The sequence below is a fragment of the Trachurus trachurus genome (assembly GCF_905171665.1).
Source record: "Trachurus trachurus genome assembly, chromosome: 4".
Taxonomy (NCBI): Eukaryota; Metazoa; Chordata; class Actinopteri; order Carangiformes; family Carangidae; genus Trachurus; species Trachurus trachurus.
Genome location: NC_139898.1, coordinates 12,858,336 through 13,060,889, shown reverse-complemented (window position 1 = coordinate 13,060,889; position 202,554 = coordinate 12,858,336). Strand labels below are relative to the sequence as shown.

Here is a 202,554-nt window from a genome sequence, read left to right as displayed (position 1 = left end):
TATAGGGTCCATGCAAAGCATACTTTACTTTAAATATATCTAAACTCACAGACACGAACCCAACAAATTTTGCCCTGCACTTTATTGTGCAGTGCCTGTCTATATTTGTCACTTGGCTGAATTGCATCCATCGGCACAAACACCTGAGAGTCCCTTTTCCCTTTGCACATTTACTTTGCATGCCATCAAATGTAATCTCACAGCTCAATCGTCAGTTTCGTCAGTTCTTCATAATGTCCAGCAGAGGGTACCAGAGTACATCATAAGACCTTTAACGTTGCTCTGCTATTTGACCATCAGAGGGCGCCACCTCTCCATCAGTGCAAATCCAGCGTAAAGTCACAAATAGAGCTGTCTAATGAATCTTCCTGAACAGCATCTGCCTGCCATCTGTGCTGCATTCATACAAATCCACTCACTTTAAGGACAAGAGTAAGAATTCATGTCACTGCAAATACAAGGGCTGGGACCATGAGGTCACAAGGTTACGGCACAATAAGCGTTTATATTTTAAAATTTTGAAAATTCCTACCAAACCAATGGCACATGCTACAGTTTTGAAACTTTCACCAATACTGCTGAAACTTTTGTCCACTTAAACTCATTACAAATTATAAGTCCATCACTCTGTTTTTTTTTTTCAAAAACTGTAAAACTTATTAAACCTATCTCCTCTCACTGTTTTTGCTCAATTGACACCAAACTTGCTCGAGAGCATCTTCAGACTGTCCTTCACAAACGATCCACACAGCTTTATCAAAAGTTGAGCCTACAGTGCATGAAAACGTATGACTGTAAACACTACTGTAAACATATCTCATCCAATTCTTGCTAAATATATTTTCAATCTTCCTGAAAAAAATGACAATATTTTGGAGTCATGGTTGATGAAGTTTGGCAAATATCTGAATTTTATCTCAAAAACTGAATTGTTGAGAACATTTTGAATTCTGCTCTCATGGGAACAACTGCAGTCAATGTGAGAGTGGCATTTTTAAACATCACATTTTCTCTTGAGAAGCAAACACTTATGGTTAAAAACAAATCACCAACATTTCCATGCTGTCAAGATGCAATTTATGTATTATCAGATTTTTGTTTAGATAACAGCATTTCTGACATTTTGACAGTTTTTGAAATCTGTTTTGGTGACTGCTGCCTGGCTTTGACTCCCTGAGTCTAGAAGCCACGCACCAGGTCTCACTTCCAGCCAATTAGCTCAATGAGTTTGGAGCTCTTGGTGTCAGAGGTTGTGGGTTCAAGCTCTAGCAAGGGTAATGATAATGACACATCAAAATACTAGATGTCCTCACTTGGAAACACATGATGATAGTCCTCATGGTGGCGCTACAGCATGCCAAAACTTTGAAAATTCATAACAAATCAACCATATGAGCTACAGCTTTGGAACTTTCACTTTCAAATTGCCTAGTTTTGCCTAAAATTGCCTGGCCCCGACCATTGCTGCGCAGCACCTACAGTATGATTTGCTATTGATCCTTCAGGTATTTGCCTGAGATGAACATCGCTGCTCATCTGCTGTCAGTCTACATTTAACCATTATGTTCCTACGTTTTTAAATCTGTGGTTTTGAATGGTTTGAATTGAAGATTGTTTATTTACTTAGTTACAGTGGATGTCAAATCTTTAATTTTCCCACCCAGTGGCTAGTTTCTCCAACAACCTGATAACAGACATTTGCACATGATTGCTTATTATCTGATTCAAGCTGCAAGTTTTAATCCAATGAACCGACCACCTGACACTCTACATGAATGCAAAGGAAGAATATCCACCTGTTAATCTTTGAACTGAGAAACGAAACTGCAGTCATGCATGCAGAGACAAAACACAGAGTCTGTCTGGTTGCGCTGGCATGAAGAATTACTTCACACTCAGCGGGGCTTGAGGGGCAGGGTGGATAGGCTTTGGCACGGCTCAGACTTTGCATGAAGCAGCACTGATGTTGGTCTTTTCCAGTCAGTAACAGCCAAAGACAACCTTATGATGTTGAGTGGGACACTGGCCAACATGTGGCCTGCCTCAGCTGGCCAAACTATATATCAGGAGATGGTCTATGCCCCTTTTGGATGCCACCACCTTTTCTGTGATCTTATATTCCTAGTATTTCATTTATGTCTTTCTGGGACATGTGCAAGTTCCCCTGCTCTCCTTCCTGTGATGTCTTACTGACACACAGAGGAAACATTATCTAGATCAACTGAAGCTACATAACAAGAAAGGATGTATCGAATACCTCCGTCTGCCATGGACGCTGTAATATTACATCCAAAATAACATATGGTGAATATAGATCAATAGACCAATTCCACTTAGACTCAGAACAACAATTTCAACAATGCACTCAGTGGTCATTTTATCAGATACTATTATACAATTCAGTGCAACGCTTCTCCCAAATGTTTATTCTTTACAATACTTTTAATAACAAGTTTTTTATAATAAAAAAAGATGCATTAATCAAACTAACATGTTTATTAGTGTTGCAGAGTTGCACTGGACTTCATTCTGTTGAGGGTAGCATTGTATGTCTTATGTGTTCATACCGGCCTCTACACATGAACACATGTGCCTGCTTTTAATATTAAGAAGATTTGTACCACCTGTGTAAAAGTTCACTGTAATAATTCAGTCTGATGTCATCAGACATCCACATATTATCACTATAACATCAATACATCTTACCACACTTCTCTTTTTTTTATCAACCCACATTATATCACACTCATCTTCTTTCCTTACTTTTCGTCTCATGCATTGAGATTCACATCATCTCTCCATCCACCTCTTCCCCCGGTGTCTGGCACGGCTGAAGGCATCCTGAGAATGCCTGACATGGGGTTTGGCTGGTTGGCACCACATACCTTCAGTGTGGCATGGCAGGGCTTTAGGGGAAATGTGGCGCATGTGCTACTCAGCAGCCCTGTCTAATGTCCAATAAGTGGCTTCAGACATGAACACTAATCCACTCAGTGATGAGAAGGCCTCCGTCTGATGGCTCTGCTGCAGGCTGCCAAGACTCTCCAAGCTCAGTCTCAGGTTCAGTCAGAGCACAATAGAGACAAACTCTGGGCTTCAAAGGGAATTGTAGTAACTTTAATGAAATTGTGTTTCCTTTGCAGGTATTTGACTGTGATGAATCAATTTGTTCATATTTTTCCTCTGTTTTATGAAACATTTTATTTTCAAAAGAGACTCATGCAGGACAGCGATCTCTGTCGTTCCTCTCTCTTTATGTAATTGTGCGTCGGTTCATACACATGTATATCAAATAGAGGACTTATGAAAGGACACATGTTAATAAGAGGTCCCTGCAGCAAATCCTTGACTAAGAAGACAAACTATTATTTTTGCATTTCTTAGCAGTGAAATGAGAATTAAGACAAAACTTTGAATAGGTTCTGTATTCTCATTAATTTGGCCATAAACATAGTGCATACCCAATAACCACACACACATGCTCACAAACTCACATGCACACTCATCCGTCGTCCACCCTTTAGTCCATCCATTCAGCATTATAACTTGGGCTGTTTTTGTAACAAAACAAGGCCTAATCCTAAATTCAGGGAACTGTGAATGTGCCTCAACAAATGTCAGACAAATGAGAGGGATTAGCGAGGGCCTGTGAAAGAGTGAAAGGTTTGCCATTGATCTACGGTGGTCCTGTTCTCTTTCAGGGCCACTCGGTTTGAAAACCCCACTGAGTAAGAGCATACAGGGCCACTCCAGAGCCCCCTAGGCCACCGAGAGACACACAACAGCCACAATTAGTCTCAGGAGCTGTAATGGCAATTCAATAAGCGCTTTAAAATTGTGCCTTAGTCCGACTGCCACCCCCCAACCCCTCCCATCCCTCCCATTTTCGTCTACATACATAAGATTGGTATTATGAGTGGCGAGGGGCTCTTTTTTTCTTTCCCACCCACCACAGTTCTTTTCAGTCACTGTGAGAGAAAATGACCACACAGGGTTTCAAAGGTTCCAGAGGCTGCAGTTTGTTGTCGCTGAAGCAGCATGACTTGTGCCCCTGTAGATTTTGGCTAAGGCCCTCAAAATAGCCTTCTATTATTACTTTTTTCTGTCACTCAGCTGCAAATTAATTTTGGAGCATTCAAAGTAACCTTCTCTCTAAACACAATTTTTTTATTGGGTCAGGCAGAATACCTCCATCCAACTCATGTTTTGTGGATGTACGGGAGGTTTTCATGGATGTAGAGCAGTTTAAGCGTGCAGGCATCAAACTTTAGTCTGTGAAACCTCTGATGGGGCCCTTGCGGAAACATAGAGATGCGGCCTGCTGTGAAGCCTTCCAGGTGCTATCTGGCAGACACTATAGCAACATCATCATTGCATGAGTCACTCTCTCAGTACTCTGCTTACACGGATCAGATCAAACGCTGCCCAAACACCTGTGCTCCTGACATCAACACGTCATAGCATAGGAGGAGTTGAGGACGTCTTCTAGATGGCTGTCATTTCCATTCTCCTGGACTCTCTTTGGGACATTCCTCGTTGATTTTGCACAGTGTTTAGGTTTTTCCTTTTGCTTCATGATCAAAGGCCAGAGCTTTTGATCAGGACTTCCAAAGGATCCCTCTTGTTTTGCTGGCGAGCACACTGACAGGACAGTGGTGGAGCAATGATAATTACAGCTCCCATTTGGTGTCCCTGGAACTGGCACCAACAGCCAGTCGCACCCTCAAGCCAAGAAGAAAGGAGAGATTCTTGGACGGTTAAAAGAGGAGAGAGGAGTGGTGTAGGAGAAGAGATGGAGGACATGCTGACAAAGAGGCGAGTCAATCGAGAGGCAGGAAAATGGGATTACTTTGTGCTGTGCATGTTTTAGTGTGGCTGTGCTAGCAGAGGATGGATAATGATGGACTGTATGTTCAAAGACACCTTTAAAACCAAACTGCACTGTACTTCTCACTGCCATACATTCATTTCTCCCAACTGGAGAGACAAACACCATAAATATAGATCATATACATAATATATATAGTTTGCTGTTTAAAAATTACTAATAAATTCAGCCTATGGTTAACTCAGCTTTGCAGAAAGAATTGGATAGACAGCTAGCCTGCCTCAAAGGTCACAAAGGTCATGAACTAACAGCACATCTACAAGTAACTGATGACCACGTTAGTTTCTTGAGTAGAATTTCCAATTCTCAGTTTTAGTTTTAGCCATGCCTGTTTGTTTTTTCCTGGCAACTGGTGATTTTCTTTCTTCAGTTTTTTTTGTTGGCGAAATAAACAACATAGAACCTATAAACTGATATCTTCAAATGTGCTAATATGCTGGTTTAGTTAACTTTGCTAACTATTTCTCCCTGCTTCCTGTCTTTGTGCTAAGCTACAAAGCTGAAGCATCATATTTGTTATACAGATTGACAATGGCAAATATATTCTTATCTACTATAACTCAGAGGCCGGTGCATATTCTCATTTGTCCAGGTCATAGTATTTCAAAGGAGGTTAAATCGAAAGCAACTGGACTTAGTTATTTGTCTAGGAAGACGTTTCACCTCTCATCCAAGAGGCTTCATCAGTTCATGTACGCAGCTAACCAGGCTGGGACTGGTCCAACTATCTGGTGTGGAGACTCACTATTTAACCTCTGCTTAACCTTGTGAACGCCCACACAAGAGGTTAAATAGTGAGTCTCCACACCAGATAGTTGGACCAGTCCCAGCCTGGTTAGCTGCGTACATGAACTGATGAAGCCTCTTGGATGAGAGGTGAAACGTCTTCCTAGACAAATAACTAAGTCCAGTTGCTTTCGATTTAACCTCCTTTGATATAACTCAGAGCAATATATCATATGAGTATTTTCTTTTTTTTCTCCTTTGAATATCTTGATAATATTTTTGCTGTTTGCTTCTTTTGTGAGAGTGTAACACAAGTAGAATAAATACAAGAGGTCTTTACTTTATGGACTAAAACAGCCCCTCAGGGCTGTGCAGTTGAGGACAAAGACATTTGCATGGCAACAGCATTGCCAGACCCCCCATACTGATATGTCTGTGCTGCACCCAGACCTTTGGAGCTGAACTACAGTGAGACTTCAAGCCATTCTGACCAGACATGTACCCGGTCACAGTAATCTCACATTATGACAGACTGAAATGTTGGCCTTTATTCACCCCAAACAGTCACTATTCATCCCAGACTCTCCTTTCTGTTCAATGAAAAGACAGAGTGGCCTCCTGTGCCACTGGAGGGCTCGTCTGTGTGTAAATGACCTTGATGCTCGGTTGCATAGTTCATAACCGCAGACCTTTCATCAGACATGGGGAGGTCCTCCACATCAATGCCTCTCCTGCTGTGAGTTTTGTCATGATTATGATGAGGAGGGGTATTATGTCGGAGAGCTCTGATGGAGACATTACCAGCACTTGACAATCAGTGCCATGCACAAGACAAGATAAAAATGGTGTTTTTGCACTTCAAAATTTGGGAGAGATGATTAAATAAGGCTCAGTAGCATAAGTGAGTGAGCCATGACTCATGATGTATCCACATTTTTTATTGAAGTTTACCAAGACCAAGGCACTCAAATGATTTCACTTTGCCAAAATGAATCTAAAGACTGTTTTTGTTCAGAGAATCTGACCTTATATATACAACCTACTATCACTGGCCTATAACGGGAAAACAGTTCATGATAATTGGATCACAAATGTACCAATATCCAGTAGTAATACCATACAAAATGAGTTGAATATGGACTTGAATACAGTTACTTTTCCCTTATTTTTTTTAACAGTAGGACTACAATCCAACACAAAAGTCAACAATAACATTAAACATCAACCTCAAACAGTTAAAGAGTACAAAATGTTTTAAATATATTAAATGTTCTATTAGCAACAGCTTTGTTGTTGAGAAAGTGTTAGCAAGAATTGACAGAGAGGCATGTATGTAATAACCATTTTACTACTGTGAACAAAATTAATGAAGCTGCTGCTATGTGATGTCTGGTGTATCTACAGCCATTATAATGCATGAAATGACTCAAAACTGATATTACTTATTTCACACTGAACTAAGGCTCAAGATTCAGAGATACAGATTTCTAACCTATTTGCTGTGGGTTGATGGATGGGAGAGTCAGTCCGACAGAAGCACGCACAGACAAATAAACTCAGGAGATCCAGCTTGTTATCCCAGTAGTTAGCTTAGTTCCTGTTGTGTTCTTGTCATACATGTACATATAGAGACAGAACAGTATATTTAGCTATGTATCAATCAGTATGTTTACATGCACACTAATGTTATTCTGAATGGGACAATATTAGGAATTGGATTCAGGTCCCGTAAACAACATAAACTGATGAATTATGAATTTGTCCTTATTTCTAATTTTGCACTTGTGATATGCACTGGTGTTTTAAAGGTTTCCGCATCATTTGGACATGTATACTGGGCATTTGTGATATGCATGTCAATACCACAGCTATGTTTGATTTACAGTAGAATAAAAAAATGAATTTCTGCACATTTTCATTGGCCATGTAGAATAAGGGCTAAAAGCGATATTTTTTTGCATGTAAAATGTGCTGAATGAGTCAGATGAAATTTTCATCTCATCTTATCCAGTAGCGTCAGTATATCCCAGGCAACAGTGACCATGTTTGATTTATAGCAGGGCCATAGCCAAGATTTTAGAAATACTGAGGTCATGAGTCCAAGCAGATTTTGCCACACAAAAGTAGCAAATTTGACACTCACACTTCACATGCAAAATGTACACTAATCCCTCTTTGCCGACATGTGAATTCAGATGCGATAGATATGGGAATTTATGACATGTACTCACTCACATATGTTGCACATGTAATGTTTCACATACCTGAACATCAATCAGTATGGGAATGTGATGTATCTGAAACGTTACTCTACATGTGCTAAGGATGAAAATGTGTTCAACATGATATGATTAACTCAAATGCTCTTTTTTGTAAGGCCAGATATACAATATCATACAATATTAGTCTAAACCAGCTCATGAACCACCCACCACACTGTATGTCGTTTTTTTTTTTTTTTTTTTTTTTTTTTTTTAAATCTCCACACCCCCACAATGCTCGAGACTTCCCAAAATACCACGGATGTGACCTCAGTGTCCCCACTGGTATGGCCCTGATTTGTAGCTATAGATCTGTAGTGATATCAGGGTTGAGTCTTTGTTTCAATGATACTTTTCATTTCAGATTGACACCATACCAGGTGCTTCCCTTCTTATTTAGCTGAACATCTGAAATTAGGTACAAAAACAAACTGCCACATTTTGTTTCTCAGCCTTGCCGTCACTTTTCAGTCCTCTTAAAGTCTCTTAAAATCACCCAAACACCACTTGCACTTCAGACACACAGATGTATACAGATGTATACAATGGCCTGACAGATGTCTGAAGATAGTATAATTCTACCATATTGGACTGAATTACTGAACACCATTAGAAAATGGAGAAAATAACTTAAAATACATATTACACTAGCTCTACAAATGTTACAGACCTCAACAAATGTTCATTTATGTGACAGGAGGATGGAATAATAAAAATAAAGATCGTTGTCACAGCTAGATCAACACTAGTGTGAAGAGACAGGTGAGCCAGCCAGTTGCCGGTCAGAGTTCAGACTTGGGCAGCTAGGATGGGAGCATAGGCAGGAAATGAGTAGACGGATGTCTTCGTCGAGCCTTGTGACCTCGCCGCGGCTTCCCCCGCCCATTCAGCGAAACAAACATCTGCCTGCCACCGTGCTTCCAGCGAAGGGAGGCGTATGTGTTGTAGCCGTTCTCCTCAATGCGCTCCTTGAACTTACAGCTTGGGTTGTATTTAACCTGTGATCAGAGGGAGGAGGACGTGAGAGGTTAAGGAGGTAATAGCAGATGTATAGTTGTATAGTGTATAGTTATAGGCTGCTGTGCTATGCTTAGCCAACTTCCAACAGGTGCACAAAGGTTAATGTCTGTTGTTGCAGTAAATTACTTTCTAGTTGTTAGTAGCTGATGGGGTGAGTCTCCCATTACAAAGAACTTAGCTTAGGTTTGTCCTTCTACAGCCACAATACCTAGATGTGTTTAGTCTCGTACTGAAGAGTTGGTTCTCCAACACTTGTTCCATTTTTCTTATGTTTAAGATGTGACATTTTAAACTTCAGTCTCTGAAATTTCTTTTTCACCTGATATGATTTTGGGCCTAAATAAAATTTAGTTGTGCTGCTCAAAGCATTGAAACACTAGAATTGACCCCAATACTGATGTGTCTTTCCAGCAAAAATGTTCTGGTTACTCAGGATAATCCACAGACCTCACAGTTAAGTTTTTATTGGGAGCGATCTCTGAAAGTCGATCACTGACAGAAAATGATGACAGTGAGGTCTGTGAAATATCAAGGGTAACTGGGACGTTGTTATTGGAAGGACATTTTCATTTCTGCACCTACATTGTATTGGGTTCACAGAAGAATTCTTAGAGTTGATATCCTAAAACCTTGGCAAATAAATGTAAGTGAGAAAATATGTTTTTTGGGTATGTGCGTGTATGATTTGGTGAAGTGACCCTTTACGGCTTTCAAATTAACCAGAATATAACCACAAGTGGTTTTGCTACATTCCCTTCTCCAGATGGTTATCATGCTGCCATAATGAGGTTCTGTGTGTGATAGCATCAGGATAGTATGAGCCTGGCGTGATTCACCTGCCTTTTTGTTATTATGGGATGATGGCAGGAACGCCCTTGTGTCCTCAGGTCTATTTCTGTCCCGTCTTCAGTGTTACTTTGTTGAAGGCATGTGTCTTATCTGACTGATTGCCGGCTCGTCCCTGATTTTCAAAGATGTAAATACATGAGCTAGACACCACACACCTTAGGTCTGATATGTGGTGTGTGATTTTAACAAAGAAGGGTGATTACTTTTGAAAGCTTGGTGTGCAAAGCAACAATTGGCGGATGGCATGCGAAGACTGTTAAAAGAGACCAGCTGGCTCTTTGTCATTGTTGGTTGAGTTTCTTTTCTCTGGTATATCTATTTTGACAGTGTAACAAGCCAACTCAAGCTGCAGGTATCATCAACCACGGCCCAGGTGTACAGCAGTGATTGATAGTAACTCTGACCTTTCTCTGGACTTTCTCGCAGAAGATTCTTGAGATTTCTCTTCACTCCAGCAGAATCAAACATGTTTGGATAGACAGTCATTCAGGACCCCTATACATACATGCCTCCATCACCCCCCTCTTCCCTTCCCAACCATCCCATCTTGACCTCCAGAAACAATGTTGCCAGGTTGCATACGCACCGATCCAAAGAGCGTGCCTTTCTTGGACATGGCTAAGTACAGCCCGGTGCTGACAGATTTGATGGCAACAACTCCCACACTGACAGATCGGATTTCCATCAGGCCTGGAAAATAAAAGAGGGAACAAGAGTCTGGGTTAGAAACATCAAGCTTTGGGAGTTTCCCCATCAAAAGCCGCTCTATCATTAGTGATTAGAATACCAGACAGCCATATGCTCAGGGGAAAGAGACCCCAAGACAAGAGAAAAACACACTCAGACTCACAGGGCAGGGACAACAGCGTGAGAGAGCTCTCTTTGTGAGGACACCGACCACACTTATCAGTTAGATCAACAGGTAAAAGTTTGTGCACATTATATTTTTTCAAATAGTTTCATTTCCATTGATCAACTTCTGCACTCCAATAACAGACCATGTCCTGAACTCCATAAAAATTTGTAACACACACTTGTGTAGCAGACACAGATTATGTCTGCCTTGCCACATGCTCCCATAAAGGCCTCCTGACTCCAGATGTGACACTCTATCGTGATGATACCCAATGTTGTTTACAGAGGGACACAAACCCATGTCTGCTGGCCACTTAAGCAGCCTCTCTAACTCACTTCACCCCATGAAAAAGTTGTTGAGCTGGTGGGGTAATTGTTTCCTCTGGGCACTGATTGCAAACAAGTCCCATGTGGCTGTCTCTTGTTCTGGTTTTTATCCACATACAAAAATAAAGGCACACACCCATTGTCATGGCTACGACAGGGACATGTTTTGGAGATGACCTGAAGGCTTACCGCAGGGTGTTGAATAGAAACTAATTGCTGAAGATGAAGCTCTCTTCATGCTGTTTTTTTCCGGCGTGATTTGCCCACTTACACCTTCAAAAGCACCCTGATGTGGCCTGCTATCTAATCAGAGCAAGAAATCTTCTTTTTTCACCCCTGAAACCACATATGTGCAGAGAAAACATTTAATCCTGTTGCTCAAGGGCCTGGCACTGCTGGATATTCTGTGAAAAGGGATTGTTGCATTTGGGCAGAAGCTGTAAACACAGCACCAGATCAAGGTGCTGAAGGACGGATTGACCCAAAGCTGGTAGGAAATGAAGAGGTCATAAAAAGCAGTACCAACTGACTAACCCCCTGCTGCTTCTGTACAACCACAGATCTTGTACAGGGCAGTGACAGAGTTCCTGAATAGTCTCGCTTATTAAACCCATCCAGCAATGAAAAACAAACACGCACACCAGGGGTTTTGTAGGCGCTACTCCCTTTGCACTGCACATTTTATATGTATTTATTTGTGCTAATCCAAATTTTCTTTGGAAAGGCGGTGAAATAACTAGTTATATTTTTGTTTAGACCAGGATATATTCACATTTTTCCAAACATGAACTGAAAAAATATACTGACCATTCACAGCCTCTAGAATGACACAGGAACATTTTTGGCCGGATGACATGATTTTTCTGTGCCCCCCCAAAACCATTATAATACTAACCACTCACAGTTGAACAATAATCTGGCAATGCTGTGACTGAAGTTTAGTTTAGGTTTAGGCACTAAAACTATTTGGTTTAGACTATGGATTACAACAGCTTTCTTCATTAAGGTTATGGGATGTTTGATTGCCTAGAAAATCATGGTTACAGAAAATGCGCACTGTCTGACTGATCCATCCACCTCAACTTCCCCTACATAGACTTTGTATACAATAGGGCGTACGCCTGATTTTTACCGACTTCATTTGACTTGTTTTGTTTCAACTAAACATTATTGAATAAGTACTGTAGATGTTTTTCTCCATCACTTACACTGAGTAAAAAAAAACTATTGCTCACATGCTGTGATTACTTTATCAACATAACAGATTACACCAACATTATACATAATCGCATGTGGTGCACAAAGATGATTCTACTCTGTCCTCTCTACAGGACTGCTGCTAATATCAGTGTTTCTACTTTTGCTGGTCTCAGACACACACCTGCTGCTCCAATCTTGCTAAACACAAAACCTTTTTTTTTGCAGCTCTGAACATCACTAGTGGTGCTTACCAAGTGAGGTCATCTACTTCAGACACAGAAACAAAGGAGTACAAAGAGTAAAAAGACGGGGAAGGTAAACAAACAAACTCCTGTTGAGTGTCTTTCTTCTCTGACAGGAGCGTGTAAATGAAGCCCTCTCGCCGCTTGCCACAGCTGCAGGGAAGGAGGGGACGCCTCAGTTTAGTCTGTCTAGGTATCAGCCCAGCTGCACCCCCATCATTTGCACGTTACCTCTGATCCTCCAAGGAAATATTAACACTTTGATGGCAGCCTCCTCTTTACGAGCTGTGTTTACAAACACCGGGTGTGCTATCATGGCACCTGGAGTGTGCGAGGGACTCATAAGCAATTAGCTGAGGCCCGGCTGGTGATTGGAGCACTGCAAGGATTTATGGGGGATTAGTCCAGGCCAATGAAAACCGCTGGTGCCTGAAAGTGGTGCCAGCAGTAATTGCCATTATTTGCTGGTTTGAGTTCCAGGCACAGTAGGTGTGTATGAAGCATGTTTGTCACATCTGAGACATCCACAAGTTGGCTGAAAACAGTAACATCTCAGATTTTAAGGGTAAAAAAATCTAACAAAACACTTAGCACCAGAAAATAGACTGAAATTAATCAAATAATCAGATTTACTCTTAATGAACTTTTTTACACCATGGTGAAGGAAGTAGTGGCTTCTGCAAGCTAATATCTATTCTGTAGCAATATGTTTTGTTAGAAATCATTTTGTGAAGCACTTCAATAAAACTCCCCATGTCCTTAGGGCACATTAAATATTGTCCTTTCTCTCTTCAAGATTCGTAAGACTAAGGTACCCTTCTTGTCACTTCATTGATAGGTGGCAGTGTAGCAGTCAGCAGTCACAAAAGGTCTGAGGACATAAAATGGGGATTTCACATTGTCTGGAGGAATCACTTGGGCTCTCGACGCTTGACCACACATCTATAAAGACCAGTTAGATCCATATAACTCACAGTCCCCCCTTTGAAAAGTCACTCCATTGTGTTCAAAGCCTGAGAAATCAGAGTGAGGTATTTTAGGCTATTAGGGTTTCCCTAACTGCTGAAATCCAAACACTACTGCAAGGAAGGCTTAATGCTGAGTTTAACCTCCAGACTTGAAGAAATGTGCTTTACTATTGATATTGTTGATATTGCTGAAGTACACATTTTCATTTTGATTTATTTAAACCTTAAGGATGTTACTCCTAGAGATTTCCTTAGTAACAATTTTTGGGAAAACCACACAATTTAATGTTGTAGTTTTGGGAAATCATCAATTTAATGGATGGGTCACATGCTCATATAACCTCAGTGTCCATCGTCCTCTTATCAACTCATGTTTAATGACATAATGGTCCATAGCATGGTGTTAAGGATCTGATCTATGCACTAGCAGGAATGTGTAATTTGCTCTAATAAAATCATTCTTGTATTAGAGTAGCAGCTGACTATATATTTAGAGAAATTGAAAGTGAAAATTAAATCATTTTAATTCAAGAAATGTTTTAAATCTTTTTCACAATATCACGATTACACCGAACAGTGAAAGACAATGGAGACAAATTAGCTCTTTGTCCCTGAATTGCATTGGAAACTGCAGGTCACCTCTTCCCTGTGTTCTGCTGAGCAAGTATCAACTGATGGCCCTATTGAGCTCATGAAAAAGGTTGGCTACTTTTGGCTTCCCTCTTGCAATTGGCAAGATCTCTTAACCTTTGACATGTTTTGGCTGAGACTGTCAATAAGCTCAAGCTGCCATTACAAGCAAATCCTGCATTATACATGTCTAGTCAACTGTGGACTTGCCATTTATTTCTCCTCTTTGGGATTTTTAAAAGCATAGAAAAAGTCTTTTACCCAGTCTTTTTTTTTTACTCTTTCTTTTCTTTCCGTTCCCCATTTTTTGGACGTTAGCCCATCGTCAGATCATTCAAGCCTTTTCTGACCTTGAAAAAAAGGCAGAAAGGAAAGAGAGAGACACTCTCACGGGGTTCCCTTTTGTCAGACTCATGGTATGGGGGAGGAGGAGGAGGAGGAGGAGGAGGAGGGAGTGAGTACAGGGTGAAGGTGCTGGTTATAAGATGGGGGGTTTGGGTGGTGGGGGCAGGCGATTCCAATGGCTCCCTCCCCCCTCCCAATAAGTCTTTGTTACTCACCTGAGAGGTGAAGAGCTAGCCAAGATCTTATTAATGACCAGGCATTTTCAAAAGGCTCTACAAAGTGTGGCAAAATGGTTCCTTCCATCACAAATTTAAAGCAGAAAAGAGTGAAAGACTGAGCAAAGAGAGTGAGAAAAAGAGAATTTTCTGCTCCTTTCCTCCTGTCTTCTTTTTGTTCCTTTTCCCAGGTCTTTAATTTCTTGGGTTGCCCCCTTGAGCAGCCCTCCATGGCTCAGTGCTCGACCAGAGCAGAGCCTGGGAATCTCAGGGTTCCCGCTGTGCTCCTGCTCTTGATTGACATACCTTTTCAATTATTTCACAGTTTGCTTGCTTTTTAAATGAAGAGGGCCCTGTTGTTTTTTTCCTTCTGCCCTCCTTTTCAAAACACAAGCTTTTCATGTCGGGTCTGGGCTGCTGGGCCTAATGGCTGTGACCAGCACCTTTGATCTGCCATGACCCCCTCGAAGGGTCTGGTACTGGGCGAAGCAGCCGCCTGTGTGTATCAGCACAGACAAAGGCTGCATCACTCACTATTGCTTTAAACACCTTGAGAGATTACCATGAGAACGGGAGCTCTAGTGGAGGCCTTCACAGGTGGTGTGATATGGAAACTTGCAAATTAACCCTTGAACGTACAGTATAATGCCAATAAATGATTGGTAAGGACCTGGTTAATTCCAGAGGACAGTCAGACATTGCGTTGTGGACACCACTACAATCTTTAATTGTCTATTTTTCTACTCTTTTTTGCAAGGAAATCAGGGCTATTATAATTCTGCCTTCCCGGTGGTGCCAATTTTACATCGATATCCAAGGAAATACATTCAAATACAGCTTAGTTAGCCAAGCTTTAGTAGGCCTAGTTGTTTGTAATGATACAGTGTTTTTGATGTCAGTTCACTAAAAGCCCTCTATGTCCTCCATCTTGCCCTCCTGGTCTTGCTGAACGACTGTGTGTTCTTGTTGAGTCATCTGGCAGTGTCTGAAAAATGTCAAAATCGAGCCCAGACATCGTCTGTGCAACCAGAATTTTATGACCCATAATTATGTTTATTGTTAGGCGACCTCTAGTGGTCGTAGTAATGACAGGAGCAGGATGAAGTACAGTACGACACGAGGACGCTGGGATGGGCAGATGGATTGGCAAAACACAGTACTTTCTCAAAGAGGAAAGTTTTTCCTGTTTGAAATCATTCACCTAGTCATCACCGTGTCTTTTAATCATGGCAACCCCACAATCTTAACTACATGTTTATTATTGTAACCATGACAACAAATGTCCTCCAACCTTAAGGAAGAAATTATTTTAACCCAAAACCACGATCTTTTCCTAAACCTATTCAAATTGTTTTCGTGCCTAAGCCTAACCAAGCTGTGACCATTCCTTAACCACGTGTTTATTATTGTAATCATGGTGATGAGTAGCTGGGATGCCACCACCATAGTGGTGCTATTTCAGGAGACACTCCTATGGGTTGTATATCAGAGCACGTAATTCTTGACACTATTACTTCAGCCGTGCTTTATCTGTAGACCTGAGTGTAACACCATAAATCTCTGAGAGATTCTGGGAGAAAGACTGGCGAGGCAGCCAGGAAGAAGCTACTTGTAATGTTTTAAACAGCTCCTTTGAATTTAACACAAGGTGCAAAGATGTTTGCCTTTTGACAGGCCAACCATGTGTTAGGCTACACTACCTATTCAGTTTGAAGCATACAGATGCCTATAGGTGCCAAAAAGGGTGTTGGCACAGATGAATTAAATACTTCAACATGGAAGCATCGGTTTTCATGTAAGTATTGTAAATATGCTAGTGTCTTTACCTACAGTCTGAAAGGCAAAAAAATCCAAGCAATGTTTGCACACTGCCCTTTCATAGCCCATAAAACATAATTGTTGTGACACTGATTTAGGGCAGAGTGCATTGTTTATGTCCTGACAACAAAACTTTGGCCCTCAGCGTGTAGTGCACGATCAAATCTAAGAGAAAACATGTATCAGCAAGAATCCCTGCCTCTGTCAGTCAGCAGCTCTGAGGGCACACAGGGGGCATAACATGATCAATACTCTAACCCCTTTTCCAGAAGTGTGCTCACTGAAATATATATTCCAATTGTGTATAAACTAGGACTGATTAGGTGAACTGTCAAAAGAAATGATAAATCACTACATCCAATAAATAACCAAACTGCATGCCTATATGTTACATTCCTTATCCTCTAAAAACATCATATCGATTGGTAGAATCTCATATGACGGAAGCCTGATATTTCTATTTTGCAGTTCATGATACTGGGTCAGTGGTGATTGCATTGCAGTGAGTGGCTAATATGAAAGCTGATCTTCAATTTGCTGTGGAAAAATTACAGAGTTGCTTCAAAGGACATCGATCATTTTCTGAGAACACAGTGAGCTTGATATTGTGGTTGAGCTACACCAAACTTTCCATACATTTAGGTAGTTTTTTTATGTTTGCAAAGAGTTACTAAAGTGACTGGGACTACAGCCCAAATCAGTACTTTCCACATGGCTTAATATGACATAAATTTAGTCATCAACTCAACTCATGTCTGTGTTGACATGCAGCCCAAAAATGATGACACTGTGGGCTTTACACTCAGATCATGTATGCTGACAAGTATGCATGCCATGAACTCAAATTTGGACTGGATGAACAGTCTTTTTATATTACAGTACTTAAAGGTAATCATCAGTCTTTGGCTATATGTATTTCGACCTGAATAGAGTACAGGTCAGGGAGGCAGTACAGCATTGCATCACTTCTTACACAGCCACCAGCTGACATTTACGTTCACGATATGGCCCTTTGTCCATTGTGACAAACATCTCTGAATTAGTGCAATGCAGTTGAGACGTACATCCTCACAGAGCTTTATAACTAATATCAGCTGATTGTTAAGCTCTACAGCCTGCAACTGCTCTTGGTTCAATCTCAGAGCACCATTTTTAGTCCCAGCGTGCAGCTGCTTTTGTTGGAAAAACTCTAACAGCCCACTGAACACCATCTGATCAGCACCATACGGCAAACAGACAAAGTCAGTAACTAGCTGGCAAATGTAGTGGAGCATTTAGCAGCTGAAGAGGCAGATATTGCCCTAAGAAACTGGCAGAGACTAGAACAGACAGAGTGAAGAACGAACTTACAAGTGAGCAGAGATAAAACTCAAAAAATCACTTCAAGTTTTACTGAAAATACATCTTTTTTTTTTCTTTTTTTTTTTGCCACTGAAAACTAACCCTAAAGTTCATCAACAGATATTCTGAGAAAAAAGTTGTAGTGGAACTGTTCGATTGCTGAGTAGGTCTTCGATTAGTTTAAGCTGTGATGTTGCTAAAACAGTAACAGTCAAGAAAAGGAACTGGCCGCCACTGGTCAAAAGCTACAGGAAGTCAGTGGTGGAACATGTGAGCCCTGCAGCTACTGGCCACGCCCCACTGAGTGATGTCAGAGCAGGTGTTTTACATCTGCTTTTAAAGGCATACCTACCTGTTCTGACATGACTGATTGGAGTGCCAGAACAATTTTCTACCCTATGCCTTGAGTGACATTATAGTTTAGGTCTTCTTTGACTTGACAAGTCATTTTTATAAGTAAAAGCATATTTTTTATGTTCTTTTTACACAGAAGATTTATGCTCATAACTTCAATGTTGTCTTTATGAAAATGTATTTTCTTGAGCAGTTAGGAAAGGGTCATTTATATTCAGTTTAGTTTTGTGTTGCTTTACCAACCAAAACTTAGAAACCTCAAAGTTTGGCAAAAACAAACAAACTGTGAAACCTAGTGAGGGTTTTGTGAAGTTTTAAGAGGTTTAAGGTCAATCTTTACCATTTTGATCAATGTCAGGGGAAACTGTTTCATGCTTTTCATTTGTTGGTTTAGTCCCACAAAGGTTAGGCTTTATTATTTTGGTTAGAGTTGAGGAGGGAGGCTTTAGTTGGGGTTTCCCTTTTATTTATGCAAAAAACACCCTGTTAAGTCACCGTTCACAATGTTTCACACACATACTAATGAAATGATGGCATATATTTTTGTTTGAATAAGTGTGACCAGGCTCAAAATACATATGATGCAATGCCCTCGTCGGTTTAATGGACCAACCCGCTCTGGACAGCAACAAAAATTTACAGTCTCTTTAACAGAGGCTGTGACTGCCTCTCTGACTGCACTACTGTTCCAGAGGAGGATTTGTATTTTGGTCTATACGCGTGTGTGTGTGTGTGTGTGTGTGTGTGTGTGTGTGTGTGTGTGTGTGTGTGTGTGTGTGTGTGTGTGTGTGTGTGTGTGTGTGTGTGTGTGTGTGTGTGTGTGTGTGTGTGTGTGTGTGTGTGTGTGCGTGTTTGTGTGTGTGTGGCTCTGTGTTGCAGAACACAGCAGCTGTCGGTCAGCAACTCCCTCCATTCCTACAAAATGTACCTGTCTTTCTCTCTGCCTGTCTCCCATCTGCCCTCTTTCTTTTCACTGCCCGTCTGTCCCTCACTTTTCCTCCTCCACTGTACCTCTTTGGTCTCTCTGTCTCAGTCTGGGTCCCTGCCTGGGTCACCCTTCCACTCCCTCCCTACCGGCCTGTCTGCACCAGGTCTCCGGACATGCATCATACCTATTAACTTTCACAAGCCTGGGATGATTTATTCATCCCTCATCAGAAGCTATGAGATACGTCTGCGGCTGAGTTCAGTCTAGCTGAGCCCAGTTGGACTGATCACACACACACACACACACACACACACACACACACACACACACACACACACACACACACACACATAAAAGGATAAAACATTGAGACACACAAAAAAAATACACAGTTTGCTGCTTCAAATCTCAGGATTTGTCACTATGTTCCTTTTTGCTATAGAGGCAATAAAATAACACGGCAGGGAGGTAAAAACAAATCTTACTCAGTATTGAACTGACCAGTCTAAGTCTTATCGTCCAACACATGCTAGACAAAGCAACGCATCCAAGACAACATGCCAAGCAACTTGGCCCTGAGATCTGATTCTGTTCCTGAAATGAGCTCAGACTCCCTGGAAGTCTGAACAGTGTTTCTCTTGCCTAATTTAGCTCTGAATTCCTGGACACTTAGGAATCCTACAACTCAACTCGTTCTGGCTTTGATCAAACAAAATAAGTACATAATTTAAGCAACAGCGAAGGGAATAAGAAACAGGATTAGTTTTGCTTCCCTTATTTTCTTTGTTCCTTCTTGTGCTCTTGAACTTTGCCAGATCTAAACACACTGTCACTTTAAAAATTGCTCTGTGTGCTGTCATTTAAATCGGGCCGCATATGGTCGGTGTCCTCTACCTGAAGGTAGCACACTGGCCTGGTCTGCTTGTGTCTGCATATTTGTGGGACTATTCCCTTGCAGGGGACCCACCCCATCATTAAAAAAAAGTGTGATGCATAGAAAGAAAGAAAGAAAGAAAGAAAGAAAGAAAGAAAGAAAGAAAGAAAGAAAGAAAGAAAGAAAGAAAGAAAGAAAGAAAGAAAGAAAGAAAGAAAGAAAGGAGAGAAAAGACTGGGCTGCTCGTCCCTGCCCACATATCACTTGCTGTTCCCACATTCCACTAAAATCTCTGGAGGGAAGAAAGTGAAGATGAGACTGATAAGATTGTTTTCCTCGTCTTTTTAATCCCATTCTTTATTCAGCGGCCATGGCCTTATGCTCATTAATGTTTATTATTATTATTATTATTATTATTATTATTATTATTATTGTTATTATTATTATTATTATTATTATTATTATTATTATTATTATTATTATTATTATTATTATTATTATTATTATTATTATTATTGTTATTATTATTATTATTATTATTATTATTATTATTATAACCTTTTTATTATTATTACATTATTATCAACAGTTTTGTTCTAATTTTAAGATAATTTGTGGCAGTATAATATTCTAGGACAAGGACTGTTTTTCTTTAGTGAGCGTGTATTTTCTAACATCAAACATTCTCTGTTTCCGCACCGATTGCAGCTCTACAGTATTAGGGATATCAATCTCTTCTGTTATTGAATGGGCAAAAGGTCATCCATGAAGAACTACCTTAGTGCAAAACTACAGAAGGAATCTGGAAACAATTTGATGTGCACTCTTGCAGAGTTGCGCACAGGCTGGTTTTCAGGCTGTTCCCCCTGCCTGCCAGACTGAGCCACTGAGGGAGGTGTAAACCAGAGACAATCTACTCCTCTACAAGCCTGGGCCTGGTTTTTTTGAGCCTGTGAACAAGCCACATGGTGGTGATCTGCTGAAAGCTGACTCCCACACTCCCTCGGCCCCAGCCCCGGCCGCAAGGGGTGACATTCTCTCACACACAAACCAGAGGCTGGTCCTCTTTCAGGGCTCGCACTCGGCCCTGTTACCCCCACCCTTTTATACGGTGCTGCTGGGAGAAGTACTCCAGGGATTAGCCCAGCCAGGTCTTTCAAAGGCCATTAGAGCAAATTACAGGTATCCTGTTACCAGTGCGCTGGGACAGGCCAGGTGAGGGGCGCAGAGGCCAGGCGGCAGAGCAGGGGTCAGCTTGGGACAAAAAGACAAGGCCACCCTGGGCCCCACTCTATCGGAGTGTCTCCCTGGCTTCACAAACTGGTAGACCTGCATCTATGAATGGCTCACTTGATGGGACCTCAGAGACATTGTCTCACCGCCGTAACTTTAGCCTTTTTTTTTTTTTTTACTACCACCCCCCACCCCCAGACCTTACTCTCCCTACCCTGGTTTACCTTGTATTGATGTGGGCATGACTTTGACCAGATAGATGATCACACAAACTGAAAAAAACCCTCTAATGCATCGCCACTAAACCTTGATATTTGTGACCAACATGCTGTGCACACTCAGTCGTGTCCTGGCTACACTATCAGTGTGTGCAGTCCCAAGTCCTGCTTTGGGTCAAAGATTTAATTTGAATTACATTAAGCATTTCTTCTTCAAACCTAAATTTAAATTGTAATGGCAACCACACAGCGATTAATGTGTGTTCTGTCAATGAATCAGTACGCTGCGGGCATCATGAGACTGATTCTGCTGATAAAGTTATGGAGATGGCCACGGGGAGTTCCGCATCCTGCCATTTTCTCTGGACACGCACACGCTCTCGCCCGCACACATGTGCCCCTTGGCCACTTGTGCCGGCCACACAAAAACACGCACATGCCTCACCCTATACAAACCGCTGGATGACAATCTAGTGGAGGAGATGCGGAAGTGTTTCATTAGCCAATTACCGCTGGTAGATAAAGCCTGCGTTCCCACAGTCCGCAAAGGCCGGGGGTCAAATGTGACCAATTACCCTCCATCCCCTCACAAGACAGATTAGTCTGTCTGATTTATCCCCAGACAGACTGACCCAATACTCCAGAATCAGCATCCACATCTGGATACATCTGTGCATGTGTGTGGGAAGGCAGTTTTGTCGGTGTGTGAGTAATTTCACTCTTCAAACACATGCTGTATACAGTCGATGAAACTTCAATTATTATACTGACAGGGACCAAACTTGAGTAAAAAGAGAATCGTTGTGTGTGCGACAAGTTCAGACAAAATCTCAGCTTGACTTACATTAGTGACAGGTCAAAGAGTTGAGCAAATCACACACACTCCCCATCAAAGAGAAATTAGTGTACCTACATGTCCTGTCAGCATGTACTCCACTGAACACAAACTTCCTTGGACATGTTAAGCTGTGATTGTATGTAATGGATCATCAATCAGGTTATTAAGGACCTCCAGGATGCTGAATCAGAGGGCAAAAGACCTCCGCTGATCAAACCCCACATCTACAGGCTCTGTGGGGGCAAAGGTAACACTAGAGGACAATCTGAAGGAGTGGGTGTGTGAGTGTGTGGGGTGAAGGATGGCAGAGGTGAAAAAGGTTAACGAAGCCAGCGTGCACCCTGCCTGCTCGTCTGTGTTGTAGTGAGGGGGCTGCAATCTTTACCGTCCAAGAGGCCTTTTCTTTAATCAAGGAGCGAGAACGGGGAGGGCAAACTGCCTCCAAATCATGCATCACATCCGTAACAAGCAAACGGCAAGCTATCAAAGGCTTCACAGATAGTTACGAGCAGGTCTGCCCGCTCAGAGCTTTGTGACTCACGGCTTCTGCAGTTTCCTGCACTTTGCTACTCTGGGAGGGGGATCGACATTAGACATTAGAGCTCATTCTCCTGTGCCACTAAATTGCTGGTGAGTTGCATCTGTGGCTGGTTTGCATGTCTGTCCAGACCAGACTCAGCCACTTGAAGTGGAAATATCCCCAACCTCCTTCATTTTCAGTGGGCTCCCAGTAGAAAAACGCTTGATGACCCTGATGATGGCTACAAGCTGAAACGTGTCGGTCAAATTAAATAAAGTTGTTCTCTTAGCTACAAGTGTTGCCTGGGCTTTTTGTTCTTTTCAAATTTTCCTCAGTTTCGCCCTGCACCTTGTTAGTTGGTGAAGTTGTGCTAGATACCCCCACCTGTCCTAGTAGAAAAACTAAATATTCCCCAAGTATTAATTAATATACTATTTAAGACGGATAAATAATAATTCTCAATTGTATATTAAAGAATATATCCAAGGTGTAACCACAATGAGGAAGCACCAGTATATACATGCCCATGCTGTCATTCCGGGATAATCATTTTATTATAACCTTTATTTATTCTAAGATAAATCGTGCATCTAATAAAAGGCACAATCCTGTTGCATTGTGGGGAAATTCAGCATCTTGTGCATTTGCAGCATTACTAGAGCAGAAAACTCAGCAGAGGCCAAAGAGTTCAATTTTATATGAGTTTTGGGTTTATATAAGCTCAATACTAAATTGCACTCTTCTCAGTGTATCTCCACCATCAATCCAATATGACTTGAACACAATATTAAACCCACCATTTGCCTACACTTGGTGTGACTGGCAGCCCCTTAACATTTCATGGGCTCTATGAAAGAAATAATTTATTGTTACCGCTTACAGTTTTGTATTAAACCGCTCACAAAACCATCCCATTTCTTTTGAAGACTACTGCCAAGTATGTGTGCGCGCATGTGTGGCTCAGGTGTGCAGCAGCAAGGTTCCAGTGAGTGAGCACCAGGACACAGAATATTCTCTGTGGCCTGAGCTTGCACCATATTTACATTATTAAAATGAGATGGGCATGCAGGGAGGTGACAGAAGGCACAAGAGTGAAATCAGGGCCATGTCAGAGCTGTCACTTGCTCCACTGGTCAAAGGGCCCTGACCCCAATCCTATCCACTGCAGGGGATGAAAGGGGGAAATGGAGACAGCAGGAGGGTGATAGATGGTGATAGGTAGAGAAAGGTGAACAAACAAAAAAAGAGATGAGAGGATAGTGAAAGATATGCATATATAAATAAATATATACCACCTTTAAAAAAAAGTGTGGCAGAAAAACCTTGTGCCCCACATGTATTTGAATATTTATTTCCTCTGCCTGCTTGGTTATGGATGACTGCAAGCTGCAAGCAGTAGAAAACTTCTACTATGACACCTGCAACTTTTTCTTTCTGAGTCATTCAAATATTAGATGCAAAGATTTCTCATACAGTAAGAGTGTGGATAAATCCTAAGATGTTATGTCCTCTTTCTCATGGTGAAGCTTTTGGACAAATATCTCAGTGTCCATACAGGCAAGGCCTGATGTATAACTGTGCCTCAGCTATATCACTACAATGTTCCTTGCCACCCTCTGTGTTATAGTAGGAGTATAGCCTTCCAGACGGGAAAAACACCCGTGTGCACATGTCATCGTGCGTGTAAACACACACACACACACACACACACACGAATGTGCTTGAATTGAATGCAAGGTAAGGTCTGGTTCATATTAGCCATTAGGGAACGGAAACGCACATCTTTTTCAGTTTAGGGTCCACTTCATGCTCCTGCAGTGGCACAAGTATAAACACAGGCACATGCATTCTAAACGCACACACACATTCAAAGAGCCCTGACACGATACTCACATCCTGCTCGTGGTTGTTTAGCAGAATGGCCTCAGAGATAAAAAGCAGGTACGACTGGGTGTGTGTAGCGCAGTTCAGAGAAGACGCTGTACACAGTCTCAACATGTTGGTATGCACGGACCTGCACTGGAGTCGCTGTTTTTAGCCTTCCCCATTTGCATTAATTATCCTACTCCTACACTCAGGAAATGCATTTGCAACAGTTATTCAGTCTAGATAGTGACTTCTCTGCTTCTCAGTCTCAGAGGCACGAACAAATAACTCCAGCACAGAGATTTCCCCTTGTCAAATATCACTTAAATAAATGTCATCCAAAATATGAATTTTTCAAGTGACTTCTTTGAATCAAAAATGTTCAGTTCAAACTTCAAGCCGGTATAGGTGTCTACTGTCTCCGCAAAGTTGTCCATATGGTCTGCATTTCTGTGTTGTGACCCATGTATGAGGATGTGCGTGGCCCATAATCAAATCAGACCTCTGCCCTATGATTTACAACTGGAATGTGGACCATGTGTACAAATTGGACTTTTGCTTTGCTTTATATCAGAGTTTCAGATGAGATGACATCAATGAAAACCACTGTGTGCTGAAAGTGAAATATCCTAAGTTTGAAATATGTTAAGGTAAGTGCGAATATTCATGAGAGTCATTGAATTTTGTTGTATTATTTCTGTTACTTCTTCATTCCTTGTGTGTGTGTGAGTTTGAACAGTAATTTATGGGAGAATAAACTGACGACTTTGGTGAACCTCTGACTTCTATGCCACCCTGAGGCTGACATCTGTGGTTCAGTATTAAACGCCTTACACAGTGTGGCCGGGACATTTATGATCTTGTTGAGATTTGTTTTTAGTGTCATCATCAGACCAAACTTTAAAAGTGTCCAATATTTTGCTACTTGTCTGCTTTTCTTCAGAGTAGTACTACAAAGTAGTACAGTACATCTTCACAGAGCTGCTAGCTGTCTTGCATAAAATTGCTCCACATAACTCACACAGAAACAGGACCACATACGTACTGCACATGATATAATGCTTACATGATGAGGAATGCTGGGTCATCGCAGACTTTCTAGTGTGTGCTGTGCCCTGTTTAATGCACCGATCACTGTGATCATTTCGTAAACATGTTATTTCCATGACGATTGATGATGCACCATTTCCCCATAGAAGTGTCATGATTTCAGTTTGTTCCAGTGTATTACATAGGAGTTGTAAACTAGGTTTTTATTACCCTATTGCTTGACAGCAAGTCAATGTTTAGCCATTTAGTCACACAGGTTGTGGTTGCTCTGTGAGATGTTTGTGGCTGAGTGAGAAAGATTAAAGTCTACAGGGAGCTCCGCATGTGCTGCTGTTGATCATAATTTCACAGGACACAAAGGGTGGAGGGCCCCAGATTTATCTGTGTGTCACCTACATTATGAGAATGATTGAGACACCAGGTTTTACTACCTTTTATTGCTTACTTTACGATCTGGATCAGGGGATATTTGCGTGGCAACAGGTGCATTAGATTCCTGCTATTATTGCTTCCTAGTCTAGATTTTAGGTCAATTTCGAACACCTTTTAACTCCTGTAGCTGTAGTCAGTGAGCCGTGTCTGTATTTAAGGATGCCAAGTTGTTTCTTTTTTCACCCGTCTACAGCAGGGGTTCTCTTTCAGCCTCTTTATTCCTGGGCCAGTGGTTAAACGCCGTCCAAGACATGATGTCTGGCTCAGTTTGAGCAGGGAGGTGAGAAGCTTTATTGGAAGGGTCAAAACAAAACCATTAATCTGTCTTGGTCTATCTAAGGTTGAGGCAAGACCTGTCTCCTCTGACTCAATGGGCTGATTATGTCAGTGCAGAGGTGTGTGTCTATGTGTGTGTATGCATGTGCATGTGTAGGGTCCACGATGTGAGTGGCAGCAGCTCCTTGGTGAATATTTCCTTTGGCGAATGATTTCAAACATGTGGTGCTGCATGAGTAAGACTAGCTGGCCGACTGTTCCCAACTGATCTAATTAATACTCATTTTACACCTTTTTCAAAAAAGCACTGACAGTCATAACAGCAACTAATGTGTTCTCATTGAACGAAAGGCCAAACTCCTCACTCCCATTTTGCAAACGTACAGTTTGGCTCTGACCCTGTTCAATATTGCTTTACCCCGCTGTAATTAATTGTGGCTCATTACAATGGTTTATAAAGCAACTAAATCATTGACGGAGTTGTTGGAGTTTTGGATGGAGCCAAATAGACTACTCATGGGAAAGAGATGGAAAATAGAAGCAAGTATAATGGTTATTTTTTCTGGCCCAAACAATATTTGAAGAGTCAAACCTCAATCTTTCTGTATTACACACTGTAATCATTTTTTATGTTAGCACTGTTTTTTTGAGAATTTTAAAATTAATATATTTTAACCTTTTATTCATTTTCATCCTTTTTTTATAGGTCTTTCAGAGCCTCAGTGCAAACATCCTTTATCAATGGTTTTAAGGTCCAACTAGCTGGTTACTGGCACTGTGAAGACTTCTCTTTTGTGCTCCCTTCACACCCACAGGATGTCCAGAACTGTGGGATGTTATAAAGGAATTGGCTGCTGGAGCCAAAGTCAGACTATAAACCTGCTGATGAACCCAGTAAATCCCAGGGAGGAGCCACAGCCAGACTGCTAAAGGTTGTTAGCTACTAATTGCTACATTTCCAGAGCCCATTCATGATATCAAACCCTGATGGCAGAAACCAGCGATGCCCAGCTAATTAGGGTGACACTGACACCCTTGTCCTGCAATGTTCCCAGGACAGTAGTGTGTGCGTTTCTGTGAGGGATTGAATATGCGTGTTCACCATGCATGCGTGTGCCACTGATGTCTATCTAGCTTTCGACCTTTTATACCAGTACTAACTGACAAAGGGTCAATTTTCCCTTGTCCTTATTGGGGGGAGGATAATAAATGCATGATTCGTGGGATTTCACCCCCCTGTTGGCATCCAAAATGTCCACGAACCCCCTCACAGTTGAGACGACCCAGAGGAAAACTTACATAATGCCTAATGAGCAACGGGAAACGCTCCAGCACTCTTCTAGCCTTTAATTTCCACCTCAATACTGTTCAGAGCACGCCCCAGCCCTTCTCTTAGCCTCATTAACATGTGTATTCTCCCGATTCAAAACACCAAAGCACTTCCTTCGGCCAGGTGCTTCCCTCTTTAGCTCCTATGCCCCGGTGCTGTTGATCTAGTCATACATGCCCGTCTGCACTCTAACAAAACTGATGGTGAGTCATGATGAGGATGTAGAAAGGCCAGGACAGAAAAGACTTTCTTACACCTTTGAAATGGCAGACAGAACAGAACAGACATTTTGTAATGTCTGTCACTTTGGCATGTTAAAGCCGTCATCACCAAATTGCAGACTAGATAACGTATGAGCTGATATTTAGCTCCTTGTGCACGAGATGAGTAAGTTTTATATTTAGATGTTTGAAAGTGGCTATAATGACCTCTCAGTGCGCAAGCTCGTCCAAAGTACAAACACAGCTTACAGCTACTTAATATTTACGCAAAATATACTGTCTTACTAAATGAATATGTTTTATTAGACTAACGAGCTAAGTATCTTCTCAACACTGCTTTTGATTAGGCTCTACAAATGTCTCCAGCAATTGATTTATAGGTTTTTAATTTCTTCATAAGCCAAGACAATCATTTATTTTTAATGGTGCCACTTAGTAAATCATTCATTTAATTTCAGAACAACTTAGGAAGGGCTAATCATAAAAAAATATATAACCAGATTGTGGTCTGTTACATTTGGTTTGATTAGTTCTGTTTTCAACAAAATATTATTCCCCACATTTGTGATTAAAGGTACAAAATCAGCCAATCAATCCAGAAATGAAATGTAATTACTTCAACTAAATTGGGCCACTAATGTATGTGCAGATGCTCATTTTCATCTGTGCCAGTCTAAGTATGCTGTCAGACTGGTCAAACTCTTCAGGTGGATGTAGTCATCTGTCTGCAGCACAAGTCTTGTCCTTTCCCATTTTCGAATTTAACTCAGTCTCTCCTTGGTGAGTGACAGTTTCCCCTGTCTACAACAAGTTTGAATAATTTCCACAACATATTTCAGTGGGGTGGAAGATTTTCTTCCCATGGGTCCCCTTCCAAGTCAAACACACTCATGAACTTGGAAAATTCTCACATCAAACAGCGAGATGTTGCACACTAAGGGAAATTTGGTAAACACAACACGCCCTGGCTGTGAGGGTTGCGCACACAGAATGGAGCTGGTCTGGCTGTAGTGACTTCTGTGATTATAGTAGGGTGGTGAAGTGACCTTATTTCCTAAGGGTGAATGGGCTGTCACTACCTGGAGACTGCACAAGGTTTTGATGCCTTCAGCCACACACACCCAGAATGTAACAGTCCATCTTTTAAAATGTTATATTAAAAAATGAAACACACAAAAGATATAAATGCAGTGCACCCCCACCCCCTGAAAAACAACAACAACAACAACAACTGAGAATTTCAGGAACAAAATAAGGAGAAGAGAATAAACCATGCTTCTAATTTCATCCATGGACTTACAATTACCACACATGTTTTGAACTGAATTTGACTTGAGTGACGTGGAGCATTTCTAGTCTCTACGCTACTGAGTTGAATAATTTGTTGTTACAATTGATCATAAAGAACTTTCTGGGTGTGTCCACTGCAGCTGTTGTGCTGTAGCTAGGTCTAATTAGCAGGCTATGACCGATGACCCAGGACAGGATATGATGCATACCTGCCTCTGGAGCTTTTGTAAACACTTGGTTGTGTTTTTCCCCTCAATCATTTTCTGCTTTACCCTGCATAGGTCAAAAGAAACTCATGTCATCATGCCCTCCCCTTCAGTCCCTCAATCTACTGTACTCTGTATCTCCTTGTTCTTAGTTCAACTGGTTATTTTTAGTAACTTTGCTGATCAAGTGGTTGGTAATTATAGATGGATCTATATTTAGAGAGTGTTATCAGATAGTAGGGTCATTTATCTTGTCTGATTTCTATCTCTCTACTTTGATTAGCAAATGCTTTTACTGTAAGAGTTCAATAAGCTTACAACATGTTTGAATCCTGATAAGAAACCTCAGGAACTGATGCCTGAAACGCTAGTGTGCGTGTCTATGGATATTTCTGCATGTGTGCTTGGATAAGGCAGGACATTTTACTAAGAGCATTTTGCAGATGTAACTGATACACATTCAACTCTTCCTCTCTGTTGCAACTGATACATCACCCTGCAAAAAAGAGCATTTAATCTGGTATTTGTCCTTTAATAACATCTGCTAAGGCACTTTAATGACTCCTGGGCTATGTAATTCCTCATGAACTGAAATGCAAGACTGGTAAACAAAAATGCACTGATTTGCCATGTATGTTTTACATTTTCTCTATCTCCCTTCAACTCTGTCCAGCTCTCTCATCCTTTAAACCCCTCCATCGCTCTAAGTCACTCTTTCTCCCTCTTGCCTCTTCCCTCAGCTGTTCCATGCCCCTGCTCCACTGGGATTGATACAATATTTTCCAACCTCAATTAGCAGACAGCCTGTTGACTAATTCCAACTGTTTTTGCACCTGAGAGGGAGCTGGGAGTTGGGGCTGGAAAAACTGAGTGGGGTGGAGGTGAGGCCCGGGGCCTGGGTGTAGCAGGCAGAGCTGTCGGGGCAATATAGCTGTGTCGACAAGAGTGTAAGGGCAACACAGAGGACAGAGGAGGGGTCGGCCATACTCCTGGGCAGTGTTTGTGGAAGTTGCATTCAGGCTGAGGACAGTCCGGAGCTGATCTACAGCTTGTTAAATTGTGTTGGGCAGCGCTATTTACAACAGTATTTGACAAAATTATATTTCTGTTTCTGTCTTTCGGTATATATGTGTTTTTCTGAAGACTCCCATCAACATTTATACTTCACTTCAGACAGAAAAAAGCATTTCAAAAGTATTGATTGAATATTGTAACATAAAAATACCCTCTTTACTGCATAACATGTTGCAGTCTAGTATCTGTGTCTCTGTTCTTTCATTAAATATGTACAACTTCCTCCTTCCTTCCTACTGTCACTCTTATCTATAGCATGGACACTATATCAGTATCAAGAAACAGCATCAGATCAGGAGGCTTCAAGTCTGATTGTAAACTATGTTATGTGATGGAAGTAACAGTAGCCTCGCACAGGAATGGAGCAAGACCTAAACACAGACTTAACCCAGGTCTGTCCCATTGTGAGACAACCACAGACTCACTGCAGGGTTAATTTTATTCAATTTAAGGCAAAGGCTACATGACCCTTGGTTTGGCTCTGAGCGCTCAGGGTGCAGGTACACGCCCTTGCTCTGGGTGAGCACAGAAAGGATCGTTCTTTCCACCAAAGGAAATGAGAGGATGATGGCTAAAGTGTATGAGGACATTACATTTAAGGGGACTGCACTTTTTCATAGAGAGCTACTGCGACTACCTAAACACAAATGACATGAATATGGCAGGAAAAGGCATAAGTTTCACTATGCCCAGAAATCAGTTTTGTTGCTTTCCAGAGACTTTGAACACTTGTTTCAATTTAAACTCCTTGATGTTGCCAAATTGCTACCAGTCATCCAGCACAACTTCTAAAGTGTCAAATTTGAGCAAGGTTTGAGAGTAATATTTTATTATAGTAGCTGACATACATTACTATTAATATGAGAGAATAAAGTCCCAACTTGGATAAGCCCACTGGACCAATTCTAACACAGTAATAATTCATGTCTGTTTGAATTCCTACCAGTGTGTGTGGTTTGAAAAGATTCTGCCAGATGACTAATTCTGACAGGTTAACAAATGTCACCCAGTCTGCAGCTTGGAGCTCACTAAAACAGTGGCATCAGACTGACTGGGCTGTTAGCTGTATGCAGCGGCAGCTCCTGCCCCCAGTAGCTGTATGGAAAAATCTGACTCACTCACTTGCATAAAAAAGCATTAATGACCAAATACATAAATATTACTGTCAAAGGCATAAATGTCTCTGAGGGCTATCCAGTCAGGCAGCCGGTGACTAATGGGAAGGGAGGTCAGATCACGACCGGAGTCGACTCATCTGACCTGGTCAAGCATAAAAGACAGCCATTGAAGGACACGCCGAAAAGACAGTGCTGCTCAGACAGCAACCTCTTACCAGGTGTTGCTGGACCTCAGGTTGTGTATAGACTACAGGCTACCGCATAGAATAACATGCCTGGGTTAGCTCTGCGGCAGCTCTACTTAACACAGTGGCTGGTACATTGGGAAGTGCTGTCCCGTCTGAGCAGGTGCTGAGAGGGAAGACAGAGCCACAGTGGCCGCAGTTTCAAAAGAGGGATTTACAGCTGTGTGCATGATGACCAGAAAAATGTGATGGCAAATGGCTGTCACCGCAGAAAGGGCAAATGCAGCCCAGATTTCCTTTAAGAGTCTAACTGACTCGTTCAGACTGAAGTTACTCCCTATACCCACATGCACAGGCGTACACTAATCAGAACACAGAATAAGCTCTTTTCTAAGTTTAAATCTGACTTCAAACAGCAGTCTCTTGCTTATAACTAATCAAACAGTGCATACGGATCCATGTTTACATGTGTTGGAAAAATGTGTTTTCATTTACACCTGCTACTCATAATTGATGCACTTTCATCACAGTTTTGACAAGTTAATCCCCACTGAAACTCAAGCTTTTTTCTTTTTGTGCAAGCCCAGTTTACATCGACAACTGATGCTCAATGTCTTTCCTCAAGTCAGCTTTCTCATAATGCTCAGTGCCAGCTGCCCCATGAGGAATCTAAATCCACACTAGTGTATTCCCTTCTTACCTAGCAACGCAACTCTTCTGCTCTAAACACAACACAAATAGCTCAGCAGTGATATAACCTTAGGATATCCCTATGACTGCTATAAAAGCGAACAGATAAGAAAGCTTAGACATAACAATAAAAGTGAGAACGTCACAGGGCATCCTGTCTGTTTTCTGACACTCAACACACACGTGACATGCAGATGTTAGATGCAGTCTGGCTCTGCCAGCTACTTACTGTCTGCGTAGTTTTTCCGCCGAGTGCCGTCCACTTTCCCTGTTTTGTCAATGCACAGGAAGAACTTGTTGGCAGAGTAAAGTCGCCGTAGTCGGACATCGCCCTCTAGGTGATTGTAACTGCGAGTGTGCCTTTCCAATGTCCATGAACAGTTGATGCCACCGGCAAGTACCTGAAGAGCTTCATGCCCTACCCCAGGAGGACAGGCCCCTGTGGCAGTGCCAGCAGTGACCAGGAGCAGGGTGAAGCATGCCAGGCAAAGGGAGGCTGCACTAGGCAGAGTGAGAGGTCGCCCAGCAGAGGCTGCAGTTGTGGTGGTGCCAAAGGCAGGTTCAGGACAGAGATGAGCTACGGACGGCGTCCATCTGCACATGGTGGGTCAGACTCCCAAGGTGCACCTTGTGCAAGCTGTAGGCATGCTGATGATCAGGAGATGTCCAAGTGGAGGGATGACAAGAGGGTGGGAGTCCTAAAGAGAGAAGGGAGGGAAATGGCACTCACAGCAGATCCTCTGGATGTCACCAATGACCGGTCTCCACTCTGGGCTGACAGCAGGCCTCCCTATAGCAACAGGCTTGTTTCTCCGGTTGTCATCTTCAGTCTTATTTTGGATGTTGTTTGTCCAGTCCTTTCATAAGGTTGTCTATTCTAATGAATCCACCTTTAAAAGTTCCTCTTTCATCTCTCTTCTTGTTTCTCAGGTTGTCCTTCTTCTTCTTTCTTGGTCCACAGATAAAGTCCTGGGATGTATGAGGATGTGTGAGTGAGAGAGAGAATATTTGTTTGTATGTGGATGTGTGTGCGTGTGCGTGTGTGTGTGTATGTAGTTGTATGTTTAAGTATGTGTGTGTGTGTGTGTGTGTGCACCTCGCGATGCTCTGCTCTTTCCAGCTGGATAGGAACAAGGTCCCTGTCTGAGCTGCTGGCCTGCACCTGAGAGGGAGTTGAATGAGGGTTGGTGACTGACTCTATGCATGTATGTGTGTCAGTGTGTGTGTGAGAGAGAGAGAGTGAGTGTGTGTGTGTATGCGTGAGTGTGTGATACTGAGAGAGGGAGAGAGAGAGAGAAAGAAAGGGAGTGAGTAAGTGAGTGAGTGAGAATGGGAGGGAGAGAGCCGGTGTGTGTTTGCGACAGAGAGAGAGAGAGGGAGAGGGAGAGAGAGGGAGAGGGAGAGAGAGGGAGAGAGAGAGGCAGTGAGAGTGTGTCTGTATGTGTCAGAGTGAGTGGCAGTCAGCGAGTGTGTGTCAGCTAGCACGGGGCAGTGAAGCAGTAAGCTAATGCCCTCATGCTCTGCTGTGTGCAGTCAGTCAGTCAGTCCTCTCTTCTGTGGAGGCACCGGCTGAGTTGTCCTGCATTTTATCTTGGGCAGGGCCAGCATCTAGGGGGTTGAAAGGAGAGGGGTCGGGGGGTGGGGCCACTGCACTCATTCATAACCATTTCAAACAAATGAGAAAGCCTGCAACACCATCCTCTTTCTATTCTCTCTAAGAAAACTTTATTCGGTGAGAAACAAGTAATTAGCTTTTTTACCTGGGGGTTTTAATATCCTCTTTTCACAGCCACAAACACCTGGAAAGACTTATACATCCCCTTCCTATCCCATGACCTCTGTTGTCTCCTTCTTGATCTGAAAGGTGAAGCATTTTGTAACTCAGTCAAATCAGCTCCATTACTGTCCAGTGACCCAGCAGGAGACCGTTTTTTTGACACTTTTGCTCTCTTTTCTTCTCTGTGGCCACATGGGGCAAATTAAGGGAGCCTTTCCTCTTTCTTTTCTTTTTTCCTTTTTTCCTTTTTTTTTTTTTTTTTTTTACGGCTGCTGGTTTGAATCATCAAGCGGTTGGAAACGCAGAGCAGGTTGCAGGAGTGTCGGTGGAGCTAGTCCAGATGAAGCCTGAGAGACTTTCTGATCACCTGTGTTAATATTTCAATGAAACACCCTCTCTGATCTTTGCCATTTAATTTAGGAGAACAGGACGGAAATGAAGAACACCTTTTTTTTGTGACTTCTCACACTCTTGTCAGTTTTTTTTTACAAGCTGTGTAATGAAGCTGATTGAGACAAGGCATTAAGGTTCAGCCCAAGTAGTCTGGTTAACAGCTTTCATGTTATTTTCAATAAGGAGAAGAAGAACTGAAACTTTTATAAAAATCTGACTAGAGAGAACATTTGGAAATGCACTTTACTGGCATGACTTAGAGTAGATACATATCTCATATAGCCTAGCTTAGTATTAAGATTTTAAATATTGTCTTGGAGAATGACAGAAAAAATGATTTATTTTTTACATTATGCTTTTTGTGCATATTAGAATAACAGCTCTTCATAATCTGTATGGTTGGTATCTGAATGGTATCAATATTTCACAGACAGCGCTGTTCATGCGTTGTGCACACGCAGTACATACGAAGCTTCTCATAGAAAGATAAAAGGAGCGATAAAAAAAAGGAGATTAAGAAGTGAAAGAAAGCCGAAGAAGACGCAGAGGTTCTCCAGTAAGGCTGTCCACTTAGTGTTGGCAATTACCCCCTTTATAAAGGAGTCCCCGTTTCAATTATGGTTGCCACCTTGAGGCCACACTTGTCCAGGGCTCAAAGTGTGTTTGAGGAGTATGTGTTCAGAGAGGGTGACAGTCATTTCACACTCTTTTGCTTGTTAACTGCCCCCATAGAGTTGATGTGGCCCCTATTTAAACCTGAGCCTCACCAAAAAAAAAAAAAAAAAAATCTTTGCGAAAGAGACCAGCCTTTCTTCTGTCTACCTGCCAGTCATCAAAGCAACTTTCTGCATAGATGTATATGGGCTCTTTGTAAAAAATCTCAGCCTTTCACCCTCAATTAAACCATGCTGCCATGTAGGCTATGTTACCTTCCTTTGGCTTGACCCGCTGCTTCTAAACTTCTTACTTCATCTTTTCTCTCCTCTTGTCTCTGTGTCCTTCAAAGTCAAACTGGGACACAAAGAATAGAAACAGAGAAAGTGTTCTGAGTGACTGAGTGACTGATGTGTTTTTGTTATTGTTGTATGAGGCCCTTCTCACATCTTTAAAAATGGTGAGTGTTTGGATGGCTCAGCGTTTATGTATTGCTCTTTTTCTAGGAAATATGATTTCTTAATTAAGTGATAGGAAGTTTGGATAACAGCTTTGCTTAAAGGTGGATAGTGTTTTTCATATAAATATGCTTTGATGGAGTTGCATCACCATTGCCTTCGGAGTGTTCGGAAATTGTTAAAGGGGCATTGCTTTTGTTCAGAGGAAGAAATGAACTTTGAAGTACCACATTTCAAAATTAAATAAATCTTGAGGGTGCTACTATTTTTTATGTTCTTTGCTGATTGAGGGAGATTGTTTTTTGCACATTGCTAAGCATGGCAAGTAGTCCCAACAGACTCCATATTTCAATTAAAAACTCCTTTATCCTTGTAACAGTTTATTTTTCCAGTATGATGTTGATAATGCACATGGGAGAGACATAAACCCTTTTACAGTAAAAAGAAGAAGAAAAAACTTTAAATAAGGTTTGTGCTACTTTTTTTCATAGTCATATTGAGAAATCATTTAGGCAGACAGTTGTGTTACAACAATGTTATTATGAAAATGTTATTATGTATTTTATTTTTTAAATGTTTATTTAAATTCATATTCATTTTATCTCCAAATAATAGTGTACAACTTTCTCAGCCCATATATTCATATATTTGCCTATACCAGCAAAACAATGCAGTCTGATCTGTACTGTACTGTGCACCCCATAGTTTGGTTAGGTTATAGGCTATTTGGAATTCTTGCCAAACTCCATTATATATCATACAGTACATTCATATTATGTATTATAAGATTTAGAATATCATAAATGTCGTTAGAGTACTCTCCTTATCTACTCAATATAATTCAACTTTTTCTCTGCAAAATGAAATATTATGGAACACACATTAACAAACAAAACAAAGACAGAAAAAATACAAAGTGTGAGAGAGAAAAAACATACAAGAACAAATTAAGATGTTTCAGTTATCTTTCCTTTGCTGAAATTCCTTGTAATTAATATCATACAGTCATTCTGTGTGTTGCAGATCTTCTCAATAATCAGAATGGCCCCTGAGGTCAACAGCAAAGCTCGGGACTCATGTGAACATCAGATGTGGCAGCAGATTGCTTTGTGGTGTCTTGGAAGCAAATGTTTGGGCTCTGAGCTCAGTGCCAGAGCCGACTCAAGCATAATGTATTTCTTTGTTAAAAGTCTTAACGTGCAATGTCTCATTGTTTTTTTTTTTTAGAGTGTGTACCTTTGATGTTGAAAACTACAGTAATTTAGATGATTTCAACGTTGCAATGCATACTGAGGATTTACTTTATTTCCAGTTAAGCTAACTCTGTTTACAATTATCTTACTCTTGTATAAATAGTAAGTCCACGCAGGATCCAGTTCTGATCAGAAACAGGTATATGAAGCCTAGTTGTGTCTTCAGCTATGCTAACACATCTTAATTTATTTTTATTGATTTTTTTTTTTTTTTACCATACATTATTAATTGACATTTAATGCTAATGCCAATTAATGCTAAACCAACCACTGCTAAGGGGGGGGGGGGGATTAGCTCTGAAGGTATATAGTCTTACAGTAAGTATTGGCACCAGATATTAGGTTTGGTATAAGTTACAAGATTCCAGAGAGTTTTACGTAACTAAATTTTGTTGTAATCGATCCAATGATTGTAAAGGATTTTGGTCAGAAATACAAATCATGGTCGCCTTAGGTGAAAACAATCAGCATGATTCATCTCCTGGAGAATATGATCATGATCAAAATCTCATGGACAGATAGCTAGAAGAATATTTGATCTGTCTGTACCACAACTTGTCTAATGTCTGATTGCCATGGGGGATTGAGTTGAGTTGAGTTGAGTTGAGTTGAGTTGAGTTGAGTTGAGCTGAGCTGAGCTGAGCTGAGTTGTATGGGTGTGCCCTGAGTTGAGAACACCACTCTGTAAGCCAGGCACCCAAGGAGGATGTTCTCAAGTGGAGGAACCTAATCTTTCCCAGCAGGGATCCAAGCGGCTCTGTAAGTGTATGAATAGAGATAATATCTCTATAATGAGGCCTGTTTTGTACCATCAAAGTCTTCAAAAGGGTCTGAAACCCGACCTCCCTCCTAGCACTGACAATCCCTCAGTAATAGCTCCCTATTATTAATTGTTTTGCCTGCCTGCTAAGTCCATGTCTCTTGCTTTTTCTCCCTTTCTCTTGTATTTGTGTTTTTGCTTGTCACCCTTGACCTAGTGCTTTTAAGTGTACTGACATTCTGCCAATTTGCATTTCAGTGCTGTGAGGGCATTTGTTTTCCTTGTTTGGATAAAACTGTTTCCAGATACATGACAATCTACTTTCTCTTGTCTGTAAATGCTGAGGAGCAAACAATTACAATACTCACATAAGGAATTTATCTCATTATTCACGGGCAGGATTTTTTAAATTTAGTTTCTTTTTTGTGTGTGTGAATAATTTTAGTGATTATGCAATTCATCCTTGCAGTTCTTCCAAAATTACTTGTGTCTGCTGGTTCAGAACCAACACAGGTGTGCCTGATACCTTTGAGCTGTCTGCTGTGGTTGGCTGACAAACATCCGGACATGGTTAAAGGAACTGACCAGACCACCACAGCTCAGCCCCACTGAGGACATGGCCCTTTGCATATCCTGCTTTGTGACCATTGTCTATTGTCAGTGGCAATATGATAAGTGGGCTGTCTATCTGATGCTGCGAGTTCTGAGAGGGGCAGCCTCCCAGTTCTTCACAGGATAACAAGCTGAGATCCAACTCACTGATAGTGCTTGATGGGATAAAAAGTGACTTGTCAGGAGTGATTAAACATCTGCGCCCAGCTAATCTGTTCTATCAGATGCACATAACACGGAGAGAGCAGGATGGTGGTGATGAGCATGGAAAAAAAAACTTCTTTGCTGACTGTGCACTTCTTCTTTCACCTAATCAAAATGAGGAGTGCTGCTGCTGCTCATACAGTAGCTTTGTCTGATTGTTGAGGTAGACACAACATCATCAAAGTCTGTATACACGATTCTCTGAAATTATTCCATTAAGATGTACTTTAAGATGCATGACACATCTTTTGACATTTAAACTGACTCAGTAATTGAATCCATCTTAGAATGCATGTGTGAGGAAACCCTGTTAGTGCTTATGAGTCACATAGTCCAGTAAAGAATCATTCTGAACTGTCCTAATGGACATTTAATGGACATAAAGTGTGTGATGAGTAATATTTCAACATAACTGTTTGTATCGGTGCTCTGGAGATTTATAGTGTGGGCTCTACAAAGTTGCAAAGGGCTCTACAAAGTTTTAATGCACTGGATGTCTCAACTTGAGTTTAAAAGTGTGATTTGAAAAAAAAAAAAAAGTATTTAATAGGGTTTCCAAATTCAGCTCCAAATGTGACTTCTTTGTTGTCTCAGATGTCACATGTGTGGAGACTCATGAGGAAATTCCTTATGGGAAGCAGTTTTTTCCACATGGGACAGGTCACTAATTCCGTGTAAGTGGTACAGACACACACACACACACAAACATAAACACACATACGCACACACATGCCAAAGGCATTTACCAGCACAAGCATCTCACAGAGAAGTATCTCCATCAAGTTTCCCTGGCCAGGTGAAGCAGTTTCAAAAACAGCCCTCTCTCCATCTGTTAAACAAATAGGGAGCCCCCACAAAGGTGTGCAAAAGAATCCACATGATCAAAGTGTATGAGAATGGCAGCCTTGTCCTGGCCTGGCCATTATCAGGCCCCATGAATGCCTGTCTTCTCCTCTTTTGTCGGTCGGGGCATTGACAGTCACTCACCCGGCAATGACTGTCACACCAGCGCAAAGAGCCAGCCGCCGACAGGGGCCAACCACATCAAACGAGGCTGTCAAGGGGCCCTGCTCGTGAACCGTGGCAACAAACACCTCCTGATCCTCACCTACAGCTCAGCGGCAGACACCCACCGCTGTGCTCTCAGCTACTGCCTCCACTGAGAAAAGATGTACTGCCTAGACCTCATTTCCCTCTTTGCCCCCCTTCTCTCTCTGTCTCCTCTCTCTCTCTCTTTCACTCTCTCTCTCTCTCTCTGTCTCTGTCAAGTAGTGCTTGTGTTAACCTCCAGCATACCGACACACAAAAGACTGCTAAAGTGTTTAAGAATGCTTTATGGATGCATGACAAGGGGAGGCTGACACTGCTGGGGGTCAGAAAGTAACCAGGATGTGAATGAGATCAATTCAGTTTTACTGACAATTTGGAGCTGAGTCACACTTGATTTAAACTGTATGATGTTTGAACTTCAAAAGTCGACTGGAAAAAGAAGACAATAATTTCTTTCCACACACTGTAACAAGTGCTTAGGTCAAGTCAGCAGGAGAGCAGGTTGCATGTGTATACAACCAGCTTCAGATTACATTACAAATGTAACCCCACACGCAGCATTTTGTTCCCCTTGAGTAATGAGAAATTTAAAAAGACAAATAATTGCTACAATGTCTGTAATTGCTGTTAGTCCTCAGACAACATACACGCAACCTTCAAGAATGTTGTAGTGTGTTTAGCTGACAGTACTTCCAAAGATCTCAGAAACACTGTGAACGTCACTTTTCATTTAGGCTACATTATCATTCATGGGGTTCAGAAGATATTTATGCAAAATGATTATAACCGTGCTTACTTAGTGTTCATTTCATTTCTAAACTTAGGTTACCATTGACTTTATATTTGTATGAGCCGACATCTAAGCTTTGATAAATGTTGTTATATGATGTGTACATTTACATACATTTGAGCACTAATTTCAAAAATGTAAAACAAAAGAAATGTATTTTCACCTTGGCCTCCTGTTTGACCTCCACTTGTACTTGGTTAACAGTGGTGAGACTGCCACCTGTAGGCCAAACCTAATTAACTATTTTCTTATTATTTCAGTGATGTGAATGAATGTTTAACTTAAAAAAAAAACTGAAAAGGCACAAAATAATAGAGAAAATATGCAGTTAGAGTGAAAAATATTTTCTCCCTATGCCAAAGATACTGAAACAAGAAAACAAGATTAATAAATGGTACATAATCTGGGAAATAACTAAAACCTGCTTACCCTTTAATAACTCTAGTTATGTCATGAATCGAGTCAAATCAACATTTGCAAGGTGTAAAGGAGAGCGAAGCGCTCAAACGCCCCACTCCATTCATCTGCGATCTTCTACTGATGCCTTGCAATCAGCGATGACCTCTCGTCGCGATTAGCTTGGTCTTATTTAAGATGGCGACCTAGTGCTGAGAAGTAACGCGGTTATTACATGTCAACATGTCATTCCTTAGAGTTTGTGCCTTTGCCAAATGTCTGCGTCGTCGCAGTTTATTTGAAAAGAGCGGTGTTCGCGTGTGTTTAGCGGACTGCTGCCGGCTGTGTGTGTCGACAGGAAACGGCGCAGTCAGACGATTATCAGGTGAGATGAAGGAGACTCTGTCACTGACTGATGCACCTCAACCTGTGAGCCCCGGCTGCAGCGTGATGGACAAGTTTGTTTGATGTCAGCATGTTAAATGTTAATGTAGGCCTACGGACGTGCTAATTTAACTCGGGGGTTTCTGCGTCAACAAATACGAGCTTAACGTTACCCTTACTATTTAACAGTTACTATTTAATAGTAAGGGTAAGCTCGTCTTGTTGAGTTTGTTATTGAGCCTGTCCAGAGGATGTAGGTTAGTGGATAGTGTAAATTTACCAACAGACGACGACTCAACTTCAGAAACATATTTTCAAGGTTTAAACAATGTAATGACTTTCTGTCACTAATATGACTGATGACCCTCTGAGGAAACCATAGACCCACCCGTCCAAACAACTAACATCATTGCTCTATCATTACTTGACCATGACAGCGTCATGTTCGCTCAGGTTGTAGGCTATATCTGAGACCTTAGACGAGATTGATCCCAAAGGAAATTCAAGTAACCAGTAGAGCAGACATGCATATAATATAAGGGCATAGAAGAGCAATAACACAAAAAAGTAAGAAAGAATATACACTATACATGCATATGAAACTATGTATATGTTATGAATAAAAAACAGTACCAAATTAAATATTCAGAATGTATAAAACTGTGTATAAATACGATTTAAAGTTACAGGTTTAACTCTGGTTTCAGTCCCAAGATGGTGATTCACTTCTTACCAGGATAAATCACCAACTTACACTGAACTCCCAGCCTGCACTGCCTTAATTCCAGAGGATCAAAATCTCTGTTTATCACACTATATAAATACATCATACAGTAACTATTACAGCTTCATTTTAATTCAAACATTCATGGTGTTTTTTTTACTCTTCTTCCATTACTGTGGCTCAGTGTAACACCTGGAGAACTGAAGAACTGTGGTGTGTTTTTCTTTCAGTGACACCTCTCCAGCTTCAAAGAAGAAATGTTTCATCCATAATCCCAAAGACAGAAGATCCAAAGAAACGTGTACTGGAACAGTCTCAGCTGTTAGACGGTATGTATGTTGTTGCCGAGTGCAGCAGGAGGTCATGCCACCACATGTTTAATTCCCAATACAACACCACACCAAACAGCATCATGCATTATAGACTCATGTTAGATATGCTGGCAGACCTATAGGTCCCGAAAAGCCTCAAGTTATGATAAATGCTTGAGAATTATGAAATATTGACTTTGATGTTCCTTAAGTATGTTATTTATTACTAAATATCCCAGAGTTTTGTGTCACCAGCATTTGAAGTGCTGTCTTTTTTCCAGTGTATTAGCCTACTCCAAAAAAGTCTGTTCAGTAAATTTCACATTACTTTATTGTTTCGTCTTCCAAGTGCTCGAGGCCCGGATCCAGCAACTCCAGACTGACATCGTTCTAGACGTCCAACATGCTAAAGTGCAATTTGTTAAAGCCCCTTCGGCTGGAAGAGGAGTATCATCTGGAAGGGGTTTTAAAGGCATGCCTCAGGAGAAAACTGACATTCCTAAATCTGGACAGACTGTTTCTAAAGGAGCCTCTAAATCTCAGCCCAGTCGATGGATTGAAAAATTGACAGAGGAGAAGAAAACAAAACTTAAAAAACAGCAGCGTCTCCAGCAGAAATTTTCGAAAAATGTCAAGGAAAAACCAGTAGCCATATCTAAAGGTGTCAAAAGCAGCACACAGATGCTCCCAGGCACATCAAAGAAAATCATATCTTCCCAAGCTAAAAAGACTGCACCTGTGAGTAAGACGAGCAGACGAACCATGAAATTATCTGAAGAAATTCATGCAGCAGTTTCTTCAACAGCTACTTCGGCTGCTGCTACTGCTGCAGCAGCCACGCCGCATAAAGTCTCTAAAATGAAGTGGAAGGAATCTAGACAAAAGCAGACACACAGCAATGCTGAGGACAGAGCGAAGGAGCTGGCTGAGATAGAAGAATTGGAGAAGAGGCTCAGTCAGCAGGTCAGCCACTGGACCTCCTCTAGTAACCCAGAGCACCTACAGGCAAACACAGAAGAAACAGCATGTGGGGACATTCAGCTAAGGATCAGCTCCTACCTGGAGGCGTGTGTGTTTACAGGGGACACTGACAGGGCACACTGTTTCCTGCTCAGTCAGCACAGAATGATGAGTCGACGTAAACACCTCAACACAAATGTCTACAACATCATGATGAGGGTGTGGGCCAAGAAGGTGAGTTCAAGTGTTTGTAAATGGATCACCTTGTCCAATTGAATTTGGCTTGTTATACATTTAGACAATAACATTTTAAGTCTTGACTGATTGTTCAAAATAATAACCTGTATGCCGTCTTTTAACTGCAAAACCTTTCAGTGAGGTTAAACAAGTGGAAAATTGAAATTGCTGCTCGACCCTGTGGTAAACTGTACTTGCTGACTACGTTTAACGGCCCCTCTGTGTCTCTCTGTCTGTAGGGCTCATTAAATCAGATCGGCCGTGTATTTATTCTGTTAGAAGAGGCTGGTCTGAAGCCAAATCTGGGCTCCTACTGTGCTGCTCTGGAGTGTATGGGCCGCAACTCCAACTGTTCCCCAAACGTCATCACCAGGTATGTGCACACATGCCAACACAAACCATGAACAAGGATCACAAAGAGCTGTGAGCTTGCCATCATTCATTTGGCATGTGAACTTAACGTTCAGTATCATAGAGGCATTAAGGAACCTGAGGAGTTTAAAAAAAGAGGACACAGCAGTAATACACAGACTGACCAGCTGGTGTCATGATAACCTAGTGAATGTCTTTTTCTGCAACAGCTTTAAAGGGATAGTTCAACATTTTGGCAAATTGGCTCATTGCCATAATCCCTATAGTCTTAGGAGTAGGTTCGTTACCTTTAATTGTCGGTGCAAGCTATTTTTAGAACGGCAGAGCAGAGCCGCAAGCTGCTCAGAGCTACGCTACGGAGACTCATGGGATTTCTTGGTTTCCTTCATCAAACTCATCAAATACACAATCCAACAGCTCCAAAACACTCTGGTGGACAAGTTGTGACCTGCACATTCACCACCACACCATGAGATAATAACAGAGTTGTCCCTTCACCTTTTTTCCCCCCTGAATTTGGTTTTATGATTTAATTAACAATTTTTTTGTGGTCTGAAGTTTTTTTTCCTGCTAAATTTAGCCGAATTGTTTTGTTGATTCTCGTTGCTGGTTGCTGATTGTTTTCCACAGGAATGATTTTATTTCGAGGTTATCCTATCTGGATTGTGTATTGCTAGACAGTTAGGGTTCTGTGTCTCTCCAGTCGACAGCCTACTTTGCACCTTATTTCCTGTGCTTTGCCTTAATTTCTCATATTGTTTCCATGGAAACCCAGCGTGGCAAGATAGTGTCCTAAAGCTTTTGTGGGCACCTTTCACAAGTTCCGCCTTAATGCTGACTCATTGTTTATCAGGTTGTGTTAGACAAATTGAATTGCTACATCACAAAATAAAACATATGGCAGTGCATTTGTATTTGATTTAATTTTGCACAATAACACAACACAGCAGCAACTTAGCTAGTTTGTAAACTTTTCCTTTTCCTTCATCAACGACATCCTTGACAACAAATACCCCAGTTGTGTCTTCTCAGTAACTAGGTCACCCTGACAAATCACGGTTAAGTATTATTAATTGCATTGTTATGTCACTGTCTACGCCTCACACATTGATTTATTAAAGGACATCCTGCACACCTAACCCCACTGGGCAAAGCTCATAGACTCATACATGTGTCACATATAACAGTATGTGTGTGCCTGTTTGATGGCAGCCAATACAATCAGTTGGTCTGCTGCCCAGGCAGTGGCAGAGCTCATATCGAATTTTCCTTTTTTCTTCTGTAGAGCCTGACATTGGTCTGGACTTGTTATATCAGGAAAAATGACAAGATACATGGTTCAATTTGTTTCATACAGAGAAAGCTCTGAACATGTACTTTCATGTATGCCTCTTTGAATTAAACTGCATGCTGATTCCCAGTTCAGGGGTTTCTTCCTTCACAGAGGTGATTTACTCCAAAAGCTTCTGATGGCAGATGAAAATATACGGTCTAATGTTAGAGTACACAAGTAGACAGTCAGATGTATTCAGGTGGTCCTTGTTAAGGCTATTACAGTCCTGTTATGATAATATATATATATATTTTGTATATTCACCATCTAGATTATAAATCTCTTGTATACTTTTTTGCCCAAGAAGTAAGACATTTACTGTTGAAAAATAAAATTGTCAGTGCTCTCTGGTTGATGGTCTGTTTGTCATGACACTTTTTAAATGACCACAAACCAAATTTGGTGTTTTTGTTTTATGGTCATGGTATGGCCAACAAATACAGATGTGCAGTATCTGCAGGAAGCTAATACCACTCAGCCAATGTATTGGTCTTGATCAAGTCTATTATTTCCAAAATCTTACCACTCTCAAAAATGCAGTATCCATTCTGATTGAATATTTACTACCGGTACTTACTTTTTACATTGTCTGTCAGTGTGGAAAAATGTCATAATCTACGCTAAGGTGGACTGTGTTTTTATTGCTCTTGACTATTTGGGGGAAAAAAAGACCCAAAAACTCTCAAAAAGATCTTTTGAGAGTTTGACTGAAACTGTCCGAATTAATTTTTAGTTTTGGTCTTTGTAGACGCTGTCTGTTGGAAAGGTGGCACAGATTCAACCCACAACCTTCAGGGCTCCACTTTTTCCTTATTACGTTGTGTCATGTGATGAAGGTGGCCTCTGAATTTGGACACAGCTATTTCCCAATCACACCACACAGAATAAATGACCATCATAAAATCACAAGAATCATCAATCATCATCATTTTCATCATCATCACCACTGTAATGACTAGTCTTTTTGACAACTTCATTACCCTCAGTCACATTACTGTAAGTGCTGTGACACACACACCCTTCCCCTTCCTCCTGGACCTCGGTGACATCATGCTATGCATCCTGGTCCAATAGCAGGACAGGTAGCAGGCAGGGCAGTAGGGTTGGTGGTAGGTGTCTGGTTGGTACATTGATCTCTGTAAGCTGATGCTCATTCGACATTGTTGTTCTGCAGTGGTGCACTCCTGCTCACTCTCTGCCCAAGCGTCTCTTTTTTTTACCCTCCTCCTCCATCATCTTTTTCACCCTCAGTTTGTTTTCTGCCTGTTCTTTTCTTCACTGTATTGTCTCAGAACTGCCATATACTTTCCTGATATGTCGCCTCTGAAGTCTTCCCTGCAGCTTCCTTGCCCTCATTGTACCAATCTGTTCTCATCTCCTCTCTCTCTCTCTCTCTCTCTCTCTCTCTCTCTCTCTCTCTCTCTCACACACACACACACCTACACACTCAGGCACACATATCCCTTTAAGTTTTCCCTTTGTAAGTGCTTGTGTCCTCCAGAGCTCTTTGCTCTCTGGGGTGCAGCAGGGAAGTCACCAGGCTGATTATGCTCCATCGTTCAACCTCTCTGCCCTCTTTGTTCCTTTGGACCACACTGCTAGCACCAAGACTAATCCTCTCTTTGTTGAAGGCTCTCTCATTTACTCAGACCAAAATTGCACATTGCATCACAAGAGACCCTGGAGCACGAGTGAAAATACTCAAAAGTTTGACCTCCTCTTTGGCTTGCTTTAGAAATATTTCCAAACATACACAACATAACGTTAAACAAAAGGTGTATGGCTTGTGTCTTTTATGACAGTGGCTCTTTTGTTTTATTCATTCATTCACTTGCTGAGCCCTGCTCACTTGTGATTTGATTAAGCCGGTGCAGGTTGCTGAGCCAGGGTTTCCTCCAGATGGTAATTAGCGTGCTGTTATTTATAATTGTCCTGAGGAAAAGGTGTGCAAGGTGAGGCTCGCTCAGACGCTCACACTCTCTGTGGTCGATGATAAATGGGTTTTCTCCTCGATTCTCTCTCTTGGCTTAGTCCGTGTAGTTCTGTAGTAAACCTCTAGAGAGCAGTGCAACCAAGCAGGGTCTTCAAGCTCCTCAGTCTGGTTGGCAGCAAATATGCATGACACTGACAAGCTTTTTGCCCTGTAGACATACAGTACCTGTAATTTCAGATTCTGTATAGTGTACACTATAGGTCATATGAATATAATGCAAGACTTTGGTGTCATCTAGTCATCCAATTAAGTTATTGTGCAATGAAGCAGTTTGTGTTATTTATAATTGATAGGCTACATTTTATTACTGCCAGATATTGCATTTGTGTGTTTGTATGCATCAATGTACCGCTTGATAGTAATATTATATAAATCTATATCTATAGTATATCATGAAATAATTTAAACATATTTATCGCTTTCACTAATTGCTGAAGAATAGATGTCCACTTGGCTGAAAATATTAATTCACTACCGTACTTCGGCATCATATATCAAACTGAGTAATGGAATAATCATGTTATTACACCTCTCATTTGTATTCCTGAGACTGGTTGCACATTGTCATTATCCTAATTCTGCAGTCCAGTCATGGAGACTGTGCTGTCCCTAGGAGATCTCTAGGAGATTCTGTTTAAATAAACATTTCACTGATGTCGTCAGTGCCCATCTGCCTCTGCATCAAACTCATACTTTGAGTCTGACAGATAAGCCTATGAATGCAAATACTTAAGTTGATATTCTGAAACTGCCGATCGGGGTAGAGAGGGGAAACATATACAGTGATGTCACATACACACAAGTTTTCATTTTTCATTTTTGAAAGCTGAATTAATCCTTCCTAGACAGTTATTATCTTAGTTTCATCCCCACATCATCAGGCAGGTCAGAAGGTTGTGAACTCTGATCCTGTGATCAGATGACTCCAAAGGCTGTTTCATCATAATAACTATAATCTCCCACATAAATGAAAAATGTCTCATTGATGGGCCAGTACTCTTCACATTAAACCTGAAAAAACATATGGAGAACCCAAATGAAAGCCATTGTAAGGATTTTCTATTATGTTTTCCTAACCTAATCTAATGACAATGAACCAATGTTGATGTTGCTTTGCTACATGGCTTTATTACATGGCTCTATTGAATGCTGCGTTCTGATTGGTCAGTCACTGCATTCTACGGTCTGTTATTTCTGTAGACCGTTGGGGTTCCATTCATCCAATCGGGGTTTATTTCTATACTTCATGGAAAACAACAGATTTTCTTCTCTTGCACTGCAACAAAATGAGTTACAGTAAGTCAGCAGCAAAACTAAAAGCTAATACTAGTACGCTTATGTTACTGTCAGAAATAAATAACATGGCATGGGATGGGCCCTCTATGCCCCTTCAAATACCACCTAGCATGCAGTCAATACCCAAGTGTGAGGAGGACACAGTATTAAAATTGTACATATTGTATTAAAACCTGATACACTGACTGTTTGTCCCTCTCTACCCAGGTGCCTGAGTCAGATGCAGGAGGATGGTTTGTCTGTGGATGATCTTTTCACCCAGTGTGTTTTTCGACAAGATGAGAGAGAAATGGTGCTGAAGGCCGTACACGTCATCCAACCCGACTACCAGCCCTGCCTCAACCTGACCACAAGCCAGTGTTCTTCATCTCTGGTTCAGGACTTCTACTCGCAGGTACCGCAGGCTAACTTTGAGCCATGATGGTCTGGATTTGCAAGATATAAAATAAAAAATAATTTATTTTAACAAACATTTTACAACTATTGGAAGGATTACTTTATTAATCCCTGGACTGTATTTTAGTTGCCAGAGGCGCCAGATACATTCTAACTGTAAACTTATACATATACATGTTTGTGATGCAGAAACATAAGCAGAAACATTACTGAATGGGGAAATGAACTGGTTGTAAATAAAGATAGAGTCATAAAGGGCTGATTGTTAATATCCAGGTAAAGTCAGTATTATAATGTGCAAAGAGCATGTGGATGCATTAGAAGCAGATAAAGTGTAGAGACTGATAACACCTGGCAAGAATGACCTCCTGTATCACTTCATTACACACCAGGACACACCAGCAGGTCTGTTGCTAAAGGCGGTCTTAAGCTCCGCTAACATGTTGCGAAGGGGGTGAGAAGGGTTGCCCAGCATCACAGCAGTTTGGCCATGCCATGTGACCAGCTAGGATTAAATAAAAGAGACCCAGCCTAATTTATAAGTATATTTTGTCTGTTGGCATCAGCTGTGGTGCTTTCTTCTCAGCAGACCAGAGTATAGATGACGGTTCTTCTAACAGCACATTTGCAGCATCTTGTTACATACATTTAAGGACCAGAGCCTCCTTAGGAAGCAGAGCTGGCGATTTTTGGAGCATTCAAAGATGGATGAGCTTGAATGGGCTTATCATTATTAGTGCTGAACTGAACAGAGAAACTTGAAGTCATTATTGAGGAGTATTATCCCAGATTATGCCTTATCTTCAGGATAGTTGCTTACTGGCAGACTGGTCTCTGCTGGGGCCACAGAAAATAACATGACCTCCTGTTCCATTGACGTCATCACAGCTGATATAATGGAGTTAACTGACATTTAAGTGTCTTGGGCTGGTTTTAATGCTTTAAATCATCTTAAACCAATGTCACTGGAGACCCTTTTTTGCGTATGTTGGGACAGAAGAGACTTCATTTCGGATGAAATCAACCATATACACTCCCTTTGAAAGGGTTAGATCAAGGGTGTTAGGTGTTAGTAAGGTGCATTTTTATTATGTTAAAAATCTTGAGGTAAAGGAGGTTATTTAAGAATTCATGATATATGGTATATGTTTTGCCAGTCGAATCACCAGAAAGCTGGGAAAGCTGTCAGAAAGCTCCAGCGTGACTATGAAATATTTGATTGTCACCTCTTCACAGCCAGACAGGCTCTGGCCTATTTATAGTGAGCCAACTCTGCTTTCTAATGGGTCCTCCGCTTCCCTTGCCTCTCCCCCTCTCACCTCTCCACTTTTTTCCCACCTCCCTTCCCCTCCTGATTCTCACATGATTCATTCACAGCTTGTTGTACAACTGCTGTATTTTTAGGCTCAGTCCATGCACCGTATTCACTTTGATCTTTGTCTGATTTGATCTTTGTCTGAGTGACATACTGTATTTTTGGTCCTCTTTATCTTAGTGTTGGCCTGTGTGTGTGATTATAGCAATCTGCAGGTCATGCATTTTTGAGAGTGTATGTGAAACTATGCCACTCAAATGTGACTTCTCCATTGCTATTGCCTCTGCCCGTTTTGTCAAGGTTAGTGTGTCTTTCTGGCAGGTTGATTTGATTATCCAAATAACTGGTCCACCAGATAAAGGTAGAAGGCTTTAAGTTACCTGGGGGATTTTTGATCAGAATGAGTAGCAGACGACAATAATAATAATAGTAATAATAATAATAATAATAATGGCTTACATTTATATAGCGCTTTTTTATCGATACCCGATACCCAAAGCAGACGTGCACATTGCAATCTAATTAGAATATTGCTTGTTGATTCCAGGAGGTATTTTGATGAAGCTTAAAATCTTACAAAATGCAGTTAGAACAAGTTTCAATTTGTCATCAGAGATTATCATCATCATTTATCATCCATCCATCCATCCATCCATCCATCCATCCATCCATCCATCCATCCATCCATCCATCCATCCATCCATCCATCCATCCATCCATCCATCCATCCATCCATCCATCCATCCATCCATTCGGGGTCAGGTTATGGTAGCAATAGCAGATGAAGTAGGAATTCAGAGATATCCTTCGCTCCAACAACACAGGTGTTCTCAGGTCAGATGGGACATGTAATTCCTCAAGTGAGATCATATTCTACCTTGAGATCCCCTCCCAATTGGACATGGAGACATTCATCTAGAAAACCCACAGAAGAAGGTGCCCAGGAGGCACCCTTATCAGTTGCCCAATCCAGTCCATTTCAGATGGCTCCATTCGACAAGAGGGAGCTGCAACTCTTCTTTGAGCTCTAGCTGCCGAGGAGACCCATTTGAAATTGATTGGCTTTGCCTTCCTGCTGATGCTACACCAATCCATCTGTCGATCTCCCGCTCCATCTTACTTCACTCATGAAAAGGAGCTGGATATATTTGAACTCCTTCATTTGAGGCAATAACTGGAGGTTGCAGCACCACAGTTTTATGTTTAAGAAACCATGGCCTCACACTTGCTGACTCTCATCCTGGCTGCTTCACACGCAGTTTCAAACCTTTTCATTAAGCGTTCGAGGTCACATTCTGATGAATCCTACAGATCCGCATCATTTGCAAAAAGCAAAAATGCAAAACTTTCGTTGCAACTTTTCAGAGGAAGTAAATTTTGTTTTTGAATACGATTGTGCCAGCACACTTTAAGCAACTATCTTTTCATCCCGGTCTGCTGATAAAGTGGTGTAAGCCTTTCTGCCCATTCATTGTTCTGAAGTTCTTATATTGTACAAGAGCTGTCTGGTGGGCAATTTATGTGCCACACTACTTTAAACTTTGCTCGGCTTCTGTCCATGCTCTGTCTCTCTGAGGCCTAATTTACAGTCCAATGTATCTCCTCTTCTGTCTGTGAGATAATAAATGTTCATACTGCTGTACTGCATCTATTCATGCGTACAACCTCTCTATGATGTGCACAGATAATAGCCAAAGGTCTTGGTTTGGCAAGGCCACTGTATCTTTAAAAAAGGCTTGACTTTTAAAGCACATTTTATTTCTGCTGGCAAGACCTAATGTCTGTCAGGTTGGGTGCTGCTCAGTAGATAACTTGGCCAGTGCAAATCAGTTTGTTCTGGCAGGATTTTAGGAGCAGCATAACAGAGGTCTGTAAGCAGAGGGCTTAGACCGTTAACTCAGCCTACACAAGTACTGTTGGCTGCCATGTTTGCAATGTCTGTACATGTGATATAGGTTTTGATAATAGGGCATTGAGATATGGACCAAAAATCATATCTCAATAAATTTAGGCCGAACAGCAATACATGGTGTCTGTTTTTTCTATGATGTGGGTAAAATATTCTTTATGCCAAAAAATATGAGATGTCATTTGTTTTTAAGCATTTAAAACATATAAATGAATAACAGATAGCCAATATAAAAGTTATATCTGCACTCCTTCAGTTGTTTTCAGCAGGAATAACAGACTGGTTAAAATAGAGAACAGTTACAGGTTTCCTTCTCTGATGAACACAACATACAGCTGTGCAAATATCGATAAAAATGTAAATGGAACTAAAATAACAACAGGCCTGTATTGTTTCTGTATGCAATTGGACAATAAATCCACATGTTTGTGTCGTCTGGTCCTGTGTCTCCCTCCACATTGCAGGATAACTAGTGAGCGAGTGAGGGCGTGGTTTGTAGAGTGCAGAGACGGTGTGAGAGAGGACAGATGCAAACACTGGCACTCAATATAATTGAACTGAACTGTGTTTCATATTTTCAGAGGGCAGACCATCACTACCCCAAACTGGACTTCACTCAGGAGGAGCTCAATGAGCGTTTTAAGCGTCAGCTCGGTGTGGAGCAGGCCTGCACCATCACCATTGACTCCGTGGAGGCTGCCAAGCCTGTCACTGAAAACATGGCCAAAATGGTAAACAGACCCAACTGTCTTCATGTCATCCTCAGCACAGCACAGCTTCAGTCAGTGATGCTGAAACTACAAATAAACAATGGGCTTTTGAAGATCTGGTTGTTGGTAATAGATATTTCCAGGTTAAGTCTTAAAATCTATACACAGATTTTTTTTCTGAAATATACAAATATAACATAAATTGTTTTTTAAATATTTTTTTTTGTCAGATTAATGTCACCTTTTATCTAAATCACTGTAGCTAATGCAGTTTTCTTCCTCTTAAAAGGAAAACAAACACTGTAGTTATCTTCCTGTTTGGGGCTTTCCCTTTTAAGCTGGAAAAAAGACAGCAAATCTTTCTTCATAGCCCAATGTGCTGGCAATGGAAGATACAGACTCTAGTGGGTGCATATCATCTTGGCAGTAGTCTACTTTGTTATGAGTAATTACAGTAATATATAATTATGAAATGATCGTTTATTTGCTTTTAATGTACCTCCCACATTTCCACCTCTGAGATGATGAGATCACACATTATCTTATACTGTATGAGTAAAGTTTCTCTTTAGCTCTGATCTGAACTTTGAATGTGCATTCAAGTCTGAGAGGTTAGAGGAGGAAGCACCATCATATTCTAGGGGTGTGCCTTCTTTCCAACTCTGGCATTTACAGTCCAGCCTGGCTTGTCTGCCTCTGCAGATGGGCTTCGTGGAAAGTGAGCAGGCCGAGAGTCCCTGGTGGTCAGGAAGCATTTACAGACAGGCAGGGCAGAATAATAATGTATTGTAATGGAAGCCACCAGAGACAACGCAGAGTCACCTCACCGTCCACAATCCAGACTGTGTCTCTGACACTCTGACTGAGTAAAACTCTTTTGCTGAAAAGTGATCAGTTACTGTACACATTTCACACTTTGATGCACAGAGTGTATCTATATATAGGTAAGTATTGCAACACGAGTGCACAGAACTGTAGTTAGACAAAAGGATGATGGAAAATGAAAGAGAGGTGTAGTTGTCCAGCTATTGAAACTGGATTGTTTGGCTGTATCCATCCATCTTCTCTTAGGCCAAGCCTCTGGGAAAGTAAAAAGTAAAGTAAAAAAACTTACATGAATAAGTATGTGGCCCGGTTTTTTTGTTGTTGTTCTCTTCATCATCTATAGGTACATGGACCAAACAGCATAACCATCGAATGGAATTGAAACTAATGTTGCACAATAACGAGGCCAGTGGAAAGTGGCCCTATAGACTCCTTCATAGTTTATAAGAACTTTTCATTTGGACCAGTAGTATGTAATAAATAAACAAGGATTTCTGCAGGATTGTTCTTTGTTCCCTGCTGTCAGTTACAGTCATGGCATGGATGAGTTACAAATGTGTTGTCCTTTCAGAGGGAGCTGCTGGCCGTGCAGCGGGCTCAGTGGCAGAAGATCCTCCTCCAGGCCCTGAGGGAGAGCAAGGTGATCCTGGTGAACACCAACACCAAGGGCTACAAGCTTAACCTTTATCCCTTCCTCTGTCTGCTGAAGGATAGGGAGTATGTTGACATCATGATACAGGTAATACAACCCACCTAACCCAGCCCACCACTCAATGACATGTCAGAAATGGAGGATTTAACAAAGACTTGTCTTTGTCTGAGTAAAAGACATCTGATTGATGATAGCTCTATTTTACTACAACATAGAAATGTGTTGTTATGTCTCTTGTTTTCTCAACATAGCTGTTGTATAATTCGACCTGATCAGCCCGGGAAACCACAAAACACAAATCAAATACCTGACAGTGACAACACTTGGAAAAGCATTAGGTTTTTATCTTTGGCAGCAAAGGGGAGGATGCTTTTGATCAGTTACCTTTCTACTCACATGACCAGATTCACAGAGTTTGATGTCATTTCTGAAACAACCATTCTCACTTTGATTTCCCCTCTGACTGAAGGATATCTTTTTTTTTTTTAATTGAACTAAACCAGATCTGATGAAAGCTTCAAACAGCCTTTTGCTTCTGTTTTCACCTGCTTGACCCTTTGAACCGTGTCTTGTTCTTGTCCAGAGCGTTGCTAACCTGCCTCCCAGTGGAGAGTCGCTGAAGATTTTAGCCGGAGATCTGGGCAACAGGGTCTACACCAAATACTGTGTGCGGCAGAAACACCAGAATCACACGGTGGAAAAGTTGGGGAACATTTACACCAATTTCACAGACGTGCTGGCCAAAGATACAAAGGTAGAGAAATTACATCTGACCTATTTGATGGCGCTCCAGATGTCTGTCTTTATGTCTACTTATATCATTTTTGCAAAAGGAACTGTCTCTGCTTTGACTTTTACATGCAGTCAAGTTTAAAATGTGATGCTGTTAAGAAAAAATAACATGATATGCCGCATTGTTACAGTACTGTACAAGCTAAAGTTATTTGGGCTGCACAGCAGTGTGGACTGAATGGCCTTGCAATTATATATGAAAATTAACGAATTAACATAAGTGTAAGACAAATGATCAACAATGGACAGGCGATGAAACCTGATAGATCTTTGTATAGACGGTGCTCACCAGCTCATTATTTTCTAGATTAAACAAAAGGCTGCGTCTCCTCAGTGGAATTTTTCAGCCAGAATCACTGACTCAGTTTTCCACCAGTATGTTGATTGTTCAGGTGCACTGGGGAAAACACTAATGTCATCAAGACAGTAATGAGCAAGAGCTCATTATACTCCGGTAGCTAGTTAGACTACATGTTAGTTAAGGTGTTTGTTTTATGCAAGTTATTTTACATGCCACCTTTGTAGTCTAATTTATGTCTGTTATGGTCTTTTTAATGGTTGTTATGACAGCAAACATTAGTCTGAGGTCTCACTTTACTCATTAACATTTTCATGCATCCATTTTGAAAACTAAACACCAGAAATGTTTGACTAAATCGTCTCTCATCTCAGGTCAATCTTCTTTGTTTAGAATATTACTGTGTATATACAGTATATATAGTTACTAGTCATTACTGTTGCATGATGCTGTTTTTTTGTTTTGTTTTTGTAATTCACTTTGTATTGACTTTAAGCAGAAAAAAAGACATACATATGTAGTAGTATGTACACGCAGTACATGCACAGTATATATACATTCACACCTGTATACCATGTCATTATATTTGAATAATGCATTGCATGGTAAGCTTAATTGTAGCATATTACTTAAGTAATTAATTTTGGGAACTATTACCTCCTTTAAAATATTAATTTTACCCAGAAGCGACATTAACCAATTTGGTCCAGTTTTGTAGTGTGAGCTCAATTTTCTGGAGTAATCTTTATACCCAAATATGTCAGGCCAGACGGCTGCCATGAAAATTGCCATCCCTGCCTGACACTAGGTGGACAGACTCTCGATAAGGGCTAATTCACACTTTGACCAGTTTATCTCGTAACCAGAGACACCTGGAAAAAGAGTCAATCAAAGTGAGGATGTGAGGTATAGTTGTTGATGAGCGTCTGCACAGTAACAAAATATCGTCCGCACAGAAGCAATTTATGCTCCTTGCCACCAGCCTTAATGCCGACTATATTATTATTTACCTAATAGCAACTGCTAATGGTTCAAGGACTACAGCAAATGTTAAGGGAGGTAGGAGGCAACGCTGCATTGTTCCTCTGTGGAGCTGAAAGGAGGGAGACCTCCTACCATTTCTTACCACAGTTGCCTTAGGATTGTAATATAATAATCTAACCCAGGTAATATAAGAGGACAGACACCATTTTTTTCTAATGACTGAAAAGGGTACTACCACTGATGCCATCCTTGTTTCGAGCTGTGTAGACACATGTTTCAATATAAGGGCAATATTTGAATCACCAAATGAGAATAACCCACCATCTCTTCTCCCTCTAGGAGTATGACGTCCTGCCCAGGGAGCAGTGGTGTAAGCTGGAGACGGAGCAGAGTTCTGGACCAATGCTTCATGGGGGAGAGACAAGCTGGCCATACATAGTCACTCTGGAGCTGGGCACTTTCTTGGTTGATATGATGGTCAAGAACCTGAAAATTAGGAGTGACATCCTGAACCCGGCCCACGACAGGAAACTCATCCCCATCCTCTACCACATGTATGCCTTCCGTAGCACCCGACAGGTACAGTATGTGCAAATCTGTCCGAGTGTAACTCAGTCTGTTCTGCAGATACTATTTATCACAGGAGCACATGGTCAGTAACCTCAGAGTTGGTGGCAGTTCTGTTTGCAGTTTGCCAAAAATGCAGGGCAGATTCTTCTTAAACAGAGGCATGAACATAAGCACTCTGGGTTCTTAGGGTCATTTGGCTTCTCTGATATAACCATTCAGATCCCGATTTAGAAAGTTTGAATACCTTTGATAATTTAGTAACAGGATTTCTGAGCATTAACTCAGACCAAAGAAGATCAATTAACACAGATGTATGCAGGAAAAAAATTGTGAAGGATTAAAGTTGAGGATCTCTTTGAAACTAATTAATGGTTTCCAAACAAAACAAAAGAAAGAACAACACTATAGATAAGAGCCTCCATCAGATAATATTCATTGTGACTGGAAATTATACAAAATTCATCTTTAAAAATAAAAAAAATGTTGTAAAGTTGAAATTTCCATTAATAAAGAAGAAGAAGAGTAGAAACAAAAAGAAAGAAATACCTGAGAACACTTGACCTTCACTTTGGACAGGAAGAATGGCCTTACCTTGTTACCTTGACCACTTGAGCATCTTCCTATCCAGTGTGAAGCTCTGAAGAGTGTGAACTATAAAATCCTTTCTCCCCCTGTGTGAATTGGCAGGGGGAACAGTTGATTAAGATGAATAGGTTCCAGGATAATCCCTTTTTTAGTGTCCCCTTAATTGGCTTGCTGATTTAGTGCCATAGGACCCTGCAGAGCGATGAGGTGACAGTGTCAGGGGAGAGACAGAAAGGGAGAGAACTGTGGACTTTTTGGACTTGGTCAGATTTGACCAAGAGATTTACTGTAGCAGAATTTGTATTCTTCTGTGTTTTCACCTCTCTCTCTCTCTTTACGCCCTCTTCTCTCTATATGTCTCTTTGGGGGTTAGCCCATCAGGGGAGCTCTCTAATGATTTTACAACACAGCATGCCAGTCAGACTCAGGCAAGCAATACTGTGGTGTTTTATTCTTCTGTCAGGTTACTGTATTTATTTCTTATCATGGTCTTTGTGTTCAGCCCTTCAGTTTCAGGTGTGTTAATAATATTAATTCTTTGACATCAAAGCAAAAAATTGGTATTAGAAAGTCAACATGTTGATATCCATCTGCTGCTCTGCTACTAAGCAGACTTTTGCATAATTAATCAAAGCAAAGGAAACAAAGTTCCACCAGATCATCTCTAGTGTGAAGCAGCATTTTGGTGAGTTTCACAGAGCTATGGCCGTCTAACTGACTTTAGTGGATAGAAGTTATATTTACTACTGGTGAATGATAACACTGGAAGCTTATGTTAAGCCTGGTTGTTTGCAGTGCAGAGATTGTACATTGTTCTTCTTGTCAATTAGAATTGAAATTGCTATGAAACAGATGCCCAAGCAAGCAATTGTCTTCTTTTTTTCTTGTGTCTGTTCATATGAGGTTTCTAAATGGATTTCTCCCGATGTTTAACCCATTAGATCGGCTTCATCAAGCCCCACCCCATCCTCACTCAGATGCAGCAGGAAGCCACGGAGACCAAGCTGACCTTTGACTCCTATGTGATGCCGATGGTGTGCCCTCCTGTGCCCTGGACTTCTGTCCGTTTTGGAGCCTATCTGCTGACACCGACCAAGCTGATGCGCACAGTGGATGGGGCCACCCAGCATGACGTGTTGCTGGAGAAATGCCAGAACCTCCACGCAGTCGTGGACTCTCTCAACCAGCTTGGCTACTGTGCCTGGAGTATCAACAACCCCTTGTTGGATATTATTATTTCCATCTTTAATGATCGGGGTAGTGATAAGCTAGACATCCCTCCTCCCCTGTCAGAGGCCCCCAAAATACCCCACTTCAACCACCAAGACCCCACTTACACCTCCTCTGAGAAGGCCCATATGAAACGAGAGGTGATTAATGCCAAAAAGAAATACAGTGAGATGCACAGCCTGCGTATGGACGCGCTCTATAAACTCTCCATTGCCAATCACATGCGGGATGAGATCTTCTGGTTCCCTCACAACATGGACTTCAGGGGACGTACCTACCCCTGCCCCCCATACTTCAACCACCTGGGAAGCGACGTGACTCGGGCCATCCTCGTGTTTGCCGAGGGGAAGCCCCTTGGTCCCAAGGGCCTGGACTGGCTAAAGATCCACCTAGTCAATCTGACAGGAACCAAGAAGAGGAGTTCACTACAGGGACGGCTGGAGTACGCCAACACCATCATGGACGACATCTTGGACTCTGCTGACAACCCTCTAGATGTCAGTCAATCTTTTTTGATCTTTGATAGCTTACATTCATAGTTACACATGGCAGTTCTTTGTAGACCCTTGTTGGAGTTAGTGGTGCCAAAAAACTCTCAGACTAGTCTGATACACATACTGCAGTGCACTTCAGAGATTTACCAAGACCTGTCATGTTTTTAATTTCTGGAACTTGCATATTAAAGCCTGATCCCTTACTCTGTCACTTGGTAAGGGGTCAATGATATGACAATGACAAAAAATAATATTAATATCTGTCAAAACTCAAAGTAGAATGTAAAAGTCCTTTCCCATCCATGTGTATGTCCACAGTGTAATGTGCCCTGTTCTTGTGTTTGTCCTTCTCAGGGTAAAAAGTGGTGGATGAATGCAGACGAGCCTTGGCAGGCGCTGGCCTGCTGCATGGAGGTAGCCAACGCTGTGAGATCTCCCAATCCAGCACAGTTCATCTCCCACTTTCCTGTTCATCAGGTACCATTAAACATGTGAAACTGTTATCTATTTTTTATAGAGATGCATAGTAATTAGAATAATACACGCGATCTCTGAACAATCTGTTCTTTAACAAGACATTGATTGAAAAGGCAAAGAATGTGAAGATAAATTCATTAATCAGGTGAAACAGAAATGAAAAATATAAAATGTATGGAACAGATTATCTTTAGTAATTTATTCATTTGACAATACCTTCGACCAGTCAGACAGTTCTAGTTTATAGGCTTCTTAAAATAAGGTGTGTTAGTGTCTTGTTTTAGAGGCTGGTTTAGTCGTGCTGCTGCTGGTTTAGAGTTTAAAGTCTCATCCTTTTTACACAAAACAAATCAACACTGGGAATTCAGTGATTTACTCCTTCGAACATACTGTAAGCTGAGGCTTTTCTCTCTTTTTTTTAACTAATGCAACATGGTCTGCGCCTCAGGGCCATGTTAATAACCTTATGTGTATTTAGCACAGGAAACGGCTCCTGTTACTTTTAGTCATTTACATTTCATATAGCGATTTCTATGCTAATTATACCAATAAATTATAAGTCATTGTCATGGCAAATCCCATTATAATGCACCAATTTAAAAAAGAGGAAAAAATGCAAGTGACAATCATTTTCTTGACTCTGGGCTTTTCAACTTTACCACAATGTGAAAGCACACAGCAGTAGTTTGACAGAAATCAGTTAAATCAATCACCTCCTCCCCCACCTCCTTTGAACCTCAACCTGCTCGGTGTCTGTGGATGAAAACCTGTCACATGTTCATCAAATTGATGTGAATGAATGTGCACTGCCTCTGGTTGATAAGCAGATAAGGAGAAGGACAGAATCCAAATAGCCAAAAGTGGTCAGTTTTTATCAGGCTTTTCAATGCAATTACAGAACTTGGATAACGGCCACATCGCGCAGCTTATCTCATTTAACCTGCTCAATGTGGTCGGCAGCACAAAGCATTATATTCACAGTACAGGAAAATAAGTCAAAATAGAATAAATGAATGAATGGACCAATCTTTCAGCTAATTGTGCACAAACCCATTGCATCTTTCCTTTGTCTGGTGCCGAAACCAATCTAGACATTGAATTACAGTAAATGATGCTCACAGATGGTGTGTTAGTCCAGAAATAAGTGCAAAATTCACTCTTTTGCTTTGGGCTGTGTGACATGGTGATATGTTGTTGTTATGAAATATGAACTGCAACTAACAGCTTCAACTTTTCAATGTTTTTTTTTTCTTCTCATTTATTGAGCCAGTGCCCATGTGATTCATCTCACCCCTTCTCCTTTAATACTGTTTTGTCTTTCTTCTCTTTCTTTGTTGTTCTTTCACTTCTACTCTTTTCTTCTCATATCTATTCTTTGTTTTGTTCACCTTTAACCCTTCTCCTAACTGCCCTCTGTAATTCTTCCTCTGTCTCTGTTTCACCTCCTCCACATCACTGTTTTGATCTTCCCTCCACCTCTCCTGCAGGACGGCTCCTGTAATGGTCTCCAGCACTATGCTGCTCTAGGCAGAGATGTTATTGGTGCCACATCAGTCAACCTCATGCCTTGTGATGTGCCCCAGGACGTGTACAGCGGAGTAGCACAGCAGGTCAGCACCAGTGGGCTGTTTTTTGGTTTTGTTCCTCCTCTTTGAAATGCATTTACTTGAAAGGTGCACAAGATAATTGAATCGCAGTTGATCTCAGTGGCAAGGTACATTGCAGTTGCTCAGCTGTTAACAGTGAGATGACTCACTAGATCCCACAGTGAGTGACAGACTGAGAATATATTTTAAGTTTCTCGCTTTAGGTCTTGCATCCAGCAGTGTCCAGTGAGTGTCCAAAGGCTCAACGAGCACATGTGCATGCAGTGCTATCAGTGGGACCAGCTAGATGGGAACATGCGTATCTTTAGGGGGAAATAATTTGAAGTTAATTGTGATGTTCTGACATTTTAGTACAAGAGAAATCGGTAGTGCGCAGAGGGAAAAAGTTTAAATCTTCCGAGCGCGGTTGTATTGTGTGGAGTTGTCAGGAGCCTGGGGTAGTGGGTTGTGAAATACCACATGGCAGGATACCGGGGAAAATAAATCTTGTTTACTTGCAATGATAAGCAATGAAAAACACACGGGTAGTAGAGATTGTATTAGAGATTCTGTAAAGACTAAACCTCTTAATGATTAGTTGATTAATCTATTAGCTGAAAGGCAACAACTAACAAACAGCTGCTATGTTGAATTAATTTCACACAAAACTCGTTGGTATCGATTTGGCTTGTAAGAAACTGCGACAAGCATTTTCCTGACTAACATTCAGCATTCTTACAGACAAACAACTAATTGGTTAATTAAGAAAACATTGTGCAGATTAATCAATAATGGAAATAAATATAAAAATAAATATGTTTCAGCCCAAGTGAAAATACTTCTGCTGAGATGAAGCCCTCCAAAATAAAACACATTTTGATCTGCTCCTGATTTGCATGTCTATTATAATGTGGATTTTTAATGTGTCTGTGCACCTGCAACACATCCACGTGTTTGTTCCAGGTGGAGGAGTTTCGAGCACGGGATGCGGCGACTGGGCTGAAGATTGCACAGGTCCTGGAGGGCTTCATCAGCAGGAAGGTGGTCAAACAGACGGTGATGACCGTGGTGTACGGGGTCACTCGCTATGGAGGGCGCCTCCAGATAGAGAAGAGACTGAAGGAGATTGATGAGTTCCCCAAGGTACTGTGGTGGTGGGGGGTGGTGGCTGAGGGGATTCCCTCACACAGTGTACCATTTTATTTTTAGCATTGTATCAGTGTGGCATGACAGACTGGCCTCTTAGCACAGGCTCTCCTCTATATGGGGCTTTCGTTACGCCTTCCTCTCAAGCTATACATACTGTATACTCCCCCACACGTCCAGCCCAAATGGTCTTGTAATGAAGTACAAGGTCCTCTCTAGTGGGATCTGTCCTCCTTTTCAATTGTCCTCTGCATCTGCATGAAGGCATTTGGACGATGCACTCAAAGGGATTCTAGTGAGTTTGACCTTGACGTGAAGAGTCCCTGCTGCACGGACCATGAGCAGAAGCTTTTAATACTTATTTTAGTCAGGTTTATTTACATATTATCTTGTTGCAGTGAAATAAAATATTGCACTGTTAAATCAGGGAGGCCATGAGTGTAATACAACAATAGGCATAATATTTGATATCCTCTGCACAGCCACTCTGGAGCTATTTTTAGTTCAAACCATTGCACTGCATTGCACATAATTGGTCCGTTGATGGGCACACCCATTCTGTCAGACGACACCATGGCAGGAAAATGGAGGCATTTAATCTTCACTGTAGTGCTCATTGTCTGTCAAATAGCTATATAGTTCCTGACGATAATCTCATTGTCTGTATAGATGGAAATCAGCATGATCCTGGTGCCAGTGTATCTAACATCTCACAGGCAGATCATTGTGCTAAATTACATCTGCATAATGTCCCTAATTGTTTAAACAGGGAATTGGGGAAAAGTGTAATTGTGACTGATTACAGAGGAATGGATGGCCAGAGTGAAGTACATTCAGTCCATTTGATAAGAAAGTAAAAAAAAAATATATATATATATATATATATATATATATATATATATATATATATATATATATATATATATATATATATATATATATATATATATATATATATACTAAATGTCATTAAATTGTGTTCATTTAGAAATGCAGTGGAGCAATAAAAAAGCGTGTTTGAGGAAACAGACCAGAATAATTCTGTGTTTTTTTTCCAGGAGCATGTATGGGATGCATCCCATTACCTGGTTCGACTGGTGTTCAGTGGCTTAAAGGAAATGTTTGCAGGGACCAGAGAAATCCAGGTGAGATGACAACTGTATAAGATGCACACATGCAATTATATTTTATAACCACATTATCATGAAAATACACTCACACTTGTGTGTTGTTAATTGCATAGCAGGCGTAACATCCTGTAAGTGTGGTGTGTTATAGTTAAATTACGCTTTTTGTTTTCTTGCATATGCTGCGCACTATTTCAATTTGGGTATTTAGCAAACACACAATTGTCTACAGTGAAGACAACGCACAATTACACAGGTTTTTTTTTTTTTTTCAGTTTCACTGATAACCAAGGTTTCTCACAGAATCGAGTTATAACTATGTGAAGAATGGGCAGTGCAAATCAATACATTTTAATTAATTAAAAACTCTAGGCAATATCATGATCAGAAACAATGTGTCCAATTATAATCTTGTATTTACTTGGGTTTACATTGATCCTATTATCCAAAGAAATTAGCCTTGAAATCAAACTCAAAGCAACTAACTGCAAACCTACTAAAATTACTTAAATGCCAGAACTGCACATACATAAGTTTAATTAAAACCACATTTCATTTTTGTCATTTGTGGAAACCCACTGGGAAATATTGTTATGAAATTACGGACCCCATAGTGTTCCTCCCATTTCTTACTACTGACCTACTACTGCTTATAGGATGCTACTTTATTGTTATTAATGACTACATTGCTTCACTATTATCCTGGCATCAGCACCCATTCATCACATAGACTCCATTTATAGATGTAGAACGTGCACCTGGTCGGAGTCCCTACATTACCTCCACGGGCAGAGAGGCGTCTGCCGAGCTAATACAGACACATTGCGTGTGTCCTTTAGGGACTGTGTGGGAACGACCCAGTCTGAGATGAAAAATCCCTCTCCCATCATGCCTCACTGCCGACCTAATGTTCCTGTGCAAGTGTGTGTTTATGTGTGTGTACCTGTGTCTTTTAAATAGGTCACATCCTCTTGCATTTCACAGGAGTGAGTTGAAGTAGGATTTAGAGAAAGGTAGCTGATCATTCCTGACCTCCTCTCCTCCAGTCCCTGCGCATTTCCCATCTAATCTGTCAACACTGCTATTCACTTCCCTCAAACCAGTCTCTGTCCACACTTAACTCTCCCTCTCTGTCTGCCTCACCTCAGTCTATCGATTGATCAATCCTCCTATAGCGATCTCTCTTGGTAATCTCTCACTCCAGTTTCTTTGCGTTCATACTGTCTTTTCTACCGTGCCCAGGATATATAGACGCAGGTGATGATGAATGGAGCAGCTTTGGGCCAGACTGCTACCACGAGTTGCTAGGATGTATTCATCTCTGCTCTAGCTCAGTGTGTGTGTGTGTGTGTGTGTGTGTGTGTGTGTTTTGTGAGGAGGCACTTGTAGGACTTTGATACTGCTTCCATTCTTGGAGAGAAACTGTGCCAAACACTTGTTCCAACAGCACTGTTGCTTTACGAATAAGCAACAACTTGTCATTTGTTTCTCAGTAACTTTGTAGCAATTGTAGCCTTGACGATGAGCATGACATGTCTATCATCACTTGATGCTGTAGAGGACAAGGTGGTTCTTTCAAATAACCCTGATTTATTACAGCCTTGAGCCAGTGGAAGGAGAAGACTCCCATCAGCCAAATGTGTGATTTGAACTCACTGAGTGAAAGTTGATTGCACTGATGTCCACATAAACACACTCTTAGAAACACAACAATTAGGTATTCACACTCCTTAGTGGTGAAGTGCTTTGGATATTTTCTCAGTTTGCTTCCTGATCCAGTGCGTGCCCTTACTTTACCTCTGCTGACGTCCATCTGTTGCAGGATTGGCTGACAGAGAGTGCCAGGCTCATCTCCAAGTCTGGCCACACTGTGGAGTGGGTGACACCCCTGGGCTTACCTATCATTCAGCCCTACCATCGCACGCGTCACCAAGTGGTAAGTTTGATCCAAACACCTGTGTGGGGTTCCTTCCTTCTCTCTAGTGAAGCAAAGTTTTAATAAATACGTTGCACACATAGTATGTGTAGGATGAGTCAGGTGCTTTCATACACAATGAAACAACGGTCTTGTCATGATGCAGAAGTATTGGTGCTATTATGAATTTTAACTGGCACAGCTGAAGTTTTAAATTTTCAGTTTTCCACCAACTCAACTCCATTTTATTGGGTTTTTGTGCTTATTTTTCCCCTGTACATAGTACCCCCTGAAACATTGTCATTACTATAGCAACACACTACATAACAGTGGAGGATACAGAGAGAATCCCAATCAGAGAAACTCCTCTACTCCTCCTCAACTGACCATGGCATGCCTTTGCATGTTGCCATGAAAAGTACAGGTGACAGTGATGGTGGGTTTGCTCAGATTGTCTGTTCTGTTTACACAGAAGTTATGATTTTCTGCTGTCTGCTGTTTTTTCCACATCATCTCATGGAATCATTGTGGTAATTCAAAAATTTACCAGGAACCAGGTACCTACAACTTTTGCACAAGGGGAAACCAAGGAAAGGTGACTACAGCCTAGTTGAGCCAGTGCCACGCTGTGGAAAAGGGCTTAATATCAGTAGTAGCAGAAGAACCTACCTGCAGCATAGTTTTCCACCCTGGACACTATAGCCAAATACAGACCTGTCTGCATTTTTTTGTGCCTTCAGAAATGATCTAACTGACCTTTCTGTGTCCTCTTATATCTTCACCTGTTTACTTCTGTATTCTTCTCTTTGTCTCAGCTTTCACAACGTACAAACTCTCACAACTGACCTTTTCATACTATTTCCAACTTCTTGACTCACACAAATACAATAGAAACTCATGAATCTCTCTCATGATGACACATACCAGTAATAGAAACCCTGTTGTGTATCAGCCTAGTGCTGAAGCATAAAGTGTGTTAGATTTGATCCATCATTTCCATGAGGTACAGCGGTGATTACACTTTCACTGTAATCATCATTTCACAGTGCAATTTCCACTCATTATGTTTCATCGGGCTCTGATGGAATTTCTGATTAAGCTGATAATAAATCAGGTTGGCTAGTTAGCTGTGGGCATACAGTAAGCCTTTGCACACATAGTGCATGAGCCCAATGGGTATTTACGCATAATTGCGGGAGTACTAGAGGCAGCTGCTTTCCTAATAGCAGCCAGCTATAAATCTAGTTAAATTTCAGTAATTTCAGTGTTTTAACTAAGTGAGGACAAGCTGTTGACCTCACAAAACCATTATAAGGGGTGCCAATGTGCTTAGGCGAAATTACTTTGCACCAGATTTTTATCGAGCTGATGAACATGGCTGGCCGACCAGGTCTTTAAAAACAGTTCAGGATCTCTACCTGGGAAAAATTATGACTTAAAGTTTCAGCATTGTGAGAGACTGGCAGGCTGTCAAGGCTTACTGGCCTTTTTTTTCCAGACTAATATCTAAAAGTAAAAAGTGAGCATGTGAGATGGACAGTAATGTAGTCAGACTTTGCATTTAGAGTGTCCACAAGCCCCCTTGTTTTAGCCACAAAATAGTTTTACTCAAATTATTTACTTCTTATTTTGTCTCTTTCTCTTGTTAGTTATTTTTCTGCTGCTGCACAGAAAGCACAGCCCCCTTAAAATAATTATGGTGTCAGTCCTCTCTCACACAGGACAGCCAAATTATCACGAAGCCTTGAGTACTGGATGCTTTGTGAGTAGAATGTCCCAGCGGGTCTTTCCAAGTCTCGATAGGTTTGATGTAGGAGTGCAGCTGTGATTGCTGTGAGTGGCCCGACTTAAATGGAGCTAAACAACATCAGTAGAGTTACTCGTCACTATGGAGATCCTGACAGTAGCACGTCTTAGAGATAACATGTCTGTGTGCCACACGTCTGACGATAACATGCCCTTGTGCGTGTTTGTAGATGGAAAGAAAACGCCTGCGTATGTGTGTGTATGGTTGTGTGTTATTGTATAAACCACATTCTGGACTCCAGTGTCCTTAAGCTCATTGACTAAGTTAAAGGAGGAGACAGACATATAGCATATGCCAAGTACAGGCAGACAGCTAGCGCATAGGTTGGCCCAGCACGCCGCCTGCTCTTTTAGTATGACATCAAGCAGAAGGTTAGCTTAGAGGGGGTGTGACACCTCCTAAGCAGGTGCAAGAGAGCGAGGGTGACAGATGGCGGGTCCCTGTGGGTGCACAGTTCCCTTGATTTGATCTGCTTCTTTAAACGTCCTGCAGGGACAAGGTAGATGATTAGCTTGTGTGATTTTTAAGGTCCAACGTTGAATAAATGAATTCATGAATGATGAGATGACTTCATGGGCGTACAAGGTTTTAGCTTTAACATTTCATAGATAACTTTATTCATCCCCTGTGATAATTCTCTAATCCAGTTGCATCACTAACCAACAAAAATGAAACTAACTTGCAGGAAAGGTCACCTTTTCCCTGCGTTGCTGGATTAAATTCAATCTACCAGTCTCCTCTCTTCCTCTTAAATCCAAGGCCACAGTGTTTGTGAGGGTCGTTAGTAATTAGACTCTAGATAGAGTGGGAAGATGAAGTGTGATGCACAAACTGAAAACCAGGAAGGGGAGAGAAAGTGGCTACAGCAGCATCACGTAATCAGACAGGGGTGTTTTCGCATGAGCGGATCTTTGGGCTTTTGTTTTCTGGTTCTTTTCAGTGCGCAGAGACGGATCAGTACACGTGACGCCCGCCTGTGAAATAGTATTTTACACAGCTGATGGGAGGTGAGAGAGTTTGAATAGGATGAAGTATCTGAATGGCGCATGAACATAGGGGAGGATGCATAACCGGATTTAGAGATACTAATCGGATCAGAGGTCACTCTGGCTCTGATTCTTCGTTAATTTTCATTCATAACCCTGCCAGGCAAGGTTACAGTGAGATCTCACTCCCAGCGGGTGGTGTCACCAGGGAGTCATCAGCTGGATTGGCTGGATTTGACTGGATTTGTGAGTTTATAGTGTTACCAAAAGATTGCGATCTAATGTCCTCTATGTGGAAAGAATCAGTTTGTGTTGGGGTTTGGTGGTAATTTCCCTGGACATCAATGGACTGTGCATAATTTCTTATTAGTACAAAATGGTAAATACAGTAATTGTTTGTAGCCTGTAGCAGCATACATAAATAGGTCACTGTCAACATTAATTAATAGTTAAAGCTACAGTGTTACAAGCCCCAAGAGCTAATACCTTCTAAATAAAAGTTTTTTTTGAAGGGTTATAAAACAACAGACTCCTGGGCACAAACAGGAAAACAATCCTGACTGAATGAAACTGAACACATAATATTAGCTTTGTGTTTTTCTGTGGTCATTGTGTGTCTCTTTAACATCCCTATGTGATACTTTAGCATTATCTTTGTAGTTTATTTGATGTTATTTTCTGGTCACTTAAAGGGATAGTTCACTCAAAATTGAAATCACTCCCCCTCATGTCAACTAAGGGCTGGGAGAAGTTTCAGAGTCCTCTGTGCCTTCTCTGAGTTACAGTGGGGCTCCATGCAGCACTGCATGTCCATATGACGGTTGCAAATGGATACCACTTTTCTTCGTAACAAAAAGACACACCAATAAACATCCAAATACCTCCATAGTGCTCGTATGTAATGTCCGTCTTGTATTGAAGCCCCGAAATGCGAAATTGTTCTGAAAAAAGATTTGGACGGACCAGGAAGAGGAGCTTCCGCTGCAAACAAACTTGAAATATAGACTTATTTAACCTGTAACTCAGAGAAGCCACGGATAACTCTGAAACCTCTCCCAGCCCTTAGTCGACATGAGGGTGAGTAGATAATGAGTGCAATTTGAATTTTGGGTGAACTATTCTTTTAACACCATGGACCCCCAGACCTGTGCCCCCCAAGGCCGTTAGTCTACCTCATGTCAGAATTCTATAGATCTGTATTTCCGTTTCCATTCTCATCTTGCTGACTTTCTTTGCCAATGTCATGGCCTGTCTTTCTGGCTTTCTTTTCCTTTGAACAGAGGCAGGATTACAGCAGACTCGGATAAAGTCACAGGGCCGCTACGATTAGCCTGTACAATGAGTGTGCTTTTAATTCCAATTCTGCACAAGTTCGTGTTTCTAAATGTCGGCGTGATGTCCTCCATGCCTCCCTTTGCCTCGGAGAAGAAGCGAGTCGTTCCCAGGGGCAGCATGATGTTTCGTTGATCTTGCAGAATCCTGTGGCATTTTGGGGTGAAATAATGAATGCAGTTTGAATTTCAAGGACATCCCCAAGAGGTAGACAAAGAAAGTTTGGGAGAAAGAAGGTCTGGAAAGGTCAGTGGAAGTGTGGCGAGACTCAAGGGTGTGTGCAACTATGAGTCTGCATCTGTCTCCATTTGTCTTCAGGGGGAAAAGTCAAGGTAGTGGGCCGGGTGACCTGGAACAGCAGAGAAAGGAGGTGTAGCACAGAGAACTGCTTCCTCTTGAGCAGATGAGACGTGATATTAACCACTGTGTGATGAATGGGGATTCCCCCTCTTGGCAGCAGTGCCTTTCCGTGGTTTCCGATGGCTGCATCTGAACTGCGGCTCTCATGTGATTTAGACTACAGGAGCCTATTCCCTACACACACACAGCAGGGTTAGCCAAGGACTCATTCATCACAGCCTCAGGGTTTGAGTCAGAAGTTGTACACGGATCATGCATGTATTCATTATAATGAACAGGACAACATTGTACGGTAGTGACCTCATTTAGAGCGTGACAGTCCATTACTCACATCAAAGGTAACCTTCATTTCTCTCACCCTCAACCCTTTTTAAGTCACGTTCTCACCGTTCCCTCCATCGTACTGATCCGTTAGGACACAAAGACAGGACATTAAGAGCGTAATGATGGACAGACCCCCCCCCCATGAGTCCTCCAAGAGCAGTGATGGATGAGATAGCAGCCATGAGTTTAACCACGTAGAGTTTCTATTTTAAAACCATTTTTAAAAATTGTGTGATTCTGTCATTCATCACACAGCAACCTTCAAGCGATCCACTGAAACCGCCAAACAAAGTAGCATGCTGTCCGCTGAAGCTTGCTTTAATGTACTTCCATCCATCTGAACACCTGTGACTTTAATGTTGTTACATCTATGCCTTCTTTTGATGTCAGAGATTTAATTTTACAGCAGATCTGTCCTACAGGAAAATCAGTTACAAAGATATAATAAAGCTTGTGTTTTTGTTTCCACAATTAAGATTAGATGTTGAAAAAATTTGATATGTAACTTCATCTTAATGCAATTTCGAAAAGTAGATTTTAGATTTAGACAAGTTTAATCTTTTTGTATGGTACAGTTTTTAACAATGCTGCTAGCATGATCCTTGGGATGGCAGGGTTGTTAGTTGTTTGCTTGCTGTTCTGGAGATGTTGCGTTCACAAGGCCCAAACTATATTTGGTAAAAAAAAAAATTAAAAATCCAACCAGAATTATATCAGTTTGTCCTAAGGTCCATGTGAGCATTAGCTAATGATTGCCAGTAACTGTTATTGCTATTTTACATGTTAAATTAGACTAACTTTTCCAACATCAACTGACCACATTTAGGCTTCAACAAGTGGTAATGAAACCGCCCCAGAGACACTGAATAATGGAACAGTGGTTTAACTGGGATATGAAAACATTCACAGCTTGTGTGTTGCATTCACTTTAAACGTATGTCATGTTGCCATCAAAGATTCACTGAGCACACAGACACTGTTACCAGTTCCACCTAAAAGTCTCACCTAATGTGATATATTCTGTTTCTCTACATTTCTGTTTAGACTAATTTTACTAAAATCAATAGCCAGAAACATTGAAATGGCACTGAAACTGAATGGGGTCTAGTTGGAATTGTGGAGGGATGAGCACTGAAAGGTGTCCTCACTGTTCCTCCAGAGAATAATAGTAGATGTATTAAATACAAGGTTATTAAAGGTTATTACAAAATGTCAGAATGCCAGTGGTCTCCTGTGCTGTGTTATTTGAATTATGGATGATGAACAAGTTGAATTCAAAGACTCCATCCACTGACAAAATTCAGATTTCTTTTTTCACTGTGTAAGTGATACGAGTTGATCTACCTCTCGTTTCACCTACCTCACGGCCCACACAGGAGATCTAAACCCATACTATATAAGTCATATATAAGTCACAGCTCTCACAATGCTGCATAATATGAATCAAATTGTTCCTTTATTGTGTCTGTGATGCAATTTCATGTATTTGACCTTAAAAACAAGCAGCAGAATGCAAAATTTTCAGAGCCCATTAATAATTTGGAAACAAACACATTTTCTATTCATTCATATGATAGTGGGATCTTGTTCTTAGCAGTAACGAACAGTAATGAGGTCTAATGGCTTTTCCCCCCAAAACAATAAACACAGTTTTCAGAAATCAGAGTACAGATACCAGATCTAAGCGTTTGTAGCACTCTGAATGTAATTTAATAGGCAAAACATTTCCCACGCCAAAGCTGTTTCCCATCAGTGAAAAAGTGTGTGCAGGCAGAGCAGACTTGGAGACACCTAGATACATTAGTGCACGATGAATGCAAGGTAAACACACTAATGCAGTGTGCTCACTTTACAAGGAGTTGGCTGTCTGCTGCCAGTCATATCTCTTTCCTGACGGTAGCCTTGTCGTTCCCACCCAGGCTCTGTTCCAAGGGTCAGGGAAAGAAAGCCCAGTCGCAGATGCCAAGGCACGGCTGTGTGGAATGGACCCCTCAGTGCTTGGGAGATTAGGGCGCTAAGTCTTCTCTCCATTAAGAACAACTGTCAGTGACGGCTTGGGTGTCTTAGAGAGAGCGTTAAAAAAAACCGACAGAATGAAGAAAACAGCAGAGATGAAACGGCGGTGTCCCCTGGTGTTCTGTGGGTATTGGCAAAAAGGCTTCTGCTGAGGGCTGATCACTGGGATTAACGGGCTCATAGAAGTTACTCTACAAGTTCTTACTAACACAGGCTGTGTAATTAACAAGGTAGTAGGTTTGTGTTCAAATATGCTCTTCTCCTTTTCTTACCTTCATCTTCCTAGTATGATAATGAATCACTTTGACTGATTTCCACCTACATTTATTAGGCTGTAATCTGGTGTCATACTCTCAGTTCCTGAAGAAAAACTTTCCCCTCCCTGCCTCTCCTTCATGTCTATTGTCAAAGTGCATCATAAACTAACTGCACCCCCTGCTCTGTCCATGTGTGACTGTATTCGTTTGTGTGGGTGTATAGGACAGATGCTAATGCAGATGAGTCTTGAGTGTGCAGGTGTAAAGTGAGAACAGGGCCCCTATGAATTATTGGTGCAGGAAGAGGCCACCGTTAAAGATTCACCAGTTTCCAGGTGACGAAGAAATAAAAAACCCCATTTCCTGGAATCTTTACAGAAAGCATTTAAGTGATTATGTTGTCCCAGGCGTGACAAGGTCATTGAATTGCTCACACGCTTCTCACTGACCCACAAGCTTCCCTTTACACAGCAGACCGCTTTCCCTAGAACAATACACAGCGCTATAACCGACTCCCAAAAGCAGTACAATGCAGCTCACTATAATCTGTTTGAGCCAAGACCCACTGGGATGCTAAAAATAATATGCCCTCATGGGATGCTGTAAAATAAGTATGGATAAAACAGCTCAACCCTGGACCTTTCCACGACATGCTTTAATGACATTTGGTAGAATAACCATTAATCCCAATTTGAAATACTCTATCTTTTTTAATCCGCAAGAATGGCTGCTACAGCATCAACTACAAGAACTTAATTTAGTCACAGCTTTTAAGGTTCAAGTCTCCTGCGATGAGTTTCGGTTCCTGGCTCCTTGTGGTCATTGACCTAAATAAGCAGCTGGGGAATGTAACATGGATGGATGGATGTAATTCTGTGTTGTCAACCATGTTTTGATTTTAAATTAGTTTCCTTTCACCCCAGATTCTGGTCAGGTAGGCTGAGAATTTACCGTGAACGATTGTACAGTCAAAACTGTGGCTTGAAAAAAAAAAATGGTTTAAACTTTAGTTTGATTACAGTTTGAGCATGTTTTGTGCATCAGGTGAAGTTATTTATGACGGCATAAGTTATGGATCTAAATCTAATGTTTAAACCAATCTCAAATCTCAAAATTGGATATGTTTATCTTAGAAGATGAAAACTTTAGAAACTTGTGATGAAAATGTTTCTCTACTTTCTGATATTTTACCACATGAAAGAAATATTCAGTTTAGTCCAAATACATTTCCTTTCAAAACTTTAGTGATAATACATGTCACTCAAGATTCATGTCTGAACCTTGAGTCATCAGCCTGATGGAGGTGAAATCGTTAACCCTCTCTGCTCTTTGTCTCTGTTTTGTCTCTCCAGCTGAAGAGTACCATACAACACATCAACCTCCAGATCAACCATGACATCAAAGAGTAAGTTGTCCTGTATTTAACAGCTGTTTCTGCCTTTTTTCCTCTCTTTCTTTCACTAACACTGACCCACAGCAGATCCTGTTACCACTGCACACTCTCATACACTTATTGACATTCTGTTTTAAAATTGTGCCACTTTATCCAGGAGTTAGGTCACTAACATCAGACTGAGGATAACTGGTGGGAGACAATGTGTTCACAGGAGGGTCTATTAAGTTGTCATTGACTTCGCATTTTCATAATGCAGCTTTAGACACTTGAAAACTTTGTTTTTAGCTCTTAGAGGTAAATGAAAGTTAAAAAGTCAATCGTCCTTTTGAGGTAATTAGCTTACATTCACTGGAACCTTAGTGGCACAGGAGTGTTTTCTCTAGTGGATATTTTCACTAATTACCCTTTCAACCTTATGTGTAATTTTGCATTTGTCACACATGAGGAAATACCATCCAAAGTTTAGATACTTTCAAAGCATAGTTTCACATCTCCCATTATTGATAAAGAAGATTTTTCTAATGGAAAATATTTCAAATAAGTTAAACTTTGTCCAGGGGGAGTCACTTATAGCTTCACTTATGAAGCTGTGAGAAATAGATTACTGTACTTGTTGCAAGAAGGATATGTCACACATACATCTGTTGTTTATACTGCTTATTGATGCACAGTCACGGGGGGCCAGAGCCAGTCCCAGCTAATACAGGGTGAGGGCTGGGAAGGTCACAAGATGTCAGTGGGCCTAATGTGCTTGTCTTTTGACTGAGGAAGAAGCCAAGTACCCAGAGAGATAACTTGACATAAATGTTCTATACATTTCCAGTAATGGGTTAGAGTTCAGTTACATAGTGGTAGTCCAACTTTCAGATTGATTAAAAAAAAGAGAAAAACCTCCTAAACATCATCAAATAAACATATAATTATGTCTTTGTGTATCTTTAGTGCGTTTCCACTTCTGAATGGATTATAGCTAAATGTGCAATTGTTTTACCCCGATCACCAGTGAGTGAGTATCTCCAATCTTCCAGAAGAAAGAAGATCATGATTTCTAGCTGAATATATTTGTGCATTCTGTGAATGAGGCAGGAGAGAAAAATGTTTCCATCATTTTAAAGTGGAACTATGCAAGTCTGGTCGCTTTTCCGCTGTTTTTCTAACCCTCCTCCTGGCCATGTGCATTTGTTTACAACGAAGCCGGCAAAAAATCAATACATAGACCAGTGGATATACAATGTTACAACGTGTATATCTGTATAGTCTTAACTGTCATAAACAAAAGATTACGGGTTACAGAGCGCATTTGTGTCGCCGTGCGCAGAGACGAGAGCTGGGACACCGGCGCGGCGACCAAGTACTACACTGATGTTGCAACGTTGTAGTTAACTATCACAATTACTCCAGAGCTTTTTAATTAAGGTAAAAATGAAGTATAGCCACAGGAAAAATCCTGCTTATTTCCTCTTTAAGAGAGCAGGCAGAGGAAGAATGATAGAGGTGAACAGATGACAAAAAGCGACCGACGGAGAGTCAGCAACGGAGAGGTAGGAAGACATAAGAGCACGGAAGACAGAGATGGCAAAGAGTGACAGCCGTCCTCCTCAGTCAGATATCTACAGTAAAGACACAGCAGCTGGATGTTGTCACACCAGGCAACACTGGTGGAGAGAGAGAGGCCAGAGTGATGCTTAGGAAGGCTGTCTTGTCGGAAACTTGAAATGTGCTGTCAGAGAGAAACTATCACACAGCCTGACACTCTGAGCTAAACTTGACACAATCGGCACGGCTCTGATTTTCTCCAGCTCTTCCTTCCACACACACTCATAAACACACACATAAATGAGTCAGTGCAGCCACAATTACACTTGTTTTTATTAATGATCCCAAAAAAGCTCATTCACCATTAAACTATGTGAATACAGGTAGAGCTGAAGCAGTGACATCCTTCATTTACTCCAATCAAGCCCTTGTTTCTTGCTATTTTGGTCCATCCATCTTTTTTTGATTATTCATCCCTCTTTTTTGTGGAAAAAAACATTAAATTCTGAGCTCAGTGCCAACTCACTTGTGACATGAAGTGAAGTCTCATCCTGCTTGTGTGCTCTGTGGGGAGAGCAGTTGAACTTGAGAGAGCTGTGGTTGCTAATCCTCACCGACTCACTGCCTACTGACTATGCACCTTTCCAGTCTGGCAGGCCAATGGGATTTCAAGGTGACATGTTTGATTTTTGCATGAGCAGAGCTGCGAGACAAAGGAAAAGCAGTAATAGAAAGGGGCAAGTCTTGTTCTGTACCGCATACAGCTTATTTCCAGGAATCTTATTTTTTGTCCAGCTCAAACCCAGAACAGCAGCACAAACCCCACAGTGATCATACTGTAACTTTCCCAAGCCAGAAGGAAAACAAGCCCACCAGAGTGTGTGTGTGTGTGTGTGTGTGTGTGTGTGTGTGTGTGTGTGTGTGTGTGTGTGTGTGTGTGTGTGTGTGTGTGTGTGTGTGTGTGTGTGTGTGTGTGTGTGTTGTGTGTGTGTGTGTGTGTGTGTGTGTGTGTGTGTGTGTGTGTGTGTGTGTGTGTGTGTGTGTGTGTGTGTGTGTGTGTGTGTGTGTGTGTGTGTGTGTGTGTGTGTGTGTGTGTGTGTGTGTGTGTGTGTGTGTGTGTGTGTGTGTGTGTGTGTGTGTTCTAGCTTTGGGTTTGGCCCAAGCTCTCCCCACTCTGTCAGCGTTTCCATTAGAAGAGCGTTCTGGTCTGTGGCAGCCCAGAGGATTTGAATGGCGCAGGCTCAGGGTAATGACAACATGGGGATGCAGATTGGCAGGGTGTTTATTTTACTGCCAGCTTCATCTTCAGTGACAGCACCACTGCATTTATATTACTTTGTAATATTTTTTAAATTTTACGTCTACATTTGCATGCTCTCATATTTGACTATTGTTTGGAGGATGGCGAGTCCCCCAGGGGTCGCATAGCAGAAAGTAGATATTGATGTTAAAATCCTTGCATACAGACAGTCTGACTTATCACACAGGTGTGACTAATAATATTCATGGTGCAATCTTTGATAATATCATTATTACACCTGTGCTTTTCCTGCTCGTGTTTTTACATTTCATTTGTGGTTCTATTAAAACAAAGTCTGTTGCTGAGCTTCTGACCCTCAAGAAATAAACACGGTGAAATTAAAGAACGGGGTTGCATGCCCTGAAGTTTATATCATGCACGCACACGTGATGATACGCATTAGCTTTCCTCATATTCAACAACGTGTTTTAATAAATGAGGTTATAGAGAAGGTTTCTTAATTAGAAGATAAGTGTTTTCTGCTTGTTTGTTTTCAGAAAGGCCAAAGCAGTTTTTAAATGTCTTTCTCGGTTTTCTGTCTCATCGCAGGAGGCCGGACACAGTCAAACAGAAAAACGCCTTCCCACCCAACTTCATCCACTCTCTGGACTCCACACACATGATGCTGACTGCCCTCCACTGCTACAGGTATCATTTAATACGCTGCAAGCACTAAGTGAATATTTTCCACACCTCCAGTGAAACATTTATCCTCGTCACATCTCTTGTAGCCGATCCAGAGTCATTTTTCCAAAGGCGGTTTGTAATATGCCTCTGAGATTGAGTCTGTGTATGCATGACCTCAAATGGCTTTGAGAAAGTACCCTCTCATCTAAAATGTAATTATCACCTCAGATAGGTGTTGTGCGATGTGCTTTGTTATATAAGCTCATTTCACAGAATCGGTCTCTGGGCAGGTGTGATAATTCATGATGGAACAATGGCTTTGAATGAATAATGAATATCCGATATGGTTTAAGCAGTTATTGTCTGTGCAGTGCAAGTCTGTGCATTTCTTTTTTTTTTTTTTTTTTGGCCAAGTCTTCCTATTTCAATGTCATTGTCTGCTCCTTCTTGAATCTTCTCCCTCTGATTTTAATCCCAGCGCTGGTCTGACATTTGTCTCCGTTCACGACTGTTTCTGGACCCACGCCCTCACTGTGGACACCATGAACAAGGTATCAAATTCACAGTACAACCTTTTTTTTTAAACTTTTTTTTTCTTTCACTATTCTTCGTCCTTATCATCCTCCCACAGCTGTTTCCATCCTGTCTGATCATGTATCACGGGGGTTTTGTATTCTGCTCTTTTTGCTGATTAATTGAAGCTAAAGGTGGCTTTGCACACGTGACTCCGTACATCTGATCCTGGCTCCTCTTCCGTCTATTTCTGGGACATGAGAATGATTGCATGTGTTTGTCTTCTCAGCTTGTTTTAGCACTCTTCCAGTGGATCCTAGTGATAAAAATAAAGTGTGGCATCACTGGTGGCATGAAGCGTCATCTTTGCAATGCCAGTAAAACAAACGTTATACCTTCACTGCTGCATAGACTTACAGGGTGCTGACTGCAGGGAGCTGCATCAGACAGAGCCTGTCTTGCTGGATAAATGAGTGTCTGCGCCCGCCTGCTGAAAGTAGCTTGTCAACAGGCCCAGGCTGAGACACAGCACCGCTTAAAATGGACCAAATTACCATAAAGCCCCAATTGTCTGTATCAGTTTTATGCCCCCACCCAATCTCAGAGGAGGTACAACCAATGAAGCATTTATTACATTTATTTAGTGCATTTATTCTCTCTCATTCTCTCGATGTGTGAGTATACACCTTCCTCATTACATAGGTAATAGGTAAACAGCAGAAGAGTGGAGTGCTAAATATCTAAGTGAGCACCTAACCACTTTAATGGCAACTGATCCTTCCTTGATCCTTCATCTATCCATTTTCTTCACTGCTCAGTTCCTGTTCAGCTTGAGTTTTTGTTTCTTAAACTGGGGGGAAAAAACACAAAGCATTGGATGGATTTTTTGAGGTCAGTGTCTTGGATTTTCTCATCCTGGTTCTAAGCTCTTTAACAGTTCTGCCCAGGGACGGTCCAATGTCTATTCAGAGGGTTTTTTTCCCTCATAACCATCAGAGCTGGTCTTGGTTGGCATTTTTCCTGTTTTTAAACTAGCTGGCATCTACTGTAAAGATGCAGTGACATCTTAGTCAACACATTCACCTGTTGAAAGTACCGGTAATTACACCGTTTTTCAGCATGTTTCTATGTCTAAATATTCCAAATATACTGTATGAGTTATTCTTACATTAAGGCATCGTACAATGAGTGCTCATTCTTGCAACTTTAGTGTTCATAAATTAGAAATTGAGCTGAACAATTGTTATTATTAGAAATCACAGTATGGCCAAGTGCACTAACAAAATTACAGGAGTAGTAGATGAGAGAGTAGATGGGTAGATGAAAAATTATGATTGAAACATTATGGGTGTCTCAACAGAGATGTCTCACTCTACAAATCATAATCTCCAGATGTGAAGAAATGTGTGTGTTTTTCTGTTTGATGCAGTTCTTTGCATAAACCACATCATCATCAATATAAAATGCAAACAACCATTCCCACCAAACCTTTCACTCGTATCACGATCACAATATCTGTTAAAATAATTCCAATATATTCTTTGGTTTGCATAATGTTCAGCTCTAAAGGGAAACCTTACATAGAATAATAAATAATAGATAATAACACTCACCTCCATCCATCTTTTAGCAGGTCACCAGGCTGGGATAGTCTGAGGAGCTTCTCAGTCAAATCGTCATCAAACCAGAGTAACTCGGAGTAAACGCTCTCTCCTATACCTTCTCTTGCCAGGTTTGCCGAGAGCAGTTTGTCGCCCTGCACAGCCAGCCAATCCTTCAAGAGCTGTCCAACTTCCTGCTACACAAATACTGCCCTGTCCCGTAAGTGTTCACACCTACATGCTGCAACAATTTATATTGTGTGCATACAGAATATATACGTCTCAAGAGCAACACAGGTTATTCACAGGGATTTCAGAATAAAATCCCAATAGTCCAAGAAAATGACATCATAAATAATATTTTTTCCTCAATTATACAAGTTTTGACATTGTTTGGAGCCAAAATCAATCAAACTCAATGAAAATGTGATTACTTGTACTGTACAGCCCTAACGAGGACCCAGGTCTTCTGGGCTGGTAAATAGTCTGTTGTAAAGCAATCATGTCTACCAAATTCATGAAGTTTTGCATAATTCAGCACCATGTATTTTAGGTTTCAATTTGATTTTCAATTGTGGCCCTTCACTTACTTTATCAGAGTCAGTATGGAAATGAATATTGCCCACCCCTGATCTAGAGTATTTAAACTTGATGGTTGCATTAGAGAACAGCAGCAATAGTTACGTATGTGTAGAGTGGTGCTGAATCTCATATTTTTTACTTATATTGTGTTATTTGTTTATCCCGAGTTAAGTAATGTAACCTAACCTGTAATATGTTTTACACATTGCAGATGGGGAATATAAATTGGCTGCTGTTTGAAAAAAAATCAGTCAAAACATTTTTTTTTCTTTTAGCCCTGTATTTATCTATCTGCCCCCATTTCATAGTATCATCTGTTAAATAGCAAATAATGATTGGCATCCAATGTCTATGTTTAAGGAAAATATAACATAATATAAAAAAATGATTATATAATAGTTACATGTTCATATTTTTTACACTTTGTTACCCCCACCTGCAATCTATCCCTCGTTTTCTGTTTGAATTGCTCTTACACAACAAACCATCATTGCGTTCAGTCTCTGTCTGTGTGTTTATGTGATACTGTGTCATCTCTCTGGACTTTTATGGTATAGACACTGAGCATTTGCCTCCCAGTTGCAGAAACATTGTAAATCAGTTCAAACATAAGATACACACACACACGAGAGGTTATAAGATCGTAAAAGTTATGAGTGTGCCAGAGTTGTTCCTCTAGTCGTCTGTAGTCATCTGTGGCATTGGATATAAAAAGATTTTTTCTCCCTGTGTATCTGTTTGACTGGCCTCAGGCTGAGTTATGCTCATCATCTGACTGTGTGTCTCTCTCTTTGGGATAATTGGACACCATCTCCACAGCCTTTACTCCACAACAGCAGCCCTCGTCCTCTTTGTCTTTCTCCCCTCTCTCTGTCTGTCTCTCTCTCTCTGCCTTAACCTGGCAAACATATTATTCATTCTAGTAGACACCAGAGAGAAACACATGTGGGATTACAAAGACATATTGGGTTGCTTCCCTTTAGGGTTGCATGGTGTTGGGACGAAGCGAGTGCTGTTTTGCTCACTTCTCTCTCTCTCTCTCTTTCTCTTTTCTTCCCTCATGGATAACCTGGGTGATGACTATAAGATGACAAATGCATTTTATGTCTGTGTTAAAACAAAATTGTCACTACAAATAATGCGTCACTCTCTAACTAAATTATGTGTTTGTCTGTTGATCTCCTCAGCTCTTTAGTCACAGCTCAGCACCTACACACAATAAGCACCACTTGATTACAATTAACTGCTCACTGTGTGTGTGCCAGAGAGAGACAATGTGTGTGTGTGTTTGTGTGTGTGTGCACGGTACAAACATGGTTATTTACATTAATGGGAAACAAGTCACGTATCATCTTGACATTTGCATGAGCAATCTTAAAACCATTGTCCACTGTCACAACCCTAGTGCTAACTGTAGTCATAGTTTCATATTATTAGTGAACCATTGGGGTCCTCACACATTGAGAGGTATTACACATCACACATTACACGTATTATTGAATTAGTCCTGGTTCAAAGGCGGAGCTGACGGTTTGATCTGTAAAACAACTCAACTCCTAACTACGTAACCTGAACAACCATAAATGCAACATCCAGGTGTGAACTACCTGAGACCACCAGTCATCAGAACTCATGAAGCCATATGAATTTCCCCCAGAAGTTACCCGAAAGCCGGGTTTCCGTCGATTCAGCGCCCCACAGACACTTTCCACTGAGAGTTAACGTCTTGACTTTTCATTCTCTCCCTCTGGTGCAGGACTGAAGCCAAGAACAAGAAGTACCAGGAGTACAGGAGGCTTCTGCTGCTGCTGGCCAAAGTGCCCCAGACAGGTCAGTTTGTGTGCACAGACTCCAAACACGTGGCCTCACTTGAGCTGAGGTATTGTTTGGCAGTGCCAACCAACATACAAGGTGTTGCGTTGTTCCTAATTGGGTTGCAGAGGACTTGTGTGTCCTGAAGCGCTGTTTGAGGTTAGCAACAGGCCTCTCTGCTGTTATTGAACTGGCTTTTTTTTTTTTTTTTTGCACAATGCTATACTTTGTATCCTGTTTTATAATTAATCATTGTCATGGGTGTTTTGTGATTTTTGGCACGACTGAGCAGCGCAACAACAGACACGGATTGTAGTTGCTTCTTGTCTGTACATTCATCCCACTGTCTGTAGTTGTTTGTGAAGCTGCCTGCGTTGCCCAGAGAGCTGTCTAAATAGGAAAAAGTCATTGAGTTTGGCTACAATTCAATTTCCAGGCTTACGCAGAGCCACGAGTGGGTCCAGATTTCCCCCATTTTCCACTGACGCCACTGTAAGAGTGTCTATTGTTGTCCACAGCGGCTGTAATGTACAGAGGCAGCATCTCTCTTGTCAGTCAGGTGGACGGGGGCTTTGCTGTTATGTAACGTCTCACTCTATCTCCATCTGTACACTAACTGTGAGCTTGGCACTGACAGCTGGGTTGTATAAATTTATTATTGTTAATTGTGTCCCTCCTCTGCATAATCAGCTTATGTGGCTGAGACCAGTCAGGTGTGCTCCTGAGTCGTGTGTGTTTCAGTGTGTGTGTGTGTGTGTGTCCCTCAATGCAATTCATGCAGTGAGTTCAGTGTTCACTACCACACCCACTGGATCACGGTTTAAAATCCATTATAATCTTCACAATGGAGGATCCCTAATTGATTAGTGCAGCGATTGAGGTCTGGGTGTGTATTCCAGCTGGAGATCAGATAAATCAGGTGCATTTATGACCACAGACCTGAAGGAAGTTATTGGCTGACTTTGACACTGCGGCTGTTTGTTCAGGCTGCTCGTAAACAGTGATGTTTTCTAAAGGCAGTTCTCAAGGCAGCCAAGAAACATGTCTTTTCACCTCTGCGGCATGTGCCATCACTTCGGTACACAGTGAAGGACACGATGTCATCCTGGTTGTCTGTTAACATGACGATATTCTTTTTTTTTTTTTTTAATGCCTCAGAAACAAGAGGTAGAAAATAAACTATGAAGTGTTTTATGAAGCAGACTGAAGCTTGGAGCATCCTGCAGCGAGGATTAGCATATTTAACAAGCACTGAGCATATTATAGTATGTCTCAGTTAGTTACTATATGGGTTTAAGCATTGATGGTAACATTTTGTGGCTGCAGTAAGTTTCTACTTTCTTAACTTTTTATGGCCTTTCCTCAATAATTCATCCTGCTGGTGAGACGCAGCTCCTAAAGAGCACAGCAGGCACTGCACAGAGTGCAGGACAGGGCCTCATCCAGAGCTAAAATTAGTGTATTGAAGTGGGGTATTAAAGTTTATAGAAAATGTACTGGTGCCCAGTGAAACTGAAAAGATGTATCCAATTTTTCCAAGTTTTACCCAGGGGGCAAAATCCAAAGTTTTTTTGAAAAACGGACACGGAGTGTTGTAAAAGGTTTGACACCAGAAATGATATGTAGGAACTTCAAGGATTAAAACCTGGGTGGACAACCCGGTCAACTCGCTGCTGGAAAGCTACAGGGGCCAAAACCCCTTTCTTGGGTCATCTTGCTGGCGAAATCATGTAAATGCAAATATTTAGGTATAAATAGTCATACAACTATAAAATTTGGCAGAGAGTATCTTGACACATAGGGGGAGGCATGAAAAAAAGATTCTGGGGTTTGTTGCAACTTGATTTTAAGATATCACCCTCAACATCCCAAAAAAGACAAAAAAAAGTACTGTTCGCCTGACAAATTCTCATGAAAATTATTATTTTTCAGCACTTTATGGAGAATATCTATGTCTAACATGTATATAGAAAATTTCCTTAATTCATAAGCTTCCATTTGAGTCCAAGATAGCCTTTCTATCTCAAAAGCCCCACTTGCTGTGGCCAACGGTCTTCTCTATCTATCTGTTCACTTTGGGGAGACCAGAAATAGAATGTTTTCTGATCATGTCAGTTAACATGTAGTTTTTCACAATAGGTGTTGCATTGTTTGGAGACAGACTGTAGCTTTCCAGTAGCTAGTAGAAAGGCTATCTTGGACTCAAATGGAAGCTTATGAATTTAGGAAATTTTCTATATACATGTTAGGCATAGATATTCTCCATAAAGTGCTGAAAAATAATAATTTTCATGAGAATTTGTCAGGCGAACAGTACTTTTTTTGGTCTTTTTTGGGATGTTGAGGGTGATATCTTAAAATCCAGTTGCAACAAACCCCAGAATCTTTTTTTCATGCCTCCCCCTATGTGTCAACATACTCTCTGTCAAATTGTATAGTTGTATGACTATTTATGCCATTGTACTACCTAAATATTTGCATTTACATCATTTCGCCAGCAAAATGACCCCAGAAAGGGGTTTTGGCCCCTGTAGCTTTCCAGCAGCTAGTTGACCGGGTTGTCCACCCAGGTTTTAATCCTTGAAGTTCTTAGATATCATTTCTGGCGTCAAACCTTTTACAACGCTCTGTGTCCGTTTTTTTTGCTTTGCCCCCTGGGTATTTGACCCACTTACAAAAAAATCTCTTTTCATGAAGATTGTTGCTCTGTCCTTGGTGTCAGGATACCTCAGAACCAACTTTGTCCTATCTGGGAATTAAATTGTGAGCAAATTTTCTCCATTGATCATTAAGGAAAATAACAATTTATTCGTATTACAATAACTTCTGAGTTTACAAAATGTTATCTTCATCCTTAATAACAGATTGTTACTGATGGGAACATATAGGGACGGTATTGTTAGTTGGTTAGTCCACCACTTCAATCCATAGAGCTGCAACTGATGATTCCCAAATTCAATAGTAGTTCAATAGTAGTTCAATAGTAGTGTTAACAAACCTATTGTATATTATACATAGTAAATGAAAGCATGTAAGTTCTGTTGGTGTGTTTATGTCAAAAGTCTCCTTTACTTTGTGCATCTACCATCCACAAACCTTCCCCTGACACTTTACCTCTTTCCTCTCTAGGTGACTTTGACCTCCAGCAGGTGAAAGACTCCACTTATTTCTTCAGCTGAGAGGCTCGTGGGGGCGAAGCCAGCGGAGGGAGATGAATGGAATTGACAGAGTACAGTGGGGAGGCTGCAGGCCCCCAGGGTCTCAACCGGTTTTGCCTCCCTCAGACATCAGCACATTGATCCAGCCACACCCCGCCTGCCTCCTGGTCAACGGTCTGGTCGGAGCCGCCGGAGCTGCTGGAGCTGTTCACACACAATGAACCCGCCTGATTAAGTGACTAGTGGGCTGACGAGGGGAGGGCGGGATACTCATCCAAGTGGAAGATTAGGGAATCGGCACCAGATGTGAAAAGAACCTCTTATGATGGACGCCCAGACCATATGTAGGTGTAGTGTATATGTGGGCGAACAAGCCATACCGACTGAATCACATGTGTGTACTTCTCCATCCCTCAGCAACACTTATGCTGCTTAATAAGAGTAAAGAGTAAAAACTTTCTACTTACAAACTGTAACTGCTGGTGATTGGTGGGGTGCATGTGCGAGTGTGTGTGTGAGAGAGAGAGTGAACGAGTGAACGTGCATTTTGATGCTGTGAAGACCTCCACCAAGCATTGACCCACCTCTGTAGCAATGGCTGCTACCCCACCTCATCACTTCCAGCACTTACTGGATGCAGGACACAAAGTTCAAACATTTCAACGTTCTCAGCAGAAGTTTGAACAAAAGACATTTAAGGGGAAATGAAAAGATGGACTTCACAGAAATGTGGCCAAGGAGAAACGTGCAGAGATGAGTCAAGGGACTATGAGATAGCATAATGTCCCTCTGTCGACTTGACTTGACTTACCTTCATAGAATGACTAAGCACTTGGCATTTGCTCTAAAATAAATGTGTTTTTTTTAAATGTCTCCTTATTCTTCTGATGGTTCTGAGAAATAGCTGGTATTCTTGGTGTGCTTAAACAGGATGAATGAGGCAGCACGTTATTTAGTCATATCTGCATATTCCAATCCCATTGTGTATCATGAGATGAAGGCCTCCTTTTAGATGCACCACAAAGGGTTTGCGGGCTTCACTAATCAACTGAGATCTTATTTTTCTGGGCCAGTGCCGCATCTAGAGGTAAAAATAGCTGAAGCACTATCTGATCATTGCTGGAAACGTTACAGCAGTTTCAGACAAAAGGTGCCGTTGATGTTCAAAGGCAAACGTAGGCTCAGCCAAACAAAGCTGGCTGAGTGACAAGGTAATGAAGCGGAGATAATCTTCCTGGGAGGTGGTGTGATAATCAGACTGTAGGTTTTCAGCTGATTTGCATGGCAACATGGACATTCATACACCCTTAATATTTTATGACGTACATGAGATGTGTCAAATTTTGTATGTTTTTTTTTTTTTTTTTTAATAAGCCATCCCTTTAATGACAGGAATCAAAGTGAAGTCTACTTTGAACTGTGTTTTTCATACCGACTGTGCTCTCTGTGAGAAGCAGCCATTAGTATTGCCAAACTAAAGGTAAATTCACACACACTGAATATTAAATGAGATGATTGAAGAGTGTGTATGTGTGTGTTTTGATTAGGATTGAAAACATAACCCGATATCCTTTTGTGTTTACAGACATTTCAAAAGAAAGCAAAACTTTCATAGCACAAAAACTTGGATCCAGTTACACTTCTTTGCTTTCTCGCCAAGAGTTGGAGCAGGATAAGCAGATAGCGCTCTTAAATCTGCATACTGTAGCTACTAAATGCAAGATGCTGAGATTGAAACGTGGCTGATGGTACGCCAGTATGTCGATCATAGTCACCACTTGTAGTTACTAATTGGTTAATCAGATGACTTGACTGTCCAAAGGAAAAGAATGTGTCAGCAAACATCTTTTGATGCACAGAAATTAGTATTTTATGTTTTGCCTGCATAAAAACTGGTTTAATAACTGATTATGGGCAGAGCTGTTTCTTGGCTGGGTGCAGGTACCTCAGTGGTTGGTCTTTGGTGGGTTTTGAATAGGGAAAAATAAAGCTGTCAAAGTGACTAGCATGTTGGCTTACTGGTCGTTGTGAGCATATTAGCATAGCCCAGCTGCTAAGGGAACAAAAAGGGGACATAGTTTATTCAAAAGACTAATTGTGTATGTATGTACCGTCCTTATGCACAACTATGTGCAAACCATTGCTCTTGTCTTTATCTCCGACAGATCAGCTTAAATAGAATTGAATGGTACAAAACAGCTCAGAAGCTAAAGCAGCTTCATAAAAGGTCAGTGAGGTCTAGGTGAATTTCTATCACGTCAAAGGTCACCAGAGTTTAAAGTAATGTTCGGTAACACTTTATTTTAAGGGTTCCTTGTTCCTGTGTATCTACCTAATTAATTACAGTGTAATTACCTATGTAACCGTATGTAATAACATGTACTTACATTGTAAATACATAGTGTATTTTGGTGTACTTACAGGTCCTTGTTACACTTGTAATAAGAAATGCTTGTGCAAAGAGAGAGGCCACTTTGGCATTTCTTATTACAAGTGTAACAAGGACCTGTAAGTACACCAAAATACACTATGTATTTACAATGTAAGTACATGTTATTACATACGGTTACATAGGTAATTACACTGTAATTAATTAGGTAGATACACAGGAACAAGAATCCTTAAAATAAAGTGTTACCTAATGTTCTTTCCTTTGTTAACTGCCACTCTGTCAATGCAGTTTGCACTCTGGGTTTTGCAACGTCACAGTTCGTTACCTTGTGTCCCTTAACACCAAACTTCCCGCAACCAAGCCAAGGTCTCCTTCCTTCCAGCGAGCACTGGCCCAGCGTGTCTCTTCTCTTCCCTTGTCTCACTGAGGGCAGCTGTCAAGGACAGAGCTCTCTCCTGTAAAGTGCTCTCAGGATCTCATGTACTTAACGCATATCACATTTCACAACTTAACTTCTGACACACGGCCTGAAAAAAAAGAAAGAAAAAAGCTCTGCATTACGACCTGAGCTCAACACCCAAGAGTGGTCATATGGGTGGGTGACGACTGGATGCGTTGGTGGATGTTGAGGGTATAAGTGGCTCAATCGATAGCTGTGACTCATACCAGAGGGAGGGTTGGTTGGCTATGAATTGGCTTTAAAATGCTGACACTACAACACGATCACACTTCATGTTGCGGGGTTAATGCAGAGAGACAGGTCGAGGAGGACATACACTTAAAGTCAGTTTCTGTTGCGATGATGTGTGTGCTCTTGTAGGTAAACTACAGTTGACTTTGGCTGAGGGAGTACACAGGATATTGAAGATGTCCTTACAGCAGATTGCAGTTGCCGTGTGCCTTGATGGGTCTGTCTCACTTTCTCCAGGGGTGATTCCAAGGATGTCTGCTGTCAGACCTCAGAGACCAATCTAACCTGCAGTAATGGAGTGGTAGCAGGAAATAGATAGCTCCCATTACGGGACCTCTTCAGACATTAACAAGTGTGTTGATGATGATTTTGGAGAGGGGAAATATAGAGTGTTAAGGTGGTGCTTTCTTTTTTAGTTTCCTTTTTCCACATATGCTTGGCAGATGGTTCTTTCTCTCTATATGCTCATGTCACTCCAACAGAGATATTTATTTTGAAGTTGCTCTTGTCTTACAGTCATTTAAAGCAAACGTGTTTGCAATACTTACAAAAATAAAACCCTAAAGTTCTTAAGGCTTTGCAGTGCAATTTAACGTCTCTGGATATATATACAGTAATACACAAGTAGCCTAATAGGTTCAGTCTATCTCGATGTTTAAGGCACTCAAGTTGAGACAGGATATTTATTTTTAATGTGGCTACTGCTTAGTGTGGTCTTTGGGTTATTATTAAACTTTCTCTGACTTTTGAGTTGTGATCCCAACATTAAAACGAATCAGTCATGTCCGGCCTGTCCACATCACTCAGCTTCAGTAAACATCTGACATCAGCATCAGAGAGTGCAGCAGAGACACAGGATGACTTTCAGCAGCACTTTCAGTGAAACGTCCCGATTAATATTCATATTATTCTTTAGTGTTCCTCTGCCCTGGAAGAGTCTAAGTAACATCTCACTGTTTTTTACTGTCACTGGTGCAGCAGTTTCAAGAATCTCCTCGATTTGAATTGTTAATTTTACTGTCTTGAAAGTAGGAAATGAAGCAACAGTGTGATGCCTGGTTCTTGTTTTGCCATGCAGAGGTTGATGGCTTATCAAACTGCCATTTGATGGTGCAACTAGATGTAAGTCAAGTAAGTGTGAATTTGACTGTCTACCTTAGGTATAACTAGGGGCATTTAAAGATGTTTCCCTGCCTCAAAGCATGCTGGGATAGGCTCCAGCCCACTATGGTCAGAAACGGAAATTAGTACATGTAGATGAAATAAATCCCTTTCAAAAATCCAAAAGGTAATAGATAATATGGTTTGTTTTCCATATAAATCACCATATACAACCTTGAATTGCATGCAGCTGATAGGATAATATGTGGATGTACTGTATGCCACTGAATGATGCCACACCTGCACAAGTAAGTGTATCACATTTAGCACAAACAGTAGCGTGGAGCTTTTAGCGAGTTCTTTATTCCAGCCCCGGGCTCATCAGAAAGTGGACACAATAGAAGTGTTGCTCGCTATCTGTCAGACATGCCAGAGCTGGAAGCCACTCTTTGATAGCTGGACCACTCACTCTCACTGAGAGCACTTTGATTTCTCTGCCAGGCTCCCGGGCTCTCCCGCCCTATCTCCTGCCCCGTGGCGTCATGAGTGGCCGGCACTCAGCGGCACTAGCAGGGGAGCAGAGTGTACAGACAGTCCTGGTGGGGAGCAAATGGGGCCAGAGCTCAACAGCAGGGGAGAGGAGGCAGGAGGCGGCTCAGTGAGGGGGGAGAGCTGGTGTTGGGGAGACAGGTGGTACAGTGTTGGCAGGTGTCAGGTATGTCAGTGTGAGTTTCCTTGGTCTGACCTTTATTCTGACTGACAGGCAGAGATGAGATGATTAACAACCGTCAAATGCATACTCTCCACACACATCTGGTGCCTCATGCAGCGTTGTTCAGTCAACTGGAGCTGCTTAAAAAAGGTGTTATGTCTTTTTTTTCCTTTTTCTTCCAGAGTGACTCCTTATGATTATATATCAAATGTAAATTCAATGCCTTTTTTTAGGGGAGCGTATTATTTTATAGGAGACAACTTTGCTTGGGTATGGACTCCTACTGTAGCATTATTGGCACCAAGTACTGAACCTACAGAGGCTTCTTTAATCCTCCACATTCAAACCCACAAAATTGTGTCTGAAGTTTTTTCATTTTCCCTGTTTGGAGACCATCTGTCCCAGTTGTGAGGGGAAAACCCGGCAAGATAAGCCACATAAAAACAAAGTGGCATTCCCTTTAATCAGAGTAAGTCTTAGTAAATTCTGTTTTCCATAGTTCACAAATTCATTCTGACTTATTGGACCTTTATGAAAATCAAAGATAGAAAACTCCTACGGCTTAATCCGGATTTACATATTAAATTCATTCCAATTGTAGTTATCATTGGTGAAATGATTAATGGCATGATCAGTTCAAATTCTAATTATTTTCTCTGTTATTTGTGTAAAATAAACAAAACTGTTCATGTTGAAAGTTGAAACCACCTTTAGTTTATGTGGATTTAGACTGAAGTAAAAAAAACAAAAACAAAAACATCAATTGCCATAAATGAAAAGATATTTTTTGTGTTCTGCCAAGAGCCACTAATCATAATCACCACAGCCAGTTCCTTTTCATGTCCTACTGTATGTGCTCTGGGTAATGAAGTTTTTTCAGTAAAAGCTTAACATAACATTTTCTGTCTGTGCTCCACCATTGAGCAGCTGCAGCTTCCTCTAGGATTAGTCACTGTTGTTTGCCACCTCTAACTTTTCTGTGTAAGTCTGTGTTTGTTAGCAGGGAAGAATGATTAAATGTAGCTCCAGTTTATGCCCCTCATGTATTCAGTCCATCAATTTATTTAAAAGATGATTAACCAGCAAAGTCTGAAAAGCTCAGGAGGCAACCCAGGAGAGCACTTACGTCTGCTCTGATGATGTTTTCAGGATCCCAAAAGACTAAAACTAGTATTTTGTCTAAAAAATTATAATAATAAAAATTAAACTGTTTCTCATAGGCTGCCATATTTGTTTTCAGAAACACAAGCCCAACTTGGGAGACAAGTAAAAACCTTTTATCAGAAGGAACATTTTTCATGATGAAGGTTAATAGTCTTTGGGGATTCTATAAATACTTCTGCAATCATCTGCATTCATAATTTGATGGTTACCTCTATGTATACTAATACATGAGACACAACCAGGGACTGGATCCAATGCAGAGGTGTATGTGATTATTGGGTGGACATTAATCATCCTCAATGTTGCTTGGTAAATGACATCTGATGTATGAAGATTGGAGACCTTGCTTATAGTATGGGATGTTTAGTTAGAAAGAGTGAGCCGAGGTAGTAGTCTTTCATGAATAAAGCTGGATAAATGAACTCATGATGGATAAACATCAGATGATAATAAAGAACCAGTTTCTAATCTATAATGTTGCTAAATGCATATTACTTTAGATACACCATATTTCAAAATAAAAGTGTCCAGGTATTTAACGTGCAAATCTAATATTTTACACAACCCGGACTGCATTTTATGATTTACCCTCACAGATCACAGCCAAGATCCAATATGTAACCTTGACACATGACTAACAGAGGGGAGAGGCATTCACCACTACATGCCTTCAATGCACCAAGAACAGCTGCTTCTTGCATATTCATTTCCTGATCATTTATTTGCGGGCTTTTCCAACATGCTAACCCAAAGTGAGAGACCTAAACATCAGACTGTATTCAAATCAGTTTATTTGTTTTCCTTTTTTCTTTACATGTATTGCAGTGAGATATAACTGACAGTCATGTTTGCATTGTGAGGAGCTTGCATTTATTTTTACAGCCACACACGGAAAATATAGTACATGTATGTGGACACTACAATATATGCTAGGCACTAGGTATGCACAGTTCATGATAATGGGATGTGACATTTAATAAAAGAAAACCAGGGCCCTGACACAGAAACGCCTGCACTGCACGTAACTGTTTCACTTGACCAGGAGTGGCTGCCTGAGATCGTCTGTAGGCTTCAAGGGTACATGTGGTGTCCATTAGGTGGCCTACATTTTCTGTAGTGTTAAGGTAGTGATTGGTGTTGGTATTGGCTTTGTACTCAGCCTCCATGCTATTAAATGCTAGTCATCTCACTAAGAGGTCTGAGATCTGGGAAAGACAGAAAGAAAGAGTTAAATCAACAAAAAGCAAGGATGTAGGCTAAAGAAAATAACAAATATATTCGAACTAACTGCTGTTTGATATTGAATCATATCATGATATTGAATCTTTATATATTGTTTTAGTATTGGTTTAGTTTATATTGGCCAATATGAGAGAAAAAGTGGAACTGATTAGCATAAATATAAATTTGTGATGAAGTTCAAGACACAGAATCACATCCTCGCTCAATCCAAATAAACAGCCCTTGAAAGTAAACAATTTAAAGACTCTGAATCTCCATGCTTAACTGTCACTGATGAACCCGAAGACACATTTGAATAAAACTTGGAATGGAAAACAGTGTTAACTCTGGAGCAGCGGTAGCATTGAGGACAGGAAAAATGAAGATGAGTGTTTTGAAAACGCTGCTTGATCCTTGTGCTGAGAGTCTGTGCATGTGCACAGGTGCCATCTCTACTGAAGCCTGGAGGATGTACCGAAAAGGTTTGAACAGCTGAGTCGTTGTAGCATTTACATAACACTTGACGTGTTTGTAAAGTTGCAAAAAACAGAGGAAAGTGCATCTACACAGTTTCTGGGCAACATGCTGATTAGGTAGCAGAGGAATCGGCACAGAGAAAAGAAAAATAAATCATGAAGCAGCATTTGTCATAGGGAAAGGATTCATAAATGTACTGGGCTGTGAGGGTAGAAAAACATAATTAAACAAATGAAATATACACAAGAGAAGAAGCCATGCAGACCAGACCTCACAGCAACTGGCACAGGGTTATATACAAACTGTGGGTGGTACTGTGAGCGACTAGAAAAAGAGTTTTGTTCTGCTTTAATTATTATGCTCAAGTAATATCGGGTCATATCAGATGATAATATGCATTTTGTCAGAGATTAAAAAGATGTTCCTTTTTCATTTTTTTCTATCTCTACAGTTACAGTAAACTAGGCTAAATTAAGTAAGTAGTCTGGTTTACAAGATGCACGTTGTGTTTACACATAGAAATAACAACCATGTCAATCAAATCATTATCACTGAAAAGTGTTTTATATGCTTATACGGTCATCCAGAAAAAGACATTGAACATTCTCCTTGAAGTTTGGGAAATCAATCTTGGGCTTGAAATATTACAACTCCATTAAGACCTTAAAGACACAACAGAACATCATTTGCATATAGTGACACACACTCGTTTTCAGTTATTGCTTTGTGTGCTAAACTTCACTTTCAGACAACATGAAGCCATGACTGAATGAGTTTAGTGTATTATAATCTGATTTCTACATTAAGTCATGGTGAATGGTTGAGTCTGTGACATGTCACTCATCGTATTTTAACACCTTGAAACATTTGCATCCAAAAAAAAGTCCTAAACCTTGTGGCTTTGGTTTTACTCTGATTCTCATCCACTTGATTTGTGTCACTGACCTTCAGGTAATAATGTATGATTCTGATCTTAGTTCAGTTATTATTTCTATCCCCTCTCTTCTCTTACTTACTGTGTGCCTTCAAAAAAAAAAGACCATAAATTAATTTTGTCACTAAATGCATTTGCTGTCCTGAGACGGTGCCTCCAGGACACAATGTGAAGTGCAGTAAAACACTATTCTTATAACAAGCGTCTATATTAATTATTTTCAAGCATCCAAAATAGGTTCCACAGGGCATAATTTGGGCATAGAACAAAAACAGAGTGGACCTCAAAAACACTGTATAAAAATACTTATAAACCTTCAACTTTGTCCCATTTGGAATTATCAAGGTAGAGAATAACAATGCAGGAAGTGAAACTGAGCAAAATGAAAATGCAAAATGATCATAGGAGAGGAGCTCATTATTGGCACTGTATAATGAAATCCAATCGAAAGAGAATAGTAACAGTCCCAAACAGACCAGAGGGATTCCAATTTCCACTCTCATTACCCAGTAATGGTTCAGGCATTAGTGAGATGAGGTGAAAAGAGTGTTAGGTCCGGGAGAGAAGGTCCCCTTCCTAATGCTTGTGGACACAAATCAACGGCATCCGATGGACTGTTATTGAGGCATTAATGACAGAGGCACACTGCAATATACATCCTGCAAAGAGTCTGCACTGTCCTTGGCTGTTGATCAAAACTGTAGCGTTCATAGTTGGGTTGAGCTTTTGCAGGAGTTTCATCATCTCTATGAATTGACTTTGGCATAGTGACACATTGCCCAAACTGCTGCTGCAGGAAATGTGAGACTCAGAGTTAGAAAAGAATGGATTTACATTTTGATTATGGGAATTTGAATGATTTTACATTTTGACTGGTACAAAATTCCTTGTATTTAACTGGCAGTGAATTATAATCTCTAAGATACAACAGACTACTTTCACAAAGTGTGGGATATAACTACTCACATGACAACACACCATGAACCCACTACCCCAGAAATTATGTCTGCTGTTAAAGCGAAATTTCCGTTTTTTACAATCTGGACCTTATTTCTAGCATAAAATATGATCATTTACTCACCCAGATAACTTTGGTGTCATTACATGTCGTTCCGACGAAATTAGATCCAGCCGAGAGCCGCATATATCCATATAATGCGAGAACACGGGCATGCAATGCAGCCTCTAAATAACACATTATCTGCCGTGAAGCTATTTAATTTCACCAATATTTTGTTATGATACGCTAGTGCTATTCCCCTCTGAGTCTGGGGTTAGCTGTTATCAACATCCGTGGTCTGTAGGTTGACCAACCGCTGACCTGGATGATATCATCTCTGAGCGCCACACGGTGCGGCTTGTTGCTTCCGCTATGGTTCGTTTCTGCGTGTTTCCGACTTGTCAAAACAAAATGAGCTGCTGGACGAAGTTCAGCTTTCACAGGCTTCCTCTCCGCAATCTGGACTCACTAAAGCTCTGGCTAGTTACGCTAAAAATGGACCCGAATGCTGAAGCGGAATGATTATTATCAGAATGAGCCATGCAACGCTCAGAGATGACATCATCCAGGTCAGAGGTTAGTAGGTCAACCTATAGAACCCGGATGTTTCACTGCAGATAATGTGTTATTTAGAGGCTGCATTCTGCTGCCCTATAGACTCACATTATATGGATATGCGGCTCTCGGCTGGATCTAATTTCGTCGGAACGACTTGTAATGACACCAAAGTTATCTGGGTGAGTAAATGATCGTATTTTATGCTAGAAATAAGGTCCAGATTGTAAAAAACGGCAATTCCCCTTTAAGAAGATGTGGCATATTAAATATTACACCTTTACTTACTCATGAATTTTAAAGCTGCATTAATCATTTTTTGCCCACTTGGCGGCAAAACTCCAAAACAGGCTGACAAGACACACAGCCCTGACAAATATGCAAAAAGAACTGCTAACCTCCACATCCAGCAGACCTGAGAAACATTGTCAGCCCACTAGAGTTGTTTCTCTTTCCACCTGACCAGCTGTTTAGCTCTGGTTTGGTCTCTATCAACTCCTGAGAAAAATATCTGAGTTGAGCTTGAGCTTGCTAAATGTTTGGCTTTCAACATCTGCTATAGTTGCTAATTTAGCCTTTCTGTTGCTGCTGCTTTGCAGGAACTTCATGCTGGAAACAGCTGCTTGCTGACCTGGGGACCAGAGCTGAATCTGCACTGTAAATCTGAAACCAGCTACGAGGATGGAAAATCTATAGAGAAGCTGAGTTAAGCAATTATTCTCTATGGGTTCACCATTTCTTTTGCATTATCTACTCAGTCATTTGATTCACGGTATAAAAAATATTGATTACTGCAGCTTTTAAATTAAACAAACATGCAGACATTTCCTGTAGAATTGATGGCTTTGCCGGAACAAGATAATTTGTCCCAAAGCAGTAATTTCAGTTAGACAGATACTCATCATCTGAGATCTGAAGGGGCCTGACATATTTATCTGTGGGGACAATCAGAGGCAGGGAAGACTTACTAAAGACTCCAACCAGGTTCTGACACCACCAGTTGGATCTATATACAGTGATTATTTGTTCATCCATTCATGTGAATAGTCTGGGAAAAAATATGGCTCAAAACACTGGGGTAAAGGTAGTAAAAGGAGAGTGCTCTTTTATATTGTCCAATTTTGTGCTTATAAATTTGTTCTAATGTATAATTGTATACTTAAAAAATTTGAAAACACATCAATTTTCATGTTCACTCTTTTTATGAAACCACAATTTTTAGGCCTTTTTAAGGAGATTGTCTTTCACAGCCAGCCATATGACAAAATGTGGTAGATACAGTACCCAATTAAAGTGCCAACTTCTGAAATCTGAAGCAGGTCCCTGATTTTCTTTTAGTCCCATCCGACCCCATTTCTGCATTAAATAACTTGAACCAAAGGGGAAGTGAAGCAGATGTCTGTATGTTGTTAATTGTGTTGTGAAATACAATAAATAAAGGAGAGGGAGATGGGCAGATGCTACTTTGCCACTACCGTTCTGTGGATCTACTGTGTCTGTGAGTAGAAACATGTCAGTGCTGCAGATTCAACAGTCACCATACAGAATTTATCCCGTTAGAAAAGTCTCCTCTCTTCTTCTTGCTGCCTCTCACTCAACATTCATACATTCGGGTAGTCAAACCAGAGTGAGAGGAAAGAGGATCCATAGGTGGGGGGACAGAGACCCTTCCATGTTCCTGCAGTCAAGCCCCTCACTGAGTCACTCCCCCCAAGAGTTCAAATGATCACAAGTTTGAGGATAACCTGGATCTAACTTTGATGTGGTCTGTTTCAGGAAGGCTCCCTACAGAGTCCTTCTTGGGTAGTCCCGAGTCCCCCAGACCTGTTCCCACTCCCCCTACTGCCAGTCCTGCACCAGCCCCAGGGCCCTGCACAGAACCAGGCAGGGATGCCAGAGGGAAGGCCCCCACAGACATTTGATGGGGCAGAACTACCCTATGTGGTATAGTGCTCCGGACGCCGGTGTGGCCCGATGGTGCTTGAGGGGGACCAATGGAGGTGGAGGAGACTCGTGTAGACTGGGGTGGACTCGGGGCACCTGCTTGTGCCCCCTCATGAGGCAGTGAGGGCTGAGAGGCTGAGAGTGCCCTGGCGTCTTGGCTCAGACTGCCCATTTGCAGGGAATGGGTGCTCTTGTGTGCGCTGAGCCGGTGCGCAGGGCTGGGTATGTGCTGCTGGACTAGAGAAAGCTGGGAGCCTGAGGTGGGGCCAGCCAGGGCACTGGACCCATACTGGAATGATCGTCGTCCAACTGCCAGTGGGCTCTGGACCGGGGGGCTGGACAGGACCGGAGCAAAGGCACCAGAAGCGAGGAGCTGAGACTGTAGGGGAGAGGCTGAGACAGGAGTGGGTACATTTTGTATCACCTGGAATCTCCTCACCATCCTCGGGGACTGCAGGCTACCAGCTCCCACTGAGCTCCCTTGCATGGGAGGACAAAAGTTCATGGCTACGGCCTGCTGCAGGGTGGCAATCGCTGAACTCTGAGGCTGGCTGGAGGAACCTGTGGGAGTAAACATCCCACTGTGCAGAGAAGGCGTCATGGACATGGCCCGAGGGCGTGGTACATCCACTTGTTGAACCATCTCCCGATCATATTTAACTATTTCCTGGATCATCTCATTCTCCCGGTTGTTGAAAACACCCGAGTTCAGATCATGCTGAACTTTGTGCATCAGGATTGAGTTCTTCTTGCCTGAAATGACATGGAGACAGAGAGTAACATTGTTGCTGAGGTATACACTTATGGTGCAAAGGTTTAGTAAATGTTCTCCCCACATAGGGAAGTATGGAAACTGATGCTTTGAGAGTCCTAACTTCAGAAGTTGTGGGTAGCTGAGGGGAGGCTGAACTGAGGCACCACCATCAGGTTGGTGGAAATACCCAGTTTTGTGATACACCAGAGTACAACTATCATGTGTGCCTCCCTTCCTACTGTGTGGGCCAAGTTCAACCAGCTGTCCATCAGAATATCTGACCCTTTGTCTCCACATGTGTGGAAAATCAGTAAAGAAGGATAGCAGGAGGATAAATGCAGTATACAGTATATACTCTAATGCACAAACCTGCAGTATACAATGCAAGAACCACTAGACAAGAGCAACGCCCATATTAGAAAAACCTCTTCTTCAGCAGTCTATGCCATTCTGCCCCCAATCGTTTTCACACCAGCTCACACTTACGTCATCAGGTGACTGTGATGATTCACAGGACACCTCACATGTGACCTCAACACCTCTCATGTGGTATCAAGCTGTAAATGCATCACAGAGATGTAAATGGCTGTAGCTTCTCACCAGTAAATAAAACCAACAAAGCCTCTTGGAAGGGCAAACTGAGGGCTCAAACAGCAAACAACAGTTTCTAGCTGACATTTTGGTCGATTGAAGGTATCTAGAATGCCCCTGAATGCAGATGGCTGATAAATAAAGAGTAGCAACGAGTCAAAATGCATTGATGCTTAAATATACTATACATGTATACAATATAAGGAGAAAAGTTAAAAGTCCAAACCAGTTGGGTTCCTCTCTATGCACAGACAGATATAACAGGGAAGGGAAGGGGAGAAAGAAAGACTTCTCCAGTAAACATGCTGTAATTTGTTGGGCAACATCCATTTTTATGGACTCTCTCCAGCATGGTTGGGGTAAGCACCCTGCCCATGGGAGGGCTGCCATTGATGAGCAGCCAGCCATAGATGATGATAATGATGATGCTAAAGGGTAGTCACAGGGTCACCCTCCGGTCAACTGCTGTCGGGCAGGGAGACTGGGACCACAGAGAAGAGTTTAGATGATCCAACATCTGCTGTACCTTGGGGGACAAAGAAGGACTCCCTAGAGACAGACGTGTGGAGAAGGCTACATGCCTGTAGGAAACTGAAGAAGTGTATCTAGCTTTTCTGCACTGCTGTCAGTGGGAGTCAACTTGGTCCTCTGATGCAGTTCCAGAGAGCTGCAAGAAAACTAGATTCTTATAACAGGCTGAGTGATATAACAAGGGGCCAAAAAGGCTGGTCATGAACTTGTTTGTGTCTATCACAGTCAGCCCCTTCTTTAGAAGAGGAGGGATGAGAGGACGCAGATGCTGACTCTTGTGTCCTCTGCTCTATCTGTCAACAGTGTGGCAGTCTGCGCTGGATGACGAGACCCTCTCCTGGGGTTTGGATGGAGGAGGCACAGGAATCCCCATCTGATGTGTTGAAGCGTACAAAAGCTGGGGTGTAATTTTGAGAGTTCGCTGCGGTAGGCTCCACTGCCTGTTATACTTGCTATGGAATTATCAATGAAGTGCCAAGATAGTGGGCGACACCGAAGGGTGGCAATAACTCAGTTAAGGCACTGGGTGGGCTCAAAGAAAAAGAACACAAGGCAAGCAACATGCAAATAGGGAGGTAGGAAAATATTGTTGCCAATCTGGTATGAACCCAGAAGAAATGGAAGCCGTAGGTACGTTGAAGCTACCTCTGACATAACTAAAATAAGCATCCACAAATGTATCACATCCACTATAGTTACCAAGTAACACCTCCATACCTCTGCTAATCTTAGGTGACACTGTGTTACGAGCTTCATAATAGTAACATATAGAAAACAACGGCACACAACAGTACACTTACCTACCAGACACGATATCGTTTGATGTGTTAAAGGGATAGTTCACCAAAAAATTAAATTCAGTCATTAGTGACTCACCAACAAATCCAAAATATCCACTCCTTGTCAAAGATAATCAGCGAAAACATGACAGAATTTACATTAAAGATTTAACAGTTTCTATTTTAAGGCATTTTTAGAGGCAGCTGGTGTTTAAAGAACTGCATTGCACTGAATTCTAAAAAGATGATCCAATACAGATGCATCCAGCTGTCACTCTAATGAACAAAGCGACTTGTCATTATTTCAGAGTTTGTGTTCACATTTCATATTCTTCTCACGGCTTCTGATAGCCCTCTGTGTGTTTGATCCAGAGGCCTTTTTCTTTCTGACGAAGACTACACAACACAAGAACACATTATTAACGATTAATATGTACCAAGTGCACATAGACTCCAGTGGGAATATTTGGTTCAGGTCTTAAAGCAGACAGGTCAGCCTCCCTCCAAATACGTGAGCCGACTGACTGAAGGCTGCTCATGTGTGGAATCCTGCTGCTATGGCAACAGCTGGCAGGTGGCGGGTACAGGGCTTTGTAAACATGTGAAGAATGGTCACATGACAGGGGGATGTGACATCAGCAGCCACGCTGACCTTGGGGGGCATGATGGGAGGGGAGGCTTGTTTGCATTGTGGAGAAAAATAACATGTTTTCATTTACACACTAACAATGAGCAGTGTGTGTGTGTGTGTGTGTGTGTGTGTGTGTGTGTGTGTGTGTGAGAGAGAGAGAGAGAGAGAGAGAGAGAGAGAGAGAGAGAGAGAGAGAGAGAGAGAGAGAGAGAGAAAGAGAGAGAGAGAGAGATCCTCCCCTGCTTGCATCGTTCATACAGAAAATCTTAGCTGTCAGGTAGTGCCGTGCTTTGACAGGGACAACATGATAATGAATAAATACATTTCCTTGTAGTTGAAATCATCATTTGAATGACTCACGAGAGAGAAGAGCCTCTTTACTGTGACTTGTATCAGGGAGGTGAAGTGTTAATTATTATAAGACTAAATCTCCAAGACACATTTTATACATCAAGTCTGGAAGGAAAGATGAATTTGTTACATTTTCATATTTTAGTGAATGAATATAAAATAAAACACATAAAAATAAAAGCCTTATGGACTGACATGATGTTCACTGCACAAGATTTGATGACATGAGTCTAAAACCAAATCTCCATGGTTTTATCCAGGTAATATTACATAATGTTAGATGGAATAAAAACTGATGTCACTTACTGTGCACTTGAGTTTGAGAGCTGTTTATCATTATTATTCTGAATGATTGTGGAAGAGTTTACAAATCCTTACCTATTCTGTCCAACCTGTCGATGGCAACTGTCTCGAAAGCCCTCCTCATCATGGGATACTCCTCCAGCACTTCGTTGAAGTTGTCCACAGAGAGAGAGTACAGACGACAGTAGGTGTCCGCTCGCACGCTGGCTGTCCTTCTGCCACGGGTCAGCAGACAGATCTCTGATGGGGTGAGAAACCGAACAAAAACATACAGTCAGATCAAAAACGTGGTAATCTGACAGACTTAAGGTTGTCAGACAGCAACAGAGAAAAGAACAGGGTGTCTGTGAGTAAGGAGAATTTGTTGAGCCCTCCGAAACCGATGCCCAACCACAATACTGTTACAAAACAAAATGTGTCTGGGTTGTAAACTCTTGGCCTTCAGCAACTGTGTAATCAGAGCAGAATGCATGCCGTTGCTGTGTGAAGTCAGGATGACCTACTGACAGTAAAAGTGAGTGTGAGTCCTCCAGCGCTGGCAGCTATGTGAAGGAATCACACTCTATATTTGGAGATGTTGACTATTTTAAAGCTCAGAAAAGACCAAGTGTGAAAACAACAAACTGTGGACTAGCAACGTTTTGGCTGGGGGATCTCCACTGATGTCAAGAAAGACACAACATAATATTATTTCAGTCATTTTTTGAACAAATAAGACCTCGACAAAAGGTAACATGAGTGTTAGAGGTGCTATATTCAGGTGTTAAATTTGGACAGAGCCAGGCTAGCCTTTCACAGTCTTTATGCTGGGCTAAGCTAACTGGCTGCTGGCTGTCTTTCCCAAATTCCAAATCCCAACTGTTCCTTTTATTTAAATAAATTGTACAATTAACTGCACTGATGGGATTCAGGCCACAACTGCAAGATGTTTTCACTTTCATATCTTGCGTATTGTTTTTTTTTATATATATATGTATACCATGCATACATTCAGATAAAGCCACATACCCTTGCTGCCTATGAGTCAAGAGGATGCAGCAGCATTTTATTTAGAGGTTATTCAAGTGTGACCTTGAGTGTGACAGTGTTTTCTGCCTATCTGATAATGGATTTATTTTTCCTCAGTATCTTAATTATTAATACCCTATATATACGGACAGACATCAGTCTGTTTACTGTAGGTTAGTGGTTAGGCTCCTCGTGGTCAGCTGTTTTAATGGAAGTGAAGTGCGGTGCTATCGATGACCTATTTGGTAATTCGTTATATATTAATCTGTTTAAATTTACTAAAATGTCAGTGGAAAGACAACTTTGCTCCAGCCTAACTTTCCTAAAGTTGAGTTTTGTCCAGTCGTGCATGAAAATTGAAGGTTAAAATTTTAGAGCTCCAATGTTGTGAGAGTTGGGGATAAAACTCGCCACAAATTGCCCTAGATGTTCTTTCATAAAGTGTCTCTTGGGATCCTCCTGGTTACACATAACACAAGAATTTGCATATTTCTGGCATCATTGCGGCATAGCGGTAAGTGCTTAGAGAGGATAATACTCCTAATGAAACCACTGAGGCTGCAATAAAAAGCTATTCAAAACCACTGGGTAACTATTTGTAGTGGATGGGGTAATTGTCATCCTTAAATATGATGACAAATACAAAGAAGTCCTGGATGGGTAAAGTGAATTTTAGCAGTTATTGGCTTGTTACTGGTTCTACTTGGGATCATGACTGCTTTAATCCTTTTCTTTCAGCCTCAGCTGCATTGTTTCCTGTCCTCATTATTTCATATATACATAATGCCCCATATTATCCTTAACAGACTGCCTAATATGTTCACAGGGACTATACTTCTGCATTAGTACCCACATATAAACATTATTTTGTTTATCCAGTCAATAGATAATAAGTTAAAGGGGAACTTTATCAATCAGGATGAGTTTTGTCATGAGGTAGAAAATAGCTGTAGAATGCATCATTCATTTCTCAAACTATATTAAATTCTTCTCATTCAAACCCCTCAACTTTATGTAACAGTAAGTTGCTGGAGGAAGAAAACGAAATCAACTTTGAAGTAGCACTTACAAACTTCGCCACAAATCCAATCAAACTCTGACAGTGAATGTGCATTTGTACAAAAAGTTGCAATATTTTTAACACATCCAATTTAGGATTTACACAGTTATTCAATGAGATATGCTAAGTAATGGTGTGATGGCTGCTACAGTACAAGTGGTGTATTGTTCTGCCAGACAGCGATTTTGAAAAAATGGCCAAAGGCTAAGCTGCAGATTCAGCTGCATTTACATCAATGGAAAAAAAAAGACAAAGCCCGGTCTTTCCCTAAATGCATTAGCACAATAATGGAGCCAATCCAGCCACAGTCTGACAGTGAAAAATGTGCATAGAAATATGGCGTGACTTGACAATAGTACAGGCCAACACACGTAAATGATGGGAGATAATGCCTACTGAACAGTCATTAATCTAACACATTAAAATACTGATGTCACTGTGTATCAAATCCGTGACACTATTTCTATCTACTAATCTAAAAACAGCTATATCCTGTGAAAATAAAGTGTTTCGCCCAACATCACTATCTACTTACTGCTACTTACTAATTCAGAGGTTTTACCACAAATACACATTCCTGCAGTGGTTGAAACAAGCTGTCCCTGCAATCCAAGCCTGCTGCCAGTTCTGTGCATGAGGAGAGACCTGTGATTTCCTCCATGGTGGCAGGGAAGGCTTCAAATGGTCTAAGCTTGACATACGAATGGCCCCATCATCGCCGTTCCGCTGTGCTAATTAGCTGATATTAATTGGATGTGCATATGTGTGATGCGTGTGTGCATGTGTGTGCTGTGCATACGTGCCACTCCGACAGCGCCCTGGGCTGCTGCCACATCAACGTCGCTGCCAGTGAACTCTCTTCCACTGCAGAGGGCACCGGATGTTAAAAATGCAGCCCAAGCCATCAACCCACGAGACTTGAGTGAGTGTGTGTGTGAGTGTGTGGGCGCATGTGTGTGTGTGTGTTTGTGCACGTCTCTGTGGGTTTGTGGGTGGTGAAGGCAGCAGAGGCTCCCACATGTTTCTAAACAGTTCCAGAGGAACAACAGCCTAGGAAAGTGGGACGGAGGTGGCTGTAAGGCAAGACTGTACAAGAAGTCCAAGTAAAATGTCAGGGTGGTCTTTCTTTATTCACTTGTTTCTACTCTTCCTACCTAAATGGTAAACCACAATCTGTGATATTAAGGCTGTGGATTCTGTCAGGATTAAAAAGTAAAAACCACTTCCCTGGAAGAATAGAATAGAATAGAATAGAATAGAATAGAATAGAATAGAATAGAATAGAATAGAATAGAATAGAATGACAAACCTCCAAAGTAGGAGCCGTCCATCAGCTTCATACCGATGCTTCCTTTGGTCAGGACACTGACCACTCCGTGCTGAATGAAGTACATCTTCTTGCCGATGGTGCCTTCTCTGATGATGTAGTCTCCGGGCTGGAAGACTTCAAATCTCAGTTTGGTCAACATGGCTGTGACAAAGTTGGGATCAGCGTTGGCAAACAGCGGCATGGACGCCACTAGCTTGCGACAATTGAAGTTGACGATTTCCTATATGGTGACAGCAGATAGGACTTGATTTATTTTGGTTTGGCATTTGAGGAAACACAGAACAATAATGCTAGTTTTAATGATGAGGTTTATCACAAGGTAAGCTATCTGCAGGGTTTTTTTTATTACCTTGAGGGACTCTGGCACGACTCATTTAAGTTTTCTACTGTACTTACTTTGTGTTACTTTTAGTCGCCTTTCAAGTAAGAAGACATTGTTTACTGTGAACTCAAACAGGCAGCTAGAAAAAACAACCCCTGCAAGTGTAGAAGGATGAAGTCCATTTGAAGCTTCCTTTACAACCATCTGTTGCTGTCTTTTAAAGTGTAGTTTTTTCTAAGTGAAGTTTGGTAAAAACAGCAACAGTTCGTATGTGAATATACAGATACTGTGTGCCTTTTTCATGAAAATAGTCCATATCTGAGCTTTATAGGACATTTATTCCACTTAACTTACTAAGTAGCGGAGAGTTTTGACACTGGTGTGTGTGTGTGTGTGTGTGTGTGTGTGTGTGTGTGTGTGTGTGTGTGTGTGTGTGTGTGTGTGTGTGTGTGTGTGTGTGTGTGTGTGTGTGTGTGTGTGTGTTTGTGTGTGTGTGTGGGAAGATGTTGGACGTTTGGGTGTTTCCATACCTCGCGTAGAGGCTCATTAAGCTCCTCCAGGATGCTTTCTTCATCAAACATCTTGCCCTGGTATCTGTGTTCGTAGTAGTCGTGGATTTTCTGCCGGAAGTCAGCCGGTAGTTTGTGGAAGGACATGTACTGCTCCACTTGTTTGTACTGAAAGATGGAGAAAGGTGTGAGAGATGGCGGTGAGGAAGAAAATATGGTCAATGGAAACAGGACTCAACAGCTCCTCTGTTAATTGTGACAGGAGGTTCAATATGATAGTGATTTGTTTCTAGCATCATGATTTCACTGCACACAGCCACTTTCCTAAACTAGTGCAGCTGTGGAGACACTGCACAGTTTTTGATTTCCACTCAAGCTGACTTTTTCTCAGATCATCTTATCACTGGCTTTTTACTCAGCTACAGATGTGTTCATGTGTGCACTTATTGAGATGCACAGCTCTGCAAACATCAAGATCCCCTGACCCATTTCTACCTTGTAGCCATGGGAGGAAAACTGTGATGAAGCTGTTAAGGAAACATGAGAGCTCTGTGAAGCCCATGAGGATTCATCATGCTCTACTGTCTTTATAGAAAAAAAAAAGATGCTGCTGTTCGACAGTCTCTCTCTACACAGAAAATAATATCAGCCTTCCCACAGGGAACACATGTCTATTATTATTTTTCATGAGAGAAACACATGAAACAACTGTGAAGACCATCGTAAAGAAAAGAAAAAAAGACACATGTAAATAATTAAATGGGCATTTGTGTACTCGACTTACTATTCTGAGACAGGATGATGTTTGTTATTTATGTTGGAGCTGATAAATATGTAACTATGTGGTTAGAGAAAAAGAGCAGAAAGAGGAGGTTGGCTGCAGCATGTCATGTTTGTTCACTGAAGGGTCAGACTGAACTCAAGTGACTATAACATATTCACAACTATTACAGTATGTTTCTCTACATCAGATACAGCCTGAATGTCCACTTCTCTCAACTCATCATGATGCTGTGCAACACATTTCATGCCTGGATTCCCGGTGGAAACAGAAGCCACAGGATCTGCTGTATAGCATCTCATACAAGATGAAGCATTATGGGCTCTTTGTCTGTTGGGGGACATTGTAAATCTTGATATTATTTCCTATCCAATAATACACAAATAGCTTTTTAGGTTTTGTTTACATATACTAAGAAGACTGGGATTCTGTGTGGTTTCATGCATCACCAGCTCACTGTAAACAACAAAACACACTGCACACATCAACACCCTGAGGGCGAAAAAGTGGCAATATGACTCTGTTCACTTCCTGTTATATCAGCAGCCAACATAGCAACGCTCCAAACAAAAAAGAAAAAAAAGGAGGAAGACAAGACATGTACAGTATTAAAAAAAAATCAGAAATCCTATGTGATAATAAAATAGATCAAGCAAGGATATAATGTGAATGAATTTCATGTACACACACACCCACAAACACACACACAGAGAAAACACTTTAAAAACAGTGATCAATATTGTGCACAAAGTACAACAAATCCATGTTGGAGTTGCTTTAAAATGTTACATAAGGCCTCCCTCTCTGTCTCCCAAGTGTGTGTGCTTATGTGTGTGTTAAACAGCGTGAGTCATCCCTCTGTGGAATAAACTGTCAATTGGATGAGTTGTAGATTTGAAGCTGGAGGTCAAGGGAGAACCTCCCCTGACCAACGCCACGCTTGACGCATCTCAAAACTTACACGTGGGGTTCTAACACGGTGGTTGGGTAAGTGCTGCTCACAGCCTTGCATGATAAACAGTTTACTGTGCTACAGTATTTACTGTTCCACTTACTGGCAGTGAAAAAGAAATTGATTGCACACTGTCAAGCGAAGCCATTGTTGTTTACAGCCAACCTGTGGGTTTATATTAATCAGCAGAGCTATAATTCAGTTGACTTCCATGTGTTGAGAAGCTCTAGGACTGTGACTTTTCCTTGTTTTACATGCAACTAAAAACTGATAATGACAAAACAGTGAAAGGTGAACGTAATGACCAATTTGATAAATAACAAGTTACAATTTAGTTCAATATTGTGTGTGGGTGTGTGTGTATATATATATATATATATATATATATATATATATATATATATATATATATATATATATATATATATATATATATATATATATATATATATATATATATATATATATATATATATATATATATATATATATATATATATATATATATAGGGTATAGACTGAAGCCTTTCTATGTCAATCAGGACCTCCACCCCCACCCCCAAGAGCCTGCACAGATAAATGGTATAGCCACTTATCTGTGGCTGGATGGACGGACGGATTGATGTCCAGGGCAGGGTGCTTAATTTGTCCTTGGCATACAATGAGCAAGCCAAGTCTTAGAGATACAGACACTAAGCTCCCTCCTCTCCAGTCAATCTGACCTCATTAAGAGGGTTATGTGGTTACTTAATTGGGCTACAAGTCTTTTCTGACTAATCCATCAAATTGAATACCTGGCAAATCAAGGCTGTGTGTAACTAAATGAAAGTTGTGTATTCAACTCCAAAAAAGAAACACAGATGCAAACGTACATGATCTTCTGTCACGATACATGACGATGTGACACCTCTATTTAGATTTATGTCAAGCTTTGTAAATGTAACACCTAACATGTGACACCAAGTCCATGAGTCATATGACAGTTATCGTATCACACCAGTGGTAAAAGTTAAGCTGGTAATTAGCTCAGGATGGATAACCCTCAGATTGCAGAACCCCTGGGCACATTCAAATCAGCAGTGTGACGTCTTGGGTATCCCTAATATCGATCACCTGCCTCTACCTCTAGCTTTGACAGTCACGAGAGGAGGGCTTTTAAAGGAATAGCCTACTCTTCAGCTCACCAGTGGTGGAAAATTTGAAGCAGTTCTGGAGGCTCATGGTATCTCTTGACACCTGCTAACATGTAATTTGTCATCCACCCTAATGTTATTATGAGACTGGACAGCCGGTAGAAATACTGGAAAACTGTCGACTTAAGTGCGGAACAGTGTAGTAGCTATAAAAGAAAATGATGTTGGGTTGGCTGTGTGGACATACATCCAGAGGAATTCCACACTTCAATCATCCAGAGTGCCGATATCTTCCTGCCGGCAAGTCGATGTCTTGACCGGACTATCACAATTTATGAGGACAGGCCATCTATGAAGGAAGAGCAAGGGCGCTGACATGACCTTGCTTATAATAGTTGATGACACGCATGGGATGGGATTGTACGCTGTCCAGGAAATTACATTTTGTCACACAGTAAGCGACATATGGGGGGGGAAAATGGAGGTTTGACCCTTATGGCCTGGGTGACACAGCAAATCACAATATCCTTAATTCACAACATACTGGCTGCCATGGTAGAACATCATTCATTTTATTTCCCAGAAGGATGATCTCTCCTTATATAAAGTGGTAAGTGGTTCTTATGAAAGGGAAAATACTTGGGAAGAACTGAACTGTAACATTGGTCAAGGAGATTTGCAATTGCCCCATTTTCAGAAACATTTAATTCTTCAATTTCTATTTATCATTCTTTCCATCTACTATAATCTCTGTCTCTTTCTTTCTTTCTCTCAAAAACCTCTTCTGCTCTTCTCTATATCTCTTTCAGGCACTTTTACCCAACTTTGGTATAGCATCCTGCATCCTGCAGAAATCAATCCTACATACATACAATGCAGCGTGACCTGACCTTATACATGATTTTTTTTTTTAGCAGACTGGATCACTTACTTAATGAACCACATAATGAAATTACATTTGTAAAAAACAATTTACAGAATCCTCTTCCCTCTTATGTAAACCAGCTTTAATCGCAACCTCATACAAATGTAATTAATTGCCTCTGGTCATGGTTCATTCAGCATGAAAAGCCATAAAGCACTTAATGAAAACCTCACGAGATGTCTTCCTCATCTTCCTCAGCCATATTTTCTAACAACTAACTCATCATGAAAGTAAACACATAATCTAGACGAATGATAAAGATATATTTGTTTAAGACATACTGTACCAACAAATACTATGCCTAACTAATCAAATGAAAGATAAAAAGGATATAAGTTCTCTCACTTCACCCCACACAAATGTACCGTGTGTCAGTGACAATAAAGATGGAGCCCACTTCCAGCGCATCAGGCTCATGGGGATAAACTGGAAGGCTCCTATTAAGTGTTTCCTGCCTCGGGATTCAATGTGTGACAGTCAATTAAACTAGAATGACATTTCTCTCTCTCTCTCTTCCACTCTCTCTCTCTGTTTCATTCTCCTTCTCCTTTAAAAGTGGTGGTTGAAGGAGCAGAGTTTTATTGACTGTCTGTTTTTCTCTGCATCAGACTTTAGTGGCCATGTCACTCAAAGTCCGTGGAACAGAGTGGAGTGAAACTCATTGAAATTGCTAAAATCCGCCAACTTCTTAAGTGAGACACAGTTGCCCAATATAAAACTGTGTTGTTGGAATTTCATAGTGCACTCTGTGCTACTGCACAGCCATGTTTATTGCTGTTATTGCTGTCGCCCTAGATCTACTCACATAACAAACACACTTTAACACAGATCTCATACACTTGTCCCCACTGCACTGAAGCTTTAGTGATGCCACTTTGGATGAAAGCAAATGAGAACATGTAAATGTATATGAACTAACTAGCCAGATACATATTTATGTGATACCTGATGGATATTATTTACCATCCATTACTGCAAGTTTTTAGAGACGTAACTCCCAAATTCCAAAGTGTGGTACAGATCCTTCAACATGGTATTAATAATGTAGTGATATCTCATAGACGTTACCTCTGGGATGCAGATAAAACTGGACTGAAATCCTTCTGCTGCATTAGACTATATAACTAAGAAATGTAGGCTATATAACTAAGAAATGCATATGAAATCCAATCAGTTCCTGTCAGCCAGTGGACTTAGCTAACACAGGGTCAAAACTGTGCTGAGTTTTTTTTTTTTTTTTTTTTCATTTTTATAGGACATAACGCCCCAAGTTGGTGGCTTGTGAGCATGATGCATGGCTGTCACTGTAAGCTGCCACAGAGGAGAAATTGAAATTGAATTGGCCCTGCCATTAATGGGCTTTGTGAGGATGTGACAAGTGTTATACCGTATCTGTGCTCGTGTGTGTTTTGTGGCGTCCTGAGTGTATAAAACTCGAGTTGACTATCCTTCAGTTCACTGACTAAGGAGTGGAGGCGGTTGTAGAGAATTAAATCCACACAAACAAATATGCGCTCACGGCACACTGCGTGACATGTATGAATTGATGAAGATGTGGAGGAACTGAGGAGACAGTCAGAATGATTTAGACCTGCAAACACAGTACAGCCTATATTAATAATACATGACAACAACGGTTCACGTTGTCCATATTATAAAATGCGTGATGTAAAACAACATTTTTTTTCACTTTGATCCTGACATCATTATGAGTCACCATTATATGTCTATAAGGAGTGCACTAATGACATAAATCCAGGTGATCCTGACTTAACCAAAAGGCCACTGGAGGTAAATGTCAGGAGGATGTCCCTGATAGCTTTATACTTTCACTGTGTTTTAAAGGGACACTCCACTGATTTTACACTTCAACTTCACTTTACTCCTGGGAAGTGTCACTCAGCCTGTGAAAACAGTTGTGTAATGTCTTTTGTGGCTCTGGGGGGAGCTTTCGAATGCCTGAAAAAAAAGGAAAACCCTGATGATGTCATCTGGGTTATTCGCCTTGTTTGGCCTTTAACTTTAAATTCTTTACTGAAGTGCTGTGTTATGAGCTGGCGACAGAGGGTTTAGCAGTCCAACAGATAGAGGTATACTGTTGTGGGAATAGGCATTATGGGATATCTTGGCTTATCCTACATAAATTTGGGCCATTCCTTCTGTAGTATGTCCCTATTGGTAGCATGCACAAATAAAGCAACACAGTTAGCCTGTGCCAATTTTCAACTGGATTTTTTTTTTTACAAACAAAAACTCAACACAGCAATCAAAAAAATATAATTAATGAAACCTCTTTAAAATGTAACATCCCCAATTCTAACGTTAATACTTGCGATTAGGGTGAAATTGAGCATGAAACTACAATCACAACTGTGGAAATAGTGTCTGACAACAAAAACAAACAGAAATGTGGGGGGTTGTTTCTAACTTTCAACTATGAAATGAGGTTAAAAGCTCCACAAACAACCAAGCAAGTCAAGCATGGGTTAAATTACATTTTCGGGATGATTTATTTTATCTATCAAATGTGTCAGAGACCCAGGTTGTCCAGGTCAGGCCTCAGTGATTGTCCAGGTTATGAGCAGTTCCTCAAGCCGTTGTTTGATGTGTCAAGGCCCAGTGGGTCAGTGCTCATCACTGAACCCAGGGGTCACATCTCCCTCCTCTCTCAACTGTTCAGGTGCACTGCTGCTGTATTGCTCCTGAGGGGGAGGAGTGGAGTGCAGTTACATAATAGCTAATGCCCTCTGTCCATGTGTCCGCTGGCAGATGGTGTATTGCCCAACAGTCAGGGGAGAATGGGGCGCAGGGGTGGAGGTTGGGGGGCTGTAGGGATGGAGGGATGCAGGGATGGAGGGCAGAGTATTGTTAAGAAAAGGCAGGATGAGGACGCCAGTCACCTCAACCTGAAGGATGGGTCGACAAAGGAACAGTAAGCTGCTGCCACTGCCTCATCACCTCTACTGTAGTAGTACTGTTTGTAGAGATTGTGTGAACACCCACAGACACACAAACAGTAATATAACACCGGCTGAAACTTCACATGTCAACGCCAACACTGGGACTGCTCTCAAAATGTGGCCACATGATATTGCTGCATCCAAGACTGGGGATGTTACATAAGGCTGTATATTGCAGGGTATGAGGTACGATTGTTGAGTACTGTAGTTCAAGTCATTTTAAAGCACAAATACAAAATATTATGATTTTATATTTTAAAAGAAATTGATAAATATGATAAATAGTTAAAATCACTGGCTTAAGAGTTAAAATAATGACTCACAAAAGTGAAGGGGAAGAAATGATGAGCTCAATATTATTTTATTATTTATTATTAAACACTTGGAACCAATTGTTATGAATGACTGAAAAAAAAAACTAAAATTAATAAATAGGTGAAATAATTGGATGCAAAGGGAAGAGTTAAAAGTAGCAGATAAATTAAGGAAACAGTTAGCCTAATGTAAATGATTGGAACCTGTAAGTAATGGATAATCAGGTTAAATATTGTAGGCCTACTAGATAAGCTAATCAATGGATGTAAATGCAACCTCAAAACTGACAATTGAATCATTTGAAAACATATAATAACAATATCCACCAATACCAATATCCTTAACATCCACTGAAAAGTGAACACACTGTGTTGATGAAGGGGTACCTGAGTTGATTTGACAGGGATGTGGGGGTTCATCACTGTCTACAGTGTTCCTAATTACGTAACATGCTGTACCCCTCTCTTATCTCACATTCACTGTGTGTGTCTATTTATATTCTTGTCTCTAGGCCACACAGCAAACCAAACAGCATGTGTCAATTGTGATAAAGCAGAAAAAATACCAATTTGCTTTGTCAAACTTTTGCATCGTAAACAACTGTTTGAATCCACACAACTCTTTGGTCAGTGGGGTCTTCATGCACCCTCCCAGTGGATGATACTTAGCGACAGAGCTATTATGACATTTCTGTCTCAACACTGAGTGCATTGCTAACTGTTTACTCTGTGTTATGTCAATATAAGTTCATGCTGTCGCTAGCATTTAGACTATCTCATACAAAGAATCTGTTTTGTCATTGAGGCAAGTTCCAGCCCATAACTCTGTCTCCACTATGTTATCTCATGAACCTATTGTAGACGGCAGTACAGCATGGTTCAGTTCATTGGTTAATGATGAACAAACAGTCATGGGATACTGAGGAGGGATGGGAGGTTGGATTTGTTGTCTTAGTCAAGACTAGCAGGCTGTTACCAATCTGTTCATTATTTCTCTGCTCTGCATCATGGAAGAAGAGGAGAATGAAAGCAGCAGCAGGAACTGATTTCTGCAGACGTCACATCATTTGTCACATCTGACAAAGTACAGCTGCACGTAACAGATACAAAGCAGAGACTCCAGCATGGAGTCTGTAGCTAATTTGCTCTTTCTCTCATCTTAAGTCTCTGTTTGAAGCACAACTGTGAGCTCTGTCCTTTGGACTTATGGCTTTAACGCTACAAACCAAATTTGGTTAGGACTGGGTGACATTTATGAGAGGAGTGGCCTGACAAAATTGTGGAACATTTGTCAATTGCAGAAATGGGCGTGGCCTTTAGTCGTTTGATTTGAAGCCCCCCAAATAACATGAAACTATAGAATTATTATTCTGGGGCTTAAGATTCAATAGTTGAAAAGTAAAATGAAAAGTTGTTAAAAAAAAATGGCATCCTGATGCCGATCATTATTACATACGATATTGATATCACCTTAAAGCAGAAGCTGACCAGCTAATCACTGGTAAGTACAGAACAAGAGTGAAATAATAAAAAAAAAAGACAAATTAATAAGGACATGAAAATAAAGAAATGAAATAGAAAATGTCATTAAAGAATAAGTAAATTTAGAAAATTACATTCTGCTTTTAAAAATGCATGGGGAAATAACACAAGGTTAAAAGTTGGCAAGCTCAAAAGGCAATTACATAAAAAGGAAGTCTATGAGAGTGTATTTTGAGAAGTGGATTTAAAAGATAGTATTGATTTAATAAGTCTGAGTCCTTTGGACAGAGCAGTTAGCAGATCTGATGAAAAAAAAGAAAAGAAAAGTCCCTTGACTGGTGGACGTGAGGACACTCATATGGATATCATTTAACAAATTTAACAAAAATCTTGCAAAAATCAGTATCACTGATCTGAAACCAATGTCAGACAACACACTGACCCCTTTTTTGAGTATCTCTCTCTCTCTATATATATATACACACAGTATATTAGATACACACACACATACATACTGTATGCAGTTATAAATGGAATTCAGTGTGCTCACTTGTGGATGGGATACCCCGGATCCACTGATAATTAATCCATTCCCTGCTGTGTTTACTATGCTCAGAAATCTGACACATACATACAGTTGCTTCATTACAGTTTAAATAAAATCACAACCATTCCCCCAGGAGATCCGGTCTGCTATAAACTCAACATCATCATGGATGCTCACTGATATGATGACCTAGAAAATAAGGCAAGATGATTATCTTTCCAACATGAAGCAAACAGAATAATAAACGGAATAAAACTACATGTTGATTATGACACAGGAGAAACCCTGATCGCCCTTTGTTCTAAACATTAGCCAGGGGCTTCAGCTATAGACAACAAAGCCTGACCAATCACTCTGATGTGCTTGAGTGATAGAGGAACACACCACCTGCATTGCATGATTGGGGCGGCTTACATCACTCTGTGGCTGCAGAGAAGCACATGTGTGTTTATAACAGCTGTCAGCTCTATTTCTCTATATAGTGTTTGCAGGGTTGTCATTATTTATTAATTTCATATTTATTTATAACAGAAAACATGAGTAAAGTGCCTCCAAAGAGTCTCCACATGGTTAAAATATATATTTATTTACTTTTTCATGTATGTGTCATATTCAGATTCTGAGTATAGACAGAGAGAACTATAGATGTCATGTGATGTGATGTGGTAAATGTCTTATTCTCTGTCTTTCTGCTGGGTGTTGAATCTAAATATGATAGACAACATATATATTGTTTAATCACTTTATCAGCAGCATGTGGAGACAGTAAGTGGCACTTTAGTATAGTCTCCTTTTAAAAATAAATGAGGAATTAATCTATAATGAGAAGAAATACAGAAAACAGTTCAGTAACCTGCGACAGAGCTGGCAGTAACAGTAATGCAGAAGAGTCTTGGCTACTGTATGTGCATCTCATCGCAGTTCAGCCGTGTCTGCTGCCAGACTCACAGGAAGTGCATCCCCTGCATAAGACATCCACACATCACAGTGGTTCTAAGGAAGCTAACAAGACACAGAACACCACTGACACCATGGCCCTGTAAAGCACGAGTGTGCTGTGCTCCCCTCGCCGACGCCCAAAGCTTTGATCTGCTGTTCCATGGAGACAACAGACGGGCCCAGGCCCAGCGAGCTGCAGCCATGAATATCGAACTAATAGAACAGATGCTGCTCCTATCAAAGTGTGTTGGAATCTAATGAGTAAACCCTCTCTGTTCATATCAAATGTGATAACCTACACATAGACGCCGTAGATACAATATCCTTATGGACTCTCCTTGTGGCAACTTGCTATGTTCTAGACAGGAGGGCCATCTGGACACAGGTCCTGAAGCTAACAACCTGATTAATATCACCAGCAATCTGAAGACAGAGTGTAGCAAAACCATCCTTCCTCTGCCCCTGAGAATTTTCCAACCCAACAAAATGCAGGTGAATTACATCTTGTTTGTGGTGCTAACACCATTAAAACAACAAATTAAGAAACATAAAAGGCATGTCCTATATTTTATATTGCAAAACACCTTTAGTTGCTTCATTGCAAAGAGTTAGATAAGAAGATTGATAGCATGAAGCCAGAGCCAGGAGCAGATTGGTTCACTGAAGTGAAAAAGACTGGAAGCAGGGAAACCATCCAGCCTGGGAGAACTTGTTACAGCAAGTAACTCCCCGTAAAAATATCCTCATTGCCACATTTTTCGAGCAGGGAGGTTAATAAAACACTATAATAACTATAATGTGTTCATTTCTTTGTGAGCTGTATACAGTAGGTGCTGGTAGGCATGTTTTGTTTAAACTTGGTGTAGTGCCAACTGCCAAGGAAGCTGTTTCTCTCACTTTCCAATCTTTACACTCAGACAAACTGTCTCATGGCTTTTATCTTTGTACTTACCACACACACACACAGCACAAGGGTGGTATTGATCCACACACACACTTACACAACTCTCAGCAAGAAAGCAGATAAGTATCCTCCCTCAAAAAATATGGAATTAATAAATGATGTTACATGAACATTTTAAAGACTTTGCACATTGCAAACAGAAGTGTTTTTTGCCATCATCACCAGATTTACACAGATTCTCAAACTTGGACAAATACAAACCACAGTCTAGACACAGCAAAAACAAAAGTTTTTTTTTCTTTCTTTCCCCCATTCATCTGCTATTAGTTTGCTTCAACTATAACAGATTTATTTCAGGAGGTAAACTAAAAAACAAAAAATTAGACAAATCCTGACCTTTTCTTGGTATTGGCGTCTAGATGAGTCCAGAGACTGGATGAGTGCAGTTGCATGGCCGATGAACATGGCGTAGCAGGTGGCTCCTACGATCATACTGAGCATCGTCAGCCAGATGTCCGACATACTCTCCGGGGCTTGTCTTCCATAGCCGATGCACAGCATGTGGCTCATGGCCTTAAAGAGGGCGAAGGAGTAGAGCTCACTCCACGTGTCATTCTGTAAGGGGAGAGATGGAGAGAGAGGCAAGAATGAGTATTCAAATCTGGGTTATTCTGTTCTCTGTTCTACAATAGCTCCTTACTTTTGTATTTTTACATTTAGTGGTTTTGACCTTACGACCTGAGCCTGAATTATACTTGCAGAGAAACATTGCAGGAGAAATGTATAAGTTAGAGTGTGACACGAGTGGTGATGGAAAGAGTGGATGAAACAATGAGAGGTTTGATGATTCTTGAAAATGATACGTGTCTGGTGACTGTTGCAGGTTTGGTGGAGAGCCTAATCATGATCACTGAGCATGCCTTGCCCTGTCTTGGCCAAGCAGAGGGAGATGAGGAAAGAAATGAGTGTTAATGAGGAGCCCGTACATCTGCCTGCTCCAGTCTGCCTTTGAGTGGTGCTCACACACTCAGTCAACTCTAATTCTCCCATGTTAGTGTCATTAGAAAGCCCTCCACGGGCCTCACATCCTCTTCTCAGACAGCTGTGGCTCACACACTGTCCAGACTTTATCACTGTATGTGTGTCTGAGTGTTTCTTCTGGGACGAGTGGTGTCCTCAGTCACTGATTGACTGGTTGGATTCTTGCCTGATTTGTATATTTCCAGGGTCATTTGCATCTCATGCATGATTCAGATTTGCTGAAAATGTTTGTGTCTGTGTTGAGCTCTTGGCTGGATCGGTTGTTTAGATTTGTTGGAAGAGATAAACTGGGCCTTCTAATCTTAGATACAAGCTATAGAAACCCACAATAACAGTCTGAAGCTTTTAAGATCTTAGGCATCATCCTTGTGTTTTTCAGCTTTGTTGCTGTTTCTACGATCTAGCCTTCCAACTACAGTCCTTGTCTCACGATAATCCACAGTTCTTGAGCCCATTATAATAAAACATTTTTTTGCTAAAAACCCTGGCAGAACATTTAAACACTGCAGCCTCCAGCCTGAGCCTCTTCCTCACTGCCCCGGGTGGTGAGCAGACTTGAAGTTGAAACCCTCCAGTCAGCCATCAACATGCTGGCCACATTGCTGATGGATAAACAGCGGGAGTAGGAGGCTTCAACCCAGAGCTAGAGCACAGAAATAAACACCTTTTTACACATGGCTACATCTTTCTGTCCCTGATTGTACTTTTTTCTCTCTCTCAGACACACACACCACACAGATAAATACATGGTAGCCTATACTGTGTACTGTCTTAAAGTAAATAGATGGGCACCACAGAATATCCTCAATGCAAAAAACAACAACAATAACAACAACAACAAAGAACAATAGGATTGAAAATTTCAATACGAAAAAAATCAATCCGTCAGGACAACACCCTCTATAAAATCAGGACAGGGCCCTTAACTTGTCTGTTGGTGATTTATAAACCAACTCTGATGATACAATAGGCAATCTGTTACAGTCTCATGCTATTGTGGCTTTTAGCATCATTACTGTCAATCTGTGGTGACCTCCCAATTGATGTTTGACTATCTTGGCAGGATTATAACTCACCTATGGGCTACAGATGCATTGCTCTTGGTCTCTCTCTGTGGCTGTGTGATTGTTAGTCAAAAAAAAAAGAAAAGAAAAAAGTAGATATAAATGACCCTCATCCCATCGCCTTGTATTCCTAGGAATGTTTTCTAATGTTCCGGCCATGATGCACATATGCCATAACCACAGAGAAGGTGCAGCCAGCTGAGTTGTATTTGTTTCACACCAACTATATTTGCAGAAGAAAAGGTTAAAAACATACATTGGGTATGTTTTGTTTTATACATAACACCTAGAGTAAATGTGATGCTAACCTATAGTTTACAGACTGAAAGCATAGGGAAGCAGCTAGCGTAGGCTACTTATCATATGACCCCATGGTGGTGATGAAATGGACTATTTATTGGCCAGAGAACAGCCTCAAAAGTACTCCTGTCAAGTGGTCACACCTGGTCTAAAGCAAAGTTATTTGGAACTGCAGCCTCTGGGGTTCAGCTGTTTTCTTAAGAACTTTAATTACTTTTGCCTCATCAGGAGCAAGTGTAAAGTAAAACAGCTGGGCCATTTCTTTGGTAGCGACATCAGACAAGACAGCTTGAATAGACAATGGTGTGCCTGAATTATTAGATTGGGTCAAATGGGCTTTTAGACAGAAGAGACTTGTTAGTGACAGAAGCAATCCACTGGACATGTATGGGACTGATTAGGAGCTTTAGCTTTTGCAGGAGAGATCCATTTGACCTTATTGAAGAGATGTCACCAGACTTGTAGCAACAAGGCAGTGAAACAGATGAAACAACACAAATTAGCAAGACACTGGAGGTTGTTAACAATTGACCCTTCGCGTAAGCCCCGCCCCCTTGGTTACTGTTGCTACGGCGGGCAAGCTTTCACTCCCAGCCATGCTCCTGGCAGTATTTGGTATCGATTTCAAAGGAAATATCAGCAAATTTCTGGATAAACTGTTCTGAGATAATAGAGAGAAGAAGTCACAAAGATCATTCATAGTTTTCAGTGACGTGTGACTCGCGCAGGAGGATAAAACATCTGTTCAACGACACGACTGGACAATGTACAGAGCAGCAGTAAGGACCGGTAATTTTACCGTCTATCAACCCACGAAGACTTACGTCATCTCACTGGTCATGAAACATTGTCAAACTGCAAGTTTTTGGGCGATTGTGAACCACATACAGCTTTCGCTGCTGTTTTGTTTTCTCCCACCGCTGTATCAGTCAGTGAAAGCAGTCCCTGCCTGGAGGATCCCTCGCCTGAAAGCCCAGGTAAAAGCCCTAAAAGTACAGCTGTCATTTCGGAGGTGAACATATGGTTATCCCCATATTTACACTTGCTCAAGTCGAAAAAAAAGTCTGCTCGTATCTGAACATCTCTATATTGCTGCTGCCGCCGCCGCCGCCGCCGTAGTAGCAGCAGCAACAACAACATCCTTCTCTACAAACAAATGTTTTTCGTCCTAGTCTCAAAATGTGTCCACAAAAGCAAACGTAATGACTCACTGCGGAAAGCTTGCCAGGCCTATAGTTACGGTTGCTAACGTAGGATTGGACAATAGCCGTTTGTGGGAGGAGTTGGCGAAGGGTCAATTGATCCTAGCAACACGTTGTGTAAGCCATTAGCCACAGACACATGGATGAGGCTTTAGGCGTAAAGTGTATCCTACAGACTGGTTTTAATTATGGCAGATTTAGCAGCTAGGGCTTAATAAAGACAACAATGTAACATGATAATTAGTGAGTTCTAGAGGCTGTGATAGATTTTTGCTACGCCAGGCAAGTTGTTTCCAGTTTCAGCGTAGCCACAGCCTTATATTTAAGAGGCAGATTTATCTTTTTGTTAGTTGTCTAATTCTTAACCAGAAATTATAAATATATAAATAATAACATTATTCTTTCATGCCACTGTGCGAGTAGGTCGGAAAACCTACACTGGCCAGCTGTAACCAGTCTGTTTGAGGTAACAGCTGATTAAAACTGACACAGTGTACAGCTGTCTCTTACTATTGAAAACTACAACCCTCATACTAACATAATAAACTAATTCTACAGAGATACCACCCTGAGTGAGGGGGGGGGAGAGAAAGAGGAAACAAATGAAATTAGCTCTTGTGTTGATTTTATTTGCCATCGGTCTTCACTGAGCAGTGTGGATGATAGCTAATTCTACATAATACATTTAGGGAGTGAACACAAAGGGAGTATGGGACATCTATGATGCATGATGGCATAATTATAGAATAGTGAATGTGCATGCATGCTGGCAAACCCGTCTGGAGATACACGCTGTTTCCCTCTCAGCTTGTATTTGAGTTTGTGCATTTGATTTGTGCCAGTCATGCTTCACAGCATAGGGTGCAGTCCCTCTCTGATGGTCCCAAACTGATGTGGGGAGTTTTTTTTCAATTAACAGGACTGACAATGTGATGACACTGACATTTAGAACTTTAATATGTAAAATGCCATAAAAGAGCTTGTTAGCAATGTTGAATTCATTATTTAGAGCCAGTGGGTTCCCATTTGTATTCATTATTTAAAATCACATGAGTACAGAAAGTTGCAAGTGTCTGTTTGAAGTATTTAACCTTGATAATGAAGAATACAGATTCTGACAGCCCAAAAATATTTCTCTTGGTCCAAGGGTGTGTTAAAACAGAATAATGGTGGCTGTGTTTGCAAAATTAACTTCAGAGTGAGTTTAAATCAGTAGCTAGAATTAGAACATTATATATTTAACCTGCAACATTTAAAATATTCTAATGTTTAAGGACAGTGTCACAGTGTACATTGGACAGTCCTTTATGCTGAAGTTCCTACTTTAGTCACAACAACATTGTCTTGGTCCCCCTGTTCTGTCTTGTTTTGTTATATTTGTTGTGTTTCTGTTGGGTTATTTTGCCCAAAGCTTCTTTTTTTATTTCTTTTTTTTAATAGTTGGAGGTGGCTATATTGTAAAAGAAAACATACTAAAAACTTGAGTCATAGATTTTATTTTCTACTGTTGACCAGCATTAGCCTATATAGGTTATTTGTAGTTGGTTATACCAGTAATAGAGGTATATGTTGTATTTTGATGCTAGTCAGTCTCAAGTGCAAAATAACCAGCATGAGATGCTGGTGACCAGCATGGGATGCTAGCCACCAGCATCAAAACACAACAAAAGCAGTAGGAGTTGCCGGTCATCAGCATGGAATGCTGGTCCCCGCATTAAAGCACAAATTGCATACACCATACTGCTTTTGCTGGTGAAGTTATGCTGGTTTTTCTAGCAGCTGATGCAGCATGGAAATGTTGATCTATGCTGGTTTGATGCTGGTCCATACTGGTTTTTGTAGCAGCTAGGTGCTGACCATCTTCACTGGCAACATTATAGTTTATTTCATTATGCAGAGTCCAACAATGTATCATCAACGACATAATGTTACGTATCTCTCTATCTTGCACACGCACGTTCCATATAAGTCATGGCAACGGAACTGTGACGCCTGACCGAATTGTTCTGTGTCTCATTTGCACTCGGACTTGACCTTATGTTGACCCAGCACAAAACCTCTGTTGGCAAATTGACCTTTTGCGGACTTCAGTGGATTACAAAACCCTTTGGACACCTGTGGAAAGCTCTCTCAACAGCTCGTCGGAAGACTATCGATTGGAAGACTCCATTGGAAACGACTCACCTGCAGATTTAATCAGCGGAAAAAAAGATCCCCCCACCGACCAGCACCTGCTCTGGACCCAGTCCTTATAGCCTAGGTTAAGACATCTTTTAATTTTCTAGGTCACCAAATGCCTCAGTTAATCTTCTTTAACCCCCCAAATCTGATTATAATCCAAAAATAGCTCTCAATTTATGTATTTATATAATATTACATATTACCATGAATAGAATGTTAGCTTAATTGGAAAGCACAGTTTTGGATGACATTTTCTTAGTGCAAAATTATGATTTATCCAAAAACCCGTGCCTTGTTTCCCGGGCCAGATGTGGAATGTGCTAACAATGAAGAGAATGACTCAAACATGTTGATATTTTCGTTTGACATTACAATATTTAAAACAAATTGCTGTCGAATACAGTCTGCATACTTGCAGACCGCTCCTCCTGCTTTCCCTGCAGACTGCCCCTTCTGCTTCCCAGCAGTCAGCTCCTCCAGTTCTCCCTCCCTCTCCTTGCATTCAGATGACTCCATTGCTCCCAGCTTACACATCTCTTCCCCCTTTGCTTCCCAGCCCACTAAACCTGTTGCAGCTTCCCAGCCTGCTTCTCCTCCCAGCGAGACCTTCCCTTTTGCTCTTGCTCCTGCTCTCTGGTGATATTACTGCTTTGCCGCCTGTTGGTTCTATTGCCTCTGCTTTCCGACCTGTTGCTTCTCGACCTGCCTCTCCTTTGCAGCCTATTGCTCCTGCTGCTGCTTCTACTCCTCAGCATTTTTCTTTTTTTTCTGTCCCCCGGGGCATTTCTCCTCGTTCTCCTCCCATCTTCCACATTGCCCTGCAAAGTTTGACTCTTTCCAACCCTGTGGGCTGGTATATGGCAGGGCTGTAAACTGCCCCAGCAGTGTCTTGCACTCAGGCTTTTTTTTTCTTTTCTGTTGTTAGTTGCTATTTTGCACATCTAGATACAGTGGCTTATTGATCAACCATTCTTTCTTTCTTGGGGCTGGCCTTTGCGTCTGGCGCGGCTCAGTACAATTTGGTTGGTTGAGCATTACATTATTCACCTAACACTTTATTACACTAGGGTTATTTTGTAGTTTGCACATTTAAATATGGTGGCTCGATCAGCGTTCTTTCTTTCTTGGGGCTGGCCTTTGCGTCTAGTGGGGCTCAGTACAATTTTGTTGGTTGAGCATCATCCCCTCCCTATAGCAGTAGTGCACTCCTCCACACCCCACCACCCGCCTCTCAGCCCCTAACCCCCAACCCCCACCCCCCTCGCCCAGGGTCAGCTGGGATCAGCTCCAGAGATCCCAGCTGACAGGGACGAAAAAGCTGAGTTTGAGCTTCTCTATGTTGATCCTGTTCACATACATGTGTAGTTATTATTCATCTGACTAACCATGACTTATCTCTGAGCTTGTCTCTTAGAGCTGCATAGAAACATAACACTTCAAAGTGTCTCTTGTGAGATGAAAGCTTAGTTTTCTTGTACAAATTGAGATTGAAGTAAATGTGTAAATTAAATATTAGGTAAGGAAAACTACAAGGGACCTGAGAGGTCAGGAGGCCCCTGGTCCAGAGCCCCTGTATGAAGTGACTGTTAAGAGTGATAATACTGGTGTGTGTGTGTGTGTGTGTGTGTGTGTGTGTGTGTGTGTGTGTGTGTGTGTGTGTGTGTGTGTGTGTGTGTGTGTGTGTGTGTGTGTGTGTGTGTGTGTGTGTGTGTGTGTGTGTGTGTGTGTGTGTGATCTCTTGGGGTCACAAAGTCACAGATACAGATAACTTTATTTATCCTCAAATAGGGCAATTGTAATTGTAACACCTTTTGCCTCAGCTCTTTTAACTTGCAGAGTGTTCATGGTACGGCTTCACTCATTTGTCCAGTACAATTAGCAAATGCCTTAAACTTCTCTGTGTAGCTTCCTGCTTGTTCTCCTTGCCTTCAGTTCAGTCCATAATGTTCTGTCTTCATCATTAAAATAAAAAAGTGCTCTGAACACATTACTTGGCCTCTGTACTGTTTATGGGGTCGGATGTGGGCAGCGTACAATTTCCTGTTTTGTTTTGAAATGACTTCCCTTGTGTGATTTGTGGTTATTTCATGTGCGATCTTTCCCTCTGTGATTGTCTACCCATAATGTGTTTAATTGCCTCCGCCCTTATTGCCCCGCTGTGCATATTTAGTCTGTGATTGCTGTTGTCTGTTCATCTGTTTTACTCTGTTATGCTCTTGGTTTTGTCACGTCTCTTTATTACCCTCAGTGTCTCCATGTGTTCACATTGTTGGACTTCTGTTTTCAGGGCCTGGATCGGGGCATGCTCCTTGTTAATAAAGTGGCCAGTATCTCAGGGAGGGTGGGAGGTGTTCACTTACTTGCTTTAAAGTCTGTACAGCAACAATTCCTATAATCTATAACTTTTATGACGTCATAGTGTATTGCACACAATACAGATCTATTTCAATTCCCTGCCTGCATATTTATTTATTAGTTGCACTGCTTCTTTGCACTATGTCTACTTACCACCAACCATATTTACTTAATTATGTTTTGCACCATTTTGCACCTAATCTGTTCAGTTTCTTGGAGTCAAATTCCTTGAATGTGTACACTGTACATGACAAGTAAAGCATTATTATGTTTTTTTTTTTTTTAAAGACTTGTCAATGCCTGGATTTTGACTGTAATTGAGTACTGACACGATTATGTTGTAAATGTCAAATAATTGTTTATCATATATTCCAGTCTGGTTTAAGGATAATCTTGTTTTATTATTATTATCTTTAATTGACTTAATCAGATGTGAAGTGATTAGTGAACACTTCTAAATTATGCTTCAAGGATCCAAGAAGAGTTTGACTCTTGGCTGGGTGGGTGCTTAGTAAACTGTCATTATTGGCTTTAAGTTGATTAGTTGTTTTTTTTATTACTATTATTCAATTACATGTTAACGAGAAGGAGCCACTAACAACATTTTATGCCCTCCACTTGTGAGAAGTGGGAGTCAATAACATTTATACATCGATGAGCTGTTAAAAAAGTCACAGCCGTCCTGATATGTCTGCTAGTCACAGAGTTTGGTACACAACAAACAGATGTGCTTCCAGTTCTTTTTTATTTGGAGTTTATTTATATGGGGGGTGGGGGGTAATTACTTCAAAACATGTCCCCAGGAGTACTTTGAAATCTGCCTCCTGCCAACTCAAATTACAAAGATCCAGTGATGAGATTTGTTGCCTTGTAAATCATCATAATTTCCCTGCAAGAAATTACAGATGCACAACTGTAACTGGGTGGTTGTTTCTGTTTGTGAGAAGTGGCTCCTTTGCAGAAGAGCTGCAAGTTTGATCTGACCCCCAGGACCTCTGAGGGCCACACCAGTGTAGGCTAGGTATGCCCTTTAGGGGATCCAGCCTCTGAACGGAGACACAGCTGTATAGGTTTCAGACTGCCGTTGATGTGCAACCATGTGCATCTGGAAAATGTGTTGTGTTGATGATGCAAGCTGTGGCCATATGACTGGAGCCCAGAGCATCTGTTGTAACAATCAAGTTATCAAAAATTCCATCACAAGCTTTTCTAGGTGTCTTTTGTCCATGATTTCCCAGCCCACAACAATTTTCTCTGCAACAACTGTGACCTATAACAAACAAATCTTTATTCCTTCCTCTAATGAGTTCCAAAGAGGTAGGCCTATAGATCAGTGTCAATCTTTCTGATGAATATGCTGTCATATGAATGTATACACCGCCATCCAGTTCCTTTCAGATAATTTAATTCTTTAACTGTTCAAGACTGCTTTTTTTCAAGTAAGACTAAACATGTTTACAGAGATTCACTGCATATAGCTAAATGTGACAAGACAACTTCCTAAAATGGGGTTGGTTTCAAAGGGGCAACTTGACCCACAAAGGCAGCAGCTCCAACCAGGCTATTTTTTCAACTAGCTACTGCTTGTTTTGAGTTCCCCTTTTCAGCTAAAATACTGAACCTGCTTATGGATAAATTGATATGGTAATAGCCCCTCAGTTACTAAAATGCCAGTTATTTATGAATACATAAAATCATTTTCCATTATATCTGAAATAAAAAGACCATGTGAAGCAGCATAAAATGTTCATTGACTGTACTCAACCGGCCTAAATGCACACGAGCAGTCTCCCATAAAAATGGCACAAATATTCTGAGACTACCAGAATAAATCAAGGATTCAATCAATTCCCATGAGCCAGCTCCAAATCACTCACAGGACTGTACCACCTTCTTTCATTTTTCCTCTCTGATAAGTGTAGCCTACTGATGTGAAGTTACCAAGATCACTCTGTGCTACGTGATCAAAATTAGAACTGGAAGAGGCTGTTGGATCATAAAAAGGCAGCTGTCACTCATACACGTACGCATAAATCCACACACGGTAAACGTCCATTACACTCATGTGAGCAGGCGGGCCTGTCTGTCAGATAGATCACCTCAGTAATTGAATGCATGGAAGGGAATTCCCTTATTAACTTTCAAAGCATGAGGGTTTATTGAAGTGCATGTTTGTGTTCATACCGCGCGCATGCACAGATGAGTGTAGCAGTTAGAGGAACTCCTCATCTCCTACAGGAAAATGTCTCCTAGTAGCCTAAATATTTATTTGTATTTATGTATTTATATATTTATTTGATTAGGACATTGCATATTAATCAACATGTCAGCCAGAGCATCTATGTAAATATGCCAGAGTTAGCATAGTTGCTAATTCACATCCGTTGTCCTAAGGCAAGTCATAACATACAAACAATATACCAGTATACAAATAGATAAAACACAGTTTTACACAAAAAAATAGGTCCCAATTCACATTAAGAGTCCATATAGAAAAATAGAAAGACAAAAAGTTACACAGCAGGTCTGGCTTGCTACTAACCACTGTTTGAGGGTCTTTTTGAAGGTGGTGTAAGTGGCACAGTCTCTAACAGCTGGTAATATATTCCAGGACTGTGTTTCTCTGATGGACACCACCATTTGACCAAATTTGGTCTTGCGCTGTTGTATTAAATACAGCAACGCAGTTCAGGCTGAAGCAAAGCATATGTGAGAGGAAGATAGAGGCTTTATTCTAATGCTATTGATCTAGCAGCCAATCAGGCTGAGGTAGATGGGACTAAATCACCTGTCATTCACATAACAGAGTCACTTATATAATAGACCGTGATGATCTGGCCTCTTGTGATCGCTATGTGCTGCAGGAGCCTGATTACCAGGCTTATGATGAACGCCACTGTGCTGTATGCACATCTTTTACAAGTCACAGACATTGTTGAGTGTGTAGATGCAGAGATGAATATATTACAAGAAAGAAAAAAGTGTTGTTAGGAGGGTTTTGGTTATCTGTTATTCATTCATCTATTTGTTTTTACATACCTGCAAGGCTCATCAGAACAAAAACAGACACAAGCATATGACAGTGCCTCTGAGTGAGTGAATGGATCAAGTGTTATTAAGGTAATCTGGTTGTATTTCCATAGTTGGAGTGCGTGGATGATGAAAGAGGAAAGTAGGGTGGGGTCCAGTGCAAGCTGACAGCCAGTCAGCCTGCAGGGAAGCACAAGGATGAGGATCACTTAACGCTGCATTTCTTATTCAAAGAGACTCTGAAAAGGATCCCTGACCTTGATTACCCCAACATGGCAGCCAGCCGTGCAGCGCACCAGGCGGCCACGCCCACACGAGTGCTCACTGGCTAATGTGGCATCGAGCTTGGAAAAAAGGCACAAATGCACGAACAACACGCATCAGTTTGAGGCATGAAAGAGAAAAATGAATGTTAACACAGCGAGGAGAGAGGAGAAAGTATGGGTGTGGGTGATTGCAGTGGTGGTAGTGGTGGGAGGGATTAATGGATAAGAGAATAAAGAACAATATATTTTCTCTGCTTTTGTAGCCTTTGGCAATAATTAACATTACAGAAAAGAATGTCAGCGTGCTATACAGAAACTGCTTGTTGTCTGAGATTGAAAAACATCAACAGGAAATGTCACTTTGAATTGGACTTTAATGCTAATAAGAAACTTCCAACACATTCATATTTCTGACTATGAATTAACAAAGCAATTCCAGATGCCTGGGGAGAAGGCATGTTTGAGCAGAGGAAAAGTAGCAGTCAATAATATTCTATCTGTTAAATGTCTCAATTTATGACACTCTGAGAAGTGGCATGTGGAGTTTGGCACAGCAGCGGGCATCTTGTTGTCCTCCACAGACATAAGAAAGACGGTGCATGTGTGTGGAGGAAGGGCGGGTGAGAAACAAACAAAGATGGCCAGAGATGAAACGAGAAATGAGAAATAACAGAGAAGCAACAGCGATGTCCCCTAGGGTCAAAGGGTGTGAGATCCATCTGTTCCTCAAGATCACACAAACCAAAACACATACACACACTGATGCATGCAAGCACGCACAGCAGTGTGCCATGGTACACAGTGTTACCACAGGACTATTTTGAAGGCTTGACTATCACAAATCTGTGTGCTAAAAACGAGAAAGTTCATTATCAGCGTATGAAACATTTCTTAGTGACAGTGGCGTTAGACGGTTCAGGGAAACAGCCTGCACCTCACAAAAGCATGAAGGAGGAATTATCCAGTCTGCTGAGCATCTCGGATGCGACAAAAATGCCAGTTAAAATTATTTGCACCCTCTGATCCTATAGTAAGGAGCAGTCAACCACTAACATCTTTTGGCTCTGTCACGGTTGTGGGCTGGTTTGTGCTGCAGATGACACTTATACTGGTGATTGGAAATCTGTATTATTCCCACTTATCACAACTATTCCTCCACAGCAATGCAACCTGTGCTTTCCCAGTCCATTTATGCAATTCTTTGTTTCTCTGTGAGACTATATATTATTCTGCATTGGTCACAGGAACTCACCTGCACTATTAAGGCAAGGCAAGGCAAGGCATCTTTATTTATATAGCGCACTTAATATAATGTGACAGGTTTGTTTGGCTCCTCCTACTTCATTGATAGATGTTGTGTGCTATATTAGCCGACAGGTAAGCACAGCTCGTCCTCTGCTCTGCTGTCTTCCCCCCCTTGCTCCCGCATGTGACAGACTTTAATGCACTATGCCCTGGTAAGCACTGACTTTTGGTTATTAGTGTCTGAGGGTGCAGTGTTTCATTTTCTGTTTGGTGCACCTAAGGTCCCGCCCGCTTGTAGTCTCCACTCCATTGTGTTGAGCCTGCATGCTGTGTGATGCAGAGGTAAAATAAAGTCTGATACATACAGTATTTGTCTAGCTGAACAGTAATTTATTTAATCTGTCCTTTTTTTCCTTTATTAGACAGATTGCCACTGTTGTTTTGTTTGTGTCGTTTTGTTTGTTTGATTTGTTTCTGTGCCTGTACGTACAGTTTGTTTTTGTTTTTGGTTACATTAGATTGGTTTTAGTCCCTTGCCTTTTTCTTGTTATAATTGTTTTTATTGTTTTGTCTCTTTCTATGTGGGTGCTGGAGGACCCAGGACGTGTGGACGGTGGGACTGCACTCCTGTGCTGTCCCTTTATCATTTATATTGAAGATTTGGCTTTTAGCGTAGGATTAAATAAAGATTGTAGTCTTGGGGGAATCATTTGTGTTTGCTTGTTATTTTACTGTCATCTGCATCATCCTTAACCTGGTGATTTGAGTTTGTACCTAAATTAACTTTAAATAGGAGCAACTCAGGGCCTTGCCACAGCCCTGGCCACAATAAGATATCAAATTCCGCAGCAGACTGTGGAGTTAAAGCCTAATTATTCTGTTTTTGTAAATGATCACCATAAATAGTTTGTATTGTTAGCCTGCCACATTATATTTATACTAAAAAGTACTACAGTATACAGTTTCAGCCTTCAAAATCATACAGTATGTATGTACTGTCTATATACCTGTATAAAATACAGTATAGAAGGCACATTTGAGTGGCAGGTCAACCAAGCATAGTGTTTCACTGTTCACATCCCTCTGTGCCTCTGTCCGTGTCAGTCACCAACCCCCAACTCCCTCCCTGTTATCTCCAATACAGAATGATAAGTCAAATAGGATGGAAGGGTTGAAGTCAAAAACAGGGAGACATGTTACCTGCTGTATATTGTGTTTTCTTCTTAGTGTTCCTAATTTGTGATTAATGTCCCAAAGATATAAAACAGCCAGTAATTAAAGTTTATTTTGTTAACATGAAACAGTGTGAACATACTGACGGCCCTTTTTATTCGTAACATTTAGAGAAAGGTCCTAATTCAAATTCAGGACACAGCAGAGGTGAAGAAGTAGGACACTGCTTCATGGTAATGATCTTGATATTAGCCCTATAGAACTTAAATTAAAATTCTACACAGTTTCGTCAAAACTTGTCTCAAATGCAAAGCGTCTACACGTTTTTTCTGATGGAACAGCCAGATTTTAGTTTGATTCCTGGGCCTAGGGTCTCTCTGGGTGGAGTTTGTATGTTCTCCAGTGCCTGTGTGGGTTCTCGCTGGGTTATCTAACTTCTTTCCTGTAGTCAAACTTGCATACAGGGTTGATTGACGACTCTAAATTGCCTGTAGGTGTGAATGTAAGAAATGTGCGCATTGTTTGTATCTATATGTCGGCCCTGGTGGAACAGACAATGGATGGATGGTAGAGCCAGAACATGAACATGCATCATGAGTTTGCAGATTTCCTTCAGCAGCTTCAACATAGTGCTAAAACAAAACATACTGAAGAATGGGCATCCAGTTGTTAGCTCATTATCAGGCTAAAACCAGGGCTTTATAGTGTGATCCAGTTGAACAGTATCAACTGTTCAACATCAATTGATTCTCATATAAACTATATGATTATTGATAAATAAGGTGTACTTACAAACTCAAAACTCAGTGTATATTATGTTATTATTGTATAATGTGAGGAGATATGTTTCAACGTTCTCGTTGGTTGATAAAGGCTGCGAGTCCAAAATGAATATGCTTTTAATACTGATTATTCAGTAATTCATTAAATATGCCACATGCTTTTCAGAGAGTGTTCCTTTCATGCCCATAATAATTTGGGAGAAACCTCTCCTAATGGTCTGTCTGTCAGCAGATGGCCAGGAGCTACCTGCCAGCTAGAAAGAAGGAAGGCCATCAGAGCACAGAGAACGAGAGAGAGAGAGAGAGATAAAGAAGAGGGTGACTAAAGAACAAACACAGTGGCGTGCTGTATGAACCGAGAGAAAATAGCCTTTTTTTTTCATCCTTCACTCCAGCTTTGTATACACTGGAATGTCTCCTGGGTTTAACTAGAGAGGGTTTAATTGAGGATGGTCTTGTGTGTATGAGCATGTCTGTGCTTGCATGTGTGCAGACTCAAATAAAATGATCAAAATAAATCCTATTTCCCCATTTCCCTGCAAATAAAACACCTTTGGGGGGACATGTTTTATGCTCCTGTTTCGCAGCCATTGTTCTCCTGAACGCCTTTGTTTATGTGATTGCGTGAAAACTTCCAAAACACACATTCACTTGAACACAAACACAATGAGCATTTCGCCTACCACCATCTTGTTGAGGGACACCCAGCAGTCAGATGGAAAGTCCTGTAGCATGGGAACGAGGAACTGCAGACAGCCATCCCAGTGACACAGCAGGAGCATCATACCAATCAGGTTGAATATTCGCATCACAGCGCTGGCCAGGTCATAGGTCATGTGGAAGATCTGTCAGGAGGAGAGAAGATGGGCAGACAGACGGTTACAGACGGAAAGGGCAGAGATGGATATGTGAAGAGAATGACAAATCAGTGGATTCAGACTGAACCTAAATCTGAACGTAAAAACTGAATCCGTTTTCACAAATAGTATTGTTTTAGGCAAAAATGAACTGAACAGTTTCTTAGGGTATTTTCATATTGCATTTGAGGTTGCTATAATTGAGGTTTTTAGAAGAATAATGTGTCAAATGTGTCTGGTCATGTTAAGCTGTCATCCTCACAACTTTACTTGTCTGGTTCGTCACCACCCTTATAGCGCCAGCGCTGTAACACAATTAACTACAGTTTCAGCAAAAAGTTCTATTAAAATCCTCTACACTACCTGGCAACCCATCTAGCAGCTAAAGAGCCAGATATTTCCCTCAGGTAGAGACTGTAATGTTCATGCAATGTTATAGTTTGTTCATAGGGAGGCGTTCTTGAGTTACTATTATTTTTGTTACGCCTGCAGAAGAAGAAAAACAGGTTCAGAGGTAAACAGATAGCGAGAGGAAATGTAGCATGGTTTTTGCATAATATCTACAATACATTCATGGTTTTTGAGAAGCCGACTAAAAGCATCTAAAACGTCACAAATTGTGTTGGAGTCTTATTCCAAAAACTTTACAGAGACCAAATACAGAGGTACAAGTGAGTGAATATTAGGCTCACATTCATCAGGGAAACATAAACATAACACAAAATAAATTATAATGTTGCCCTGTAACTGACACTGTACATACAGATTAGCAAATGTTTGCTAACAAGTTCACCGAGAAGCAGTGGCTCAGGCGGTTGTGCGGGTCATCCAATAATCAGAGAGTTGGCGGTTCGAATCTCGCTCTGTGCCCATAGTCTGTGCCAGACGCTGTCGTAGTGTCCTTGGGGAAGACACCTAACCCACCTTCCCACGAGTGAATGCATATGAATGATCATGGTGGTGGTCGGAGGAACCGTTTGGTGCACACATTGGCAGCCACGCTTCCGTCAGTCTGCCCCAGGGCAGCTGTGGCTATATACACTTACCACCACCGGTGTGAATGTGTATGAATAAATAATGGTTTCTGTAAAAAGCTTTGGGTGTTGGGACAAGCGCTATATTGTAATCCATTAGCATACTGTATATGATCATCACCATTAAATGGATGTGTTAATTTCAAGGATCATCGTAAATTGTCTTCTGATATTTCAGCTTTAAATTGTTGAAACATTCAACAATTGTTCTCTGGTTGTTACCTGAAACAGCCAGCATCTCATTTTAAAATCTGTATTTTGTATTTTTTGCCACTTAGATCAGCATAAGCTGTAAACACAATATTTATATATTATCTGCTTGTAAAGGTTCAAAAGAAAAATGTGTGTTCTAAAGCTAGATGTGAATAGCACATACAGCGCAACATTCATTTACATATTCACTCACTTTTAACTCATGTTTTGTAGCTAGCTAGTCTTTCTCATGAAAGTAATTGCTTCCTGTGTCTGAAAACAACACAAGGAGAACAGTGTTGGCTAAACCAGAAAAGTTTAGTTTTGGCGCTGGAAACCATATGCTTCATAAAGTTGAGGGGAACTGAAGAGTTTGGTTTGATACAATATGCAACCCTATTTACATTATAGATACTCTCATACAGTCACACCTAAGACTAAGTACAGTGCATTCAGCATGGTGTACTGTAAACACAATATATTTTCAATATACCATAATATCGAGGGCTTAGAACCAAAAGGGCGTAAGTGACATTTGACAAACTTTACAAGAGAGGCAAAACAAAATTTTGACCAGACTTCAATCAACTGTATTCATTAACCTTAAACCACAACATTGCAACCACAGACATGCTTATATGAATGAGTATTTATGTAATAAACTTATGACATATTAACACAATGAACATGTTCTTAAACCTTTTAAAATCAAAAAAAAAATGTCAAAAACGTCACATACGCCTTTTTGGCACCAAACATTTCCAAGTCTTCTATGGACATATTGGGCGTATCTGCTGAACAATGCATTGAACTGATTGAATAATTAACACTTGAATAAGTAATTAATTGTCATGTAACTCATTCATTAATTATTTTAAAAGGGTCCTATGTTCCCCGCTGTTGCTGGTCGATGGACTCTCTCTACTTATCTGGACTCTATCCATCTATCTGGCCTGTCTAGCCTCTACCTGGTCTTTTTACTGTATTAAACTTAACCAACTCCTTTCTTCATGGCCTAAACCCAACCAAGGACAACTACACTTCTCACTCAAAGTCACAACTCAACTTCTCACTCAAAAATAGGCAAAAATCTGCAAAGTCACAACTCCACTGCAGGTATGGGACAAAAATGGCATGTTGCCCTGGTCTTTTTGGGGAAAAGTGGGGAACATAGAACCCTTTTTCTATGAAAGGGTTCTATGTTGCCCAGTCACACACATAACAGGTACATAGGAGCTGGGGAACATAGGGATGACCCCAGTAAGGCTCTCAAGGCATGATTCTGTCTTACTGTAATCACTCTTGTGAGGGCATACATTCAAAAACAACTCTGACTCATCTTTAACTTCTTTAATATAGGATTCATCAGTTTGTTTCATAATATTCATCAAAGTCTTTTCTGCCTCAGACAGTTCCATGTCTGCAGTTTTCTCAGCCATTTTCATTGCTGTTTAAGGGCAACAACTACACTTACGCCCTTCTGGCTCTGAACCAACATGTGGGTCCGACATGTATTTAGATGTATTTTTCAGGGCCAGAAGGGCGTAAGTGCACTTACGCCCTTCTGGCTCCAAACATTACTCACATTTTTGAGTTAGGTCTTTATTGTTTTGTTGCTTTATTCAATACAGTTTGATCTCAGATGGGTTAGGGTTATGGGCATCATTGGATAGAGCTCATCAAGACCTTTCTTTTGATATATAGAACTCATTTTCGCCCAAAATGTCACTTACGCCCTTTTGGTTCTAACCCCTCGATATTCAATATGATTGGGGCAGCTCTGAGTAAATCTGTAGCCTGGGAGGATGATCGAGCGATTTCATAGCTTCACTCACCTCAGGTAAAGCTAATTTGTGTCATTGCCTTGTAAACACCACTCACTGTGGCTTTGCTGGCTAATGGCCAGGCCCTGTTACCATAGTGTGTGTGTGTGTGTGTGTGTGTGTGTGTGTGTGTGTGTGTGTGTGTGTGTGTGTGTGTGTGTGTGTGTGTGTGTGTGTGTGTGTGTGTGTGTGTGTGTGTGTGTGTGTGTGTGTGTGTGTGTAGTTTTACATGCATGTGTGTACTGGTGTGAATCCAATTGATGCTTCACCAAATCATAAGCAAAAGCATATATTCCCAGTGGGGGGTAAGAGAACTGTCCTACAAGGGAAGTAGGGCAGACTCTGAGTGCGTCTGCATATATACGGTATATTTATGCACATCGGAAACCCGGCTTTACGGGCCAATTTAATGGTTTCTCATATAGAAACAAAGGCTTTCTCACTTGAGAGAAGTAAATCGTCCTACATGTGAAGTAGGCCAGATTGTGTGTGTGTGTTTCTAGAAACATGAAACAGCTGCCTTTGTTGTTATTTTACAGTTTGGGAGCAGTCAGGTCGGGAAGTGCGGTGACTCATCCCGCCACCTCAGAGGCCCTGCTGTGCTCAACTTGCAGCTTACTTGAATGTCAAAAACCTGCTCGACTACAGCGCGGGGTGCAAATGTCTCTTGTTAGTTACGGTGTCAAGTCAACCAGTGTAAGATCTAACTCCATCACACCTGACCAATACTCAACAAAAGGGCAACAGTCTTCTAGATTACCTTATTGTGTTGCGTCTGATCTATTTTTACACAAGGTGTATGAAACCATATTAGTATAAGTATCTATGTAAATATCTCTTCATTAAGCTCCATATTTAGAATACATATCTTCAGGGTTTGTGTTTTAATCTTTTCCATACTGTCTATACCTTGAGTTTCATGCCTCCCATCCCATTTGTCTGATTTAGGGTTAAAGTCTACAGACCAAACTCCAAGACATTACTTTCTTTACTTTTTGGAGACCTGCATCTTCTATAGTGGCTAATGGCCTTTGCTAATTTGGAGAAGGAGAAGGGGAAACACACTGTGAAGTCCTGCCCTGTGATTAGGAATCATTCCCATCATGATTAATGAGGCTCCAGGACTAATGTTCCCCCCGACACCAGAACAGCACCTGGCCATGTGTCACTGTCAGACCACAATCTGGGTCAAGGCACATTACTGTGACCACAACTCACAACCTGGAAAACACAGATAAAATACTTTCTACTCCTGTCTGATGCACATGTGATCTTTCCAGACGATTCACATGACATCACTTAGAAAAAAAACGAGTGAACTTGATGAAATTTCACCCCCGACAACCAATCTCCACCCTCATACATACACGCCCACAGCTTCACCTCATGAAAAAGGCATGCCAGCAAGTGGAGAGCCTTGATACATGCTTACTGCCTCAGGAAATTGCTCTGGTTATTCCTGACAATGCTTATCTCTGCTGCTGCTCTCTCTGTCACACAACAAACACACACACCAGTCTATTATAAAATCATGTCAAAAATACATACTGTTAAGTTACCAGCATCATTTTGACCCAGGTTGTTGAGCAGCATTCTCCTCTGGGTTAGCCTACAGTCAAGCTTAAAAAACTGACACCATCACAACTTCAAGATGATCTTTTAGGCTGCAGTGAGCTGAGCTAAGCTAAGCCGAGCTGAGTCGGGCAGCGGGGAAACACAGCCAGCCACGTTTGGATTGAGCTCAGCAGAGCGGGAGCTCAGCTCATCTAAGCTGATCAGGGCAAGAGCTCGGTGGAAGCAAAGGAGCATTGGCCTGTGTGTCTTTGAGCCAGTAATTAAGGTTCTCGTCAAGCTCAAATTACCTTTCTGTAATCAGAAGAGCAGTGGTTATTTTCAGAGTGAGGGAACACACACATTTGATTCATGGGTGTTTGCTCAGGCCAAATGGGGATCCTTAGTTTATTTACAGCCAAAAAAGCACAGAGAGAGTAGACCAGGATTAATTGTGTTTATGCAGCAGCAGTATGATAAACGGTTGATGATAATGCATCTATCTATAAATATTCATTATTTCTTCATGTGTAATGGAATCATTGAAGCTTGTGTTCCTCCATTGGTCACAATGTCAGTATCCATTTAAAAGAGTTTTATGTCTTAATTTGTTGAAATGCCACATTAAGACAATTACAAAATTGTGATAAAGGCAGCTCTCATCGTGAGAAAAAAAAGACAGTCAGCGTCCCTGTTGTTTTGTTCATTCCTCGGGAAATCCCTTTTTTAGTTGCCCGGCGATAAGCACAAATTAATTTCTCCTGAATTCTTAACTGCAGCAGTTTACTGGCTTATGATGAGCTGTTACAGGGGCGTATTGCTAGACAACACAGTAAAACATTTTTTTTTTTTTTTAGACAGGAAGTAATTATACAGAAGAGGATTGTTTAGATACAAACAAGATTACTTGTATTCTGATATAAACCGCTGTATGGAATATTATATTGTATTATTAATGAGAGCAGTGAGACTGCTTTCTGTTTTTTAATCAGTACAGTTCTAATGGCAGATGTGATGCTGATTAGATATTTATAACGATTTCAGTAAGAGACTAAACCACTTTCACAATATATTGACTGTTACGGGAAGGAAATTATTGTTAACATAACTGACAGGTCTTAAAACATCTAATTTGATGCAGTATCACCAAAAAATGTCTTTTTATGCTCCATGTCTGTGTAAAAAGGGATTTTAGGCCAAGACACTGCTGTACAGATGGCTCAGGATAGTGTGGCTTCACAAATACAGTGTGTAATACTTCTATTGATCAAAGTAAAGTGAACATCAAACCCTCCTTCTTGGCTTGGCTTGGCTGAGCCACCTGAAGGTGTGGCTCAGAGCCAACCAAACATGCAATCACCTCTAATGTCCTAACTGCATGCCTTTACTCTACTGCTGTCTTAACATATATCTGTAATGCGTTGTAATATTGTATGTGTTTATGCTGTTTTAATATTTACTTGAAATGTATGGTAATCTTTTGGATTGTAACACCAACCTGCCTAGAGAAGAGGACTCCAGATGGAAATTAGCCCTTGGGCTACAATCTGGCACATTTAGGTACCACGGTACATGTTTATCAATGTGCATTGTCCTGACTTCAAAATAAATAAACTAAACTAAACTAAACTGATTATATGATGAATGTTGAAATTCGGCATACCTCCTCCCACTGGTGGATATAACGGATGAGTCTGGACAGCCTCAGCAGGCGCAGCAGACTGAGGATCTTAGTGAACCGGACAATGCGGAGCGCCCGGGCTGTCTTGTACACCTCCGAGTCAATCCCTTTCTCCACGATGAGGAAGATATAATCCACAGGTATGGAAGAGACAAAGTCCACCACAAACCAGCTCTTCAGGTATTTCTTCTTAATCTTTTTAGGATCGAGGATGATCTCGGTGTTGTCCTCAAACACGATACCCGTCCTGAAGTTGAGCACCAGGTCCACGAGGAAGAAGGTGTCAGAGACCACATTGAAGATGATCCAGGGCGTGGTGGTCTCATCCTTAAAGAAGGTGATGCCCACGGGGATGATGATCAGGTTGCCCACCATGAACATCAGCATGGTGAAGTCCCAGTAGAACCTGACAGGGTGGACCAGAGGGGGAAAAGTCAGAATCAGTGTATCAGTGAAGTGCACACTGTGAGTCAGTCTCAGTATGTGAACTAAAACAAAAAACTGAAATATTGATGTCTAGACACAGTGCTGTTATCACAGGTCAGAAAATGGCAGATTGTGCTTGGCTCATGACAAGTGATAGTTCCCACTCTCTGTATATTGAAGCAATGCACTGTCGACAGGACAACTGCTTAATCACATTATCAAGTAAAAATGTCTTCTCTTTCTTGTGTGACAGGCCGGCAAAGTGATTAGTTTTAGGTTTCTGATTGTTGGTCAGACAATCTGATTGTTTGTTTACTGCACTTGAAAGCATCACTTTTGATTTTAGGAAACTGTTATAATGGAAGATGTGATTTGGTTTTGAAATTTACTGATAATTGCATTGACCTATGAATGCAATAATCCAGAAAGTTGCTGCCAGATTAATTAATATCAATAATCAGTAGTTGCGACTTGTTAGACTAGACTTGAACTGTTTCTAGTCATTCTTGTTGAGGTGCATTACCTGAGACTGCTGTCTGATCAGCTATAGAAGTAAGATGGAGACTGCAAAGGGAGGAACTGACTAAGTGTGTTGCTGAGTCACGAATGTCCTATTCATTGTAAAGATAGAACAGTGCATGGAAATCAGTCTAATTAATTAATTAATACTACGTTTTCTCTTCTATAGAAAGTTTCATAATATTTAAGTCGCGTCTCAAATCGTCTGGGTTAACCTTCAGATCAGCCCTGTTTTGCACAGGAGGAACTGTCCTCGGTGCTGAAACAACTGTACCGACGCATTTCAGCTCAGCGACGCAACTTTTCCAACTTCACACCAGGTCCATCTTTAAGACCAACGTCGTTAAACTGATCCTCTTTATGGACACTTGCATGTTACAAATACATAAATCGTACTGCAGTTATCGCAGTTTTTCCCCACTGTAAGGTAGGGTTGCTCCGAAGACTGGACTAATCTAATCAGATTGTGCGCAGAGCAGTCTTGCTATTTTTATAAAGAGGAAAATATGTTTTTATAAGCCACTTAAAAAGTGGGATGTCACACATTCCTGAGAAGTGGTAAAATACATCATTTTTGTGCAGTGTTGTATGAAAAGGATAAGTTGCAGAATTTTTGACAATTTGGCATAAATCAGGCTTTTCAATAGGCGCTGTGTTTTTCAACTCTATTTGTATTTCTTTGCCGTTACATGTCTCCTTTTGCCGTAGGATTTATGAATAATTATAGTTAGTTGTCTATTTCCAAGGTGAATTATATGAGCATTATTTTAGTATCTTCCATTGTATTCTATTTTTTATTTCATCACATAAAGTTGTTTGATGCGGAGAAGAGCTGCCAATATGTTAATAAGACATCATAGAATCAGTCAGACACAAAAAAAGCTCCTTATCTTCCATGCAGACCTACTCAGTCTAAGAGGATGCACTGTTTATGAACCTAACTCAATTGGACCCATACCTGAAGTCGCTGTATGGGTGGATAATCCAATTACCCGCTGACTTCACGCGCTCTTGCTCTTTTTCCACTGCCTTCTGGCTGCCAAACATGCGCAGGGAGAACTTGTTAACTCCGGGCTGCAGCATGGAACTAAACTGCCGCTGCATGTATGTCTGATTCCCCCTGGAGTCTCCTTCATCCGGCACTATCTGAGAGCCATCCTCGGCTTTAGAGAATGTGACCGAATTTCTCGATTGCTGACTCGGAGTCTGTCCTTTACTAGTTGGGGCATTGGAGAAGGAAACTCTCGAGTCCTTTTTGTCCATCCCTGCCACTGTCATGACCTCGGCCCCCGGCCCCTGTCTCAGGGACCCCGGTGAAGTGACAGAGCCGTCCATGCTCGCAGCCTGCCCCTTGCCGTCTTCTGCTGCTGCCACTACTCCATCTGCCTGCCTTGAGAGGAGAGAGTAAAGGCTCCCTGAACTAGTCGGGTCCCTTCTACAATCTCCGTTTTTGTTGCATATCATACCGATGGCCCCCTCTCCTATTTCGCCTGTCTCTGAGACTGTGTCCCCTCCACTCCTTTGCTCTGACTCTGAGCCGCCTCGACCGCCAGCAGCATCCCTCTGGCGAAACAGAGCGGAGGCTGCGCTGCCACTGGCACTCAGAGGCGCGGGGTCCTCGTCTTGGAAGAGCCAGAGCTCATTGTTGTTGGAGTTTTTACGCGCAACGGACGCGGCTCCGCCTCCCGGCATAAATTTCTTCATCTGGCTCCCATGGTCCTCACATCCGGTCAAGTTGGTGACTTGAGGTGGTCGGCGCCGCCGGAATTTGAAGTCCTCTTCGCCATCCTCCGGCTCGTCCATGACTGTCCGACAAAGACGGACAGACACACTTCCGTACCTTGAACCCGGCGAGACTGGGCGGCGGCAGGGGAGGAGGAGGAGGAGGAGGAGGAGGAGGAGGAAGAAGGGGCTGAGGAGTTCAAGGCAGCACCAGCAACAGCCCTCTGCTTTCCATTCACAACACTTTGGGATAACAGCGCACCAGCGGCGTTGCTATGGCTGCAACCTGGCCTCTGTTATTGTGTGTTTGGGAGGGGGTAGGAGAGGAGGGGAGGGGAAGGATGACAGAAGACAGCGTTACCCTTGGGCTACAACCATATACAGGTAGTCACTGAAGAAAATGTGAACAAAGGAAAGCACATTTGTCAAAGCAGCAGGACACACCCAGCTTTACAGTGCAGGCTAAACTGGAAAGAAAATTCTCACTTGCTCTTAAATAAATCGAATAATATAGGCCTGGACCTGTTGTTAGCCTATCTGTAGCCTATACATGAACAGACTTACCTGAAGGAAACAGGGGGAATCTGGACAAAGGTGACACATGAAGGTCACTAGAACCAACCAAGTTCACCATCGTTTGCCGTCCACTATGCTGATCTCAGATAGGCCTATCTTTAATTAAAAAAAAAAAAAAAAAAAAAAGCTGAGGGCAGGGTAATCACTCATCAGTGAATCAGGATTTCACTAGCTGCCTACATGTAAGCTTTGTTAACTAGACTGGGAGCATCCAACAGCGTCTGCCTGTTGCTTTACGTGGATCGTGGTTTGTTCAAATGCTGAGCACCCACTCTCTTGATTCAACAGCTCCATCTTGTGGAGAAGTGCACGGATTGCACTCCCAGGTTTTCTGAGGGATCAAATGGACTTTACTACCAAGATTACCTACCAAACTGAACATTGGCTTCTGCTTCTGAGTAAATGTTTACAGTGGTTTCTGGTCACTTCTTTAAAGGTCAATATTCTGTTGCAGTCTCTTCTTTGGCCTAAACTTCCCACATTTGAAACTTTTCTAGTGTTTAAATTGAAGTTTTGATGAAATTTAAAGAGCACTCAAAAAACAAATATCCTGGATATATGTTGTACAGATGAACAGTTATTGGAGCATGGCTGTGCTTTGGTTGTATAGTTGTGACATCACAAAGTTACATAAGCTCTGATGGCTCATTTTAAGGCAGTTCTGGATACAGGCCAAAATTGCAGAGAAGTTTCTAAAAGGTCAAGCTTTTAGTGTTCTAGCTCCCAGTTTCTCTCCAAGTCTGTCTTGTAAACACTACAGTGCCCTAAAACACAATGAAGTTTTGAATTTGCTGTAATCATGTCTTCAATTCAGTAAGAGATAAGAAAGGGAACTCTCTCTCTCTTTGAGTAGTTTTTTTTTTAAGTCTTTCAGTAAGTTCTACAGACTTCAGTTATTATAGATAACAAGTCAGGACTGGTATACCTAACAACCAGTAGAAGTTAAGACCAGGACATATTCCTCCAGTAATGATTACAGCAAGTAAAACCCGTTTCATTTTGCATATGGAGCAACTACATTTAGAGATACATGACAAGAAATGGTGAACCAACCCATGACTTCACAGTACTTTTCTTTTTTGAGTGGCTCTGTTTTATGCATAGAATAGTGTGTAAAGATAAGAATAAGAGAAGTATTTGGATTTGAAGGTTACTAAATTGATGACACTTTTAATAAAACATTTTAATAAAATATTCTCATGTCTTACTTGCAAGACATTTTTTTTGGTAAAAATGTATTCCTTGATAAGTCACCTATTTGAGTAAAATTGAACAAATAAAGAGACAGGTAAAATCCAATACCTTTATTCAGTTTGTGAAAGTTGTACAACAGATGGTGTTCCGTGTCCTTGAAAGGTACAACAATTCACACAAATTTGGCCAGATCTCTTTTTATTTGTGTAACTCTGAAATGGTAACATCCAATCACAACACTACTCAGGTTAAATGGAACATTATGGCTTCTGAATCGTCTACACAGCGAAGGGAACATAGACAACGGTCCAACTATCGCACAGAAAACGTTTTTTTCCTTCACATTAAGTGAAAAAGAAAAACATCTTATTAAATTAATATCTGTAGTTTTAAACATCAGTGTACTATGCTGCATTCAATGACACAACAGAAGTTACATCTCTTGCACTTGGTCCTCATAAGATTTTTTACTGTGGATGTGACATCAGCAACAAAAAATTGGTGACTAAAACTTAATTCAAAAATGTGAATATTAAAATGAAGTAAAAGCAAGATTTAAAGGACAAAAGCTTTCCTACTTAAAACTGTAATTTCTTATGGCAACAAAACCTAGCAAACATTGAATCCTAGTCATTTCTGCATTTCATTTTACCTGTCACATTTTAATCTTGCAACAGTTAACAAAATGCAAAAAGACAAGAGAAATGGTGCTTATTAAGGCAAAGTTTAGAACTCTGCTAAAGGGAGGGTTGTAGTTGGTATGGGGACAGATCAAACACATGAACTCAAATACACTCCAGTCGTTGCTGTAAAAATGGCAGTGATGTATCAGAAAGGTTTCAGACCCTCTAAACAGAACCTCTGCTGTTTGACAAGTCCCCATTCCAAATAGGAGAATATAAAAGGAAAGGCTGACAACTGTGAGGTCAGTGTACGAAGCTTCAGCATGATCAGGAATTAACCGTAAACTAAGCATTCCTCATGTGAACATTCTAATGATTAACCACGAACACACACTTTGCTAGAACAGCATTGAAAACTCATGCAATATTTGCCCCACGGCCTCAAGCAGACATTACTTCACACTATTTTCTCTGGCTTCACAATGTGGAGAAGATTATAGAAGAAAACAAAACAGGAGGAAATCATTCGGTTTCTTAAAACATTAACACCCAAGCACAAAATGGTACTTAAAATCGCAGGGTGCACAGTATAATGTGCCACACAGCAGTTGAATTCTGGACTGCCATCTGCCCGTCCATCTAGGGAGGAAAAAGTACATTGTTTATAGCTTAGACACAAACTGTCACATGTCGGATCCAAACATATGGAATCGAATGGGTTTCTTGTACTGTCCAGCTGCAGTTTTTTCTTTTTAATTTTAAGAAAAACTCGGAAATTGATTTTTCCCCTTACATACATACCTCTCTCCACTTTTAGTTAGAGTTCCTTTGCCTCACATTCTTCTCTTTGTGATTTGCAGTAGAATTGCTCTTCCTACAAAAAAGTAGAGCAAAAATGAGTGTGAAATGTTTTGTAACGACATAAGACAATGTTGAAAATCAAGGCGCCAAGTTGCTGAGAGTACTTACAGAGGAGCGGATCCTGAGTCGTCATCTAGAAATTGTCAGTGAAAGAAGGAAAACAAAAAAAAAAAGTCAGATGATAGCTGCTTTCATGTCTGTGACTAGGGTGAGTAATACATGCCCCCTCCCCACAAATGATGGAAGCAAATGTTATAACATAACATCCTCTGCAACATGAGTCCAACGGAGTTATGATCAAATCCAACTAAACATGGACTGAAGCATGCCCACCTGTTGTGTTTCTGACAATGAATGATACAACAAAATCCTTGAACGATAATTTGTGAAACATATAATAATTAGTTGTGTTCTATCAAACACACATTACTCATTGTCCTTTAATAGACTGTGGTATGCCTTTTCAACATTTGAAAACTGCCATTTATAAACATTTTTGTACCTTGTCCTGAGTCACCCCTTGGCATCACAGAGGCTCATGCAAACAAGCAAATGAAACCAAAGGAACACTGCAGAGGCCACATTGTGATAAACACGGTAAACCAGCAGAGCTAACCCCCAACCTGGCAGGTATAGTGGCAGTATAAACACCAGAGCCAAGAGCACATTTGCGAGGCAAGGCCAAGTGTAGCCTCTCTGTGGCCAAATGGTGAATGAGACAAATGGTATATAGGTCTTGAGAAGGTGGTTGCCTTTCTTTGATCATGCATAAATACAAGATGCAGAAAGAAGCATGCACACAGAACGCTGAAACCTCTCCCTTTTCAACCTATCCAATGTCATGTCAAACCATAACACTAGTCTTGAGTGTCTCAATTGACTCTTTCATTGGCTCAAACACAGTTTTAAAAAAGGCCAAGAAATGAAATAGAAAGAAAATAGTTGAAGCTTGCTCCATATTTATTTTGCCGGGCCAGTGAAAGAGTGACCAAATCTTTTGAGCACATTCCTCTTAGAAGTGGTGACTATGAAAGCAATTCATTCAGGCTCCCATAGCTTTTTGCCACGCCGTCATCTCAGCCCAACCACTTCAGTCTGACATGCAGTTTTTTGTTCACTTACCAAAATGCAAAATCAGCAGCGAACAGAGAAGTAAAAATGTAAATAATAAAAATAATAATTTCTGTAACAGTGTTTACACAGAGACGAAAGCCAATTCCTGATTTATATTTTTAAAACGTAAATAATGACAAAAACCAAAAGACAATAAGGGTTCACATTGGATGCATGCAACTAATTCCATACATCTTCACCTAAAGATCGATGCTTGACCTCAACAGTGTCCAGTTTGCTAATGGAAGGCCCTGAATCCGCTCCACTCACAGTTCAGTAAATGAGATCTATAATTAGGGATGAGTACTGAATTCGGTACATTTATTTCTATCCACCAAATTCCTACAGTAATCACGAGTGTTGATTCACTTGAAATCAAACGATACCACATTTCGGTACCTGAATACACCCTCATGTCTGTGAGATAATGGAGTAGTCTGGTTGACGCAGACACAACATGTGTAAAATCATATTTTCCTCATAGAGCTGCACGCAGCACATTGCCCCTCCTTGCCGCACTCTCTCCCTCACAAACACATTGATAACAGAGCTGTCACAGTTCTCAATGGCCCTAACCCCACTGGACGTGATGGTTAGGGCCAAAAATGTATGATTTTTTTTTTTTTTTTTTTAAACAAAATAATTAAAATTACCACAAAGTGCTGAAAACAGGTACTGTTGCATACTGGTTTTGGTTACCAGTAACCAGGTATTGGTACCGTATTGGTTTAAATGTGAAAGGTACCATCCTTATCTACAGTTGTGTTTATAATAGGTTCCTTTAAATTCTCTAAGTCACATATCAAACCAGACGACACGGTTTGCTGACAAAAAGTTGAGTTGTAGTTTGGGAAAAGGCCCCACAGTGCCCCCAGTGTTTTATCACATATCCATGAGATTCACCAAAAACATCACAATTTCCACATATGCTCCTTCAGGAAGTGTCTGAACCTCTTGTCGGAGTGTGTTGAGTGATAAAACATAGCCTACCATATATAAAACACAGAATAACCTAATTGTAAGGCCGGATGATGGGCTGGTAGCTTGAATTCGGGGGCCTGCCTGAGAGTTGATTTCTGTGTTGTGACATCACAAAATTAAGGATGTCCTTACACCTTTTTTTTTTAAGACAGTCTAAATATGAGGTTTGTACATTTCTCGATGGACTGAGCACTATGCTACTTCACACTACAACAGTGTTAACGCAGCACTATGAAAATCTTACTTTGTACAACATTGGACCTTTAAAAATGTACTTTCTTTTTGGTGGCTTGCAGTTGAGGGTATTTTATCCTACCAAAACCTTAGTAATTAGTAAGAAAAGAACAATGGTCATGTTTTGTAATTTACCAACAATTATAGCTAGTTGATGAATTAAGTTTTCAGCTCTCCATGGCTGTTGAAAAAATTAATATAATTAGTAGCACATCACTTAAGTATGAGACAAGATTTTACTACTGATTTAAGTTATCATAAAGTAATGTCTTCATTTTGTGTTGTGGTGGTTCCAAGGTAAAATAGCAGAACTAACCTATTCAAGTTACAAAGTAATGTGAACTGCTAATATGACTGACAAATGAGCCAACGGCTGTTGTCTTGTTATAATCATCCGTCACCATCATTTCGCCATCCTCACTGTGCTGATGAAGTGGCCTCGTTGAAATGAATGACACATCATTTTAAAAATCACACAGTGCTACTAGTTTGCCTAAGGTGATGGTGTAGGCAATGGCGTACATACCGTCGTTGACTTCATCAGGCTTTCTCCTCTTCTCATAGATGAAGATGATGGTCACCAGGATGATGACCTCAGCCACGATGCCAAGGAAGGGCCAGAGAGCGGCCAGGCGACTGCGGACACGCAGGTGGATCTTTTCATCGGCGGTGCCAATCTCATTGGTTCCACTGCAGACGTAATCTCCAATGTCGCTTTGGATGCTCAGGTCGCTAATGGTCAGAGTGGTCTTGTTTGGGGTGCTCTTGATCTCAAATCTGTCACCAGTGCCATTGACGATGGGCTGCGGGTTGTGTTTAAGCAACATATTAGACAAATAAAAAGAGAGATGCGCTGATCTCATTTTACAATTTGAGTATTGGACATTGATCATTTGCAGCCAACAAACCATGAACTTAATAATGGGGTGTAAAATGTTAGTATTTGTGTTCTCTGGCTAGGATGAAATGTAAGCCATAAGACAGCCAATATGACAACGTACCATTTTGGAATCATCTTCCTCCTTTTTGAACCAGCTCCATTCAGTGGGCAGGGGGTAGCCATGGCTCATACAAACAAGCACACCTTTGTCCTTCTCATTCCCATGCTCAGAGTGCTTGTAGGAATAAACATGGGGAAGCGCTAGAGCAAGGAGAGAAACCCATTAAAACAGGACAAGAGGTACCTTCACCTAATAATCTGAAACCAGGAACTGATGCAATATTTCCACAGTTACATGTCTAATTGTTATATGGATTTCTATGACCAATTTCCAGTTTTTACTGTTCCAACATCCCTAATTCTAAATCATTGCCACACTGGTGATTTTTCCTTTACCTCCCACTTGTGCTCATAACATCCAGTTTTCAGATGCCTCTGGCACAGAATGAGATATTGTGCAGAGCAGGTCGGATATCAAAGACCATTAGGATATCAGAGCTCATATCTATTATAGAATATTGATCAATCACGCAGTGGGGATGAAAGGGAAATACCAGGTCAGCAAGCACCCAGTTTCACTGTTTATCTCACCGCAGTTTAAACGGTTAACATAAAAATCCTCAAGCAAAACCAACCCACAATCAGATCAATCGAATCCACCAACAATGTAAATTACGTCTCTGATACCCCAATTCACGACATAGTAAGAGTAGAAGTGTCTTTTTGTATCACAATTAACAAGGCTGCATTTATAACTTTACAATCATTTGTAAAATCAAGAAATATAGGCCACATTGTTTATAAGGCATAGTGGACAGTACCGGTCACTGTGTAAGGGATAATGTACAGTTCGGAGGTTGTTATGGAGAAATAAACCCCGACAGGTTGTATGGAACCCCGACGCGAAGCGGAGGGGTTTCATACAACATGAAGGGGTTTATTTCTCCATAACAACCGACCAACTATACATTATCCCGCTTAGAACACGGCCTACAACTAAATTATTCAATAATGTAACACAAAATAATGATAAAAAGAGATTTTATTCATGTAAAATTAGACCGTTGCTTGGGACGCCGATCTGACCAGCGCAGCACAGAAAAGAGAAACTATGCAGGATATTTACTTTATGTTTCATTTTTACCGTCATTAAACAGCTTCGGACTAATTGTGATGTTAGATAAACGACTTGTAACCTGTTACAGGGAGAGTGGAGGCTCCTTATTTCCATATCGTGGCTGAAAAGTAAACTTGCATCAGAACCTCTGACCATACAGCTCCTCTCCTCTCTGTAGCTCCGCGACACAAACGCACCCCATAATCTCTTGTTTATGACAGGTACGACTACGGTAATCCATCGATCCACTGATTGATTATCAAAGGCTTCAAATGCACGACAACGGGAGGAGGCTCAGCAAAACAGCGGCCGTGACCCATGGATGTATTATGCCGTGACCGGACATGCAGAGTCGGCCGTTGCTATGGAGTCCCTAGCAACGGTCCGCTCAGCGGTGGTCTATCGAGAAATAAACACCGCAGAATATTGGTGATTGACCAATCAGAATCGAGTATTCAAGAGAGCCGTGTTCTAAGTAAGGGATAATGTACAGTTCGGAGGTTGTTATGGAGAAATAAACCCCGACAGGTTGTATGGAACCCCGACGCGAAGCGGAGGGGTTTCATACAACATGAAGGGGTTTATTTCTCCATAACAACCGACCAACTATACATTATCCCGCTTAGAACACGGCCTACAACTAAATTATTCAATAATGTAACACAAAATAATGATAAAAAGAGATTTTATTCATGTAAAATTAGACCGTTGCTTGGGACGCCGATCTGACCAGCGCAGCACAGAAAAGAGAAACTATGCAGGATATTTACTTTATGTTTCATTTTTACCGTCATTAAACAGCTTCGGACTAATTGTGATGTTAGATAAACGACTTGTAACCTGTTACAGGGAGAGTGGAGGCTCCTTATTTCCATATCGTGGCTGAAAAGTAAACTTGCATCAGAACCTCTGACCATACAGCTCCTCTCCTCTCTGTAGCTCCGCGACACAAACGCACCCCATAATCTCTTGTTTATGACAGGTACGACTACGGTAATCCATCGATCCACTGATTGATTATCAAAGGCTTCAAATGCACGACAACGGGAGGAGGCTCAGCAAAACAGCGGCCGTGACCCATGGATGTATTATGCCGTGACCGGACATGCAGAGTCGGCCGTTGCTATGGAGTCCCTAGCAACGGCCGCTCAGCGGTGGTCTATCGAGAAATAAACACCGCAGAATATTGGTGATTGACCAATCAGAATCGAGTATTCAAGAGAGCCGTGTTCTAAGTAAGGGATAATGTATAGTTCGGAGGTTGTTATGGAGAAATAAACCCCGACAGGTTGTATGGAACCCCGACGCGAAGCGGAGGGGTTTCATACAACATGAAGGGGTTTATTTCTCCATAACAACCGACCAACTATACATTATCCCGCTTAGAACACGGCCTACAACTAAATTATTCAATAATGTAACACAAAATAATGATAAAAAGAGATTTTATTCATGTAAAATTAGACCGTTGCTTGGGACGCCGATCTGACCAGCGCAGCACAGAAAAGAGAAACTATGCAGGATATTTACTTTATGTTTCATTTTTACCGTCATTAAACAGCTTCGGACTAATTGTGATGTTAGATAAACGACTTGTAACCTGTTACAGGGAGAGTGGAGGCTCCTTATTTCCATATCGTGGCTGAAAAGTAAACTTGCATCAGAACCTCTGACCATACAGCTCCTCTCCTCTCTGTAGCTCCGCGACACAAACGCACCCCATAATCTCTTGTTTATGACAGGTACGACTACGGTAATCCATCGATCCACTGATTGATTATCAAAGGCTTCAAATGCACGACAACGGGAGGAGGCTCAGCAAAACAGCGGCCGTGACCCATGGATGTATTATGCCGTGACCGGACATGCAGAGTCGGCCGTTGCTAGGGACTCCATAGCAACGGTCCGCTCAGCGGTGGTCTATCGAGAAATAAACACCGCAGAATATTGGTGATTGACCAATCAGAATCGAGTATTCAAGAGAGCCGTGTTCTAAGTAAGGGATAATGTATAGTTCGGAGGTTGTTATGGAGAAATAAACCCCGACAGGTTGTATGGAACCCCGACGCGAAGCGGAGGGGTTTCATACAACATGAAGGGGTTTATTTCTCCATAACAACCGACCAACTATACATTATCCCGCTTAGAACACGGCCTACAACTAAATTATTCAATAATGTAACACAAAATAATGATAAAAAGAGATTTTATTCATGTAAAATTAGACCGTTGCTTGGGACGCCGATCTGACCAGCGCAGCACAGAAAAGAGAAACTATGCAGGATATTTACTTTATGTTTCATTTTTACCGTCATTAAACAGCTTCGGACTAATTGTGATGTTAGATAAACGACTTGTAACCTGTTACAGGGAGAGTGGAGGCTCCTTATTTCCATATCGTGGCTGAAAAGTAAACTTGCATCAGAACCTCTGACCATACAGCTCCTCTCCTCTCTGTAGCTCCGCGACACAAACGCACCCCATAATCTCTTGTTTATGACAGGTACGACTACGGTAATCCATCGATCCACTGATTGATTATCAAAGGCTTCAAATGCACGACAACGGGAGGAGGCTCAGCAAAACAGCGGCCGTGACCCATGGATGTATTATGCCGTGACCGGACATGCAGAGTCGGCCGTTGCTATGGAGTCCCTAGCAACGGTCCGCTCAGCGGTGGTCTATCGAGAAATAAACACCGCAGAATATTGGTGATTGACCAATCAGAATCGAGTATTCAAGAGAGCCGTGTTCTAAACTTTATTAATCCCTTGCGGGAAATTCTTTTGATGCAAACTAACATTCAGTTTGTCAGTAACTGAACTAACAACTAATCTAGCTGTCTGGCTACACATAGATGCATTCCAAGTAAATCAGGGTAGTATCAGTAGTTCATGAATAGAAAATAATTTTATGTTGTGGAGAAAAGGCCACATCCATACGGTGGATGGGGTGTGACAAGCTTGGCGGGGAGGTGTCCAGCTTACAGGTGGACTGGTCCAAAGGACGTACTGATATCAATAAGTCTAGGGAGTAAGGTCTAGACCCCAAACGTGGCATTTCATACAAAGGAGAACTCTGTGTTTTGCCCTGATGCATTTACTGTGTTTGGTGTAAACTTCTAGCATTGTGACCCTATAGATCACACATGTATGAAAAGATATAAGAAAAAACTATAAGAATGGGAAAAGGTGAAACACGTCCTCTTTAAATTATCAGGACTTGATGTCAAGAAAAACATCACATGACAAATCCTGGTTACCTTGTTGACAGTTCTTGCAATGAGATGCAATCTAAAACTTATACTTGATAGTGACAGTTTAAGTTGTCTGTATATCAATAGAAAAGTGCTTACTTTTGACTTCAATCGTCTGCTTCACCTCTGGCACAGTCTCGAACACACAATCGTACTTTCCAGCAGATGTGTGGGTGATCTTTTCCAACCTACGCAAAGGAAAACAATTCTGGATTTGAGAGTCCCATTCAACAGTCATAAATATACACCAAGTGCGTTTTTCTGGCAGATTTAGCATTAGGCAAGCGGCGAATTTTGTCACTGTTGACAATGATTAGTTATCCACCTAACTAAGTACAAAATCCCAAATAGAAACCTGTTTGTACTGAAGAACTAGGAGTTGAGATAAAGCTGCGTGTCCATGCAACAAATATTTCAAAATTTCCCCACGCAATCACAATCACACTTTTGTTTGGTGCTGCTGTCCTGTACAGCCTTTCCTGCGCTATCTAATGGGGAATTAAGGTCAGGGCAAGTGAGCACGCTGCTAGGGGCGCTTATCCCTGCTGCCAAGACTACTGGCAAAGCTGCACGTCTGCACGGTCCATCTCTCTGCTAATCAAGAGCGGTGAATGCCTCAATGGTGCCCCAAGCTCTGCTGCTGATGGAGGCAGCCAGGGAGGAAGGGAAGAACACGAGAGGGGGAGGGATGAGAGACAAAAAGCAAAAGGCAATGTGTAGGAGATAGAACATCAGAAGATAAAGATGGTAGAATACTTCAGGAGCAGACAGAGATATGGACAGCATAATAATCAGAACAAAAGGACAAAGCAGGATATGTAAATCAAACATAGTTCTCTCTGAGGCCGAGGAATGGTTAAATACCTCTACATCAATGATACTAGGTTCATATTTCTGTATATTCTCTCCTCAGTTCATCCATGCAGCTCAACCATTCACTGAATTGCAACTTCCAAAACCCAACTGCAAATTAATTCTTCTGCTTTACCAGCCTGTATGAAACAGCATATGGACATATATTCCCATCAGGACCAACAGCTTTATTGACACAAGTGACACACCTAAACAGTCTACTTTACTTACTTGAGCTCTGTGAAAGGTGAAGGAAGGGCAGACCTGGAGGTTTCAATGATTTCGCCATTGTGCATCCAGTGGGATCCTTTGATGGGAAGGCTGGTGTCTGTCAGGTTGCAGGTCAGGACTGCAGAGGTCTGGTTGATGACCTCAGCAGGTTCCTTAACAATGGATGGAGCTTTAAATAAACAAAAAACAAGCCGAGATCATTTCTGATTCTGTTCTTTTACAAAAAAAAAAAAAAAAATACTCCCCTTATAGCCACTGAGCATCATTTATGAAGTCTTAGACAACACATTTTACCAGCCTAACCATTATTTACTGATCTCAAGGTAATGGGGGAGTCATTAAGCTATAACTTCTATTGGTACAACACTCAACAATTGTCTTCATCAAATGAATGATTTGATGGTCATGGACATCTTATACATGTTGGTCATATGCTCACACACTCACTCCAAGAAATTAAACATAGGCAAAGTGGGAAAAGGTCAACTAATGACAGCACTTGGCTGAATTCGTCCTCAGTTATTCTTTTTACTGTCACCAGGCTGTAAATATGGGTTGCGTTACAAATATTCTTTGTAGAGGCAATTGTTGAGTGTTGAAAGAATTGTTTTTCTATTTTCCTGCAATGGTGGGAAGGGAAACAAATCTGTTCTCACATATTTAATAAGGGAAATGGTGTGGCACTTGTACAAGTTCTGTACTACTGCACAGAGCTTTCCAAGAAAGGTGGAACAAGTTCCCCCAAATCAGGAGATCTGTCCCACCAACAGTAGAATGGAGGGGGTAGAGGTGTTGTACTGAAAGCTAATTGACACAGTTATCTACAAAAGACCACAGGGAAAAGATATTTTAATAAATACATGCAGAAGAAGCAACAAGAGGGAATAAAACCTGATGGCAGTTTCACTGCTACTCACATCTTAATATTATTATTTTTGCTTCAATCAGGTAATGGAATTAACCAATTCTTTAAAAATAATACTGGACGAGAAGGCAGAAAGATACCTCATGGCTAAGAAGTCAACTTTAATACTTAGTAAGGATGCCCCAATACATTTGCCACCCATCATTATCAGATAATTTTGTTTTAAAATATGCAATTGACAAAGCATAAGCAATGTTGTTGACTATACAGATTACTTTTCGTGGTCCTTTCATCAAGTTAGGCAGTCCCCTGTTGGAGGTCCAAGTAGAGAAGAAAACTATGCAATAATCGTATTGATGACAAAAAGAAGAAAGCAAAACCTTGATCAAGGTATCCCTAATAATTAGTTGCCATCTTCTGTGCCTACATTTCAGCAGGTTATAAGTCACAGGAATGGTCTACAAGCACAAACAAAGAGGGGTATTGCCAGTGTTAGTATCAATTCAGGAAAACGCTATCAATGTGTCTATCTACCAAGAAGCAATACTAATCAAGTAATCTGACACCCCTTTTTCTAAGAATGATTACATAATCATACACTTTTTCCTGCAGGAGCCATTTGCAAATTTCCAACCTTATGACCAGTATTATATGGATCTAAACCTCTCACCTAAGCCTTGATATGAGGCAAAAAAAAAAGGCATCAGATTGAAGACATGCTTTGTATCAGGGAATATGGGATTAGGGGGTGACCCGGTCACACTTTATGACCAGGTTTACACTCTACTACAGGACAAGTTTGGAGCTTTTGAGGAGAGGGAGAGTGTATACTGGGTGAAGCAGGACGAAAGAGGGTATTGGACTGGGAAGCATGAGACTTGAGTGTAACAGGAGCTGAATGGCCGGGACTTTACTAATGAGGAGATAACAGCCAAGATACTTTGACTAGCATCTCCTCATGCTTCCTCTGCCACTCACGTTCAATCACAATTATGTTTGCCTGCGAGCGGATCCACTTGATTTTTGGCGTCTTCTTCAGTTCATTGCGGTCAGGGTCGTTGGAAGCGCGGCACTCGTATGTGCCTGAGTCGTCGAGGGTGAGGCTAGTGAGGTGAATGGTGCTCGTGGCGTGTGCTATATATGTGGCATTTATTAACACATGGTCATCCCGTGCCCCATCAAACAACTGGGTAAGGGTTTCGTTGGGCTCTTCGCCCTCAACAAACCACCACTGCACTTCAGGGATGGGGTTCCCTATCACCTCACAATGTAGCTCTGCACTGTCATTGACCAGCTTCATCTGAGACAGGGGAGACTTGATAAACCCAGCTGAACCCCCGCCCAACCCCATTTACAATCATTCCAGCAGGCAGAGATGTTAAGAAAATTTGAATTTGGTGAATATAAAGCAAGCCAGGTGATTTCATGAATGGGTGATTAAAGGCAATGATGGAAGAAAGACAAGCAAACAGGAAAAAGAAAGAAAAAAGAAACAAAGTTAATAAAACACAAATGAAATGAAAATATGAAAGTAAGCACACAGAAAGTCAAAGATCAGAGCAACATTTACACCTAGTTTGGGAAATATTTTGATCATTATTTGGTACTCTGACCTTCTCAGACAAAAATAAGGAAAGCAACATGACAGGTTATTAGGGATGGCCCAAACCCAGAAAAGAGTGCAGCATCGAGTCATACACTCAGTTTCCAATTTACTGTGGATGTACAGCTAAAACATTCTCACTGTGACACAACAGCCTTGCAGTAACCTTTACTGTTATATTTCATTTCCTTGAAGAAATGTGGGAAATGCTTTTTGTGGTGCAGATGAATTGTACGCATTTAAGTTGGAGTGGTTTATATTCTGTTCACCTCATTTGTAGTGTTTCTATGGGCATTTATCTTGCCTAGAGGCTTTGCTGTTTGGACTGTTATTGAGACATCCCTAATGCAGCTACAGCAAAATGGTAATTTAAAAAAAAAAAAACACACCAATATCAAAAAACATGAAAGCATTCAATAGCATTCCAATGGAAACAAAACAATGTGCAATGGATGATATTGACCATGAAAAGCAGATGTGGCTGAAATGATAAAAATGTTACGTAATAAATCAAAATTAAAAAAGAAAAATCCATGAAAGACATAAAGCAGTGATTCTCAAACTGTGGTACGCGTACCACTAGTGGTACGTGGGCTCCCTCTAGGTGGTACGCAAAAGACTCACCGAATTAAACATAAATAAAATGAAATACATTTCAGATGCATCAAAAAATCAGGCAACCGCATATTTTCGGCCGAAAATGACCAAAAATGCATTTGCAGGATGTTGTGATGATACCATAGAATAGAGACTGTATAAATACAAGCAAAAACCTGCCGAAAATGCCGACATCATTATCAGCAAACAAGTCCAGGCACCGCTCCGACCACACGTGTATCTGTTTACCTGTTAGCTCCGTTAGCTCTGTTAGCTCCGTTAGCTCCGCTAGCTCCGTTAGCTCGGCTACAGTCCAACTGGAGCGGCTCGTTGAGCAGCGCTTCAAATAACCTGCGTACTTGTGTACTGCGTACGTGTGTCTTTGATGTTAAAGTTTAGTGTTACTTCTCAGAGTTTTATTTTTACGATCGGGGGTCATATAAACATGAGGCACTGCTAATCTTTTCCGGCCAGTCGTCATGGAAACATGACGCTCTGTCAGTGCTGTGGCTTTTGGACCCGAGTGAAAACAAACGTGTATGAGCTGAAAAATGAAACGACGTATCATTGTACCGCCATTATAATTAGTAATTAGTAGGCTAATTATTATTGTTATTAGGGAAGACTGGGGATGGTTGTAACAGCATCACTTTCACCAATAAGGGATAACAGTGTGTAAATGTGCTCAATACCCACTCCCTCCCTGACATTGCATGTGAATTTACATGGCTGTGTCAGTGTGTAGGTTTTACAGCTCAAAAAATTTTTTTTTTAGGTCAGAAACTAATATATTTTTTTCAAGCCTAAATTTTGACTAGTATTGATACCGTTTAAGTTTAAATTAAGTAACTTGTATAAGATGAAAGAGCAGGTTTTTGGGTGAAATATGAGTCATTTCTTACATATGAATATATGAATATGATCTTTAAGACAGCTTCCCCCCCCCCCCCCCCGACTTGGTGGTACTTGGAGAGGCAAGTATTTTCTGGGGTGGTACTTGGTGTAAAAAGTTTGAGAACCACTGACATAAAGGATATGGACATGCACTGGGCAATTTGGGCTGATGGGCCTGTTATTCCTGTACCCAGATTCACCCAACTATGTTAGTGTGTCACACTAGGCCAACACATAACACCTATTTGGACCAGCAATTTAATGGATTACATGCACGTAACATCAGGGTAGATGGAGGTCATCATAGTTGCTCTCCACTGAGTGGCAAATGAAATGCAAACATTCAGAAACTGACTATATTTAGACTACATAAGATGTTGGAAAAGCATTGTGTATGTTGAATGTTTTCTGAAATGAATATGATTCGTTGTCTTCCCAGTGTTGCAGCTCTCTGCATGCATAACAAGCAGAGTGGCCACTCACTGGTGTTCGGGGGTGTTATTCACTTAGGCGGGTCCTGGGAAGAATAACATTCTCACACCACAGGCCATGTTCCCCTCCTTTCAGAAACATTTTTTGCCATCTCTAAAAAAAAAAAAAAAAAAACATGCACACCCTTTCTCTATATTACATTTTGTGCTGAGAAAGAAAGACTTCCCATCAACTGTCACATGTCAATTAAAGACCAAACAAAGAGGCATCATTGTGAACTTGTCAACAAGATCCTTAGTTACCATGCATATCCAGTAACGGCTTCCCAGCCATTGCCAAAGGTCACCTTCATAACACATGCTGTATGAAAGTTCAAAATTAAATATAGTCAGAGTCCCACTTGTGACAAGACACATGAATCTAGAAGGTGTCATTTACTACTACGACCCTCTGCTCTATAACAGTGCATGTTCAGACGCCTGTAAGAACAAATGTCATACTCTGTATTTTTGTGGTTAGGTACAGTAAAGAACTAGCTAAATAGCCTGAACCATGCACGCAAACGCCTGGAATCTAATACATTTATCTTACATTTGAAAAAAAAAGTTGCATAATTCAGAGATAACATTAGATTTATCGAGCACAAAAAGTAGAGAGAGGCAAATAAATCCAAACTGAGGGTATGCATGCTTTATCTTCCCCATAGAAAGTCTGATTACATTTTTGATTCAACTAGCTGGTTGAAAATTAACAACTCCAATGGGCATTGACTTTTAAAAGCAGAAAGGATATGCAAAAGGATACCTAGGCTATATGATCCCTACACCACTTTCAATATTCACATATTAATGTGCATGGACATTTTCATCCTGAACAGGAAAAGCCACTACAATGTAATGTTCTTTCTAACAGGAGACAGGTGTAAATGGTTCCAGCATGACCGAAAAAGTGAAAAAGTGACATTGTATAAAGTGGTCAGCTGGCTCAAGCTTTTATTTCAGCCGTGCATTATTCAGTCATGGGCAAGGGTTGGAAATATATAACCTTTGATTATAGGGAATAAATGAATGCTTATCACTTATGGCCCCTAATAACTACAGTGGATGTGAAGTTCATTTGTTTTATGATGAGTACACTAATCAAGTAGCCCACACTTCAACCAATGTAATAATTCAGCTGTAGCTGACCAGTGCAAATTTGTCACAATTATCAGACGGATGTCAACTTTAATAATCAAAAAACAAAAATGACTGTGGCAGCACTACTGCTTTGACCGCAGGGTTTTATCAAAAAAAGGATAATTTAAGTGAAAGCAGGTTAAGCTGCTTGTGGTCAATAACAAAATGAGTCTGTATTTAACACCATTTACCAAATTGCTGGGAAAAAAATCAAGTATTTAACATATGTGAAAAAGCTGGTTTATCCTGCTTTTTCACACACAGTAGTCTTACATGTCTATCTGCCTCATAACCTAATTTGTATGCCAAAGTTAAGATAGAGAAGATGCTGAAACTCTAGGGAGATCCAGTTTTCCAGAACTGTTCTTACCAAAGCAGGAAAGATTGAGTAGCATGAAAGCCCCTTGTGTTTTACTAATGGGCACATGCACATAACATTTATAAACAGTCTGGTCACTGGTACCATCTCTGTAAAATTAAAGTCACACTACTTAAGCCATCCCTTGGGGTGATGAAACACTGAAGGGAAATGATTCACTTTGGGTATTTTCTAAGTGTATGCAACACTGAGTTTTACTGTGTATTAAAACAATTTCAATTAAATTTTACATTTACAGTACTATGTAAGATGACAACAGCTTTCACTACCTTTTGGCACATTTTGCATGAGCTCACTCTGTTGCACATTTCTGAACATTTAAAGTTCTCATGCAGCTTAAGAGCAAGACTGGTAAACTGCCACCACTTGCATTTCTGTGGGAAACAAAAGGCATATAGTGCCTTTGAAAAGTTGTTCACACCTAATCCCTCGGGTCATTTCAGTTATTGCCAGTTAATGTTCACGAATAAAGCGCGTGTCTGATGACAGCCGACAGCCAACAGATAATGGATTGCGATCGCTGTAAACCAAGCAAAGGGCAATGTCTGGATGAAATAAATATAATACATTTCTCGATTAAGTTAAGCAGATGTGGCCCAGGTCGACAAAACCATAAGAGGAAAAAGAGCACGACAGACAGCGTCATGGGTGTTTGCTGTCAGGACACGGTATTATGAGCTCATAGGGCCGACTGGTTGACTCAATCAGAGACAACTGATGGCCTTTTCATCACAGCGATTCACCAATACGGTACTTGTAGGTAAATGTACGTTAGCTGTTACAAGCCTATAGGCAGTAATTAAAGCCGTGACGTTACCAAATGACTAAGATTATGTTCCCCATATATAATAACATTGTTTTGGAAAACATGGCCTATGTCAGTGAAAACAGCAGTTCACTATCACGTTACAAACAGATAGATGTTACGCGACTGCGATTTTTGTTGGTACCAACGTTACAATAAACAAACATACTGAGCCACCATACATTTTCGATTAGACCTCTCACATGATCGACCACCCTCACATTGAGGGGCGTCAGGACACTTCATCGAACGCGTTCGACATGATCGGACGAAAAACATCCAAAAAAATGTAACCTTCATCGTTAATGTTTAACTGCTGTCACAAAATGAACCGAAAAGCTTTTGCGATTGCAAATTAGCTAAATGTGTCGCTAGCATTTTAACGGCACGAAAAATACCCAGCACGTCTGCATGTGACAGCTTCTTATCGACTTTGAATTAGTTCGCTTCGCTTTGTATTAGAAACTGTGGTAAAATGCTGGCGACGTCGAAATACAGAATTGCTGACACATTAATATATCAAACGAATTATTCGTACTCGGGCAAAGTCTACAAGCAACAACCAACATGGCTGACACCAAATTCTTACCTGTGGACGCATTGGCTCGCCAACAGCTCAACAACAGGGCACTGACAGCCCACAGTATCTTCATGGTTAATAACGTAGGATTTACTATATCGTAGAATAAATAAAATGTCGAAAAATGCAGACTGGATCTCCTTCCTCCTCTTCTGACGAACTCCCAGCACGGATCTACGAGCTGAATGTCCGACAACCGGGGCTGATGTCGTCCTCTACTTGCTCCGCACGCACACGCCCTGATCAGCACGTACGCATGACGTATTCTTTAGAGGCGTGGTCACGTGAAACGGGCTTGTTCGTAGCTCTTCTTTTGAAACCATTTAAAGTTATTCAGTGATCATGATTTAGCAGCAAAGTGTTAGTTTGATATAGTTTCGTGTTTAAGTGAAATAAACTACAATATTTTTTCTTATTTTTAAGCAAATTGAAATAAAAAAACAAAATCATATCTGAGGTCACCATACAGTTGCATTGCATTACATTTTATCATCAAATCAAAGAAACAAATCTATATTGCGCTTTTATATGGCTAACATGCATGGGAGTCATCTCACTATTGTATGAAAACTGTCTTCAAGTAAAAAAATGTTTAAAGTGGTGAGAGCTCACAAATGTAGCCTACAGGTTTCATCTCAGTTGCAGACAAAACAGATGGGTAGAGTTAATCTCTGGGTTAGACCATTTCATGAACATGCTCACAAACTGCATTTTGTGAAAAAGTCACACCAAGACATGAAACCACTGAAAAAGCTATTACAATTTAGTGAAGCCTACTATCCAGATATTCCCTATCAACTTAAACATGGCCGAGTGACGCTTGGGGATGTCAATAACACAGCTCTCAGTTTCTCAAGGACCATAATGAATGGATAAAATTAACAATAAACTATGAATGAGGCCGCAGTTTAACATTGTAAAGTCAAAATCATAGGCACAATTCAAGTGTATCCAAATTGTCCTTTGGTTCAACCTTTGGAAAGAATGTCCAAAACAACAATTCCCCTGAGATCAAAGGCCTTTGAACTTAAACCCCTGGGGAGAGTTGAGGTACAATGTGGAGGAAATACACCCATATGGCTACACAATAAAAGGAAGCTGAATTTATTGGCTTATTGATAACATTTAGCAAGCGAGAGCCCCATTAAAGGACTTGACATAGAATCTATTTACTATGTTTACTGCATGCCTTTCAGCAAAACCTTACTGTAAAAGATCAAAACAAACCCAAGCCGTATTATGTATTGAAATCACTTCCAGTGTTGGTTAATGATGTTATTGTTCCCAGCCTGGTTGTTCTAAGAGCCTGTAAGACGGCACAAGAGGGACATATAGATTTATAGTCGGAAACAGAGCAGCACAGCTCATAACTCAAATTGTACCCCAAAAATGTTTACTCTACATCCATTTGGCTGATTTGGTATTTGTACAAACATGTTTGCTTGTTCATTTCTTTTTTTGTTTTTGTTTTAGCACATCTGCTTTACCCATTAAAAAGTTATGGAAATGTCGCTGCTTGTTTTGATTACATTCCCAGATCGTGCCAAAATACAGCACCACACAATGAGCACAGCAAAGACTTTGCTGTTTGTCTTGGCTGCTTGTTTACACAACGTTTAAACACATTTCTTTGTAATTACCGTGAGTTCCAATATAAGGGTTTGGTTTTACCAGTGTCTTTCGAAGTTAATTTCAAGACTGCAGTTGTACATGATTCGATCTTCACAGAATATCATATACACACACTAAGAATGCTTTACATGAATTTTGAGTGGTAGCACCCAAACATCTTTATTTTCATATCAGTCTTTTTGTACACGATCATACTGCAAATCAACTGTTTTTCAACTGGCAACTTTAGAAAATATTAAACTTATGTTTAAGTTAAAATGCACAAATGCACTGGAATTGTCTCTAGTAATGTGAAAAGATGATCCACATTTCAGGCTCGCAGATTAAATTAAAAAAAGGAATAATCCCTGCATGTGTAATTAAGAAATTATCCACACATCACAACATTACTGCAATTTGACACACCTTCCCAAGTGCACACAACAACATCTGTCAGTTTATCTTAAAACAATGGAGGGATCTTGACTATAAAACAATTCTATAAATTATTTATTTAATAAGAACTAATAAAATCAAATGTATTATCTTTCCAAACCATGAAGAAGCTTAAGTGCAAGCTAAAAGAGTGCATTTCAATGCACTTTGGGCATTTATCCTGTGAGATATGAATACTAATTATGAAAGGAATAACTGTACATTTCATTTTGCTTCATCGGCAAAAGTGGATCATTTAAATCATTTAAAGTCTGGTCATTACAAAAAAGGAAGAAAAGCAACTATCATATTGTCCCAAAGTCTTCTACCATTGGGTTCCTTTGTTCTTCTTCCCTGTATGAGGTGATTCAAGCAGATCGAGCCTCTTGAAGTTTCTATGCTTCTCCAGATCCTCTTTAACAGGAGCTGCACTTGCGGGCCTCCGCCCTTCCTTTGTTCAGATTCCTGATGAGGGTGGAGTAACAGGATGGACCTCATGTATCACTTACCCCTGAGTAAGAATTGAGTGCTCCTGGCGAGATGCACTCAGGTCTCTACCCCAGGACAGGGAGAGACTGGAGGTCACTGCTCTGAAGTAAAGCAACCTAGGAGCTATAAACAGCTCTTAGGGCGATGAGGACAAATGTTTCTCTAAGAGTTGTCAGTGGAGTTCTCATTGCTGGTTGAAGTTGAGGACTGAGGGGTAGATGAGGAAGAAGAGGAGGAAGAAGAGGATGTAAAGTTCATCCCTGATAATTCTGGAGGGTTTGTTGCTGTGTTCTGTCCGCTTAAGCTTTTCCTGCACACGGGACAAGTGTCATGCTGGAAAGAAAGAGGAAATAAAAAAGAGGCTGTATCAGTCTTCTTGTTGATGTATCCTATTGCCCCATAGTTTCAGAAAGCAACTGTTGAATATTTAAGAGAATAACCATTAAATAGGAAGTGACTAATACCTGTTCCAGCCAGGGTACTATGCAATCATTGTGAAACATGTGATTGCATGGGAGCTGCCTCACATTTTCTCCAACACTGTAATCTTCTTTACACACTGGACATTCCAGACCTGACGCTGAAACGACAGAAAACCATATAAATGTAATACTGTCAATGTGATCTGTCAATGTAACAGTTAAAATGGTGACATTATACAGTAGTATGGACTACCAACGCGTAGTCTGATATTTCTTTAATGGCCAATATAATTCATTTTCACTGAAATAACTTTAAATGAGTGATTCAAAATTAGCATAAGCACACCAACATGCAATAAACAAGAGTGTAAAGCTGGGGTAGTATTAATTTTTTTAATCAAAGCTCAACCAATTACCTTCTTTTAGAAGAGCTAGTTAAGCTGTTTTTAATCTCCATGGCTGGATTTAGCTGCTTTGTACTGGATTACAACATTTGTCACTTGCTAGCTTTAACTGGATTCAGCCATGTAGCCATAGCCCTGTAGCTGAGGGTTTGGTTTGATGTTTTGTTATATCTGCAAATCTAACATACCACTTGGAAACTAATACATTTTTTTGAATATGCTAAATATCAACCAGTCACAAAGCTGGTTGCTGCTCCATTACTCTGGCTTTGAGCTAAGTGGGAGCTGCACCACCCAGCCTTATGTAATGGGATTGCTTAGTAGTTTTAAAACCAGCACATACAAATCAGAAATGAAAACCATGTCTGAATATGAAAAAGTTTTTGCTAATTGCCATATATTGATTTTAAGAATGAACACTTTTAGTATCCTGTGGTTGATTATTATACTAAATGATCGTGATGAAGTCAGCTTGCTAGGAAATAAATGGCACCTGGTGGTTTTATACTATAATGCAACGCAATGCAATAAGAGGAAACAAGAAAATTATACTGATAATCAAAACTGTATATTTTGACTCACCAACATGGTCATCTGTGATTTGTACTGTAGGGAGACTTTTTATTTTATCTCTGTCAGCGGGCGGAGGTCCCGTGTTCTCAAACTGGTTTAATAACTAAAGACAAGAGAAGGACAAAAAAAGAAAAGAAACTGTGATATATGTTTTGCATTACATGTAATACTTAAACATACATTGTCTAAAATATGTACATCAATTTAACGTTATACATATAAAACAAAAAGAAACACACTGAAGATCTTCAAAGTACCTGTGTTATAATTGCATCCAGTCCATTAGCACCCCAGGCATAATCCATGGGATTTGAGTGAAGAACACCCCTTTAAAAAAAAAAAAGAAGGAAATATTAAACTAACAAAAAAACAAAACAGCAAATGTATATATATACAGTATAGTAGAGTAATTGCATTTTGGTTCGTTTAAAGTACTGTTCTAGAGACTCACCAGGGTCCAACACCAATGTTTGGCATTGCAGTAGGTGCAATTATTCCATTCACTAGCTGCTGAATGATTCTAGAAAAGAAAACACAAGGCTTATACATACATATGAAAGAAAAAGTAAACTAGTTTCCATATATTTGGATATTTGTCTGTTAAGGAAGACAAAAGTTAAGCTCAGAGAAACAGTGATTCACAAGTGAGCATATCTCTTACCCTTCTAAAGTTGGAACTCCCTCATGTCTCCCTGGTTGTCGTCGTGAACCATGACGACTCCTCGGTTGCCTAGCACCATATCGTTGCCGTGATGCAGTTTCCCTTTCTCTCCTGTTTTCGGCATCTCGGTTGTCCTCTGTTCCCAGTCCAGCTCCAAAGTCAAAACTGTCATCAAAGACACCCAGGGCGAACTGACCATAGCCTGAAGGGAATGTAAACAAGTGCTGGTCCGCATTCTGGGTGACACAAAGATGGAAAAAAAGGTAGATTAAGCTGAGTATTTTTTATCCTGATAGAACAGATGAGCAGAGTTCAATGATTTTTTCCACAGTACATCCTCAAGGTAAAAAGCTGTAGTTATGGACAGTACAACACACTTCACGTGTTGAACAGTTTTGTTGGTCAAATGCTGCTGACATAGATCATTTCCTTATTTAATGAGATATTCCTAAATAAGATGAACAAAAAAAGGCTCGCGCACATCCAGAAATGCAGCCAGGTGCTGAGTCCAAGGAAACGATAATCAAAACAGAAAAGGACTCGCAACACTGTATAAGCTCCCCAAAGTACAAAAATTTATTAGAGGACTAAAAATGACAACGTTTCGAGCAGTGCGCTCTTCGTCAGGTCAATCAAGACAAATGCTTACAGGTGTTCATTAAGTAGATACACAGGATCCACCCATGGGCGTGGGTGAATAAGACAACACCAGGGGTCTCATTTATAAAACTGTGCGTGGGATCGTTACTAAAAGTGTACGTACGCCCAAAAGCCAAGTTTTGCGTGCGCCAGTAAATATTCAGACTTATAAAACCCTGCGTACGTACACTTGCAGGCAAACTTCCCTTTATAAATCACAGAGTTCCTACAAGTGTGCGCAGCTGAATCCGCTTCACGTTCCGCCCTGTACACGCCCTGTTTTAACCGTAGATGGTCAATGCAAACCACCACATGAATGCGATCTGCATGTCAATGAGCCTGACGTGCTGTTGTTCTGTCGCTGTTGTGAATCAGCTGCAGGTGTGAAAGTGGCGACGTGACGTGTTGCTGCAGCTGTTAACGGCGTCAGCGGCTCAGAGCGCACGCGGTGTTGTTTTGGTGCGCTGCCTCTCACATGCTGGACCCGGTTCGGCACAAAGTTACAGCAATGACAACAGTTCTAATCTGAAACGAGTTATTAACCTTCATCATGGTCTCCCTCTCCCTCCTTTCTCCTCCAGCGGTGCCGTGGTGCAGAATTACGCACGGGGCTCACCGCTGTATTATTTACAGTAATTAGACTGATCGATAAAACTTAGAATAATTAGCAGAATCAGTTACATTCTGAGGAATGATCAAACATGACACTTCTCTTGATAACAAGAAAACAGAATGTAACAATTGTGGGAACGATTACTGGATTTTTTTCCCCAGGGTTTGAGATTTAATTGACTCTCGATCATATGTTCACACAGTATCACAGGAACATATAGTTATTTACACCATGTATTTATTCCATGCAGCCGCGGCCTCCTCTCCTCCTCCTGCGCTCTGGGAGTGGACAATATGACGGAGAGACGGTGGTGATTAGATATAGAGAAGGGATTTTGATTTTGAATTTTAAGTTAGATTCTAAGAAGATGTTTCTGAAACACCAGTCCGATGCAAAATAAGGGCACTGTTGAATTAAATCACCATGGCAACATGGATCTAACGCATACGGGTTGAAATTAAATGTGTGACGGCCGATAATAAAAACATAATCGTTCTTCTCAATCATCATTTCCTGAGTCTGACTTCAGTTCACCACCACACCGTCTGTGTCGCCAATTCCCCTTTTCCTCCAAACCATGCGTACGCCTGGGTCAGAGTTTGCTTAGAGCTGCGCACATTCTCCCGTCAAGTTTGTTTTTTATAGATCACAACCTTGGCGTGAAAAGTCACGTACGCCACTTTCAGCCCCGTTTTGTGCGTACGCAACGGTTATAAATGAGACCCCAGGTCTGGCAATTAGTTGACGACATGGTCAGTAAGTACAGTGTGAAATAATATATAGACACATGTCGACCATTTTTTAAATGAAATAGTTTCTCTATTATTAGAAATTAGTCCTCTAATAAATTTTTGTACTTTGGGGAGCTTATACAGTGTTGCGAGTCCTTTTCTGTTTTGATATTCCTAAATAAGGAAATTGTTTTTAGTTCTACAGTAAAATCTTCGCAGAGCACACACATAAACTACATACTAAGCTAAGAATAGCATCTTCAACTGGTCAAGGTTAAAATAAGATGAATCAACCAATACAATATTACTATAAAGAGCTAGCCTGTAGTTGACAAAGCGGAAGTGGAAACCTTAAGATGATGTCCAGTACCAAATCTGAAATTCTGAGAAATGCTGACTCAACAGTGTGGGACAGCAGAGAGAGGTCATGTGATAGAGTCTGAGTAAAGAATGAATTAAAAACCTCAAATGGTTGCTGGTTCTGGGGCCCGCTGGAGATGGTAGACATGGAGCCATTGTCAGCACTAAACAGGGAACAGATTGTCAACAGGTTATGTGTAGACTAATTAATGTTATAGGATTTATTTACCCGCCTCAACGTGTGTCTTAGTTTCCATCATTCCTAACAAATGTGTTATGTTTGTTGTGACCCATTTCTCCCTGCTATCCTTTGCCAATCCATCTTTTGAAATTGCAGTGGTTGTATTCCCATTTTGTGGCATGATGACATGTAATTCCATAACAATAGTTGATAAAAAGATGAAGGAGGGTAATGCAATGTAAATCTAAAGTAAAGGGGAAAAGATATCCCTCCATGCCAGTAGTATAGGTAAGTAAATTTTCCATACAGGCCGCTCAATTTATAATACAGGGATTTCGTTATAAACGGCTTTATATAAAGTCTGTTAATACTGTACAAGCTACACATTGTAACTGGAAAGACACATTATCTTAACCATATATTTGAGTGGTCATTACACGAATTCATGCAACGAATGCAGGTAGGCATAAGTGATGATAAACTGTAACTGTAACTGAAGTAATAATCAGCACTGATACAGTATAGTGTATTGGAGAGTGTCTGTTAGGGATGATGGTGAAATGTATCAAGTTTTAAGACCCAGGTTAAGTGGAATTATTTGAACTATTTATCTAAATGATGGGTGGCAGTTGTTTCTTAGAACATTCATACAGTGTTAAAAAAAATAAAAAAATAAATAAACAGACACTTGCTTTGTTGTGGCCAGTATATATATACCTTCTTTCCTCCAGCAGTTCCTCAATGAACCCTGACTCACATCTTGGGCATGTATATTCCTGTGAACAGACAGAACAATACAAAAACAAACAGTAGTTTAGCTGGACACCGAGACAAAGAAGACATTTGTATTGCTGTGTGGTGATAAACAAGTGAGATAAGCTCTGAGAAAGAAAGCAATGTCCAACTTATGGTGATAGTTCAATCTTTGCATATAACTGATGATCTACCCTGAGTCCTTAAACACAACCATTCTGGACAAGAGGAGTAGGGAGAGGATGCACCACCAGAGATGACCCTCCCCACCCTACTCAGCCTTACCTCCCCCAACTTCAACCCAGACTGGACCAGTTGAAAGTGCCCTGACCAGCTAGGTCACTGTCTGTCTATATGCTTGTAAGATCCCTTAGTAAACAGTGTGGACAGCCATGAGAATCTGGTGTTGCATGTGTTTTTTAAATAATCATTTACAAAATAGCCTCCAGCATCCTACAAAGACTGTCCCCATCTCCCAGCTGTCCTTAGGCCAAACCTCCGGCATGAGAAACAGCTTCTTTGGGTTGTAAGACATCTCACCATAACCCAGGAATCATCTAACACACAAACACGGACCTTATGACCCTGCATAATAATGACACCTTTTTGTCGTTTTGCCTAATCCTAAAGGAAATACTATCACACAGGTGCATGCTTATGATTGAAACTGTTGCAAACACAGTGGCTCCTTTACTCAATAAAAATTGTTGTTCCACGGGGCGACTACAGGTCATTACTAGCAACCTACAGAAACCTATGGCTGATCTTTTACATTGTGAAGGGCACATGTGCACTTCTATGACAGATCATTCTAGCCTGTGACAGGCAGGCCACTTGTGTACCTTACTGAATAGGGACAGAAGAAAAGGAAACAGTAGCATTGTTGTCGCTGAATCACACACATGAGTGGTTCACAGTATCGTACAAAAAATCTTATGGGAGACAAGTGTTAACTTTGTGACATTTATAGAACAAATCGTTAAAGCTAACGTTAGCAACTGACGTTGGACGCCACCGCAGTGTTAAAGATAACATTATTGCTAGTGAATATAGCTAACGGTTACGTCAATAAGCTTCGCAAACCTAACGGAAACCAAAAAGGGACCCGTCTAAGACATATTACAAAACATATGGGAGACGCATCAATATAGTGCGTGCAGTGACTTCGCAGTTGTGTTTACATACAGACTGATCTACCACATAGATAAGCGAACTAACCCTGAGTAACGTTAGCGAGATACACGGGAGCTCGCAGCTAATGCTGTTAGCTTGCTAACAGTATTAGCTGCTTCTACAACGATTTCTGCTAAAGTAACAACGACACTAATCTGTTTTGAATGTGTCCAATTGTCTCTCCCATTTCTGTATGCCCACGATACTTACGGGAAGCCGAGGACTAATCTCTGCGGAGCATCTGTGACAGAAGAACCGACTGGGCCATGGAGGAGCTTCAGCCATCTTTAGCCACTACACAGGTAGAGAGGGGGAAGGACTACGGAGCACCGAAAGGGACAATGTTGACCTAGAAAATACGACAACCATGTGGTTTAAATGGCTGCATTACATCATGCATACTATTATTTACACGTAGTTTAAATAAAAAGTCAAGTTTATCTGGAAAAGGGAAAGTAAGAAGTACAACATTGACTAAATTAGGCTACAATTAGGCTTTACACAATAGGATTAGGATTGACTCTATTTATTTATTTTGATTATATTGAATTTGATTGTTTGTTTTTAATTAAAAAAAACAAAAGGGAAAACATCCAATTTTACTGTAGAGAATTTAAATATATAAACGTGCTTTCATTTGTCAAACCCCAATGTGTCTTAATAAATATTGCCACATGGTGGTGCTTTTGTGTATCAAGTACTGAGGGGTGTCACTATATTTCACACTGTAGGCACTGACTGCTCATGCAATCCACTCTTGGTAAATTTCCCATGAAAATTATGATCTTAAATCAGGTTATCATATGCTGGAAACCTAGGGACACGGTGTATCTAATTCATACTCATATGTCAATGCAAAACCCCCAGGAAAATGAAGGACTAAGGGATAAAGTTAATACCCCAACAAATCTGTATCATGTATCACCACACTGTGTCTCCACTGAACTAATGTCTTGTCCCTGTAGGTTCAGCCTCCCCGCACCCATCCACCCCTCGTTCTCTCTGTTCACATGAAAACCAGAGATGTGTTTTTGCAATCTGGCATTGCACTAGATTTATTTTGACACATTACTTTTCCATTGGATTCTTGTCAACTACCTCTTGAGCCCAACAGGCATACTTTAGGTGTTTCAAAGTCATGTAGCATCTGTTTCTGAGCACCACATCTCGTCAAAGGTAGATTTGTATTTTGTCCTTGATTATTTGACAGCAGTTGTTGGAACCATTTAATCAAATGTCAAATGTTTGACATGAAACAGTAAATAAGTGGCCTCTCAAATGGGAAAAACATTGTCTGATTTTATATGAACACAACCAAGATGTGGTTGTCAGGTATGCCAGATAGCCCTGATATAGTAGCACCAAGGGTCTCGGAGATCACTTATAGTTGCATAAGATCTGGTGGGAATAATGATTGATTTTATTTTGTTTTCAGGTCTGTTTTTATTTTCAAAGTTATAAATTACAATTTCCTCAACATTTGTTTCACAGGTATTCTTAATGTGATAACCACACTGCAGATTGACAACTATAAACATGTCACATAAATCTGGAGTACCTCTAGTGCTTGGCACAACATGCGGAGAGTAAGTAGGAGTTCCCATCTGACTGCCCGCCAGCCAATCACATCTCTCAAGCCATCTGGCCTGATTTTTATGCACAAATGTCCAGTTTCATGCTTTTGAGGAGAGTGGCCCTAGATGCAACCAGCTCCTGTGGTGTTTTATTGGTGTACTTTATTGAATGAAAAACATATTGATACAGCCACACTGTCCCCCATTGTGAGCTACAGTCAAAGCTCTGTTATCAGTACTTTTGCACGACAAACTTTTTCTGTTACATGTGTGGTTAAATAGCTTCAACATTTCAAAGAAACAACGGCTTAATTTCCCAACCTGCACTGCATAGCATTGATATGATTAGTTACAATAAGAGTGGATGTTTCCGAGCAGCACCACTCACAATGTAACCTAGTTACAGTAGGTCCTATGTCCTGTCTAGGGCAGTGTTGTGTCTGATGTAGCCATGTGGGAGCAGGAAAGACACAGTTGTCCCATGGGCTGAGATTAGAGAGGGTCTGATAGCACTGAGGTTTGCTATGTCTGCCTGGCTGAGGTAAGCTATTGTCTCTCTGCGCCCAGTGCGTCACCGCCATTGCAGTCCAATGCTCATTGTAGCAATGCAATCTGGGGAGTGAGTGACTGTGGGTCAGAGACAGGTCATGTGAGCAGCAGAAAACAACTCTGCCTAGACTGAGTGACCTTCCACATCATGTAGTATTAGGTCAATACTAATCTGGATTTGGGCTCTGTCAACCAAAAAAAGTTCTGCAAATGAACCACAGTAGATACTTGTTAAGTATAAGGCATCTTCTTGCTGTGATGTAAGAGACACTGTAAGTGATGTAACGAAATGCATTTCTTTCTGCCACTGTACTTAGCCAGCTTTCAAACTTTTGTGTGCACATGCATGTACATACTGTATATACCCATGTCCGGTGACTTATACAATAGATTAATTGTTTTTTTCTCAGCCTGCTTTTTAAAGCTTATTTCTATTACACTCTAAGAGGCAATAAATTGATGCAGCCAAGGCAGCAGACAGATATGCTGCAAGGGACACTGTGGCTTTTGTCACTCCAGACACTCCAGCCGGGATTGCCCCACACAGTCCCTCTGGGCCCCCGAATCACACTCACTTACACACATAAACACACACATAGACACACACTCAGCAATAACAGCCGCCTGCTGGAACTTCCTGGGCCTCTTAGTCATGCGTCACTTGTTTTCAGTCCCACCCATCGAAGACTCTGTCTCCTCGGCTCTGTCTGACGCCATGTGTCACAAGACCTGTGCATCAGGCACACACACATTGTAAGACCCCTGCACAAACAGCGAGAGGACTGTAAAGTTCAACACCAGTGATGGAAAAAGTTGTCTTTATGGAAAAAGCAAAACAAACACATCCGAGAACATGTATATGCTCGTATCTGAGTCACAGCAGGTATCCCCTGTGTTCTGTGCAGTGTTTTTCTGCTCTGCTTGTGTTCCAGATCAAAATCCCTCGGTACTGCATTGGTACATTAAGTGTTTGGGATTACGTCATTGAGCAGCTAACAAAATATAGATGTTGCTAAAGGAGCATATGTGTACAATTAGCTGCATAGTTTCAACTGTTTTTGCTGTAGTGGAGTGCTTGTGGTCACACACTGCAGATGTTTCAGCAGTTTGACTTGATCTGTTTTAACTGACCTATTGTTTCATCACATTGCGGTTAAATTGACTCACATAGTACAGTGTTTTGTGATTTGTCACTCTACCTCTGTGCATTCGTGTCAATTGCAGTCTAGCTTTACTTACTGTTATCAGGGTAGCCTATTTCTCTTGCAATAACACATTCCATGAATTATTAAATGGACTGGTTCAAATTTTTGTATGGGCATTGATGATCCCTATATAGGATGAAATAAAAACTACTGATTTCTGACTTCTATGCAAGCACCATTATCACAAAATGTAATATTCATGTTTCTCGTCCAATGAAATGTAAGAACTTTGCAGACCCCTTAATTTTTTATCCACCATCAAGTCAGCATTTTAAGCCATCCAAAACTTTGCTTCATAATCAAATACCTTCAAAATAATGATATTCTCAGCAGGTTAGCGTTATCATTATGTGTCGCATTAGAAATTCACTTTTACTTTTTGTTTTTCCCAGGCTTCACAGAGCCCTTTGATGGTTTGAGTTTGATTCCCTGATAATGCTAATGTATTTAAATGTGTCAAATGTCTTTTTGGAATAGACTGTGATTTGCACAAAAATACAGAAACAGCACAAGTAACCACTACTGTACAGGGTCACAAACCAGAATGATACAATGCAGTATCCAGGAAAACACAAGAACTTAAAGGACAAGACAGAAAACAGAGCATGTTGGACAGACATAGTGTTATCTGCTCTTCTCAGCAGATCCTACACTGAAACACCACCCACTAACCGACACTGGGGACAGGAAGAACTCTCAATAAAAAGAAAAGAACAAAACCTATAGTATTTCAACAAGAAATTCCCCTGCAGGTGGTGGCTGAGTGTGAAACGAGGACAAAAAAAGACAACAACAAAAAATGAGTGTTTGTATGTGTGAGAAGAGGACTATTGGAGTATTGCTTTTGGCATATAGCTGTATCTGATAATGGTTGTCTGTTTCTGTGTATGATAGTATGGGTGTAGATATGGCTGTTTTTCCAGCGTGTGATGTTAGAAGATTTAGAGTATTATCAGTACAGAATCAGTGTGTCCAGGTCAATGTGTTGTCTCATGCAGTTGTACAGTATATCTCATAGCACAATCCATGCCAAACAACACCGAAGCTTCTAACATTACTCCCCTAATCTAAAACTGACCATCAGTCTGTTTACAAGATGTGCAGCTCTGTAGTCTGGGGGAATAGATACCATATGGACCTCTTGAGTTCATTTGTGGTACGCTGTCCTACTTCAACAAGCAGAGGATCTCCTAACAGATGATTTAATTAAGTGTGTACTAGTGGCTATTGTAGCTGCAGGCAAAAACCGAATGAAATGTGAAGCAAGGAAACTTTCCCCACTCTCATCTTTGCTGAATTTGCAAGGCATACCTTCACGCATGACAGAAAATTAAGTGCTCAAGCAATTTTCCATGATAACCAACTACTTTTCCATAATAAACAAGCAGGTATTTCAGCCAGGGCTTATTAAAAAAACTGGTATTCCTGTTTTGCCTCAATATGAGAGACACCTGAAAAGCTGATGTGAAATTATGGTCATGACCTGGTTATGTTCCAAGCCTCAAACTACACAATTGTTGGCGCACAATTATCACACTTCATCGACTTTTTCAGTTACACGGCTTGAAATTTCAACATGAGCTCCAACCAGAGTTAATTCAATGACACAGTCAGTGCCAAGTCCAGGAGGCAATCAGCTCACATTCTTGAGTCAGGCCCACATGTTCCCAAACCCTGACATTCTTAAGGAGTCTCAGACTGTACCTAAATATTTACAAAATACCATAACATCACAGATTATAATCAATATTTTTTATATAGTTTTTTGACATATTTTATAGTATCGTTGTTTTCCCAGGAAATCATACTCCTGTTGGACTCGGAACATGTGGGCCGGACCACACACAGAGCGAGCAGAGAAGCTGTCCCAGAGGTCACGATGAGGAAGTGAAACTATTCACCACAAATAATTTGGGACAATTAGGCTTTGCACAACTTCCTAACTAATTTGTTGGTGATGACATGATCCCGAACAGATCGCTGACAAACACTGCTATTGTGTAGCAAACCTGGTTTTGTTTTTAGTTGTTGCTTAAAGTAGCAAGAGTTTTCTCAGTTTAGACTCTCACTGCAAAGTTTGTTTGAGCAAATTAAATGTTAGTTTTGTTGCCAGGTACGGCTGATGGAGCGTTAGCGTTGAAGCACTGTCCTTTGCTTGACATCCACTCTGGGGCTCTGAAGCATGAACTGGTGGTTTTTGGTTCAATTTAGCACAGTAATAACAGAACTATTGTGAAAAATCACACCGTCAAATATTACAATCGTTTTCCTTTCCAACAGCTAATTGGTAGTGTGGTTTAGCATCACTGTAATATAGATTGGTAGTGTGGGTAAGCATCAATGTAATATAGCTACAGCACATTGCATTAAATAAGAAATCATATATATAGCCTATATATATGTATATAAAGCTTCCGAGAAATCCGCAAGACGTCATCTATAACACTAAACAATAAGACTGCCTGTTCTTGTGTCAGTATAATGATCAGTTGTCAGAAGTTAAATATTATGCACATGTGGAAAAGCAAAGGGCTTGCCATGTAACAAAGCAAGTCTGGGATATGATGTCTGAGGCAGATATATTGTGATGGAGTGATGTTTCTGATATCTATTACTTTCAGCTGTGGGACAGAGCTGTTTACAATTCAGTGGCGTGATCCAGAGAGTGGGTGGTCTCTGAAAACACTCCAGCGCCTGGTTTCATCACAGCATCATTTCAGATCGAAATGCTGGCTGCTAACTTACTGGAAGTGGTAAGGCAAGTTGGTGGAAATGATACCATGTGGACGTCTTTGAGAGAGGGTTGACATATTGGAGCCCGATGATTACGCATCACTGAAATGTCAGTGTGGGTGTCACATTTTCGCTCCATGTGTTTGTAAGGATATAAACAAGGCAGTCGGAGGTTGTGATGTCATATGTGTGACTAATCCCATGCTTATTACAGGTGAGCTCTGGTTTCTACACCCACAAATTCAGACACAGGCAAACACAGCCAGCCAAGTATCAGTGGAAGTGAATCTCTCTGGCCACACCATAAACCACAGCATATAGGAGAACGGATCAAATGTGGAGTGTGTTGAGTGTAATTAGAATAGCTCTGAAATGGCTCCTATCTACCGTTATTGGTTATGCCATTACCACCACCAGTGTGACAGAGGTGCATCCTATCTGACAGACGCCTGTGTGGTAATGAAATACAGGTTGTTTCTGGTGAAGGTATTACCTAGTCATAATGACAAGACCAAATGGGATTTTATTTTTCTTGAACAACATGTATCTATTGGGACGGTTTGTCCAGGATACATGTACCAAAATTGCTGTCTCATCTTACTTTTCACTTGTGTATTTTACTGGAAGACCATGGTCATTTCAACATATGTACTCAAAAGAAAGTGTGGCAAATGTTTTATTTTAGTGGGTGTTCATTGCAAATTCCTGTGGGGTTGCCACTTTTTAAACCATGGTGAGAGGTTTTTGTGAGTTTATTGTTTGGGTCGCAGAAGACTTTACAGATGGTTTGCATTCGTAAAGGTATGGGGATAATTGCCTTTACATACCTCTTATGTAATGAGGTATATATTAAGGTTCTCTATTAATCCTAAAGATGAAAATGAATTAACAGAAACAATGAACAAACTAAATTGCAATATGGGCCTCTTTGGACTGGTGGCTTCTGCCGCCCACACAAGTCCAGTGGACCACACTGAGCTGTGTAATATGTGTTTTATATACGTATGAGCACAGCAACATCCCCTCAGTGGCATTGTTATTTGCCTTGTTCTAACTAACAAAACATCTAATTCCATTCCCAGTGTAATAAAAGGGTACTTGGACAGGAATATAAACATCTCCCTAAAGTTGAACCAGATGCTGCTGCATGGCCTAGCACAGGATTCAGAAACCGGAGAGAGAAAGACAGAAAAACAAGGGAGGTTCTTTTACACAGGAAAGTGAGTCAGTACCCAGGCCTCAGCAGTTCGAGACAATCATTCCTCAACTCAACCCTGCTGCCTAATCCAGAGAAGGGGGACATCCCTGAGGAGACAGGGGAGAAAAGGTGCACCAGCCTGGATTTGATACTCTGCTGCCTCTCATATGGGCCTGTAACAGGCAACCTGACAACTGCACACACACACACACACACACACACACACACACACACACACACACACACACACACACACACACACACACACACACACACACACACACACACACACACACACACACACACAAGAGGGGTCTAATCACTGCACACATAAACTGTGTGCCTGGCTGTCTGCTAGAGCCTGACCCACCAACCAAAACCCCACACTGTCCAGTTACCATAAGGGTGCAAGCATGAGCTCATTTGGCTGAAGATGGCTATGATTAAGACAGTGACACAGTTTGGAAGTATCCAAATATCGTAACATTCACGTCAGACACAGTTTCACAGCATTGCTATTATAAATGCACTGTATCCTATTTCAATTGAGACAATCAACATGAGGTGAGTGGGTTGGCTTATGAAAAGCAGACTGCAAATGTTACTCAACTGGAATCTATAAAAGAAAAAGGACACACTTTGACAAATATTAAACTTTATGTTGTTTTGAAATGGCAGTACAAAAATACAAAAATATGTCGATGCATTCATCATTCAGATTTCACAGTAGGTACACAGGTAGGTACACATGAGATTGTTATTTACAGGAGTCATTAAAATGTCCATAATACACTATAAAGATTAAGATAAAGTATCCAGACATCTGTTTTGACTTTAAAGATTAAAATGGATCATTTGACCATTTGTATTTATATCTACCAGGTTTACCAGTGTCAACACTGGACAGACTGATTAATCTCTGGTGGCAGTATAATCAGGTATATTCAGTTGGCCCAAATTGCAGTCCATTCCCAGACAAATTCAATTTTCCTTTCAATCAGACATTGCTAATTACATTTGTCTGTCCAGTAAAAAAAAAAAGGTCCAATCAAGTCAAAGCAGCAAAACAGCATTGGAATGAACTAGCATGACCTACAAAGATGCATTTACAAAACAAAGCCAAGCATTGAACAGAGGAGGTATTGTAGAGGGCTTGGGGTTGTACCAACAGTCTTCTGAGACTACTACAAACACAACCAAACTGTTAATTTTAGTGATCAGCGGGTGGCCGAGAGTTTGGATCAGGATCCAGAGTAAACACGTGTGGGGTGAGAAAGGGAGAGAGACTATACAGGTTTGTTTAGGCTGAACCCCTTCCTCACCTCCCAGACAAAAGCTGGAATACATACAATACAGCTGCAGTTGTTCTGTTCTTGTTTGTGGTGTACTGAAACCACACTGGCAGGCTATAAAGTGGTATCAAGTTTCCAAACAAATTAGAGTTGCTTTCCATCAGCTTAAGAGGGAAAACTGTTTGTTTGTGGGGAATGGAGACTGTAAAAAGTTGTAAAACGCCAATGCCAGAGACCGCTATTATACATACACAATAGACAAAACACAATAAATACACTTTTTTGCATCAGCTTTCCCAAGGATATATGGAGTAGTTACTACGGTTAAAAATATAAATAGAGTTTGATACCTTCTCCAATAAATAGCAGTGGTATTCTATTTACAATATGCACACATCTCCCAAAGAGCTAATGAGATATTTCTATCTTAAGACACATGCTTTTCCCTGCCTCTGACTTTCAAACTTACACAGTATCAACACAAAACTGATCACAGGTTTGCTGATCTTTTTGAGGCAGTTTCACTAAAGTGTGTCTTCCAACAGAGGTCTTCCATTTTAAATGTATCGTCTTTCTGTGTATAAGGGGGAGGGGGCGTGATTGTCAGGAAAAAAAAAAAGGAGAAAAAAAAAGGAGGTCATCGTGGAAAGCTAGTGGTGTGACACTTGAAAACCACTTGAAATGACTTGAAAAGGCAAATGCTAAGGAATCATTCATCTAGACGGCGTTTTCTTCACTGCCCTCAATATCCTGAGCTCTCCGAGGGGGATCTGTATGAAGGACAGGCAGAGTCGTCGCTGTTATTGACATTAATACAGATGAAAACAGGTGACTAAAGTAGTTCACAGGTGGGGTTTGTTTTTGTAGTCTTACTGTTGCAGTGGCCGTAGTGGCGGACTCCTATGGAGCGGCCGAGGAAGCAAGTGGCCCGGCGGAGGTGACAGGCGCTGGGGTAGGTGATGTTGTCATTGCCGCAGATTGGCTGCTCAGACGGCATGGGTATTGGGCAAGGTGTTGTGCGGCACATGACGCAGTGAGCACTGTTGGTCTGGTCGGTCACGCAGGTGTGAGTCCCCGGGCACACCACGTTGGAGCATGACTCTGTGCAAGACAAAGTAAGATCATTTAGTGAGAAAAAGTCATTATTTTTGCTTCTGTGCAGAACAGCTTTGCATGGAAATTTCGATAAAACACACAAACCATGCTTACTTTTGCACTCGCCCTGGTACATGACCTCCAGGTCTGGGTGTCCCATGCAGCGGGCCATCAGCAGAACACACTCATCCTTATATGTCTTTCCATCGCTGCCGCACACAGGATGCTTCCGGGCAATGTGAGAGCAGTCTGGAGAGCACACGCACTGAGGCCTTCCCATCCTCATCTTGCAGACCTTCCCGGGACTGCATTTGACTCCCTCACAAGTCTCTACAAAAACACAGCGAGTGGTTTCATGTGTGTGAGAGCTGCACTGCACAGTGTCAGTATAAAGTTACATCAGGTGATCCACGCTGCCACACAGGCATTTTCATACAAAACAAGTTTGAAATCTGGGTTTTTCCCAGACCATAACACAATTTTCACCCGTGCACAATATTTACAATAATCACATCTCTTTATTGACTGTTACACACTGGGTTGCCTCGCCTGGTGGAATGTGAGGCCGGTGTGTTTTCATAACAGATCTATGTGTACGGCTGCACACAGAATTTGGTTAAGCTCTTGTAGAGGGACGGAAGAGCTCCGAGTCAGACGGAGATCAAATAGCTGTCAGAGAAGTTTACAGGCTGAGAAACAAGGAAGCCCCAGGCTCTTCTGACACCCCCTAATGTCAGAGCTCAGGAGGAACTGTAATCCTACACAATGTAGGGTCAACATTAGACAATGCGTACACGTCTCTACCCAGGACCTTTTTGAGTCTTATGAGATGACGCCTGATCAGTTCTGAGTTCAGAGGATTCTGTAAACAATCCGAGACTTATTTCCTGCCTCTTCCAACACTTCAATATCCTGTTTTTATTCCATCGCTGTGCTTTTTCTTGGACTCTCCTGATTTATCTGCTGCTCTTGATCAGTAACTTTCTTTTTGTGTACACATGTACGCTCTTTATCTCAGCGACAAGGGGACATCTGAAAACAAACTACAGCCTTGTGATGGCGTTGGTATCGTTCTTCTGAAATGACAAGCCTTTATTTATTTGTCATAATACCAACATTTTCCTCCCACAGAATTCCAAATGATCAAGATAGTGTTGCACATTATGAGTCCCAGACATCTGGGCATGTGGCAGGCATTTATTCCAGCCTGCAGGAATGTATTTTCTTATTTTGTTCATGGAAGCAAACAGAGCTCTTTTTTAACTATCTTTGGAAAAAGTTAACACATAATGAAAGAAGTCAAGGCGGTGGAGGAAAGGCGGAGGACCTGATTCTACCAACTTAAACCATTTTCCATGTGATACAGTTGTTTACTTTTATGCAGGAGTCATTTTTATAATCCTCTAGGCTACCTTTGACTGTGGTCTTTCAGCCTATTTTGAGTTTATCTACATACTACCCACATCTTTGTGTCTCTTACCCATATGGCACAGCCAGACTAACCCAGGGTTGTGGTTGGTTGTGTTTTCCAAAAAATGCCAGTAGGTTGGTTTTTACTGGAACTTATCAGCATGGAGAAATTCACATTTTTGGCTTCTGATCACATAGTGCAAGTGCTGCTTATGAAAGCAGAATTTATCTGCAAGTGAACCTGAATGAACCTCACAGAGATTCCAGGGGAGGAAGCGTCTCAGGACAGCTGGGTGGAGTTATGTGGAACGACTCTCCTCGATCCACGTCTGCATTTTGTTAGAAAGTTGCATCGGGAACTCATTGTGTAAATATGTCGATTCACAAATGACGTGGTTCAAATTAACTTTCACTGACTCTCCAGGAGCAGCAACTGTTGTTTTGTGTAATGGAAGAGCCAATTTATCAATTACAACCCCGAAGGCATCTGTTTTTCAGTCTGCGAATGATATCTGAGCAGTGACTAAAATTCCTAATACTTACCCAAAAGCAGAACATGTGAGAGTAACAACCTGTGTTCAGTCAAATTCCCTAGTTTATTTGGAATGTGACTGTTCAAACATGTGCTAAAAGTATTGTAATACAGATTTAACTTTTTTGGGTTCGATGCAATGAGTAATACCATATCTAGCAGAGATGAAAACAAAGAAATATGTAACTAATTTATTCAACTTGATTAACGTTGCAGATTCAACTAATTTGTTTTTAAAAGTCTGTTTATTTACCTTTGCATGGTTTGCAGGAGACGATTCCCAGGAAGCCCAGCAGGCTGACCTCATTCATGGGCAGGCTGGTGTTGGACCATGCTGTGTCCAGGCGACCCCCGGCACAGCACTCCTCTCTGGTCACCCCTCTCATCAGCACCATGTCGCACCGTTGGTCTTGACTCTGCTGCAGCCAGCACATCCCCGCTAGAAATAGTAGAATAAATACAAATTAAAACAATTAACAAATACATTTACATATAAATTAACATATAAACACACAAAAAGTATTCTATGTTTCTGAATTATTGGCCACTGGAGTTCTTTGTCCATCTTAACATCAGTCAGGCTGAACAAAAAAACAGGCTCATACTAAAACTGTAGAATTGCTATTATATAAAATCATAAAATATGGCACATATTTGAAGATGTTACAGAGGTATTAATTGTGTATACATATCTTAACTCTTTGTACAAACAGTAGATACAATATATGATCAACTTTTTCAAAAGCACATCTGTTTAAAACAGACCGTTACACTATTTTCTCCACAAAGCTGAAGTAAAGGCAGCACATAGATATGAATTCTTCAAAAAGTACCTCACTCTGATAATCAGAAGATGATTCATGCAATTATTTTGAAAGCAAGGCACACTGTAGCCAAACCTTTTCAAAATAAGAAAAAAAGTCCACTCACCGCTGGCTGGATTACTCCCAATCTGATACAAAGTGAGGATCACTCCAAAAGCACAAATCAAAAATCTCATTGTGAGCTCTGGTTGGGAAAAAGACTTTCCTCTGAAAACTTGTCTGCGCAAAAATCAGCAAGAAGAGGTGATGGCAAATAGAGTGGATTACTCTAACTCAGCTCTGGAAGTAGCCCTCCCTTATGTGAATGAATGTGTTGTGGATAAGTGATGTCGTTCCCCCTCTGTATAAATATTTAGCCCAGATGGAATTATGCTGCTGGGATGGGCGATCCTCTCAGCCAGTAATAAGCCAGGGCAGGACACAGTTTGACTCTGACTCAATTTTCAGAGTCGGGAAATGATCCATGCCCTCCAGCACCAGACGCTGAGCACTTATATGACCTCACAAAACATTTTCACACTATATTAGCTTAATTAAAGACTAATTAAGTCCTGGAAATGACTTCAAGTGGGTTTTTCGATTAGCTTTCTCATTATTACACCTTTAAAATACCCTTTTTCAAAGGCAGGAGTGGTGATTAATGCAGTTTACTGAACTGACCAACTCAATTTATGTTATGTCTTGCTGTTCAAGTATTTGGGGAAAATACTTTATTGCATAAATCTGACCTCATAAGAAGCAGTTTGAGTCACTTGTTTATTTTTCTGGTGAGCCTCTGTTTTGTCTCATCTCCGTCTTTAATGTGGTATAGCCCAGGGATATTTATTCTCCATTCAAATATTGTTTGATCATGCTTGTTTCCTTTCTATAAGCGGATCTATGTGTTTTTGAAGGGAGATGCAGCCTATTAAAATGACGTACTAATTTATTTTCCCATTATTGTGATGCTATGGTGAACCAGCAGTGACCCTGAGTTCTGTTTCTTTCTGGTGATGAAGAAAAAAACAGATGAAGGAAAAGACAACCGGAAACATAGTGGTTAACGTGTTTTCCAGAGAGGTTTCTGGCCCTATAACTCTGAAGAAAATTAATAGCAAGTAACTAAAAATATCCAAGACAAGGTCTAAATAAGTCAAGTCATTTGCCTCTCCAACACTGTCATTCTGTTGACTGTCTGGGCTCATCAATGTGGTTAGAATAATACAGAGTGATGAGAGAGAGAAGAGAGGTAGTGAAGGTGGTCTGCCCTTCAGCAATATATCAAGTTCAATAAACAACATGTTAGACCTTATCAAGAATGTCCATGTCTGCCCCCTCCTTTTTACGTCTATGATCAAATACAGACAGCCACAGGAACCAAGACCGAAAATACTGCAGCACTGTGGCTACATATACAGTCTCTTTTGACTGTTAGGGATAGGCATGTTTGCTTAACACCATCCAGTCTTTAAAAACAACTCACTAGAGGTGACTAGAGGCTAATCTGTATTATCCTGTTTGATCAGAACATCTGCACTGCTCGTCTCCTTTCCTGCACTCATTCACCCCCTGACACTGAGAGGTATGCACTAATGTCAAAGTAATGTGAGTCTGACCATCTGTCTGTCACCGTTTTTTTTTATGTTTCCTTTTGATCGTTGGGGGGTCGGTGGGGGTGAAGGGGGTGCAGGTAGCATGCTGTAGTATCTGAGTCTTTATTAATGATGTTACCTTCTTCAGCAAAGATCCCCAGGGCACCGAAGGAATGCTGCTTGACCTAGGAGGGGAAGAAAGACGAAAAAGGGAGCAGTGAGCGGTGGCCGTGGGTGGCCTGCCTCTTCACTGGGTCTCTGCAGATCCATTCAGCCCCTCATATGGTTTGGATCATCACTGCTGCGCCTTTCAAATGAATACAGCATGGTGGGGACTTTGGGTCGCCCACTACCTAATGTATGATCTTTATAAGGACGCAGCTTAACTGGACCCATCTTATTGAAATATTGGCCTCTTTCAAGTGGCTGGGGTCTATGGGGTAGCATGAAATTTAGGAAGCCCATGGTGGACCGTCTGATGTGAATTAGAGTGAGCGTAGGCATCTGTGACAGGGCAGGTGGGAAGCTCAGAGTGACACATAGGCCTACTGTACTTGCTGTAACATTAACAGAAAAGGCAACAACGCCAACGCCATCTAGTGGAGGAAGATATCTTCAGGCCAAGGACCCCCAAACTAATGGAGAGATGAAGCAGAGACTCCCTACTTTAAATAAATATATACAGGCTATATTTTTAACCCTAACCCATTATATTAAACTGGGCCTAGTAGCTACCATATATAAACATACCCTGGATTCAACACTCAGCTATTCAAATTATACACAGGTTTATAAACAGACCTTGTTACCTGTAATATTCCTCCATACTGCTCGTCCGCGGCAATCTTAGTTGCTAAATCTAGTGTCCTGAAGGGATAATAGTCCGGAGTTTACTCGAAATGACATAATTTAGGACATTTTACAGCCTAAACAGTCCTGTATTGAATTTGCCTGTGGCGCGCTCTGGCAATGCATGCCTGCCCGACACAAACAGGTCCATAAAACTACACAAAAACTTTGAAATATTCCTCCACACCGCTCTTCCGCGACACCCAAAGTTTACCCCAAGTCCAGAGTGGTCATTGAGGCAAGTCCGGTCACGTGACGTCCGCGTGCCTGGCGTGAACGCGAGAGAGCACACCAGGCACTTGTGTCTACGAACCGTCTGCTTCGAGCATAATGCAAGTAAGTTTTCTTTAAGTTATGAGGTCGCTAGTCTGAGAAATATGATAGGTTAAAAAAAAATGTAGGCTTTTAAGGAGAGGATTAAAACAGAACCGAAAGACCAAAAACTGAAAAGATGAACTTCAAAACAAGGTTTACATGAATTATAAACATAAAGGCCCTCTTGTTTTTGCTTGGTAATATGGCCGTGTTTCTTTTGTGTTTCTTTTATAACATTAACGTTTAGCATAGTGTAAGTTAACTTACTAGGCTGTATATATGTCTATGATATAGCCTACTAGCCTAACTTAACGTATAGGTCGCCATTCACGTAGATACCAGTAGGCTAACGTTACAGCTAAGCTATCTAACAGTTAATGCTAATTTAGCTAATGCTCTTTGTTGACCCTTGCCCTTGTCTGGTCTTTTTTAGCAACGATTTGTCGCAACAATGACTGAACAGAGAAAAATATATAAGTGTTAAAAATAAATTTAACATGAACTAAATTAGTCATATGACATCTATCTGTAAAGTTAGCTTAAGCTAGATGATGGTGACGCACTTCATAAATGGCTTGCTTGTTAACTTTATATCGTTATATCGCAACAGTGCAACATATTGCAATGCAAGCTTTGAAATGGGCTTACTTTTAGTTGGCCTGGGAGTCCATGCTGTGTAGCTGCAATTAACAAACAGAACCAGACGAGGGCGTCCTTCTACCGTCTTTTAATCCTCCATCTCTCCCTTTCAGTGTTTGTCTCTGCAGCCTCCGTATACGTCCTCCTCACTCAATACAAAACGTCATTAGCCTTTAATTTTGGACATCAAAACAGTCCTGAAATAAATGTGCTCTTATTCTCTCCAGACATGTCATCCTCCAGAGAGAGAAGTGATGTCTGTCACTGTGCCTGCCCCGAGGAGCGACAGCTGACATTTCAGTGTCAGTGAATATTAGGAGCTGAACCGGTCACAACAGGGCTGTTGTGACCTGGAGGATAAATTACATCACATGAGTTTTTCCTTGGTTACAAAGTCACACCAACTTTTCTTTTCTACATTTTGTGGAAGCTACCCAGCTGTTCCCCATCAGTAACACTATTCTGCATCCATTGTGTGAAGTTGCACTCTTGAATGATTGGGTAATATGAGCTCCACATCTTTTTTCCGGGCATGGAAGGAAGCACTTTAACATTGCAGATATTAAATCAGTTGAAACGAAAGAGGTGCTCCCACCCCATTTCTGTCCACCCACCGGCCTGTCTTAAGTCATAGTGTTTGGTTTGTACGTCACGCGGCTAAACAGGGCTCGGTGGTGGTAATTGCTCTGTCTGCCCCAGACTGCCTGAAAGCAGCTGCATCATCTATCCACTCAATTTACTCCTAATGTGTGTTACTGATTGAACCGGCAACGAGGGCAGGAAAAGTGACAAGGCCGGATAGAATCACCCCCTCTGTCCCTCTGCACACAACTTTCCTCCTCCTCTTCCACCTCACCCTCACCCTCTCTTTCCCCGCTTCCTTCCTGTGTTTAGCGTTGCCAATGTGAAGTCCCTCCAGCGGTTCATTAATGGGGAAGGTTAATGTCGGTGCACGCGCTGCTCATACAAACAGCACTCCTCCACCCCGCCCCTCCTCCTCCGCCAGCTCTCCCCCTCCCTGCCCCCATGTCACCTTCTCCGCTCTCTTGAGCCCTCTCTTTCGCCTCTCACTTTGCAACCAGAGCAAGACAGCAACGCAGTCGTGACTAAGGGCCTCCCTCGATAAAGAGTGACTACCATTTAGCTCTGTCTGTGCGCTGCTCTGGATCTCTCTGTTCTTCCTCAGTGGACTGGAATAAAACCCAGGTTTCAGCTCCTCCATATGCCTCATGCTCCTGCATTCACGAGGATCTGTTAAAACTTCTCAAGTGTTTTTTTAAAAATGTAAATTCAACAGTAGACCATCTTGACCCTACTTTAGTCAGACTTCGCACAGATATAATGAGACATGCTTTTCTTTGTGGTAGAATTCTTCAACTGTCACTGGGCAACAAATACAATCTGTATCAAATTATTGTCATATAAGTATTATATAAATAGTAATTTTCCTTTCTATGGCTGGTTTTGCTACACGTTAACTGCTAATTTGCGTAGCAGTTACATTATGTGGTGATGGACTGTAGAGTGTGGGGGATGCATATCAATAATTGTCACAGTATTTTCATTATACAGACACTGTAAACAGCATAAGGGCTCAACTAAAAGGGCCATGCTGTGCCTCTTTTTGTTTGTTATTTCGACATCTCTACCAGTTGTTTGAGGCTGGCCAATCTGCTCCTGATCACAAACAGATTGCTCTGAGTGTCTGACCCAGGCTCTGCAGAAGTCAGTTTTTATGTCAGTAGTGGGTATTGTCCTTGATTGGTATCGATCTCTTTTGAAGTGGTTTGCAGCTTTCTCCGTTAGCATCTTCCTTCAGAGGGTCTTCAGTTTCATGCACTGCCACAACTGAACCAACATTCCCATTTGTTCTTTTCTGTGATACTGTACAATAATATCTCTATAATCCCAGCTAAAACACAATTTAAAAAGTAACAAAGTTATTTCTGAGTGGGAGTTTTGTATGATGTCATGTGTAATTGCTGAACACATATTTCAGCCATAATTGTGACCATTATACGCAGTACTTCACACTCGGCTCCACTAGTTTGCGCTCATTTAATTGAATTAAATCAAGGATTGAAAAGCAACATTTGCAATTTTACATGAAGAAATATGCGTTTACATGCTTGTGATTGTGAATCATATGCCAGCAACCATCTGCCGTCTTTACACTCTAAGTTGCCTTATGTTGCCTTGAGATCTTATTATACAAACAGTGATTGTCAGACCTCATTGAAAGCTGCCACATTCTACCGTATTCAACCGGTTATGAGTCACTTTCTGTAGGCAGCAGCCACCACTTTCTGTAGTTGTTCCCTGGTTTGCTGGCACATCAGTCGCAGACACTGCAAAATTATGTAATGTGGCAAGGTAAGAAGACTTGAAAGTCACGGTGATGTATAACAAACACAGAAAAGTGTATCGGAAGATCATGGATCACAAATAGACTTTTTGGCTCTTTCCCAACACTGACTGAAGGATACTTTGCAAGATGTAGTTTCAACAACACAAACTTTTTGTTTGACACCACAGGCAGTTTGAAGAGAAAAAATGCAAGCTTGATCTTCTTGAGATAAAAATTGAAGTTTGCCGACTCCTTGGAAAAGTTAGTCAAAGTCAATTAAACGTATGAATGTATGGCATGCTGCTGTTTTATGCAATGTCCTTCAGCTATTTATAAAAGTCAGATGTGCAGTATAATAGTATTATATAGTAGAAATAAATCAATGTATGTGCTGTGTTTTTTTTTCTTTTTTCCAGATACATCACAACCAGTTTGGACCGCCATGGTCAAGTTCAACCTCCTTCTAAATCCATCCATGGTGATAGAGGCGTGTCATACCCTTATCAGTCAGCATCTTGGTGAGAAAAAATCTATCTTAGCACATATGTAATGCATTTTGAATGTTGTTGTGAATGGAGTCTGCCAAAGTCACCCCAGGATGCCATCAGGAATGATATGAGTCACAAATGTAAAACAAGACAAGTGCCTACCAGTCGTTCTGGTGTGAAGGCTTCACTTTCGCTTATGTTGCATTATTTCATCACCAAAGGATTGTATATCAGTACATTTTGAGATGTATCTTTCCCTTGGGTGTGTACTGTATCAGGTATTAAAGAAAACCAAATAACTGCAAACAAATGTTTGTTGCTTGACTTACATTAGAAACTGTTACCCCTCCAGGCGTGACTTTGCTTCAGGATGGCCATGTGGAGAAGTTCTTCATACAGCAGACCACACAACGTACGTCGTAGGTAGGTAATGATTCTCCTGTTTGCCTATGTGCATGTGTTTATGTGTGAACATGAGCTCTTGTTTTGTCACTTGAAAGTATACACAGTGCATTTTGGGATCTTTTTTTTTGGTCCCTGTTAAAGTGAAGTATATTTGTTTTGAGCCTTTCATCATCATCTGATGCGTTTGTCTTACCTGTTTTGTCCAATTCATTGCACTGGCAGCACGGATTGAATTGCTGTCAGACTTGTTCTCATCAGACCTCATGCAGAGCTTACACCCTGCAAAATGGGACATGACGTGCAAGATCATGTAGAGAAAAACATTTAAAAAAATGACACTATGTAGTTGGTAATACCTACTGTTAAAAAATAAAAAAAATAGTAAAAAGAAAACAAACAGAGAACATTACTTTTCTTTCTTACTAGTTTTTTCATGCATACTTTGTTTAAAGTTTGTAGATGCTACAGTGAAACTTGAACTCATTTTTCTCAGACTTGTTGGACCTAAAAAAAAAACACCTTTGTCCTGTTTAGCCTCCTCCAACTTCCCAGTCTGTCTCACTGCAAGCTAGCCCTTTAAAGACTCTTGACTGCACAAGCGCGGATGCTCATGCTGGCAGCAGTTGCCACGGCAACAAATGACTGAAGTGTATCTGTTGCCACTGTTGCGTTGAAAGCTGTCACAAACAGACAAATATAACGAAACAGAGGAGGGAAAGTTTTGATTCTGTCTTTCAAAATTGAGGGCCATGTGACAGCTGTGAAACCGTCTGACTTTGATTCACTGCATTCAGGCTAAAAATGAATCAGTCAGACATTGAAACTGGCTCAAGTATGCATTGACTAACACAACTATTGATTACTGTCAGTGTCACTGTGGTTTTTACAATGCCACTCTTGATATTTGCAGCTTTTTTGTTGTTGTTGCATAATAATGTTTTCAAGTTGATTAATGCGCTTCCTTGCCTATATCTCTCTGATCATCAAGACTGATGAATTATAACAGAGAAATAAATCAATCCCTCTGCCATATATGGGAGCTGTTCTCTTGCAATGCCAGGCAAAACAGGCAACAGTGGATGGGAATAAATGGTGACTGAAAAAAGACTGACTGCTGTATAAATATTTAAACAAGCAAAAGGGCAGATGGGTCTTTAGAATTAATTACCCTGCTCAGTGTAAATATGAACATTAGGGGTGACTTACAATGAGTAGAGGCATCACGCTGGAGTCTATGCAGTATTAATGACCAACAGCAAAAGGCTCCTCAGCTCTTAAAGTGGAATATGCCTACTGGACTACAGATTTAAGCCTTGCAAGGTTATTGTTGCTATCCAGAGAAATGCAACATGCAAAACAAAAAGACTCAAGGGGTCTTTATTATAAGTCCTTATAATGTTGTGAAGAGCCTTATGCCATTTTAGCAGCCCTCTTAGGCCATGCCTATGTACAGTGGTGGTTTAAACTAAATGTGCTAACATACATGCTCACAGTGACATATACTAATATTCCTGCAGTTATAACTGAGGCTTACCATGTAGTCTTACCATGTGTGCCATCTTATCTGAGCATTTTACCATGCTTATGTTTACTAATTAGCAATAAGTGCAAAGTAAAACCCAGTGGCATAAACTTTGCAGATATTTGATCACAAAACAAAGTCCTGTTCTGGACAAAGTGAAAGTTTAACAACAGAGGAGCGCTACAAGAAAGGTTAAACTACATATGTGTTATAGTGTAATTCATCCTCTGGGGGACTTGAATGTGTGTATAAAAGTTTTATGGAAGCTTGTAACTGGTGGCACCAAAACTGCATGGCCAACCGTCAAATTGTTGTTGAGAGTTCTATAGTTTTAGAGTTCCGAAGATCTGCAAAATACTCCATTATCTGATTAAAATGCGAAATTATGAAATATATCAGGTTAGAATCAATAATTATTAGATGTGATCAAATACATCTTACATACATACATATTTTCTTAATTGAAAAGAAAGGTGCGAACAGTGTAAATGGAGAAAATAAATAACCTATTCAAAATCAGCATTCTTACATATATTAATACACAAAAATTGTATCAATTGAGTTTCATTCATTATTGTCAGAATGTAATCCAATATTGTAACAATAATACAACTTGACAACTCTAACTGGTGGCATCATGCAATTTTGAACATAAAATGCACCGGAAAAGATAGAGGAACATGGTTATATAGCAGAGTCTGATATAGTCAAAGACCTCTAAACCCTGAAGTTGTAGGTACAGCATGACATAAGTCCAAAAACCACTCTGCTAAAAACCCTTTCTATTCATTGTTGAACTTGTTGAAAGTCGCACATAATTGCCCCTTTTAATGTTTTTTTATATAACCGCAGTGGTGGAGGTGGCAGGATAAGAGCTGTTAAATGTTGGAGACGTTAGGAGTGGGTAGAAGAGCTTTCAGTAGCAAAAGGGAAGAAAAAGTAATTTCTGGAAATAATGGATATCGATGATTACAGGAAGAAATAAAGCACAGACAGTAACAAGGTAAGCAAACATGGACTGTCCATGTGACAAAAGCACAAAGCAACCAATATTTCCCTGTGTGTGTCTCTATCTACAATGCAGGAAAGTACACACATGCCTCCCACGCATCACACACTCTTCACTACACACACACCCTCCACACTTGTGCCCACACATCCACACATACTAGTTCATGCAGTTAGGTTATAAAAACGGTCTTTCTACACACGCACGCACGCACGCACGCACGCACGCACGCACGCACACACACACACACACACACACACACACACATATGCAGTCACAGTCACAGCTACCTACCTCATGCCCCTGTGGCTCAGCTGGCATCACTCATGCTCTGTGAGCTGTTACAAAACAAAAGGTCTTCATCCCCCCATTGCCAAACATTACTCACTGCTCTCACAGAGAGAGGACGCTGTGTGTTACATGTAGTGGGCTGCTCTATTCAGTATTTCTGGAAATAGGAAGGACATGTGGGCCATTTTGTCTCCTGGACGATACGTAATCTTAACAGAGAAGAAAGCCACCTACTGAGGACACACTGAGAATTTTAGTGACAGTGAATACAACTATTTTGAAACCGTCTATTATAAACTCCCCCTCTTTCTTTTGTGTAAGATCTTGTCTTTTTTGTATTGGGTGAGGGCAGTGTGAAAGCCAAGCAGTTTTTTTTAACCACATTTTTCTTACATAGTGTGTTTCCTGTGTGTTGTCACATGTAGCTCTAGGGGGTTGTGAGGGAAAATCACATCAATATTTGTCCAAATGACAATTTTGTGCTCACTGTGTCATATTAAAGTAATATTTGATGCAGGGAATGAAACTATCTTGTGCTGCAGCGATGAAGTTCCACCATTGTTCAGATTTTAAAATGTATTTTTATGTTAATGAATGACAAGCTTAATATTCATACTAATGGGGAGGGTGAATCTGAATGGGTGCCAATTGTTTCCACCAGGCCCTAATTAAGAAGACCAGAGAAGCGCCATTACTGTGTGTGTGTGTGTGTGTGTGTGTGTGTGTGTGTGTGTGTGTGTGTGTGTGTGTGTGTGTGTGTGTGTGTGTGTGTCATGAGTGGACTGATTGAAATGTGTGAAAGGGAAAGGGCACACTCCATAATGAGATTACACTTGTCACGACCCCCCCCCCCCCCCCCCCCCCTCCTTTTTTTGTGTGTGTAACAGCATCCCCCACAATACACATATACACACATATGCCCTCGCACATGCACATCTTCGTATCATCTTTATCAGTATGTGCTTTGTAGAACTGTGGGCTTATTACTTATCTTCTAACAAGCTGTCAGAGGGTTGACGTACTGTATTGTCTTTGTCCCTGTTGATAAAAAAAAAAATAAATTGACAGGGTGGCACTTTATTCTGTTTAAAATATATCATTTTTTCCCCAATTTGTTTTGTTGTGTGCTTTCCCTCAGGATGTTTGCTTGCGGTTTGGATGAGGAAGAGGAGGAAGATGAGCCCGTCTCTTGGGAGACAGATGTCATCTACCCCCCAGGTAAGCATGTGCTATATAAAGCCTATCCTGGAGAGTAACGAGAGGATAAGGCCAGAGGGGGCTGAAAGACCTCAGATTGACACAACAGATGTTATGGTAGCATGAGACTGGAAATACACACCACTACTAAATGATTAACAACCACTATTTATTAAAGTCAGGGGAAAAAACAATAAAAGAAGAGATATAACACATTTGTGCACATTAAGTTTTTATGACCCATCACTACATGCATGTTCATACTGATGACTAAGATTGCCCCTCTTCAGTTTACATAACAAAATATGTTATATAAAACAATAATATATATAACAAATTGATTTTTTTCTTTTTTTACTTTCTGTCTGGGATTCTTTGTCTTACATCAATTACAGTATCTTCAAACATGTAAATAATGCTGAGAGAGTATTCGGTAGCAGTTCACAGTGAAATGGGATATATTATATGTTAACACAAAATCAAATGCGCCTGTTACGCAACATGACCTTATTTTTGCTGAATGCTGTCTAGACCTGCTGTTTGTACCAAACATTTTTCTGGGATAAATTAAGTGTGTCTACTGCCCATATTCAGCTCCCACATTCATCTTTCACTCAGCTAGCCTGTGACATGCAGTAATACACCTCCTCAGTCCCTTTTCAGTCTTGCCTGACTCCACTGCTCAGTTTCATTGCTTTTTGCTTGAGTCTTTTTACTCTCTTCTCTTGGCTGTACTCTCTTACCTCGGCCCTTATTTAGCCACCTTTGTCCTTGTCACAGACTCCTTTAGGAAAATAGCCTTTCTCCCCCGTGTGATGAGGTACTTCACCATGGCAGGGTTGGGTGGTAGAGGATGATGATCATTACCTTGTAATGATGGTCTGTTCCATTTGTAATCATGGGGGTTTTGTGGTCTGTATGTCTCCCTCTTTATTACAGTATTTTCCTGTTCAATTTGATGTGGCTACATTAGACAACACAGGTTAGAAATAACAAGAGGCATAATGTGTTACGGGTTAAGCTTTGCGTCTACAGGTTGTGCTGGTTTCAAGACATACAAAATGAACAGGAACAAAACACAGTGGATTTGTGACAGTAAGTTTACACCTGATTCAAAGAAAATTTAGGGTAGTTTGAATGTGATAGTGTTCACCATTGTTGTCAGTATACAAATATGTCTCTGTAATCTGTGAATTCTGATTGTTAAAGGTTAAAGAATTGGACTTAGAAATATGGAGTTACGCGGTCGGGTTGTCTGTAATTATCTGTCTGTGCTGGGATGCTGTTGTAACTGCATACCCATTAAAAGCAGGATGGCTGATACTAAATTTTATAGGTGTTTGTTGGTGGAAGCTTATTAGGGATTGTGTTCTTGTTGCAGCTGTAGCAAGTTCAACTATGGTCAAATCTTTAGTACAAGCTGGGATGAAATAGCTTGAAGCTCATCATGATGAATGAGTACATGACTATGCTTTCAAAGGTACAAATGATAGGGAATATGGAACGTAATTTACTCCTATGATATTGGAATTCATATAAACACATTTTCCTCCACTTATCTGAGTTTGGGTCACAGTAGCAGCAGGTCCAGATGTCACTCCCCCCAGCAATGTTTCCAGCTCTTCCTGGGGATCCTGAGGCATTACAAGGCTAGATAAGATACACTGTTTATCTCTCCAGCATGTTGTGGGTCCACCCCAATGCCTCCTGCCTGCTAAACATGCCTGAAACCTGGGTTCACTTGGGTTAGAAACTCCAACCTGTTAAGAGCAAGCAACTAAGCAAGAGAGCAGAGAAGCATGGCCTCAGACTCTAATAAAGTGGCCGAGTGCATGCTGGAGGCTCTGGTGACGAGGTCAACAGAACTACAATCTCTGCAAATTGCAGGAAGGGAATTCTGAGGTTCTCAAACCCGACACATTCCCCTTGGCTGCACCTTCAGATCTTATCACTGAAAATCATTGAAGACTGATGACCAAGGACAACCCTGGCAGAAATCAACACTTGCCCAGAAAATGTTTTTCTTTCTGCGAATAACATGGATACAATTCTCACTTAAGTTATTCAGGCACCGGATAAGTTGTAGCAATGACCCCAGCACCCTGTATGCCAAATGTCCACACAATATCCCTTGAGGGGCAATGGATAAAAAGCACATGTAGACTGTTAGGACACACTCCCATATCTTATCAAGTAACCCTGACAGGTTGATGAGGTGGCCCACTGTTGAATGTTCGATTTTGAATGTTGAATCCGAGGCTCCTTTACGTTCCAAAAAATTAACCCCTGCAACATTGAGGAGGTGTGGCAACAAAGACTACAATGTCCTGAACCTTCAGCATCTCAGGGGGAATCTCATCTAACTGAGGGGGTTCTTGACCGCCTCAGCAACCTCTGCCAAGGAAATTGCAAGGTCTTCCCAGAGTCATCAGACTTCTGCCTTCTCCTCAGAAAACATGTTGGTTAGTTGCAGGAATTCCAACACAGTGCTCCCTCCACTGGCTGAGGTCCCTGGTTTCTCTGTAATTAGTACCAAATCACATACTTCTTTCTTCTCCCTCAGACATTCCCTTGAAATTATTTGAAAAGTCTAAATGCCTTTGCAGTGGGGGTCACGCCGGCCGTTACATGCCCAAGAATGTATGAACTTTCTTTTTTTTAAATTATGACATAGAGCAACATGAAATAGTGTGTGATGCTGCTCAGGATGATACTGTCGTTGTGTCAGCAGTTATGGCCTGAAGAGGGATTTGCAGGCTGACTAACAGAAGGTGCTAGCAGCGCTCAATATGTCATTGTCTCTTGTTTGGCTAATTGCAGCATGGTCCTGGTGTCAGCCCTCTAGCAAGCCAACACTAACACACACACACACACACACACACACTCTCGCAGACATACACACGATCAATGTACGATGAACATTAATTTGTGGAGGCTCAGATTCTAATTCACGTTAGGAAATTAAATAGTTGTGACAGTGACAGTAAATTATAAAGATAATATTAATTTAAAAAAAAAAGTATATGGTTTAGATATCCTCTATTTGAAAAATGCCTCAAAACAAATGTTGGTTGTGATTTGGTGCTATATAAATAATATGACTTGACTTGACTTGACTCCACTATTATCTTGTGCACAAGTTTTCTTCAAAATAACAATCCTATTTGACATTTACATTTAATTATATGCAAATTGTCATTAAACCCTCTCCACTGTAATGGCTCTTCAGCATTTTAGAGTGAAAGTTTTTGTTTTGACTTAAAGGGATAGTTCAATATTTTGGCAAATTCGCCTTGCCATAATCCCTGTAATCATAGGGGTAGGTTAATTCCCTTTAATTATCAGTGCATGTTGTTTTGAGATCTGCAGGACAGATACACGAGCTGTTCAGCAAACACAATGGAGGTGAATGGTACAAGGTCCCCTGTCCTTCATCAAACCCATCAAATACACAATCCAACAACTCCAAAATGCTCTTGTTGAGAAGTTGTGACCTGCACATTCACCACGCTATGAAATAATCATGTATAATTATGTAACATTACGACACACAAAGAAAATATTCTAAACTACTTGCACTTTTGAAATCACTCCGCCCAGCTGCCATGTCTGAAATATAATTCCAGCTATTGCCCCAAAAACAACTCCGTCTTGTAATGTTACATGATAATTTCAGCATGGCCAATGTGTAGGTTGCAACTTCTCCACAAGAGTTTTTGGATTGTGTATTTGATGAGTTTGATGAGGGACAGGGGACCTGTACCGTTCACCTCCATTGTGTTCGCTGAGCAGCTCGTGTCTCTGCCCTGTGGATCTCAAAACAACATGCACGATAATTAAAGATAATGAACCTACTCCAATGACTATAGGGATTATGGCAATCTGCGAATTTGCCAAACTGTTGAACTATCTTTTTAAGTTGCACTCTCGTCCGTTGTCATTTCACTTTTTTTGTTGTGACACTTTTATTGCAAGGGCTTCCTGGTGAGTCAAACAATGTATCAAAAGGCTACAGTTCAGCAGCGTCATTGGAGCTGTAATAATCAAGCCCTGTGGCAAACAGTCGTATGTTAGAAGAGAATAGTTTTCATTTTCTGTTATTACATGTTTGTCTGACTGCTGTACAGTATACCATCTACTTCTCTCAAAGTTAAACCTGTCTCTGGGGTCACAGGGGAAATTATATCTATTTATCAGCCTACTGTACCTTGTTTTATTGTGTTAATCTTTGAATTGGAACATTTATTTTTACATAGTGGAGCTTAATGAGCTGCCTGCAACTGTGACTGTGTCCACAAAGGACCCAATTAAATTAAACATGAGGACTATCATTCTTCCATTCCTTCTCTTGCTTGTGTGTTTTGTGATTCTCCCACCTCCACAATGGACGTGGAGAGGGGAATGGTCTGATTCATTCTCTGTTTGCCAATTAATTGTGGGTTAATTATGTCAGACCAGACTCTTGTTTGTGTGTTGTAGGAAATTAGATTACTTCCTCTTTTAACTGAGACGTATTATTTTAGCACAACTTAGTGACTGTACACAAATTATTTAGGGGGGAGGGTAGGTCAAAAAAATTTAACTAAGAGCAGGGCAACGTGACATCTTCTGGATAATGGAGAATCCTTATTTATATTTCAGCAGGGTCTTGTGAGATTAATAAAATAAAATATTCTTGAGCACACAAAATGCACTTTGAGATAGAAAGAGGACAACAATCCTGTCTCTCTTTTATTTCTCAGTCTACATGAAGTTTCCTACTAACTTCTTCTGCATCAGTACAATGAGTTTAAAATGTTAATATTATAAATAACATTGACATATTATAATTCAGATTCACCCATTTGAACCAGTCTTTATTTTGAAACATTTGGAAGAGGAAGTTGCAGTGAAGGGTTGAGCAAAATGAAATACTAATAGCCCTTTGAAGCATTGTGTAGTTTAAAAAAACATAAGCTTGAACCTGCCTCGCCACAATTAGAATTCTAGTTATTATCTCAGCATTTCTTCTGTCTGTGATCTGTGTTCAATATTCATTATAATCATTTTGTTACCATCACTTAGCCTATTATTTCCCAATTCCCTATCCACTATTCGAGCACCCTCAAATTATGTTTGCCATCAGATAAGTGAGAGATCAGAGGGTTTTCATTTATATTTATGTCGTTTTTATGCAATATTTGCACTTGGACATGACTAAAATTGAGGATGGGAAATGTAAGATGTAATCACAGGAGGACCATGAGTAACTGGAACAATCACAACTTTGGCTTATAATGAATCCTAAAGGGGTTTTGTTTTAGTTTTGTGGTGGGAGGCCAGACTTTATCCTACATGGCTTTTACTTACCAAGGGCATTTGTGCCTAACACCCACACATCAGTCCACTACGGTGGAGAAGAAGAAGCCGCTGGGTATACCGCAGTGTGTAGAGAGAGAGAGAGAGAGAGAGAGAGAGGGAGAGAGAGAGAGCGGTGCGGTGGTAATCGAGTATTTTGACTCTGTTTTTGTTAATGCCTCTGTTTTCTTTTTAAATGCTCACCTTGTGCACCCATATGCTGCCCTCTGCCTGCCCTGTTCCCTCAGTGATTTCCAGAAACATATGTTTTATCCCCTTTTGCCGCCGCTCCACCGGCAGTTGAAATTGCACATCAGAGTGGAGCGGTTTCTTTAGGTTGCCATAGCAACAGGGTGAGTCATTCTGCTGCAGTCAGTTTAGTCATACTCGCACTGAGTGTATGTTTCCCTCTCTCTTCCCTCTTTTTTTTCCATCTCACTGTCCCTTTGCCTTCCTGCCATCCACACACACACACACACACACACACACACACACACACACACACACACACACACACACACACGCAGAGAGGGAGAGAGAGAGAGAAACTGTGTCTCAGTTTGTTGTAAAACACACAAAGAGTGCTTGTAGAGTTTTTGTGAAGTAGCCTATTAATAACAGGCCTTCGTTCAACTTTCGGCTCCAGCTTTGATTGGCAGTGATCAGGCTAAACACAACTCTGTGGTGCATATGAAAATGTCTGTCTCTTTTCCATGCTGTGAAGACTTTCAGATTACAAACTCTGTCAACAGACTTGTTACCTGCCCAGCACGGTGCTGTTAAACAAGAAGCCCCAACGTTAGTTTTAAAAACACCTAATCAGTGAAGGGCACCAGCACGGATCCATTTTACCACTGCATGACAGCAAGCATCCAGCTCTTTTCATCTTGGTCACTGGCAACCAGTTTAGAGCTTGTGTAGCCTATAAAAATGAAAATATAAATGCTTAAGATCTTGTTGTTGATGTTGATGGCCCATATCATCATCTCTGATAGTTTCTCAGAAACCACGACTAATGAAATATATTAAATCTAGATTTAACTGGCTTTGAAAATCAGCAAGTTCTTTGATCTGCTATCTTAAACAGCTTAAACTATCTCATGAGATAGTTCTGGCCTCAAACCTTCGGGAAGCCCCAAGGCAATGAAATGTGGTCCCATTTAGTATAAATTAAAATATTATTGGTTCATTTAGATGTCCCTTCTAAAATAACAATGCTTCTGGTCTTCTGTCCCAGTTAATCCAAATCCAAACCAATGAGTGAGTCAGGTAAAACCTTTTCTCTGGCTAGGCAACAAAAAGAAAAGTCTATTTTCTTGGTCTTCTGAAGCAAAACCAAAATTAAAATTACGGAAGATTAAATGTAACATTTAAAATGTTTAATATGTTCTCTGAAGGACAAGAAAGCCCTGAGGGTTCTCCACTAGCGTGTGCATTTGTGATGTGTGTGTGTGAGCGATAGAGCAGGCTGATAATAAGGGCGAGTGGAATGTCGCTGCTCTCGCTTTGATTACTTATTTATGGATCAGGCTAATCAGTAAACCCACAGCTGAGAAGCAAACTGTGAGGAAGAGATGAGAGAGCCACAAAGAGGAAGTCGCCACCTAACACTCATTTTCATCCAAAAACAATCTTGTTTTGATTAAATCAGCACAATTTACTGCTGGTAGATTTTTTTTTTCTTTTATGGCCATCACACGAAGATGTTTCCTGTTTTCCAATAATAAGCCTCTGCAAGTGTACAGCTGTGTCTCTCCAACATTAGCAGTTTGCCCCTGCTTTAGAAATGAATCATCACACACATGATTGTCTATGAGTACATAGTAAGTGTTTGAAAACCATATAAATATGGTTGCACTGCATTAACCAAAGACTTATTGACTTGTTATTGTATACAGTAGATATAGTGTAATACTGTTAATTCACAATATGTAAAGGTAGAGTCAGTTTGTAAACCCCAAAATTTTGTGCCTCTTCTCTCGGGCTCAGCTGCGCACGCCCCCTGCCCCTGACAACAGTTGTCAGGACTGACCCATGTTCAACTGCTGTTCACATGGAGCCACTCTCCACAAGTTCTCGTTTGAATATTTGCTACTACCACCAAGATAGTGACAGGACATTGCCGTGACGAGTAGGAGCGCCACCGTGGGCCCAGGTGGAGCCACCGCTAGTGCGGGCTTGTCGCCACCTGGGCCAGCACCCCTACTCGTCATGACATAGCCCTCGACGCTCCCGTTGTCGGAGACATTCAGATATTGACTGTATTTTCTTTTCTTCGCTGGTAAGTATGTATCTGCCATTTCTCCCAGCTTGACGCAGTCCAGTCGCTATCTTGGAGGTCGTTTTTATGCAAGCCCACAGAGCACTGCAGGCCCAACTTCACCTGCGCCCTGTCATTGGCTTGGGAAGACACACCCACTCCCCGCCCAGAAACGTCCCGACTACACCAAAACATCAAAACGTAGGCAGAGGGATGGAGCTCTGCAAGCACAGTCACCACCACATATTAGTGGAAGCCCATAGGTGATGTTTAAGCATCATTTAAGCATCTTCTATATAAGCCTGTATTTCGTTTTGAAATAAAATTGTACAGACTCGACCTTTAAGGTAACTTTTTGTAATCATTCAGCAGTGAACAGCAGTGAATCTTGACTGTACTGCCACATGACAAGCCATGCACCTCAGCTCTGCTCTGTCCAATCTGTGTTGAGATTTTATGCTGCTACTGTTTATATTGTTAGGCTTAATCCAGTAGTCTGAGTATTGCTTTATGGTTATAGAGTCCTTTTTGTGAAACAACCTCTTAGCCCCTTACACTTAATGCTAATATCATGCTAACATGCTGCACATTCAATGTTAAACATCTTTACCATTTTAGTTTAGCATTTTCACATGATTTGCAACTTCAAATCTAACAGGATGAAGGAGATATTTCATCATGAATGGACATTCATGACGTTACAATGACAGACAGTGTTTCATGCACACAAACTTAAAATCTAGTTAACACCCATGTACAATACTTCTCAAATCAACTCTCAGCTTTTTCACCATCTTTCCTCTATGTCTCAGTTGTTTCTCTGCTTCTCTTTCTGCATGGATATCACACTGTGATGACAAGCAGAATGTAAATGAGAATAGAAAGCCAGCCAATTTCCTCAGCAACTTTACTTGTCTCCTTCAGTTCTTTAAGCCCTGCGTGACCTGGACAAGTATTGATATTTTGATGAGGAGGATAATTTGAGTCATAACCCTCCCGTGATAGTGCTGACATCAGTGTCGATTTGTTGGATTGCATGTTTCAAGATGTAGTGAGTCACTCTCGTCTTGAATGTACGTCAGCGTTGACCGACGCCGTTCACGAGGTTGTCTTAAGGAGGATTGGAGTGAGATCAGAGCAGTCACTGGGGCTGGCTTAGCACAGGCTGTTGATGTGATGGAGAATATGCATCATCATAATTTTTTTTTAACCTCGAGTTGTGAGCACAGTGCCAACAAAAGTTTGAATATTGTCACAATTATGCTATTTTATATACAAATATGCCTCTATTTGATACCTCTTAAACCTAGTTTCTGTCAGGTGGCAGTTAAATGCATTGAACACAGAGAGATGAATCGAAATCCTTGAGCATCTAAAAGCCTGGGTGTGATCTCTCACCAAGCTTAATGAAACGTATTGCTACAGTTAAAGAGGTTTTACAACACAGTTGATGAATAAATGATAACTCTCTCGTGTGGAATAATGTCTGCATGTGCGTGGGTGTGTTTTTGTCCTTCAACTTATCGTGAAGCGAAGCCCCTGTAACAAACACCCCAAAAAGCTCCAGTCGGCATGTGATAACAAGGCTGAGCAGAGGAGAGTTCTCCTCCATCCCCAGGAGAGGTGGGAGGAGGTTGGGGGCGCGCACACAATGAAGAGCTGGATGACGCAGCTGAGAAAGGGAAGGCAGGGAGGGAGGAATGGATAGAGCAGAATCCTGAACAAGGAGAAGAGGAGGAGGTGGAGAGAGGCAGCGTAGGCAGACTGCGTGGGAAGGAGATGCTGCATAATCAGCTTTCTAGGGTTTTCTGCTCCTTTTTTGTCTTTTTTAAGTCTTTTTATTTCTGAGTGATGCCATTCATTTTTGTCAGTCCTATAGATGTGCCTCCTCACTCTCTTGCTTTTCACATTATTATTATTTTTGCATCTATCAGTCATAGTTCCCCTCCTTTTCTCTCTCTCTCTTTCGGCAGCACAAGTTGAGATGCTTTAATTGACTCTGAACTAGTACAAAATAATACAATCATTTTCCTGTGCAATTCACAAAACAATTCCCTAGTAGTGAGGCCCATTTTAGCTTTGTAGATGTCTAATACTAAGGCCTGTTGAGTCAATGTTATTTCACACTTATCAGCTTTTAGCGTCGTATTTATTATAGCGTATAATAAGTGAGAAACAGAACAGCCGTCACATCGTGAGCAAAGAGGAACCCAGTCATCGGCACCTCTTGCACGTTTTATACAGCACCTGGAGCTGATCTCTTAAAAGGCAATCTGGTGAGAGAGAGAGAGAGAGCGCGTGAGCCGGGAGAGGAGGGGAGTGTGTGGGCGGAGGGGGAACAGAGGAGCAGGTGGTGGTGGTGGTGAATGGAGGGGAGGGGAGCGATGGGGTTTTCCTCTCAGAAACATCCCTGAATACTGAGCATCTCTCTCACAGCCGTATGACGTCGGAGGCAGAGCAGGAGGGGGAGGTGGAGGAGAGGCGCAGGGGATTGCGGAGGCAAATATGTGTTCATTCATGTGTGTAAGGTAGACCTGAAATGTGCAATGTGTGGGCGGGCGTGTGAAGCAAGGCCATAAAACAGGGAACACCGTCGCCATCACTATTTGTGGTTCTAGACAGTATGAGTAACAGTGAAGTTATGAATGGAGCAGCCTAAATAAGTTAGTGTTTACTTAAGTGGAGTGATGTAACGGCGCCAAACTAACAAGCCACGACAGCTGAAGCACTTAATAATTCATATGAATTTGTGTTTTTTTGTGGCTTGTCTGCCTGTCTGAATGGATATTGGTTAAAGGGAGTTCCTGTACACACAAGGTTACAAGTTCAGCCCCACAGTGGTTGTATAGAGA

At 41.0% G+C, this 202,554-nt stretch overlaps 6 protein-coding genes across 8 annotated transcripts; 1 reads left to right on the top strand and 5 right to left on the bottom strand.

The window, feature by feature from the left end:
- Positions 1 to 8,678: 8,678 nt before the first annotated feature.
- fgf22 (fibroblast growth factor 22) lies at positions 8,679 to 32,990 on the bottom strand (the record flags this gene model as incomplete). Its single annotated transcript, XM_083969419.1, has 3 exons — positions 8,679 to 8,873; positions 10,331 to 10,434; positions 32,618 to 32,990. 3 exons carry the CDS (start codon positions 32,988 to 32,990, stop codon positions 8,679 to 8,681), a joined length of 672 nt encoding a protein of 223 aa, XP_083825545.1.
- A 7,936-nt stretch (positions 32,991 to 40,926) lies between these two features.
- polrmt (polymerase (RNA) mitochondrial (DNA directed)) lies at positions 40,927 to 85,794 on the top strand. The gene is made up of 21 exons (XM_083969923.1): positions 40,927 to 41,120; positions 42,074 to 42,172; positions 42,504 to 43,348; positions 43,591 to 43,724; positions 48,553 to 48,739; positions 52,547 to 52,696; positions 54,072 to 54,239; positions 54,736 to 54,906; positions 56,566 to 56,805; positions 58,323 to 59,108; positions 59,460 to 59,582; positions 61,070 to 61,192; positions 62,132 to 62,311; positions 63,373 to 63,459; positions 65,264 to 65,377; positions 73,791 to 73,843; positions 77,220 to 77,318; positions 77,776 to 77,848; positions 79,543 to 79,631; positions 81,750 to 81,823; positions 84,935 to 85,794. Exons 1-21 carry the CDS (start codon positions 40,979 to 40,981, stop codon positions 84,982 to 84,984), a joined length of 3,987 nt encoding a protein of 1,328 aa, XP_083826049.1. The 5' UTR covers positions 40,927 to 40,978; the 3' UTR covers positions 84,985 to 85,794.
- Positions 85,795 to 96,936: 11,142 nt separating this feature from the next.
- Positions 96,937 to 140,704, bottom strand: hcn2b (hyperpolarization activated cyclic nucleotide-gated potassium channel 2b; the record flags this gene model as incomplete). The annotated part of the gene is made up of 8 exons (XM_083969810.1): positions 139,941 to 140,704; positions 138,020 to 138,443; positions 131,583 to 131,744; positions 116,657 to 116,875; positions 105,345 to 105,491; positions 104,472 to 104,712; positions 101,170 to 101,334; positions 96,937 to 97,907 (listed from the first exon to the last, which is right to left on the bottom strand). Exons 1-8 carry the CDS (start codon positions 140,684 to 140,686, stop codon positions 96,937 to 96,939), a joined length of 3,075 nt encoding a protein of 1,024 aa, XP_083825936.1. The 5' UTR covers positions 140,687 to 140,704.
- Positions 140,705 to 142,569: 1,865 nt separating this feature from the next.
- On the bottom strand, positions 142,570 to 160,251 carry bsg (basigin). 2 transcript variants are annotated; one of them, XM_083970400.1, is made up of 8 exons: positions 160,025 to 160,251; positions 152,683 to 152,851; positions 151,699 to 151,787; positions 147,288 to 147,427; positions 146,813 to 147,089; positions 144,067 to 144,091; positions 143,899 to 143,971; positions 142,570 to 143,736 (listed from the first exon to the last, which is right to left on the bottom strand). In XM_083970400.1, exons 1-7 carry the CDS (start codon positions 160,086 to 160,088, stop codon positions 143,911 to 143,913), a joined length of 825 nt encoding a protein of 274 aa, XP_083826526.1. In that variant the 5' UTR covers positions 160,089 to 160,251; the 3' UTR covers positions 142,570 to 143,736; positions 143,899 to 143,910. The 2 variants fall into 2 exon arrangements, with proteins under 2 accessions (XP_083826526.1, XP_083826527.1); XM_083970401.1 differs by lacking the exon at positions 160,025 to 160,251 and adding an exon at positions 154,526 to 154,913.
- A 1,409-nt stretch (positions 160,252 to 161,660) lies between these two features.
- Positions 161,661 to 169,385, bottom strand: LOC310984655 (E3 ubiquitin-protein ligase RNF126-like). The gene is made up of 9 exons (XM_083969924.1): positions 169,271 to 169,385; positions 167,852 to 167,910; positions 167,057 to 167,117; positions 164,611 to 164,846; positions 164,401 to 164,469; positions 164,207 to 164,276; positions 163,959 to 164,052; positions 163,015 to 163,130; positions 161,661 to 162,883 (listed from the first exon to the last, which is right to left on the bottom strand). Exons 1-9 carry the CDS (start codon positions 169,343 to 169,345, stop codon positions 162,713 to 162,715), a joined length of 951 nt encoding a protein of 316 aa, XP_083826050.1. The 5' UTR covers positions 169,346 to 169,385; the 3' UTR covers positions 161,661 to 162,712.
- A 7,600-nt stretch (positions 169,386 to 176,985) lies between these two features.
- fstl3 (follistatin-like 3 (secreted glycoprotein)) lies at positions 176,986 to 181,831 on the bottom strand. Of its 2 annotated transcripts, none has more exons than XM_083969784.1 (5): positions 181,579 to 181,831; positions 180,902 to 181,087; positions 178,821 to 179,036; positions 178,485 to 178,712; positions 176,986 to 178,408 (listed from the first exon to the last, which is right to left on the bottom strand). In XM_083969784.1, exons 1-5 carry the CDS (start codon positions 181,646 to 181,648, stop codon positions 178,329 to 178,331), a joined length of 780 nt encoding a protein of 259 aa, XP_083825910.1. In that variant the 5' UTR covers positions 181,649 to 181,831; the 3' UTR covers positions 176,986 to 178,328. The 2 variants fall into 2 exon arrangements, with proteins under 2 accessions (XP_083825910.1, XP_083825911.1); XM_083969785.1 differs by having other exon boundaries at positions 176,986 to 178,381.
- Between the last annotated feature and the right edge of the window lie 20,723 nt (positions 181,832 to 202,554).

Excerpts from the sequence above, each read along its gene's own strand:
- polrmt (XM_083969923.1), top strand. The coding sequence starts at position 40,979 with ATGTCATTCCTTAGAGTTTGTGCCTTTGCCAAATGTCTGCGTCGTCGC. Across the intron at positions 65,378-73,790 it reads ATCGCACGCGTCACCAAGTG|CTGAAGAGTACCATACAACA; the intron begins GTAAGTTTGATC and ends TTGTCTCTCCAG. Across the intron at positions 81,824-84,934 it reads GGCCAAAGTGCCCCAGACAG|GTGACTTTGACCTCCAGCAG; the intron begins GTCAGTTTGTGT and ends TTTCCTCTCTAG.
- bsg (XM_083970401.1), bottom strand. The coding sequence starts at position 154,898 with ATGGGGTTGGGCGGGGGTTCAGCTGGGTTTATCAAGTCTCCCCTGTCT. Across the intron at positions 151,788-152,682 it reads TCACCTTTCACAGAGCTCAA|GTTGGAAAAGATCACCCACA; the intron begins GTAAGTAAAGTA and ends TCCTTTGCGTAG. Across the intron at positions 147,090-147,287 it reads AGGAAGATGATTCCAAAATG|CCCATCGTCAATGGCACTGG; the intron begins GTACGTTGTCAT and ends CACAACCCGCAG.
- LOC310984655 (XM_083969924.1), bottom strand. The coding sequence starts at position 169,345 with ATGGCTGAAGCTCCTCCATGGCCCAGTCGGTTCTTCTGTCACAGATGC. Across the intron at positions 167,911-169,270 it reads AGATTAGTCCTCGGCTTCCC|GAATATACATGCCCAAGATG; the intron begins GTAAGTATCGTG and ends GTCTGTTCACAG. Across the intron at positions 163,131-163,958 it reads AATCACAGATGACCATGTTG|CGTCAGGTCTGGAATGTCCA; the intron begins GTGAGTCAAAAT and ends CTGTCGTTTCAG.
- fstl3 (XM_083969784.1), bottom strand. The coding sequence starts at position 181,648 with ATGAGATTTTTGATTTGTGCTTTTGGAGTGATCCTCACTTTGTATCAG. Across the intron at positions 181,088-181,578 it reads TGGGAGTAATCCAGCCAGCG|CGGGGATGTGCTGGCTGCAG; the intron begins GTGAGTGGACTT and ends TACTATTTCTAG. Across the intron at positions 178,713-178,820 it reads GTACCAGGGCGAGTGCAAAA|AGTCATGCTCCAACGTGGTG; the intron begins GTAAGCATGGTT and ends TGTCTTGCACAG.